A 238,957-nucleotide genomic window follows, 5' to 3' on the forward strand; every position below is an offset into this window, starting at 1 on the left:
CAATATTGAAATGCAGCCACTTCTGGCTTGGAGAGAAGCAACTGTTTAGCAGCACCCAGCAAAACTTCAACAGTTTAAGACGAAGACTCCAGGGATGCCACATAACACATGAATAGTACATCCGCAGTTGCACTGTGGTAACTGACAGTTTCAGGAGCTGGTCCTGCATCATAGTCTGCACATCAGAAACTAAATTCAATGTGACACACGTGAAACAGTGAGCATTAAAAGAATGAGAAATACTACTAATAAGAATCTTATTAAATTCCTAATGATGCATCAAGTAGTTAAATGTGCATGCATTTTTAACCTTCGGCATTGGAACCTCTTTATTTAAATGCTGCAGAATTAGAATGAAAAATACCAGGATTTATCACAGATTTTTAAAGTTAAAGGGGATCGTGAGTATCAGGAGTACTTCTCATTAGTATGAATATGCAGAAAAGTCACAAGCTTGTTTTCTCTTTGTCTATGCTTAACCCCCCCCTTTCCCCACACACGTTTTCACACATCTGCACTTACTTTGGTGGAAGCAACTGTGGGAACATAGTACTTGTGGCTGTCAGAGAAAAATATAATAGAAGGCTTCTGTTTCTAATACTGTGTATGTTCTCTATAGGCAGTGTGGCATCCACATGACTCCCCCATGTACCAATAGAAAGGTGATAGCTGTGGCTTTCAGTATTCTTTACCTTTTCCTCTCTTAGCACAGAGTGAATGCCACAAGCTGGCAATAGCAGCAACTAGGAGATAACGGTGATCAACACTAAGGCTATGTCTACCCTATATAGGGTATATCTACACTGCATTCCTCTTTCGAGAGAGAAATGCAAATGCAGCGGTTATTTCGAAATGCGGTTATTTTGAAAACAAACCCTTCTTTTGAAATAACCGTTAAACCTGATTTTATAAGGAGTAAGGGTTATTTCAAAAGAAGGGTTTGTTTTCGAAATAACCACGTCTACACAGCATTTTTTATTTCAAAATAGGGTATTTCGAAAAAGCGGACAGATGTGATTATGCAAATGAAGCACAGAAAATTCAAATCTGTGCTTCATTTGCAATTTCACTCGGCTGCATTTGCATTCCTCTCTAGAAAGAAGAATGCAGTGTAGACATACCCTTAGAGATTATTTATTTCAAAATAATAATCCCCAAAATAACTATTTTGAAATAGCACGTCCACACTACAAGTCCCCATCACAGTAGCACAGATTCATATCAGAATAGAACGTCCATGCTGAATGGAGTCTGAATTGCATGTAAAGCCACTGGAAGCACTTCCTGTAGCTGTTTGCTGAGGCTAGCTGAGACTCGTGCTTAAAAGGGCTTATCTCTACCGCTGTCTCTCACAATCCTCTTCTCCACCGCCTACCTCCTCGAGGATCAGGTAACTCACAATTCGTGCTCTGGTTGCCCTTGCGGATGCCACAGCACTTCCAACATGGAGCTGGAGCTGCTGCAAAGCTTCCTGCTGCACTTCATGACACAGTTCATGCAGATTGCCCTCATGGTGCTGAAGGCGCACAATGACCCACTCAGAATGGGGGACCTCCTCACCCAGGCTGGGGTGCTTCTCATGTACAATGTTCTGTCCTGTCCTCTCCTGCACACAGTGCAACCAGGAGCAGCCCGAGGCCAGCTGTGGCAGCTGGCGCCCCAAGCGGGCGGCACAATTGGCACCCCCCCGCACGGCCATCAATGGCCGTGACATCATCACGGGGCACCCTAGCGCCCCGTGACATCATCATCAGGCACCCAGGCCAGCGGCACTGTAGGCAACTGCCTACTTCGCCTAGGCTCACGGGCCACCCCTGAGTGCAACGCTGCTTGTGACAACAGGAGAACAGTTTGGATTGGTGGGACCACATCATCATGAAGCAGTGGGATGACCAACTGTGGCTTCAGAACTTCCACATGTGGAAGGAAACCTTCCTGGAGCTCTGCCTTCCAGCAATGCGACACCCGCAGGAGAGCCACCATCTCCCTTCAGAAGTGTGTCGCCATCGCACTATGGAAGCTCGCCATGCCAGACAGCTCTGTCAGGAACCAGTTCAGCATGGGGAGCTCCACAGTCAGGGCTGTGCTCATGCAGGTTTGACTCATTCTTTTACTAGGAGCGTGGTGAAGCACTGGAATGGGTTTCCCTAGGCAGGAGTGTGGAATCTCTGTCTCTACAAGTTTTTCAGTCTCAACTTGACAAACCCCTGTCTAGGATGGTTTTGTTGAGGTTGGGCCTGCTTTGGGAAGCGGCTTGGACTTGGTGACCCAATGATTCTATGTTTCTATAGGTGAAGGCCATCAATGCCATCCTGCTGAAGAGGGTCATCACTCTGGGCAACATTGACCCCATTGGCAGCACCCACATCCTCATCCTGGCCTGATCACTGGGCCTCAGATTATATCAGTAGGAAGGAGTACTTTTGTTCAAGCTGCAGGCCTCGTGGACCACAAGGGCCAGTTCACATTTATGTTGGGTGACTGGGGAAGGCACATGATGTCTGCATATTCAGGAACTCCAGCCTCTTTCAGAGGATGCACACTGGCACTTTTTCCTCTGACTGCACCATTAGGGTCAGGGAGATGAACATGCCTACTCCTTGCTCTCCTGGGTGACGAAGCCCTACATGGGAAGCCTAAACCCCACCAGAGACCAACAACAGGTTCAGCAGCTGCCACAGAGTTGCAGATAGAGTTGCCAGGTGTCTGGTATTCAACTGGACAGTCTAGGTTTTGGGCCCTCTGTTCAGTAAAAAAATTCAGAAAATACCGGACATGTGCAATGTCTGATATTTTCTGGTTTTCTGTCTGGGCACCCGACAGAAGCCTGGCGGAGGCGAGGAGAGTGGCTGGGATCGGCCCTGGGAACCTCTGGTTGTGTCTGACGTAGCAGTGACGCCTTGGGGGGGGGGGAGGAGAAGCCCTGTCCGTGCTCCTGAGCGCTGTTAAGTGCATTGTGGAGCCGTAGATGGCCTCGCTTGTACTTCACTGGGACCATGTGCGGGACAGACAGCGCCCTGGGATCTGCATGTGCCCGGGTCAGTCCTGATCCCCATCGGCTGATTCTCTCCCCCTCGCCCTCCTGGCCAGCCCCACTCCCCTGACCCCCTCCCGGCCAGCTGTGTTTCCTGCCAGCCGGTTCTCCTCCTCCCAATCTCCCCTGGCCAGTCCCACTGCCCCTCCCCCCGACCAGCCCTGCTTCCCACCAGCCATCTCCCCCCCAATCTTCCCCGGCCAGTCCTGCTGCCCCCAACCTTCTCCCCCCAGCCCTGCTTCCCATCCCTCGCCCCCCGATCAAATGTGTCCAGTATTTTTTCTGAAGCTACCTGGTAACCCTAGTTGCAGAGGGTGCCTTCGGTCACCTCAAGGGGTGGTTCCGGGGTATCCTCACCCGCCTAGACCATGGCGACCAGAACATTCCCCAGGTGATGTCAGCTTGCTTTATGCTCCACAATATATGAGAAAACAAGGGAAAGACTTTCCTGCCAGGGAGGGGAGCAGAGGCTGAGTGGCTCACCTGGGCTTTTGAGCAGCTGTGCACCACTGCCATTTGGCGAGCCCGTCAGAGGGCTGTGCTAATCCAGGAGGCCTAGAGGAAGAGTTTCAGCCAAGGGCCCCATGAGACTCTCTCCCCACTGGTCTCCCCATGAGGGGCCACTGCATTGCCCGTGTGCCTTCTCCTGAACTGCTCCCTTCCCTCCTTGCCCCCCTCTCCTGCAGTCCAAATAAAGAAGTCTTTTTGTTTTGAAAAAACTAATTTTTTATTTGGGAAATATACAACAGGGAAGGGACAGGAGGGGGAGGAGGGGCTCTGGGATGGGGCAGGGGCAGGTGTTGGGAAGGGCGAGGGTGGTTGGTGGACCAGGCACCCATGATGGTGGTGATTGAGGGACACATGTCCTTATGCTGGCGGGATAATGTGGATGATCTGGGAGCAGCTATCTCCCCGCCAGCCTGGCATCCCTCCTCCAAGTTCCCATTCCCCGTGTGTATAGAGACAGTGATGGAACTCACCTGAAGTGCCTTCCCCAGCTTCATCTGAACCCTGGGAGACATCCTGGGAGGGGGTGCACCAGCTCTAGACTGATGACGAGCACCTGGCTGGTGGGCATGGTATCCAGGCCGATCTCCTCTTCATTGTTGCAGTCATCCTCCTCCACAGCCCTACCCTGGGTGGAGGCTGACAACGGGCCTGTCCGGGCCACAGTTAATGCAGGAAGGGGAGTGACTGGTCCCCCTCCTAGAATGGCATCCAGCTACTCATAGTAGTGGCAGGTCTGTGGTGCCAGGGCATGCACTTTGTTCCCTGACCTTCATGTAGCCCTGCCACACACCTGGCCCAGGGTGTGACTGTGCCCTTTCTGGGCCAGGCTGGTGGCCACCCAGCCATAAACATCAGCATTTTAGCATCTGGTGCAGAGAGCCTGGAGGTTTGACTCTTCACCCCAGACCTCTATGAGATCCAGGATCTCCGCACCTGTCCCAGCTGATGTCCTTTTTTGCCCCTGACCAGGGGCTTTGGAGGGGGTGCTTGCAGCCGTGGTGGGGTGGGAGGGAGTGCTGGGGTCACTCATGGCTCCAAAAAAAGAGGCTGCTGTGTGGCACAGGGCTGGAAGGGCTGGTCTGGTGCCACAAGTCCTTTCCCTTCTGCCTGCAGCTTTAAAGACTGCAGGGGAAGGGGAGCAGTAGTTATCAGGGGTGTGGCCAGAGTGGCCACCAGGGCAGCTGTGAGAGGCCTCGGGAGGCCAATTATTTTGAAATAATAGCAACTGAGCATCCACATTTTGAAATAACAATTTCGAAATAGGCAATACTCCTCATGAGAAGCAGGGGTTATTATTTCAATAGAACAAGCCAGTTATTTCAAAATAATTTTGAAAAAACGGGCTTGCTGTACGGATGCTCACCTTATTTCAAAAGAAGGGGAGTTATTTCGAAATAACTCTCTAGTGTAGACATGCTCTGACAGTCCGCAAGGATGTGGTGGTGTTTACTTACATTATGTGTTACTTTTAAAAAATACACACACCAATTGAGATTTTCTGATGCATGCAACAGACTTCGTTTTCCATGTCTTTTGTGCTGTATGTAGTCATTTACATCTGTGCAAAAGGGTCTAAAATGCTATATTTCTGATTTGGGAGTGTGTTGTGCCTGATCTGTGTAGAGTTATGTAGCCACACAAAGCTCATGGCAGTGGACAATTAGGGCTGAAGTGTTTTCATAACTGCAGTTAGACTGAATGAAAGTCACTATATGTACTATGGGCTGGATTTGCCTCTTGCTTACAATGTGTAAATGCAGGTAACTCCAGTGATGCCAATACAATTACTCTGGTGCTAGTGAGATGAGAAGACTTTCTGAATGAAATTTCACCCAATTTATAGAATTTAACACAATTCTTCCAGGCACTACAGGTGATTCTGGGTAGGATTCTCTATTCATGTAAAGAGATGTAATTCCCACTTCAGTCAATACACTTACATCAGCCACAAAGGTAGTGAAAGGAAAATCAGGCCCCTGGCTTCATTTTCCTTTTTAAGCCAAACTTTCAACACAAAGTTATCTCCATGTTCCACAAAAAACCCCACAGACTCACAGATGCTTGAAGCTTTTTCTACAGGTGTCAGAACAGCTTAACAGGCGATGTGAATGTCTGGCTAAACAAAACTTTAAAATATTGCCATTTGGGAATGTGTTTCAGCAGAATGCTGTCAGACATAGCTGGGGGAATGCTGTGCCACATTCCCAGCTGTGATGGCAAAGGGGTGCCTTTTTCTATTTCATAATCACTAAGGCTGTGTCTAGACTACATAGCTCCATCGACGGAGCCATGTAGATGAGGGTTGTAGGCAAAGCCTAACAAGACATGAGGATGTTTCTTCTTTCACCCATAAAAAAAGAAAAACCTGATCCCTGGTCACACACATGCTCAAGCGATTATATTCTGTACCTTCTCTCTCCTCCCAGCACACAAGACTGCAAGTTTACTTAAATCATTTATAGCATCCTCAGGGATAAATACACCATATTCAATACATCCATTGTTTAAAGGGGGGGGCGAGAAAGATGAGTTTAATTCAATTCTACCCTTCCCTTCTTCCCAATGTTCTGCAATTAGTTTTCAGTTTACATCGTCTTCATGGCTGCATATCACTCCTGCATCTTCTTTGTGAGAGCAGTTGTGTTTGCCAATGTCTGCGTGTGTGCATTCCAGCAGGTTCTTTTCCTGCCCAGTGCACTGAACATCATCCAGAAGAATCTGAAGTGAACGTCCTTCCCCAAACTCTGCTCTCTTGGTTGCCCGGACAACATAAGGGAACCCTAACTGGCGACACACCACAGCTGCTGCCTTAGAGTTCCACAAGTCATCACACACCGTACCCCACTCTCCATTGATGTAAACCTCTACCCTTCCCCGGTCCCTTCCTCTTGCTTGCCTGTTCATCAGTCGCACGGCACCATTCAAGAGCTGTGGGGGAGACAGGGTGCTGGCAGGTTTGGGTTTCCTTCTCCGTCCTCTCCTTTCCCCACTCTTCCCCCCTTTCCTAGACTTCGGAGGTTTGGTTGTTGGTGTTCTGGAGGTCACCTGTACTCTATTTTGATTTCTTAGTAGGTTCAAGATTTGTTCCACCCAATCTGCAGTGGTGGCATGAGGTGTTTCTGCAGTTGGCCTACCCCTCCCTGGGGCTTTGGTAGTAGTCCTTAGTCTAGGAGGTTGAGTTGGAGTTTTCACAATCAGTTCTTATTGGGGAAAAACAGAAGCAACAATAATGAGTCTATAAATCTAGTACAATAGTTTAAAATGACAACATAAGAACAGTCATAACTTATAGACCCACTGTATTTAACTCCTCTGATAAAGTTTGCTTTCTTGAGTAGTTAGACCAACACTGCATCAGCTTAAAAGTTTCCAGTGCTTTAAGAATGTCTGGCTGCCAGAGATGACTACACACAGTTCAATGCCAATAAATAAGAGAAAAATGGAAACTAAATTTCCATGCACAGTTTACTGCCAAAACTAATGCATGGACACATCAAAAGTCAGATTTGAATGCTGAAGACTTCTGGTAAGACTCAGAGTTACTTCCCAGTCCCTCACCCCTGCAGAAAGCATTTTTAAAGACAGGCTTTTACTTCTGCTGTCCTCATCATTACTAGATTGTGAGAGCTCCAGCCCCCCGACTCCCCCGCCCCTCACACACACACAGTGCCAGTTACTTTATTCAGTGTGGCTGGAATCACAAACATTAACAATCAGTTCTCTCTGGTAACTTCAATGTGCAAAAAGAGCCGAGTTTCCAAGATAACACAAAGCAGTGCTGTTCCCCTCACCCACCCTAAACAGCCTTGAACTGCACCGGCTGAAAATATTTTACTGTTGCAGTTTCCAGGAATTACTTACTTAAGAAAAACTTAAAAAACAACAAATAGACTAGTAGCACCTTAAAGACTAACAAAACATGTACATGATATCATGAGCTTTTGTGGGCACAGGCCACTTCAGATGACAGGAGTTTTAGAAGTCCAGATTCATGTTTTGTTAGTCTTTAAGGTGCTACTAGTCTATTTGTTGTTTTTAAAAATTTTCCTGTTACAGACTAACTCGGCTATCCCTCTGAAGCTTTTGGACTTGCTTATTCATTCTATTTGTAAGTTAAAAATAAATATAGGCTAGTCAAAGGGATAGTTGCTTTAGTCAGAATAATAATCAACCACACAGCTCTCTCAATGGTATGCACATTTGCAAAAATGTCAAAATTCTGCTACTTAGCTATGCACTTCCCCTCCATTCTCACTCTTCATCCTTTTTAATATGCAGAGGGGGAAAAAATGTCATCTACTACACACTCCTAAATAATCAACATCCTAAACTGGCCAAGTTTTGAAGAGGCTCAGAATCTCGTGTGTTGGCAGGGAGACCCTATTTGTAGCATGCAAAGCATTCCCTATTCTACAGGCTCAGCTTCTGAAAATAGAAAAAAAAATCGGGGAAACTGACAATACAGAAAAGAGGTTATCACACTCTTGAAATGTACATGTTTGAGTTTAGGATGTGATCTAGCAATGCACCCAGAAACTCTGGAACTCATTAATTGATAAAGTCTATCATTATGCAATATTACACTTAGTAACAAGCTGTCAAAAGGGACTGGTAGGTTTGCCAAAGCCAGAAGTTCAGCTGACTATCTGACTGAACTGAATCTTTTGAGAGCATTTTCCTCATCCTTTCCCGACCACTAAGTAACAGTCGCTCAGATCCCATCTCTTCCAATGAGCTCCTTTCCAGTCTGCTAATAACAATACTTTTCACTCTAAGAAGTGCTTCTGCCTATTCAAAGGTACTCCAAAATCTACTATTTTCCTAATAGAAAGCACTATAGAATTTGAGATTGCAGTGAAGAGATAGCAACAGGCAGGGTTTAAATTCTCACAGACTGTTTCCAAAAACCCCAGGGTTCCGGGCTTGGGCCTGCAGTAAGTACTACAACTCTCACAGATATGAAAATATTTATTAGGGCTGTCAAGCAATTAAAAAAATTAATCATGATTAATTGTACGATTAATCACATGCAATGCCCCTTGTAAACGCTGCGGTGGCATTTCAAAGGGGTAGCGCTGCGGAAGCCTGGGATTAGCTGGAGTCCTTAGCTGACCGCAGGCTCAGTGCAGCTGCTCCTTGGAAATGTAGCAGTGACTTTTCCAAGCAGCAGCACCACGGGAGCCTGGGACCAGCGCTTCAAAGGGGCAGCATAATACGGAGCCGGGGATCAGCTGAAGTGTCCAGCTGATCCCAAGCTCCATGTTGTGCTGCCCCTTTGAAGCGTCAGACCGGTGCTTCAAACGGGCAGTGCTGTGCAGAGCTTGGGGTCAGCTGGGGACTTCAGCTGATCCCAGGCTCCTAATGCACTGCCCCTTTGAAGCGCTGGAGTGATGCTTCAAAGAGGCAGCGCAGCGTTAACACTTACGATTAACACATTAAAAAATTAACGTGTTAATCCTTCCCTGTGTTAATCGCAGGTGTTAACACACATCAATTGACAGCCCTGATATTTACTGGAACCGTGCTCTGGACAGCGCTAGCTTAATTTAAACCCAGGAAACAGGGAATCCAGGCATTTTAAAGCTGGTATGCACATGGAGCCCAGAGTCCCCAGCTGATCCTGGGTTCCACCTGGCATGTCAAAGCAGCAGCGCCACACAGAACCCGGGGTCAGCTGGGGAGTCCCCAGCTGGTCCTGGGCTCCAAGCGGTGCTGCTGCTTTGAAATGATGCCAGGCTCCACACGGCATTCAAAGTGGCAGTGCCACATGGAGCTGTTGACCCTGGGCTCCATGCAGCACTGCCACTTTTAAGTATCCCATCTTCTCCCTATTTTGATAGAGGCAGCAAGGAGGGGGGGGGGGGTAACTAGTCGATAAGGCATTTGCTTATCAGATAGTCGACTAGTCCTTTAGATTACTAGTGTAAACCTGTCATCAGTGACTTTCCAAAGGTTACACAGGAAGTCTACAGTGCAGCAGGGGTCTAAATCAGCATCTGCAAAGTTCTAGGGCCTTGGCTAATGCACCCGCCATCCTTCCGCTACTTATATTAAAAATGTGTTGGAAGAAATTAATTTTAAAGATACACTGGGACTGAAGCTCTGAGTGGCTTGCACATCCAAAAAGATTATGCTGGTTTTAAGTTAATACGTATAGATAAAAAATTAGGAGCAACAACAATACTCACTCTCCTTCGGCACAAACTTTATGAGCCTGCTTTTCACTTTCACTTGCAAAGGCTCAGTGCGGCATTTTCCTGGGGGTGCTCTCCTGAGAAAGAGGGACACAGCGCAGGATGAATTGCTTTCCAATGGTATAGCAGCATTCTTTGTTTCCATTGCTTTTAAATGAATTTTGCACTTGTGAAAAAAAATCTATTTAAATGACCCAAATGAACTCTTATGCCCCACCAACAGAATAGTATTCTCTCCGTAGATCAGAGAGCTCAAATATTCACAAGCATGTGCAGTATTTTGATAGCATTTTCTTTATCAATACTGAATCCATCAAAGTGAAAATTAGTGGGTTCAAAGCAATAAAGAAAGTTACGAATCAAATTGAACAGAAAACGGTATAAAGCTATACAATGTTTGTTAGATAGCTGAAATGATTGTCATGTTCACATGCACATTTCTAAGCCATCTCCTTAGAAACAAGATGGCATGCAATCATATATTTAAAATAAAAAAAACACCTCACTTCACTTGGACCACAATTCACATAACAATAGAAAGGAACCAGAAAGAATTATTTAAAAAGGAAAACAAAAAGAAACTTGCTGATCCCAGATATCACTTTAAACAGCATTATAGATGTAATTAACTTCAAATTACATTTTTACATTCAGGGTCCCTTTCAAAGAAGCATTCTTTTAAAATGTTGCATTCATTTGTCTGAAGCTTGTTTGCCATTGCAGTGTCCCTCGCTTTTGAGAAATTATACCCAGTACATTAAATACTTTTCCCTCTGATATTTGGTTTGTTATTTAGGGCTTCTAAGAATTTTCAAAGCAATGCAACAGTGGGATAATATAGTCTAACTACTGAGCAGCATATAATGCCTTCATAATTAGAGTCGTTTGCATTTGCTGTGTCTGAAAAAAGACGACTGTAGCCAGACACAAAGAATACCTCTCTCACTTACTGACTTGCAGATACTTAGGATTAGGTTACTATATTTTTGTAAGCTTCCGTATAAACCTTTATTTTTTCACTCTCATGCTTTATAATGAGAACTACTAAGGACACTTTCATTTGTAATTTACAGATTGTGTTCTGTTTTTCAAATTTTTAAATGTTTCTGCGTGGTTAATACTAAATTTGCACTGTACTTTGTATTTCTAAAAATGATGCCCATAGTTTTAAGATGCTCATTTGTACCACAGAAATGGGGAGTATCTTTTTAATAGATGCTGCAGCGTGAGAGAAATAATCTAAATTGTTTGAGCTGATGGGCAACGATATGATCACAAACTCACTAGTCTGCAAAGGAGTCAGCAGAAAAAAGAAAAGGGTAAAATTCTGGAATTCAGAAGGTATCAATATCTGATTGTATATTCTCTAGAAATATGGAGTTTTCCCATGTTGACTAAAAAAAGATGGTCAGAGAGCTGACACCCAAAGTTAGTTTATTTTTAAATAAGCACAAATCTTTAAAAACCTACTAAGGCACATTTATCTTTAAAACCCTACTAGGCAGGCATTATTTGATCCTTTAATAGTCATATTTTCATTAAATCTATAAATCCTCCCCAAGATTCTACTATTTTGTTATTGTCCCAGATACGACAACTCCATTTAATAGCAAGAGAGCCAGAAAGTGAGCCCTTGTCTCTGTGCCGCTGTCCAGGCTAGTTCCACCATTAAACCAATAGAATAAACAGCGGGGGAGTGGGGGGGAATGAGTTTTTAACTTTTTTCTGTTTTATTTATAGAAAGAGGTGGTGCTAAGATTAGGCTGGGCTGCGTCCTTTAATTCACATGGAGAGGATCCTCTGTGGATGTGGATCTTGCACCTCTCATATAGAAGACATCAGCCAACTGCAGAAGGTGCTCTGTGAAGGAGGGATTTGCATAGGAGAGAGCAGATGGGCCTGTTGGGAACATATCAACCACCTTGACAAAGGCAACATCAGCATAGACAGAAGTCTTGAGGCTCCACCATCCCTTAATACAGCAGCTTTGGAGAGACTTGACGCCCACAAAACCAGCTGCTGGCTTTACAAACAGAAACTGAATAATCTTCACACCCAGGAAAAATATACAACCCTCTTCAAAGCAAATCTCTGGATCACCTGCCAATGCAGACTCCAACTCTGCAGAAGCCTAGAGCATCCACTAAGAAGTTTAGTTGAATATGAAGCCAGTCCCTATTTACACTGATTTACACTTTAGCAAGGGACTAAGGTGAAAAAAGAACAATTTATTTCAGCCATAACTATCAAACCCAGGTCCACAGAATCAAATTAAGATACTGTAACAAGAGCATTTCTTACCGTGAGGTGTCTACTATTTTGTAAACTACTCCATTGGGAGCAGTGGCACTTGGTATTCCAGTAGACATGAAGTAAAGTTCTCCTTAGAAAAACAAATAAAGACAAACATGAAAACTCTGAATGTAGCCTCAGTGCTCTATAGGGCAACAGCATAAATTCTGTATCCTAAAGCAGCACAGTTTCATCACCAACAGCACAGCTTCAAAGAAAGCTAAGAATGATATAGAGAGATTTTTTGAAACATAAACGATAGCTTACTGATTAACGTATGCATATATTTATAATCTACATACATACAAAAAATGACTTTATAGAGATACCTATTAACATCAAAATAGTACTTTGACAAATTTCTTTTAAATATTACGTCTAAGCTTCCTGCTGTCTTCTTAACAATCATCCATGCAATAACTTTGTGACTTTAACATAATCATTCTGAGTTTCAATTTTCAGTGTGAAACAAATTAAAATTGCTCAGTTTTGTTATCTTTTAAACCAAATAGCCCATTGGAGTAACGTATGTAGAGGCAAGACTGTGATTGTTGCTTTCTGGGCATACTCACAAATATGAGAGGTATATCTCATGAGCAAGGCACATGGATTTGGGATAATGGTAAACAACTTCTACAAACATGTTTGATTTTTTAAAGGATTTTTTTTTAAACTGTGTATGTGTCGCTCTTATGCACCCCTTGTGCAAATACTTTAGCACACATTTACTGGCTGAAATGTCAAATTTCAAAGTTATTAATAGAAGTGAATTTCAAATTCAGGCTCCTGAGTATTTGTACCAGGAATCTTATTCTGTGTATTATTGCAGTGATTCACAAATTGTGGCCCGCGGACCCATAGTAGTCCACAACGGTATAGTAGGGAGTCCGTGGAAAGTTTAAAATAGAAATTAAAATAAGTGTGCAGTGTACAAAAATGCTTATGTATTCAATTAATAAATATTCATATATTGTGTAATTATAAATATATATTAAATATTTAGTCTCATGATCATGTTACGTGAATATAACACCCCTCTCTAATGGCTCAAAAGCTATTAGCATGGTGGGAAGGGTTTAGTTGGGCTAGAGGGTCTGTAGTGTTGGAAGCCTCCATATAACTGCATCGGAAGAGAAACTGGTCATGTATCCTATGCATCCAGTCGGAAAAAAACTGAATACAAAATACAAAAGACAGGAAGAGAATGGGCTACACAGCAAAAATTACTCTGTGAAAATATTAAAATAATTGGAGAAAATAGATTTTTACAAGGATAAATCTGACCAAATAAATTAGTTACAGATTATTCATACAGCTCTCCGTGCCAGAGAGAATTTTATGCCAAAAATCATGGATTTCCCCTCTGCTCTCAAAACACACTTGGTTCATCAGTCTGCCTGATGGAAAGACTGTACATTTGGGTTCCTCACCCTGCCTTGCAGTGATTAGCTTCTAGTCTGCTGAGGATATTCTCTGGGTTCCCTATCCCCAAAGTGCAGAGGAAAGAGGAGAAAGAAACAGGCACAGACCTGCTAATTGGGAGAAGCCTTGAGGGTATGTCTACACTACCACCCTAGTTCGAACTAGGGTGGTTAATATAGGCAACCGAAGTTGCAAATGAAGCCCAGGGTTTGAATTTCCCGGGCTTCATTTGCATCTTGCCGGGCACCGCCATTTTTAAATGTCCGCTAGTTCGGACTCCGTGCCTGCGGCTACACGCAGCACGGACTAGGTAGTTCGGATTAGGCTTCCTATTCCGAACTACCGTTACTCCTTGTGGAACGAGGTGCTAAACTGCCTGAAAAGCCTCCTGTGCATGTTATGAAGAGAAGCAGTACCAGTAGAGTTGAGATCAAAGAATCCATGGGTGTCAGTGGTAATCAAAGATTTTTGTGTGCAAAAATTCCCAACTACAGAGGGAACCTTGAGATTTGCTTCTGGATTTTAAACAAATTTTGCCATGCCCATGACCCATCAATAATTTTTCCAAACATTTAATTTGAAAAATAGTCACTGCCCTACTAACAAGGTTAACAATGCACAAAAGAATGGACCCAAGCACATAACCTGACTGTTATGTGTGCAGAATGTATCCACCCATATACCAGGCACCACCTCTCTCCAAATCGTTGATTTAGGATCCTCCTTCAATTTTATGCCAATGCCACAAATACCTCAAGATGATTTGTGTTTTGTCATTGCTCAGGAGCCTGCTCCACACTCATCAAAGCAATAATCCTGAAAATAAGCATTTTAGTAATAATCATTTTACCACTCCAATCACTGATTGCTAAAGTCATACACCATCTTTGGACAGCAAAAGGGCTCAAGAGAAGATTATATACCCTGAACTCAGTAGAGGAAAGTATTAATTTAGTGATATCTTTTCTTTCCATTAGGTTGTACCTCTCTAGTCTGGCACCATTAGGACCTGACCTGTGCCGAACCAGAGATTTTGCTGAACCATGAGAGGTCAATATCATCTAGCAACATTACCAACACTTGCACTGCTTACTTTTAAAAGACATTTGTGGTAAATTAGAGCTAAATAATAGCATAGAACACAGAGCCAGGACTGGTGGCTGTAAACAAATTTTATGGGACCACAGGAAACTTGGCCACACCCACAATAAGTGAACATCCAGCTAACTAAAATCATACTGGACCATGGATGTTACCAAACCAGAGAGTGCCGCACTAAACAGGTTCAACCTTTACATGAAATGAATACATATCGAAGAACTAGACCTACTAATAGATTACAAACTAGGGATGTTAAATATCGGTTAATTGAATAGTCGAGTAACCTCATGAATATCGATTACTCAGCTATTCCCCAGGGGTGGGGCCAGCAGTCAATGCGCTTTAGCCTCACTCCCAAGGAGCCTCCTGCCATCTGCATCAGAGGCAGCAGTGCAGGGTGCCAGGAGGGAGCTGGTCTGCAAGAGGAGCCAGTTTAAAACCGCCTACTCTTGTGGAATGGCTGCCTGCTTCCCTGTGCTGCTGCCTCTGATATAGAGGCAGCAGTGCGGGGTAGCAGCAATACTTGTCTGAGGCGGGGGGAGGAGGGGTCCTGAGCTCCCAGACCTGGCGTGAGCCAGAATTGAGCCGCCTGGCTCCTAATGCACTTTAAATGCAGGGATGCAGCAGGAGTAGGTCTGAGCTGGGCTGCTGGCCAGCCTGCTAAAAAATTTACTGGTGGGGGACGGAGAAATGCATGTAGTCTATAGCATTAACCTATAAGCTTTTGCCTATCTGTTAATCGACTATACTATTATATCCCTATTTCAAACCTGATACTCCGCTTCACCTTGTACAGTCTCTTATTCCAGTACTATGTAGGTATAAAAAGCTACAGATAGTATTTTACATCCACTTTGCACTCCACTGGGTATGTTCACATTTTGTTTTAAAACCCCTGGCAGAGACAGCAGGTATACACTACGGGGACAAGTTGCTCTAAGCTACACCATTTGAGTTATGTTAGACCCTCTCCCCACCCCACCCTCCAGTGGATCTACCCTGTAGTGGAGACAAGCCCTGAGTCTCTGGGATTATCTAAGCTATGGGGGAATCGATATAAATTACATGACTTCAGCTATATGAATAATATATCTGAAGTTAATGTACTTCATGTACTTATTGTAATGTTTGCACTGCAGTGTGTCAATGGAAGATGTTCTCCTGTAGACTCCCTTTGCACTTGGTATTCCAGTGGAGTTCTGAAGTATATGCTAGAGCAATCAGCAGTCAATTTATCAAGTGTATATTAGAACCCTGGTTGGACTGATCGCTGCCTGTCAACCTGACTGGTTGACAGTGGTCCCCAACGCGGTGCCCGTGGGCGCCATGGCCCCAGGCGCCGGCCCCAGGCGCGTGACACTCACTGGTGCCTGGTGTGCAGCGCTCGGGCGGCCCCAGCCCCGGGGCACATGCGGGCGCGCGGCGCCGGTGCCAGCCCCAGGCACGCAGCTCGGGCGGCGGCGCCAGCCCCGGGCCCACGGCACAAGGGGCTTGGGCGGCCCCGGCCCTGGCGTGTCCCAGGACGTGCGGCCCCGCCCCCGGGCGCCCGGCGCGTGTGTGGCCCCGCCCCCGGCGCGTGTGTGGCCCCGCCCCCGGGCCCCTGGCGCGTGTGGCCCCGCCCCCGGGCGCCCGGCGCGTGTGTGGCCCCGCCCCCGGGCGCCTGGGAGCCCGTAAAGGTTGGGGACCACTGTCTTAGAGCCTTAGACCACAGACTTGAGTTCACGCGGTGGTGCAAAAAACAGCAGTGTTGACGCTGTAGTCTGGGTTGGAGCTCTAGCTCTAAAACCTAGGAAGAGGATAGGCTTCAGAGTCCAAGAACAAACATCTGCACAGCTGTTTTTAGTGTCTTAATACATGGTATGACTGAGGTTCTGAAACTCTCTGTACCTAATTCAGCACAGTCAGTAGATGTCAGATTTTGAAGGGGAAAACTCCATCTTGTCCTACCCCAGGATTTGAGACTTTCTTCCAGAGGTTTTAAAAAACACAGTACAGATATACCCGTTCTATCCACAAGGCGAAGGGCAATGGAGAATCAGATTCTACATGCCTGTAAATTGGAGATGTGAAAGTAACAGCTCCACACTGTGCCATTAGTCTTAAACTTAAAATAAATTAGGGTTAGATTAAATTATCCACTTATTTCAGATAAATTGTCATAGAATAAAAAACACGAACGTTAGTTAATAAAATGCATTATAACCTGAAATGGAAGCTCTTTATCTAGCTACTATTTAGATCAATAAAGTGTTTTAATTTAAATAGAAAAAGGAATAAATACACATTATTATTGTTATTCCACTGCATCCAGTCTGCATTCATATCAAACTTTATGGCTATGTCTACATTGGCATGATCTTGCGCAAATACTCTTTAACGCAAGAGTTCTACATTGGCGGGATGCTCTTGTGCAAAAGCAGGAGCCCGGAACCATTTTGGAGAGGGCAAAAGGGCACCAGCCCTTTCCGGGGGCAGGAGCTGGAGCTCCTTTGAGACACGTGCTTAAAGGGATCTCCCCGGACAGTCGTTTCTCTCCTGCTGCGAGCTTTAGGACCTCTTGCAGGGACTGACAGCTGTAGCAGTTCTACTTGTGGTTGCCCTCTGCCTTGTTGGACACCACAGTCTTATGCCTTAGTGCCATTAGCTGATTTTTTGACCTCAGCTCTCTTTTTGTGCCATGGAGCCAGGGGTGGCCTTGTGCCTGCTCTGGCCCCTTTCAGCGATTTTGGAGTGCCTGCAGCTGCTGCTCTATGCTGCTGCACTCCTCATCCAGGACCTCGAGGCGCAGGTCACTCTGGACTCCCTCACCAGGGAGGCCAAGGCATCCCTGTGCCATCCCCACCCCACCATGGAGAGGCCCTTGTGGAGACTGGACACTAGTACCGACTGGTGGGACCAGCTGGTCCTGGGGCAATGGGACAACTAGCAATGGCTCCGGAACTTTTGGATGCGAAAGCAGACATTCCTGGAACTGTGTGCCTGGCTCGCCCCTGCACTCCAGAAAAGTACCACCCTGCTGTGGGTACCCAACCCCGTGGACAAGAGGGTCGCCATCGCGCTCTGGAAGCTGGCCACCCCAGACAGCTACCGATCGGTGGCACACCAGTTTGGGGTGGGCAGATCGACCGTCGGTGCCGTCGTCATGCAGGTAAGTCCTGGGGGGGAGGGTGCTACACTCCATGCCCAGGGACAGGCAAGACTCCAGGCTGGGGCGATGGGGAATGCCCCATCACCCAGGGGTCTGGGTTGTCCCTTCCTTGCACAGGCCTGCTGGTGGGGAGGCGGGGGTGGCCCGTGGAGTGAGGGGGCCCTGGCGTGTGTGAGTGTGAGGACAGAGGGCATCACGGGAGGGGCCTCCTCCAAGGGAGCATACACTCATCCTCCCTTACATGATGCATTCCCCTGTGTTTCTGTGCACCCTTCTGCAGGTCATCCATGCCATCAACGACGTCCTGCTCCAGCGAGTCATCTGCCTGCAGGACGTGGATGCTACGGTGGCTGCCTTTGCTGCCCTGGGGTTCCCCAACTGCAGGGGAGCCCTGGATGCAACCCACATCCCTGTCCGTGCCCCGGAGCATCGAGCGGCCCATTTCATAAACAGAAAGGGGTACTTCTCCATTGTACTCCAGGCTCTCGTGGACCACCGTGGCCGCTTCCTGGACATTTATGCGGGCTGGTCCAGCAGGGCACACAACGCCCGCATTCTACGAAACTCCGGCCTGTTTGGCAGGCTGGAGGCGAACACTTTCTTCCCCCAGCGGGAATTTACTGTCGGGGACGTGCCCATGCCCACGTGTGTTATGGGGGATGCGGCCTACCCCGATGCCCTGGTTAATGTGGCCCTACACAGGGCGGACAGACAACAACCGGGCATGGTTCAATGACCGCCTCAACCGGGCCTGCAACCAAGTGGAGTGCTCCTTTGGCCGCCTGAAAACCCGGTTTCGCTGTTTGCTCACCTGTCTGTAGATGAGTGAGCGGAATGTCCCGGAAGTAGTGGCCGCGTGCTGTGCATTCCACAACATCGTGGAGCGGAAGAGGGAGGCCTTTCTCCTGGCACGGATGGCAGGCGAGGGCCAGGCCTTCGAACAGCCCCGCACAGCTGCCATCCGCCAGGCGCACCACGATGGGGTGTGCATCCGGCAGGCCCTGATGGAGATGTTCTCCCAGGCCCCACAGTCGGGTCACCCCTGTCTCCCTTGACATCTCCCTCCCATCCCCAACTCTTCCCTCCTCCCCTCCCCTTATCTCCCAATAAACAACCAACAGTTTTTTTTGGAAAGCAAACAACGTTTGAACTTTTTATTTACAATGGGGGGATGTAGGGTGGGAGGAGAGGAGGCTCTGAACTGGGAGGGGGAGCTACTGCTGGAAGGGGTGGCCCCTGCGACTGCCTCTGCGGGGTCGGACCAGGACATGGGGGTCAGGCCGCATCGGGGCAGGCAGCACGGGGAGGTGGGCAGGATGGGGTGGATCACGAGGGGGAATTGCGGGAGCAGAAGGGGCAGCAGGAGGGGGCATTGCAGGAGCAGGAGGGGCAGCAGGAGGAGGGGGCACAGGCATTGGTATGGGAGGGATCATAGAATCATAGAATCATAGGACTGGAAGGGACCTCGAGAGGTCATCGAGTCCAGCCCCCCGCCCTCAAGGCAGGATCAAGCTCCGTCTACACCATCCCTGACAGATGTCTATCTAACCTGTTCTTAAATATCTCCAGAGAGGGAGATTCCACCACCTCCCTTGGCAATTTATTCCAATATTTGACCACCCTGACAGTTAGGAATTTTTTCCTAATGTCCAATCTAAACCTCCCCTGCTGCACTTTAAGCCCATTACTCCTTGTCCTGTCCTCAGAAACCAAGAGGAACAAATTTTCTCCTTCCTCCTTGTGACACCCTTTTAGATATTTGAAAACCGCAATCATGTCCCCCCTTAATCTTCTTTTTTCCAAACTAAACAAGCCCAGTTCATGAAGCCTGGCTTCATAGGTCATGTTCTCTAAACCTTTAATCATTCTTGTCGCTCTTCTCTGTACCCTTTCCAATTTCTCCACATCTTTCTTGAAATGTGGCGCCCAGAACTGGACACAGTACTCCAGCTGAGGCCTAACTAGTGCAGAGTAGAGCGGCAGAATGACTTCACGAGTTTTGCTTACAACACACCTGTTGATACAACCTAGAATCATATTTGCTTTTTTTGCAACAGCATCACACTGTTTGCTCATATTCAACTTGTGGTCCACTATGACCCCTAGATCCCTTTCCGCCATGCTCCTTCCTAGACAGTCGCTTCCCATCTTGTATGTATGGAACTGATTGTTCCTTCCTAAGTGGAGCACTTTGCATTTCTCTTTATTAAACCTCATCCTGTTTACCTCTGACCATTTCTCTAACTTGCTAAGGTCATTTTGAATTATGTCCCTATCCTCCAAAGAAGTTGCAACCCCACCCAGTTTGGTATCATCTGCAAACTTAATAAGCGTACTCTCTATCCCAATATCTACATCATTGATGAAGATATTGAACAGTACGGGTCCCAAAACAGACCCTTGAGGAACTCCACTTGTTATCCCTTTCCAGCAGGATTTAGAACCATTAACAACAACTCTCTGACTACGGTTATCCAGCCAATTATGCACCCACCTTATCGTGGCCCTATCTAAGTTATATTTGCCTAGTTTATCAATAAGAATATCATGCGAGACCGTATCAAATGCCTTACTAAAGTCTAGGTATATGACATCCACCGCTTCTCCCTTATCCACAAGGCTCGTTATCCTATCAAAGAAAGCTATCAGATTAGTTTGGCATGACTTGTTCTTCACAAACCCATGCTGGCTATTCCCTATCACTTTATTACCTTCCAAGTGTTTGCATATGATTTCCTTAATTACCTGCTCCATTATCTTCCCTGGGACAGACGTTAAACTGACCGGTCTGTAGTTTCCTGGGTTGTTCTTATTCCCCTTTTTATAGATGGGCACAATATTTGCCCTTTTCCAGTCTTCTGGAATCTCCCCTGTCTGCCATGATTTTTCAAAGATCATAGCTAAAGGCTCAGATACCTCCTCTATCAGCTCCTTGAGTATCCTGGGATGCATTTCATCAGGACCTGGTGACTTGCTGACATCTAACTTTCCTACGTGATTTTTAACTTGTTCTTTGTGTATCCTATCTTCTAAACTTACCCTCTCTCTGCTTGTATTCACTACGTTAGGCACACCTCCAGACTTCTCGGTGAAGACCGAAACAAAGAAGTCATTGAGCATCTCCGCCATTTCCAAGTTCCCTGTTACTGCTTCTCCCTCCTCACTAAGCAGTGGGCCTACCCTGTCCTTGGTCTTCCTCTTGCTTTTAATGTATTTATAAAAGGTCCTCTTGTTTCCCTTTATGCCTGTAGCTAGTTTGATCTCATTTTGTGCCTTTGCCTTTCTAATCTTGCCCCTGCATTCCCGTGTTGCTTGCCTATATTCCTCCTTTGTTAGTTGTCCTAGTTTCCATTTTTTATATGACTCCTTTTTTATTTTGAGATCGTGCAAGATCTCCTTGTTAAGCCAAGCTGGTCTTTTGCCATATTTTCTATCTTTCCTACACAGCGGAATTGTTTGCTTTTGGGCCCTTAACAACGTCCCTTTGAAATACTTCCAACTCTCCTCAGTTGTTTTTCCCTTCAGTCTTGCTTCCCATGGGACCTTACCTACAAGTTCTCTGAGCTTATCAAAATCTGCCTTCCTGAAATCCATTACCTCAATTGTGCTGGTCTCCCTTCTACCTTTCCTTAAGATCATGAACTCTATTATTTCGTGATCACTGTCCCCTATACTGTCTTCCACTTTCAAGTTCTCAACTAGTTCCTCCCTATTTGTTAAAACCAAATCCAGAACAGCTTCTCCTCTGGTAGCTTTTTCAACCTTCTGAAACAGAAAGTTGTCTCCAATGCAGTCCAGAAACTTATTGGATAGCCTGTGCCTCGCTGTGTTAGTTTCCCAACATATGTCTGGATAGTTGAAGTCCCCCATCACCACCAAATCTTGGGCTTTGGATAGTTTTGTTAATTGTTTAAAAAAGGCCTCATCCACCTCTTCCACCTGGCTAGGTGGCCTGTAGTAGACTCCTAGCATGATATCACCCTCATTTTTTACCCCTTTTAGCTTAACCCAGAGACTCTCTACACAGCTATCTCCTACATTCATCTCCACTTCAGTCCAAGTGTGTACATTTTTAATATACAAGGCAACCCCTCCTCCCTTTTTTCCCTGTCTGTCCTTCCTGAGCAAGCCGTACCCTTCCATACCAACATTCCAATCATGCGTCCCATCCCACCAGGTTTCTGTAATACCAATGATATCATAGTTGTATTTATTGGTTAGCAATTCCAGTTCTTCCTGCTTATTACCCATACTTCTCGCATTTGTATATAGGCATCTAAGATACTGATTTGATCTTGCCTCCCTGTTGTGCCTCCCTGTTGTGCTCCTTCCCATTATAGGCCGTAGTCCCCCCCATTTCCAACCCATCTCCCAGTCCCGCACATGCAGCACTTACCTGTGGGCTTTGTTCACCTGCCCCCAACAAACCTAGTTTAAAGCCCTCCTCACAAGGTTAGCCAGTCTGTGTCCAAACAAGGCCTTCCCTTGGGATGGCGGGTGCATAGGGCAATGCCATGCTGTAATGTACAGCCTGGCCAATGTGCGCGGTGAGGGCGGTGATGGCATCTGCCATGTGGACGCACTGGGCCTGGAAGTGGCCCCAGGCCTGCTGGCGCCACTCCAGGTCCGCCTCCACCCGGCGTGTGATGGCCACCTCCATGTGTTCGATGGCCTGGACGTGCCGCCAAAGAAGTTGGTCCCGCTGCCGGACCCGCCAGCTTGGTAATTGGGTGGTTGGGGGTGCTGCTGCTGCCGCAGGGCTGGAGGGTCCCCCGCTCCTGCTTGGTCCCGCTGCAGGGAACAGAGAAAAGGATGGGTCAGTCAGGCAGCCCGGCTACCATCCCATATCCTCTGCCCCTGAGCCCAGGTGACACCACAGTACTGTGGCCTGGGCCCACTCGTCCCCCCACCCATGTTGTATGTTTGCATACAGGACCGCCCCCGGAGAAGGGTTCTCATCCATGTATTGTAACCACCGGTCTGTGTCCTGGCCCCTTGAGGGGTGGGAGGGCGCGTGTGTTGTGTTAACCTGTGGAACTCCCTGCGGATGGAGGCTGTGAGGCTTTGGGCTAATCAATGGTGTTTGACAGGGAGCAAGATGAATCCCCACACAGTGCCTGGGAGCACGTCTGGCAGACGTGGTCTGGGCTCTCAGATCCCCATCACGTGGTATGTCTCCTGGACGGAACCAGGAGTGACTGGGGACTGTACCATCCTTGCAGGGAAACTCAGGTGGCCCTAGGGCCGGCCCGAGCACTTCCCCCACTCCCGCTAGCCCTCACACACGTAGCCCAAGGACACATGTGGCCATAGTGGGGACTTCCCTTGGGGGGCCAGCCAAGGCACCGGGAGCAGGCGAGGGGCTCAGTGGGGGCCACGCTCACAGAGCTGTGTCGTTGTGGTTTTCCCAGGAGCAGCTGGCTGTGCTGGACAGCCAGGCATGGAACAGTGTTGCCGTTCCGCGTGCTGCACCCTTTCCCGGGAGGTGTGGGGTCCTGGCTGGTTCCAGCCGGCATCCACCCTTCCCCCCCAGGTCCCCCGGATGTGTGCGAGCAGCACGGTGCCAGGCGTGCCCTGGAGCTGCCTGCTGCGGCCACATGCCGCTCCGTCACCAGGCTGCACGTGGTTGCACATGCTGCATACTGGTAATGCTACACAGCGTGCAGCTCATGCGGCCTCAGTGACGCTCCTTTCCCCTCCCCCTCAGGCGCCTGGCTCCCCCCGCCCTTGTGAATGCAAAGTGCAACACTCACCAGTGGATCCTTCCCCGGTCTCCGATGATGCACGGGAGATGTCCAGGCTGCTTGAGAGGACCTCGAGCTGCAGGGTCACGGTGCTGCCCTGGTCCTCCTCCTCCTCTGACCCACTGGGTAGCTCTGGGTCGTCCCCCTCCTCGCTGGGCCTGGTGACGGAGGGGCTCCTGCTGCTGTCCACCGTCACTGATGGTCCCTGGGGTGCTGCCTCTCCAAGGATGGCATGGAGCCGCTAGTAATGGGGGCAGCTGTCATCTCCTGCCCCCTGGCCCTCGCTGGCTCAGACACAGCCCAGGCGCAGCTCTTTGACCTTAGCCCGGACCTGCTTGAGGGTCCGGGCTGGATGACCCTAGTCAGAGAGCGCCTGGGCCATGTGGCGAAAGATGTCAGCATTCCGCCAATGGGCACAGACGTTGTGGAGGGCCTCTTCCTCTCCTCAGAGGTCCAGGAGGGCCTCGATCTCCCCTGGGGACCAGGAAGGGGCATGCCACTTTGTGCCCCATGGCGCCTCCTGCGCTGGGGGTACGGGTTGTGTCCCCCCCCCCCGGAGCGGCCATCCTGGGTGGTCTGGTGGCTGTTCGAGGGAGCAGAGCTGGCTGGCAGAAGTGGCAAAGGTGCTTCTGCCTTGTGGCCTCTGCAGGCTGCTTCTGCCTTTAAGGGGGCTCGGGTTACCAGGAAGTCCGGAGCTGCCTGAGCATACAAAGCGTCCAAGCGGACACTAGGGATTTTTTCCGTTTGGACGGCTCTTGCGCAAAATCTCTTGGCTGCCTGTCTACACTGGCCCCTTGAGCAAGAACAGTTGCGCAAGAGGGCTTCTTCCTGAGTGGGAGCGTCATAGTTCTTGCGCAAGAAGCACTGATTTCATACATTAGAACATCAGTGTTCTTGGCAAGAACTCGCAGCTAGTGTAGACAGGCAGCAAGTTTTTGAGCAAAAGCTGCTTTTGTGCAAGATTACGCCAACGTAGACACAGCTATCCAGGAACAACAAAGAGTTATAAAACCCTACATCAAGGATTCTGGCAGGAGTCACTGTGATCAGAAGCCAACATTACATTACAATGGCTAAAAGTACAAACTCCTAAATTTCAATGTAGAGTATGCCGCTGCTTAGCAACCATGCTAAACATCTGTACAGTGTTTCTAACATGTCTACAACTATGAATTGTACTACATGCTTATCCTTACCCCAGCCCCACATAATTAATAATATGAATGTACTAACAAAGTTGACCAATGTCAAATTTTCCCAGATCCTCTCTCCTCCACCTCCTGCACTAAACCTCAGTTTTATAGCATATAAGATCATTCATGTAATATACAAAGCCAGAAACTTATGCTGAAGCCTTTTCGCAAATAAAATTATTTAAAACCAAAGCAAAACTTTGCATGGTGTCAAGTATCAGAGGGGTAGCCGTGTTAGTCTGAATCTGCAAAAGCAGCGAGGAGTCCTGTGGCACCTTATAGACTAACTGAAGTTTTGGAGCATAAGCTTTTGTGGACAAAGACCCACTTTGTCAGATGCATCTGACGAAGTGGATCTTTGTCCACGAAAGCTTAAGGTGCCACAGGACACCTCGCTGCTTTTAAACCAAAACTTTCACTACTACTTTAGCAAAACTTTCAATGACACCAATGGAAGTTTTGCTAGAGTATGAACCTAAAAGCAAAGATACGATTGTCTGCAATTCATACATTGCAAGATACTAAAACAGTGTACAATTTCCATTCTGTTTCACTCCAAAAGGAGATTCACAATATTCAAGGCCAGTATGAGCAGATTTCACTGTCACCACTTACTGTGTCTAATTTTCTGGATTGGACATTAATAATGTCCAATCCAGATCCCTAAATGAACCGAAAGAATAAGCTGCTGTATCGAACAACAGACTCCTTTCATTATTACCATCAGCCTGGTGGCCACCCAGGTGCCACCACACTGCAATCATTTTTTTTAAATGTCACTGAATCTCAGAGCCCAGGCTGCTTGATTTGAGCTTGCAGGGCTTGGTCTATGAAGCCAAAAACAGCACTGTGAGAATTCAGACTTGGTCTGTAGCCCAGGCTCTGAGATCTTTACCCTTCATGATTTCAGAGCCATGCTCCAGCCTGAGCCCAAACATCTACACTGCACTTTTTAACCTTGATACTCAAGTCTTATAGATTTGTGGCAGTTGACTCCTGTCCAGCCCTGTGCTCTGGTTCATTTACTGCAGTGCAGATGTACCGCCAGAGTCTATGTTTCTTATGGCTTTTTCAAAGTGGAGATTAAGGTTTCCTGTAAATAATATGTTAACATATTTGTCCAGGGCCAGTTGTTCCCCTCCATATGACAATGGGGCATACGATAATGCAAATGAATTTGCAGTAACAAAGTAAACAAATAAAATGGTGAATAACCTCTCTCCAAACTGCTGCTAGGATCATCACTGAATGACACACTGGACACTTAAAGAAGAGAACACTGCCTGGAAATCCTTGACTGCACTTTTTAAAAAAAAAATCTGTGAGAACCTGGAATCCTATTTTTTAATATTTGGGCACACTCTGGACCTTACATGAGCTACCACCCAGAATGCATGCTTTTCAACCTAAAGAAGTATTCTTGGTCCAAGGTGTCTTTCTCTGAAGATAAAATACTATTGCACTGTTCAGTATAATAGAACATGATTACCTGCCTCGTCTTCAGCAAAAGAGATGATGTACTGATAATAATTATTGATAAGCCCAGGGAACATGCAAGTTTGTCCTGTTCCCATGCAAATTTCAGTGTACTGCCATTCTCCAGTGGACTTCTTCTCTTTCAAGGACATTAAGCGTCTGTGAGACAAAAAATAATTTGCATCAGACAACTGGACCAGATATTTTTTGCTTACTAGATTAAAAGTGAGACGATTTTTTGCTTGCTGAGCGACTGGACTTACCCACTCATAAAATCACCAAATATGTACAGCCCATTCAGGTTTGGAGACTCACAACCCCGATAGACATAGCCTCCTGTAACAGATTTCCCCATTTTGTGTGGATAAGCATAAATTGGAAGCACATCATCTGTAAAGGGGAGAAGATATTGTGTCTTGTCTTGTTTTAAGTATGATGCAGAACAACTGTTCTGGCTGGTTACTAAACAGAGATGTTTACTATCAAGTTCCCATACAGCTTCTTGTTCTATGCTAAACCAACTTCTGAATGGAATCAAATTTATTTCCATTATACTTTAGCCTTTCAGGTCACTTTCCCCCAAATGGCTGAGATAACTAGGGACTCCTTACTGAGAAACTGACCCAGTAATTAAATGCAGCACAAAATAATGTAATAGTGGACCTAAGGGCCCCATGATTAGCTATATGCTGTCATGGGAGATGTCTCACTGTATTCCTGAGCCTGGCCTCTCCCCTGTAGAACAGGGCTGCAAGCATGAAAGAAACAGCATGTTCACAACACTGTCAGGGGGGATTTCTCATGTCACTCTGAAGCTGAAGAACTTAACCTTGAAACTCTACAAGATAATTGTGGTGACACATCTTGACAGCACTGCCATATTTGATACATTTTTTTCATGAAATCACCACAAAGCAATGCCAAGGGTTGTGGCTCTCTAGGGCTCCATCTTAAAAGTTTCCTCTCTTCCCCCAAAGTCCTGGCTACAGGGACAAAGAGTAAATGTATGTGGGGGCAAGAGTGCATGTATTTCTCCTAGTCTCTACCCCTCTTCTGTTCAGTGTAATAGGTATTTCTCTTCCCATCCTGTCTTCCCCACACTTGTTTGCTGGGAATCCCAAAGACTTGGCATTTTTCTGCAATCTCTCAGCCAGTACTCCTGAGACTGGCAATTAGCTCTTAAAGAGCCTTAAATGGCAGCTTCATGCTCAGACTTCTGCACTAGAGCTTCATCTCTAGGAAGCAACTACTGTAGGTGAGCTAGAACTGGAACTGATGAGAGCTGAAGGGAATCCCAAGCAGCCCACTTCTGTCAAAAAAAAAAAAAAAAAAAAAAAAGCAACTCGCTGCCTTGGGAACATGAAGGTAGTGTGGGTGAGGAAGACCAGGTGGGAAATCTCTTGTTAAGGTCAAGAAAATTAAGGATCTATTTCCATACAAAAAGCAGGTTACACAACACAACACAGGGACTCGAGCCTAAGAGCTGCCAAGTCTTTCCCCTTCCCTCTAAAACTTCATGTAATTGGGCCTCAAATGGTGCGTGTGTTGTAAGGGTCAGAGCAGATGGGAAGCTATGCTGTACAATTTTTATATATATCCATCTAAAGTAGTTACTTCATACCAATGAACTTTTTTATTTAAAAAAAATCTATGAAAGCATCAGAAATTGTTCTGAACACACCATGTCACCAATACAGTAGTTCCTATTAACATAGCTCATAACTAACTGACACACAAATAGGCATTAAAAGGACACTTGAAAGGCTATTTTTTCAGTGGCAGAAGGAAGAGAATTGAGACCTAAAATGTGCCACGTGCCTTCCAAACCATTAACCCACATTTTATAGCTCTTAATGACCTTCCCTATGTACCAATTCCCTTACAAAGTATTTAAATTCATAGGAAGATTATGTTTATATGGCAAAAAGAAAAAAAGTAGGGCATTGAACAAAATGCAGTGGAACAAACTAAAACATAAAAGGGCCGATTCTTGACTGGTGAAAAACAGTGTCACTCCATTGGCTGCAGTAAAGCTATGCCAATTTACTCCCATTGAAACTGGAGCCCAAAATCTGGATACCTTTATGGCATGACTTGCCATGAGATTTACTATGCTGACCAAGTTGTAGCACACAACATGTGTACTGAGCCCAAGTGTTAAAAATAGTAGCCCAAAGAATCTCTTTTTATGAAGCTAAACCATTTACAAGTTATGGAGATAAATAAGTAAAACGTTAATATCTCAGGGGGAAGGAGATGCTAGTGGATAAAGCAAATCACTCTTACTTCCACAGACTTACATATATATGTAGTTTATGAAGCAAAAATGAAATTGTCCCTGGTGCATATTTGTCCAAATCACAGAACTACCATGAAAACTTGGCACAGTCTGGCATAATTAGAAGCACATCTGGCTAAGGAATAGACTAGCCAAGGAATTACAACTCAATTCATTTTTCTTGTAACTCAGAAATGGTAAGTTTTTAAATGTAACTTCCCAAATCTGTCTGATCCAGGATAAGGCAGTATATGCTAAATTTTAACACAAACATACATGTTTGCAACTGCACAATCAACCTGTGAAATCAGAAGTCAATAATGGAAGTGCAGGCACCACCCAATATCAGGAACATATTTAGAGTGTATAATTACCTAGTGAAGAATTGGTGCAAAGTTTCTTGTCATAACAGCTGAATCCTTCCCTTGCCCTCCAGCCATAATTTTTTCCTTTCTCTACAATGTCGATTTCTTCAAATTTATTCTGTCCTACATCTCCGCAGAAAAGTCGCCCTTTCCCTTCCTTTGTATAGGGTTCACCCCTATCGAAAGAGCAGCGCCACATATTTCTCACCCCATAGGCATAGATTTCAGGTCGGGCTTTTGGGTCACTAACAAAAGGATTGTCTGGAGGGATTCTATATAGAGGCCCATGGTCATTATTGTCCACATTGATCCGTAACACCTTGCCCAGCAACACTGATCTGTATTTGTTCAAAAGAGAAAGGAGGGGAGGGAGAGACAACAGCCTATTAAACACATATTCTTAATCAGAGACAAGTTTTTTTTTTAAATGCTGTCTACAATTTCGTAAGATTTCAGAACACATAGGTCTTTCGATGCATTAATGTAGTTGAAGTTTATGGGAGCCAACCTACCTACTCAGTGAAAAACAAGTTAGAGCTTTGTCAAAGGCTTTAATGAGATCAGGATTTAGTCTTACATACAAAGGAAAAAATGATTAAGTTAAAAAAGGATGGCCGTAATCCTGCAAGCATTCACACATTTCACTTTAAATATCTGAATAAATCTATAGACTTCAGTGAGACCACTATGGGAGAATGAAAGAAAAGTTAAGTTGGTAGGTTACTGTACGCAGGACTGGAGCCTAAGTGAATTCATTGCTCATGAAAAATGCCAGATAGATGGAAGCCCTCTATTTGCTCCCCAGAACAGGTGGCAGCACCAATGCAAGCTTCCTCACAGAGCACCAGCAGTGAGAATTAATGGGATCACCCTGAGGATGAGGGCAATTTCCTTGCCCAATCAGACACTGGACTCTTTGCTGCCAACTAGGGTGCCAACTGAAGTGGAGGTTTTTTATTATCTGGACATTTGTGCATAAGCAACTGGACCAAGACCATTTATCTCATTTTGCCTGGGCCACTGGACAGCCTTCAGATGGTAATGATCTTTTGGGACTACCAACCTGACAGATTTAAACTGGTGTCTTGGAAGGGAAAAGTTCTACAGTCCCCATCTAAATCCTAGAAAACTGGGCTCAGTTCAATATATCAGCGAGTACTTGTATTAAAGCATGAAATTAAAACCAAAGGTATTTTATAGAATTCCTGTAATGATTACCTTCAAAAGACAAGAATATTGCTTTAAAGCCTGTTGAGGAAACGGGAATTACACGTTTAAGGAAATAATAAATATAACTGAAAAAATATACAGCTCCTCTCCCCAGGGCTCATCTCTTTTATTTAACTGCCTTCTCCTATAAAGCTGCACACAGATTTAGAGGCTCATACTTGTTTTGAGCATTTCCAAATGTCCCAAAAGGATCACCAGCCATGCCACCATCCCCAGTAAATATGTAAAGATAACCATCGTCTCCAAAGAGCAGCTCTCCTCCATTGTGATTGGAAGCTGGCTCTTCTACCTCCAAAATGATCCTGATAAAAAAGAGGAATAAAGCATTACCAATAAGGCAAATGATAAGCAAAAGGCAAAGTAACACAATAGCCCATGTACAACATTTGAGATATGAAACTGTATGCAGACTAGGGATGTGAAAGTGTAACCTTGTACACGGCGAAGCAATGAGCCTAGGCTCATCAGTTAACCTTCACAGTTACACGCAGGCTCCCGCTATGCACAGGAAGCTGGCTTAAAAGCTGCCTCCCCACACAGCTCAGCTCAGGCTAAGCTTTATACTGCAGAGAAGCCACCCCTGGAGTGGGGCCGGCTGTGAAGTCTCCTACCCAGGAGTGGAGAAGGCAGTCTTTGCCCGCCCAGCATCTAGGGAGGAGGCTTCACTGAATGTAATCGATACCGTTAACTGATAAGCATCTGCTTATCAGTTAAATGGTTAATCATTTACACTCCAACATCCTTAGTACCAGCATGTTTAAGCAAACAGGTAAATATAGGAAAACACACAAATTTTGGCAGTGGGATTCAGGGGCAAGTGTAACACTTGAAGGCTGTGTCTACACTGAGCCACTTATTCCGGAAAATCAGCCGCTTTTCCGGAATAAGCTGCAAGCTGTCTACACTGACCCTTGAATTTCCAGAAAAGCAACAACGCTCTACTGTACAAAATCAGCCGCTATTCCGGAAAAACTATTCTGCTCCCGCTCGGGCATAAGTCCTTATTCCGGAACACTGTTCCGGAAAAGGGCCAGTGTAGACAGCCCAGTAGTCTTTTCCGGAAAAATGCCCCGATCGTGAAAATGGCGATCGGGGCTCTTTTCCGGAAAAGCGCATCTACATTGGCCACAGACACTTTTCCGGAAAAAGGGCTTTTCCGGAAAAGCAGCCTGCCAATGTAGACGCTCCTTTTCTGGAAAAACTGAAAACGGAATAGTATTCCGTTTTAAGCAGTTCCGGAAATTCATGCCAGTGTAGACACAGCCGAAATGTATTTTACTTTCTTATATAAAAAACTGACTATATTTCAAGTTGAGAGTCTCTCATATCTGTAAAAATAATCATATAACAACAAATCACAGTATGCTTCATTTATGTTGTTGCCTCTCCTTCTAAAAGTTTCTAAAGCGCACTGTAAACAGCTAGTTCATCTAGGAATCAATTTATCAACTACTGAACTAGGGATGTAATAGTATAGTCGATTAACTGATTAACCAATAAGGAAAAGCTTAAAGGTTAATGCTATAGACTACACACATTTCCCACTCCCCCTCTCTCTGCCAGTAACTTTCTCAGTCCTGGTGTGTGACGGGTCCAGGATCTACCCCTGCTGCAACTCTGCATTTCAAGTGTATTAAGACTTGGGCAGGCAGGCAGGCAGCCCAGCTCAATTCTGGCTCATGCCAGGTCCAGGAGCTCAGACCCCGTCCTCTCCCCCGCCAGACAGGGACTGCTGCCTCCCCGTGCTGCTACCTCTTTCTCAGAAGCAGCAGCACAGGGCAACAGGCAGCTGGCTCCCTTCACAGACCAACTCCTGCCTGGCACCCCGCGCTGCTGCCTCTGATACGGTGGCTGCTGGCCCCGCCCCCCAGGGACTATAGAATAGTCGACTAACCGATAAAATGTCATGAGGTTACTCGACTATTCAATTAACTGATATTTAACATCCCTACACTGAACTTTATCACTTTTAGATGGGAGAAGCTTAATAGCACATCAAAACTGTACCCAACTGTAACAGCGAAAGCCTGTAAACAATAGAAATCTGCTTTCTGTTCAGCTGCTCCCAGAGCAAAGGGATTCTACAGGATAGCAAGACAAACTGAGTTATTAGTAAACCTGAAGGCAAAGTGAATATACACTTTTTCACTCTTAACGCTAATTGAACCCCACTTGAGGTTACAGGCCTGACTATCCATCTCTGGACAATATTCACAGTGAAATAAATGGAAACCTTGCCTAAGTAAGGACAGCAGCACCAGGGTTTGCTTTTTTAAGGCTGCAACAAGAATCAATTTTTGTACTGAATAATATTCAGTGCTCTCTTAAGATTATAATTTTAGGGTCCTATACCAAATTATAAACTGGTCCTGCTTTGTCCTATACACAAAACTTCAATTATCTTTGCATTGTAAGTTTAGAGCATCCACAGAATCAGATTAACTAGCTCAGAATCTGTAATACATTTTTAATAAGAAAAATGCAACTGTGCTCAAAAATAGTGCACTTAATATGTTTGGCTTGTGCCATAATTCAGTACATGAAGCAATAGAACACCAACATTTATTAAACCAAAACACAGCCTTCAATTATGTCTTGTTTTAGAGCAAATAGGATGCACCAATACATTGTAATGCAGACTTTTTTAAAGGTATAAGATGACTGCATGCAAAATGTTTTCTTTTTAAAATAATACTACATGCATTTTGATCTAGCATATACGGTCATTAGTGTTACATTTTATGAAGCACTATAAGATATCTCAGGATGCTGCACAATTATTACATATTTCTATCTAGCTTAAGCATTTATAGGGTCCCCGTTACCACAGTATCTAGGCACCTCATCATCTTTAATTAATTTAACCTGACACCACTCTGGCTATGTCTAGACTACATCCCTCTTTCGAAAGAGGGATGTAAATTAGACATATTGAAATTGCAAATGAAGTAGGATTTGAATTTCCCATGCTTCATTTGCATAATCATGTAACGACGTTTTCGAAAAACGCATTTTCGAAAGTGAAACAGCAGTCTAGACATGGTTCTTTCGAAAAGAAAAGCCTTTTTCGAAAGATCCTGTAAACCTAATTTTTTGAGCATGATGATGATGCTCATTAAAAAAATGCATTAATTTTAATTGTGATCATTATCGAGTAGTACTCATCATCAGCATGGATGCATGTACTCTAGAATGGTGGTTGAAGCAGAAGGGATACATGAATCTTCAGCACAGGGGTAAGGAACCTATGGTGCAGGGGCCAATGCAGCTCCTAGCTTACCTGGATCTAGCCCCCGAATCTCAGGGCTCCCCACAGCAATGGGGAGCTTCTGTTGATGCTCCAGCCCCACCCCTCCCAACTATCCCACCATGGGGCTGGAGCACACAAAATCTACTAGCCTGCACACCAGAGCCTAGATGGGCCTAAGGGGAATGTGGGGAGTGTTTTTCTCCTTCTTAGTCAGGGGCCACATCCGTGATGGTTTGGTTTTTCTTTTTTGCTTCTCACTTGTGTGCAGCCCCTGACTAATTTTTTTCTCTGGGTGAGTAGCCCCCGATGCAAAAAAGGTTCCCCACCCCTGATTTAGCACATCTGGTACATATATATCTTGTGATGCCAGCTACAACACTGCCTGCTGTCATATTCAGATGACATTGTAAACAAGAAGAAAGCAGCATTCTCCTGAAAAACTCAGACAAACAAGAAGAGTGCAGCTCTTCGTCACCTACTTAATTCTTGACGTGGCTCCCTCATAAAAAGTTATTGCCCACCCCTGCCTTAACCCAGACCTGTGCAAAATGAAGCAATTACATCATGTACTCTTTGGGAAATGGCTTTGAATAATCTGATCTTTGTACAATAAAATCTCAAATTATGAATTAACATCCTTTCCCCCATATAAAGTGACAGCATAAATAGAACTAATCTCATATAAAATTAAAATGAAAGAGCCATATACATCTTGTTTATTCTGTTAGCAGGAATTTTAAAATGCAGGACATTTTCTTTGAAATTTTACATAACTTTGACAGATAAATGTGCATACAATACCTTTCAGAACTATGATCCAAAGTATTCATGTCATCAGGAGAAATTCTGAACTCACTTATTCGAATTCTCTCTTCATAATCAACTTCGACTGAATAGTAGACATAAACTTTACTATTAAATTTGAATTTAGGGTGGAAGACAATACCTAAAAAACCTCTCTCATCTCCTTCCCAAGGTGAGGTAAGTACGGCTTCGCTGATGTTCAGAAATGGCTTTTCTAGCCTTGACCGATCAGGTAGGTAAGTCCAAACTAAACCAACTTGTTCAGCAATGAAGAATCTGTGAGTTCCATCATTTGCATGCACCATAGCAACAGGATTCTGCAGACCATTAGCTACCTCTAATAGGCACAACTGGAAACAACCCTCTGAGTCAGCAGTCACTAACCCAAGATTTTTATTAAGATTCTCATTTGCTAGCAGGCGAGGGAAACAATAGTCCACATCGTCAAGTGACAAATAGCGGCAGAACTTTGCCATATTGTTTTCCAGGGCTAATAATTCTTTATCCACAGAGAGATAGTGAAATATGGGCCTACATTTTTGCCACACCTGCTCACAGTATTCTTGGCACAGTCCTGCCACTGTCCGCACAGGAGTGGAAGGATCCTCAGCATCATACAAGTGAGCAGCATAGGGGGAGCATTCCTACAGAAAGAGAGGAAACCTCGGTCACTTCAAGCTGTGGCTGAAAAAAGATCATCAAAATATGAAACTTCAGCTTATCACAACAACATGCATGTGACACACTTTGCAAATATATTTACATATGTAAAGAACTCAGACCTCTGAAAATGATTCATTCCAACAATGGAGGTAACCTTAAATACAGATGGTGGGGACCAGGTTGAATGTGGATTCAAGTACTCAAGCCTGAGTGCCAACAGATGAAAACTGGACCCAGGCTTGAGGATATGCTTAGTGTACATCACACCAATGTCCTAATGGAGGAAAAGTGAAGTTGTGTGTTATAGGCTCTACTACCCAAAAATAGAGTCACCACTGCATATTCCAGCTTAATGCCGGAGCAACCGCATTGAAAACATGGAGTTACACCTGTAGCTGTAAAACTGGAGCAACACTGAAAAATCAGGTCCTAAAATTTCCCACACTGAAAGAAGAACCAACTGAGCCAAAAGCTTTCCATGGCTTCTTTTTCTCTTAAACACAGAAAAGCAGGACGTGCTGTAACTGCAACATAGAGGGAGGGCCACAGATCTAAGAAAACAAACTTCATTTTAATACCCAACTACTTGACTAGTCTCAAAGGGGTAGCCGTGTTAATCTGTAACTAAAAAAAAAAAACAACAAGGGTCCCATAGCACCGTAGAGATTAACAAAAATACATAAATAGTATCTGAAGAATTAAATCTTCAGGTACTATTTTATATATTTTTGCAGTTTGTAAGGGTGCATCTACACTGCACCGTTTTTTGAGATAACCAGTGTTATTTCAAAATAACAATGCAAGTGTCTACACAACCATTCCGTTATTTTGAAATAATTTCAAAATTATTTCAAAGTAACGGCCAGCTTATACCTCATTCTACAAGGAATGTCTATTCTGCTTTTGCAGATTCAGACTAACATGTCTACCCCTCTGATATTCTGAAACAGCTATTTCTAAATAAAGCGTGTGTAGACGCTCCACTGCTGCTATTTCGAAATAGCCCCACACCAGGGCCATTCTAAGTTATTCCTCCCCAGTGCCTCTTGGGGCTCTATATCGAGATAGCACATCTATATTAGGGAAGCATGTCTGGGACTGATTTTGAGGCTTCCCTGTGGTGTGGATGTGCTATTTCAAAATAAGCTATTCTGGAATAACTATTCCAGAATAGCTTATTTCAAAATAACCATGCAGGGTAGACGTACCCTAAGGTGCTAAAGGATCACTGTTTTTAAAGTTTTTTTTAACGTGACTAGTGAGTGCAAATGCACCCTGAGAGCATTAAACTAGATTGTAAACTCTTAAACTAGATGAAATTTTACAGTGACTATCATAAAAGGGTTCCAATCAAGATTGGAGCCTTTGATAGCTACAGCAACACAAGCAGCAGTTTATGATAATGCCTTGTCTAAAAACTGAATCAAAATCATGTAAGGGTTATCAGTCACCAGCACATTTTCTTGCCAGAAGGAGTCACTTAAATCCAGAAAACTATTTGTCTCTTACAAACTAACTGAAACACTCAGTTCTCTTGGTTTTCAGGTGCTTTTTTCTTGTTGAGTATTAATATAATACTTTCCACTTCTAGTACACCTTCCAGCCAAAGACATTAAAGTGTTTTATAAACAGTGAAATAAGCCTCAATTGGTAAGGATTTTTATTGCCATGAAATAGGTAAAGTGTAACAAATTGAGGATGAAGGATTTGTCACATATCACAAAGCAAGTTAGTAGTATGGCTGTGAAGAAAAATAAACTCTCTTGAATAAATCCTGCACTTTAATTATAGGGCCACGGTTCTAAGCCAAATGGGGTTAACTTAAAAAAAACCATACAGATTAAGTCATTAGTCAATGATGAAGAGAGAAAACATCCAAGATACTCGTGTATAAATTAGCTGGTAAACATACACAATACACACAGTATTATATTTTTACAAAAAGTTCTGTAATCTCCACAATAAAGAAGAGACTATGTTATAAACCTTGTTAGTGTACAATAAGATTTCTTATTATGTCAACCTATTCATTGCAAAATGAAGGTTATTATGCTGACTGCCCATCAAATGATGAGCAATTAATGTGATTAAAAAGGACATTAAATGAGACAAAATACCCAAACAGCATACACATATTAGATAACTGCACACAAACCCACTTATGCAAATATAAAGCATGCAAGGTATAGCAGATTAACTGGTATATTTCCTGATGCATTTGTTGTGGCCATGACTGAACATTTGGTCTTAAAAATCAAACTTTAATACAAAACAGCAATTCCAAGTTGAAGCTATCAAAGCATTCGTATTTGGCCACACATGCATACCTAGTGTTCGCACATATAATGGAGAAGAAAACATATTCATTAAATGCTGTAATACATATGGTCTTCTGACAGAATATCTCAAACTAGACAGTCATTTTACGTTCCATATGCATTATACACCAATATTTTTGTTTCACTACAGGAATTAAAAATGGAAGAAAATATGAACGTCAAATTCCTTTGTTACAGTGTATGAACCTTTCACTTTAAGGCAACCTTAATAACAGAAGATTTTTTTAAAATTGTAAGTCATAACATTGCTGTGGTACCATTTGTATACACATAACATCGTCTCATTGGACATGATGTACAAAAGATTTATGGCCAGTCAAATACCGTTCTGAACCATCTACAGTATTTTCCACTTTTAAAATGCTAAAAGTTGGGAAACCTTCTTATTCTGAATCCAAAATAGAGGAAGCCTGATCTTGAAATTCTTTGCTTGTGAATTAAGTAGTGCATCCAACCCCTAATGTTATTTGTTGTGTTCAGTTAGTTATAACATTGACTGACTTTGCCCTAGCGATGAGGAGTCCTGTGGCACCTTAACGACTAACAGATTTATTGGAACATAAACTTTCGTGGGCAAAGACCCACTTTGTCAGATGCAAGTGGGTCTTTGCCCATGAAAGCTTATGCTCCAATAAATCTGTTAGTCTATAAAGTGCCACAGGACTCCTCATCGCTTTTGCAGATTCAGATTAACACGGCTACCCCTCTGATACTTGACTTTGCCTTGAATCCCAAGAAAACATGATCAATAGATCTAAATTCTCTTCCATAAATTACATCCTTACTGTATTAGTTCAATTAAAAACATTAGTATTATAGGGCTTGATCCAGGGAGCATGAAGCTAGTGGACAGATCCAGATGGCCAATGCTTTGATTAAGAATTGAAAGTAACACTGTCAGTGATTTCAGTACAGGAAGTCCCCGGGTTACGTACAAGATAGGGACTGTAGGTTTGTTCTTAAGTTGAATTTGTATGTAAGTCGGAACTGGTACATATTGTAGGGGAAAATCTAGCCAAACATTTCTCCAGAGCTCAGTTTTATTCTCCCACACCTCACTTCCCTCAGTCCTTTATTCTCCAGCTGAGGTGTCTGCTGAGAAAAGCCGCTCAGCGTCTCCCTGGTCTGCTGGGGGGAAGCAGCTAGTGCGGGGTTGCCTCACCCCGTTTGTAAGTAGGGATCCAATGTAAGTCGGATCCATGTAACCCGGGGACTGCCTGTAGTTGACTAGATGTGTTGTATATCCCTCAATTATTTGGGCAGCTAACTTACAGAGTTAAGAAAAATATTTATCTAAGGAATGACATTAATTGCAACAGATAAAATCAGGATGGACTCTCAGATTCAGCAATGATTTACTTATAATATCAGTCTGGCAGGTCTGATGCAAGTTCTAAGAATAGCATTCTACTTTCCACTTAATCTTTGATATAGCTTATCAATTTCAACCTAGGAAGCACAATGCTCCCTCTCCACTAGCAGCCTGGCTCAGACACTAATTCATTAACCCTGAGTGTAACTTTAAGAATGAATACTTTGAAAACAATGCGACTGCTCAGATGCTTAAGTACCTTCCTCAATCAGGGCCTAAATTATGGCAGTTACCAGGTTTCATTGTAGATTAAATTCGAGGCTGCAACTGTGGCTTAAAGCCGTGTAGATTTAAATCCATTGCTTTTTGGGAGAGGTTAATTTAGATTGCAAAGCTATCTGTTTTGATTATTAAATTTAACTGTTACAGATAAAGGATTTCTAAATTCCACCAATTTAAATGTTAAAATAGAACCTTATTCAACTGATCTACTCACTGTGTGTATTCATATTTGCCCGCATTGCTTTTTACTAGCTTTCACTTCAGTCAGCATTTCAGAGGCAACATAGTTCTAAGCAAATCAGAAGGATTCTATTCTGTACTGGGAAGGGAAATAATACCACATAACAAATTACAGCTGAGGGGGAAAACCTCTCACATTTAGAATAGTCACAATCAGTACTAGAATAAAAACTTGGAACAGACATTTGTCAAAATAATTTGAATAATGAATACATTTGAGGAAATCATGATCGGTGAGCAAAAAGAGACCATTTGTTGAATAATTCACAAAGAATGATTTATTCATTCAGCTATAAGATATACATTACATATATAATGAATGATTGCAAGCAGGGGTATACCACAGCATACATAATATGGATCGATCCATTTGTATTTCTGTGGCCAGAGTTGTCACTGAAGCTGGTCAAAAGCATTTTCAACTAATTTTCTTTGGTCAAAATATGCAGTCTAAATATTTCATGGAGATATACTGATTTTGACTATGTTTCCAGTGATATAGCTTCTGAGCTCCATGGCTGTCAGCATGGCTGGCTGAGTAGGAGAGATGAAGCTAGAATAGAGTCTGGCTAGTATGGAGATAGGAATGGCTGGAGAGGAGCAAGGCCAGTCTGTTGAAACTGTGGGCCAAAGAAGCATTCCAAGTCAGGTGGTTATGCTGAACAGACCGGAGAGATAGTATCCATTCTACACTACACTATTGCTTCCACCTGTGAAAGTGGTTCACTACACCAACTTAATCAACTGTTTGAAGTCAACATAGTTATGTTGACACAGTATCAGTGTAGACCCTGTGTTGCTTACATTGCTTTTTATTGCCAGGGGGTGAGAGCCCAAGGCCTGCTACTGTCAGGCTAGGGCGGTGGTTCTCCAGCTATCAGTGCCCGACAATGACAATTACATTGGTGCAAATTCTCCTGGTGAGGATGTGCACTACAAACAGAAGTATAGTGTGGCCAATAAAAATCAATGTAATTACTGGAGTGACTGTATGTCAATTTAAGTTGACTTAGTTTTGTAGCACAGATATTCCCTCGGGCTCAGATGTAACTCAGGGATGACCCATCATGCTTAAGAAGGCTCAGATGCAGAGGTTATTCAAGCAGGCTCAGAGGTATCACAAAGGTGAAGTATCAAATTAAAAACCTGAGTGTTTCCACCAGAGAACAAGGATTCCCCATAATTCCATTTCACAAAAAACATTTGAAAGATTTTTCATTCTGACGTGGGAAAAATAATTCAAAAGCTCAAAAGTTGTGATGAAATGGAATTATCATTCATGGCTCCAAGCCCGGTCAAAGAGTTTGCAGGGCCCAAGACAGCACGCTGTGGTTGGCTGTGCCACACAGCTGGGTGGCTCTCAGCCAGGGCAGCGAGCAAGCAGTCGGGCAGGCTCCAGGCAGTACACAACCCTGAAGGCATAGGGCCCAAGGCAACCGCCTTGCCATAAGCCAGCATGGCTAGGTTACAGGATACCCCAGTTTGCTGCAGAAGGCTAAGAAATGGATTCTTCAGTCTGTAAGACTGCACTGCTCTATGTAGGTGTAAATAGAGTTACTCCAGAACAGCAGAATCTAGTCCACAGCCCTTCAATGAAGTCAATTACGGGTTTTGGCCTGTGTAAGGTATTATATCACTGTACATAACTGAAAATAATCACAATCTACTGCTTTGTTATCAACCTCCTCTTCTGCAGAAGAATTTGACATGTGACATTGGCTTGTGCAGGCTGTTGCTGAGTGTGGCAATTAGTTGATTTTTGAGATGTTGCTACATGGGTGTCCTGTTATACAGACTGCAACTCTTTGCTAGACACGTTCAAAGTTACCAGTCCAAGAATTCGAGCTGAAGCTATTTCCTGGCTTGGCAGCAAATCCATGACTTAGACAGTGGAACTGTCTACAAGGAAGGGCAAGGACGGAATGCTCTCAAAATACTAAACCATCCGAACACACAAACTTGGGAAAGGTTAAAGGGAGCAGCCCCCAATCCCTTTAGTGCTTCCAGGTGGAGAGACCACCTGACAACTCCATCCACATAGCTCCCAATTAACAAAGCCCTAAGTGCAGAAGGAGGAAAGAGAGGTGCAGACCCTGCCAGTAGAGGTGGCAGCCCTTCATTTGGAAGGACAGTATACAGCAGAGGGGCAAGAGCTCAGATTTCCTCACCTTGCAGACCAGGATGGGAGGGGAGGGGAAGGGGAGGAGAGGTATGCAGAGGGAGCAGAGTCACCCTGGAGAAGGGGAGCTGGGGGTGTGACAGGGAAGAGCAGACCCCACAGAGAGAGGAGGGGGGCAGATTCATGGGGCCCTGCAGAGAGGGGGGAAGAAGGGCAACAAAGTCACTTGGCAGAGTCACTCTGCAGGGAGAGTAGTAGAGGAGAGGACTGCGGGGTACAGTGTGATCCGGCAGGGCAGACCCCACAGAGAGGAGGGGATCACTTGGTTGAGCAGACCCTGCAGGAAGGGGGAGTAGCAGGAGGCTAGGGGTGCAGTGAGATGTGGCAGAGCAGGCTCCGCAGACAGGGGTGGAGTAGCAGGGGGTTGGCGATGCAGTGTGACCTGGCAGAGCAGGCTCCAGAGACAGGAGAGTGGTGGGAGTAGCAGGGTGCTAGGAGTGCAGTATGACCTGGCAAAGCCTGCAGACAGGAGAGGGGCAGGGGTAGCAGGGGTTGGGGGTACACTGTGCCATAGCAGGGCAGGCCGCGCAGGGAGGGGGATGGCTGGGGGTGGGGGTACACTATGACATAGCAGGGCAGGCCCCGCAGGAAGGGGGATGGCTGAAGTTGGGGGTACACTGTGCCATAGCAGGGCAGGCCCCGCAGGGAGGGGGATGGCTGGGGTTGGGGGTACACTGTGCCATAGCAGGGCAGGCCCCGCAGGGAGGGGAATGGCTGGGGTTGGGGGTACACTGTGCCATAGCAGGGCAGGCCCCGCAGGGAGGAGGATGGCTGGGGGTGGGGGTACACTGTGCCATAGCAGGGCAGGCCCCGCAGGGAGGGGGATGGTTGGGGGTACACTGTGCCATAGCAGGGCAGGCCCCGCAGGGAGGGGGATGGCTGGGGGTGGGGGTACACTGTGACATAGCAGGGCAGGCCGCGCAGGGAGGGGGATGGCTGGGGTTGGGGGTACACTGTGCCATAGCTGGGCAGGCCCCGCAGGGAGGGGGATGGCTGGGGGTGGGGGTACACTGTGACATAGCAGGGCAGGCCCCGCAGGGAGGGGAATGGCTGGGGGTGGGGGTACACTGGGACATAGCAGGGCAGGCCCCGCAGGGAGGGGGATGGCTGGGGGTGGGGGTACACTGTGCCAGAGCAGGGCAGGCCCCGCAGGGAGGGGGATGGCTGGGGGTGGGGGTACACTGGGACATAGCAGGGCAGGCCCCGCAGGGAGGGGGATGGCTGGGGGTGGGGGTACACTGTGCCATAGCAGGGCAGGCCCCGCAGGGAGGGGGATGGCTGGGGGTGGGGGTACACTGGGACATAGCAGGGCAGGCCCCGCAGGGAGGGGAATGGCTGGGGTTGGGGGTACACTGTGCCATAGCAGGGCAGGCCCCGCAGGGAGGAGGATGGCTGGGGTTGGGGGTACACTGTGCCATAGCAGGGCAGGCCCCGCAGGGAGGAGGATGGCTGGGGTGGGGGTACACTGTGCCATAGCAGGGCAGGCCGCGCAGGGAGGGGGATGGCTGGGGGTGGGGGTACACTGGGACATAGCAGGGCAGGCCCCGCAGGGAGGGGGATGGCTGGGGGTGGGGGTACACTGGGACATAGCAGGGCAGGCCGCGCAGGGAAGGGGATGGCTGGGGGTGGGGGTACACTGGGACATAGCAGGGCAGGCCCCGCAGGAAGGGGGATGGCTGGGGTTGGGGGTACACTGTGACATAGCAGGGCAGGCCCCGCAGGGAGGGGGATGGCTGGGGGTGGGGGTACACTGGGACATAGCAGGGCAGGCCCCGCAGGAAGGGGGATGGCTGGGGTTGGGGGTACACTGTGCCATAGCAGGGCAGGCCCCGCAGGGAGGGGGATGGCTGGGGGTGGGGGTACACTGTGCCATAGCAGGGCAGGCCCTGCAGGGAGGGGGATGGCTGGGGGTGGGGGTACACTGTGCCATAGCAGGGCAGGCCCCGCAGGGAGGGGGATGGCTGGGGGTGGGGGTACACTGTGCCATAGCAGGGCAGGCCCCGCAGGGAGGGGGATGGCTGGGGTTGGGGGTACACTGGGACATAGCAGGGCAGGCCCCGCAGGGAGGGGGATGGTTGGGGGTGGGGGTACACTGTGCCATAGCAGGGCAGGCCCCGCAGGGAGGGGGATGGCTGGGGGTGGGGGTACACTGTGACATAGCAGGGCAGGCCCCGCAGGGAGGGGGATGGCTGGGGTGGGGGGTACACTGTGCCATAGCAGGGCAGGCCGCGCAGGGAGGGGGATGGCTGGGGGTGGGGGTACACTGTGCCATAGCAGGGCAGGCCCCGCAGGGAGGGGGATGGCTGGGGTTGGGGGTACACTGTGCCATAGCAGGGCAGGCCCCGCAGGGAGGGGGATGGCTGGGGGTGGGGGTACACTGTGCCATAGCAGGGCAGGCCCCGCAGGGAGGGGGATGGCTGGGGGTGGGGGTACACTGGGACATAGCAGGGCAGGCCCCGCAGGGAGGCAGGGGGTGGCCCCGCAGGAAGGGGGATGGCTGGGGTTGGGGGTACACTGTGCCATAGCAGGGCAGGCCCCGCAGGGAGGGGGATGGCTGGGGGTGGGGGTACACTGGGACATAGCAGGGCAGGCCCCGCAGGAAGGGGGATGGCTGGGGTTGGGGGTACACTGTGCCATAGCAGGGCAGGCCCCGCAGGGAGGGGGATGGCTGGGGGTGGGGGTACACTGTGCCATAGCAGGGCAGGCCCTGCAGGGAGGGGGATGGCTGGGGGTGGGGGTACACTGTGCCATAGCAGGGCAGGCCCCGCAGGGAGGGGGATGGCTGGGGGTGGGGGTACACTGTGCCATAGCAGGGCAGGCCCCGCAGGGAGGGGGATGGTTGGGGGTGGGGGTACACTGTGACATAGCAGGGCAGGCCCCGCAGGGAGGGGGATGGCTGGGGTTGGGGGTACACTGTGCCATAGCAGGGCAGGCCCCGCAGGGAGGGGGATGGCTGGGGTTGGGGGTACACTGTGCCATAGCAGGGCAGGCCCCGCAGGGAGGAGGGGTAGGGGCAGGGCTCGCAGGAAAGGGCCGGGGGAGCAGAGTCACCTGGCAGAGCAGGTCCTGCAGGTGGCTGGCGCAGGCGGCGAAGACAGGCTGGGCCAGGCGGGCGCTGATGCTGTAGTACCGCTCCAGCAGCGCCCGGTCCTGCCCCGCGTCGCAGCAGCCGAAGTCCGAGTACTGCACGCAGAAGGCGAGCGGCTGCGGCGGCCGGAAGGGCGGCTTGAAGTCCAGGCACTGCGGGTGCGGGCGCACCTGGCCTAGCCCGGCCAGCAGCAGCGCCAGGAGCGGGGCCCAGGCCCGGCTGGGACCCGGCGCCCCCGCCTCGCCATGTGCCATGCTGGGCGGCGGCAGCCTGGCTCGCGCGCCCTCCGCGGGCTCGGGTTATGCAACCCCCGCCCGCCCCTTCGGCGGCACCGCGCCCGCCGCTCCCAGCCCGCCGGCGCCGGGGAGCAGCGCCCCGCCTCCGGGGGGTCGGGGCCGCCTGGCCGCCCGCGGGCGGGACGGGTTGCTGGGCGCACCTGAGCCTAGCGGGCCGGCGCGAGGTCCGGGGCCGCGCTCTGCAGCGATCGGTTCCCTGGGGCCGGGGCCCCGCGGACAGGCTGAAGCACCGCCCCGGCTCTGGGCAGAGCCAAGAGCAGCTGCGGGGAAAGGAAGCGCCGGCGAAGGAACATCGGTCTGGGCTGGGAAGGAGGAAGCTGCGCAGAGCTCGGGCTGGAGCCGCTCATCCCCAGCCTGGGATAACCCCCCCGGGCTGGAGGGTGCAGCTGCGGCACCTCAGATCTTGCAGCCAGAAGAGGAGCTTCCCAACTTTATACTCACAAAACTGAACCCCCCCCCTTGTCTCGCTCCATCTCCCTCCCCTCTGGTGCTTGCTCCCCTTCTCGCTCATTTTAAGCCCGCTGTGATGAGGGCTGTGGGGTTGGGGAATGAGGGTTTTGGTGGCAGGAGGGGGCTCCAGGCTGAGGCAGGGAAGGGAGTGTGGGAAGAGATATGGGCTCTGGGCTGGACGTGCAGGTTCAGGCTGGAGCCAGAGATGAGGGGTTCAGGCTGTGGGAGGGGACTCTAGGCTGGGGGTGTAGGCTCCAGGAGGGAGTTTGGGTGCAGGAGGGGCTCAGGGTTGCAGGCTCAGGAGGGAGTTTGCTGTGGGAGAATGCTAAGAGCTGGGGCAGGAGTTTGGGAGGAGATGTGGGGTGCAAGTTCTAAGAGGGAGTTTGGATACAGGAAGGGCTCAGGAGTTGGGATGTGGGCTCTGGACAGTGCTCACCACAGGGCGATCCCCAACAGCAGTGACATGTTCGTAGGCATAGGACTGGCCAGGCAGATCTGTAGGGTGTGTGCTTGCTCTGGTGTAGCACAGGCTGGATTAAGAGATGATGAGGCCCTAAATTATGTCAAATATAAGAGGCCCACATTACCAAAAATGTGTATTATTCTAACAGAGAGGACAACGAAAATGGAAATAAAGATTTATATTTGCATATCTACCAGTACACAGGCAAGGATGCAACTAAAAACATTTTTTTTATTTAGAAGCCCCTCATAATTTGAGGCCCTAAACTGTGGTTTACATAAATTGTACACAAATCCAGCTGCCTCCGGTGCCTGTCCACCTGGTGCTGGAGAGGCTGGGCCAGGCTGTGTGGCACACCCACCTCCCTTCTCCAGCACTCCGGGGCTGGGCAGCATGTCCTCCTCCCTCCCCTGGTGCTCTGGGGCTGGAGGGACGAGGCCAGGCTGAGCCGGGCCAGGTGGTGTGCCATCCTCGGGGCTGGAGAAGCTGGGCTGCACCACATAGCACGCCCTCCTCCCTCCCCTCCCCTTCTCGGTGCTCTGGGGCTGGAGAGATTGGGCTAGGCCACGCGGCACACCCTCCTCTGGAGCTGGGGAGCATGGGGCAAGCACATGCCTACCGCTCCCCTCCCTATGGTTGGAAGAGGGGAGCATGCATGCAACATGCCGCCTACCTCCCAGTGGGGAAGTGTGAAAGGGGTGGGGCCTCAGCAGAAGGGGTAGGACTGGAGGTGGGGTAGGAGCTTGCCTTTCAAGAACGTGTACGTTTAACACAATGATCCAAATGCAAATCCCAGCAGCACAATGTTCATTCCTACTCTTTCCCCCCCTATCTTTTAAGTGGAGTACTCTTATCCCTCCAAAATGGTGCCCTTGAGCTGCAACCTTGCTGCTGTAGGATTTCAAGAGTAGATAAACCTACGTGACTCGTGGGATGAGGTTTACCGGGGAGGTCGACAAATGCCTTTGATGTCGACCGCAGAGCATCCAGACTACTGCGCTGAGCTGACAAACAGCTGATCGGCTCAGCGCGGCAGCCATTTAAATTTAAATGAAGCGGTGATTATGTAAATCGCCGCTTCATTTTCCTATGCCGGGTAGCCTAATCTACATGCCTCTGTCGCCAGAGGCATGTAGTCTAGACATACCCTAATTCAGAAGTGAAGTAGGCATGTGATTTCCAAAAGGATTTAGCCTCTTGATTCACTTCAGAGCTACTGAAAGTTTTACACACTGACCTGAGATGGTCATGGGCATCATTTCAGAAAAATTATTGAAAGGGGCAAAGTTGTGTCATATATTATAGAACATTAGATGTGATTATATACTGCAAAGTCAGGGAGAAAATCATGGGGGGAAAGTGATAGGCATTATGAACATATAGAGCAGGAGTGAGCAATAATTTTTGCAAGAGGCCACTTCAAGAATTTGGTAAGTGGTCACAGACTGCACTTTTCTACTATATTAATGGAGGGGACAGTGCAGGGTCTAGGACAGAGTTTGGGTGCAGGAGGGAGTTGTGACCTGAGGTGCAGGGTCAGAAAGGGAGTTTAGGTGTAGGGGTTGAGGTGCGAGAGGGAGTGTCAGGTGTAGCTCTGGCCAGGAAGTGGCTTCCAGCTGGCATCCCAATGTGCTGCTCAAAGCTGCCAGCAATGAGGAGTAACAGTTAATTCAAGGGAAGGTTTTTGGATCAGACTACCACGTCTACACGCGGCAAGTTAAATTGGGCGACCGGCATTTTAAAATGGCGACCGGCTGCGAATATGCTAATCTTGCGTGGGATATTTAAATCCCACGCTTCATTAGCAACTTCGGTGCTTCATTTGCCTCCCTAGTCCGAACTAGGGGGCAAGTGTAGACATACCCTAGGAGGGTAGTGAAGTACTGGAATGGATTACTAGGGAGGTAGTGGAATCTCCATCCCTAGAGGTTTTTAAGTCCTGCTTGACAAAGCCCTGGCTGGGATGATTCAGTTGGGGTTGGACTTGCTTTGGGTAGGGGGCTGGACTTGGTGGCCTTCTGAGGTCTCTCCCAGTCCTACGATTCTATGATTCTACATTGACACAAATGCTTGTGGAAGATTAGGCTCTGCCTGTTCACACTATGTCTGATCTCTCTAAGTCAGGGTTGGACAAGATACAGCCTGGGAGCTGGATCTGGCCCACCAAACTTTTCAGTCTGGCCTGCAACCCACCCCACTGGACCCACAGACAAGGAATAGCCTCAGGGCTCAGAGCAGCTGGCTGCTCCATCTGCCTCTCTGCACTGGGAGAGGACAGGGAAGCTTCATGTGCTGCAACCCCCTCCTTCACCCAAACTCCCTCTCTGACCCCCTACCTTCTCCTGCATCCCAATCCCCTACCCTGAGCTACCTTCTGCACCAATCTCCATCCCAGATCCAAGCACCCCTTCCACAGAAAAGTGTGACCCTTGACCACTAACCAAAACTTCAAGTGCCCCCCCATCAAAAATTATTGTCCACCCCTGCTTTAAGCTCTGCTGCCAGTCTTTTATTTCCTGACCATTATGTTTCCCTTGTTTACTGAGGTAAGGCAATTTTTATAAAAATAACACACAAATGAGAATGAGTCAAAGGATTAATATTAGTCTAATGTGATTTGCCAGCGTAGAAGTTGCTCATTTATACCAGCAGACCATAGGGATCCTGTAGGATTTTAGCAGTCTACATAAACAACTGAAAAGACATATAATATGCCTCTGAAAAGATGCTAGCAAGGCAGTTTTGCAACACTCATAATGAACAGATTTCTTCTTCTTTAAACATCGCCCTGGGGTCAATTCAGCAACACATTTTGGCACTTAAATTTAAGCAGGAGCTGAAGTCTCACTGACTTAAACCCATGAGTATTTCCATTAAAATTAAAAAACTGCTTAAGAGCATTGCTTAATTAAGGTCTAAATGAAGAGGGTAGAATATGCACTACTGAAGCACTTATGGAATAGTGTATCTTTAAGAAGAAAGTATTACATCTGTAAAATGGGGATAATGATACTGACCTCCCTTGGGAAGCACTTTCAGAGCTATGGATTAAGAGTGCTTTTTATATTAACATCTATTTTGATTTTTAAGGAAGAGGAATAAAGACCAATGTGACAGGTTGCATCGCAGACAGCCCCTTGGGATTGTCTCCCTGTGTGCTAATCATGCCACTGACACCTGCCCAGCTTCTCTCTAGGTCTCCCCACCACACTCTCCTGTTGAGCCAGAAGTTCTAGTCTCCTCCAGTCAAGTCACAGAGTTGGGGTTACAGCTCCCCTGTAGAGCAACACAGATGCTGAAGCAGCTAGGCTCCAGGAAGGCTCCGGGAAGGCTCAGCACCCAGGAAACAAACCCCCAAAAGGGACCAAAATCCCATCTTGCCCTGTGTAAAAGTTTTATACAAAGAAAGCTCATCAAGTCCACCTCTTTTACCAATGAATGAGAGATATGCACAGTGGTTGCTCCCCCTCCCAGGTAACGATTATTTACACTGGGCTTGATAATAAACAAAAGTGTTTTTAAGTATAAAAAGTAGGATTTAGTTGATTGCAAGTGAAAACTGTGAGATCAAAGTAAATTACTAAATTAAAATACACAAACCATGCCAGCTAATCCTAATCCACTAAGAAACTTGTTACATGCAAATTTATCCTAAACAGTTGTTCTAAACATCTCTTTCACAAGCTAACCAGCCTCTTAGCTTGGGCCTGATCCAACCCTCTGTTCAATCTTAGATGTTTCCAGCAGACATCTTAAGTGGTCCGGGAGTGGGGGTTGTCTCCTGCCATCTGATGACTGCCCCTATTGTTTGGTCCCCCCCATGTATCCCTTTTGCCCAAGGCTCAATTCTTTGTGCTCAATTCAAACATTTCTCACCTTGAGTGGAAAAGTACAAGATCCAAAATGGGTTTCAGCATCAGGTGGCCTGGCCACATGTCGTTCTAGGATCAACCACAGTGTGGGCTTTCAGAAGGAATAAAATCAATCACAGGTCATTGGCTTGATCAGTGAGCCAGTCCATTTCCAGAGCATCAATAATATCCCTCATGAGCACATGCAAAATTAAAACCACTTTATATGTCTAACTTCACATACAAGACTGATACATGCACAAAAATAGGATATACAGATTCAGCAGACTGTAAACTTTAAAACCGATATGTTACATGAGGCATTTTGTCTAACATGTCTTCAAGTTATGCATGTTCATATGCCAATTTTCATAAAGCAAGGGGGTTTACCATGACAGCCAAATCTTGGTAATAACTCAGAAATCTAGCACTGGTGCTCTGACACAGAATTCAATGATAGAGCAATTCTGCTGTCTCCATATGTGTTGAAATGGCTCATTACGCTGCAGAGTACAGTTTACTGCTGCTGTGTTCATGACCAGAGCACTCAATGCTAGTGGAGCTGTGTGTGTCAGCCATGTCCCACTCTGTTATGATGCAGCGCTGTCTGTTTTAGCAAAAACCCTTCTGGTAGCATATTTCTGTGCTCTGTGTCATAGCAGATTCTTGCATAGCACACAGGGGCAGACTTCCAGCTGGTGTAAATCAGTATAGCTCTGGTGTACTTGGCATTCATGCATGTTTGTGGCCTGATGTTATTCACGTTTGTATCAGCCGTTCTCATGCTTCTGCATATGTTCGGGCAGGTCAGAGACCATAGTTTTGAAGGCTCTTCAGTATCTTTTTGCTTCACATAAATTGCCGCCTCCATAGGAGGACTTTCCAAATATGATTAGTGATTTTATGTAATGCCTGCTTCATATTATTTATGCTTGGAAAAATTCAATATTTTTGTCATTTTGATGGATGTCAATTTAATTTTTCACAGATGCAAGACTCTATGGCAAGGAGTCACAACAGTTGCTTAGTGACAGATGAGATGCAAAACCTTAAAAACACATAGTCTCAATAGATTGTTAAAATAAAAAAAGATATTTTCCTTAAACTCTAAGTTCTCAAACAGCATTTTTCTTACTTTAGCTGTATATTTCTATTATTAGTCAATGGAAATATTTGTCATCTGTTGTATGGAAAGAAACTGAAGTTTACTGACATTTACCAATACAAATCTAATCTTTCCAACCTGAATAACATATCAGCATAAAGCTTTTCTATAACAAGAGATAGACCAAAATACATACTCACTGAACTGTGCAAACAAGCCTTCCCCTGTCTCACAGTGATCTATAACAACATAAAATATCCCTCATAGTGTAAGAGGATTGATGCATTATGTGTCTTCTTAAGGTAGGAGGTGAAAAAGCTCATTTACCAGAACACATAGCTTCTATAATTCTTCGTATCACTGATGTAGATGTACACCAACAACTATAATTTTTACATTAAAGTATGAAGCCAGATACACTCCACTACTCCTGATCCTTATCACTGTGATTTATGAATCAGGAATTGATTCGTTGAATTGGTTCTGGAGGATACATGTATCCTCCACGGTTGCACACTGAAAAGTTTTTAAATTTTCCATTTATGCAGGAAGTATGTGCATTTACCATAGATTTGCAGATGTAGTTTATAGCTGCCCATAAGTTTCATGGAAGATTGAAGCAGGGTGTCTTCCTCATTGGGTCAATTTGTCTGTGATCTCCATTTAGCTTTCAAAGCTTCATCAGGGTTGAAGTCACATTGTCAAAAGTTAAGTATGTGGGTCCAAAAGAGCTTGCATGATTTCAGTGGTAAGGGACGTTATTAAGATCCTGGTGGACAGGACACATTAGTTTTCTTTGATTTGCTTGACCTCCTGCAGGTTTGCAGCATCATGATGAGCAGTTTGGAACATGCTGTGCAATATCATGGGCAGCCATGGTGTTGTGGCTGACTTGAGGGCTCCAGTGATGCACTGCATTGCAGTGTTCAGCTGGACTTCAACAAGTCAAGTGTGGCTCCTTTGGCCAACATTGGTGCACAGTACTCAGCTGCAGAGTACACAAGGGCCATCAGTCAGCATCCTGATGCTCCCCAGCAGAGCTCTGACAAAAGTTTGTCAAAATCTGATGTGGTCAAATCCAGGAGCATAATTCAGCCATAGCTCTAATTAAACAGTGAATAAGAGCCTATTTTACCCCCTGCCACATTAAAAAAACAAATAAACCACACACAGGAATTTTTTGAATGGGATAAAACAAGTATCAACCAGCCCTGTCATTATTCCTCCCTTGTATAAGCATGAAGAGCTGCAGGCAGCTTGTTCAGATGTGCTCTGTTGGCTGAAAATAGAAGATACAGTTAATAAAGCAAACCACAACTTGAAATATTCCCCAAATTAATTGCAATGGAGGATCCTGTGCCAGTGTGTGATGGCAACTACCCCAAAACAAAGAGAGGAATTACATATCTTCAGTTCCTGGAACCTTTCTGGCTTTATCAGGTGGTGACATGCCAGCTCCTTGCCGTTCTCAGAGCTAACAAGCCTTCAGCCTGGAATTCATAAATTAAAATATATGGGGATCAGATGCTTCTTTTCCAGTGACAAACACGGAAGAGAAGAAAAGAACTTACAGAAGTTCATGTGGCCAACTAGGAGTGTTCTTTTCTGTGGAAGGAGAGGTTAACAGACCCACAGACAGGCATAGCCTCTTATGTGTATGCAGTACTTGGATCTACAGGGACAAGTCTTGGAACATCTATGTTCCTTGGCCAACCCACTACAGTGTTCTTTTGAAACATGCAAGGAACTTTACTTCCATGAGAAGATGTAAATTTGCAGTTTCTTTTGAGAGGCATAATATCCAAATGGGGAAAAGGAGAGTGTATTCCTTTATAGGCCCTTCTCTGCTTCTACACTTCCTGGACCAAATTTAGTACAGATAGCATGTTTGTTCTACTTCACTCAGCCAAGGAGAGCTTTTGGCCCTAGAAAAACTAAAGGATGCAGTAAATCCTGGTGAAAATGTCCCTTCCCTTGTGGAAGATTATCAAGTGTCATTCATAGTAACAGCTAGTGCTAAGTTGGTTTGAAAATATAATACAGGCAGTCCCCGGGTTACGTACAAGATAGGGACTGTAGGTTTGTTCTTAAGTTGAATCTGTATGTAAGTCGGAACTGGCGTCCAGATTCAGACACTGCTGAAACTGACTGCCAGTTCTGACTTACATACAGAATCAACTTAAGAACCCCAGGCGTCCCCAAGTCAGCTGCTGCTGAAACTGATCAGCAGCTGATTCCAGGAACCCCGGGGCAGAGCAACTCTGCCTGGGGCTTCCTGTAGTCAGCGCTGGTCAGTTTCAGCAGAAGCTGACTTGGGGACGCCTGGGGCAGAGCAGCTGGGGTGCTGCTGGGTTGCTCCAGTAGCGCTGCTCCTCGGTGCTACTGGACCAACCCAGCAGCACCCCGTCTGCTCTGCCCCAGGCGTCCTGATTCAGCCGCTGCTGAAACTGACCAGCAGCGGCTGAATCAGGACCTGGGGCAGAGCAGCTGGGGTGCTGCCGGGTTGGTCCAGTAGTGCCCAGAGCGGGTGCTGCAGGACCAATCGTCAGCGCCCCAGCTGCTCTGCCCCAGAGTCCAAAACAAAAGCCTGGTCTGCTGGGGGGGGGGGAGCACACTAGCTGCGCCCCCCCCCCAGCAGACCAGGGACATGGGGAGCAGAGCCGCAGCGGCAGCGGGGTGCCGCGCCTCTGAGGCTTTGCTCTGGCAAAGCCTCAGAGGCAAGGGACCCCGCCGCGGCTGCGGCTTTAGTCCGGGAGCCTGTGGTCTGCTGGGGACGGTCCCCAGCAGACCACAGGCACCCAGATTGAAGCGGCAGCAGCGGCGGTTCCCCGCGCCTCTGAGGCTTTGCTCTGGCAAAGCCTCAGAAGCGCGGGAACCCGCCCGGTGCCCCTGGTCTGCTGGAGACGGTCTCCAGCAGACCAGGGGCACCGGAGCAGCTTACGAACGGGGCTTTCTCGCCCCGACTTCCGGGGCGAGAAAGCCCCGTTCGTAAGTGCGGATCCGATGTAAGTCGGATCCGCGTAAGTCGGGGACTGCCTGTACTGACTGACTTTGAACAAGCTTACAGCCTTGTCAAAAACAAACATGCATGCTACAAGCACAGCCACATGATGTTCTGCCTAGATTTGCAATGCCTGCTTATAGTGGTGCAAAACAGTTGATCTAAGAATCCGCACAAGGAACATGGAGAATTTGACAATCCATACTAGTTTAAGGACCTAACTCAGCTCCTATGGAAGATAATGAGTAAGGACCAGATTTTCAAGAGTATCTAGGCACCTAAAAATGTTGATAAGGACCATCTTGCCTTCCTACAAGCTCATTATCAATTGACCCCAATACTGATGAGTGCAGCTGGAGGCAGGGAGCTGCAAAGGTGCTGTTTGCAGGTTTTCCAGTCCTGATGGTGCTTCTATCTTGGCTCTGGGGTTGCTCTAAAGTGTGTCTGCTATCCATGTAACACTCCAGAGTAACCCACCTCATAACCTGGGATGGTCCTAGAGAAGTCGGCCTCAGTTTCATTCTCCTCAGGGCTCCTTAAGAACTTCACACAGTTTAAGGCATTAAAAAAAACACACCCAGATTCCCATTCTGGGGTCTAATTTAAGTCCTTACACAGTTTCAACCCCCACCCCCCAGTTAATCTCATCTCATGTCATACAGACAGGCCACAAAGTATTTCCAAACAAATGAGACTAAAAAAAAATAATCTTATTCAGAGCATCTTTCTCCAGAGCATCTTTGCTGGACTGTAGTCTTCCCATGTCCCACCACAGTTTGGAGATCAAATCACACCAGACAGACTTCCCCTAACAGGATCTCCTATGGATACATACTTGTTCTTGATAGGCAGTGATAATGGTGCTGTTACCATCACCTATTCCAACCCCACTTTCTTCTTCCTATCTACCCTAGAGGCTGGAGTGAGTCAAAGGACCCCTCAGTCACATGCCTCTAATTTTCCCCACCTGGGAAGGAGAGCTAGCTGTGTCACAGGTGGGTTGAGTCTCATCTCCTTCTAAAGGGCCAACAGTCCTTTGACATGTTAGCTGGGGACTACCAAAGTACAGCTATCACACTGCAATCCCTCTCTTTCTAAACAAATTCCTAGCCTGGGAGCTGCATGGAAACCACCCGCTTTGGCATCATGTCAGCTGGCATCTCTGCCATACCAAAGGAATCCCCAACAAGATAAATCTGCTATTTTTCTAGCCTCCGTGTGACAATGTTAAGGGGCTGGAGCTCAGCCCAAATGAGCATTCTATCTCTGTTTTGCAATGTGAATCCCACCCGTCTGTGTATCCAAGGTTCTTGTAGGATTCCATTCACAGAATTCCACAGTAACTTGACATTCCTCTTTTATTCAAATCTGATCCATTTCAGCTGTGAATAAGAGCTGTTGCCATTTGAAGCCCATTTTATGTACTGTATCAAATGATTTAATGCCCTCCATTCCAGTTTCAGGTTGACCCGGAAACCATCACAACAGGTCTGCTAAGTATTTCTATCACTACATATCTTTTTTCCAAAATATATGGAATGAAATGCTTTGTGACCTGGAAACTCTGTGGAAATCTTAATTGAATTCCTTAGCTAGAGAATCTGACCAGGAACAAAACACAGTCTGCAATAATACTTTGTGTTGGACTACTCCAGCTCTTGGCAACCAGTGGGAAATAAAGCATGGACATTACCTAGAAATCTGTTAGAATTTTGGATTGGCTTTCCTCTTCTCCTTCGTAACCTGTTTCACATATTGTGTTATTGGGTATCTCCTGCTGCTCTAGCTATATCCCTACCACTAACAATGAGACTTCTGCTAGCCAAAACAGATCCTAGCAGAGGGGTGATACAGGATTAGTTCTGTCACCACCACCCACTCCCCTGAAGACAGATCTACCTCTGGGGGGAAAGGTCTGCACCTCAGATAGCTCAGAACTTAATCTAGCCTATAAGCCTGCATCTACACTCAGATCTGCTGATGGGGAGGGAAAAGGGGGGAAGTTGCACTGGAGCCTGGTGATTCAAAGGTACCTCTGTACAGCTCGGGGAGGGGGGGCAGTGCACTGCCCTCTGTGCGGCACTGAAAGCTGGCTGCCCATGACATCCCCACTTCCATTTGAGGCCCACCCCTCCCAGTAGCCTTGAACTGTCTCCTCCCCATCTTGCCCAGGGACCCATGGAGGCTGTTGGCTCTCTCGTCTACACTAGACTTTTATTTTTCTTAACATTTCCCACCATTGCTTCCCATCATATAGTTCCACTGGTGGTACTGATGGTGGGAACTCTCGTGTAGACCAGCCACCAATATTTTCAGTGCTGTGCATTTAACACTGTGAAGAGCATCTGTAGATGACCTTGTGGCATAAGCACTGTTAACTAGTGTCCTCCAGTGCTTCAGCTGTTGTTGTGTGAGGCATGGAGCTGTATGGATTGTAGCAAAGGAAGGGAGGAGGGGCAGGTCTCAGGAAGGCCGAGGGCAGTGAGAAGGGCATGAGTCAGGACAGCAGAGGAGGGTGAGGGGTTGGGGGGCAGCAGGCACCAGGGGAGTTGATGGAGCAAGGGGAGGAGATATGGCAGCAGAGGGGAAAGGTAGATATTTATTAATAACTTGGGTGCCACAATGGCACATCCAAACAAGCCACATGAATTCGGTACTGGTACACAACACAAAATTCATTCTGCTCATGGGAGGAAACTCTTACAGGGAACATTCCTCCCCTCCCCCAGCCTCTCCACCCCCGCATTAATGTCACACACATTGGATTAATGCAATTGCAGGATAGTTGCATGGGGGAGGGGGCAAACTAATCCCTATTGGTAGGAGGATGGTGTAGTATTGCATCCAATTGAGTCCTTCCCCTCCCCCCCATAGAAAGGACGTGGACGCATTGGAGAGGGTCCAAACTGAGGGCAACCAAAATGATTAGGGGGCTGGAGCACATGACCTATGAGGAGAGACCGAGGGATTTGAGCTTGTTTAGTCTGCAGAAGAGAAGAGTGAGGGGAGATTTTACAGCAGCCTTCAACTTCCTGAAGGGAGATTCTAAAGAGGATGGAGAGAGGCTGTTCTCAGTGCTGACAGATGGCAGAACGAGGAGCAATGGTCTCAAGCTGCTGTGAAGGAGGAATATGTTGGATATTAAGAAAAACTATTTTACTAGGATGGTACTGAGGCACTGGAATAGGTTATCTTGAGAGGCGGTGGAATCTCCATCCCTAGAGGTTTTAAAGTCGTGACTTGACAAAGCCCTGGCTGTGATGATCTAGCTGGGGTTGGCCCTGCTTTGGGCAGGTGGTTGGACTCAATGACCTCCTGAGGTCTCTTCCAGCCCTATGATTCTATGATTGAAGTTCCTGTTGTGCCCAAGACTGCTCTTGTGGTCCTGGGCAAATCATTTAGCCTCCTTGGGTCTCAGTGACCTATTTGTAAAATGAGAGTAATAGAACTCCCCTACCACACAGGGTATTGTGAGGATAAATACATTAAAGATACTGAGGGGTTCAGATGCTCTGGTAACAGGGGCTAGGTAAATTGTAATGATAGATCCATTTCTCTTACACTAAAATAAAATATGGATTATTTAGTTTGGACACCATCAATTTATAAATGTTAAAAGTGCAATCAACAGGAAACAAAGCATCTACAATAATGAAAATATAGTAAATGTAACTACAAATAACAGTCAGTGACACAGCATGCAAATCACCTGGATCATGTGAAAGGTTTCTAGAAATGGAAAAAAATCTTTTTTTACAGAGATGCCTGTTGCCCTTTAAAAACATCCAGATTAGACTCTTCCTACCCATAGGGTTCTCATGCAGTGACAGCTACATTAACCTTTTCTGACATGCGTTTCTCTTTGCTTGTAAAATCAGCTTAGTGAGTGCAAAATTCTTCCAGACTTTAAAATGGTTGATATCAAATCTAAAGGTTCTAACTGCAAAACAAAACAACTCCTACCTTACAATTACTATTTGCTTGTTAGTGCTGCACTAAGATTATTTTATATGAGCAGTGGGCAATAATTTTTAATGGGGGGCCACTCCAAGATTTTGGAAAGTGGTCGAGGGTCTCCCTCTTTCAGGATATTAATGAAGGAATTCTGGGCTCTGGAATGGAGATTGGGTGCAGAAGGGTGCTCGGGGGTAAGGGATTGGTGTGCAGTAGGGAGACTGGAGTCTGGGAGGGAGTTGGGATGAAGCAGGCGGTTGTGATCTAGGGCAGGGGACTAGAGTGCAGGGGTTTGGGATGTGACCTAGGGTAAGAAGGGATTGTGATCTGGGGCAGGAGATTGGGGAGCTGGATCTGAGAAGGGGTATGGGTGTAAGAAGGGGACAGAGGGCTTGGGTATGTTGAATGGGGGGGCAGAGAGTTGGGTTAGGAAAGGGCTGGGGTGCCCGAATCAGGCTGTGGCCAAGAGACTTATTTGCCAGCTGCCAAACTAGCCTGCCTGCCTGCCTGCAGAGGTTAAAATGTTTCCCAGCCAGCCTGCCTACTTGCTGGCCCACGTGATGTGCATCATGAATAACTGAGCCCAGGAGAGGTTCCACAAGCAGCTCCTATTGGTTGGTTTCTGCCAGACACGCCGTGGCTGTCCTGCTGCCCTCGGGCTCCGTGGCTTTGCTCCCCGTCCCCCTGGTCTGCAGACCAGGGGGACGGGGAGCAAAGCGGCGGAACACGCGGGCAGCGGACAGCCCAGACGCGTCTGGGCTGTCTGCTGGCCGCTGCTCCGTGGCTTGGCTCTGCTTTGCCCCCCCCCCCCGTTCCCCTGGTCTGCAGACCAGCGGGACGGGGGGGGGGGAGGGGCAAAGCAGAGCAAAGCAGAGCCAAGCCGCGGAGCAGCAGCCAGCTGACAGCCCAGACGCGTCTGGGCTGTCAGCTGACCGCGCGCTCCGCAGCTTGGCTCTGCTTTGCCCCCCCCTCCCCCCGTCCCCCTGGTCTGCAGACCAGGGGGACGGGGGGGGGGGGCAAAGCAGAGCAAAGCCGCGTGTTCCGCCGCTTTGCTCCCCGTCCCCCTGGTCTGCAGACCAGGGGGACGGGGAGCAAAGCCTCGGAGCCCGAGGGCAGCAGGACAGCCACGGCGCGTCTGGGCTGTCCCGCTGCCCCCGTGCTCCGTGGCTTTGCTCCAGACACCTGTGGTACAGCAGCTGGGGCACTGCCAGTTGGTCCCGTAGCGCCGCTCTGGGCGCTACTGGACCAACCGGGCAGCACCCCAGCTGCTCTGCCCCAGGCGTCCTGATTCAGCCACTGCTGGTCAGTTTCAGCAGCGGCTGAATCAGGACGCCTGGGGCAGAGCAGATGGGGTGCTGCTGGGTTGGTCCAGTAGCGCCGAGGAGCGGCGGCGCTATTGGACCAACCCAGCAGCACCCCAGCTGCTCTGCCCCAGGCGTCCCCAAGTCAGCCGCTGCTGAAACTGACCAGTGGCTGACTACAGGAAGCCCCTGCCCCGGGCTTCCTGGAATCAGCCGCTGATCAGTTTCAGCAGCAGCTGACTTGGGGATGCCTGGGGTTCTTAAGTTGAATCTGTATGTAAGTCAGAACTGGCATCCAGATTCAGCTGCTGTTGAAACTGATCAGTTTCAGCAGCGGCTGAATCTGGACACCAGTTCCAACTTACATACAGATTCAACTTAAGAACAAACCTACAGTCCCTATCTTGTACGTAACCCGGGGACTGCCTGTAATCCACAGAATGAGGCCAGTTTGAAAACCCTGATCTAGTCCAAAGTGCATTAAGCTAAACTGTAGGATTTTTTGTCTCAGATGTTGAGTCTTTGCCCACATTTGGACTCCAGGAAGATGAAAGGTCATGACCATTAGGATCGCAAGCTCTTTGGGACACGGACCATCTTTTCTTTATATGTGCCTACATGACCTCGCTTAGTGGGGACTTGGTAAAGATCCTCAATGCTACTGCAGCTCAAATGAATATTAGTGACAGTTGTGTGTGGGAAAAGGTCGAAGAGAGAAACAGTTAAAGAAACGTCTCACTTGAGCAAACCCCTGACATTACAAAGGCCTCGGACTTTGGTGGCACCTTGGCCTCTCCTTTTTTCTGCAGGTGGCTCACAACAACTTAGTCATCTCAGAGCTAAAATGCTTTAATTTCATGGAAGTTACTGGGCTCAACATAGGATATCTGGGTGGAATTTAATGATATACAGAAGGTCTGGCTATGATCTACAGGTTCCTTTTGGATTTAAATGCTATGACCGCTCTGTGACATTAAATAAATGCTCCTTAAGGACCTTAATTCTAGAAAATCTTTGTAATGGGAGTGCAATGGCAAAGGGTTCATTTTAAATGAAATGCCTATAACAGTGCAACCTCTAGATTGTGTTTGCTCATGCTGAATGTCAGAGGGTGCAGAGCCATACCTCTGGTAAGTGTTAAACAGAACACTGATTAGTCTGATTGGGATGCCACTGGGCAGAATGGAAAATGCCAAGAAAAATTATCAGAGGGTATGGAACAACTTGCATATGAGAAGAGATTAATAAGCCTGGGACTTTTCAACTTGGAAAAGAGATCACTAAAGGGGGATATGATAGGGGTCTGTAAAGCCATGACAAATGTGGAGATAGTAAATAAGGAAGTACTATTTACTCCTCATAACACAAGAACTAGGGACAATCAAATGAAATTAATAGGCAGCAGGTTAAAACAAACAAAAGGAAGTATTTTTTTCACACAACGCAGTCACACTATAGAACTCTTTGTCAGAGAATGTTGTGAAAGTCAAGACAGGGTTCAAAACAGCACTAGAAAAATTCATGGAGGACAGATCCATCAATGGCTATTAGCCAGCATAGTCAGTGATGGTGTTCCTAGCCTCTGTTTACCAGAGCTGTGATAGGCGACTGGCAGGAGTGAAAGTCAACACCAGGACTTACAGGTAGGTAGTCTGGAATGACAAGGGTACTGGGCAAGGGTATGGGGCAGCTCTGGACCCCCAGAAAGGCCAGGCTCTCAGGTAGAAGGGACAGAATTGGGAACCAGACTCCCCTAGCAGTGATGATTGCTGGTGTGGGGGAAGCCCCGCCTCGTATCTGACTGTGTACTGACATGATAGCACCTTAATGTTGAATGTTTACAGAATTGTACCAGCAGCCACTTCTTGCCAGTGCACTGTACCAGCCAATACCAGCCACTTTCACCTCTGGTGACAGGCGATAGATCAGTTGATAATTGCGTATTTTTTTCATTCCCTCTGTCACCCTTCTGCCATAGCAGTCAGCAGCCAGAAGGGTGGGTTCAATATCTAGGGAGGTTCTTTCAATAAGGTAACCAAACTGGCTTGAGCTCCCACCCAATAACTGTGAAAATTCCAGCCTACCCACTAGGAGCCTTTAGAGGCACTTCTTCCCCTCTCGCAAACACTGAGTCAGAAATGGAAGCAGCCTGTTTAATAACAGTAATCTAGTATCAACCTACAGGAATACACATAAACAAACAAAAACCCATAACATAAACAAAGAATACCCATAAGCAAGGTACCATCCCCAGAGTCTGCAGGGCAGAATCTTTTGCTTAAAGATCTTTAGTCCAACCCCCAGCTCAAATAGTGTGGTTTCCCCCCACTTCAAACACCCCACTCACGGCTCTGTCCAGTCAGTGCAGACTCAGAATCCATAGGTACATCATCCTGATGTCTCCACTTGTTGAGCATGTGACAATGTCACCTACATGAGGTTGCTGTCAGCCATCCCACCAGCTGCTGCTCCCGCTGGCCGTCTGCTGACTGCTCCCACTGGTCGCCCCACCAGCCACCTGCTGGCCACTCCCACCAGCCACTGCTCCTGCCGGCCAGCCTTGTGATGGGTATGACTCTAGGCTGAACCTAGTGATTTCAGCTCTTGGCCCACAACACAGTCCAGCCAAAAGATTCCAGCATCCATTGGAATAACATTTTAAAATGATAAAGAGACTCTTTATGGAGTCTGTATTAGATCTATCATTAGAAGAGAGAGCGGAGAGAAACAGGTTGAACCAGTCTTACAGCTCACACATGGAGGGTATGTAGCCTACTGGTCAGAACTCTGCCCTTTCCCTCAGTTTACTTCACAGAGCTTGGAAGAGAAAGCCTTGTCCATCTGAGATTCTTTACAATGACAGTGTCTCTTTTTTGACTGAATTGAACAGTCTGACTTTTCTGCATTTCCAATAACTACAAGCATTGTAGTCATATTTTACAATTCCTACATTTAGGGTTAACATGGTTTGTGACCCCACAACAGCCCAATTGGTTACAATAGGCAAAATATCATTCTAACAATTAAATATCTAGCAGGCCTAAGCAACTGCGTGAACTGTATTTATATAACCACATGCAGGATTTCTTTGCCATTCCAGTGTGAACTGTATTTACATAACAACAGCTGAATACCTAGCAGGTCTAAACAATAGAGTGGCCATAATCACACCCAGGATTCCTTTCCCATTCCAGCTGGCTGAAATGGAAGCATTGATTCAGACCCTGCTTACACCTCTGAAACACGTGATATTGATCACTGTTGTAAGACAGGATACTGGGCTAGATAGACCTTTGGTCTGGCCGAGTATAGCTGTTCTTATGAGTGCTGTGTCCTGTTTTGAACACCTCACTTCAGAATAGATGTAGACAAACTGGAGAAAGTCCAGAGGAGATCAACAAAAATGTTTAAAGGTTTAGAAAACATGGCCTATGAAGAAAGATTAGAAAAAAACAATTTTGTTTAGCCTGGAGAACAGAAAATTGATAGGGACATGCTGTCAGCCTTCAAGTAAGTAAAATGTTGTCATAAAGAGGAGAGTGATAAATTAATCTTCTTATCCATTGAGGACAGGACAAGAAGCAATGGGCTTAAATTGCAGCAAAGGTAGTTTAGTCTGGACATTAGGAAAAAACTTCCTGTCAGGGTGGTTAAGCAGTGGCACAAAGTGCCTAGAAAGGCTGTGGAATCCCCATCACTGGAGGCTTTAAAGATCAGGTTAGACAAATACCACACAGTCCTGCCTCATTGCAGGAGATTGGACCAAAGGACCTAGACCAGTGGTCCCTAACCTGTGGAGGTTGCCGGGCGCCAGGGGGCATGGCCGTTCGCCCGCCGGGCGCCAGGGGGCGGGGACGGAGGCGGGGCCCCCCATAGCCGCGCGCCCCCCCCATAGCCACGCCCGGGGCCGGCGCCCCCCGCCCCTCCTTCAACTGCCCGGGGCCACCTCTAAGGGCTGCACGCCCGGGGCCGGCGCCCCCCCCTCCAAGCGCCGCACGCCCGGGGCCGGCGCCCCTCCCCCCCAAGCTCCTTGCGCCCGGGGCCAGCGCCCCCCCTCCTCCAAGCGCCGGGGGCCGGGGTTGGCACCCCCTCCCCCCCAAGCGCCACGCGCCCGGGGCCGGCGCCCCCCCTCTCCCCCAAACGCCCGGGGCCGGCGCCCCCCCGGGGCCGGCGCTCACCATGCTCCTGGAGCCGGCTCCGGCACTGTGCATGCGTTGGGGACCACGGACCTAGACTGTGGTCCCTTCGAGTCCTACATTTCTATGTATAAACGGACTGTAAGGTGGATAGAAAGCTGACTAGATTGTCGGGCCCAAAGGGTAGTTATCAACGTCTCGATGTCACGTTGGAGGTTGGTTTCAAGTGCAGTGCCCCAAGGATTGGTTCTAGGGCTGGTTTTGTTCAGCATCTTTATTAATGAACTGGATGAAGCACCCTCAGCACGTTTGCGGATGACACTAAGCTAGGGGGAGAAGTAGATATGTTGGAGGACAGGGATTGGGTCCAGACTGATCTATACAAATCTGAGGATTGGACCAAAAAAAATCTGTTGGTTTCAAGTGGAGTGCCTCAAGGATCAGTTCTAAGGCTGGTTTTGTTCAAATCTTTATTTATGAGCCATATGAGGGGACGGATTGTACCCTCAGCAAATTTGCAATGGCACTAAGCTAGGGGGAGAGGTAGGTACATTGGAGGGCAGGGAGAGGGTCCAGAGTGACCTAGATAAGTTAAGAGGATTGGGCCAAATGAAATCTGATGAGGTTCAACAAGGACAAGTGCTGAGTCCTGCACTTGGGATGGAAGACTCCCAAGCATTGTTACAGGCTGGGGACCAACTGGCTAAGTAGCAGTTCAGCCAAAAAGGACCTGGGGATTACAGTGGATGAGAAGCTGAATATGAGTCAACAGTGTGTCCTTGTAGTCAAGAAGGCAAATGGAATATTAGGTTGCATTAGGAAGAGCACTGCCAGTAGATCTAGAGAAGTGATTATTTCCCTTTATTCGGCGCTGGTGAGGCCACATCTGGAATATTGCATCCAGTTGTGGGCCCCCCACTACAGAAGGGATGTGGAAGCACTGGAGAGGGTCCAGTGGAGGGCAACCAAAATGATTAGGCGGCTGGAGCACATGACCTATGAGGAGAGGCTGAGGGTATGTCTACACAGCAAAGTTATTTTGAAATAACAGCCATTATTTTGAAATAACTGTACTAGCATCTACAGAAGCCAACCACTATTTCAAAATTAATTTGAAATAGTGGAGGGCTTATTTCAAATTTGGTAAACCTCATTCCATGAGGAATAGCGCCTATTTCAAAATTGTTATTTCGAAATAAGCACTGTGTAGACACAGAATAGGGGCAATTTCAAAATAAGGGGCCTCCAGCCCCTCCCAGGATGCCCTGTTGGCCACTCTGGCCCCAACTAGGAAAACTCCTCTCCTCCCCCGCTCCCTGGAGCCCTTAAAGGGATAGAGTCTGGCCACAGTGTCTGTGCCAGCTCCAGGCCTGCCAGCCCAGAGCCAGTATCCACTGACACAGTGGCCCCAGCATGAGCCAGGCAGCCAGTGCCAGCCAGCCCTCCACCGCTCCCCAGGCCCAGTCCTCCACCTCCTAGGAGTCTGCCAGGGGCCGGAGAAGGTGGGTACCTTCTTGGTCTAGTGAGGATATCATGGACCTGATTGAGGTTTGGGGGGATGCCTCCAATGGCCAAGATCTCCGCACTAGACGGAGGAACGTGGTCGTCTATGGCAGGATGGCTGCCAGCCTGGCCACCAAAGGCCACATCCGAACCCAGGAGCAGGTTCTGATGAAAATTAAGCAGGCCTATGCCAGGGCTACAGGGGGCAGCTCCCAAACAGGGGCAGACTAAGAGATGCCCCTATTTTGATGCCCTGGCCCGCATCCTGGAGGGCGGGACAGTCTGTGCCCCCAGATGGTCATCGACCTGGGGCAGAGGGCCCTGACCAGTGTATGGAGGAGGAGGAGGGCCAGGAGCCGCAGGAGCCCCGAGGGAGCATGCCACACAGCTAGGACCCCTGAGCCGTGCCAGCGGACCTGTTGCCGGTGTCATCCGGGGAGGCAACTACAGGTGAGTGCCATCACTGTCCCCTTATGGCACTGCGCGCATGGGCCTTGCTGACCACAGATCATGCAGCAACCTGTGCATGTGTGAGCACGTGCTGTGCCACACCTGGGCACATGGCTCCAGCTGCCTGCCACACAGGGGCCTTGGCCTGTTAGCTACTCATGTGTGAAGAGACATGACATGCTCCTGACCCCAGGATGGGACAAGGCAGGATGGCCTCCCTCCACAAGCCCCCTCTACACAGAAGCAGGGGACGTTCCCCCCCCCCACACACACACACTATATATATACTGCACAGGGGCATGGGTGCAGTCCCGGGGCAGCTCCCACTCCCGGGGATGGCAGGTCATCCTAAACATGGCCTCTGTGCAAGCGGATCGGCTCTGATGGTGCGGAGAACTGTCGTCCTCGCCTTGCAGAGCGGGGCTGGGCTTCACCTACTGTGTCCCTAAGGATAACTGACCACTTCTCTTGTTTCTCCACAGCCGCACCAGCTGCGAGTGCAGGATGCACCACACCACCCAGGATATCCTCCCACACCAGAGGACTCCACAGGCCCACTTGTGAAGTGGAGGGGTACCAGCAGGAGCACCTGGGGGCACTGCGAGCCCCGCACCGCACCCTCGACCACTGGGTGCAGGAAGACCTGCAGCTCCAGTGGGAGCAGCTTACCCAGGGCCGTGCCATCTGCGAGCCCCTGCAGAGCCTGGTGCAGAGCTTGCTGTCTCCTGTCGCTGCAGCCCCTGCTGCCTCCCCAGCTACCGTTCCTCCTCCCACTCCTTCTTCTTCCTCCACACCCTCCCCCACCCGCCGGGGGATGCCGAGGCCCCCGCACCTGCAGTGCTGGGAGACAGTTGGGCTGGTGAGACCCCCAACCCTGAGCCCTGAGTTTCTTCTCCCCCTTCCTCCCCTTGACAGCTCCCTTCTCCCAGGTTTCCCCCTCCTCTCTCCTACTCTCCTTCCTCCCCTCTCCCACCTTCTTTCCTCAGTCTCACCTCAGTTTCATTCCCCCATCACCCCAGTTTTGTTCAATAAAGAGACTTTGTTGTAATGAACACATGTCTTTTACTGTACAGCAGGAAGGGGGATTAGGGAAGGGTAAGTGGAAGGACATGAGGGAGGAATGAGGCACAAGCCCCCGGTGGGGTGTTAGAAGAAAAACTGCCCCCCCAGTAAAAAAGTTTGGCCAGGCCGCTCTTGCTATAGTGGGCTGCAGTACTCCTTGGGAGAAACTGGCCGCACCCTTCCTGCATACCATTGCCTTTAGAAAAAGGGAAGGTGTGAAAAGGGAAAAATAGCCTTAGACTCTCCCACCCACCACCTTGGCATGAGAACTGCGGGGCTTACCTGGTTGCATGAAACCTGCACAGTTTCGGCCCAATCCCTGAGACACAGACCCCCGCTTGATGACCGTTAGGCCATATATAGTAATATGCAAGCGTGGGAAAGCGATGTGCAGACTTGGGTATAAATACCCATCGCACAGTTCACTTGAGGAGGTCTTTGCAACACACGTACCACCGTGCGTGTGCCTTCCCATATACTTCAAAGCGCTGCCGGCCTGATCAACCAACCAGCCACCTCCCACAACTCTGGGGTGTAACCAAGGCCTTCGCAACCGAACCGATACCTTTGAAATGTTCTGTGTGCAGCGTAAGTTGGTATGTATGATTTGATTTTCTTTGTTGTATAAGCTTAGTGTTGTAGTTGTTTTTGGTAGTACATAGATTTTGTAGTTATCACTGTTATTTAATTAGTGTAGCTGGATATCTTTAGAATAGAGACTATTCCCCTTGCCATTCCCATCCTTATATTTCTGACACATTTAACTAGAAATCATAGAATAAATATAATAAATACTGTAAATTCATTATTAACACGGTCTATTAAAAATCTTAGATTAAATACTATAAATTCATCACTGTTATAAATAAATATCTTTTATTTGCTAAAACAGCCCACCTGGTTCTGTCTTTCCCTCCTTGGGTATTAATCATCGGACCTGTGAGTCTCGTGACATGGGGCACACCAGGAACTGTTACTGCTTGCAGAACATGCTGCCAGGCTCGCATCAACACGTCCAGGAGAAGCACCAGAGTGCCCAGGGGCGGCTCTAGCTCCATGCTGCAGAGTGCTGTGGTGTCCCACGTGAGGGCAACCAGAGCATGCAGAGAAAAAAATGCTTTGTCCCTCATCAAGTTAGGCAAGCAAGCAGGGAAACCTGAGAACTGGCTGTCCGGGGGACAGGGGGGAGTCCCTTTAAGCACAGGCCTCAGATAGCTTCAGGCAGCAGCCACACAAGGTAACTCCTGACCTGATGCCCTGCCAGAACAGGTTCCGGCTGGCCTTAAATGCGATTCAGCATGCAATCAGTATGGATGCTATTTCTAAATTCATTTTGTGTCTAGACACGTTATTTCGAAATAAGATATTTCGAAATAACTATTTTGAAATAACGCTGTAGTGTAGACATACCATGAGAGATTTGGGCTTACTTAGTCTGCAGAAGAAAAGCGTAAAGGAGGATTTGATAGCAGCCTTCAACTTCCTGAAGGGAGGTTCCAAAGAGGAGGGAGAGAGGCTCTTCTCAGGGGTGACAGATGGCAGAACGAGGAGCAATGGTCTGAAGCTGCAGTGGAGGAGGTCTACATTGGATATTAGGAAAAACTATTTTTCTAGGAGGGTGCTGAAGCACTGGAATGGGTTAACTAGGGAGGTGCTGGAATCTCTATCCCTAGATGTTTTTAAGTCTCGGTTTGACAAAGCCCTGGCTGGGATGATTTACCGGTAGTTGGGATTGGTCCTGCTTTGGGCAGGGAGCTGGACTCGATGTGACTTCCTGAGGTCTCTTCAAGCCCTAGGGTTCTAAATGTGTCACCAAATTTGACCTGACAAGCACCCTGTAATTTTTAGGATAGAAAGATTAGGAAGCTGCTTTCTAACAGTATGAGATTTGCTTCTTGTTTGGTTCAACAAAGTCTAAAAGACTGAACTTAAAGTCTCACAAAAAAAATAACCTATTGTCCTCTTCATTTCACGATCTGCACAGAACTTATTCCCATCCCACAAAAGTGCTATGTTTTCTGTTGACAAGTTAGCCTGAGCTAGTCACTGTATGCTTTACCAACTCCTTACGAATAAGAATTATGATGTTAGTCACATAGCAAATGGATAAAAGAAAAGTTCTATAAATGTTCACTGTCTCCATTGCTCTTTGATCTTTCAATAGCCCAGCCAACATGTCTCCCTTTATGTTCCTAGTACTGGATGATTTAAAAGTTGCCTTTGAGCAGTTCAGCATTAGTCTTGCATTAGACAGGAGATATTCCTGCTTTAGCTGTGTATGAGATTTGATGTCAACCTTTATGTCATGAATTGCTTTCATCCAGCTCAGGGCAGCAGGCTTTTAAATATCATCCATCAACTCTGTGTGCCACCTGTGAGACATTGTTTTCAGCAGTCCTTCAGAAAAGAATGACCACTGTTATGTGCTAGAGTGGCAGCAGAAGACGGATGTGAAAGCTGGATTTCACTTGATGAATTGTGCTACTAAAGCAACATGGGGACAGGCAAAGTCTAATGAAAACAAATGGTTTCATTAGTTGTCCAAACTTTTTGTACATTAGCTATCTGTGTTGTATGGCAGGTTCACAGTTCAAAGTTAAGAAAGCTTTGTAAGTAAAGGTCTGAAAGTGTCAGACACTCAGCACTCACCAAGATCAGGCTTATATCTAGAAATAATGCTATTGCTACCTAATAGTGTATTTCATCGATATAGTGCTATTAATCCACAGGATCTGAAAGCACTTAGCTAGTTATAACAAATATCACTGAACCCAGCATTGAAATTAAGACACGTCTGGGCTGGAATGTAGAATGCTGAGTATTACCACGACAATCCCATTGACCCCAGTGGGTTTAGCCCAGTAGTGCTGAATTTGTTAAGCCAGTGTGTGGGCTGCTGAGCTACAGAGGCATTTAACCTGGTTTTAAAATCAGCCTATTAGTTTCATTTTTAAATATTTGTTACTAGAAGACTTACCTGGTTTTGCTGAACTCAAATAATTTTTGTTTTTTTGGAAAATAAAATGAAAATGTACTTGCTTCATTTGAATCATTGCTGTGGGGCAGGGCCAGGGATGAGGGGTTCTGTATGCAGGCTGCTCTGTGGAGTTAGGACTACCCCAGCCCTCTCTCACCACAGCTGGTTGAGGCCAAATGAGAAGCAGCTCTCCATAGCTGCTGCAGCTCCAGGCAGCACCGCCAGGCCAGGGTTGCATGTCTCCTGGCTGGGGTAGGTCCATGTTCATCTGCCTCTTATGCCCCTCAGTCAGTAGAAGGAAGCAGCAAATTGTACACTTTCCTCTCACTCCCTGACAGAATGGAACCACCAGCAATGTTCCCATACACACAAATCAGGGGAGTGGGAGTGGGGTTCAGCCCTGTGGCCCTCCCCAAAGGGCACCAGGGGATGGGAGGCTTGGGACTGGGGCAGTCCTGGATCAAGGGGGTGCACCCCTAGCCAGCCCCATTCACTGCCTGGTGATTCCTTGTCTCTTCCAAATGGTTTTATGAGAAGAAATCCCTTTTCAGCCACATCCCATTTTCCAGGCACAACTAAACCCTTACCTTGCTTTAAGTTATGACAAGAGGAAGCTGTGTACCGAATTTGGTGGTCATAACTCTTACCATTTAAAAGGAGTGCTTGAGCAGATGGACAAACAGACTGACGGACAGTTAGACATACAGACAGACAAACTCTCTGAAATATATACTAGATTGTAAACTGTTTGCAGGCGAAGGCCATCTTTTTTATAGTTTGCTGAGAACAATGGAACTGGGGCCTTTAGGAACACTACAATACAAATAAATATAATAATAAAAAAAGGTAATTGTAGGAAGTTAGTGACAAGCACTGGCTTGACAGCCCTAGAGGCTGAAATCCTCTGGGTATCCTAAGGACAGTTATTGCATGGATAGTGCCAGGACAAGCTTCTCCCTTGGCCAAGTGCCCCAACCCTGACCTGAAAAGACACTTCCCCTCTCAGAGGGGTGATAGAGTAATTAATCTGCCTCCAAGACTATTCAATCATTGTCTTCTTGGATGAGATTGCTAATTGGGGTTCTTATTGTGGTGATGTTGCCACCTGCCCACCAGGAAACTGACTGAGGACACCAGCTCATTTCATATTGCCACATAACAGCTGTCAGAAGGTAATGACTTTCAGTCCCTGCCAACCCTGTCTGGGTTTGAACCAGTAACATAGACACAAAAGACTCTTCTCTTATTAGTACCAGTCCCGTGAGCCATCCAGTTCCCCAGCAGCAGATGTCTCATATGTGAGTGTCAAAACAAAGGCAATTGTGTTTCTAAAGTACAGATTGAATAAATGTTTGTAACATATTAGTTTTAAAACATTAAAAGAATGATAGTGAATGTATTGACATAGCAAAGCTCCTATTGGTTTTAGTGGATACAGCATTTTAATATGTGGCATCGTAAATCCAGAGGGTTATAATTTAAAATACTGAAATGCAAATGTAACACTGACTTTACACACCTCTGACTAGACAACCTTTGAAGCCATTCTGGCTGCTTAATGCTGTTCCAACTTTCATGCAATCAGAGAGTTATCTTTGTTCATGTCTCTTAAACACATATCATCCATCGCCGTTTCACTAAACAATTACATTATTCATTTTCAAATAGAAAGGTTGTTTAGTTTATTTATTATATTAAAGTCTTTAAGGAGGGCTAGTCAATGTAGCTGGGAAAGAAATAATGGCTTCTGATGGGCAAAAACTCCATTAAAGTCAGTAGAGCTGTCTTCATTTGGGCCAATAATGATTTTGGCTCATCATGTTTACCATGAGGCTCTCTCATTGAGATTAAAATGCCACAGATGCTGTTGTCTAATGTAACTGATAAAATATTGCAAAATAATCAGCTTCTGAGAAGATATGTAAAGGGAATGAAATACTAGCAGCCAAGTGGTATTAATTGGTTTGGTATCAATTTCTCAGGAGCCTGATCCTGCTAACACAGTTGTATGTGCTAATCCTAGGAATTTTTTGCAGAAATACTGTCTAAGAAAACATGCAATTGGAAAAGGAAATAGAAATGGCAATAAATCATTACCTGGGAAGAGTATAGGTGCCCATAAAAAAAATCCCCCGAACAACTAGTAAGTCTTCAGAGCTCTGTTGTTTAGAGAAAAGCCAGTAACAGCAAGAGTCACACTGTCAATTAAGCACTTGCAGCACAGAAAACTGTGCTGCCAAACAGGTTCCTTTGCTGCTCTCCTTTTTTGCCCTTGGTAGACAGGCTTTTGTAGGAGCTGGTTTCACCAGTCATTCGTGGGAGTCCCTGGGGCAGTAAAATGTTTAACTGAAAGAACCTCCTCTAAGGCAAGAAGCTCTTCCAGTTGGTCAAGTTGGGAGAGTTAAAAGAAGAATAAAAGTGCAATTGTTTGCAGGAAGGAGGAGGGAAAAAACAACGTATCAACACTTTTAAACAGCTTCACTCCCCTTTCCCACCAGTTACTCTGGGTGCATGCTGTTCAGATTCTGATCTAATGTACACTGTTGTAAATCTGAGATCATTTCAGTAAAGTCAGTAAGGAGGTGTAACTGGCTCTGTATCTTTGTATTCTTGTCTAGGGCCTAATCATAGATCAGGACCTCCTTGTACTCGGTGCTGTACAAACACAGAAAAAAACCCTGATGGTTCCTGCCATGACTGGCATACCAAACTTGCACAGAGAGCATGCCATTTTGTATCACCTGCCTGAATCATGTAACAAGACCAGCAAAACTTTATTGTAGAGTGAGCTGAATTATCTGCCATTTAGCCAGTGACTTATTGTGGATAAAAGGAGAAACAACTGATACTTTAACCACATGAGATGGAGCAGACAGAAAGGAGATTAATGCCCCCTCCTGGTTTTACACATGCTGGAAAAGATTCTGCACTAAGGCTTACCCACAATAAGCTATCTCTTGCCATAAGCAACCACTCAGGTTTTCTGGCACAATTGTGTTAGAGCTTTGGGCTCTGCATGCATTTGGATCAAGGCAAATTCCCTAATCATAATCAAGGCTTCAGTCTCCATGTGAAGAACTCCTTCCAGGCCAACCTCGGTAACAGGATTCACAAGGTAAGGAGAGAAGATTTCTTTTGAGCATAGAAGAGGGAACAAAACAGTAAAATGGAAAAATAAAGAATACCCCTGCTTGCGCTGCCTGGGGCCAAACATTCAAAGGCAAGCAGGTGCTGCACATCGATTTGCTTCCTCTCTCTACCGCAACAGAGTGTATTTATGTAGGTGGGGGGATCGCTGGCATCTCTTGACTCCACTCTTCAAACTCACCCATCATTAAATTTGAACTGGCACGGGGGGCAAGAAGGCCATGGTTCGTGGCTGGTGTGGACTCCTTTGCACTATTTCCTTTGAATTTCACTTTTTTGGCTGCTGCTTTTAGAATTACTCTGTGCAATGACAGTATGTGAACGGCTGCAGAAATGAGCATTACATTTAGTTCTGAAAGGGGCGAGTTCTTGTGTCATTCTTATTTGTTGTGGGAGTGAGTTCTATAACCCAGGCCAGCTCTTGCTGCAGTTCTCTCTCCCGCGGTCACGAATCACCCCCCGGTTTTGTTGTTTGAATGGAACATAGTTGTCATGGGTAATCATGGTCATGAAAGGAGAGGTGATCTCTTCTCAGGTAGTTAGGACCTGTCCTTTGAAGGACTTTGGCTATCTGCACCAAGACCTTGAACTCTACGCTGGACTCAGGAGAGAGTTCATGCAAACTGGTGGGTGGTTCTGGGCTGGATACAATGCAGTAGAGTCTTTTGGCCAGCTGCACGAGTGGGTGTTTTTGTTGCCATGGGTATCTGGACATTGATCCAACTGCAATGAGTTCAAAGGCTGTCCCCACTCTCCGGACACAGTGAGGGCTTGATGCATCTCCACAATGCCTCCTGCATGGCTGGTGGCCACAGGGCCTCAAACAAGGCAAATTATTCAGTGTAGGAACAACTCACATTTTTCTTGACACCAAGAAATTAACAGATCAGAAACTTTCCTATTATAACACACTCTAAAGCAAGGCTGTGAAAAGAGGAACAGAATGGCTTCGGAGATTTTAATGAGCTCATGGGCCAGATCTGCTGGCATAAATCATTTTAACTTCATTAATGGCACCACACTGATTTACACAAGCCAAGGCTCTGGCCAATAGGGTCTTTCACCTCTGGGTCATTTGTTTGAAGCTCACTCAGTTTAGTAGCATTCCAGTCAAGCCAATCAATAGTTACCTATAAGCCACAAGGGCATGGTGGTAAATGGATAATAGGTTGTTTGTGTCCTTCCTCATCTTAGGAGGCAAGAGTTCAGAACACAAAACAACTCTCACCAGTTGGCATTCTTGCTGTCATTCCCAGCAGAGAGACAAAGGACTGAATGGGACTGAACCACTTATCATGGTTCTGGGTTGCTACCGACTCATGTCTGAGTTGGGGCACATTGGTATGGGTAAGATTGCACTGCGGCTGGCTTTACTGAATATACTTTATACCAAGAGGACTTTGTTTTCCAGGGCTGTCAATTTTGGAATCTTTCATGAGCATTAAATTCATTTTTAATTAGGGGGAGGGGAAGACTACATGAAATAAATGCAAATTCATAGCCATGGCTGATCGATTAAGCCTGTTGAAATTCTGCACAACATCAAAATAAAAGCCTGCAGCAAGGTTTAAAGTAACATCTAGGGAGAGGAATTCAAACTGTATCCCAAATGTAAATTTTACTAAGCTTGACGTATGTCTGTTCTGCAAATGAAAGGGAGAGACTTATAATAAGATCACAAACACAGGAATCTTTGCAGAACTGACTATTCAGTGCTAGAACAGCTCATGAATCTGACAGATTCTCTCCCAGCTGTTAAAACTATCATAACCCCAAGGCAATTATTTCCACCCATTCAAAGTTTTACTTGTGTGGCAACAACCAAATTGCTACAGATATATAAGAATAAGATATGCACACTGTTTGGAACAGAGCATTGAACTTTCTTTAGAAAACAATACAACAGAAAATGGGTGATGAATACAAAAACAAGGCAAAGAAACTTGCTATCTTAACGACAAACACAAGCCAGCTTGGCTTTGCTCTAAAACACAGAGTGAGACAAGCTGTGCCAAACAGAATCATGCAAATGAGAAGCATGCAAGAAATTTAATAAAATGCATTGCCAGGATAAAGAACAGAAGTTGTACTAACAACAGTCACATTAAACCTTGCAATAACAAACCTATTACCCAAAATGCCACCTGGGGCTTCCGTTGGCTCAAATGTTGAAAGAGTGGAATTCTTGCTCCAATTTGTATTCAAACAGCATTCCCCTTTGTAACTGTATCCAAGTCCTATTGTCAGTTTGAGTCATGTAGACACCATAGAAGATTTAATACAGTCACCTGAACACTAAGAATTGCTTGCTGTGGCTGTTGATCATAAATCAAGGGAGGTAGATTTACTTAGTCAAGTAAATTTGTACACTTATAGTAGTAAAGAGGACTAAAATGAGCCAGGATTCCCAGCAATGTTCTGGTTTAGACACTCTCTGTCTACTTACTGAGCTCTTGGGAACAGCAGGCAGCATGTTCATATTGACAAGGTTTCCATTCCCCTGATACTTCTCAGTTGTGCTGAGGCCCAAATGTCAACCACAATGAGGGTCAAAGATCTAAAATGAGAACATGAAGCAAAGCCTTAAATGATATGGGATTCGTTTAGTTAGCATTAACAAGAAAACATGAGCTGAAGCTGCTACATTCTGTTCTGAATTTCAAACACTATACCCTGGAGGTGTTCAGATCTGAGAATCCTTCTTCAGTTTATTGGAAACCTTGGGACCATTTGCAAAATTGGATCTGGTTTAGAATTCTGAATGCTCTTCGCATTCAGATGCACATGTGCTGACTCAGCACCCATGAGGAAAAATTAGTGGGCACTGAGTGCCCAACAGCAGCCAAGCTCCCACCCTCTGCTTCTGTTGCCCCTGCATCTCTCGCCCACTGGTGGCCCTGCTGACCGGCTCGTCCCCCGTGCTCCCAGCGCTTCTGGAGTGCCACAAACAGCTGATATAAGGCATTCAAGAAGTTCCAGGAGGTAGGGGGAGAAGTAAAGACAGAGTGCACTCAGGGGAGGAGCTGGGAAAGAGGCAGGGTGGAAACTTAATGGAACTGATGGAATGGGATGGGGTTTGAGGGAAGGGGTGGAATGGGGAGGGATGGAATAGGGCAGGGTGAGAGCAAAGCAGGGGCAGGAAGAGGCGGGACCTTGGAGAAAGGGTGGGGGCGAAGCCTGGGACAAGCATTCCCCACCTACAGGGGAAGTCAGTTCTTTCAACCCCATTTGTCTATAACCTCAGCTTCATGATTCAACATATTTTAATGATTTAACCTACTCAAAGAGTAGTACCAATGGTAGTTACCAAGTGGGGTCTCGCAGGTGATAGTCGTGGGTATGGTAATATTCAACATTTTAATTAATGACTTGGATAATGGAATGGAGGTTATGATTATAAAAACTGAGACTGGCCCCCAAGTGGGGAGCAGTTGCAAGGACTTTGGAGGTCAGGATTAAAATTCAAAATCATCTTGATAAATTGGAGAATTGGTCTGAAATCGAAAAGATGAAATTCAATACAGACAAATGCAAAATATACACTAAGGAAGGAAAAAACAAATGCAGAACTACAAAATGGGGAATAGCTGATTAGGTGGTAGTACTGGTGAAAAGAATCTGGAAGTTATAGTGGATCACAAATTGAATATGAGTCACTAATGCAATGCAGTTGCAAAAAAGGCAAATTTCATTCTGGGCTGTATAATAAAACGTTGTATTTAAAACCTGGGCTGTCACTGTCCCACTAGGCTTGGCCCACATGAAGCCTCTGCAGGTATACTCTGTCCAGTTTCAAATGTCCCACCTTAAGAAAGATGTGAATAAACTGGAGAGAGTCCAGAGGAGAACAATACATGTGATAATGGTTTAGAAAACCTGACCTATGAATAAGGCTGTGAGTGTGTCACAGAAGTCATGGATTCTGTGATTTTTGGGGACCTTTGGGATTTCTGCAGCAGCCAGTGTACTTACCTGAGCAGCTCAGGCAACCCCTGAGCCAGCTGTATTGGCTGCTGCTGGGGCACCAGGGGGGAGTAGGCATGTGGCATGGTCCCAGCCCTGGAGCACCAGGAGTGCAGGTGCCAGGGTCAGCAACACTCCGCCCCCACAATTCCTACAGCAGGCATTCTGGGGCAGAGTGTAGGCAGGGCCATGCCTGGTGATTTGAGAAGGCTATTGGACACCCATGCCAAGAGTGATGAGAAGGTGAAAGTACCTGAATGGGAAATTACCTATTGTAATGGGAGTACCACTGTGTTCATTATTTTAGACCTTGGTTTAGGATGTCAAATTTGCATATGAATTCCAGCTTAGCAGTTTCTCTCTGCAGTCTGTTTTTGAAGTTTTTCTGTTTGAGAATGGTAACTTGCACGTCTGAAGCTGTGTGTTCAGGCAGGTGAAGTCACAATTGAAAGATATGTGACCCCCTCTTAAAGAGTGGGGTGCTATTTAATTTGAATCTCCTCAAAACAGCAAAGTCAGCTGGGTGAGAAAAAATGTGGTAATAAGACAATCTCATAAGGACATAACCCTGTTATTTTCCAATTCCTATCATAGAGTACTAGAACTGGAAGAGACCTCGAGAGGTCATCAAGTTCACTCCCCTGCCCTCATAGCAGGACCAAGGTCATAGGCAAGACCTCTATCAAGTTTCATCCTGTGTTTTTATTTCACTGATACCAGTCTATAGCCATGCATGATCATAACTATTTCTCATATAATATAACCCTTGTTAACAGTAGATCTCAAAGAGCTTCTTGTTCTTTTAATGTATTTAATTTCACAACATCTGTAAGGGTGGGAAGTGTTATTCTCCTTATTTTATTGATGGCGAAAGAAGACACAGAGAGGTTAAGTGATTTGCTCAAGGCCAAACAGGAAGAAGGCAAAACTGGGCCATGGCAGGACAAGAAACTGGATCTAGGATTCCTTGGGCTCAGCCACTGCCTCATGCCCTGGACCACCCTTTCCTCTCTGGAATCTTTATCTATAATGCCTTCTGATGGTGAAGCACAGGGAGGGATCACCGGTCAAGTGAAGCCAGTGGTGAAACTCCCATTGACTTGGATGGTATCAGATCAGGCCTTGTAAAGTACGGAGTGCATCTTACGAGGCGCTAAATGCCTTCAGCTCCTTCAGAAATCAATGAGGGTTTAGTGCTCACTCCTCGCGGGAGGCATTCAGTATTTGCACAATAGGACCCATTCCCTCAGATACCTCCACCCTTCTCCTGTGGGTTGTGCATGTATCTAAGGACAGAGTTTGGCCTCAGGGGCATACGATTATGTCATGGCAACTGAAGAAATTAAGCTTTGTGACCACCTCAGAGCCCCAGAAATGTAGGTAAACCTTATTTGTCATTTATTGTACGTAATTAATGCATCACATATGATTTTAAGAGAACATTTTAAAAAACTAAGTGATATTAACAATGGCCCCCATTAGGTTAGAAAGGATTACAAATATCTGTCAAAGAGATTGAAGCTTCCATGCTTCCGGGCATAAGCCAATATGTAACAAATAGTGGTTAAGAAGACGACCCCTATGGGTCTTGTATAGTCTTCATAAGACTATCTTACAAGCCACTGTCAGACGACACTGATCCAGTCTGGCTACGTGTATGTTTCCCCCTTCTCCCCCCCCCTCCCCGATTTCTTATAAATTCTGCAAGAGGAAAAATATTTTTAGGTTTTTTAAAACATTTGATTTCAAGATAATGGGACAGCTTATTGTTGGATTCTGGCAGATGAAGTGACTCAGCTAATGTTGCCTGTAGTTCATTTGAGGTCCTGTTGATTAAAATGTTAAGAGTGGTTTTGAGATTTTCTTAACACTTGAAAAATTACTTTGATATCACTGGCATGAAATGCAGTCTTCTGATTATACTATAAAATAGGATTCCACCCACCCACCCACTTAGCTAGCAGTGAAATTTGTGCTATAACTGTTAAATAGAAATATTCAGGGACAGATACGAGAAGTGCTGATCACCTGTAGATCCCAAGAGACAGCTGCATGTGCCCAGAGCCTCTTAGGACTTCGACCTTACATCTTAAATAATTATCTTTACTTATCTAAATATTGGTATCATTTTTTTCAAAGGGTAGGTGAAAAAACCCACCAACTCAGTAGGTCTGGTTAGAATATTTTAAGGAAAATGAAATTTTGATGAAAAATGTCCACAAAATGTAGCACCATCACCATGGTTAACACTCTTAACACTCAGGGAAACAAAAAAGAGAGCTGGCTTAGCAGTCTCCCTGCAGTGCTGTTAAAGGTCTCTGGAGCCGATCTGGGCCCAATAATGTTACTGGAAAAATGCAGGAAACTGTGGTCTAGAGGCTCATCTAGACTTCGCTAAAGTGTCGAAAGAGAATATGCAAATTCCATAGGAATTTGCATATCTTCTGATCTCACTTTTGAAAGCGGAGCTTTCGAAAGTGAAATTAGTCTGGACACATTTTTTTTTGGCAACCCCGCCTTTTTCAAAAAGCCATGTAAACCTTATTTTTTGAGGAAGAGCGGCTTTTCGAAAAAGGGGGGGGTTTGCGGGAAAAACCACGTCCAGACTACTTTCACTTTTGAAAGCTCTCTGCTTTCGAAAGTAAGATCGGAAGAAGATATGCAAATTCCCGTGGAATTTGCATATTCTTTTTCGACACTTTAGCGTAATCTAGATGAGCCCTAGAAGAGAGCTTCCTGTTTGGTTTTTTTCAGAGTGTAGATCACATTTAGAGGATTTGTCCAGTGGACACCTTCCCTCCCATTAACCATTGCATGAACCACAAAATTTAGTCTACTATCTCATAAAGCATTTATCTCAAATCTAAGTAACACATTATACAATAGCAATTTTAGGACCTGACTTTTGGATTGGTGAAGAATTTGCCTGCAGTGGTCGATCACAATTTTAATTGTTCCCTACTGTAGGATTTTTTTTTTTTTTTTGCTGGTGCATTTTTCCTGTTTATTAGCTCCTAAATTATGAAGCAAATGTATGCTCTCACATCTTATGATGAAACTCCCTATTGATATCAGCTAGAATTTCAAAGCAGAATGAAGGAAATATTTGGCCTAGTTATAGTAGCTGAACTCAGTACTAAGAGGTGCTGCAGATGTTACCAGGATCTTACCTTTATTTTGTATCTCAGCTAGAGAGACTAATATGGTGACAGATCCAATTCATTGGGGTTTTTTCAGTGAATCTGGTCCTGATCATATAGAGGATAACAAAAGAAGAATTAAACAAGACAGTTAGCTCTGAAATGCTCAGACTCAAATTATTTAACCAGAGTTGGGACAACAGACAAATGTAATGTCCACAAACCAGGAATGTGGCAAGAGCTTTGCTGTATGCAACAGAAGCTTTTGCTGTTGTAACCCTGATTGAACATTTCAAAATTTTAATCAAGGAATAGTCCTTGGCACTGGTTTTTGGATAAAGACTATTAGGAATGAAGATTTATAACTTGGCTAAGTGACTAACGAAGTTTGGACTCTAAAGCTGTGGTGTCCAACCAGTTCTATAGCAAACTAGCCACACTCAACCAGGAAAATAGCCACATGTGGCTAGTGGCTAGCATGCTAGACACCACAGCACTAAAGGTTGGGTCTTGTTATCTGGTGTTGCTCCACAGATTTGAGAATCTGGTCCCCTGTATTCAATGGCAAAGGGTTCATTCTGAACTCGTTTGTAGCATTAGGTAATCTAGATAAGCAACACTCAGCCCGAGAGAGCAGGAGAGCCACTTTGTCAGCGTATGTATTCACAAGGAGTTAAGTGACATTGGGGCAACCCGTTGCAAGGCCTATGTCCTGATATTGCATCCTAAGATTTAATCACTGCATAGAATTGTGAGACACACCACAGTGCATTGTACAGTAAAACTCCAATAGTCCGGCATCCAATAGTACGGCACTCCTGATAGTCCAGCATCAAAATGGCAAGAGCCTAGTGAGTGAGCTTCGGCAAAAATGAGTCACAAGGTAACAGCGGCAGCAGCTGAACTGAGCAAAAAGAGTAAAAAAGGCTTAAAAAAACTAAAACATTAAAGTATACTGTATACAGTATGTACCATAAAAAGGGTTAAGAACACTTTATATACAGTATATAATGTATACAGTGTGCACGTGCGTGTGTGTGTACATATATATATAACCAGCTTATAGTACCTCTTGATAGTCCGGCATATCTGATAATCTGGCACCACCTAGGTCCCATAGGTTCCGGATTATCGGAAGTCTACTGTACCATGGTTATTTGGAGAAAGATTCACTGCAAGTTCATCCAATGCAATGGGTCAAATTCATCTCTGATGCAAGCAGGGACAAATTAACTGGTGTCAATGTACCAGAGGTGAGTTTGGGCTCATTTCTCCTCTCATTCCTCACTCGAGGCAACTGCTTGGAGGAACAGGAGGAGATGCCTGGTGCTTCTTGTGCTCCATTGTAAGTCATTTTTAGAGCTCTCATGGGATCTGGCTCCTCTTCCTGAGGCCAAATCTCACCCTGAGATGAGGGATTTCTGAGAGCATAAAATCAGTCTCAAAAGGAAAAGCACTAGCCTAGATCAGTGTTTTTTGTAATACTGACTCAGTCCTGTAGAGGGAATGCTTTGGTAAGACTTAAGTGATGTGATGTGTAATTTCCAACACCACGCATCAAATTCACCCCTAGTGTAACCCCTCTCAATTCAGTGGCATGACACCTGGGATGAATTTGGTCCTGTAACTTTTTCTGAACACTCTTGTTATGTTACACAATGGCTTAATAAATTAAGCCCTGATGAAGTTAAAAAAAGAATAATGAGTAATCCTGTGGCACTTTAGAGACTCACAAATACATATATATTATCATGAGCTTTTCTGAGTAAAACCCACTTCTTCTGATAAGATAAGCTTGAGTGAAGAAAAAAAGGGGGACCCTCAGAATAAGTGGGGGGAGGGGAAGAGAGGGTAAGAATGTCCTTTTAAATTCAGTGCAAGTGATAAGCTTTTTATGCCCATGTAATACTGCCATAAAGACTATGATGACATGCATATTAGAATGACTTTTCATTCACAACTCGCGGCTGGTCCAGCAGCCAAATGAAACAAACCAAATGTTTGGTGTGTTGTTTATGAACTCTTATCTTCCAATGGAAATTGACCTAGCAGAATCATAATTCTATCTGAACCACATATGGGAACTGGCTTTGTTAGCTGGCTGTAGAAAGCACAAGCCCTTCAAAAAATATCCCAGGATGTTTATTGTTTGTTGGGATAAAAGCAATAAACTTATTTGAATACCTTAATAGTTACTGTTGATAATAATACCTTACACTGATGTAGTCACTTCCCTCCAAAAACCTCTCAGAGCATTGCAGACATGCCTCACAACATCCATCAGAGCCACTCTAAACATGGGTAAGCAGAGGCAGAGAGAGATTGTGACATGCCCAACATGATTAAGAATCAGTGACAAAACTGGGAACAGAGGCAGGAGCACTCTTAGCTCTCAATACTAACTAGATAACACCCTCCCTCATCATCTTCCCAAGCTGACAATACTTTTGTCTATTTAAAAAGCACTGCAGTACTCATATTTAGATCAGTGAGAGCCCTCCACACCAAATACAGGTCATTCATGTCTATTTGCTGCTACTGGATGTCTGTATCCTTATATACTAAGCATTAAACAATGATCTATTTTCTCAGCCTATGCTAATATATATGAATACTTCCCCACACAGAGTTCTTTTGTCCAGTAAGATAATTCTTTGTAAAGCCAACTATAGAGCAGATTCATCCAGTTTCCTCTGGAAGAAACAATCCAGAAAAAAACAGCTTCTCTGGGAAACAAGGTCAACTCTGACGGCACAAAGTTAATTTCTGTGCTGCAAATCAAGGGCAGCCCTGGTAACATGCTGCCCGGTCTAGCTGCATCCATTTGATCTTGCACCCCATTGCACAATCATCACTGCCTTCTCCTCCCAGTGATGTTGTGGAATGACATCTATGAACAACTTCCTCTGCCTTCACCCTTCCTTCCTTCTTTCCCTCCCAGCAAATTAAAGGTAATTCTGCAAAAGAAGATGGATCACTCCTGAAACCACGAAGCTGAGCTAGCTTGGGACGAGCCCTTTTTATTTCCTATAAGAGAGGATGTAAATAAAGGGCTTGCCCCAGGAAATGCTTGGATGCTGGAGATATGATGAAACCCAGTGATGTAACAAAACAAATCACTGTATAGGTTGGACCTCCCTTGTCCGGCAGCTCCTGTGGAATGAGGATTAGGAAGCCTAATCTGAACTAGCTAGTCCGTGCCGCATGTAGCCGCGCAGCACGGAGTCCGAACTAGCCGGCATTTAAAAATGGCGCCGGCCGGCTTCACGCAAATGAAGCCCGGGAAATTCAAATCCCGGGCTTCATTTGCAAGTGCGGATGACTACATTACCCCCGCTAGTTCGAACTAGCGGGGTAGTGTAGACATACCCTTACTTATTATCACATAACCTTCATGAGAGATCCTCCAACCATTACCAAAATGCCTAGCACTTGGTTGGCACTATGCGAATATAAAACGAGAGGCCAACAACCTTTGGTGTAATCTGCTGGCAAACCATAGCCACTGGGAGCTGCAGGGGGATGTGCCTGTGGATGGTGAATGTAAACAAAATGTCTTGTGGCCCGCCAGTGGATTACTCTAATCATGGGCTGCTTGCCAAATGTTGCCAACCGCTGCCAATCCACTTCCTAGATTTATTCAGCAGCCCTTCAATCAACATAGTCCAATGATAAATTCTGCAGCTCCCTATTCAGGCCCTTTACTCCTGCATTCCTGGGGTTTACATCTCTCCTACTGTCCACCCTTTCTCTAGGCACATGGAGTCAACCTTCTCCCTACAGCAAGCCTGCGCCCTGTGCTGATCACTGTACTCAATGCATGTACCTAGTTCATGTGTTGTTTCTCATTCTCATTTTCTTTTCGGAAAAGCAAGTGCATTTTTTCTGCATCTCTGTAAACTTCGTTTTATGAGGAAAAAGGGATATTCTGAAAAATGGGTTTTTCCCGACATTTGGCCCCGTGTAGATGGGCTAAAAGTCTGAAAAGCCTCTGTCGGAAGAAAAGCGGTTTACAATTTACGTATCTTTTTCCGACTTTTCTTTGTCGTGTAGACACAGCCTATGAGTGGCCTGTGTGGCAGAGACTCAGACAACATCCTGCATTGTGGGGGTTATACATGAATTTGCTCTGCATGTAGCTGAGCACTCCACAGGCTGTGGATGGAGAAAGGATCCCTGTGAAGGTGAATGGCTATAAAAGGGGAAGGGATATCAGGACTGTTCCTACTGGTGCTGGTGCCCTATGCAGCCCAGCACCAGTACCTTCCCCCTGGGGGGAAGTGGCTGCTCTGTATGGGGGGTGAGAGGGAGGGCCAAAGCTGTGTGGGAAAGAGGTTGCCAACTCTCCCAGAGTGGATGCCATTTACCTGAGCAATCTAGAGCATGGCTGGGAGGACTCCGCAGTAGTAGCAGGTGGCCACACCGCCAGCCACAGAGAAGTGGCGCTTTTAAAGGGAAAGTGCTGCTTCTCTCAGTCACCTGCTTGTGCAAAAAGCCTGCAGTATAGACATAGCCTATGAGAGGAGGCCTACAGAAAGTAGAATAGCCTCAGCTATCCGTGGGCAGGAGTTGAGGAGGTGCTGCTTTCCTCTTGCTCTCTCTGGTTATTTATCTCTCTAGGCAGATCACAGTATTAGGTGCAGTGTATGTCTCAGAGCAATGGTGGGCAATCTGCGGCCCATACAGCCCATCAGGGTTCTACATGTGGCCCACGAGACATTTTGTTTACCTTTCCTCAGGTGTATGGTTGTCAGATTTTGCTGGTTTCCAGACAGGTAGTTTTTTCCTTACAATCTTGCTGCCCATTGAACTGGAGGGCCACTCATGCAGCCCACTCGCTAACCTAGGTTGCTCATTGCTGTCTCAGAGCCCTACAGTTTGATAGAAAGCCACCTGAGGACCTCAGCTGTCATGGTGCCAGTTCAGACTGACCAGTGGAAAGCCACTGGTTGTTTTTGCAGCTGCTGTGACACTGTCTGCTTGTGCCCACAGGGTCAGCACCAGGCTTCCTGCTCACCATGGTTACTGAGGCAACACAACACAAGGAATTATCCCCAGAAGTGGGGAAATCGCTGCTGCTGGAATAAAGGGCGCCTCCCCTCCCGACAGCCCCCACCTGCCTTCCTGAGATGGCGGACGGGCAGAGGTGCTCACACCACACCCTTGGCCAATGGGTCCTGGTCGAACAGAAACCAATCCATACTCATTCACAGCGCATCGTGGAGCCAGGCAGCAAACCCGATGCGCGCACAAACCCCATTCACCAGCAGGGCTGCCGAGAGAGCAAGAGACGGTGGCAGAAATGCAAAAAGGCAGCCGCGACTCCGCTTCCCCTGTACTCCCGAGAGCAGCCTGCGCCTTTCCGACACAGGCTGGCGGCGACACATGGCTGGGTCAGAGTGAGAGAAACGCTGGCGGAGGCAGGTCGCGGGGCACGCCAGCTCCCAGGGCTCTGTGTGTGTAGACGCGCGGTCCCTTTAAGAGAAGCGCTGCCCTACCTTGCCCATTGTACCTGCTTTTTGAAAGCGCTTTGCAGCCCTCCCATTGGCTGGGGGCGCCACCACTTCTCCCCAGTAACTTGACCCGAGGCGCAAAGCAAATGCAACCTGAAAAGACTGGAGCATGGCAAGGTCCCTGCCCCCAGCCCCTGACACCCAATCAGGCTTCGGGGGGAGGTCTCTGCCTCTGTAATCCGCCTCTCCTGGAGCAAAACTGTCTGTGCTCGGCAGCAGCCGGGCGAGAAGGTGGGGGAAGCCTCTTGCTCAGTGGAACAGGGCTGGAAAGAGCTCCCCCCTCCTTGTCCCCCCCCCGCAGAAGTAGGTGGGACCCGTTCAAGCCCCGCCGCGGAGCTCCTGCTTTCTGATGACTGTGCCATTAGAGGAATGCTCCCTCGCTCCCCACCTCTTGTCATGAAATTTACGTGCAATTTCCAAAGGCATTGACATCATCCGGAGAGCAGCCTCGGAATTAACGCAAAACAAACAACCGGAGGGACGGGTTTTTATTGCACATATTGGCTTTTTTTAAAAAAATAGCTACCTTGCTGCGGCTCGGCAGCTGTGGGCAGGGATCGGATCAGGCAAGCTAGGTGTGCATCGGAGGAATGAATGGTGCCTGTATTATTTTATTTGTACTGTTTATTGGAAATCGAAGGGTTTGGGATTTTTGTAGAGGAACAAGTGAAATGACTAAATGCAAGACGACTGACCGTTGCTGATTAGCCTCCGCTTTAGTGTTGGGTTCACCTAGGGGTAAGTTGATTGTTTCATTTTGGAGACTTAATTAAAAAAATTCGAAAGCCTTGAATGTGATCCTCCCTGACCTGTTGGTTTTTGATATGGGGGGCAAATCATTCAAGGTGAATATTCTATTTTTTCCTTGTCCCATCGTCTCTGAAGAACTGTAATTCCCCCTCTGACCAACATGTTACAGTAAATTTTAGTTTAAGAAAACACCGTTTATTATTATTATTTTATTATTTATTTAAAAAGAAACACTATATAGACTCAAATATGGCAAAAAATTCTCTGGAAGGGTCTAAGGAAGACCTGAGCAAAATTTCAGAAGAGGAGATGATGAGGTGGAGCAAGGAAGAGCTGGTGAAAAGACTGAGGAAAGTAGAAAATGAAAAAATGAACTTAATGGTGGAACATGGTAATTTAATGAAGGATGTAAACAGGAGGCTGCAGGTTCATCTGCACGAGATCAGGGGGCTGAAGGAGGTGAATCAGAAATTACAGGACGATAATCACGAATTGAGAGAGCTGTGCTGCTTCTTGGATGATGACCGGCAGAAAGGCAAAAAGCTGTCCAGGGAATGGCAAAGGTTTGGGAGGCACACGGCTAGTGTGATGTGGAAAGAAGTCGGGATGTATCAACAGAAGCTGAAGGAGCTAGAGGCAAAGCAGGAATCCCTCATGAGGGAGAACATGGAGCTGAAGGAGATAGTCCTCATGCTAGATGAAGAGAGAAATGGAGCTGGCTCTAGGAGCTCTATAGACAGCCAGGCCAGTTTGACCAATTTGAATGGGAGCTCTGGCACCAGGGATGTGGGAGATGGAAGCAGCACGTCCAGCACTGGCAGTGCAGGGAGCCCAGATCATCATCATCATCACCTCCACCATCACAAACCTGTCGAAAATAAGGCTGGAGCAATAAGGAGGTCAATGGATGATTTGTCTGCACCTCTTCACCACAGGAGTATCCCCAATGGTCTCAATGGTAAGTCTGTTCCCTCTCTTGTACTCTACTTCTGTTTGAGGAAGCTCTGTCTAGTATTCACATGACTTAGACAGGTGATATGAGTTCTGTGGCTCTGACACCGATTTCCTGTCTGAACTTGGGTAAGTTGCTTAAACTACTTTGTGCTTCCATTTCGTCACCTGTGCAATGGTGATGCTTGTCTCAAAGGGGTTTTATGAAGTTTAGTGCATTGACCTTTGGACACTGCATGCAGCTGGAAGAGTCTATGGGAATGGAATGCATGTAATCATTTATTATGAGGAGTAGTAATAGTATGATAAGAATCAGGCAATCTTCTTGAAAATATGAAATACACCCTATGTGTCTGTCTATGGCTTTATTACGTCTCTTAATCTGAGAACTAGTTCAAAGTGGAGCTGTTCTGATGTAGTTACACTATTGTTAAATGCTCATCAGATGCATTATTAATGGTGAGGGCTGTGGGATGATGTTTTATTTTTTATTTTTAAGTCTGGCAGGCAAATTGACCGTGTTTTCTGAATTAATTAAACATTGATTTTTTCCCTTTTAATGTTTTGTTTTATCTTTGCTGCTTGCCTGATAGTTTGATGAGCTTGATAAAAAGCATAGTTGGGATTTTGGATACAGTCTTCATCTGCCAGATAATGGATAAAAGCATCACCTGTTAACTCCGTGAGGCTTTCACTGGCAGACTGTGTGAAGTTGAGCAATGCCTACTAGCTAAAGAGAGTGTTCAATGTAGGGGAACTAGCTTAACTCTTTGCTCCCCCCTTTCATTTTCTGAAACAGTCAGAAGAGTTGTTTGCGGGTCAGCGATCATACTATAACTGAAACCATCCTTATACTTTCTACAAATATGTGATGACAATTGGAGAAATCCCCATATGAAATGACAGGCCTCATCCTATTACTCTTATGCAAGCACAGTTCCCAGTAGAGTCTATACTAAGATGGCTTTAAAATAATATCCCCAAAATATCCCTAAAATCCAGACTTGTGGGTTAAAGTATGTCAAATTTGATCGGAAGAATTTCTAAAGGTTGCAATTCAGATAAGCAGATCACAACAGGACACAAACTGGGCTCATGCACAACTGCTAGAGTTTCAGCTTCTTCAAGCCACTTTGCACCACAATATTCAAATCAGACGGGAATGTTCTTTGGTAAATGGAGTATGAACTACAGCATTCTCCTTCAGTGACCTTAGAAACTGATCTCTCTGTACCACCAGCTTGTAACATCAAGGACAGAGTGAAAAGTCACAGAGTGATTTGGTTTTGATACTGTCAGCTTGTGCTATTCCAAATGTGAGCATGTTACACTTACAAAGGGATAGCCGTAGGATAGATCGTCCCCTCCAATGGGAGAACTGCACGATGGGGCAGATAGCAACTCTGCCACGACACCCTAAGTAACTGTATCTTGCGACTGAAGAGGTTTTAGGAGTTGAGGAAAGAGCAGAGGGCATGGGAAGGTCCTGGTGTTCTATGGGCAAGCCTCAGTGACATAGAGAATGTGAGTGGGACTTCAGGATTGGACTGATGAGTGTTGAATGCCTCAAGTGTATTATCCTAACTTGCCGTGGTCTGAATTTCCTTGCAATAGCTGCCTTTTCCCTACCATAGTTGAGTACACTATACCCATTTAACTTAGGGCAGGGAATATGGGTTTGACTTAGAAACTGGTACTGTTCTCAGATATTGCAGGTGATTTCCTTCTGCTACTCTACCATCCAATGAATTTGAAGCAGAATTTTAAAATGTTTTCAAAGCAGAATTTTTGGTCTTACTTTATAAAGTGTAGCTGTTTGAGTTTCATATACTTTACCTGATGTGCATTGTGCAAAAGAAAGTTTTAATTCTAATTTTTTTTCTTTGGGGGGAGAAGGTCACAAAGTCTTTTTGGTGCACTGAGACTAGTTCCTCTGAGGTGTCGCTCCACTAACTTCAACTGAGTGACAACAAGGCAAATTTAGCTCGATCATAGTAACCAGATGTTTTCATGACTTGACTATTTGCTAATGCACAGCATAAAAATATTCTTCCTGCAAGGCTGTTGCATCCCATGGTGATGGGTGCCATACAGGCCCACTGATGGGGCGGAGAACGGGGCGGGAGGGCAAAGAGGACAATTGCCTCAGAGCCCAGAGGTTCAAAGGGGCCCAGAGATCAGGCCTTTCTTGAATTGCTGCTTGAGTGCTGCTCTGCATGGCTCTAAGAGCTGGGGAGGTGCAGCAGTCTGGGCAGTGCTAAGGGCTGATTGCCTTCCACCCCGTCCCTTTTGCTCGAAGCTCCACCTTCTCCTTGCCCCAGTGCCTGTGGTAGCTGTTAGCCGGATGGCACCATAGAAACACATTACATACAATTCAGTTTCTTCCCTTTGCTATTTATTTTGGTTTTGTACATAAAACACTTTGGTCATCTGAAGAAGCTGGCTGTGCCCACAAAAGCTCATGATGCCATCTACATGTTTTGTTAGTCTTTAAAGTGGTACCATACTACTTGTTTTTTAAGTTTATTCTGTGTTGAACTCAGTTTCCATTGTACAGTGGGGAAATAACCCACACAGGCTGTGTCCAGACTCAGGGGTATTTTCTAAAAAAGTAGCCTTTTTTTGAAAAAACTTCACCTGTGTCTAGACTGCAGCCGCGTTCTTTCGAAATTAAATCGAAAGAACGCGGCTTTTCTTTCGACAGCGGTAAACCTCATTTCACGAGGAAGAACGCCTTTTTTCGAAAGTGCTCTTTTGAAAAAAGGCGTTCTTGAATGCCAACAGGGCTTTTTAGAAAGAGAGCATCCAGACTCACTCACTGCTTTCTTTTGAAAAAGCGGCTTGCTTTTTCGAAATTAGTGCTTGCAGTCTAGATGCTCTTCTTTGAAAGAGGCTTGCAGTCTAGACATAGCCACAGAGAATAAGGGAAGGTATAGTAGGATCTCCTGTGTTTGTGTCGGAGAGGAGGAGGGGCTTGGGCTTTTTGGTAGGCAGGAGTAATGTGGACTCAGGGAAAACTTTTCAGAAGTTTAAGTGCCTTGTTGAATGGATGCCCAACTTGAAACACCAATGCTGGTTTCTTTGGGAAATGTTGACACTGTTTACCATGAACTTGTATAGTTTCATGTCTGCTGGTGAGGAGATTTCTGTAATAAAATAAAACTGATCGGATGAAGCTGTAAAATGACTGTACGTAGTTCAGTTGTCATTCTCCGATGGCATCAGTATTAAACAAAGGCTGTGTGCCTTTGGAAGAATTTATGAATACATATGCAAATGGAGCCTCTTATCAGCCTACTTTTGATTGGCAGCAAGAAGTCTGGCACTGAGGCATGCTCAGGACTCTGTGCTGCAATTCTGGTAAGACTGTGCTGCAATGTGGGAGAGCGAGACAGGTGAACATAAAGAATGCGGCACCTTGAGTCTGAGCTGACACTGAAACAGATTGCTAGAAACAAGTGTAAATGCAAATTGTGGCTTTCCTGGTCTACACTAGAGATTTGTATTTGTGCAAACACACTAGCAATTGGTGGTTAAGATGGGGGCAAATTTGCAGAGCTTACAAGGTTTGAGGGCTTTTCATTTTCTCCCAAGACCTAATTTTGTCCTGGGAAGTTCATACTCCTCTCCCGTTGAAATTGTTTGTACTGAGTGGCTAAGCTGCTCCTCAGGTTTTTTTTTCTGTGTTTCCTGTACTTTATTCCAATTGACTAGTTTTTTGATGGATTTACCTACCAGTTCTAGCAGGGGCAACTTTCTAAAAAAATAGAATAGCCAAAAAGGTCTGTAGGAAATCTGTGAATTTGGCAGTCAGGCTACTGATTAATGTCTCTGCTGTAGTAATTCATCACTGCTATCATCTTCAATAGGGGAGGAATTATCTCTGAGGATGAGGGAGTGGAAAGATTACTGGTTTTACCGATTTCCACGGGTAAATGTTCACACTTTTACCTAGAGGGAACAATATATTACATTTAAAATGGTGGCAAATAAATATTGTTTAAATAGTTGTTCCATGCATGTTGGTATTGATCCTATGTGTAGCTTTACTGTACTACCTTCTCCCTGTGCCCATTCTGCTCTCATTAGGGCCAAAGTCCTTTGTTGTTATCTGAATATTGCAATCAGTATATACATTTACTAAGGTGCATTAATAAGAGACCTGCGAGACCAAAAGCAGGTGGGGGTAGGCAAGATCTGGAAGAAACAAGGGTTATGGGTTCTTTAAGGTATCTTACTGACCATCTGACACACACTTAAGAAACAGGCATTTTTCTTTGGCTCCAATGGAATCCCAAAGTTAATTTTTACAGTAACATAATAAGTCAAAATAAAGGATGTAAAGTTTGGTTCCTCTGAGGCATTTGATCAGATAAAGCAAAGGATCGAATGAAACAGTGATTTGATGAAGTGACCAGTAAAGTAACTCAAAATACAATTCTGAAATGCCCAGTGTTAAGGGAATGTGGGGAGCATGAACATTAAACCAGGCTGAGATTTAGGAGAGGTGTCGCCGTGGTGTAGAAGGTAATAATGGGCTTGTAAGAGGGTAAGGGATAATTATGCCTTTGCAACAATGAGGGGTATATCGCTTAAGTGACTGATGCCTTTGATTTAATGCCCTAGGACAGGGGTTCTCAGCCCTTTTTATACTGGGGACCAGCAAACCCATTCACAAACTTTTGGTGGAACAGAAACATTTTATTTGCATATTCATCATGCAGATAATAAATATGCAAATTAAATGTTATTCGTTCACCAAAATGTGTACTCCAGCCCCATGCCCCTCATACGCACCCCCCTCCCATATTATGTTATTTAGCCCTGGCTGCCAGAGCAGCTGCCTTGGCCTTGGCTGCTGGAGCAGGCCCTGGCCCCGCCCTCCTCCTTACCCCCACCTACGCGGCTGGCTCCAGGGGCCTCTGCTGGAGCAGGCCATGGTGCTGCGGCAGGCCCTGGCTGCCAGAGCAGACCTCATCCCCCCCTGCCACGTGGAAGATCCTGTCTCCCTGCCATGTGGTCGGAGCAAGCCTTTTCCCCTCCCCCTCCACCCAGCACTGCAGCTGGTCTCCACGTGGCGCCCCCCCCAGGTGGGCTGTGTAGCAGCTTCCAGAAGTAGAACCGGGGCTACGGTGAGACTGCCCCAGTAGGGACAGCCTCATTACAGGTCCGGCTCCAGCCACAGCACACCCAGCTGCCCACCGCAGCACTCACCCTGCTGCAGCCTGGGGAAGTGGGCAGGAACGGAATTCCCTTATGGGGAACCCCAGCAGGTGGGGCTAATTAAAAGCTGGGTTCGTGGCCTAGCAGGCAGGGGTTCGTGGCCTAGCAGGCAGGGGTTCGTGGCCCACCGCCAATCCGCAGAGCGGTGATTGGGAACTGCTGCCTGAGGAGGCACTGAGCAGAGCACTGTGGCCAACAAGCTCCTGCTAGCAATGAGAAGATGTAACCAAAGTTCTCCTCATGGTGAGCAAGCAACTCATGACTTTGCCTGCACCTCCCTCAGATTCATTTCCTTTGGGATCTATTATTGCTGTCCCAGCTTCCCAAGGAACCCTTCTGTCTTAGGCCTGCAGCAGGTGCAGGTGCTCTGGGGCGCAAGAGAACAGGACTAATAGCCAACGGGTTTAAGTTGCCACAACCATTTCCAATATACTTTCCAAGCAGCAGAATAAGGGAATTTAGCAGATTAAAAACCAGTGGAACATAGCATTAAAGCAGTGACACAAGGAAAGCCGGTTACTGCTTGAATTCCACCTTCACTCATGGGCAATCTACCCTTAACACATATGGCATTGCTGACCTTGGTAGTACAGGAGTAACTTAAGGCTGGAACTCACATCCATAGCTTTTATCTGTATGGATTGTACAGGTTTGTGTTCCCATTTGCATTGCTGTTTTTAAAGATGCCTTTTGTCTGGGAGTTGGAATTTATCATGCCCTGTCTCCAAATGTCATCATCTCCTTGTGGTTAACTTGCTGCAATTCATGAAACACTTGGCTGCCAGAAATAGTTATGTGCAGCCGTTCTGCTGCCTGTGTAATGGACAGAAAATTGTAAGCAGTGCTGTTAGGCACTCACACACAAACATGTCCACCATGAGGAGGCTGACCCATTTCTACAAATAGATAACTCCTGGCAGGAAAAGTAGCATTGTCTCAGAGAATCTGCCTTTCCCTTGCCTACTGACTTGTAAAGTAACAAGAAGGTTAACTCCGTCTCCCCAATCAACAATCATGTGAACACGTGACTCTCCATAGTAACAGAAGCATCATTGCTCATGTGCATTTGTAAATCACTCCTTTATCTGAGAGAGGCTTACAGCGGCAGCAATGCCATTTTTCTAATGAGTGCTTTACTTTGTGAATGGGATCCACAGCACACAGCACTTGGAAATGATCGCTGCATAGCTTCCTAGCTATAGATATGTATGAAGCACTCATCACTAAGGTATTGAAGCGCCACATTGCACACTGCATGTGACGCCTTTGTTATCTTGTATGTTTGCACCATTTGTGCCAGGTTGCAATTGGCCCTTGTGCACAGGGACCACACGCAAAAAAAAGGGCCCCTTCCCATATGTTTCCCTTGCAAGATCTGATCACAAACACAAGGACTTTTTGGCCCTTGCTCTCTCTGGCACGCAAATTACCTGTCCCCTCCTCCACACAGGTTCATGGAATGGGGCTGGGAACCTGGAAGAGCAACTGGTTCCATCTTGATGGCTAGTGCATACACCTACGAGGCAGCGTGCCTCTTGGGATTGTGCTCCTCCTACACTGCAATACATAGTTTAGCTGTGTATGAATGGGAGTGAACCAACTAGCCCATCATCCAGTACAGCTTTTATGTCACTGTCCGAGTCACTTCTTAGGATGACTGAAGCCTGTTCCAGATACCACAAACCCTTACTCATCAGCATTGACTCACAGGTCTGTATTCCTCTCTGTGCCACCTTGGGCTGCTGTGCTTTGGGGTGATGTCAACTGGGAGAGGGTAACCATTAGAGTTGGTATCTGCCATTCCTCAGGATCTTTGCAAGGGAAGACAGCTGTAGGAGCCTTGCCATGGGAAGCTGCCTGTCAGTACATCTTCACACTCCCTCCCCAGCTGCTCTGGCTATGTGCCCTCATGCTGGCCAGTGGTGTCCAATGTTCAGCTTGCATAGTCAGTTTTGATTAGTATGGGCTACAGTCTCCCATATGCAGGGCCCCATAGTGCTAGGCACTGTACAAACACAGAACCAAAAAATATGGTCCCTGTCTCTTAGCTCTTATAATCTAGAACTAAGACAAGAGACAACAGGTGGATACAGCCTCTCTGGTCTCCAGGGATTTTATGTCCTACTCACAGATATCCGAAACCAGAGCTGAATTTAGTGGATTGGTTTCAGTTAGGGATGTAAGCGACTACTCGACTAGTTGACTATCCGATAAGCAAAAGCTTATCGACATACTAGTCACTTCCTCCCTGCCTTGCTGCCTCTATCACAAAGAGGCAGCAATGGGGTGGTGGAGAGGAGGAGGTGCTGGGGGGAGCCTGCTTAAAAGCCAGTTCCCTTCAGCTCCGTGGGATGGGGAAGGGGTGCAGCAGCGGCATTCCAACTTTGAAATGTACAAGTCACCGCTGGTGTGGCATTTCCTCATTTCAGTAGGGTTTTCATGTACATGCCAGTTTGCAGGCTGTTCATTTGGCTTGTTGGCTTTTATTAGAGCTATGTCTACACTACAAGGTTTTTCTGCAAAAACAGCTGTTTTTGCACAAAAACAGGCAGAGTGTCCACACCTCAAGTGCATTTTTGCGCAAGAAAATTGACAGACCAGAGGGCTTTTGCCGGTAGAGTTATTCTTCTCCCCACGAGGAATAACTCCTTTTTGTTCTTTCTGTGAATGGCCATCAGAGCTTTCTTGCTCAAGAGAGTCCATGCAGTGTGGAATACTCTCTTGCACAAAAGCACATTGCTTTTGCGAGGCGCTTTGAGGTCTGGACGCCCTTTTGTGGAAGAAGTTTTTGTGCATGAACTCTTTCGCAAAAGGGTTCTTGCGCAAAAGCCCTGCAGTGTAGACCAGTGTTTCTGAACCAGTGATACGAGTACTCTTAGGGGTACTCAAGAGAAGCTTGGGGGGTACGTCAACACAACTGAAATTAGGAGAAAACTAAATTTTCGTTTAAAGTTTTACAGTGCTTTATTATTTTTGAACTTTTTACGCCCACAAATTTTATCGCCTGCCCAGCTACGATTAAGTTATTTAAACAAATGTGTTGCAATGGTAGAAAAAAATGTTGTGTCTGAAAACTGTAGGTACTTGGGGTACTTATATATATATATTTTTAAAGGTGTAATTTATTTAAAAAAAAAAAAGTTGAGAAACGCTGCTGTAGACTAAGCCTAGGGGATTATTTGTATCACATTAGCATGGTGGGTTTTTGTCACATGACCATATGAATTTGGGAATAATAGCAGTGATTGTGGGCTCAGGTGCACCTGTCATATGCATACTGAAGAGCAAACAGAGGAAGGGTGACAGTCTAGAAATCTTATGTTGTAGTGTAAACCTAGTCCTGTCTGCAGGGCCTACACATGCAAATCTGACACCTTGCAGTATTATTTACTTGCCTTCTTTTACCCCATGCAGTACGTCTCAAAACAGTGTGTTGATCTCCTTTCTTCTTCTGCACCTACCCCAAACTGCTCTGCTGTGCATGCTGGGGATCTGGTCTCACAATAGGGCAACAGGGCTTACGTGTTTATGGAAGAAACTAGGGGATTAATGGATGGAGGAGGGGGAGCCTGCATGAACCCAAGCAGGCCCACAATAAAGGGGGAAGGTCCTCGGGGTTCTCCAGGGGGCTCAATCTATCAGCACCATGGAAGCCTGTGTTTCACATCACTTGGGCTGGAGAAGCAGGCACCATACTGTTGTTTCCACCTTTCCCTAGTAAGTTGGAGAGAAGCTCTTTGAGCCACGGCTCTCCTGCGGGTGGGCTTGGTGCATTAGTTGATATAGCTGTACTTTCCCAGGTATAAGAAAATGATATTGTATTGCAGGCCCCTATGTGGGCAGGAGGGAGATGTGAAGGGTATGAACGCACCCCCACAGTGGTCCTCCAAGTGAGCATGAGGCTAGGGTGGTGCCTTGCCCCAGCTTTCCTCCCCATTGTGCTCCAGCTGGCTGGGGGAAGGCAGAAGTGGCACTTTGTCCCGGCCTCCATGTGGTCTGGCTGGCCAGAGGAAGGCTCAGGCTGATTTCCCCCTCCCCCAGAAGTGAGGCTGGGGGTGGGGCTAGGTCTCATGGGTGTGGCTGGTCCATGGGTAGAGGGCAGCCGCCAGCCCCTTCCATGGTTCTCATACCCCCGCAGAAATTCCTGTGTATGGGCCTATATTGTGTAGTAAGCGTGCTGCTCTGTGCAGTAAACCGCAGGATTGATGTTACCTCAAGCTGTCACTAAAGAATGAATTTATCAAAAGGAAAGGAGGAGGATCAAGAGGACAAGTCAAAACAGATCAATTAAAGCAAACAGGTTTTTTTTAAGGATTAGGTAAGCCTTGGGGTATTTCCAGTCCCTGAAGCTCAATATTTCTAAGGAAACCATTGTAGCAAAAAGTTTGTTGTCTGTGTCCTTACCTGATATCACACAGCTGGTTGGAGTTACCCAAAGTTTCTAATCAGGACCCTGAGAATCTAGGAGGAGATCAGATATTACAAGTAGAAGGTTGCACCCTGCATTCCTTGGCTTTGACTTGACCATTAAGTGTCAGACATGCAATAGAAGACTCACGTCTGTCTTTCACATGCAGTTTCTTCCTGTTACATACGTCTTTTTGTTCTACGATCTTAGTTATAAATAATTGATTATGTTCTGTCACATGAGCACTTCTCCTATCACTGCAGACCCCTTACATGGGTACATCTTCACCGCTCACTCCTTATGGCAGCGTGGTGAGTACCTATACTCCACAGTAAGGATGTTAAGAGATGGGTAATTGACTAATTTATAGTCAATTACCCAATTAGTTGATAAGGGAAGGTGATCTGTCTTGGCTCGCACCAGGCCCGGGAGCTACCCCCTCTACAGCTCTGCATTTTAAATGTCGTAAGAACTGGGCAGCCACCCGGCTCTTACTACATTTAAAATGCAGAGCTGTAGCAGTCCCTGATGAGCATAAGCTGGGACTGAGCTGGGCTTGTGCGGTCAGCCCCTGTCCATGGGGGTCCCAGCTGGGAGCAGCTGGGACTGACTGTGAACAGGGGCTGCTCCTGGAGCAGCCTCTGCCCATGGCCATCCCGGTCTGCCGCAGACAGGGGCTGCTTCGCGGCAGCTTCTCTTACCTCTCCCTACTGCCTCTGATAGCACTGGCTCCTGTTTCCCCCACCACCACCCCTGATACAGAGGCAGTGAGGGGGAGGGGTGGAGAGTAGTCGACTACTTGCTTACATCCCTATTCCACATACCCCAGAATGTGTACAAACAGCATTACAGATGGTGAAGCACAGGTCAGGTGCGTAAAGACTCATCTGAACCACAGGGCTATGTACCCTACACAGCTATCTTCATGCCTGTGCAGTACCTCCCCTCATCCACGGTGCTATTTTTAGTAGTGTAGTATCCCACTCTGCCTCCCTGCTGCCAGAGTACTTCCCTGGAGCAGGGAAAGACTCCAGCAATGGGAAAAGGCTCTGGCAGGAGAGAAGCAGCAGGGTAGGGCAGCGCTGAAGCTCTTCCCTGTCACCTTCCACTCCCGGAGCCTTTCACTAATAGGTGTAGTTACTGATCGCCGTGAGGATGTGGCAGCCTGCTTTTCATTGTGGCATGTAGCTGCATATTTAGCATCAGACTGTTTCAGAGCAGAAGGCATGTCATGCTGCTTTGTATTCTGGGTCCGCTTTTTGCAGATGAGGCCACCTTTGTCTCCAATTCATCTGATACATTGCACGTCATGATGAACAAATTGTCTGATACATGTACCAATTTTGGCCTGGCCATCAGCATCAGGAAAACAGTTGTCCTGTTAGAAGATAACATTCCATCTAAAAGCTGTATCAATAAGGAAGCTCTGCATAACATGGGTCACTGCTATCTCTGCTCAGTGCTTACCAGCTCCCTTAATCTTGATCAGGAATGCAATGGTAGAATGGCAAGGCTTTGGTCACTTTTGGCTAACTTACTTCACATGTTTGGGGCAAAAAGTTGCTAACCCTGAACACAAAGATGACCACCTATCAGGCTTGTGTCCTCAGTACTCTCCTTTATGGCTGTGAAAATTGGTCTACATTCTCCAAGCAGGAGCAAAGGTTGTTGCATATCTGCATTTTGAGCCTACCTCTGATGTCATAGAAAAATCCTTAGAGTTACTTGGGATGAATGGATGACCAGTAATGAGGGGCTGGAGTAAACCGGCCTACGGTATATGCAGACAACCCTGGACATTCACTGGTTTCACAGAGCGTATGCCTCAAGGCCGCCTGCTGAAGGTTCTGCTCGGTGGCTAACTGAAGAACTTCTTTTGACATAGAGGTAGGCCTAATCTCCTCTACAGTGACAAGGTCAAGCAAAGTCTCAGTAAATTCAGCATGCCCATTGACAATTGGGAAAATCCTGCCTATAGTTGCGCAGTTTGGAGAAGCGGGGTTCAGACTGGTGCAGTCACTACAGAGTGACCCCAGAGAGCCCAGGCTGAGGTTTGCAGGTGAACCAGGAAGCCGAGTGTGCGCCAACCTCTATCTGATGAGTGATGCTATAGCTTCTGAGAGAAAGTTTGCCACTCTCACATCAGGAGTTGATCTGCAACAGGAACTTTCTCTAATTCCTTATTGAATATCCAGGAGTCTAAACTATATTTTCTTATTAAAAGGGTTAAGGGACTGACCTAAAGGCCGCTGAAGTCACTGGAAAGACTGCTATTGACTTCAGTGGAATTTGGATAAGGCTCTTACTTGATGGTGGTTTCTTTGGCCTTTTATACTAAGAAGGTCATAATGTCTTTGGCTTCTGCAAATAACCATAGTCTAGTCCATTTTGGTAGTTCATTTTTATTTCTCTCTAGCAAGAGGACCTTTTCAGGGTAATATACTTCCATTTACTTTCAATACCTGTGTTGATTCTTTCACTAGCTTTCCTCCTCCATGCCACATTTTGCATGATGTATGTTTCTTCTGGATCCCTTTTCACATTTTATGTTGGAACACCTTTGTCAGTTTTTTGGCAGGAAAGGCATCTTCCTGCCAATCAGGTAACAGAGCCAGAAGTGATCCTTTTCAAGTATTCAATAATTTCAGCTCCTGATAGAGTTAAGAAGAAACTAGAAACTAGTATTGTGTATATACATATATTCTAAAGGCATTTTTCTAATGGTAAGAACAATACTTAGCTCTCATATAAAGCTTTTCAGCATAGTTCTCAAAGCACTAGAGATGTAATAGTCTTTTGTCTGCCTGATTGCTCTTTCTTCTCTCTTTTTTGGTACTTGCATTTGTAGAATCAGTCTTGTACAGTATTTTTAATTTTCCCAGAAACTGAATACAACACTGATCTATGCTTTAGATCTGCAGAGCTCTTAATCCTTTTTCATTGAGTTTAAAGCTTATTCTCAGTCAAATGTGATACAGATTTATACGTTATGTGATCTTCATGAGTGATTCGTGTGGCACACAAAGGTGGCATGTTGTAAAAATTAATGATAAAAAGGTGTCATCTTTATACTTGTAGCTAGTCAACCTAACATTGTAGCAAGTTAGTTGATACTTTGCAGACCGCCAATAGGTCTACTCTTTGCTACTAGCTGTGTGTCATGCTTGCCAATAATTCTTGGATTTGAATTATTCACTCTTATTCATGCTTTTTATTTTTGAGCCTATAAAGAAGTTTGAACAGTTCAGCTACTGCAGTGGACCCTCTCTTGCAAATGTGATAACATTTGCAATGCAGTTTTCTTCTTGAGGTTTTTCTTTTGTCATCCTCTTAACTACTTGTTCTACCACTTAAAACATGGGGATCAGTTCTCAAAGCTTGAACACTCCTTCCTCTTTGATATCATGAAACAAGATAATGCATGCCCTGTTTGTTGAGATGTGCTCTCTCTCTCTCAATCACTGAAGATTCCACTTCTAACTGTAATTACTTCTGCAATTTGCAGTCCTCTAGGCTATGTTGCATATCTACATTTGAACAGAATGATACTCAGTTCAGTATAGTTAATCAACATTTGTAGGTGGATCTGTTTTTTATTTGCTTTGATTTATGGATTTTGTGGAATTCTAATCTGCCATCGCTGTTGTCTCCTCCTGTCATCTCTTAAATCAAATGAAAAACCTAGAGTTTTCTTGCTCTGTGGTCTGTGGTTAAAGAACTTGTTCCTGTAATGTTAAGCCTTATAAGCACACGTTACTGGAGGGGGAAGATGATCTTGTGTAAAGCCCTGAAACTCAGGAGAATTGGGTACATTTGCTGTCTTCACTACAGGTTTCTTGTGAGACCGTATGCAAATCACTTAAAGTTTCTGTGGCTCAGTTCCTCATCTATAAAACAAGACTAATAATTTGTCCTCTGTACATTTAGATTCCAAGTTTGTCAGGGAAGAAAGTCTTTTATAACGTGTAGGTACTATGCCTCGCACAATGCATCCGGACTGCAAGTGAGGCTTCTAGACAGCACTGTTTATACAAATAAGGACAAACATTTTTCAGGGATAGGTGAGAGCAGTTTTTTCTTTTCAGTAAGCAAAATCCCCAGCTACTCTGAATTCCAAGTTTATGCGTCAATAAAGTTGAAACAGGACTTCATGTTCTTGCTGTGCTACATTTTTGGGAAGGGAGGTCTTTATAGCATGTACACTGCCTCGGACAAGGGAAGGCCAGACTGGAATGAGACCTTGGGGTACTACCAACATAGCAATGCTAAATATTACAAAGAAAAACTTTTCATAAAGAAAGTCTTTAGGAGAACAAGATGAACAACAATAAACACCACTGTACTTACTTGCCAGACCAATAACAGGCAGGCAACACAAATGCATAACAGGGAAACTTATTTCATAGTAGATTACAAGAGCAACAAGTAGCTCTGATAATTTCTTTTTTGAGGTTGGTGGGGGGCAGGTAATAGCTGGTGGTGGAAGTTGTCTCAGCTTATCTAATTTATGAGTATTTTATACCCAAATGGGGTTGGGTTTTTTGGTTTTGTTTTTTTTTGGTGATGAGCTGACAATATAAGACTTCCTAATACTGTGTAGGCTGACAGTTCCATAATCAGGAAGGAAATGAATCCTCAACTGCTGATTGTCTCAGCTGAGAGCAATAATGTCCATGCTATAATAACTAAAGCTGCTTTGCCAACTAAACTCCTACTGTGTCACTTGACTGTTCCACTTCTGAATCCACTAATTTTTTGACACCTAATAAGTCTTGAATTAACAGAAATCAGATCCATTCTGTCTGCCTGAACCAAATGTTTCCTTAGCCAAACCTGGCTTTTAGTCTTGTTTGCCTGTTAGGATAACAGGGAGGATATATTTGTTAGTATATTAGCAAATCATTAAAATTATGACAAGACCACAGTAACTCTTCCTCAGCAATTATGTATGAAAGGTTGTCAGTGTGAATATTATGGGAAGTTTAAAAGCCTTAATTTTCATTTGGAATTGAAACCTTAATGACTTTCCACTCCCACAAATCATAAAGACCTTGTTTCAGATTTAAGTTGACATAAAAAGCTTTTTTTTTTTTTAATCATATTTCTTTTTGTAGGGCTTTTTCATTAAAAAATTGAAATAGATTTGTGAGTCACTGTTCTTTGTATAAAAGATAATTACTGGAATATGAACTTCAGAAAAGTATCATTTGTGACTCTGCTGCTGTAGCCATTCAATGGAAGCTTTTGCTTTCTCTCTATTCAATTAGTTAAGTTAAACAACATCTCTGTTTGAAAGGACTAATTACGCTTCTGTTTGTTTGTCTAGTACATTAAATGCTTTCTATATGTAAAACCAAGCAGCAAGGGGGGAAAAATAAGGATTACCCCAAATGAGCATCATTTAATTATTCAAACTGTGCATGCAGATCCTAAGGGGGTAAAATACATTATTGAATTCGGTCAGGTACTAATTTGCAGCTGAGCAATGTGGGAAAGGGAAACTGAATCTCATAAATCATATTATAAATAATAAGTACAAATTAAACCCTCTTTAAGAGACCTCAGATTGATGGACTGGTTTATTGTACTGTAATGTAATGTTTTAACATGTTTTAAGGGGTCGAAATGCTTATTCTGGTCAGCCAGTGGTAACATTTAAAGCCATGCCCTTCATCTGTTTTTTTTTTTTTTTTATTCTCTCTCTATCTGGCTGGGAAGATTTTTTTACCTAGGAACAATCAGGAAATGACAAGCATGGTTTAAGATTCAGGCAGATGCTGCATGAAGATATTAACAGGTGAAAGGTAGGGCGGGTGTGTGTGTGTGTGTGTGTGTACACACAGACACTGTTATATATTATTGCTTATCTTTAAAGTTATATGCCAGGATTTTTTAAAAAATGATTAGTTGTTTTGGGTGCCTTTTTTTTTTTAAACTACTAAATTTGAGGTACTTGACGAATACTGGATTTTCAGAGAACAGGTACTCAGTGAAGGTGACTCTATTCAGACTTTTAAAAATTGTTGGTACCAAAAGTGATGTCATTTCTAAAAAATCTTGGTCAAGTTTCTGACAAAACTTTGTGATAAAGCTATACAGTAAGTGCATTCAATAATTGACCAGCAGCCCTGTTTGCACTGTAGTTTTGAAGATGACCTGTCTGTTGTATGAGGCCTGCTCATGGGGGGAAAAGGAAAAACTTTAAACTGCAAATATTCTTGCAGCACCTAAGAGACCAATGGTACATCTATACTCCATGGCATAGCTACCCCGCGTCTACACAAACTGCCTCCTATTTCAAAATATTTTTTAAGTAATGCTCATGCTATTTTGCCATCCCGATAAACCACATTGGGTGAGAGATAAGGAAAGGCTTGAAATAGAGCATTATTGTGAAATTTGGCACTGTGTAGATGCGCCAAATTTCAAAATAAGCTATTTCAAAATAATTTTGAAATAAGATACGCAATTTGCAGAGGGCAAATTGCGTATCTTATTTTGAGTTTAGGGTGCTGTGTAGACGTGCCCTAACAAAACATGTAGATGGTATCATGAGCTTTCGTTGGTACAAACCACTTCTTCAGATGAATGGAGTTATTAAAGGTCCAGTTTCTAAATAAATAGGGAAGGGGGGAGTCATGGGGAATAGGTCTTGTAAACAAGATCTAATTAAGTTGTTTCCACGTGGAAGCATTTCTATTTTTCTTTTTAATCATCCAGCTAAGTCCCTCTGAATGGGGATTTTTTCAGATGGAAAAACTACAGCTCCACCCTGTTGTTCAGCCCTCTTTGGATGAAATAGGGAGTCTGGTATTTGTTTTCTGACAACTCAAAGGGAAGGATGGGTTTGGAGTCAGACTGTGTTTCATATACAAGCCTAGATCTTTGTATATTTAAAAAAAGAGAACTTCCTGACTGCGTAATATGTTAAGGATGAAAATGTTTGGATTTGATCTTTATTTTTAAACCGGTGACTACATATCTGGATTTAAACCAAGACCATACCACAAGCAAGAAGAGTGTAAAAATAATAAAGATTTTAGATTTCTTACACTAAAGAACTGATGTAAAGATTGTAAATAAGATTCATCAATATTAGCTGGTGGAGGAGGGAATTCTTAAATGATAGATCTGCATCAATGCTTCTGATTTGACCACTGAAGTTTAGACCTGAACTTTGTGATCTTTGCTTTTCAATACATATGAACATGCTGTCACCATTTCAAATCTGCAGAAATGTGCTGCCCTCATCCTGAGTGAATGGAAAGCAAGCACTTAGCAGATCCCAATTTTACAATAAAAACAGGGTTCAGTTAAAAACTTTAGCACCATGTTGCAGAAATGGAAAAAAAGTGCATATTCACTCTGTGCTGTGTATAGTTGACCCAGTTGGTAATTTAGTGATGAAGGTTCATCTGTTTGTTTCAAATGACAGATCTAGGTTCTGAAGTACTTATAATTAGGTTAAGAAAGTGTAGTAAACTTTAATGGCCCATGAAATAGTACTGCTGGATTTGCAGTAATATGTACTGTATTTCTTCAGAACAGAGGGAATAATACTTGCATAATCTCTTCTAAGTAGGAATCTCAAAGTGCTTTACAAGCTTTGAGTTTAGCATCATAGCAGCCTTATGAGGTAAAGATGCATCATTATCCTCTCCCCCTCCCCCTTTTTAAGTCAGTTTGGACATTAACTTACCTGTGACAAAGTGAGAAACAGAGAAAATCCGCCAACTTCCAGACGTGGGCTTTATCTATATAAGCCTTTCTGAGTGCATCTGAAATATACGCAGTAACTGCTTGCAGATCCATCCACAGGGACAACAAAATGTTTGTGCTTGCAAAACTGCTGCTGACCATTTTAAAACAAAAATTTAGCTTATTTCTAACAAATTATGATGGGTTTCCTACCAGACCTCTGGGTCCACAAGCAACTGAGACTAAAGTTAATATACACTTAAACAAAATCAGTTCCTGACATTTATGAACATCCTTGTTTTAATCTGCATTAGTTGGACTTTTGGTGCCAGGCTGAATCTTGTATTTCGTGTGCACCAAAAACTCCTGTTATCTTTAAATGATAGTTTCATATGGTAAGGAATGTGAGGTCATCCTGGAATAGTATCAGATAATCATTGGTGTCAAAGGACAGTGACAAGGATGCCTGTGGAAAAATGCTCTGCGTGGGAGACTTTTCAAGCATCCACCTTTGTAAGGCACTGCTGCCAGATTTCCTCCTGAAAGTTCTTCAGGTATTAGAAGCCTCCTGTAGCTTCATTTGTTGTACTTCATGGAATTCTGAGTGTTGATTTTGAAGGCTATCCCGGGAGGCATGGCATCAGAAGGAGCATGTGTTTTCTGATCTATTGAATTATTTATTCTCTCTTAAAAACTTCTCTCTGTTAGTTTAGTGCTTGAGAGAGCTGACCGAATGGCTGCCCTTGAGATTCAAGTCCTCCAGGACAGCAGCTGTGCAAACATTCCCCACACTGCCCTGCCAACAAACCTGACTCCTCACCTGAAAGAACTACTTCTAGGCCTCAGAGCCTGGAAGTGATTGAAGCTGCCAACCAGGAATCAGTAGGGTGGCAGACATTGTACTGGTCTCTGCGAGGTAGACATCTATCTGCTAGCAGAGCTTGTCTCTAATAACGGGCTGTCGGTGTGGTCTCACACGGCTGCTACTTGCCCACGGTGGCCAAGCGCTGAGGCTGGACTGGATGGTCATAAAGCAAATTTCCCTTTTCTAAATAGGAAGTAGATGAGGAGTGAGAGGAGTGGGAGTTTTTCATGGCTGCAGGTTGGTAGTGAGTAGCTTAGCCTCCTGGTGTTCTCGAGAGCTATTCTTGAACTTCTAGACCACTGGCTCCTGGGATTTGAGTGGTGATTTTCCCCAGGTTTGTTACATGACCTGCTATAGCTCACTATAGGAAGTGGGCTGTGCCCACGAAAGCTCATGATGCCATCTACATGTTTTGTTAGTCTATAAAGTGCTACCAGACCATTTGTTGGTTTTTTTAAATAGGAAAAATGACTTTGTTACTATTGACTTAGGCTGGGATTGAGCCTGTGACCTAGATATAGATAGCAACTCTTCATCCCACGACCAGGCCCCTGGACTATCTAATCCTCCCAACTCATTCTCTCTCCTCCATGTGTTTTATCCTGAAAAGTGCTATTTCACAAATGTGGACTTGCCAGCCATAAAAATGCATCTCCAGAACTACATAGAGATGAGTGGTTAGCTTCCAGGTTTTTAGGAAATCTCAGCACAATTTACAAATGTGCAATTGGGGTGGGAGATGGAGGGACTAGGTTATATTGTCAGAGTAGTGTTATCACAGCAAAGAGTAGGGAATGTCCCAGGAAGGTTACCGTGTGCATGATCATCAATGTGCTGGGATGACAGAAAGGGAACTAGTACAGTGCTAGGCACTCAGAGAAAGATGCACAGATTGTTCTTTTTCTTCTCTTCTGAGATGGCTGCTATATCCATTGTCTGATTTACTAGATATAGATCAAGATCCTCTCTCGTTTACCTCCATTGAAAGACGCTAACTGCAAAATGCAGAGCTGCTTATCACCTCTTTGGAACCTCGCTATCAAGTCCATGGAGTTACAGTGGGGTGAATTTGGCCCTATGGTTTGATTCTGTTCAGGTTCTTGTACCCCATGGATATGAAGAGAATGGTTTAGTCTGAAGGCAGAAGATATGGACGGTACAAAGTGTAGGCAAAAATCTGCAGAAAAGGGAAAGAGTACAGATCCAGTAATATGCATTGCCTTCATCTTATTTAATACTGACTCTGGCATTCTGGGGTAGGTACGTTATGCTCCACTGTGTGCTGCAAAGCTCAATAGTGTGTGTTTGTCTATTGTTACTTTAAGGAAGCTTTTTGGGTGAAACAGCATTAAAGCGTTTTGCATTTCCTATAAAGACTTTCCACGCATACGTTTTCATTTTGGTTCCAATATACATAAAGTAAAATGGCAAAAAGCACCTCCTATTGTTGTGTCATGCTACCCATCACTCCTTTTTTGACTGCCACTTGCTCATCAACTTGGAACAAAAACGCTCTAAAATGCTCCATGTTAATGTCTGTGAATAATCAACTTTGGGTGGTGTGCTAGTGAGTTTGGCAAGACAGCGCCTTCGTACGGTGCATTGCTTTCTTGTAGAGTTGGAAACTGGAGTCCTCCTATAGCAGTGCCTCTTAGTTGACTTCGGAGAGATTCATCTCTCTAATTTAGCCCACAATGTGTAGGGAAAGAGCTAGATAGTACAAGAAAACAATTATTTATCTGGGATTAGCCTACATAAAACATTTACTTCAAGCAGAAAGAAGGCCAGACTATCAGCATTTTGTAGCTGGTGATGATAAAATAAAGCCTGATCCAAAGCCTGTTAAATCAGTGGGAGTCTTTGCATTGACTTCTCTGAACTTTGGATTGGGTCTTTGGAGCTGCTTCTATATTACTTTGGTTATGATTGATAGCTTTTGTTGAGGAGAGGGCAGACAATAAAACAGTGGGTTTTTAAAAAATACATTATTCTTAATTAACTCTCAGGCTGGCTCAGTATAAATGACTCTCTCTTCTGCCCCTCCCCCAAAAGAGAGAGCCTGCCTGTCTTTCAAAATTCCCAGCTGCTAGTGTGTACCAGACATTTTTCCAATGATTTATTATGGAAGGAGCTGCAAGGTAATCTTTGGTAAATAGATTTATATATGTGCTGCTTCAGGGAGTGGGAGATTTATATGTGGCTTATTTCATTGCTGCTTATTATCATATGATATTTCATTGAATGAAATTACATGACTGCCTTGACTCTTGAAAGGTTAGAATGGATTTAAGTTGTTACTAGCTTTCGGCTTACCAGAGCTTCATAACGAGGGAACATTGTAATGCGACTGACAGGTTTGCTGTCGGCTCTCGTCCTCTTCCATCCTTAGGAGGTTTGGCTGCGCAATCAAGGGCTGCCTCTTTGGCCTTAGTGTAACTCGTCCCTTAACTATAATGTCCATTCCATTATGCTAGGCAGACATGTTATGAAAAGCTAACTTTAACCAAACGGTAGTCTAGTCCAGTAGTTTTCAATCTTTTCTTTCTCACGACCCAGTTGAAGAAAATTGTTGACACCTGTGACCCAGCCAGCTTAATCATATCTTTTGACTAGAGTGCAGGCTCCAGGGTGGGGCCTCAGGGATGAGGGGTTGAAGGTGGGGGTGGGATGAAGGCTTTTCTTAAGGGTGTAGGCTCTGGGGTGGGGCCAGAGATGAGGGTTTTGGAATTGCAGGGTGGGGTGGGGTAGGGGTTCAGTATGTGGGTGGGGACTCTGGGTTGGGATATGGGGGTAGGTTACAGGAGATGCAGGCTCTGGCTTGGGAATGGGGATGAGGTGTTTTTGGTGCAGGAGGGGATTCTGGGTTTGGAAGGACTCAGGGCTGGGACAGGGGATTGTTGGGGCACAGGCTTGTCTCCAATGGCTCCTGGTTAGTGATGCAGTGGGGTGGGATGGTGCTAGGCAGGCTTCCTGCCTGTCCAGGGCTGACTTATCCATTAGGCACAGTAGGCACAGTGCCTGGGGCCCATGAAAATGTTTTAATTTCTTTTAAAATCAAAAGAAAAAAAATGAACTTTTAGGGTCAAAGAAAATGTTTTAATTTTTTCCCTCACATCAGAAAAAAATGAAACTTTTAGGGCCCACGAAAATCTATTACATTTTGCCTAAAACAGGAAATTTTTTTTGAAGTATTTAAAGTTATATCAAAAATAATTTTTAATATTATTTTTATGGAGGAAGGGGCCCACGAAGGCAAAAGTGCCTAGGGCCCATGAAAGTCATAATGCGGCCCTGTGCCTGTCGTTACAAAGTGGACCACACTGCACCATGGAAGTGGACAACAGCAGGTCTAGCTTAACATGCTGCCCCCACCCCAAGTTCTGCTCCCACTGGCCAGTTCCTGGTTTGTCTCCAGGCATTGCCAAGCGAAAATGGATGGAGCCCATTTTGGGCTTGTTCTGAAATGGGATTGGTTTCATTTTTTGGCTTGTTTTGCTTTTTTATCTTGTGAGCATTGGCTACTCTCTTACACCTAGGAGCTGGACTGGTGCTGACTGATTCCAGAGTGCAGCGGGGTCCACAATGTCAGGACAGGCTGGAAGCCTGCTTTAGCGCCCCTGCTAGTCACCCTGTCCCCCACATCAAGGTGACCCAGTGCCTGACTTTCCACCACCCGTACTTTGAAAATCACTGGTCTAACCTACTCTACTCCCCTCCCAAAGAGAACCTCTGTTAGACCAGCCACTTAGTTCTCAGCTACCCTGATGATGTGGGAGATCTATAAACCTAGGTATAGATCCAGCTGTTGTATTTGGTTTTGTAGAATTGTTAGGGATAGATCCTCAGCTAGTGTAAGCTGGAGAAGCCCCACTGAAGTGAAACTTATTCCAATTTACGCAAGATGAAGATCTGGTCCTAGTCTTTCTGAGCCAAATTCGGGTACCCAGAACAGGTTAAAATAATTTCAATTATTTTTTCTGTAGTAGAGAATCAATCTAATTTGATTTAAAAGATAATTAACGCTATCTTAACACAACAATAAAACCTGCTAAGATGTTCTATTTTGTATAAACGTGTTGATTGAAATCAATGGCAAAATTCCCATTGACTTCAACAGGGGCCAGGATTTCACCCTTTATTTTTAGATTGTCCAGAGCCTTTCATTTCTGAGTTGTTTGCATATTGCATCTTTAATCATTTAATCTCTACATGGCTTTTTTATAAACCATGACCTCTTTTGTGCAAGGTTAAGCCCTGTATTCCTGCAGTGTGTACTCTGAGCCTCATTCATAAACATCCCTCTGAACATCTCCCTTTATCCTGTGTCCATGGAGGCGAAAGAATCACAAACAATGGCAGTGCTGAAACAAAAGTGATGATTGTTCAAGGGATCGTAGAGGCGGGAGGTCAGCTAGGCCCGTCAGCCTGTTGCAGGCTGGGAGCCATTGTCCCAGTAATTGGATTTCTGCTGATGGTGCTCAGCCACTGGGAATGTGAGTGAGAAGGAAGACGTGGCAGGGGACACTTGCCAAGTGCAATAAAGAAAGCAGTGATTGCGGGAAGCAAATGACTATAGAGTTCCTGGCGTTTGCTGAGGACAATACGTGAATATAGGGAGTCCTAATGAAGTAGAAAGGCACCAGGTGGCAACTTTATTAACAGTGAGATGCAGAGATAATGCCAGGCATTGAAGTTTATATGCTGGATCCTGAGGACCCTTGATTACAGCGCTGGACCTCAAAACTCATTGCACTGACATCACGTCCCTGTTCCTGAAATGTCTCTCAAGTGAGTAAGCTAGGGTCATCTGTGCTCCGTTATTGGGCTACTTTTTGTGAGGATCCAACTCTGGGCCAGATTATGATTGGCCTTGGTGTGAGATGAGGTTTGCACCAGCGGTTTCCTCCTGTTTCATAGATCATGTGAGGCTGGTTACAACTGCATTCCCTGTGAGCAGACTGCGTGGTCCTTGCTCCCTGTAGGGAGCAGATCATTATGAAAGTGGGGCTCCCACCTTCCACAGCCATCTGCACCACCTTGCGAAGTGGGGCTGATGCCCCGAGAGAGCAGTCCGTATTGTGGCTTGTGGAGTGGCTCTCTATTTCCTCCACTCCTTATCCCGAGATGGAGCCAGGGAAATCCCTCAGGGGATGTTTGTTCTCTTTCTCTTTGGACCCTATCTGCCCCAGTGTTTAACTTGTGGGTGGGGCTCCTGGAAAAGAGAATAGGCCTTAGCATCCCACCATACTTGGGCATCTTGTGCTGCCTGCCATAGTGTGTGTGCATGGGGTGGGAGTAGGGGGGTTGAGGGGGGGAGCAGAGAGGAGTGAGAGTCTGTGAACAAAGACAGCTCATCATTGTCCAGTTTGATGGTTAGTGATGAGTTGAGACCTGTTCCCCTTAGCGCATCCTATTGATGTTCTGGGGCATTCCAGTCTCAGCTTTACTCACAGAAGTGGTCTTTGTTGAGTTCGACTCCACGTCCAGCACTGAGAGAGAGGCCTGTCAGGTTCTATCAGCCAAAGATAAATGTGCAATCTCTGACTGGATCACAAATCTCTGGCCATAGTAAAATATTTGACAGATTTGCTCAATCAGCTCCAAACAAGCCCATGCAATTCTTTTTTCCTCATTTGCAGCCTTGATACTTGCCACCCAGAGCCACTGTACACTTCTTTACCTTGCTCTTTAACTGTTGTTGGGCAGCATCTGATTCTCCTGCAGACCAACCTAGAGAGTAGCTCAGAATTTTTGTGGTCCCAGGAAATGACTTGTTAATGGTTGTACAATCCCTCCTAGTTTTACTGATTGAAGAAGCCTTTGTCTGACAGACAGACATGCACATTCCCTCCCCCCCCCCAGCATATCTCTGTGACCCACTTTTGCCTCCTGTAAAATAACAGTGGCAGAGTGATCACATTGCTTTGCCTCCGGGTAAAACCCATTCGTGATCCCTGCTTCTCCAGCACGCTCTTCTCAGCTCAAGTAATTACACTGTGGTGGCAGATATGCATGTGTATTGGTGCACCTGGCTGCATAGTCCGAGTGAGTGGGGGTGAGGATGCTATAAAGGAAGAAATAACACAAGACCAGTGTACATTGAGTATCCGATTCAGAAATACCCACACAACAGTCAGGAAGCTCCTCAGGTTTTCCCTTCTGAGTTTCCTGTGCAATCTCACATGGGGTTTGCACTCCCCTCCCACCTGGGGACAAACCAAGATCCTGATCCACACACACTGGATGGCCAAGATCTTTGGAGAACTCAGGACTGGTTCTGCTAGACTCCTAATGCAAAGGCAGCATGACACCTCTGAGCCCTGTACATCTCTGTTGCATTCTCCTTTGTTGGAATGTCTCGATAGGCTCACAACCTTGCTGGAGGGTGGGCGAGAGGAGGTTGTATCCACTCACCCATGGCTGTATAACACGCTCCCTACCAACTCCATCTCCACAGCCCCTTACCCACCCACAGCGCTATAAAGAGCCCGCCAGCTAATCACCCCTTACTGAGTGGGGTAGTAGGTATATTAGATATTTAATGATCGTATAACCGCACAAAATGTTAGTGGTTACATGATCATTCGATTGGCTCCCCAGGGGCAGGGCTGGCAGCTAGTGTGCTCTCAGCCCCACTTCCGGGGAGTCCCCTGAATCAGAGGCAGCAGTGCAGGGTGGCAGCGGTCCCTGTCCATGGTGAGCCAAAGCTCCCTGCAGACAGGGTCTGCTCTGGCATCCCGCCACCTCTCCTCCGCTGTATCAAAGGCAGCAGTGCGTCAGGGAGGGAAGCAGGTGGATACAGAGGCTGGGAGGTGGGGGGTGTAGTGCATGTAATGGTTAGGATTAACCAATAGGTCCAGGCTTATTGGTTAATTGTTTAAATGACTATACACTAACATCCCTAGTGGGGAGGGGTCAAATTTGCTAGTCCTTTTTTAAAGGTGAGGAAAGATGTGAATCTGCTTAAGGGGTTACCATCCATACAAGTAAAGCTGAGACAACTTGAATGTTAGGGTCCATTCTAGTGATGGTGTAAAATTTAAATGATGGTGAGAGGTAGGGATGTTAACAGAAACCGGTAAACTAGTTACCCAGTAAGCATCATCCTTAACAAGTAATGTTTACCAGTAACAACTAACTGGTACCCATGGAGTAGCCCGTCACCTCGGGCTGCTTCAGCCCTGCCCCCGTGTGGGACTGCTAGCTTCCCTATGCAGGGCCAGAAACAACTGGGCTGGATTGCCCCTTTGTGCAGCACTGCTCCCTTCCCCCCCCCCACCTGCCCCATTTTATCAGTAAATGGGTTAAACTTAACAGTTAACCAGTTAACTAATTAAATAGAATTTTACATCCCCAGTGCAAGCTGAACCTCTGATGCAAGTGGCGAAGAGTAAGTTATGCTGATTCGTCAGCCATTTCCTGTTCCATTAAGTTGAAATTTAGACCCTATTTTTAAGTGGACTTAGCAGGAGCAAGATCTGCTTTCACTGGGCTAAATTTGGCCCTAGGAATGCTTGGTGTTGATACAGGCAGTCCCCGAGTTACGCGGATCCGACTTATGTTGGATCCGCAGATACGAACGGGGATTTTCTCGCCCCGGAGGACTGGAGCAGCGGGACGCCTGGTCCCGCCGCCCACCTCCTCCGGGGCGAGAAAAGCGGCTCCCCGTCTTCCTGGTCTGCTGCGGGAGCCAGCAGACCAGGTAGACGGGGAGCAAAGCGGCGCAGGACCCGGGGCCAGACCCGCGGCGCTTCCAGCTGATCTGGAAGCGCCGCGGGTCCGGCCCCGGGTCCTGCGCCGCTTTGCTCCGCGTCTCTCTGGTCTGCAGATCAGGGAGATGCTGAGCAGGACCCGGGACCGGACCCGCGGCGTTTCCAGCTTATCTGGAAGCGCCGCGGGTCCGGCCCGGGTCCTCCGCCGCTTTGCTCCGCGTCTCTCTGGTCTGCTGGGGGGGGACGCAGCTAGTGCCCCCCTCAGCAGACCAGGGAGATGTGGAGCAAAGCCCGGGGCCTGTGGTCGAGCAGGTGGGGTGCTGCCGGTTGGTCCCGCAGCACCGCTCCTTGGCGCTACTGGACCAACCCGGCAGCACCCCAGCTGCTCTGCCCCAGGAGTCCTGATTCAGCCGCTGCTGATGAGTTTCAGCAGTGGCTGAATCAGGACGCCTGGGGCAGAGCAGCTGGGGTGCTGCTGGGTTGGTCCAGTAGCGCCGAGGAGCGGCCGCGCTACTGGACCAACCCAGCAGCACCCGAGCTGCTCTGCCCCAGGCGTCCCCAAGTTAGCCGCTGCTGAAACTGACCAGCGGCTGACTCCAGGAAGCCCGAGGCAGAGTTGCTCTGCCCCGGGCTTCCTGGAATCAGCTGCTGATAAGTTTCAGCAGCAGCTGACTTGGGGACGCCTGGGGTTCTTAAGTTGAATCTGTATGTAAGTCAGAACTGGTGTCCAGATTCAGCGGCTGAATCTGGATGCCAGTTCCGACTTACATACAGATTCAACTTAAGAACAAACCTACAATCCCTATCTTGTACGTAACCTGGGGACTGCCTGTACGGCATACACTGAACTAGAAGTGACCTGCTTTACCTTACACCTTAGTAGTTTTTCCTGTTCCATACACAGGTGAGTAAGGAGAATTAGCGAGCCTGCAGAATGCTTGATTGGTGCAAACTAGGCTGCTTTGCTAGTCATCTTGCACCTGATGTGTTACTTTCAGCAGTGTGGAATATTTGGCCCACGCCCCTTTTACTCAATGCTGTGTTTGGCTCATACTTGAGGAGGCTCAAATGGGACAGACATTGTCACCTACTCCCTTCCCATTCATCTTGGAGACATGAAGATGTAGCCCCGCCCATCCTGCCAGGGCTTCAGATCAGGGTGTTCTTGCTAACTTCCTTGGCTGTAAAGGCACCTCAGAGGGTGTGTGTCTAAAATGACTGGTATGCCCATTGTGAAAGAATACCCTTCCCCAGAAATGCACCCAATGAGCAAGGCTCTGCTTGCACATCCATCTTCAAAGCTGGCAGGATAAAAATAAATGTTTGGAGCCCTCCCTGCTGGGTGGTAGCAACTATCTAGGTCTTCTGCTGCACTTGGTGTGCTGGGAACAAACCCTTGGAAATGGACTGGGGGACGCTTGTTCCTGGAAATAGAGTCTCCAAATTGTACGTTCTTATGGTAAGGAAAATCCATGCACATTTGCAGCTTTCCTTCAGCTCTGCATAATAGTTGTTCCATTTAATTCCTGGGCATAGTGTGAGAAAAGTAGAAACTGGAGAAATCAGAAGAATACTTGAAGTCAGTGGGGCTTTGTTTAGGAAGCTAGAATTGTGCACCTAATGCTCATTGCAGGATTGGACCAAAGCGAGATCAGAAAGATACACCATGCCCTATAAAATAAAATATCCGTCTACATGTGTATGTGTGGAATGAGCATATAACTTGTGAGCAACCAGGGAAAGGAACAATTCTATTTTTGTTGATGTTATTAACTCTGACCTTTTCAGACCTTAGCATGTGTGACAGCATAATGATCATCTAAAAACCCCTCAAAACATAAATTGAGCCCATGTGATAGTCTGCAGAAAATGTTAAAATAGCACATGGGGAAGTGAATGCAAGGAATATTAGAAGGAATTTTCTGTTAGGATGAAAATGGTTGCACTCCAGTTACATACATCTCCAACACTGCTGCACTCTAGAGAAGAAAAATGTATGTCAACAGTAGACTTGGTGAGGGGAGTGGCGCTTAACAATAACATTTATATTGTGCAATGAGTTAAAAATCTCCATTTAAAAAGTGTCCTAGAATGCTTTGGACTCCTCTCAATGTGACATCACCAAGTCAACTGTAAAATCAGCTTGGTACACAGTGCAATAGATCAAAAGATTGTCTGTACCTTGAAATATTAGAGTGGACAATTTTCAAGTGCAGCTTAGATCTTATTTCTTTGGTATAGAGGATAGCACCACTCTCCATAATTTGCATTAAAATAATAATAAAGAAATGCTTGCAAAGAATCACCTAACCAAGAGAGAGAAACTGGAAGAATAAAACCCTTGCCAAATCTCTGTTCCTTTTGATGATCTGCTCAGAGGGATATTGGTGTGGTTTCTCCAAGCCATTTTGAGGTTAGGTATATTCAGAACAGGCACAGCCACGATTCTGGTTCATAATGCACTTCAGATTCATGAAATGGCAGAAATAATCCTATACCATGTACACTTATGTCTGGTGGTGGTGATCCCTTCTAGTTGTATAGAATCAGAGATGTATAGTATCTTCCATCTGAATAAGCTAAACCGAAGGGGCTTAGCTAAGGGGTATTTGCATATGGTTTTGTATACGTGTTAGTGTCGTACAAAACCACTGAATAAGTGCACCTCTAGGTTGGAATGTGACACAGTATTCGGTGCTGGCAATGCTACTAATGGTGCTTTCAGGAATAGCTTATCTGAAAATACGGAGGATATATAGAGAGGTCAATGCAAATACAAGAGTTGAGATTTATCTAGATCAGGGGTCTCCAAACTTTTCAGCCCGAGGGCCGCATTAACTATCAAACAGCAGTTCGGGGGCTGACTACACACTTGAGGTCCAAATAAAAAACAATCAAAACATGGATGTTGTTTTTAATTATGTATTTAATATTATTTTATTCAGTTATTATTTAATAACACATTCATACACTACACATGAACACCTGTATTAGTGTGAATGGTGAAATTGTTTCCTGGATGCCAAAATAGCAGACATTTCTGGCTTTAGATTTGTTGTCCCTAACATCAACAGTGACCTGAGATTATCATCGGACAAGTTTGTTCTCAAATTGTTCTTCACGTATTTCATTCTTGAAAATGTTTGTTCACACAGGTATGTTGTTCCAAAGATTGAAAGGTACCTTGATGCAAAAGTTTTGACATTAGGAAAGTCTTCCTTGGGCAAAAACTGGTAAAAACCCACCGGTCCTATTTTGAACTTGTCCCTAAGGAGGTCATTTGCTTGCAACTCAATGACTTCCAGCTGCAGTTCATCTGGGCAACTGGCCACATCTGCTTCAAATGGGTTTTGAAACAATCTCACTTCTTCTGCCTTTGAATCCAAAAAGGTCTCCACGGGCCGGATGAGAGGGCCTCGCGGGCCGCATCCGGCCCCCGGGCCGTAGTTTGGAGACCCCTGATCTAGATGAATGAAGCTACTTAGATTGTAAACTCTTTGGGGGTAGGGCCCACCTTTTTGTTCTGTGTTTACAGCATCTAGCACAGTGGAATCCTGGTTCCTGACTAGATCGCCTTTGCGCAACAATCTGCTATATATTGGAGAGTCTGTCTGTCTGTCTCTGAGTGAGCAAGTCTGTCTGTTTGTTCAAGAATTCCTAAACGGTAAGAGCTAGGAACACAAAATTGGGTATGCAGCTTCCTCTTATACAAACTTAAAGCAAGGTAAAGGTTTAGTTGTGCGGGGGGAGGGGAAGGGGCAGGTCTGAATTGGGTATGCAGCTTCAGACCTGCCCCTCCCCTCCGCCCCCCCAATTTGTACAAAGATGCATAAAACCATACAGAAAAGAGACCAATTCACCAGACAGTGAAAGGGGCTGGCTGGGGCCATGCCCCACCCCCTATCTGAGACTGCCCCATCTGCCCTGTCCTTTAGGGAGGGTGGGGGAGAGCTGCAGCTCTCCTAACATCCGCCACTCCCGATTCATATGGGAACATTGCTGGCTGTTCCTCTTTGTCAGGGAGCCAGGGGAAAATGCAGTTTGCTCCATTCCTCAATTTGGTTGGGAGAACAGATGAACCTGGACTTGCCCAGCCAGGGCCATGCACCCAGCTGTACCCACTGGAGCTGCAGCGGCCATGGAGAGAGAGGTGCTTCTCTCCCCATGCTGCTGCAGTGAGAGAAGGCTGGGGTATTCCTTTCTCCCCAGGGAAGCCTGCATACTGAACCCCTCATCCCTAACCCCACCCCAGAGCAATGATTTAAATGAAGAAAAATAAAAATTGAGTTAAGGATCTGTGCAACACAGGGTAATTCTTCTAGTAATACAAAAAAAATATCCCTACTGGGGGGGGGGGGAAGTGCCCTGGAATTTCTTATGATCACTGATATCTATACGGCCTGTGCATTGAGAGCATTGTGATAATAGATTGTCAGGACTTGAACTCTTGACTCTTCCTGAAAATGGAACTCTGAGCTGTACATTGCTCCAGTGTGCTATTCAGTCAATACTGACACTGACAAAAGTGTCCCCTCTGGAGTCGCTAGCCTGTAATCTGCAGCATCAGGGCTTTCTTGGAGCCACCCCTCTACTAGGTTGAAGGTGAGGCCCACGAAAGCTCATCTCCTAATAAACCATCTTGTTAGTCTTTAAAGTGCTACATATCGGTAGTCCTGTTTTTTGTTTCAGCTAGACTAGACTAACACAGCTACATCTCTATTACTATTTGTCAGTCAGGGCATTGGCGGGGAAAGGATGTTCCTAGGTATGATATTTAGGGCAAGAAGCATTTCTACTTTTTTTTTTCCCCTTGCTGTTGTCTGATGGCGGAGGTCGGGTCGATTTTTATCTCCATTTGATTGTTTAAAGCTATCTGCTGGGTAAAATTAATTGATTCTTATATTGGTATAATGCTGCCTGGTGGCTATTGTAAGCTTAATTATTGTCAGGGCACTCGGGGCTTTTTGTGAGTGTTTTTTCTTATCATATTGAAATAAAATAATAACGATTAAGCAGATCTGACTCCACTTGGTCATGAAATCTGACATGTGCACCGCCCAAGGCAGTGTGCCTGCAAGCCTATCAAATGAACAGAACATAGAAAGGCTCCCTTGCCTTGCCCAATTTAAAAATAACCCATATAGCAATGCGAGTCTCTTGCTATATCCTTTTAACTTTCCACTTTTGGCGGAGATTTCCTCTTGCCTCATCTCTGCGAAAAGGGCCACTTTTTGCCTGTAGTCTCAGCTGTATTAAAGTGTAAATACATTCACATGAAAAGAGTGGCTCCCTGCTGTGAGGAAGTGATTGCTGCTTATCTTGCCAAAGAAACTTCGGACTCCTCCTGTGGCCTGCCTCTGAAGGCAGTTGTTCACTGCCCTTCCCTTTTCTTAACCTTTGAAATGTGTAGGGCATGAAGACCCCTGGATCTCTGAGTCGCATAGGGATCCTGGCTTAAGCAGTAAAAACACAACAGCTGAGAAACACCAGGCGCATTCCTGTAAAGAAACAGACCACCTACAAGCGTGAGCACCTGAACTCTTAGGTCAGCAGGATATTTAAAGAAGATGAATTACCATCAACAGAATTGCAATGTACATTCCCACGCCAAGGTGGACCTATGGGTGCCCTCTATTATGCTATAGTATGCAGTAAAGACCTGCTCTAATTATACCTGTGACTAAGGCATCCGCTATTGCTATTCGGCCAAAATTTAGCTTGTAACCTTAAACCATGGGAAAGCATTTTTCTTTAAAGTGCATTGTTATTGGAACATTTTCTGCTCTCTGTGCCCGCCTACATAAATGTTTTATCAAGCTGCAGAGAACAGAGTATTTCACAGGTCCACTGGAGAGTAGGGAAAGAGTTAGAACTTTACGTTTGATTAAAACATTGAGCAGAGTGAAGAGCGAGAGAGAGATGCACATTCTCCCTGGATCTGCAATTACATAAAGTGTATTTACCTTTGGTCAGTGCTTCTTATTGGAATATTCGGGTTTTATTTTTATATCAAAATAGTAAACAAAATTTCATCACAGAACAAAATTTCATATCTCTGAAATATAGTTAAATGCGTTAATGAATTTCAGTGGCAATGTTATGGTAAAGAGTCCTGAAGAATATTATGGTCTGCCAGGTGTTTTCATTAGGGGAAAAAGCCACATAGAATTCTTTAAGTACAGCATAATTTTAGTACACAAATGAAAATGTCATTTTCCTTTTGTTTTTAAAACTATCCAAAGCCCTGCTCTGAAAATATAATTTCATTTTTAAAGGTATTGATACTTGCATTTGAATGGCACAATGTTTCTAAGTACTTGGGGGAACTTCCTACCTGGAACACCTTGATAGTGCTTATGTATGTAAAATAAATGAATGCCATATCGCATCACATTAAAAGATGTAGCTACAAAGTCACTTCTTTTTTTAAGTGAGAGTTTTGTGTTTGATCAAGACATCTATGACAAACATCTAGGGCCAAATAAATTGCTGATGCAGATACATCCCCATGAATGCAGTCTAGGCTAGGCACAAGTTGGTTTTAAATTTGGTATAAACCTGACTGCCAGACATGACAGTAACAGTTGCTTCATAACATCAGTCATTATAACTGAGATTAGTGGAATAGCAGTTAGAAGAATTCTACCTGTTTTAGAGTGCATGGAACTTTTTTACCAAATAAATGCTAGTCCCAGTGGAAGTATGGAAACTTCACTGGACACCTGGTGAGGGGGAAGACTCACTGTTTTTGCAGTTGTGTTAAAACAGAGCTTACACCACTTTAAACAAGAGCCGGAATTGCACAAAAGGGTATGCAGAAAATCTGACCCATGGAGTCAAAAGCCAAAAGGTCAGCAGTGGTCCAGTGCTTTTATATTCTTGCCTGGAGTGGGGCCACGGTCACCGTGCTGCAAAGGCTTCTGAACTATTTACTCGGTTGCTGTGTAATTAAGAGCATGATAGTTATAGACTCGCTTCTTGTTATGGGTTGTGACTCTTAGATGTGCTTGTCTACTGTGAAACTTTCAGGTCTGAAAGTAAGTGACTTGGTCAAGTTTCTAAACTTTATACCCTGTGTTCTTACTGCTTCTCTAAGGGCCAGGTTTTGAGTTTCTTTTTCATACTCTAGCTAGGAGGAGGTTGATTTGGTTTTGAAGATGTCAGATCTAGCTCCCCCACTACAGAATAACAATAATTAATAAACCAGTTTGTCTAATTACAAACTATAAACAAGTACTTCTAGTGGAAATTACATACTTAGATGGTTGTTTTCTCTTGTAGGTGAGGAAATGCCTTTGCCTAATGATTGGGAAATGGTAAATGAACGTGCTGCTAATATTTTGGACCTAATTTTCAAACATGTGGGTGTGCAACTGATGTGTCTAATTTACCCTTGCTGCTGTTACTATTGCAAGCACAAATGGCTAGTTAGGCATGAATTTTCATGGAATCATGGTAACTGCATGAGCCAATTAGCTGTGAAATTGCACATTAATCTTTGAAAAATCAGACAACTTGTTTTCAAAGGCATGGAGCACCTGCAGATCTCATTGAAATTAGTGGATTCTGAGAATACACACTGCCTCTAAAAAAGCAAACACCAGGATCTTTATGATGATTTATCCCCAGTTTTAAAATGTTGTGATGTTTTCAACAAGATGGTCAAATGGAATTACTCAGAATTGCCCATTGTAACCCAATGCCCACTATAATGCATTTAATAGTATGTAAAGTGGAAAGAATAGTTAAATAGTTATGGATTTTTGCTTTATAGGGGTATTTTTTTGAGTGGGATCACTATTTCATTATATACCTAAGTAGGGTTATCAGATGGTTGAAACAAAAATACTGAACTCCCTTCCCCCCCCCCCAAAAAAAAACAGGGGAAAAAAAAAGGAGGGGGACCAAAGTTGTTAAGCAAAAAAAGGACTCTAAGGACTTAAGCCATAAAATACAAATTAAAATAAAACAGCATGTCCCCTTTAAAAGTGAGTGCAGGGATAGGAGCGGTTAAGCACTAAGACCTTTTGGCAGCAGTCATTTTGTGCCGGCAGCCTTGGGGAACCAGGTAAGCGTGGGGGCTGGGGTCGGGGGGCTGGGAGTGTTGGTAGTCGGAGGGGGGGTGTTTGGGGTGGGGGGTGGGGTGGGGAGGCCAGGCGCTGAGTGTTTGTAAGTGCCTGGCATTTTTGCCTCCTGGCGGGGGGAAAATTCAGAAAATACCAGACATTTTAGGCGTCCGGTATTCTCTGAATTTTTTTTACCGGACAGGCGCCGAAAATACTGGACTGTGCGGGTGAATACCGGACACCTGGCAACCCTAAGAGAGAATGAATCTTGAAGTTCAGATGAATGGAGAGCAAAAGCAAAGCTTATGCTAAGTATTTTTGGAGCTTAATTTAAACTAATTTTGGTATAAAACTACACTTTGACTTATTCATAACATCTGATATTTATCATCTGTGGATATTTTTCCTTGCATACATAAATGTGGGTTAACTTTTAAAGTTGTGTATTATTTTATATTAGAGCTAACTGTGTGTGATCTCTGTCTGACAGTCTCTTTCTCTGTCTCTCATATAAGCTAAATGCTAGCACCGGCAAAAAGTGACTGCTGGATGATATTTGGGCTGGGAGGCGGGAAACAAAGCAATTTCTAAGTTGCAACTTGCCTTTAATGCGTTTTGTTGATTTTACAGTACTATATACAGCATGTCGTATAAGCTGCCTTCCTTTAATGTAAAAAAGTAGGTTAAGGTCAAATTTTGCCCTTCGCTCTGAGCTGTTTTTCTTTTGTAGAGTAGACTGAGGTTCAACTAAATGCAGTGCATGTACAAATGTATCAACATACATATCCCATATGAGAAGCCAAGAATCAGAATATGAAAATAGTGGTGTCACTTGACACAAACTTTGCTTACACTCCCAGTATAGCTGGATGTTTCTGCTACTAGACAGCTGAAGTGATTGATGGCAGTTTGTCCCCTACACTGGCTGATTTTTTTTCCTTTTAAAATTTCCCATAGTTGCTGCCACCAGTATAAATGCAATCGAGGAGCACTTGTGTAATCTGGACTGGTTTGACTTTTAAATCACCTTGTCATATAAATCAGCACAGAACAGGTCCAGATGGCATGATTGGTAAAACACCAGGAACACCATATTCTCTATTCTAGTGCTGTAGCCAACCCTACCACTACAGTCGCTGCAATGATGGTAACAAATGGTGGGAGACTTTAGTACAGGTAAACCTTTAAGCAATTGTTTCTGGTGGTTGGTCTTCAAACTGAAGGAAAGAGAAGCATATTGGGCCACATTCTATCCACTATAGGGATAGAACATGATTTTCTTTGTAAAAGGGAACCTACATTCTTCAGAAGTTATGCAACCAGCAGAGAAGGGTTGAGCTGATGCATCAGTGAATTCTGTCTCTATCCAACCCTGCGAAAAGCTCTGGACTATGAATATAATACTACCGTTGCTGATCCGAGGGATGTTTTATGGAAATCCTCTTTGAGAGGTTGTCAGAGCAACAACTGTGTGATTCAGCTTAATCATCAGCTGTCTTCTCTGAACTGTGCAGGCTGTCTAGCCTGGCTCCATTACAGATAGATGGGTCTTCAGCAGAAAGACTGACCTGGACAGCAGCCCGAGGAGTAGAACTCTCACTTGTTAGATTTGCAGATCCCTCTCATCACTGCAAACTGGACTGAGGTTCATTTTGCCTGGGCTGGGTGGGTTATTTCTACTGGTTGAACCTCTCTAATCCAGCACTTTCTGGTCCAGCAACATCCTGGGACCGGCATAATTTTTATTAGCCTGATGTCCACTTATGGGTGTGGCCAAGTTTCTCATAGTCCCATAAAGTTTATCGTCACCAGTCCTGCCTCTCGGTGTTCTGTGCTGTTGTTTAGCTCGAATTTACCTCTAAATGTCTTCTAAAAGCCCAGTAAGCAGTAGAAGTGTTAGTAATGCTGCTAGACAATATTGACCTCCCGTGATTTGATACATTCTCTGGTTCAGCACCTGTCAGGTCCCGTGGGTGCCGGACGAGGAGGTTCAACTTGTACATTTTTCCCTGGGTGGTTTGAAGGAGCTATCAAAACTGATGAAAGCAGGGTATTATATTGAAATCTCTTTGTAGCGAATATGCTCAACATTGGAAATCCTTTCAAAATAAAAGTATACTAAAGAGATGGATAGCTGTATTCTGATCCCACTGACGCTGCCTTAACATCTGTGTACCTATATGTCAAAGGAGATAATTCACATTTATACTAGTGTAAGATCAGAATTGGGCCCGAAAACCATAACCTTAATCCAAACATGTGATTCCTGTCTGTTAATAATTTCAGTTCTTTACAAGCAAGTTCCTGACAAGTGAAGTGAATTGCCAGCTGTTTGTTTTTTCTGAAAGAAAATCACCTGGCAAAGTGCTTTAAATGCAGTTTAAAGTACACCCTGCTCACACCCTGCATACAGAACGTAGGTGGCTGAACCCTGAAATGTTGGCACTAGAGTTCTGTTCCTGGTTCCTAAGGAGAGCCTTGGCACGCATTAGAGGAAACCAGGCCACACCTCGTCTCAGAAGGTTTCCACATGGTATTAAGAGCCATCATCCCAGGCTCATACTTCCTTGCTGACATAATCTCGGTTTTTGTTTGTTTTGGGGGGAGGGAGAGAAACAGCCTCATCCTCGTATTTGATTCTCTGTCCCTTTGCAGCCTGAAAATGCTTTTGATTCTTTTATTGCTCTTTCTGGACTGCTTCCAGGCATGTGTGGCATGCCTGGATGGCTGCACTCCTGGGAGTTTTCATTATTCATTAAACACTCATAAACAATCAAGTGACAGGCTTTAAAAGATGTTTTGGTGCCTAATGCCTCGTCCCAAATCCTTAACTTGTGTACACCGACATTCTGCCTAATTCCTACAACTAGAAATCAGAAATTAGAGCTGGAAAAGGCCTGTTTGTTTGAGCCATACTACCATTATGCTCTGATACCAGTTGTGGCGGGTGTGGCATAAGAATTTAGATGGGTGGTTTTAAGTCCTTTTCCATAGCACAACCCTGTGATATAATAGAAAAAAGTTTCGGGATCCTGCTCCTTTCTAACTCTAAAGAAAAGGAGCATGGCTACATCCCTGTGGAGCCTGTTTGTGACCTCCAGATTGAGAGCCCCTGACAGGCATGTAGACAGATCACTGATCAATCTACAGCTGCTCCCTAAGTTATAATTTCTAGTGATTTATCCAACCAGGATTTAAGTGTCCCAAACTACGAGTTTTTTTTTTCTCAATTCATTTTCATGTTTACCTTAAGGCAGGAATCTATCATAAATATTTGTTAAGAGGATTAAAATGCAGCTTTAAGCAGCAATGTTTTTAGACTGTAAGTTGCTTGAGTCCGACACTACATCTTCCCCCACGTTTCATATAGCCCACAGACAGCCCTCAATAAATAACAGGGCAGATGGAAAAATGAATTGAATAGTGCCTCTTGGTGGGACTATGCTGTCTAGGAAGTCAGTGCGTACGTTCAACGTGCTCAAGTTTCCTTCAGTTTAGTTTTAATCTTTAGCTAAAACTAACTCTCCATGGGCTTGATTGTTCGTATGTGCTGCACTCGCCATATCCTGCATTTGATAACAGAGATCACTGTATCACCGAGGGTTCAGAAGTTCTAGATTTATGGCTGATATGGACTGTTTGGTGGAGTTGTAAAGCACAGCTTCCTTGTCCACACCAAACCGTGGTCAGGACCTTAACTTTCTGTTGCCCAACTGGAGTGAAAGTGAAATTTTGAGTGGAAAAGCAGACTATATATTCTTTTTTAAATGGAAATTTGAGGCTGATGCAGGCAGGACTGGAGCGGCCAGTGAGCTGTGAATGAATTGCACAAGGACAAAAGGACTTCAATACTGGAGTTGTTTGTATCTGTATGTCAGGGTCAAGCCTGCCTTATTGTGTCTCCAGTGAGGCTGCTATGTCACATGGCTCTTGTGTGCATGGCACAATTCAGCTTTGCCGTTCTATGACAACCCAACCGGCTGGTGTTCAGAAGCCCACGTAGCAAAACTGGTTCGGCCTTGCTGTTGCTGCATGACAACTCGTAATTGTGTGCACTCTGCTACTTGTGGGAAACATATTTACTTTATTATCCTTTTCTTCTAAGCACTTGATCGCTGCTTTGAAACTGCTGGAATTTAAGCGACATAACTTGGTTTTGTGCCTCTCCTTCTTCCCCACTTTTGAAGACTTGAAAGAGGGAACACTGTAAAACATTGGTCTCGACTTCAGATAATGCAAAGACTTTTTTTCTACCAGCTAAAATATTAGAGTATTATAATAATTCACAATTAAATCATCAGAGCTGTTGAGAGAGAGCGATGGTGAGAGGAAAAAACTTAGAACAGAAAAATAATAGGGACAGATCTCCTCTGTTGTCAAACTAATTGCAAAGATAGGGAACTCTGAAAGTGAGAGGCCCCCTAAGTTTGGGCTATTTACAGCTACTGAAGTGGTATAATTGGTTAGGGGTGTGACTATTGTACAGGTGTAATTACATTGGTCCAACCTCTAGTGTGGCCACTGTTACAGTGATGCAAAGGTGCTTTATATCAGTATTTTTGTTCCTGTACAGTATGTGATATTGGTAAACTGAATTCCTACTAGGGGGTTGTGCTGTAAATAGTTAAAGTGGTACAACATTTGTGGATAAACAGGATAAATTGAAGCCATCCCGTGTAACCACAGTGGCAAATGGCTCCACTCACTGTGAAAGGGGAAATGTTTGTTTTGTGTTAATGTGGGATGCAGGGAAGGGAAACTTGGTTATTTTTAATTAATTTTTTAATGAAAAGTAAACCACAAGCCTGCAGATGGGATATGTTAGCAGGAGACGGCACAGAAGCAGAGTACACCAAAGACTCAGGTTATGTCTAGACTGCAGGCTCCTTTCAGAAGAAGCTTTTCCGGAAGAGATCTTATGAAAAAACTTCTTTTGAAAGAGAGTGTCCATACTGCCAAAGCGCACTGAAAAAGTGATCTGCTTTTTTGAAAGATAGCGTCCAGACTGAATGGATGCTATCTCGCGTGTAAGCAGGGATTATTACTATGGGTGGAATGGCCACCAGGGCACCTGTGCTTTTCCCCCCTTTACTCTTCTTTTGAAAGAACTCCCTCTTCTCGGTCCCCCCACACACCTTTTTCCAAAGAGCTCTTTCGGAAAAAGGCTTCTTCCTCATAAAAATAAGTTTACTAATGTCAGAAAAACCTCTCTGTTCTTTCTATGTTCTTTCGAAAGAACATGATTGCAGTATGGCTATCATAGAAGTTTTTTTTGGAAAAACAGCTGTTTTTCCGAAAAAATTGTAGTGTAGACATACCCTCTGAGAGAGAACTGCAGAAGATGAGTTCTGAACAGGAGTGAAGTCTGAGCACAGCAAAGGAGAACAGGAACAAGGCAGGAAAATAGATGGTAGAGTTAGGGATCCTATTGTGCTGCTGGGATTTCTGTGGTTATCCTTCAGGAGCCAATATTACACGTCAGGGCATTTTTCTTTTTTATTGTATTCCAGTCCTATTTACATTTTATCAGCTTCATTAATAAGTAAATTAAGATGCAGATCTTACCGTTCAGTGTGATCCTTGGCCTTGCTGTCCCTTGCTGAGTTCACCAATCTCAGGCGTGTAGTTTGACACTTTAAGCAGCGCACAAGCTTCTGTTTGCAGTGCCGCTCCCCTGGCGATGAAGGCAGAAGAATGGCAACCTGATCTCCGGCCGCAGCAGCAGCCACTGCCACAGCAGCCCCCCAGTACTACCGTGCTGTGCCACACTGCAGCCCCAGGTCCAGCCCCAGCAGCCTGCCCCAGGATCAGCTACCACACAGCTCTAGCCCACCTTCAGCCCTTCCCCTGAAGCTGGGGCCACACCCGTATGTTGACTTCCCAGCTGTCCTGGGTGGCAGCCCCAATCGCCTGAGGAGCATCCGCCACTGCGGCCGCATTTGGCCCTGTCTCCGGCTGCTGGAGGAGCCACTGCTGTGGTCACAGGGTTCTGGGCCAGTCCCAGCTGCTGGAGGAGCCGCTGCCATGGCCACGTTGTCCTGGGTCAGCCCCAGCCGCCAGAGGAACTGCTGCCATGGCCACAAGATCCCTGGCCAGCCCTACTGCATGGGAAAGGATGGGGGTGGGGTGGGGCTGAACTCCCTCTGAGGCCACTCAAAATTGGCACACGTGCTATAGGTTGCTGACTCCTGATCTAGTGCGTACTGCCTAGTAGGGATGTTAGCTAGTGGGTAATAGAATAGTTGACTGTTCACATGAGTTCTTAGCAGTTAGCTGACTATTCTATACGCCCCAAGGGCAGGGCCAGCAGCCAGTGTGCTCCAGCCCCACTCACAGGCAGCCCCCTGCTACCCCGCACTGATGCCTCTCTGTGCCAGGCAGGAGCTGGTCTGCAAGGGGAGACAGTTTGAAAACCAGCTCCCCTCACAAACTGGCTGCCTGCCGCCCAGTGCTGCTACCTCTGAAATAGAGGCAGCAGCCACTGTCTGCAGAGGGTCCGAGCTCCCCACGAACAGAAACTACTCCACCTCCAATGGAGCAGCCTTTGTCCATGGTGAGCCTGGACTACTGATTGTACAGTGCCTGGTACAATGGGGCTATAATTCTAGTTGAGTCCTTAAAGCACTACTACAGTAGACCTAACAATTGGGTGCTACCAACACATGCAGGCAGCGAGTCTGTTTGGTTTGCACTAGAAAGCCCTAACTGTGCATCAGACTGCATCAAGTCAGTTGTTTTTCACAAAGGTGCAGAAGTCCGTGCTATTAGTCCCAGTGCAATAGGAAAAGGATTTTGTGTGTGTGTGTGTGTGTGTGTGACACCTAGCACAATGGAGTACTGAACCATAACTAGGGCTTCTAAGTAGTATAATAATATGAATTAATAATAATAAATTACCAGAAACATAGTAAGGGAAGGGCAGAGGATTAGAATCAAAACCTGTTTAATTTTTTGTACTGTATGGGGGTTTTGTTGTTGCTTTTTAAAGAAGTACATACATGTCAACTGTTACCTGACTGCCTTGGATGTGGTGCCTATGGAGATGTATTTTTGTGCCATCATATCATCTTGTTGTGAAGATTATTGTGTGTCATGCATCTACCCAGCTGTCCCATCATGGAAAATGTACTGTGCAAATGTTTCCAAGGTTGTTTACATTTTCCATCATTTTTATGACCTTATGAAGGATGCTGTCTGACAAGAATGAAGGGGTTTTAATATTGTCCAAAAGCTGGCTCTTGCCGGCTGTTAGTTTGGTTGTTTTTTGGCTTACTTGGATTGTATTTTAGGTGGCAAAAGAGAGTTTGAACTTTTAGTTTTAATTAAAGATTTATTGATTCTAATCAAGTGAGTCCAGCTGGCATATCACATAACAGCAAGCTCTAAAATCTAGAAATGGATTGGGGTGAGAGAGTTTTGCTGATTATCAAGTTTTAACAAAGACTCAGCCTTATTTTCCTTATTCCATACCTGACTCCACCTGGGCCTTCCCACATATTGGGCCTGATGGTGATAAGAAGGTGCTTCACACCTGCAGGTCCCACCATGAGCAGGTGGATGGAGAGGAATGGAGAATGGATGGAATCTTATTCCACCCCCCCTAATTTGCCAACTAACACAGCTGAACTGGCATAGTGGGGTGCTAATGATCTGCTAGTCATCTAGGCCACAAGGAGGTTACCTGCCAGCACTGTCCATCTCTTTGGACAGAAGGGGGAAGGCAGCTGTTGAAGTCGGATAGGAAACAGGAGTCTAATAATTCATACTGTGTCTTTTAGTCTTTAGCTGCTGTGACTTCTTACCCCACTCCCTCTGCTTTTTTTTGTTCTGAGTCTTTGTGTGATGTTATAGTGGGGAACCCTTTCAAATCCAGTGTTTTCCTTTGTGTCTTCTGTTGAGTGTTCAATGCCCAGTATAATTGCTATTATTATTTGGATTGTCATAGTGCCCAGAAGGTACCATCTTAGATGACCCTCCTTCCCCGGTGCTACACTGGACACAAACAGAATGAAGAGATGGCTAGCATTTACCATCTTAACAAGAGACAACAAGTGGATGCAACAGATAAATGAGTGTACACAAGATAGGAGAGTCCATAGTTGTCAGCATAGGCATCTGTAGCAGAACAATATTTGCCAGACTGTCATCAAAGGTTTTGTAGGCATCATTACTATCAGAAATACTGTAAGTATTACTTTATTTGCATGATTTTTTATGACAATTCCTTCCTTAGTTATTTGCTACTATGTTTCATTATTCTTGTGCAGGTGCAATACACAGACAGCTGTGCTGCTTAAATACCCTGGCTCACACATCTTTGGAATTTATGGCATGCTAATATGCAGTTGACCCTCTCACAGTGGAATAAATATTGTCTTAAAGTTTGTCTCAGCAAGGGTACTGATCATCCTAAGCTCTCCACCTATTGCAGAAGAATCTGAGTGTGGTTAGTTTCTCCTACCTTAATAGTACCAGCATTTTATATAGCTCTAGTTAAAAGAAGTTATGAAAGATCTTCAGATCTCTCATAGGCCTCCTTTAAAACAAGTTGGTGAGTCTGGTATACATCTATGTTTATCAGATTGAATTCTCCATGTTCATGCCATGTTAATACATTCTTTCTGAGATTCAGGTTGAGTGTTGTCCTGGTTAACTGCAAGGTACTCTGAAGACTATCAGTACAGCAACAATTAACAGGGCTGACATTCTGATTAACATCAGTAGGTTTCAGAGTCAGCACTCTGCATTTGGGACATTTCTCACCTTATTACTGGCATTGTTTCAGTCTTCAGATTCAGGAGAAATTGAGCTGCATGAATATTTGGAAGATATTTTTTTGTTTTGTTTTTACAACAGTGATTAGAAAATGAGTTTCTTTATTAAAGTAATATTTACTCAATGCTGACACTGAAAGTGATGGGATACAAATGCTAATGTGCTGACATAGCTCCAACTGACTTCTTGTTAATGAACTTTGCCAATACTTCTGGAAACTCCCAATGAAATTATCTGCAGTGGAGGAAGTACACTTTCTTCCCTCATCTTACAACAACAAAACCTCCACAAATTGGCAACAAGTTTTTTTCATAGTTCTGAAAAATAAATATTTATTTAATGCTCTTGTAAGTTACATGAAACAGACTCTAAATACATTAATGATGATTCTGAACCATATGGTCAAGTGAATCCTGGAATACACACAACTGCATTTTTGTATTTAATGTTGATTCATTAAAATTCATCAGTTTGCAGCCAGAATTGTCTTCATTAATTTAACTACCAACACAACATTCAAATGTACTGAGATGCATCAGTACATTTCATCAATTAAATATATACTATGATGATTAGGAGAGAACGGTTTGCTTCAACCACTTACTATTGCTGAAAAGCTGCCTACAGTTTAAAAGACTTAAAATATGTTGCTGGAATGTGTCTTTCTGTTTCCCATTGTTAGAGCCACAAAGACTCTTATTAATCTGTATAGTACCTAATTTCTTTAGGGCTTTTTTCATGCATATTTTAGCCAGAGGCTTGTTTACATTTGTTGAATGTTCCAGTGCTTAATAGGGGTTTGAATACCTCATATAGAGTCCTATGGTAACATAACAATTAAAGAGAAGGTTATTAAATTCTGTGGGCTGCGTTGATGCCTACACTCTAGAAATATTTTCCAATATAGACAAGACCATAGATGGCAATTACAATTCTTTGTATGAAAAAGCTAATGTTCTCTCCAATGCACAGACTGTAGAAATTGATGCATTTACTTCCATTTAATCAAATACTGATAACATTTTGTGTGTCCTAATGGCAGGCAGAAGTTGTATTTTCAGCTTTGTCAATGGGACGTAAACAGTGTAAGAACAGAATTGGATCCAGAATCAACATGTTCTCAGTGTCTGGGAAACTGTAGCCAATCCGAGCAGGCCTTTTTCTCGTGTGCTTTATCTTTAAGATAGGCATATTTGTCGTCTTGTCCTCTCCATGCACATGTGTCATTACATGTCACTTCTCTTTTTGAATTTAATTACCTGTTTGTAGAAATCCGTGCTAAGCTGTGGCTTTGTGGCCTGTTCCTGCTTAATAGTTTTATTTTGTTTCTCCAAACAATTTAACAATCATAACTCATTTTAGTATTGGTTGTGTAAAGGATCAAAGGCCATTGGCTTGGAAACATAACAACCAAATTGATCCCTGTGATTTCTTTTGCTCAGCCACTCCCCTTGGCTGGTGTGGGCACACTGGCAAAATGGCTAAGGCTGCTCCTGTCCATGACTAAGTACCTAAAATTTGGGGTGCGCTTTATGTGGGCAGCTAGCTGTGCTTTACCTGTGTTTTTAGCAAGCTAGCTCCGTCAGAGTTCTGTGGGTAGGTCTGCATGTGCTGCATTCTCGATTTAAGTGGAGACATACCCTTCAACGTCTACCAGCTTCGTAAAGTGATCTACCAGCTGTCATGCTGTCTGGAGTAGCTTACAACTGAGTGTGCCAATCAGGTCAATCAGAAAATAGGACTGACCACTCCTCCCCCAACTGGTGGTATTTTCTGGTATTTTCTTTAATTGGATTTCACCGAGCCAGTAACAACTGTGCACTCCTGGATTACTATATTGGTGTCAGCATGGAGTGTAGTGTCAAACAGTTCCTCTGCTGTGCTCTAACGCATCTTGACACCCAGATGAGATGAACTAGGTGATGAAAGGTTATTAAAACAAACAAAAAAATCAATCCCTTTAGGTCACTGCCAACCCCAAAAGACCAGTCACTTAACCCAGGCCAATGAATGCTCTTGATTTCACACCAAAGATAACACTGTTGCCAATTTCTCTAGTAAATTAATGATTTATTAGCTAAGAAAAACAAATGACAATTACTGAGAATCAGTGAGTATCTGAAGATTGGGTAGTTAAAAAAAAAGCAGATAAGAAAAAGAGTAAATTGATAGTATCCTTCCTGACACAGTAATCTACACAGAGCTGTTTGCACCTCTATTGAAAGTTAAGTAGATAGTGCCTCAATCTAAGTTTGTAGTTCAAATGATAGCTAGTTTTCCATAAGTCTCGCAGGGTTACTTAAATTGGCTTTGGGAATCTGTCCAATCACACAGGATTCCCCCTGTCAAGATCCATCAGTCCAGAGATACCAGTTTGCTCCCAGGGTTTCTTCTTATAGATGCTTTTCCTGGAAGGCAATCTGGCAAGTCTTCTCATCACAACATGAGTCCTCTGTTGACTAACTGCGGACAAAGTTTGCAGATTTTCCATTATTGAAAACAGTGGCCCTGCTGTGACGTTAACATGCTTCTTCATTTAAGTTCCAAGGTTCTGATCCGGTTTGATGGGCAGTCATACATATTGCTCTTAATTACAGCATTTCAGACAATCTTTCATTAGCTGTCATGAAGTTTTACACATTAAGTAAAGTCCTATCTAAATGCAAATACAGCCTTTGATCTAGAGCTAATTACAGAGTCATAGATAAGGTGAATAAAAAATTACAGTTAAACAAAGACAATAATATTAACATTTCTTTGAACTATTCTAACAGAGAAGTGAATGGGTCTGATCACAGTGCAATACCTTTCTGAACTCTTGCATGTTAATGAATTACCTACTGCCTTGGTTGAGGCAACCTGTTGGCATCACATCAGCATTAATTCATATTTTTAATTAAACCTTTTTTATTGAATGCTCCATCCTTCCTCCCAGATAATCAGCTCAATATGTATAGAATGCTATGAAAAAAACAACATAAGAAGAAAAACACTGAAGCTTTAGTGACAACCAAGAATTCCCAAAACAGTCATAATGCAATCTAAAGCTAAATGGGTCCTTATAGAGCCTCATACATATAAAAATACGTAGTGACCCCCACAATCTTTGATAAGGAAACTGATATCAAAGCATCACATTAATTCCATAACATCCCTATGACATAGATACATAACATGCAGTTCCTGGTTTACTGAAGGAAAAACTGAGTAGTTATGTTACCTGGTCAACTTCATGGAGTGAGCCAACATCTGAGATAAAATAAGAACTCAGGAAATCCTGGCAAAGTGATGATTGAACTAATCCCTACAGTTTTTTGCTCAAAACACTAGATCGTGTTCCTCTCTTTTGTACATCACCAGTTGGGAGATACAAGGCTTCTGTGCTTGGTCCTATCAGAATTTTGGGATTGTTACTGTAGTGTTTGGGACAATAATCCTAGCTTCCTACCTTTTCTGTTCCATAAAGAATTTTAAAAGAATGAAAAATAACGTATCCTTATGAATGAGACTGGATGTGCTTCTTCCCCTTTTTGTCTTGGTCAGATAGTTTTAAACATAAAATCAGCCTCTTCGTTGCTGTGGAGGAATTTCAGGCTGTTAGACAATAGTTGATGTGATGGTATGTTTCTGGATTGGCCAGACTGTTCATGTGTGCATCACAGTGCTGAACTGAAAATCTTTCTGGCCTTTGAGGGTTTTTTTTCCTCTTTTCTCAGTATTTGCTAAGCTCTTGGATCTAGAGCACCTGTGGCTTTTTTCTCCATCCTAGCTACTGACACTGGCTAGCATGCTCCAGCAGTAGACTCACAAATTGTTATAGTTTAGTGCCCAAAGGTTAAATAAAACAGAAATTTCAGGCGTTCATTGCTCAAGTGAGGCACCATGCATCACTTGCATTCTAGGCACTACTGCCATACCCTGTGAGCAGGGGCAGATGACTGTTTTGCGGGGCCCCAGGCAGCAGAATTCCGCGGGGCCCCCCCTTTGCCACGGCGCATGTGAAGTGACGCCATGCGCATGCGCGGTGGCGCCACGGCGCATGTGCGGGACTTTTTGAAGCGCAGGGCCCGGGGCGGCTGCCCCGTTCGCCCTGCCCTATATCCGTCCCTGCCTGTGAGATTTAGAATCATAGAATCCTAGGGCTGGAAGAGACCTCAAGAGGTCATTGAGTCCAGCCCCCTGTCTAAAGCAGGACCAACCCTAACTAAATCATCCCATTTATGGTCATGCGGATGAACTGGATTAGAACAGCCAAAGCTGTAATAAAATGATTGTCATATTTCCATGTGAGAGGAGGAGAGGGAGCAAGGTGGGATTTAGATACACGATGCAGAAGTTGGTTTTATTTACTTATTTTCTCTAAAACTTCTCCAGTCTTGCAAGCTTAGCTAGTGCAGTAAGAAGGAACAAAGCAGGTAGATTTCAAAGGGATCAGTTACGTGTGGTTGGTTTCAGAGGGAAAGACGATTTTAATGTCACAAAATTGTTTCTTTGAGGTTGAGCCAGCACGAGACAACATTGTTTTTCCAAATAGAAATCTAAAAAGAATGACTTTCTTTCTCTTTAATTACCAATATGAGCCCATCAGGTCACAGAATGAAAATGGGACCCATCATTGTTTTTGTGTGGGTTAATTCTGTTTCAGAGGTTTAAACATGTTTAAACTTTGGTGTTTAAAACCTTGGGTAAACGGCAGCCCTGAATAATTGATGCACTCCTTTGTCACACCAGGTCAGATCCCATGCCGTTTTAAAATGAGTGAAAAGCACAAGTAATGAAAAAATGGAAAAACAATTTGAGGGGAAAAATGGTGATTCCTACCTCTATTCGATACAATTGCTGCATTGGAGCTGGAGAGTGTAAAGTTTCTGTTACTTTGGGATCCTTGGTTCAAAGACGTGATAATATTTGAGTGAAGAAGATGGATTCATAGATTTTTGTTGAGGGTAGGGAGTGGGGCATCTATATGGTCCATTTGTTGCTACACCCTACTAGACAGGTCTCTTGATTTTACCATCCTGTCTCCACTGGGGCAACTAGAAATAAATCTTTCTGTTCAAAGTTAGGACAATCCCTTTGAAAATCTCTTATCCCAACCTCAGACAACGTGGTGTAATTCTAGTCTTCCTAATGACCCTCAGAATATACTGTTGGTTACAAGAGTACAACAGGGTGTAATTCTAGTCTTCCTAATGACTCTCAGAATATACTGTTGGTTACAAGAGGGCCAACCATGCCTGTGTAATCTGGGGAAATAATAGCACATTTTGAAAGATGGGACATGAATGTAAACATGGTATTATGTGCTGACTGTTGTCAACTGAAAGGGCAGAGGAAGATTTATGGTTTGTGGTAATAGTAAGAGAAAACCACACAGTAGCAGCAGTGTGTGAATGATACATGTTCATCTTCATATCTGGACATTTTGTGAGGCTAATATTCACATTAGGTGGATAAATCAGACATTTTCCAGCATCCCTAGCTATAATTGGCAGAAGCCCTTCTTGATCCATTAAAAGTGTACAGAATTGATTGGATCCAAATCTATCGGTCCAGATTACTCGCTTTCCAGAAGCAGCATTTTATATTTTTCATTGGACAGTACAAGAAGAAAATGTGCTCATTACATATGAGCCTAACTAAGAGTGACATGGCTGGGTATTAATATTAGTCTCCCCGCAGGCTTTTCCTTTCCTCTTTGTTTTTATATTCATGTGATTATCCATTTACTGAATTCCACAGAAGTATCAGCAATATAAGGAATATAGATTTCTTTCTCTCTGTCTAAATTTAAATGCACCATAGAAGGTGCTTTTCCTCCAGACAGGAGCTACTCTCTGTCACTATCAGCAGGAGGTCATGCTTGCTCTTGATATGATCTTTGCTGATTATAGGTATCTGTTTGCCAGAAATCATTTTTGAATATTTCATAAATGACCTATGGGGTTTACCTTAGCATTGATTTTACAGAGATTGGGTAAATCAGGGGATATGGATGAGGATTTATTTGCATCCTGTTCCTCTAGAACCTTTCTCCTCCCATGACTCCTCTCCCCCGCCTGCCATTGAAAGATGCCTGTAAAAACTTCGCATTCCATTTTCAGCAGCACTGGCAACAAGATAAGCATGCTGGGAATGCTAGCAAACCAAGTGCTCTGATTGGCTTGGAAGGAAGCAACGATGTGTATGAGTAGTCAGATGGACTCCTGTTGTGTCTAGTGTCTAAATATGTAACCCAGAGTAAAGATGCTATTTTGTTATTATGGTGATTAATTTAACTATTTTCTGGTGTACAAGCTTTTTGGGGACATGTGAGCATCCTCTGCTCCCTGGACATAGATCTGACAGAGAAGAGACTGTGATTGTTCTGAGGGATTGTGCTGATGCCTATTGAGTGATAATTTATGGCTGTACGGTCCATGCTTCCACTTTCTCATCCCCTCGATTCCTGCTGTTCTTGGCTAGGATGAACAATAAGCTGGAACGGTTTGTTTCACAAGTCAGTGCCATCTGTGCAGGGCCCATTGTTTGCTGAACAAAAGGATTTGAGAGAGGATGATGGGGTTATGTCTTAAAAAAAAAAAAAGAAAAGATTAAATTGAAAAAAAGATGCTGTCATCACCTGCTTCTAACCGAATACTTGTCCGTTTGCATAGTTTGCTACTGAAATCACTCGCAGTTTAGTGCCACTTTCATTGCTGTTTGAAGGTGCGGCTGTTGTTTGGATGTAGGGCAGTATAGTAAATCATTGGTCCTGCACTGATTAAAAAAAGTCTATGGTCTGGAGTATGATAGTTTCATCTCCTGTATAATGAAACGTAAGAATCTGAAAATGATGACTATCATTTTAATAATCAAGACAATGTCTTTCTTAACCTGTTTTACAACGTGGTAATTTCCTCCATCTGATCTGGGGTGTGTACTTGTTTGGAAGAATGTGAGCACTCAGATGACCTCCTCCTAAACTATAACAAGCTCAGGACGTGAAGTACAATCCCAAGTTTCTCAAAAACTGACTCACAGACAGATGGACTCATAGATAGATGCACAAATCTCTTTAAAATGTGTGAGAATTTCAGCTTTCTTTTTTTTTCAGTCCCTCGTGGTGTGGAGAAAAGGTAGAAAATGCAAACCTTAAAGGCTCAAACATTAGAAGACAAATACAAGACCCAAGTGGTGGTAGCATTTTTTTTCAATGTCATGAGTTTGAAACCAATCTCATAAGTTTGCACCAGTTCATCATGTTTTGAATGCTTGGGGTTGGCAAAACTGAACTCTAGTGATTTCAGCATAGCTGCAAGCAGAAATTGGCCCTTTCATTAGAACACAGAAGAATTAGTTGTGCTTGTCACCTGTGGTAGTAGAGTTCAGTTCAATACACAAAGGTTTTTAACTTTTTGAGTAACTCCTGAGAGTTTTGCTATCAACTTGAGTGGAGCAAGGCTTTCCCCTCCAGATTTCCATCCTTGGAAGGTATTGCCTTCAGAAGGTTTGTGTACATGAGAGGGTATGAAACTGTGAAGAATGGGGCAGTCAGGCATGCTAATGTTAACAGAAGTGGATTGTTGGTTGGAGTGATTCCAGCCCAGTAGAATACAGCCATTTGACTTTGTGTGCACAAACTTTATTTTATTTTTTATTTTTTTTTGGATAAACACATTGTCATAGTTACTTGGCAGCAAATATTCTGTTATGGCAACAGCAGTCTCTGGCTTCCTAGCCTAGGACTGTGCAATGGAGGAGATGTTCTAGGCTGGTGACAGCTTAGAACATACCTGTCCATAACAACAGCAATCCATTCATGAACAGAAGGTGGGGCCAAGGAAGTGCTGCTAGAGTTATCACTGGTATTCAGGTGTTTGGTTTCCTCTTGGAGGAGGGAGACATGATCTATGTTTAATTAAAGGTAGCCCATTATTTCCAGTTCACTCAGCTATTACCTGGGCTCCCATGGGCTTTCTTAGGCTGTGTTTACACTACTGTCTATTTCAGTATCACTTATATTGCCAGTGGATGTGAATATTCCGTCCCCCTGAGTGATTTAAGTTATACTAACATCAGCACTGGTGTGCATAGTGCTGTGCTGGTGGGGAGCTTCTCCTGACAACATAGCTTATGCTGGTTGCGGGGTGTGTATGTGGAGGTTTTTTAAGCCGAGGGGAAAATTCTCTCCCATCAGCATACAGCATCTTCACCAGGTGTGATGCAGCGGTGCAGCTGCTTTGGTATAGCTGTGTTGCAGCAACGCTGTATGTGTAGCCATAGTGCCACATAAAAAGCCATATTTAGGCCTGCAGGGCTTGAATTTGTATTCTTCTAGGCCAGCCATGAGCCCTGCTGGCGAAAATACCAGGTGTTGAAAATACCAACCTTCATCAGATGGCCTTCATCAGCCGCAACTCCCTGTGCTTGCTAACTGAGAGCCAAGCATGGGATAAATAACATGACCTCGGTTCTCAGCCCCGTGGGAACATCGAGAGTGGCATTGGGCCAACTCGCGGGCACTCAGTAAACAGCTAAAGTATAAAATCACTGGGAGTCCCGTCCCTCTGTGAGTATCACCAGGCACTTAGACTGCGAAGGGTGCCCTGGATACCCCTGGCTGGAGCCATGTCCACTGTGGCCAGGTGTGAGGTGACTGGAATGGGACTCCTCCACAGACTTAAGGGGCGTTAGCATTTCCAAGTGCCTGTTACTCTTTTATGCATTGCTCTGCCTATGCTTATTGGTGTATTACTTTGCAGTAGCTGTGTAACCATATGGTAGTATTAAGTCTATAATAGTAGTGATGTAGTGAGTTTAATAAAAGCAACTATCCCTAATCGACTCTGTCTTGAAGCGAATCCACAGCCCTGTTTGGCCCTGCCCCTGTGAGTTGACATGTAGCCTAAGTCACTCTTCTGAAGTTGGGTTGTTGGCGGGAAGCATGATATATTTGCCTCCCATGGGCCATAAGTCAGCAGAAGTTTTGCCTCTGTAAAGCCTAGGATCTGGCTTTATATTTTAGAATGAGTTGCTCTTAACCTAAGCCATGTGACAGCATTGGAGACAAAGGATGGCTTTGTGGTATTTATTTGGAATATGTAATCTGGTCAAGCCAAGCCACAATGTTCAACCATTTTGTGGTTAAGGCATTGAACTTGGATATGTGGGATCTGTCCTTGGCTCAGTCCGATTTCATATGTAACATTGGCAATGTACTCAGTCTCTCTGAGTCTGTTCCTTATTTGTGAAATGGGTCTAACAATACTGCTTTTAGTCTGTTTTGTCTATGTAGACAATGAGCGCATCGGGGCAGGGCAGGGATTGCTTCTTAGGAGGTCTAGCAAAATTGGGCTTCAGATTTGGTTGGGGCCCACTTGAGTATTTCTACACTACAGGTGGGAGTGAGCCTTCCAGCCCAGGGAGGCAGACTCATGCTAACATTGTGGATATTATGGCTACAGTAGAGACTCAGGTGAGAAATGTGTGCTGACACCCAGGGAGTCAGGTGGGCTTGGGAGCTAAACTTTGTCCATTTATTCCATGCTACATGTTCAGATATGGCAATAGTGACATGTCTTCATAACAATGAAAGCCGTTATGGGGGCAAGAGAGAAGCAACCTTGGAAGTTCTATGGTCAGTGAAGAACATTCTGCATGCATTTTGCTGGTCTTTCTGCTCAAATAGCTTCTCAGCCTATACAAGGCGAAGATCCAGTGTAGTATCTGCGCAGCTGTACAATTTTCCTAACAGGGCCTATCTTCTCCTGAACTGGTGTCACACTCTTGCTTATAGGTTTCTAGATCTAATGTGATAATTGCAGGCATGCCATCCATTCCAATTTTCTCCATGTCCTAATGGGGAAAGGTGAGCGTCTCCAAGGAATCCTTGAAGGACCTTGTTGGACTGAGTTCAGATGTGTGTGGTGGACACTCTGGCTCCAGGAGTGATTGTTCTAACAAATGTGTACTCCCGAGAGCCATTTTATTTTATGATCTATTTAAACTACCTGAGTCATAGATCTTGGCACTTAGATGCCAACATTCAGTCTCTGGCTCACTCAGTCCTCCTTTGTAGAAGCTGCTCAGAGTCTGGGTTGTAATTCAAAAAGCTCTCTTCACATGAAGTACTTTGCCAAGGCATATTTCACATTTTCTCATCCCTGAAATTGCGGCAAAAGTTTTGTAATTGAGAATTCTGGCTAGATTCCTACTAATTTGCAGCACAAACTTCAGAGAGCATTGTGAATGTCTTAATTTTGCAAATCAGTAGCTAAACAAATATAGTAACACTAATAAAACTCAGGATAATGCAGCACAAAATGTACTTTCTTCACTCACTGGATGCTGCAGGTACTTTAGTTTTAATGATATAAGAGGCTTCCTACTAACATATATTTTACCAAAGAAATGAAGTTTTGGTAATACCAGACATCATGATAGCATTCTGCAATTTTGTGTGTGCAAATGATGGGCTATGTGGATGAGTGAGATTCTTCTGTACTAAATTCCTAAAAATCTAAAGGTAATTCTCAAAGACAAAGCATTTCTCAGCCCAGAGTCACTTGTAGTGCTGTGTTTTTAGCTTGCAAATAAATTTATTTAGTCTTTGTCTGATGATAATAGTTAATATTGGGATAATTTATTTTCCTGTTCTCTTTATGAAGTTTTGAAGGAGTTTTGAAAATCTGCCCCCAACTGTGAGTGCTGTGTACTTGAAAATCTGGTCCTGAGCTCTTTTGAAAATCTGACCCATCATGCATAAGTGTGTGAATATATCTGACACCCTGCTCCTTTCACATCCCCACACCTGACTAATCAGAAAGTGAATGGAATGTTGCTCATTTAGAAGATGCTATTAGCACCAATCCTGTGTAGAATTGCAGTCCAAGACTGACAAGCCTTTTTGTATGGAACAATTAATATTGCCCAAACTAGTACTTTAACTATTGGGTGTGGTTTGTCCCAGAAGCGTTGGCAGCAGAAAACATTCTGTTAATAAAATCATGGAAATTAGAGGTGGACAAGTCCTATTGGATCATCAAAATCCATCTCAGCTGGGCCAGTGTGGCGTTGTTTCCCTCTTGCATACACTCTAGTCCAGTGGTTTCCAAAACGCTGGTTGTCTGTGGCAGGCCAGCTGGTCATCTGGTGCAGATTCTTCTCTTCGCTCCTAGCTGCTACTGCACACGAAAGACAGCTAAACATGCATGAAATACTTTCTTAATACCACATTCCTGGATAAGCAATTGCGGTCCTTCCTGCAGGTATGTTGTGCAATTGCAAATGGAAGAGCTGGGGCTTTGTCTGATTGAATGGGAAGGGAGATGCCTACGAAAGAATCTTTATATTAAAATGGGGCGCCATGCTATCAAACAGTGTGATAATCCCTAGCCTAGTCACATTTATTAAGATTTGTGTGCAATCTGCTGCCCCCGTCCCAACTCTATTACTTGCAAAACTAGCGGGAGTCTGGACTCATGTCTATAAAATCTAGTGCTTGAAGCAGACATCTTTTTTGCATCATTCTATTTCGTGCTATCTCATTGGTAACAAAGAATTTAGTAAACTGCCTGTTTCTCCAAAGGAAGGGAGGAGGAGTGGGTAAGCTCACAGATCTCCAGACTGTTTGGGATCTGGCTTCAGTGAGTGCAGCTCATACAGATGTCAGTGGGAGTTGCACTTACTCACAAAAGGGTTGAATGTGGTCCATCATTTCTACAACAGATAGTCTTGCAGCCCCTTAGAGACTTACAAAACATGGAGATGGTATCATGCATGAGCTTTCGTGGGCAGCTTGAAGTGGGTTGTGCCCTCAAACTCATGACACCATCTACATGTTTTGTTAATCTCTAGGGGGCTGCTACACTATTGGCTGTTTTTTAAGTTTTTCCAGTTACAGACTAACTCGGCTACCCCTCTGAAGCTTTTCAGCTGCTGCTCACAAAAAGTGGGGAACTAGTAGGGGAAGTAGAGGTGGGTGACAACCTGGGAAGCAGTGATCATGAAATGGTAGATTTCAGGATCCTGACCAAAGGAAGAAAGGAGAGTAGCAAAACACACACCCTGGGCATAAGAAGAGCAGACTTTGACTCCCTCAGAGAACTGATGGGCAGCATCCCCTGGGATGTTTACATGAAGGGAAAAGGCCTCCAGGAGAACTGGCAGTATTTTAAAGAAGCCTTATTAAAGGCACTGGAAGAAACCATCCCGATGCGCAGCAAGAAAAGCAAATATGGTAGGTGACCAGATTGGCTTACCGGGGACATCCATGGTGAGCTTAAACACAAAAAGGAAGCTTACAAGAAGTGGAAACTTGGACAGATGACTAGGGAGGAGTATAAATATAATGCTTGAGAATGCAGGGGAGTTATCAGGAAGGCGAAAGCGCAATTGGAATTGCAGCTGGGAAGAGATGTGAAGGGTGACAAGAAAGGTTTCTACAGTCATGTTAGCAATAAGAGGGTGATCAGAGTGGGTATGGGGCCCTTACTGGATGAGGGAGGTAACCTAGTGACAGATGATGTGGGAAAAGCTGAAGTACTCAATGATTTCTTTGTCTCTGTCTTCACGGACAAGGTCAGCTCCCACCCAAACAAATGCACTAGGCAATGCAGTATGGGAAGGAGGTGGACAGCCCTTGGTGGGGAAAGAACAAGTTAGGAACTATTTAGAAAAGCTAGACATAAATAAATCCATGGGTTCAGATTTAATGCATCTGAGGGTACTGAGGGTGTTGGCAAATGTCATTGCAGAGCCTTTGGCCATTATCTTTGAAAACTCGTGGAGATCGGGAGAGAATCTGGATGATTAGTAAAAGGCAAATGTAGTGCCCATCTTTAAAAAAGGGAAGAAAGACAATCCAGGGAACTACAGACCAGTCAGCCTTACCTCAGTCCCTGGAAAAATCATGGAGGGGATCCTCAAGGAATCCATTTTGAAGCCCTTGGAAGAGGGGAAAGTGATTAGGAATAGTCAGCATGGATTCACAAAGGGCAAGTCGTGCCTAATCAATCTAATTAGCTTCTGTGATGAGGTAACTGGAGGGCAGGGATATGGGAAAGTAAGTGAATGTGATTTACCTTGACTTTAGCAAAGCTTTGGATACGGTCTCCCACAATATTCTTGCCAGCAAGTTAAGGGAGTATGGATTGGATAAATGGACTGTAAGATGGATAGAAAGCTGGCTAGACTGTCAGGCCCAACGGGTAGTGATCAATGGCTTGATTTCAGGTTGGGGGTTGGTTTCCCCGGAGTGCCCCAAGGATCAGTTCTTGGACTGGTTTTGTTCAACATCTTTATTAATGACCTGGATGAGGAGATGGATTGCACCCTCAGCAAGTTTGAAGATGACACTAAGCTAGGGGGAGAGAGAGATACGCTGGAGATCAGGGATAGTGTCCAGAGTGACCAGGACAGATTAGAGGATTGGGCAAAAAAGAAATCTGATGAGGTTCAACAAGGACAAGTGCAAAGTCCTTCACTTGGGAGGGAAGAATCCCAAGCATTGTTACAGGCTGGGGACTGAATGGCTAAGTAGCAGTTCAGCAGAAAAGCACCTGGGGATTACAGTGGATGATAGGCTGGATATGAGTCAACAGTGTGTCCTTGTAGCCAAGAAGGCTAATGGCATATTAGGGTGCATTAGGAGGAACATTGCCAGGAGATCCAGAGATGTGATTATTCCCCTTTGTTCGTCTCTGATGAGGCCACATCTGGAATATTTTGTCCAGTTCTGGGCCACCCGCTATAGAAAGGATGTGGACGCATTGGAGAGGGTCCAGCGGAGGGCAACTAAAATGATTAGGGGGCTGGAGCGCATGACCTATGAGGAGAGACTGAGGGATTTTAGTTTGTTTAGTCTGCAGAAGAGAAGAGTGAGGGGGGATTTGATAGCAGCCTTCAACTTCCTGAAGGGAGGTTCCAAAGAGGCTGGAGAAAGGCTGTTCTCAGTAGTGACAGATGGCAGAACAAGGAGCATGGTCTCAAGTTACAGTGGGGGAGGTCTAGGTTGGATATTAGGAAAAACTATTTCACTAGGAGGGTGGTGAAGCACTGGAATGGGTTACCTAGAAGGTGGTGGAATCTCCATCCCTAGAGGTGTTTAAGCCTCGGCTTGACACAGCCCTGGCTGCGTTGATTTAGTTGGGATTGGTCCTGGCAGGGGGCTGGACTTGATGACCTCCTGCAGTCTCTTACAGCCCTATGATTCTATGATCATTTCTACAGTAATTTCAATTGCCTCTTGCCCATAACCCCTATTGCAAAGAAGCAGCCTGTTCCATGTGCTCCATTTTCTGCACCTTTCTTGGGAATCTCTAGGTTTTAAGTTATACATTAACTATCAGACTTACCTGAGGCAAGGGGTTGGCAGTGTGGGGAGTGCAAGACTCCAGGCAGGGCTTTTGGAATGTGTGTGTGGGGGGTGGAAAGTGAGGGTTGGGGTAGGTGGTTCCATTGGGCACAGGCTTTTTCTGACAGCTCCCCCGCCTCCAGCCACCAGGGGCTAGGGTTGCCAGATGGTTTCGCAAAAAGTACAGTGTTTACTCCCTCCCTCCCCCCCCCCCCCGGCAAGAAAAAATAAAGCTGGGACAAATTCTGCCGAGCAAAACATTCTGCTGGACAGAAGGCGAAAATACCAGGCTGTCTGGTTCAATACCGAACCCCTTGGCAACCCTATTGGGGGAATTTTTTTCTCCCTCCCCTCCTGGTGCTGTACCCAAGGGCTGGGAGGGGGGAAAGGGTTTGGGTCACAGGGTTACTTGAGCCCCTGCCCTGCTGGCCACGCCCTGGGTGCTATGACTGCCCCCAGTGGACACTGACATATCGTGTCCTTACAAACAGCAGCCTCTCCCTTTGCATGTTATGTAAAACTGTTCTTTTCCAAGGGCTTCCTCTTGTCCTGGCACAACCAAACCCTGACTTTGCTTTAAGAGAAGTGGAAGAAGTGAAAGCTGCTTACCAAATATGGTGGCCCTCGCTCTTACCATGTGGGAGGAGTTCTTGAACAAATGGACTCTGACAGACAGACTCTAAAATATAAACAGTATGTAGATTAATGTTGCAATGCGACCATTCCAGCTATGTACATATCTGCACAATACACATCTTGAGGAGACACTGTCAAGGCTGTTAATCCTAAAATTAGACCTGCTGGCTGTATCTCTCGGTGTGCTGGCACACGAGTGCGTATCTCACTGCTGCTCCCTTCTCTCAGCATGTCTGCTCCATTCTCTTGAGCACTGCAAGGAAGGATCCTGAGTTACCCAGAGAGCAGGATTCCCCTGTGCACTCGAGCGTGCAGAGCTGTAGCATACCGAGCACAGGGAAGGACTGATGAATTTGTGACTGCAGCACAGCTCAGCATGCTAGATTTTCTTTCTCAGATTTATCCAAGAAATGACTTTAAATGATCTGATACCATGTTGCAGTTCTGGCTTTAAGGAACAAATAGATTAGTCAGTGTTTGGGATAATGGGTGCGGGGACAGAGTTAAAATGACACCCTAGTTTTATATTTTGGTTCTGTTGTCAGGGAAGCCAACAGGCTCTGTGGGACCCTGGGCAAGGTGGTGGGGAGCGGAAGGGACAAGAGGCAGCCAGCCCTCAGAGCAGCTTGAAGTGGTGATGCTCCTGCAGAGACTAAAAGGGCCCGGGACTCTGCCCACTGCCACAGTGGCGGTGGCTAGGAGCCCCAGGACCCTTTAAATTGCCAGGTCCTGGGGAAGCTGCCCTTTTTGGCTCCTTCACCCCTCGTTGGTGGGCCTTTCTGTTGTCCTTGACAATGTCTTTGTGACTCCCCCCGCCCTCCCAAGCAAGCAAATAGTAGTGTGTATGCATCATTGTCATTGTTTATAACCTTGCAAAAGGCTTTTAAAATCAGTGATTTAGTAGTGAAAATAAACGCCCTAAACGTTCAAATTCTAGTGCTGTTTATGTAGAAGACCCACTGTATTTCTTGTAATGACTCCTATAGGTCAGTTTACATTCCCATTCAGTCCTTGTGCTGGCTCTTTGTGAAATTGCTGTGTACTGTTTTTCCAGTTATAAGGTTTTCACTGTGCTGACTGTCTAGTTTATCAGTCCTCAGCACTTGGTAAGATGGTTCAATGATTGGGGCATGTGGGAGCTGCTGGTTCAATTCCATGATCATTCATAGCCTTCCTGAGTAACCTTGGGCAAGTCAGGTAGCTGTTCTGTGTCTCAGATCCCCATTTGTAAAATGGAGATAATAGCACTTCCCTACTTCACGGGGATGGTGTGAGTATAAATACATTAAAGATTTTATGAGGCGCTCAGCTACTACAGTTATGGGGGTCATAAAATACCTAGACAGATGGCACTAATATCTAGAGTAGCCGTCTTTCCAATTGCTGCTAACTAGACCTCTGAGGCCCTGCTCCTGTCCTGCCTCTTTTTCCAAGGCCCTGCCCTCATCACTTGCTCCTCTCCCCCACCCCTATCTCCATCCCCATTGCTTGCTGGATTATCTCAAGGGGCCTGTCATCCTGCAGGAAGGAGGTGGCCCTAGATGATCAGGGGCTAGTGCAGATTAATGTCCAGGTGCTTCCTCCTGCTCTGCAGTTACTATACTTTTGTTTTGGGTGCCATTTATGGTCACCAGTTCTCCTTTTTTACAAAACTTTCCAACTGAAAACAAGGCATCTGCCAACCCTAAATGGCACCTGGACACAGAAGCCAAAAACTGGAATGGCTGGGTAAAAACCGGATGGGTGGCAATCCTACTAGTATTTTGAGTGTTACATACTCACTTTTTGAAAAAAAAAATCAAAAGGAATAAAAGTAATGAATCTAAGTGACCTTGTAGCTTTTTATTAATCATTTTAATGAGAAGTAGTTATTAAGAACAAAAGTATTTGTTCTTCCTTGTATACAAACTGAAAATAAACCAGAATTTCTAGTTCAGGGGGATTATGAATCAAACCAACAAAGCAAGTCAAGGACTACTATAATTTTTTAATCCATTGAGAATTGTCTGTCTTCATTCCTTCTTCAGTCAAGCCAGTATTAATGTGTCTGAAAGCTCGAATTCCCGATGGGCCACCTGACACTGTGGAGTAATGTGGCAGTGACCCAATTGAGAATTGTAGAGTTTCTGAAAAAAACATTAATATAGATATGTTGCACAGTTACTTGTGTTTTTCAGATGACCTGAAACTAAGTTTTGACTTAACCAGAGTCTGTAACAGCACTGGCTGAAATTAGAAAAGATTCTAGGATTGTTGGCTCCCGAACCAGAAGCCTCTCTGGACTGTTACCTTTATCTTGAGCATGCCTGCCTTGCCTGTGACTGTGCATGGCTTTAGAGGTCCTTTACCTCTCTGCACATGTATAGCTCATCTTACAGCAATGGGACCTACTGTTCAAGTTGAGAGAAAGGGATCAGCAGCCACATTCATCCCTGGTGTAACTGCATTGACTTCATTGGGGTTAAGCTAGGGATGATTTTTGTCCCTAAGTCATTTTCTGTATAAATTTAATGCTGAGGGAAACTACTTTTAATTATAGTCCGTTTTACTATAATTAAGGAATGCTGCTATGCCCAAATATATGCTATTTGCTGTGTCAGTTTTCATGCAAGTGCTGTGTATATACTCTTTACCAAATATATGAGTTACAAGGCACACTGGCCTTTTATAAGATAACATAAGAAAAACTTTAGCTTAATGGTATATACTGTTAATGCCTCAGAGCTCTTCACAAAATCACCATTACCCTGATCAGTCTGGGGTTGCAGCAAGCAATTAAACTCTTCATTACATCTGAAATCTCACACTAGTATTTTACAATACACTGGAATGACAAATTAAATAATCTGCATGTGAAATTGTACTTGTATATGATGAATGAAAACTGAACCAAGGGGCACAGTCATGGTGGCTTTAAAACTACAAGCAGTACCAGCCGTTTGTGACACTTAAAACAATATAATTGAATCTAGTGCTCACACCAAAAGATGTTTACTGTGCTTTGAGTCAGTCCCAGACAGTGCAGCTATGCATTATGCAAATTCCTTTTGCAGTTCTGCCCATGCATTTCGGATCTGATTACCATTTTCTTCTACCTTGCCAGCTCTAGGTTGTTCGTGAATGGGAAGTGAAATGCCTGCCAAAGAAGTTAAGCTTGTGTTCAAGTAGGATTCAGACCTAGCTCATCAGATGGGAAAGGCTAACAGCCTAACCTCCTTTGGCCGTGTTGAGCATGACTGGAAAGTATTCCATTTGGACATGGGGAATTGGGCTCTGGGAATGGACTACCCTAAGGATAGTCTTGTGCTTGAGGCAATTGGCTAGGAAACGGTAGATTAGTACTCTATTTCTCGGTTTCTTACAGATTTCTTTTGTGATATATAGGTCTCAAGCTGGGTGAATATTTTCAGATGTAGAATAGGGGTGAAACTATGTACCTACCTCTGTGGGGACTTGTGTGATTCAAGTCATTGATATCTGTCTTATAGAATCATAGAAGATTAGGGTTGGAAGAGACCTCAGCAGGTCATCTTGTCCAACCCCCTGCTCAAAGCAGGACCAACCCCATCATTTACATGCTTTTATATACTTGGATCTCCTCAGGTGGTGCCATACCATGGAAGTACAAAATGTTAGTATTTAAAACAGTCAGGAAAGCATATGTATCAATTGGAACCAAAGCAAAAATGTGATCATGCCCATGTTACCTGAAATATAACCATTTCAACATTTGCTAGTGTTTGGTGTAGGTAACCTTTTATTTCTGCCAAGAAAGTCTGAGGTCCGGGCATCCTGCCAGAACCCTGAAGGTGTGTCCAAAGAGCACAATTCAAGTTTAGCATGGCTCGCATGCAAGAAACTTTTATCAGATTGTGTGGGAAATATGAGGGACTATAAAGATACTGTCAGGATATTAACCCTGCTAAGTGAATAGATTTGTTACTGACCACTGCCATATGAATAACTACCTTCATTGAACTGTCCAAATATAAAAATGTGTTGAACTTTAATGCTGCTGACCCAAAGTATTAAGTACGAGGGGCAAAAAGTGCATAGCTATTCATTCCTACTTACAGATGAGGCACTTGGTCACAGAGGGTGCATCTACACAGCATCGTTATTTTGGAATAACAGCCGTTATTCTGAAATAACGTGAGCATCTACACAGCAATTCTGTTATTTCAAAATAGATTCAGAATAACAGATGGCTTATTCCAACTTCTGTAAACCTCGTTCCATGAGAAATAAAGCCTGTTCCGAAATAGCTATTTCAGAAAAGCAGTAGTGTGGATGCTCCACTGCTGCTATTTTGAAATAACTCCTCCCCAGAGCCATTCAAAGTAATTTCTCCCCAATGCTTCCTGGGGCTCTAAATCTCATTAGGGAAGCCTACCTCTTTGAGGCTTCTCTGTAGTGTAGACATGCTATTTCGAAATAAGCTATTTCAGAGAATTTATTCTGGAGTAGCTTATTTTGAAATAAGTGTGCAGTGTAGATGTACCCAGAGATAGCAGATGGCAGGCTTGTAAAGAAAACACAGAACTCCTCCTCACTCCCAGACCCTTTGCACTATCCACTGACTAGACAAAGTTACACAAAAGCTGCAGGCCATATGCAAGGGAAACCTGGAAAACTTTGATCTTTTCTGTGTCAGCATTTCCCCCCCACCCCCTCAGATTCCCATCTTATCCTGCAAAGCCCCAGGCATGCTTGTATACTCATGAGATAAATAAGAATGAGAAACTCTAATATTTTGTGATCCACGTTGGTACATTTTTACCTGAGGATGCAATTGCCAAGGGGGTTGAAGTATTGTTGGAAAATGCAATTTTTGCCAGTGTCCCCTGGACACAAACCTCCTGTGCCATTGGAATAGTGGATTTGCTCATTACTGATTTATTTTTTGTGTCTCTTTTTTGTTTAATGGCTTAGCCCTTGCCAGAACCCTTGTCAGAGAACTGCAGTGCCAGACCTTCCCTTTCAGAAGCTAACACAGACACACTGGGAGCATCAGCATTCCTTTTTTTTCCCCAGGACAAAAATATTTACTGGGAAGCAGTTTTTATTATTTAATGATGACTAAGAGGTGAGTGCCGCCCAGTGCAGTGTCCGTCGGAGGGCTTGAGAACCTGGCTTTCGTCCTCTCCTACCTGTCATCACTAAGCATAGCCCTTAATAATTCCATAGGGACCATAAAATACAGCACAATTTTCATCTGTTTAGGGTTGAAATGTGCTCCCCCTTTTTTTAGGTCATTCTGAAAATAAAGTGAGTGCTATAAAAGTTCCCAATCTAGCATTTTTGTGAATAAATGTGTAATTGGGGTCCAAATACATGATGATCAGCGATAGCTTTAGGGTTGGGAGTTAGGAGAGGGTCAGTTCTAAGGTTTTTCTTAGGATCCCTATCACCTCTATCTCTCCTCCTCTATTCTTCTCATTCTGTGTGTGGCTGGGAGCGTTCTGGGTGACAAATCTTTCTTGCTGGGAAGGCTCTGGCTTGGTTCAGCCAATTTCTTCCCACTCCCTTGATAGTCATCCATGCATGGTGGTTTGGGTGGGAGCGGGGCGAAGATATGGGGTTAAATTAATTCCTGCGCTAATGCTGAGTTTGGTGCATCATCAAGGGAGCGGTGACTTGTGCCATAGAAGCAGAGGTTGGTTTGGCTCCTGACATAAATTAGGATATCACGTGAGGGCCGCTGCTGGTGTCCCTATGAACCTATAGAAACCAGATGTTAGCTGGGTCACAAGAAAACTCCACCCACACGTGCTCACATCCCCGATCCACCTTGAGAAGTCCACTTCCAGGCACCACCTTTCTGCACCAAGTGAGGAGATCACAAACCTGGCAGCAGAGCAGGCTATGCATCAGGTTGGGAGCAGGGTTGCCAATTTTCGAATTCACGAAGCTGAACACCCTGCTCTACCTTTTAGCAAGGCCCATCCCTTCTTCAAGGCCTTGCCCATTCCCACTCCGTCTCCCTTTCCCTCCATCATTTGCTCTTCCCCCACCCTCACTCACTTTCACTGGGCTGGAGGAGGGGTTGATGTGCCAGAGGAGGGTGAGGACTCTGGCTTGGGGTGCAGGCTCTGGGGTGGGGCCAGAGATGAGGGTTTTCGGACACAGGAGGAAGTTTCAGGTTGGCACAGAAGGTTGAGGTGTAGCGGGTGTGAGGGCTCCAGCTGGGGGTGTGGGCTTTGACGTGGAGTTAGGGATGAGAGGCTTGTGGTGTGGGGGAGAGCTCTGGCTAGGGCAAGGGTTTGGAATGTGGGGAGGGAGGTGAAGGCTTCAGCTGGGAGTGGGACCAGGGATGAGGCTTTTGAAGTGCAGGAGGAGGCTCAGAGCTGGGATAGTGGCTGGGGGGGTGGGAGGATGCAGGTTTCAGGAGGGAATTCGGGTGAGGGAGGAGACTCTGGGCTGAGGCAGGAAGCTGGGGTATGGGAGGGAGTGTTGGATGTGGGGTCTCAGCGATGCTTACTGTTGCTCCCAGGAAGCAGGTGCTAGGTCCCTGCAGCCTAACAGCCATGCAGTGCTAGGGCAGGTATGAATCCTGCCTTAGTCCTGGGCCTCCACTGTGCTGCTAACTGCATTTTTACCAGCTCAATCAGTGGTGCTCAGCAGAGGTGCTAGGGTCCACTTTCGACCAGGTGTTCTGGTCAGAAACCAGATTCCTGGCAGCCTTAATTGGGAGAGCTCCCCTCCTCTGCCATGCTCCAGCTGGCTAACATACATTGAAAATAGGATGACTCTGGTTGTGGAGGATTGGTACAGCTAGGTATTGTGCTCCAGCCAGCCAGTGTATGCTGTGGAGTGAAGGAATGAAACCCTCCGCAGCAATCTGTAGTAGGTAAGGCGACAGGAGGACTTGCGTAACTCAGCCTGAGAGCATGGCTCTTCTCTGGCCCAACCTGTGGATGTGGTATTTAAGGACTGTGCTGTAAGGGTTGAGATTTCCAGACAGCTTGGGAGGGGCACTGTGAAACTCTTGATGATGTGCCCAGCCAGCACTCCCGGCATTGAGCGTCATCTACCACAGGCTGGTAGAACCCAGAGGCAGCCCTACAGCATGTGCAGCCTAGGGTGGCATTTCTTCAGGAAGATGATGTCTTACCTCCAAGCATTTTGCTACCTAGGAGTTGTACTAAGTTATTAAAGCTATGGAAACTGAAGCCCATTTGTTGAAACACATTTCTAGGGTCACAAAGCCTCTGAGATGAGTCAAGTCTCCTTTATTTGGAAGATCATTTGTTTTTAAAGTGATGGTTCCCAGTTCACTTGGAGACTCTTTCTCCCACATCCTATTTGAGGAAAGCTGCTGCCTTTTTCCAAAAGCAGTGATTAACTTGCATGCTCTATACTAAAAGCCAGCTCAGCTGTGACAGATGGACAGATGTGAGCATCATGTGGCAAGTTAATGAATAATATCTATCACCTAATTTCCAGAAAGTTGGCATGTAATGAGACTGGTGCAATGATTATTACCACTGTAAATCATGACTTTAAGATGGTGACAATCCTGCCTGCCCCAAGGATACAGGACTGCCTGACAATGATGTGCGCTTAATTACTGCGTGAGAGAGGCAGAGTGATTGGGAGCACACTATTGCCTTCAAATTACCTTCTGCAGTTGTAGTGTTAGAGGAGATTAGGACAGATTGTGGGTGGGGAGAAGAAAAGGCTCTTTACAAACAGCTGTGTCCTTTTATTCAGTGGGTCCATGTAATGATAGGAGCCAGTTTGGATTCCTGGGTTTTTTTTCTCCCTCTCACCCCAGGGCCTGATGCAGAGAATGATCAACATTCTGCCTGAGAAAGGGGTAGGTTAACATTCATCAATGACATTTCTTCTGTTAGACTGTTGGTGGATTCATCTTTGGTCAGAGGACAGTGTCTGCTAAACAGGGGCCTCAGTCTGTAAGACTAAAGCTATACAGGCTACACCTCCCTAAAATGGGACTCTCTGGTCTGGCAACAGGTGTGGTCCGGCAGAACCACAGACATTCCTGTACCAGAGAGCTCTGGCACAGGAGGGCTAGCAACATAGCTGGGAATCCGGTGGTGGAGAAGGTGGGTCGGGGGGAGGAGATGGTCTGGTGGTGCAGCCTGGAGCCCCACAGAAGGGGGTCCAGTGTCCAACAAGCCTGGCTAGGGCCAGTAGTGGAGCGGTGCAGTAGGCTGGGGGTGAGGGCGGTCAGGGTGAGGGCGGTCAGGGTACTGGCAGGGGACTTCTCCTGATTCAACCAATTCCCTCATTCGGGACCAATTGCTCCCAAAGGTACTGGATCAGGGAGGTTCAACCTTTAGTCCTGTCTCCTGCCACTATTCTGTCAAACCTGTGCTGGGAGGGCAGTTCTTCCTCCTTCCTTTTTCATAGCACCTGCTGGTGGCAAAGTTTTGTCCGTCTTCAGTCCCACCCACCAATCCCTTTTCTTCATAGCTGTCTCCTCCCTATGTTGCCAGAGATCTTCAGTACTGGACCGTGCAGGTTTAACTCTTCTGCTTAAAATAAAAAAATGGCACCTATGTTTTTGTGGGAGCAAATGGAGCCTGTGTAGGCCTCCCTGGAAGCTCTCCTCAAAAGAGCATGCATGCAGTGTTCAACCAAGGGAGTTTTATGGCTACTGTCACTCCTGGAAAAGCTTTCCCCTTCAGCTCTGATGACCTGGTTTCTGTTGTTATTCAAATGGATTCTCTTTTAGATAGTCACATAGCAGGGCTCCATTCTCTGACAAAGAAGCAGAGGCAGGTGGTGCCATTCTGAGTGTGACTGAATTTCCTGATCTTCCTGAATGCCCTGTGTGCTGCAGACACTTCTCTCCTCACAGAATCTGTGCTAATCCCCAGGGCATTGTACTTTGGAGAGGTGTTCCCAGTGGTGATACTGTTACACAACGAACTCGCTGGGTATGTTTCTCACAGGGTTTATTGTCCTTTCTCCCCTCTGGTGAGCCCAATATACCCTCCACCTGAATAAGCCGACGCCTGCCCCAGTCCAAACGGGTCTGCTGTTAATCCCTTTAACTCATCCGAGTTATAGAAGTACCATTCGCCGCCCGCGTCGTATGGGTCGTGGCTCCAGTTTATATAGGGCACTGCCTGGGAAAGATCAGCTGAGGATGGCGGGGTAGAGGGACCCGGGCCCACCCTCACTTCTGGGTTCTGGCCCAGGGTCCTAAGATGGGGATCAAATTTCCCCTACCTGGCTGACGGGGGGGGGGGGGTCGCCCCTAAACACGTCAGCCTGCGGGCTCTACAACCCCACTCTGGGCCTCTTCCTACCTGCCTCCTCCAATCACTGTACCTCTGTCAATTCCGTTGTCCTCCCTTCCTTGCTCCGCCACACCTTCGCCTCATCCCCGAGATGGAGCTCAGCCTCTCCCCTCTGCCTCGCTGTCCTACCTCTTTTAAACTCTCTGCCACCTGGCGTCTTCCGTCAGCAGAGTTCCGGTGTAACGACCGTCCTGCCGCCACCGGACCAGTGGGTAACGTCATTCCCCCGCGCCGGCCCCGAACTGGCGCCGCCTCTCCTGCGGCTGCAGCTGTCCCCATAATGCCCGCATCGCACCGGCCGGAATGTGTGGCGCGACTGCCCCGTTGCCCCCCTGTGGCAGCGCCAAACAGGTGTCGCACTTCCGCCGCTTCTCCTGCAGCTGTCCCCAGAATGCTGGCACCGTGCTGGCCGGAGTGTGGGGCGCGACCGTCCCATCACAGATACCAGAAGGGCAACTTCCACTCTAACCCCTTTCTCGGAACACTGGTCTGAAGGTGGGTCAGGTTATTTAAAAGATCTTCCTTCTCACTAGTGTTGTCCATGATGGCCCTGTGTTCAGAGCTGCCCACATCCAGCCCACAAAGGGTCGTCCCACCCCTGACACTCTTCTTGGAGATGGCTCCTCCCTAGTTCTGATTCTGATACTGCTGTGTTCGGAGGTCCTTAAACTCACCCTGCCTGCCATAATTTCTTCAAAGCCTCTGCATGGAGGTACCCAGACCTGTTTGTTTCATGGTATTTCCCCCTCAAAAAATGCCCCTATGTTTACAGGCGCCTCAACCGTCCTCCTCACTGTGCTCCTGCCAGTGTCCTGAGGCAATGCGGCCTAGTGAATAGAGCTCTCAACTGGGATTCAGGAGACCAGGGTGCTATTCCTGGCTCTGAAACTGAGCTTCTGGGTATTTTTGGGCAAACCAGGTTTCCCCTCTGTGCCTCAGTTTCCCTCTCTGTAAAAGGGGTAATGATACTGTCTTCCTTAGGAAAGTGCTTTGAGACCCATTGACAAAAAGCACTATAGAAGACTGAGGATTTTGTTGTTAATATTAATAGTAATAATAATACTAATGATGATGTTCAGAGATTCTGCCTTGTGCTGTCAGTGCTCATGCAATGAAGATACCGAAATCTCAAATCTGAAGATAAAATCTTGAAATGTGGCATTCCAGTGCACCAGTCAAGTACATAGCCTCCTGTTTCTGACTGCTCATCTCCTGCAGATAGGAGATCAGTGTAGGAGTGTTATATAGTGTAAATAAGAATAGTTTCAGTATCAAAATGATCCTGGCATGCAAATATGTGGTGCCTGGTTTCAGGGCTGTCCGTAGGCATACACAGCATACTTAGCTGCTTAGGGCACCGTTAATTTTGGGGCACCAGTTGTGCTCCAAATTTAGTAGTGCCCTGTGCTGCAAAAGCCTAGAGCCACCACTGGCTGCAGGCAGCACCAGCTCAAGTGGCTCCAATGCCCCTGGCCCCTGCGCTGCCTCCCAGCCCTAATCTCCCAACCCTTTACCCCCTACTCCACTGCCCAGCCCTGTTGGACCTGGTCCCTGGTCTCCCTTCCCCAATCTCCTGTCCTCCTCCCCTCCCCCGCTTCAGCTGCCAGCATATAGTTCCCACAAACTGCACTACTTCTCCTTCCACCTGCTCCGCCTCCTGGCCTGCAGCTCCAGCAGGCTGTGCCACTTGGTCTGCCTGCTCCCCTACCAGCCTCTGTGTACTGCTCCACCCTTCCACAACTCCTATCCCCACAGCCCTGAGCATAGCCTCAACCCCCATCTGCAGTGGGGGATGGAGAGTGAAGATGCTTGGGCTGTGTAGGGCACCAAAAATTAAAAGGATAGTCGTGCCTGGCTTGGCCGAGCAGTGTATCTGCAGCAGGGAGCAGGATTTCAGGATGTAGCTGATGTGTGGCCAAAAGTAGTTGCTCTGAGGCTTAGCTAACTTGGAAGTTATAGCCAGCAATTCACCCCATCAGTGGGGAGTCCAGCAGTGGTCAATATAAGGACTTGTCCCAGCACGGCTTGATGCAGGCTGTTCTAAGAAACATGCTTATTTTGAGCTTTTAAAAAAATCCTGCTCTGAGCCTCCTCTCTGAATGGGAAGTACAGATCTTGATATTGCTGAATGTGTTGCTCCCCTTGAAGCCCACAGTTCATTTGTATAATACCACACAATGAGCAGAAGCATATGAAAAATCCTATTACTGAGTGTGCAGTGTGCTCACATTGTTACATAAGCATTGCATACACCCCTACCAAATAATTTAACAAAGCAGGTTCCCCAGAAGATAAATAATTATTACATTCTTGTAAAGTTAGAGCCCTGCTAGCTGTTTTTCTTCAAGGTCCTGTGCTATTAAATGTGTAGTAGACACGGCCAAACTGTGATCAAACCAGGTACACTGCTGACACTCATCAAATACTTAGTAACCATCTTTCTTTAGTAATAATTAATTATTTGTCTTTACTATGTGCTCTCCACTTGAGAACTTAAACCAGTGTTGGGTTTGTTTCCAAAGTCTGTGCTGTGACAGGTACCAGGAAGTTAAATGTTTTCTGCCTAGAGGTAGCTCTGCATGCTACCAATCCACATGGGAGCTCAGTTTGAAACTTGGCTCAATCTTCCCCATACTGACAAGATGGTGACGGTGTGCCTAGTCCCTGGAGGTCAGGATGTAAGAACAATGCTGTATCACTCTGCAGTCACACGTAGCTTACTAAGGGTACGTCTAGACTACATGCCTCTGTCGCCAGAGGCATGTAGATTAGGCTACCCGACAGAGTAAAATGAAGCGGCGATTTAAATAATCGCCGCTTCATTTAAATTTACATGGCTGCCGCTTTGAGCCGACAAACAGCTGATCAGCTGTTTGTCGGCTCAGCGCGATAGTCTGGACGCTCCCCTGCCGACATCAAAGGGAGCTGTCGACAACCCAGGTATGCCTCATCCCAGGAGGCATACCTGGGTTGTCGACAGCTCCCTTTGATGTCGGCAGGGGAGCGTCCAGACTATCGCGCTGAGCCGACAAACAGCTGATCAGCTGTTTGTCGGCTCAAAGCGGCAGCCATGTAAATTTAAATGAAGCGGCGATTATTTAAATCGCCGCTTCATTTTACTCTGTCGGGTAGCCTAATCTACATGCCTCTGGCGACAGAGGCATGTAGTCTAGACGTAGCCTATATTATGGAGAACCCCACCTGACCACATGGGCCTCTTTCATCTCTCCACCCTAACAAGTGTTGTCTTGATGTGAGCAGCCAATTGCCAGCTGCTATGCTTGTCACTGGTGAATGGACCATTCTTCTCTCCGTTGTTTTGTGGGGGATTGCCACATAGGGCCATCTGCTAAAATCCTGGATGGATCTTCTATGAGAGGAGGAGAGTATGTGTGAACTCAAAACCAGGCAGGCTTCAATGCAAATACCTTACTAAAAGACCAGATATTTCACCTTGCTCTGTTTTCATCCAGCATGATGAAGTGAATGATATTTGGCCATCATCTTATTCCACAAATTTATTTGCCACTGTGGCCCATTGTGGCTTTCAGTTCCTTGCTTCAGGCTTCCTTCAATACAAGTCAGCAAAGACAGTCTCAGGTCCCTCATGTATTACTAGAAAAGAATTGCCTTAATCCACTGGAATGATGGGATGTGTTAAATGAATGCTGATTGTACCGACTGATTCCTGAAAGAACTGTAAGCATCTGCTATTTAGTTCTCATAGTAAACTGGCCATTGTTGGTTGGAGCCTATAGGATCCTGTATGGACTTTTTTTTTTTCACTGAAAACATTGTAATGCTCATGGAATTTGCTATTACATAAGTCTGCTGTCACAGAGTGTGCCTTGCTGTGTTATAATGCTCGTCTGGAGTTAGGTAAGAGCAAGAAGCAAATCCGTGCGAGGCCATAAAAATATAGATTTGCAGCTAAGAGACTTAACTATAACTTACCACACTGTGCAGGACAAACCAGATGTCAAAGTTTTTATGTGCTGTCTAATGCCACAGTTTAGAATGTAACCATGGGAAAACTGCCAAGGCCTGAAAACAAATCCTTACTTTGTAAATCCCTTCATCTGACTGATGGGAGCATTCAATTCAGTATTACCCAGTTTATTATTGTTAGTTGATTAAATTTCTGTTGGTCAACACAAATAGTATTGATTTGTCTGTCTTCATGGGATGAAAATTGGCAGTGGAGAGCTCTCCACAGGGAAAAGAAAGAACAACCTGTCATTTAAAACAGTTCTGAATGTATGTATAAGCGGGGCATGTAGGTGTGGAGAAAGACGCACAAATCACTTTGTAAAACTCTTCCCAGGTATTTCATATCTCCTTTGCATGAGCCTGATCCTTCTGTAAAGAGGGGTTTTGTCTCAATGAGGACTGCAGGACTAGGACCTGTGTTATCTATAGCTTGGGCAAACACTGACAAAGAAGAAAATAACCACATGGACGTATGGCTGAGGAGGCACTGTGTAGGGTGGCAAAACCTCTGTAAGATTAATGGAATGAAATTAGGTGAAGGAGAGATGTAGAAAGGAAGCATTTCCTCAAGATGAAAATTATTAGACTATGGAATAGCTATATGAAGGGAAGCAATCGGTGGTTGTTAGTTGTGTCTACATTGGGAAGCTTTGGCAACAAAAGTGCGATAGACATGCAAAAGTGAAAACCGGTCAAACCGTTTTTTCTGACTCCCATTGTCGACATTTCATGGCCACATCGCTAGCGCCCACATGACAGAGCAAAACAGTGCGAGTAAGCATCCAACAGTGCAGTGTTGTGGGAAGGCAGAGCTGATCGCTGCACTTCTTGGGAGTCCCCCATAGCTCTGTGAGCTCTCCATGTTGAGGAATGTCAAAGCAGCACAGCCTGCAGAAGCAGTCATCAGGGCAGAACAGAAGCATTCCAATGATTTGCTCTTTGTTGCCAAAATGGAGCAGCTCACTGAGCTGTCAGATACTTCCTGGAGCTTTGAAAGGGGAAGGGCGCATGCCTGGATGGCAGCAGAGATCACAAAACGCTGAGCACAATTATCACGGTAGGCATTGTGGGATACTGGTGGAAGCCAGTTCTCTCGACAGAACAAACAGCAGAGTCTAAACTGGCTCTTTGTCTACAATAAAGGGAGGGAAAAAGACAAAAGTCTTTTGCAGAGCTGGAAGTTTTTTGTCACCAAAACGGTATTTTTTCTGACAAAAGTCACAGTGCAGTGTAAATGCTCTTAATGTTTTGTCATGAAAAGTTAGTTTTTGGTGACAAAACATGCCAATGTAGACAAGCCATTACTCGAGACCAAGCACTTGAGTACTATCCTATGCTGGTAGGAAGATAGACTAGAAACATTAAATGACCCAATAGACCTTTTCTATCTTTATAATCCATGATTAATCTACTGCCTTCATTCCTATGCCTGGGCAGGAGGGCTACGTCTAGACTGGCCCCAAATTCCGGAAAAGGGATGCAAAGCATGTAAGTCAGCATAGGGAAATCCGCGGGGGATTTAAATATACCCTGCAGATTTAAATAAACATGTCCACCTTTTTTTTTCCAGCTTGGGGAAAAGCCGGAAAAAAAGCATCTAGACTGGCGCGATCCTCCGGAATAAAGCCCCTTTCCGGAGGATCTCTTATTCCTACTTGAAAAAAAGCGGCGGACATGTTTATTTAAATCTGCGGGGGATATTTAAATCCCCCGCGGATTTCCCTATGCTGACTTACCTGCTTTGCATCCCTTTTCCGGAATTTGGGGCCAGTCTAGACGTAGCCGAGAAGTTCCAGAAGACTGGAAGAAAGCTCATATTGTGCCAGTATTTAAAAAGGGTAAGTGAGATGACCTGAGTATTTATAGACCTGCCAGCTTTACATCAAACCTGGGCAAGATATGGGACTCAACTAATAAAGAATTAAAAGACAGTAATATAATTAACACCAATCAACATAGGTTTATGAAAAATAGATCCTGTCAAACTATCTTTTTGGCGAGGTTACAAGTTTGTTTGCTAAAGGTAATAGTGTTGATGTGATAGACTTCTGTAAAGTATTTGATGTACCGAACAACATTTTGATTAAAAAAACTAGAATGATACAACATTAACTTAGGTGTACATTTAAATAGATTAAAAGCTGGCCAAATAATGAGTTTCTAAATGTAATTGAAATCGGGGAATCATCATTGAGGAGATGTGTTTATAGTGGGTCCCACAGGGATAGGTTCTTGGTCCTATGCTATTTAGCATTTTATCAGTGACCCGGAAGAAAACAGAAAATCATCACTGATAAACTTGGAAGATTGCAAAAATTGGAGGAGTAGGAAATAATAAAGAGGACAGTCACTGATACAGAGTGATCTGGCTCACTTGGTAAGCTGGATAGAGGCAAACTGTATGCATTTTCATGGCTAAATTTAAATGTATACCTCTAGAAACAAAGAACAAGGCCATGCTTACAATCTGGGGACTCTGTCCTGGGAAACAGTGACTCTGAAAATGATTTGGGGAGACACAGGGGATTATCATCTGAAAACAAGCTTCCAGTGGAATGCTGTGGCCAAAGAGCTAGTGCAATCCTGAAATGCGTAAATAAGGGACTCTTAAGTGGAAGAAGCGAGGTTATTTTTCATCCCGGTGTATGATACTGGTGTGATTGTTGCTTGAACAGGCACAGGCAAACACAAATAGTGGGTAGGCCACATGAGTGTCCCTCCTTTATTTTAGTGGGCCACCTGTCCTGTGCCCCCCTTGTCTGCCTCTCTCGCCCATGCACCTCTCGCACAGTGGGGCACTAGACCCCACACTCACCTGAGCCTCTCCGTCCCTCCCAGCAGTTAGGGAACAGTGTTCTAGTTCTGGGAGGAAGGTGATTTGCAGCTCCTCCAAAAGTGCTGGGAGGGAGGGGGGAGGCACAGGAAGTGTGGGGCTCCAGTGCTCCAGTGTGTGAGGCGCGTGGAGAAGAGGGGTTGCCAGGGGAGCAGTGGGGCAGAGGTTACCAGTGGGCTGCATGAGGCCCATGGGACACAGGTTACCCACCACCGTGCTGGAATATTGTGTCCTGTTCTGGTTTCCACAAATCAAAAAGGATGTTAATAAATTGGAGGCGGTTCAGAGAAGATCCATGAGAGTGATTTCTTAAAAGGTTAGAAAACCCTACCCCATACCAATAGACTCAAGGAGCTCACTCTCTTTAGTATAACAAAGAGCAAGTTAAGGGGTGACTTGACTTCAATCCATCATGGGGAACAAATATATTTGATAACCGGCTCTTCAGTCTAGCAGAGAAAGGTATGACATGATCCACTGGCTGGATACTGAGGCTAGATGAATTCAGATGGGAAATAAGGTGCACATTTTTAACAGTGAGAATAATTAACCACTAGAACAACATACCAGGAATCATGGTGGAATCTCCATCATTAACCATTTTAAAATTAAGATTGGATGTTTTTCTAAAAAATATTATCTAAGAATTATTTTGGGGAAACTCTCTGAACTGTCTTATACAGGAGGTCAGACTAAATGACCACAATGCTTCTTTCTGGCCTTGGACTCTATGAATAATTGGCTTTTTGCTTATCTGTGATTCCTGCTTTCCAAATACTGTGCCCCATTCATCAGAGATTGGATACCTGTCCCAGCTGGCTATTCAACAGCTTTCTTGTGCCCACTTTTTTCTTTTCTTGATGTGCAAATTGAACTTTTGTTTTGAAGTGAAAACTGTCTGTGCACTGCAAGTGAGCCCTGGATACTCTTTGGACAATGCTACACAGTGGTCAGACTGAAGGTGCCTCGAGCAAGGCGGGTGGTTTAGATGTTTGGGAGAGGATGTGTTCCATGAACCACGTCTTTTGCTGCAGAGGGGGTCCTTTTATGTATTGTGCATACACATGATGTCAGGCATGTAACAGACTTGCCCGGCACCTGGGGAAAGTGCGGGGGTCTTGGGTGGGAGAGGTGGGGCTAAAGCATCCAGCCCTCAGTGCCTCCTGGAGTGCAGCACACCACGCTTCCCCTTTGCCCTCAGAGCTGCTCTGGCAGTGATTTAAAGGGCCTAGGGCTTCTGTGGTAGTAGTGGCGATGATTGGGCGCTCTGAACCTTTTGGAATGATCAGGCCCCAGGGCAGTTCTCCCCCCCCCTTTCAGCAGTCCTGCATGATGTGTATTCATAATCCATAAGAACAGAAGAATGGCCATAGGGTTAGATCAAAGGTCCATCTAGCCCAGTATCCAATCTTCCAACAGTGGCCAATGCCAGATGTCACAGAGGGAGTGAACAGAACCAGGTAATCATCAAGTGATCCCTCTCCAGTCATCCATTTCCAGCTTCTGACAAACCGAGGCTAGGGACACCATTCCTACCCATCCACGCTATTCTGTTGGCTAATGCTTCAGTAAGGCACTATGGCAATGAATTCGTAAAATGTATTTCAGCCTTAACAATGCTACATTGTCCTGCATTTTGCATAATGACAGACACCTTTCACACCCAGCACCCAATTCTCCTGACTTCTGTATCATACAGCCTCACTTCCAAGTCACAAATGTGTGAAACCACCTCCTTCCCTACAGCAGCAGCAGCTGTGAGCAAGCAGCTATTTTCAGATGCAAGCCTGTAGAGAGGAAGCCCACTCACCTACTCACCTACCTTTCTAGAAACCCTGTTGTTGAGCTCTATGCAATTTCTCTCTCCTAAAGTTAATTGAAAATGTAAATAAAAATATCCCTTTACTTCCCACTTCTCGTTTCCTCAGCTTGGGGTCAGTTTTTTTCTTAGTTTTAATCTATGTGGAATTGATAGAAACTTTGAGCAAGTGGTTCAGGGAGGGGTCAGTCACCAGTCCAAAGTGCTTAAAGGTTGAGGGAGTAACGCTGTTAATAAATAATAGGGGAATTTGCTGCATTATTAGTTCTGCTTTTAAAGAGCTTTTATTTCAAAATTATACTTTCAGGGGCATCCAGTAATAAAAAGAGGTTATAACCCTTCACAAACCATACCAAGTGTTCATTTAGTTTATAGACTCTGATAGTTTCCCATCCCCCCTCCTCTGAATCATGGAAGGATTGATTTTTGTTTTTAATTCCTGATGGATGGGTGTCTGACCTGTCCTTGAATTATCTCCGAAGTGATTCCACAGCCTGGCAGCATGTTGTTTTTTAATAATTTAGGGACTATTCCTAGGAGATGCTGAGCACCCACTTCTCAAGTGTCAGCGCCTTTGAGGAGGTGCAGAGCCAGGATTGGACCCATAGAGACTTTCCTAAAGGTCACAGATAAACATGGAATGAGGATTATAGTCCAGGTAATAGCACCGTGATGACACATCAGGGAGATTTAGCCCCTGATTAACTTTCCTCTGCTGAGCTACTTGCCTTATTGTTATTGAGATGGTGTTGTACTATAGATTTACAGTTAATCAATTATCAGCTAAGCCATCCTCTTCTTCTGTTCTCTTCCACGGTATTGCCCCATTATCATTCATTTGATAATTGTGACACGTGAAACACTTTGCATTTGTCTTCCTGCATCTCATTCTGATCCTCCAGAATTTTTTTGGATCCCTCTCAGATTCTTACCATTAGCAAATGTTTTGTGTATGTGCTATTCCCTCTTTTCAAGCATCATCACCATCATCATTAATAATAATATGGTTTATTCTATTTAGGTTTATATATTGCACCCATCATTGTGGTATCTGAGTATCTCAGTTCTCTGCTGTGCCTGGTTTCAGGTTATGACAGATTCTCTGGCTGGTTTCAGCCTTACTGGAGTTTGGAGTAATCATCATGCTGCTCTAAACCCCAGCACTTGCTAACTGCTCCCAATGAACCAACCACCAGTCAGTATAGCTGCACCCCTTCCCCTTACTAATTTCAGCACAGCCCAGATTCTAGGGTTGCAGATGGGGGATTACTTTGGGAACTGGCTACACTGACTGTATCCCAAAAAGGAACTCCCCCAATTTCAGGGAGATGCAGACAGCTTCTGTTTCCTTTACACTGCCTGGGTGGCAAAAAGAGGGCAGGCTTGTGCCCATTATCTCTCTCTCTATATCAAAAAGTTTTTCTTGACGGGTGACAGAATGACATCATCACACTTTCATGCTCTCTAGCTGCGAAAGTTGCTGGGAGGGTGAGGGGTTGACGAGTATAGCAAGCAGTGGGTGAAGCCCCCTAGTTTTATTTATTTATTTATTTATTTAATAACAATAAAATCATGTTGTATCTTGAGCAAACTCTTGCAGAGGCCTTCTTTATACCTGCTCCTGGGCTGGCCCTGAATTATTAATGACTGGGATGATTATTCTCAGGAAGATAATTCTGAGTGCTTGATGATTTTAATATGTGCCCAGGTTTTCACATCTCTATTGACTTCTGAAAGGTATTTGGGAGAAACACAACTTTCTCCTGCGGTTATGCTGCCTTTGGAATGTGTTTATCAGAAGGAAGTTAAGCTACTCAGCAAATGGAGTGAGCACATGATGTTTACCTAATGCCTGGTGTAGGCAGGAGTGGTGCGGCTTAACATTGTTCTAAAGGAAGAGAGGGAAAGCAGTATCTGAGGAAACCCCTCGATTAAACAAATCGAAAACTTTCTAATTTTGTGCCTCTCCAGCACTACCCAGAGCAGCTTAGACTCTTCATTTCACACATAGTGAGCTGGGGCTAGCAGCCAAATCAAATGGCTCTTCTGTTTCCATGAAGTGTTATGAGATTAGGGATGTTAAATTTAGATTAGTTAACTAATCAAATAATCGATGGGATTTCCATTGACTATTTGATTAGTGTATAAGAGCACCTCTGCTTCTGAACTGTAGCAAGAGCCCGCTGGGGCTCTTGTACATTTCAAAAGCAGAATCGCTTCAGTCCCCGCTTGCACCATTTCCGCTGTGCCTCTACCTCCCCTACCCCCCACGGAGACGGTACTGGGGGGAAACCGGCTTTTAAGCCAGCTCTCCCCAGCACCAGCTCCTGTCCCCCCCCATTGCCGATCTCTGATAGAGGCAGTGGGGGGGAGGAGGGAAGCGACTAGTCACATCATTGGTCGACTATCCGATAAGCAGAAGCTGATAGCTAACAGGAGCTGTAAGTAACACAGTGCCCACATCAGTGGTGAGCAATCTACAGCTTGTGAGCCACATGTGTTACCCACACACCTTTTGGGTGTTGTTTACTGTCCCATCTAGCGGCACCAAGACAACCCTCAGAGAGAGGATAATGAGTCTTTTCTACAGCCTTTACTGAGCGCCACCTGGCTTTTAGCTTATGCGGTAGAGGCTCATGTGCTAAGCTCCAGAGGTCCCAGGTTTGATTCCACCTGTCGGTGTTGCTCATGCAGCCCATTGGAATTCTGTGTGTGGCCCATGAGGCATTTTGTTTACTGTTGCCCACGTGCAGGGTTGTCAGAGTCTACTAATTGCAGTCCATGTAGTTTTTTTCCTATCAGTATTACTAATGTGACACACATGTAAAGCAAGGGCACGTGAAGTGAGGTGTGTGCTGATTGCACGCAGCATTGACTGAGAGAGCTGTGCACTCTCTCTGCATCTAATCAAAGGACTGCTGCAGTTCAAGTGGCACACTGCAAATTCTAGGTACGAAAGCACAGTTAAAGGGAGACTGTTTTGGTTACAACAATATTGCAGCCTGCTGAGATGGAGGAGGGCCCCTTTCACAGCCCACTCACTAACCTAGGTTGCCCATTTCTGGTCTATATGGACACTGTGTCTGTTTGACATATCAGCCTAAGTGCTATGTTTCTCATGTAGGTGGAGTTATTAAATCAATGTAGTGGGTGACTTGCATCAGCAGGAGCACTGTTGTAGTGTAGACACAGAGTTACGTCTACCGAACTTATGCCTAAGAGGGGAAAATGGTTGAAGGGTTTTAACACTAAGGAGTGAAAAGGACAGTGAGTGTGGGGGGCAATTGGAGGAGTGATGTCAAATTAACAAAAGGAAATGTTAGGTTGATCATCCGCAAAAAGAACATCCTGACCATGCGGGATATATAGAGCTGTGGAATAGTGACATTCTTACCCCCCTCCCCACCGAAGTGCTATTAAAACTAAAGTGGATAAGATGTATGGAAGGGAATAATCCTGCATGGCCAGGGAAATGAGCTGGAAGACAGAGTAGGTCTTTTGTCCCTACGGAAAATGGATACAACCAAGCTACACTGCGAGACTTTGACCTTGATCTTTGAAAGTTCTGTTAGCTTTGTTTTGCTTTTTATAATTAATCTCCAAAATGGTTTGCATACAGCCTTCTTTTTGCTTTTTCCTTTTTGCTGTGAACTCTGGCCAATAACCTGCACTTCCATCATGCAAATATAACTGGCTGTGTGTGGGATAAAAAACACTGCGTGCAGGGAGGCTGTGCTCTCCATTTCAAGGGTTGTAAACTCTTGCTAGCCTCCGGACAGAGGGACTTTGATCTGACCCTTGCCATTTCTAACTGAGGCATCATTCTTGAATGAGTTTTTGTTTTAGGCCATGTAGTATGTAGCAGACAAAGGAAAGGGGGATGGGGGAGGATAGTTTACCATGATCAGGAATAGCTGAGTGTCCTGAGTCAATAGAGCCTACTTTTCATTAACCCAATCATTAGTTTTACTTGCTACCAATTACATTTTTCCTGCCTGTTCTGAAAAGGGCATCATTTGCATGTATGAGATTTTTTAATAGAGGCTTAGTGTGCACGGGGGGAGGTATTTAAGTACTGGAAATTAAATTTGAAGTTCTCTCTTGAGTTGATGGGAGAGGATTTTTGAGTTTTAATTACCATCTAGCTTGGATTCACGACTGTGAAAGACCACACTGGGGGGGAGCTGCTTTCCTTTGTGCTGAGCAGTAAATTATGCAGTCTTCACCCCAGCTTGCAGAAACTATTGTCCAGAAGAATCTTCTGAAACAGAGGGAGAGGCGATATAATCAGGAATATGTTTTCAGTGCCTGGAAAAGTTTCAGTTTGGTATTCTAAAAAGAAAGACCAAAACTATGGCAAGAATCCTAGGTTTTCTGTATTTTTAATTTTAAAATGTTTGTAGTCCACTCTGATTTAACAAAATGTGCCACATAATCAAAGAATCTGTTTCTATTTAAATCAGTTGTCAGTGAAGTAATTTTATTAACCCAAGAAATTCTGTATATCCTGTCCCAGTTTCTGGCTCTGTAATGGTCCATTAGTTTGTAAGTAGAATTTATTTGAAGAATGAGACAAAATTAAGAGTGGGAACTTTTGCCCAAAATTATGAACAGTGTTAATATTTTAACTAAGAGTGTGAAATTGGCAGTGTTACTTTGCAGGGTGTCGTATAAACATTTTCTCATGGTTCAGTTTTATACAGGTATGAACCCACTTAAAATCTCAAAGGAAAATTCATTTAAAACTGTGCCTGCTTTTTTCTTCAGACCCACATATTCTGCACAGTTTTGATGCAGAACCCACTAGTGGGCAGATAAACCTTTAAAAAACAATGAATAGCGGGTAGAAATTGCTGTAAAGATTGACAATCCTCAGCAAACCTTTGATTGAACATGATCCAACTTCTGAGTAAGTAGGAAACCTCCGACACCTCGCAGATTTGTGTGGTTTCAAATCTTGTGAACATTTTGAATAGCCAGTATAAAGGGCTTCAGGAGGAAGTATTTTCACCACGGAGGGAAATCTTGAGTTAGAGTTCTTTGCTTCTGTACAGTATTCCCTCTTCACACTGGTTGAAAGTAGTAATAGGAATAACACGTGAGCTCCAAGAATGAAGATTTGGGGGCAAGTTGTCCCAGTTACACTGGTTCAGTTCTGCTGACTTCAGGGAGCTTGCAACTTGGTATAACTAAGAGAAAAGTCTAGCGCACACAGTACTTTTAGGTCTTCTAGTCTAACGTGAATTTTGATCCAAGAAGATGAAACAACTCAAATGCCAGGGGAGCATAGATACCAGTGCTAAAGAGCAAGGACTAACAGTAACCTTCTGAAGCAAATTAAAACTTGTATCTTTGTTTACATCTGTGATTGGACTGTGCCTGCGGGAAAGGTAAAAGATAGGGACCAGGTCTGTATGTTTATAAAGCTGGCCTGACTGTAATCTACTCCTGCAAAGTGTCCCCTGGACGGAAAACACTAAAGTACTTGCTCATCTGGAATATTAGCCAGTCCAGGAAGCAATCACTGTTTATTGAAGTGAACTAGGACAACGTGGGAAGGAATAGGGCTGTGAATGGCAGCATGTGCTTTATGGGCTATTGAGGAGCCCAACTCATTCTTCTTGAGTGGAGGGAGGAAACGCTGAGGTTCTGTTCCTGCTCTCATTTAAGTCAATGTTAAAAGTCTTATGGGCTTCAGTGATGCATGGTCCTAGATAGTGCCCAGTCCTGCTATGAGTGCAGGGGACTGGACTTGATGACCTCTTGAGGTTCCTTCCCATTCTATAATTCTGTGATCAGACACTCGTTTTTTATTCTCTTGGAGCATCCTACAGCTAAGCAAGATTATATTTGAGGGAGGTGGAAGAGAGAAGCTTTTGAGCTCCACAGAGCTCCTTTTTAGGTATACAGAATCTATGCTGTCATTATAAATATGTATCTGTATATAGTTTCTAGACTTTATGGTTGTGAAGATGACCTTAAAAATCAAATGGAGTGTAACCAATGCAGTGTTCTCTTCCTAAGACTGCAGACAGCATGAAACAAGCACACACGGAAGTGTGTGAACTTCCTTACTCATATGGATGAGTGATGACTCTTAAACCTAATGTTGTTTATTTAAATATCTACATGATTTACAGGGTTGTTTTATTGGAACCATCTAACTGGAGTGCTTATCCAACAATGCTAACCTTTGTTCCATTCCTTTCCAGGTGCCAAATGCCCCAACAATCCTTTATTTGGCTGTCAGACCCTTTTTTGTCTGAAAAGTACGCTAATGTTCTACATTGGCAGTATAAAAATCTGTGACAGGACAAAAACCTAAGATAGAGAACATTATAAAGTAACCTGAACCGTATATCAGAATCAGTTACACAGGGTTCTGTATTCAATGTATTATTCAGTTTCACAGTCAGTTCATTACAAAGCTCAAATTAATTACAAAGCCCAATGTAATTTAAAGGTCGCTATTGCAGGATTTGATGCAGACACCAGGAAAATGCAGAATCCAGAGGCATTGGCATGGAATTTTAGCTCCAACTTGACACAAGGCTTCAGGTGTAATGTACTAGCTGTACACATGTGCAAGAAAGTCATCCTTTCATAGCTGGCCCACAGAGAGGATAAAGAGCTACTACTGCCAGCCAGAGGAGTGCTGCTTTAAATCAAGAGGAAGAGATCTTTGTTTTCTGAGCTGAAGGAGCAGTCCTCTAGTTCTGGATTCCCAGAGGCGTGTGAGATTGATTTAGTAATTGCAGCAGGTAGATTTGCTGTCTGTCTTGGTCTGTGTCATGACTCCTTCCCCACTCTGGCACAATAAATGCAGAAGTGGGGGCCAGCAAAAGTACCCCAAAACCTTATCTACCAGACTTTGGTATAGAACTCCCCCCCCCCCCCCCAAATCTTAACAACCTAGATTTTGGGGATAAAAACTCCGCTGTCACCACCCAAGTATTGATACAAAAATCGGGGAGAGATCACTTGGGAAATCTCACCCCTAAAGTACAAACCAGGACACACAAATTAACCAATACCAGGTTAATAAAAATAAGAGAAAGAACTTGTATTATCACCACAATATTCCTGTTGCAAGCATAATGACTAGATGGAAAAGTAACAAAATAATATACTTATGGAGAAACTCCACCATGGGCCTAGAACTTAGTTACAAAGGAGAGCCTAAATACTTTTAAAAAGTGCACAGGCATCAGATCCGATTTCCCAAACCATAAAACAATAAAACCTAATGGATTTGTCTAAACTTTACCCTACTTACAGAAAGTGAAGAATGCTTTATTGGAGAGAGAAACATGTCTGTCTCTCTCAGTAGCTGGAGAGGAACTGCCCAGGACAAAGGAGGGAAAAAACCCCAAAATTCCTTTGTCACAGTTTGAAATTCCTACCTACATTCCTATTGGCCACTCCACCTGGCGTAGGTGTAGTTAACCCCTTAGTCCCCAGGCTGCTAGCTAACCCTCAGGATCATAACAGTCTGGAATGATGGACACCATGACAGAAAGTGCTGGTGATTTGGGTTGTTAAAGAATGGAGAGTCTGTGGTGAGAGGGATTTTGATGAGGAGGATGACCGGGGCAGGGCGGGGGGAAGGGTGACTGGGTTTTCTTGGGTAAAAATGAGGGGAGAGTTTCTTCTTTCGTAGGATTTTCCTCCTTGGAATCCATTCTTGGTGATCTCTAGAAGTGGCTGCAGTGCACAGCCAGATATGCTCAACAAGCTGTCTCAAAGCCTGGCACGCTTCTCCTCCTGAAGTACTCACATTGAGTCCAATGTTTTGACCCATTTGTACCCAGTAAAAAGCCAGTAATCGGCTTCAGTTTTCTGCTGGGTCATGTGACTGTGTTACCAAGATTAAAGCAGCACGAGGAAGGAAAAGAAGCTTAAGCAGCTGAGGGTGCCCAGCAGGTCATTTTAACCTTTTCCTAATCATTAAAGCCCCCAAATCCCATTAGTCTGACTTGCAGCATTGCTCCTTGAATTCAAATTGCCGATAGAACTTTCTATTCACCTGAGTCCTTCTCTGTTGATGTAACTCAAGTCAGCAGAACATCTGGGCTTTTGTATCATCTTGCAAAATCAAGGATCTCAGGCTTCTTGTTGTGTAATAAATGTTAGTCCTTCAATGAAAAGTAGCATGACACGCAAAGCTACCAAACACAGGGGATTTAAATCTGTGTATCTAAAATTAGATACCCAGAGAAGTTACCTCTCAGGCCATACCGCAGTGTATGAACACTCCTCTGTCTGTACAATAGCATGGGACAGGAAGACAGTTATGTTGGTCACCTAGTTCCCTGCTTCTGTGTTGATCAGTGAACTCTTTCTTCACTCTGTGGTCAATTTGGAGATCTAGGAGATGCCTTTAAGAATGCAAGATCTGACTCAGACCTGACCTTGAGTCCTTTTTCCCCACCCCAACCATGAGCATCTTCCTGCACCCCAAAGCCCTCATCCTCGGCCCAACCCCAAAGCACATACCTCTAGCCCAGAGTCTGTACCTCCTCCTGATCACCTACCTCTAGCCCAGAGCCCCTCCCCAAATCTGGAACCCCCTCCTGCACTCTAACACCCTTATCCTCAGTCCCCACCCCAGAGTCTGCATCCCCAGCCAGAGCCCTTGCACTGTAAATCCAACCCTCTGTCTCAGCCCCTCGTCCGCAGCCCCATGCTACAACCCACACTCGCAGCCAGAGCCCTCATACTTCTGCACCTCAATTCTCTGCCCCAGCCCTGAGCCCCCTGCAACATTCAGAACCCGTTTGACTCCACTCCTGCCACATAAATTTTGTTATGTGTACCAGTATGAAGGTGGTGTATTGCATATCACCTCCATATTGGTGCACATAGGAAAATTCATTCTGCTCAAAGATGAGAGAGAGAATACTGATTCTGTTTTTCTGGTGCTTAATAGTTCATGGATGTGCTAGTCTCCCGTGTGGACAATAACAGTCATTAGAAGACCATTCTAAGCAGTTTTGGGCCCACCAGGACATTTCTCCTATGGGCAGATGTGGATATGGGAAGCAAAATACTCTTTCCTGTTCATATTCAGAGAGATGGATACCAAGTCCATCTTGACATTGAAAAATAATACCACAGAACAAATCTGTGTCAATATTAAGTTAAGCATTGTCAAAAACTACTGTTAAATAACATTCAAGATCTGTCTTAACAGTTTTATGATCAGAGATTGCTGTGTGTCCTGGCTATAGACTACGTCATGCCTAAATTGCAGCTTCTTCTGACTTTCTGCTAATGGTGGAGTGTAACCTGCCATAGAAGTGGTAGGGGCAGATACAGGAGGAATTATGTGCATTATATGGATTTCCAGGCAACAGATCAGTGGCTAATTTCATGCATTAGAAAACCCTTTAGTAACGCAGACTGATTCATCCCTTGGTAACTGCTTCATACTAAACTTTGCTATACCTAGCTGTCCACCTTGAGGAATATTAGTGGAACAGTCTGCCATTTGCCAATTGTCTTGGGTAGTAAGAGCACTGTAAAAAAGATGCTGCCAATCCTCCTTTTCAGCACAGGGAAAAGGTAGCATCAGGACAATATGTAATATGTAAATGCCTTTAGCATTACTACTACAGGTTGAACCTCTCTAGTCCTGGCACCCTCGGGACCTGATTGGTGCTAAACCAGAGAATTTGTTAGACCATGGGAGGTCAATATTGTCTAGCAACATAACCAAAACTTCCATTGCTTACTGGGTTTGTAGAAGAGGTTTAGGGGTAAATTAGAGCTAAATAGCACAGAATACTGAGAATCAGGACTGGTGGCTGTAAACAAACTTTATGGGACCATGGGAAACTTGGCAACACCCAGGATAAATGGACATCCGGCTAACTAAAATCATGCTGGATCACAGATTTTGCTGGACCTGAATGTGTCAGACTAAAGACATTTAACCTCTAGTGTGTGTGAGTGACCAAGTATGCTGTACTGAGCACAATACTAGTACCAGGAAAATAGATTGCATTATGCTGAGTGAAGTAGTGCAATATGGAAAATAACTGGATAAATCGTGGTGTATTCTGGCTATACATCACCATCAGCAGTTAGTAAGATATTGCTGATAAAGCTTGCTCTTTTTCTTCCTCCTTCAGTTCTCTTTATTTACCCTGGCCCCTTAAATAGGGCCCGTGGAGTAACTTAGTTATATGCTCTTTGCCACAAGTGATTTGCTTTGCTGTATGCTTTGCGGAATAGTAACAAAGGTTGCCCTATGAAAAGAGAAGGATTTTAATAGAAAGGTCACCCTACCGAGAGAAAATTCAGAAGGTACTTTTTGAAGGGCTGAGCCAGTGTTTTCTTTGCTACATGATATTTCCCCCGCATCAGCCTCTTCCTAATGAAAGCCTGATAAGCTATCAGAAGCTCTTGAGCTCCTGTTGACAGTCATAATGGGGAGATATTTTGCTATACTTGAGGAAGATGTCATTTCTGGAAGCTATAGCAGTGAGGTTAAAGCACCAGGGAGGCCTTATCAGACTCGTACAGACTGACAGGAGATTGCTAAGCTTTTAGACAGGTCTAATGAACTGAAACTGGGTTGGGAATGTCCAGTCTTGTAGAACTTCAGAACTGGTATTCAGAAAGTCACTTGGAAATGTTAATTAAGCAGCTCCAGTACCACATCCAGACTACAAGCTTCTCTTGGAAGAAGCTTTTCCGGAAGAGAGCTTCCGGGAAAAGTTGCTTTTGAAAGAGTGTCCACATAGCAAAAGTGCATCAAAAAAGCGATCTGCTTTTTTGAAAGAGCGTCCAACCAATGTGGACACTACGTCTCACATTTGAGTTGTGATTACTATGGATGGAGTGGCCACTAGGGCACCTGTGCATTTTCCTGGAGGCATCTTCTTTCGAAAAAATCCTCTTCCCCATCCACACACACCTTTTTCTGAAAGAGCTGTTTCAGAAAAAGGCTTCTTCCTCATAGAAAGAGGTTTACCAATGTCGGAAACCCCCCCTCTGTTCTTTTGATTATTTTTCAAAAGAACGCGATTGCAGTGTGGACGTAAGTGGACTGTCCTGCTTAAGCAACCCTTTGTGACAGCGTGAGCTTATTTCCGTACACAATTGGCAGCTTGTGATATTTTTAAAAGTACCAGTGTGAGACCAGTGTCCTATGGTTTTCCTGATATTCAAGACAAAGTAGTTGCCTGATCCTTTTTTTTTTTTAAATTACTGTTTAATCATACTCAATAACAGAGCTTAACATGAATTGCAATGTGCCTCAAAATTGCTAGGCCTCCTTCTACAGGTAATGAGAGCTGGTCTATACTAGGAATTTACATTGGTATAATCCACACTCCTGAGTGGTGTTGTTATACTGACCTAACCCCTCACTCCCCGGGGGTAGACAGTGCCAGACGGATGGGAGGGCTTTCCTGTTGGCATAGCTACCCCCTCTTGAGTTGGTGGCGTGAGTAGGCCAACAAGAGAAGCCCTCTTCACTAGGCACTACAGCAGCACAGTCGCTGCAGTGCTGTAAGTGTAGACAAGCCCTGAGTAGCACTTTCTCACATGCTCAGTGGGTGGAGGGTCCAGCATGATATTCTTTTTCTAATTAAACACTTGGAGAAGTGGCCAGCCTCTGCCTGTTGTCTGGATCTAGATCAGAGTAGTTTTAAGTCCTTGGCTGGAGATTGAGGCAGTAGGGCCCTAAAAGCAATGTCTTCAGCTGTCCTTAGGTTGATCAGTTCTTTTGTGTTTCGTGCTCTAAGACTTCATCTTTAGAGCATTAGTTAAAGCAATCTTGTATCATTATAGGGTTCATAGTGGGTAGGGATCGAACAGCTCCTGGATCAGATTGAGTAGACAAACTTGTCTGTACTATGGATTATATGGTGCTGGGACAGGGAGCTGGGAACCGGCCCCATGCAGGACTGTCAGTGGAAGCCTCATGGGCTGGGGGCTGCTCCAGCCAGGCTACAGTCGTCCCCCTGCCCAGGATCTTGCTTAGAATAATGTTTAACTGGTTAACCTAATGTTTAACTGGTTAACTGATCAGGATTTTACATCCCTAGCTGGTAAGCCACCCACCGTACAGTGAGGACACCAGTTAAAGAGCCAGAATGTGATTCTCCTCCCATGCTTTCCCATTGTTCCCCATCCTGGACTAACCTAATCTTGGTGCAGCTCACCCAAATTAACTCTGCAGTGGAGATGTATCTACACACATGAGCACTGGGAGCTGGGGTTTGCCAGGAGCAGAAGGAGGGTTTGGGGTTGCATGAGGAAAGCGAAGGTTACAGGTCTGCCTGATTTCCTCTCAGAGATTCACTTTCAGAGTGAAATAAGAAACGATGCTCATTTGACCTGTTTTCTGGCTTCCCTGTGAACAAATCACACCACTTTGATAAATCAGCTTTGTTAGAAGACAAGCCGCTGGCCCATATTTCAGCCTGCTTGTCATCCTCATCATCAGTGTCAAGAACTAAAACCAGTGGAGCCATGAAAGTCTGACATATTGTGCTGAGCAGTAGAAGCCTGATAACAAAACTACTGACAAGCAGCGATAGTGCTGGCAAATTGTTTTATTTAGTGCAGGTGGAGGGTCTTTGCATGATCCTCACTGTAATGGAAAGGTCAGTGCGCATTGGAATGGAACAGGAGATGTCAGCGTCTGTGCACAGGGAAGGAAAGTAGGGCAGCAGACAGTTGTGTGTGTCAGAACTTGCACTCCTTTCTGTGTTCTCCTTCCCTATGGTTTGCATTTGAGGGCAGCGCTGGTGAGGAGAGGGGTGGGGAATAGACATTGCAGGACACTAAAGGAAGAAATGTTGATGCATCTTGCAGTGATTAAACCTATTGTGCTTCACTGAGTGAAAATGGCCTGTAGGGACTAGAAAACCCAATGGAGGGTAAATCTCCCTCCTCAGCTCCCCAAATCCGTGGTGCATCTCCTGAGTGCAGACAGAATGCAGAGAGATGCTTGGGGAAAACGTGCAGTGGATTTGTAGCCTAACCAGCCACCTTCCATACATTACAATAGTGGGGATCACGTCTGACCCACTACAAGATACAGTAAGAATACAGTGGGGAAAAAACCTGTGTCATCCTATCTAGTCCATCTTTCTGTTCATGCAAGATTTTCTGTAATGCATTGGATAAAACTTAGTCCCACCCAAATAGGTCTGCTTGCCCCAAGACAAGTGTTTGGGGTTTTCACTTCTTCCCTTGGGAAGCTGTATTTCACATCAGAGAAATCAGTTCAAACTCCCATAGAATATAACAAAAATCCCATCTAATTATTACCACTACACAGTATCATTCTGATTGTGTGGTTATTTGATATGGTTTTGCTAAATTAAATCATGTGCAATTCAGTGTACAGGCAGTCCCCGACTTACGCGGATCCGACTTATGTCGGATCCGCACTTATGAACGGGGCTTTCTCGCCCCGGAGCTCACAGGCAGCGGTCAGCCACCTCGAGCTCCGGGGTGAGAAAAGCTGCTCCCGGTGCCCCTGGTCTGCTGGGGACCGTCTCCAGCAGACCAGGGACACCGCAAGCAAACCCGCAGCAGCGGGGGGGTTCCGCGCTTCTGAGGCTTTGCTCTGGCAAAGCCTCAGAAGCGCGGGGACCCCGCCGCAGCTGCGGGTTTGCTCCCGGTGGCCCTGGTCTGCTGGGAACCGTCTCCAGCAAACCAGGGGCACTGGGAGCAGAGCGGTCCGGCGCCAGAGCAAAGCCTCAGAGGCGAGGCACCCCCCGCTGCCGCTTTGCTCCCTGTGTCCCTGGTCTGCTGGGGGTGGGGGGGACGCAGCTAGTGTGCCCCCCCCCAGCAGACCAGGCTTTTGTTGTGGACCCTGGGGCAGAGCAGCTGGGGCGCTGCCGGTTGGTCCCGCAGCGCCGCTCTGGGCACTACTGGACCAATCCGGCAGCACCCCAACTGCTCTGCCCCAGGTGTCCTGATTCAGCTGCTGCTGGTCAGTTTCAGCAGCGGCTGAATCAGGACTCCTGGGGCAGAGCAGCTGGGGTGCTGCTGGGTTGGTCCAGTAGCGCCGAGGAGCAGTGCTACTGGAGCAACCCAGCAGCACCCCAGCTGCTCTGCCCCAGACGTCCCCAAGTCAGCCGTTGCTGAAACTGACCAGCGCTGACTACAGGAAGCCCGAGGCACAGTTGCTCTGCCCCGGGCTTCCTGGAATCAGCTGCTGATCAGTTTCAGCAGCAGCTGACTTGGGGTTCTTAAGTTGAATCTGTATGTAAATCAGAACTGGCGGTCAGTTTCATCAGCGGCTGAATCTGGACGCCAGTTCTGACTTATATACAGATTCAACTTAAGAACAAACCTACAGTCCCTATCTTGTACGTAACCCGGGGACTGCCTGTACTTGCACCATTTCTGTTCTCAGTTGATGTTCCTCTGTTTCTGTTCTAATAGCTACATTAATATTTTCCATGGCAAGCTGATCTTATAAAGTGAATTGTATGGATTTGCTGTTTCACTTAAGTGAATTTAATCATTCTAAAGATTTCTTATACAAATGGTGCTTGTTAGTCCCCTTCAACGCCTGTGTCCTACATTCTGTGATGTACAAGGAAATAAACCATCATTGTTACTACTGTCAAAATAAATGCACAGCTCATCTTATTTACCGTCATCCAGCTTCCTCTGAAACCTCAAATGGGGAAATGATATTCATTTCTAAACATATCTGTATGTGACATTGTTCTGTGTTCCAGACACGGAGATTTATTTTTTATTGTAAAACAGATTCTAATTTGTGTGTTTAAAAGCCTTCTTCAGGAGCTAGGTAATTTCCCACTCCCTCAAAGGCCATTTAGTTAAAACAAGGTAAAGTGATTTGGCTTTCCTCGATTTAGCTGTAATAAGTACTAAGTGGTTTGTCTGCATGGAGAGAAGTTATTCAGATAGATTATATCAAAGCTGAATTACACCCTGTTCCAGATGGAATATATATATATATATATATATATATATATATATATATATATATATATATATATTTAAAGATCAGTAAATATTCAGGAGAGTGGGTAATAATAGTTATGCTCCTTTATGACTTTGGAGAGTAATCCAGGTACCCCTAGCAGAGATGATAATTCCAGCTACATCAATTAGCATTTCAAAGACTCAGGAAAGAAATTGGACTTTACAGCTCTACAAACAGTTTAGTGTGGGCACTAGCACTGAGTAAATGAATCAGGATTAGTTATAAGCTTCACCTCCCTCCTCAGTTTTCATTAGCATTGTTTTTATTTCCTATTGTTCCCTGAGAGCGGGTTGCATCGCTATTCCTTCCTGGACAGGGTGCATGGACCCTAAATTAGCATCCAAACTCTCCCCTGTGCTAGCTTCGAGATTACTGGGAATTCAAAAAACAACACAACATAGACATGACCCTAAACTTTCTCTCTGAGCATGGCTGTCTCTTAGGTCTCCCTCCAGCACCTAATTCGTAGCGCTCTTTCTCAGGTGCTCAGAGAACCAGCCAAACAGAGCAGGGAACCTGTCCATTTGTGTTCCCATTTTGAATAACCAGGAATGGAAGCAACTCTCCAAGCAAGCCAATTTATATTATACTGCACTTGTCTGGAAAGGTTTATACCTTGCTCTTAAAAAATATACTGGGCATAATGACTAAATAGCACAGAGTGTGACACATGTAATAAAAGGGTAATAGCAGTTCCCTACCTCAGTGTGAGAATGCATTAGCAATTGTGAAGTGTTTTGGGGACTCTACAGATGAAAAGTGCTGTGCAAGAGTGAGGTGTTATAATAATAAAGAAGAGTGAGTAGAATGGGCAGATACCTGATCTGGGTCTAAGGCAAACATTTCCTCACATAGCTGCTTTTGGACAACCCCCATGATAGCGTGAAGGTCAAGGGCAAGGGCTAATTCAGCAATAGGCAGAGAGGAAGTGAGCCACACTCCGCTCCACTTCATCCGATGAAGTGGGTTTTACCCATGAAAGCTCATGATTCTTTGTATTTTGATCAGTCTCTAAGGTGCCACAGGACCACTTGTTTTTAAAGTAACAAATGAACAAAGCTATCCGACTGACCCATTGTAGCTGGGAAACCCTCTCTCATGGCACATCAGAACGTATCGGTCCTTATTCTCAGGGGTAGTCAATTTTGTCTCCGTGTCCAGATTTCTTGGTCAAGGTGTACACCCTTTTCTTCCCAGCCCACCTCTCCCAATACTCTCTCTTTCTTCTGAACAGACTGTATATGTGTGGAGCCTCTTATTGTATCTGTGTGATTAAAGTGAAAAACTAGGCACCAGATCCTCAGTGTTGTAAATCAATGAGGATCTGACCTATGCTGTGCTGGTTATATGGAATGATGTTTTGGGTTCTGTAGAGCCATGAAAACAAGTGGGAAGAATGTGGATTTGGAGTGAGGGTTAAAGCATTCCTAAAAGCTGAAGACATAGTTAATATAGAACTGGGAGGGGAGATTTGTTTAATTTTTAACAATGATTCTGCTTATGGGGTATGAGCCATTAACATTCTTGCTCAGTGGATGGGTCTGCAATGCCTTTTTCAAATGTAGCTTTTGGGGTGGGAGGTGGAAAATGTACTGATAATGGGAAGGTCAGAGGCAGAAAAATTCTGGGAATGTGGTTCCTGATCTAAAAGAGGGAGAAAATCAATCTAGGTTTTGCTGCTTAATGCTTGAGTGATGCTGCCTGCAGGTCTGAGAGTTATGGGGTCTTTTAAAATTGAAATCAGGATGTTAACTGCTCAGCTGGCACCCACCTAGAATAAAGAATGTCCACAAGGTGTTGGTGATTAATCTCTGAGAGTGCAATGCAGAGGCTGACAGTACTGACGAGTGTTTCTCATGCTGTGCCAGAGCCGCAATATTTACTGCTGGCAACAAAATAGCTCATTCGTTTTCTTCTTTTGTTTCTTCACATTTAATTTTACTGCGGTCATTCGGCGTTCCCTTGCAGAGGGCCGAGTTTAAAGATCAGTTCCTTTATTGTACTTGGAAAACAGAGGGAAATCTGCAGGGTGTCCTATGATGAGAGCTAGAGCCTTTGTAAGCCTTAGAACAGAACTTCAAAGATGCACCTGCAGCTCCCATTAGCTTCCACAGGGTTGCACAGTCCTACTGAGCATGTAGGCGTGTGGTAAGTATGGTTTAAAAATGAAATAATATTTCTCTCAGTTTTTTCTCTTGCTGTGAGCAGGCCCTCCGACAAAAGGGGCAATTGCCCCAGCGCCCCATGATTCCTAGGGGCCTAGGGCATGCTACTGCAGCAGCGGTGGCGGACAGAGCCCCGCCCCACTGTGATTTGCTGCAGGAGCCGTGCGCTGCGCAGCTCTGAGTAGTGATTTGAATGGTTGACCAGCTAACCACTAAGCATCACCCTTACTAGGTGAAATTGAGTGATTTACTGTTAACTCGTGGGCTGGAGCAGTCTCCGGATTATCACAGGCAGGCCTGCTCCAGCCCAGCTGCAGGAGCCCCTGCCTACAGTGGGCCTGGCCTAGCATGCCGTGGGCAGGGGCACTCTAGCCCAGCTGGAGCAGTCCCCACCTGCAGCAGGGTAGGGGAAAGAGGGCTGGGCTGCTCCAGCTCGGCTGTGGTGGGTGGAGTGGTGACCCCATTTAATCAGTTAAACAGGATTTGACATCCCTAGCTGTAAAGGCTTGGGAGTGGGGAGGGGCATTGTGGTCTGGGTGGCCCTGAGGACTGGTGGACCCAGCCCTGCCCTTTCTGCCCAAGGCCCTGCCCGCTATGGGACATGGAGCTGACCCACCACATATCTTGCTCTGGGGCATCCAGTGACTGTCGGCTCCACTGTCTGTGAGTTTTCATATTCAAAAGCTGTCCCCTGCCACGGAACAAATCCCATTTGATTGGAAGCCTAGTAATAAAACTCACCTAGGGAAGGCCCTTTCTATGCAGGTGTCTCTATCCATAACTCTTGCTTAAATGTGGGTGTTGCTAACTGATTTCTAGCGTAGTTTCTCTGGTCACTGTGGGCATAGAATGTTCAGTTCTTTGATCTAAGATCTGTTATTATTAGCTGTTTGGGGCAGGGACTGTCTTTTTGCTCTGTTTTGTACAGCACTTAGCACAAAGACGTCCCGGATCATAATTGGCTAGGCATAATACAAATAATAAATAATGATGGGACAATAAATAGCTGTTAGCCAAAATGGGCAGTGACAGTGTCTGCAGTCCATCATAATCGGCTGATTATTAACTGTTTTCTTCACTTCTTCTGAAGCACCTAGCATAGCCACTGTCGGAAGACAAGATACTGAGCTAGATGCACCTTTGGTCTGACTCAAGATGGCTGTTCTTATGTGATTTTCTTATGCTAATCTGTCTAGAGCTGGCTGTCTGCCACAGAATCCATCCTGCACAGGGAAATTAGGCAAAAACCCTGCTAAATACAATGCTTATAGTTTAGTACCTGCATCTGAGTCAGCTGTGTATAGAGCCTCTAGAGCAATATAAAATACCTCTCATCCTAGTAATAGCTTACATATTTATCAAAAGGATCTACAAAATATATCCAGTCTAGTGATATCTGCTTTTCTGGTCTGCAGCTTATCGCAGGGCGCTTGCATATTTTAGCAGCAGTGAACCATGCATTATATCCTGCTTTTTTAAAGCACTCATATTCCATAAACTTGGATGTCTGAAACCTTGTGCAAAAACTCAGGATTGTATGTACATAGATCACATCACTCACGGCTGAATCCCCTCCCCTCTGACACTAAACTTTTATTTAACAGTGCACAAAAAATCTGTATGGTAGAAAGTGGAGAATAGAAGCAAAATCAGAATTTGGGCAGGTGCTTGCTGATACTCTCAGGGCAAAATTTGTATGATTTTTTTTTTTAAATGATCATAAGATGTCACCACAAAGCAGTCCTCTAAGCTTGTAGTGGACCACAGGCAATATTCCCTTTAAGCTGTTTCAGTGGCCACCCAGGAGAGATTCAAATGTGCTCAGCTGTTTAGCAGAGCTTCCACAGCTGGCAGCATGTATTTTTACTGGTGGGGCACATCCACGCATGCCTTAGTGAACATAACAAAACGTATTCCACACATGGATGGAAAAAATAGAGGGAACATTGGTCACAGGTGTATTACTAACTCAGACTCCTGCCCCTGGTTCAGCAGAGCAATTCAGAATGTGCTGAAGTGTCCCTGATTTCAGTGAAACTTTTACACTTACTGAATTGAAGTCTTGGAGTGGAAAGTGCCAACTATTGATCATACAAACCACTTCCTACAGCAGCAGCCAGGTTCATCATACCTGGCCTGTTGAGTTTATGAACTCTGAGGACACTTCATCTCAGGGAGGTGTTGTATGGACCCTAAGGCCATTTAACCTGTTCAGAGGACTTGTATGATTTGAAATTGCTTTTTCTTATTCTCTGTTTTTGTTATGAGGAATATTTGGATTTACTTGTTTCATTCAAAAGGTTGAAAACAAATGCAATAATACTTATCTGGGAGAATTTGTCCTGTAAGTAGATACACTGCTTGAATATAATATGTCTTGTCTGAGTAGTTGTTACACTTCCTTTGTGTGCAGTGTGGCACGTGTCTAAGGTGGCATTTTCAAGCATATTTCAGTTTTAACATGAATTGTCAAAGAACTTTAAGAGATCAACTGTTGTTGCATGCTAACAGATCTGCAAAGCTGCATGAAGAATGGTTCAGCAAGAATTTTGCAAGATGCTGAGTGTGTCTGGACAACTTCAACACCCAGTGGCATCAGTGGGAGATGAGGTAGTTCAGCCTCTTATAGGAATGAGCCTTGAAGGATCTCTTACTAACTGCCTCTTATTAGACCACAGTGGGTCAGAGCCTGAAACATGCTCGGAATCTCCAAAGCACAGTAAGAATCAGTGTGGTTACAGGATGCTTAGTTACTCTCTCATTCATACCCAGTGTGAACTTGCTAGGGTTGAATAGTGGCTTTTACACCATTTCATAATAAATAATAATACCTACCTCTCATATAGTGCTTTTCACCTGTAGATCTCAAAGCACTTTACAAAGGAGGTAGGTATCATTATCTCCATTACACAAATGGGGAGACAGAGGTACAAGAAGGTGAAGTGACTTGCCCCAGGTTATCCAGCAGGGCAGTGGCCTGGGTGGGAATAGAACCTAGGTCTCCTGTGTGCTAGTCTAGTGCTCTGCTATCCTCTCCATTTTACAAAGTATTTTAGACAGAACAGCGTTTGCTCATGTTAACCACTTGCTTAAGCTGCAAAACTCACTACAAACATATCACATGCCCTGCTACTAAAATTGTGGAGTAACTTGAAATGTGACAGATTAATGTGTACAAGAATGCATTGCAAATAGTTAAATCCTGATGGATCTTGTGCAGCTATTTTACCCACTCTTCAATTTATCCATGTGCCATTTGTGATGTGTTACTTCAAAGTCTGTTCCAAAACAAAAAGCAGATGTTCTGCACAGCAGCAACCCTCCTACAGAGCTATTTGGCACCAGGTCATCTCCCCTCCCCCCCCCGCTGCTGTCTTATTGTAATGTTACACTGCCCATTAAACTCCCCAGATGGAACTCTGTGATGTTATATGAGACTATAGTGTACACCACTGTCACATCATTATTTCTGCTTAACTCTGTGGGTTTTTAGAATAGCCTGTCAGGTCTCACTGATGGAATTCTTTGGGTGTGTATGTTCATTCACATTGTGTGCACTTCAGGTTTTAGATCTTGCTGTAATCTTCTCCTTTTTGTTAATACATTAGACCAGTGATGGGCAACCTAGGTTAGTGAGTGGGCCACATGAGAGGCCCTCCTACATCTCAGTGGGCCACAAGGATGTCATAACCAAGATGGTCTTCTGAAAGAGAGTAGTTTCGTTAACTGCTTGCGTACTTAGAATATGCGGGAAGTGCCGATTGAACCGTAGCAGCACTTTGATGGGATGCAAAGGGAGAGCACACGGCTCTCACAGTTAATGCTGTGTGCAGTCAGCACGTACCTAATTCCAGGTGCCCATGCTTTATCTGTGTGTTGGATTAGTAATACAGGTAGGAAAAAACCTATGCCGACGGAAACCATTGGAATCCGGCAGCCCTCCACATAATGGTAATCGCAGTGTCTTGTGGGCCACGCACAGAACCCTGATGGGCGACATGAGGCCCCCAGACTGCAGGTGGCCCACCATTGCATTAGAACAGAGGTGGAAAAACTCAGGTCCAGGGGCTGGATACACCCGCCGGCTTGCCTAGATCCCAGCCCCGAGGCTCATGGCCCTCCCTCCAGCATTGGGGAGCCCATGCTGGCACTCCAGCCTCTCCACTGCCCTACCGCAGGGCTAGAGCACACAAAATCTACTAGGCTGGGCCCCACTAGGCTCTGGTGTGGAAAGGAAATATGAGGAGTGTCTTTCTCCTCAGTTGGGGCCCCACATCAGTGAGAGTTTGGATTTTTTTTCTTCTCACTTGTGTGCGGCCCCCGACTGACTTTTCTGTGGGTCAGTGGCCCCCGACCCAAAAAGGGTTCCCCACCCCTGCATTAGACTCTCTAGCTCTGATCCCTGAATATGGGTCCTTTAGCTCTTTTCCAAGCTTCTCTTCCAGTGAGAAAAAAATGAGTCTAACTGTGAAACCGTATTACTGATTTTAAAGACGTTAATCTTACAGGGACGTTAATTTTACTACTTCTTCTCTTTAAAGATTCATCTTCCAACTATATCAGACAACTTGAAACAAAAGTCAAACTGCTGGAAGATGACAACAAACTCCTTTCTCAGGTAAGTGGTTTTGGTGTGGTGTTACTATATAATGTGGCTTTTAGTTCCTGATTCTGCAACTCGATCTTAGCAAACTGATCCTTGTTCCCCCACTTAGGGCCACTTGATGTGCAAGGGTACTCCTGCATTGATCCAGTTGCAGGACTGAGTCTTTGTGACAGGTTGGATCACAGAAATCCCATTGGGGTTGTCACCAGGTGTGCGGATCAAACCACGGATGTCTGCCTGCCTGCCGTCTGGGGCTCCCCACCATCTTGTTCTACTGGGCCAGAAGCTCTGATCTCCCCCCCGCCATGGCTCAGAGTTGGGATTACAGTTCTCCCAGCAGAGCAACTCAGACACTAAACCAGATAACCTCTGGGTGGGCTCAGCTATAAAGATTCAGCACCCAGGAACACTGACCCCCAAGAACCCACGCCCCCGAATAAATCCGTCTTTTTCTGTGTAAAAGTTTTACATAGAGAAAGCTGATAAATAAGGTCCACCCCCTTTGTCAATGAAAGAGCTATGCACAATAGTTGCTCCCCCCAGGTAACAATTATTTACACTGGCCTTGATAATAAACAAGTGTTTTCATTGAGTATAAAATGTAGGATTTAAGTGATTGTAAATGAAAACAGAAAGATCAAAGTTACTAAGTTAAAATAAACAAAAGATGCCAGCTAGTTCTAATCCCTTAAGAAACTTGTTACATGCAAATTCTTACCCTAATCATCTGTTCTTATCTCAAATGAAAAGCTTCAAGTCAGAGTTAATCTTTATTCTGGTTTAGGTCTTCAGCTATTTCAGAGTTCTGTGTTGTCTGGTTTCTTCATGTGTAACCTCTTTGGGTGGGCAAGATAGTGTCAAAGATCAGCTGAAGACAAAGAACTGATAGGCTTCCATGCCTTAAATCAGGAGTCGGCAACCTTTTCAAACCAAAGAGCCAAACCCCATCAAAATTCAGAACAAGTGGTCAACAAAGAACTGTATCCATCTGCATGACTGAAAATATACAACTTAATGTTATTGATAATTGACATAATGATCAATAATAGCATGAATGAAACATTGTATTCACAGACTTTATTGGGACTTCTGCTGCCGCTGGGGGTGCAGTTTGTGGATGTAGGGGTGCAGGAGTCAGGGCTGGAGTGCATGAGGGCTCAGCACAGCAGGTTGGAGGTACAGGAGGCAGGGCAGGGCACTGGGGATGGGAAGTAGAGTATGTGGGGGACCCTGGAACCAGATTACTTTACCATGCCAGGGCTGGGCTGCTGCACTTGGGCAGCAATAGGTGGATGATGGGCTGGGCCAGGATTGCCACAGCCAGATCATGGCCTCCCCTCCTACCCATGTTGCAGCAGGAGGGGGGCTGCCGCCAGCCCTTCCTGCGTCCAGAGAGGAGCCAGGCTGTGGGACCTGCCCTGGGATTGGGGCCAGAGCCAGGAAGCTGTGGCCAGATGGAGACTGGGTCCCAAATGAGGCCTTGTTGGCCAGGCTTCCGCAGTCAGAGCCTGAGCGGGGCTACCGTGGCCAGACGCTGCAGCAGTTGTGGGGCCACCGAGGCTGGGACAAACCACGGCAGTCCGATGGTCCTGGAACCGGGCCACCATGGCCTGATGGAGGCATCTGCTGCAGTCAGCCCCTCTCACTGTCCCGGCTGGGAGCGTGCACACGTCCCCTACAGTGCGCCTTCAGCTGTAGCTTTAAACGAGCAGAGTGCCCCAGTCGGCTCTTGCCATCGTGCAGCTGGTTCTTCCTGGTGCGCGCGCTGCCTTACTTTGACCTCTTGTTAAAGGCGAAATAGACTAAAAAAGACCATCTTGAGATCAGTAATTATGTGATTTTAAAATGTTGAATTAATTTTTCATTTTTAATTTAAAAAGTTGCGTGTATTTTGGGAATGACAGACAATCCATATTTGGTTACATACTGCGCCATATTTGGCTCAAGAGCTATAGGTTGCTGACTCCTGCCTTAAATAGACATTTCCCCAGGGTGGGAACCCTTTGTTTAGATTCTCCATCCCCATGGAAAGATAATAGATTCAAGATGGAGTCCAGTCCCAGGTGATATGGTCACATGTTTTCCTAGGACCAACCACAATTTGGGTTTACAGGACAAAAAAGACTATTCTCAGGTCTTTGGTTTGAGTACCGAGTCATTATGTTTCTGAAGTATCCCTGATGGCCCTCATTAGCACATTCAGAATTAAAACTAGATTCGCTCTTCACATTTCTAACTTCACACATAAGAATAATACATGTGCAAAATAAGATATACAGATTTAGCAGATTTGTAACTTTAAAATTCATGTTATATAATGCATTTTGCATTAAGCATCTTCAAGTTATGCATATTGATTTAAGCCAGTTTTCATAAAGCATCGGGGGGGGGAGGGGGGGATGATAGTCTTATTCTATAAAAGACTTTCATGCTAACTGGACTTCAGAATCATTTATAAAATTGAATAATAAACCCACATCAGAAACAGAGTAAAGGAAACAAGTCTGGACAAGGTGCCATTGAGGTGGAGAGTGGTAGGAAGACTGTTCACCATAGTAGAAGTAGCAAAAGAGAAGGCTTTTGCAGCAACAGTAGCAGGATGGTGTGGAGGAACACAAAGGAGCTGTCACAGAGTAGCTGGCCCTCTGAAAGGATCAGGGGCCCAGCCTATCTTTCATAGGCTTCATAAGGGGGAATGAGGTAACTCAGGTTCACCTGGGGGCTAATTAAGTCACAGTGTAACTGGGAAGCTGTCAATTAGTCAACAAAGCACCTGAGCATGATAAAAGTAAGGCTACTCCTGCTGTAGGGGAATTGGAAAACAGAGGATCCTGGGGAAAGGAATGGTTCTGAGAACATTGGAAGAGAAAGCTCCTCCAGAGAGGGCTTCTGGTGGGTGAAAACTAGTGAAGGAGGTGCAGCAACAAAAGAAAGACAGGGAGAATTTCCAGAAGGAAAGGAGAGTTGGCAGTTTTCCAAAAAGACATTATTAAGGGCACAAGGGCAAAACCGTTCCACTGTGTAGGAACTATAGGAAGTACAACAAGAGACCACCCTTAACCAGGAGATCTTGAATGATCTAAAAATCGAAAGATTTGTACAAAAAGTGGAAAGTAGATCAAATTACAAAGGATGAATATAAACAACACAAGAATGTAGGAGCAAAATTAGAAAGGCCAAGACACAGAATGAGCTCAAAGTAGCTAGAGATATAAAGGGTAACAAGAAAACATTCTACAAATACATGAAAAGTAAGAGGAAGGCTAAGCACAGGGTAGGCCCATTATTCAACAAAGAAGGAAAAACAATAACAGAAAATGTGGAAATGTCAGAGGTTCCTAATGACATCTTTGTTTCAGTTTTCACCAAGAAAGTTGATTATGATTGGACACCTAACATAGTAAAAGCCAGTGAAAATGAAATAAGTTCAGAAGCTAAAATAGGGAAAGAGCGAGTTAAAATAGGGAAAGAACAAGTCCATGTTTATACTTACACGCTGGAGATCAATTTAGTGTTCAATTTAGCGGGTCTAATAAAGACCTGCTAAATTTAACACTGAGAGCACCTCTGGTCAGTGCTGGTACTCCTCACAGTCATGAGGTGTAAGGGAAGTTGATGGGAGCATTTGCTCCTGTTGACATCCCACTCTGAAGATGTTGCCAAGCTCGATTTAAGGTATGTTGTCTCTAGCTATGTTGTTTAATTTATTTTGATACCCTGTCACAGAAAAGTAAAAAGCCTTGTAAATAAGAGGGAAGCAGTAGATGTGGTATATCTAGACTTTAGTAAGTTATTTGATACAGTCTTGCACAACCTTCTCATTAACAAACTTAATCAGTGGGTACATAATTGATTGGATAACCCTTCCCAGAAAGTAGAGATCAATGGTTCATGGTCATGCTAAAAGGGCCTAATGAGTGGGGTAAGGATGTTAAGAGGCTGATAATTCACTAATTGTGTAGTCGATAGAATTTTTATCGACTAAATAATTAGTTAAAGGAAGAAGCGCTCAGTCCCGACTTGTGCTGGGCCTGAAGTTACGCTCGCTATGGCTCTGCAGTTTAAATGTAGTAAACTACCCTGCCCTGCTGGAGCAACCCATCTGCGGTGGCCTGGGCTGGCTGTGGGCAGAGGCTGCTCCAGCAACAGCCCTGGAACTGGGACCCCCTGTGGAGAGGGGCTGCTGCTGGAGCCGCCTCTGCCCACGGCAGGCTGCCTTCACCTGCCCCCTCCCCCGTGCTGCTGCCTCTTTAGAGGCAGCAGCGCATGGGGGGGGGGGGGGGGAGGGAGAACGGCACCACAGAGAGCCATGTGGAGGGAACAGCCTCCAATTTAAAGCGATCTGAGGCCACAGCAGGCAGGGAAACCAGCCTGCCTTGGGGATGCTGCAGGGCTGCTGGCCAGGAGACACTTAGATAAGTGCCTCCCTACCATAGTCTATCTCTGGCACCTCAGCCCCTCCTGCACACCAATTCCCTCCCCCAGGTCACCATCCAAACCCTCTGCATCTCCCTGCCCCAGGACACAACTCTCTCCCATACTCTGTACCCTCTTCTACACCACTCTCCTAGGCCAGAATCCTGCACCCAATCACCCTCCTAGATTCTGCACCCCATTCCTCTTCCCCAGGTCACCATCCTAACCCTGTGCAGTCTGCACCCCCTTTTCCCCTTCTCCCAGGTCACAATTCCCTCCCAGACTTTGCACCTCCTGTCTTACATCCCTATTCCCTCCCTGGCCCTACACTCCAAACCCCTGACCCAGGTCACAACCCCCTCCTTCACCTAAACTCCCTCTCAGATCTCACAATGTCTCCTGCACCCCAGTCTCTTACCCCGTGTGCCGTTCTGCACCCAACCTCCATCCTAGACCCCGCATCTCCTCCACAGAAAAGTACGCCCCTTGGCCACTTTCCAAAATCTTGGTGTGCTCTTGGAATGTTTAGGTTTCTTATGTTCAAAACTTCGCTTCTTACTTCAAAGAATGAGCTTTCTAGTCACTCTGGGTATGTCTACACTACCCTCCTAGTTCGAACTAGGAGGGTAATGTAGGCATACCGCACTTGCAAATGAAGCCCGGGATTTGAATTTCCCGGGCTTCATTTGCATAAGCCGGGCGCCGCCATTTTTAAATCCCGGCTCGTTCGAACCCCGTGCCGCACGGCTACACGCGGCACGGACGAGGTAGTTCGGACTAGGCTTCCTAGTCCGAACTACCGTTACTCCTCGTTCGAACTAGGAGGGTAGTGTAGATATACCCTCTGTGACCATCTCTTGGGGATGAGGTGAAAGCCCGTCATAGGCTAGAAAAGAGTAAGAGTCAGTTAGTCAGCAATATTACACCTGTGCTGTAATTAATTAGTTGCTTCCCAGGCAGAGAGGGTGGGATTAGCAGAGGTCAGGTGATAACTTCATTGACAAGAAGGCTTCTTAACAGGGGTAAAGTTCTGGAAGCAGAGGAACTCCTGTGAATGAAGGGCCCTGTGCCAGAGGCTGAAGGAGAACAGTCACCTCAGAGAGACTCGGGGTGCAGGATTAGGGCTGAATGTTAGTACTGGGGAGAAGAAATGAAGAGAGAGACCAGAGGAAGGGCTGATATGTTGAGACACCTTGGATGTTAGTTTGAACTTCTCTTACCGTGTAAGGGATCTGATCTAGATGCTTCTCCGCTGGAGTGCTAAATAGTGCCCAAAGGCAGACTGCCTACATAGGGTTTTAGGGCTAAATCCTCCGCAATGAGAAGCTCTGACAATAGGGGGCGCTATGGCAGTGAGTTGTATCTGATAATTCTCTCTGATGTTAGGTTAAAATTCTGTCCAGTGAGAGTTGTCAGCTATTTTAAAAAAAACCTCTTGTGTTATTGATATCATATGAGATTTATTGAAATGAAAATATTTTTAAAATCTAGTTTTGCTTCTTACACTTTATGCTGTTCTGCACGCTCTTTCCATCTCACTGAACCTGAACGATTAAAATAAACGAGTCCAATACTGCTTTTTCGTTCACGTTTTAGTTTTAGTGGGGTGCTGAAATGTTCATTTGTTTCAAAGAAGGAAACCATTTCCTCATTAGCCTTAACAAAACAAAATAAAAATCCAAGAGATGTAAGTATTTCTGTTGATGCTGAGGTTTTTCTAAAATCTTGGGTGGGTTTTTTTTTTTAATCTAAATTTCAGGTGACAGTTTGACCCAACTGTGACCTTTGTAATCCTTTCAGTTTGTTGAGCTCTTGAGCTGGCATCACCCGCATTAAAGCAAAATGCCCTTTGGATTACATCAAAAAGTCCTCTAGCTTCAGGTGCCAAATGGGTTAAAAACCCAAAAGGCACTCAACTCAACAGTATCCAAGTGGCCTTCAAACATAAATCAATTGCTAATTTAATTTTAACTCCCTCCCACCCGCAAATTAGCTGGTGGCAGTTTAAACCCTGAGACGATTTCATTGGAAATATTGGTAAACAGATGGGCTCTGTTGAATGCTGTGGCCTGTTGCTAGGAGACTGGTCATGGATTGGGTAAGTGGCTCCCTGTTCGATATGCCCTTGGCCTGACTTATTCCTGGCTTCTGCAGGCCATAGGACACTGAGTGCTTTATCTGGTTGCTTGGCTTTTATGAGGTCAGGAAAGTGATCAGTAATTAGTAGGTGAAAAGTACCTAGACTACAAAGAGGGTCTAGGGACATTTTTCTTATTAACACACACTTGCCAGTTGAAGCCTTTTTTTTTTTTTTTTTTTTTTTTTTGCAAATGGACCTCACGTGAGGCAACAGCTGAAGAAATGTACAAGTTTGAAGGAATGAATTTCGTACACCTTACAGGAAAGCAAAGCATCTTCACAGCTTTCTCTTTTTTAGCTGATGACATTTAGATGGAAAGTGTCTTTAAAAAAACAACCTCCCCCCCAAAAAATCCTTAGTACTTTTGTAGCAGGAATTAACAAAGAAAATCCCATTAATCCTAACTTTGAGGCCATTCACTCAGACAACAGTGAAGGAGGCATTGTCTCATCTGCTACCAAATCCCTTATCCTTCACTCATCTGGAGAGATCAGCAAGTGAGTGAAAGGCAATGGTTGAACCTGAACTTGTATAAATTCGAAAGAAGAAAATATTTTGAAGAACTGGTCACCAGCATCATACCCCCTGCAGCTGATTGAGTCTGCCCCCCGCTGTCCAAGTCAGATTGCTTCATAGGATTCTCCTGCTTCTGGATGCTCCAAGAGCAACAGCTGCCAAAAATTGGTGCCTGCCTTCTGTGGCCGATAAGAAAGCTGTCATAGAATCATAGAACACTAGAACTGAAAGGGACCTCGAGAGGTCATCGAGTCCAGTTCCATGCCCTCATAGCAGGACCAAACACCGTCTCTAGACCATCCTTGATATATATCTATTTAACCTGCTCCTAAATATCTGTCTATGGGGTTGCCAACTTTCCTGACTCGATGCCACTTGTAACAATGGCATCCAGTCCATCCAGTTGGGAAAGTTATGAACCCTACATGATGGTCTATCCTCAATTATCCTCCAAGACTTCCAGGATGTATTATTTCAACTAGCTATGCCTGGTAATGGAAACACTGAATGTAATAAGCTCCAATATCCAAAATGATTAGCCCATTTGATTAGCAACACCACTGAGAACATATGTCCCTAGTGCTTTATTTGCTCACTATAAAACATGTTTACGGATCTTTTGCTCACATACCACCTATTTGCCTGTGCTGTGCACTTATATGGTCCTTGTTGCTTTAGCATCATGAACAATGAAACTGCCACCTTCCAGGGTAAAATTATTGGGAACTCAGAATTCAGCCTATGTCTACTGTACAGCCTCTGTTGACTAAGCATATGTCACTCAGAGGTGTGAATATTCCACCACTGGAGGGACATAAGTCACTCATAAGTGTTTGTGTGCAGATAGCTTCTCACACATACATTGCTTATGCTGCTCCCAGAGATGAGATTTTTAAGCTGATAGGCAAGCTCTCTCCCATCGGCATATGAGTGTCTTCACCAGACATGCTCCAGTGACTAGGCAGTATTGGTGCAGCTGCGCTGCTACAGAGCTGTGCAAGTAGACATGGCCTGTATGCAGTTGCTCCAAATCTCTTTTCTGGAACTTGGTGATTTAACTTCATCTTCCTGTCAGCCCAACCTAAAGAACAAAAGGTAGCTGGCGGAAAATGAGAAGCTCTTCTGTCTCTCTCTCTCTCTCTCTCTCTCTCTCTCTCTCTCCATACATAGGCATTCACTTTCCAGCACCCTCTGAAGAAATCTAGTCCATTTGTTTGACTCTCTTTTGCTCTGTTTGCTTTGGGAAAGCAAAGCTCAGATCTGGTGATGAGAAGCTCTGGGTAAGCACTCAGTCAGACAGTATCATGACAAATGAGTGCTATTTTTGTAATGTTTATATGTACCTTCTGATTGAAACTTGTTGGAACTACCAAATTCACTTCACTTTTCACCACCTCAGTCACATTTTAACTCAGCTCAGTCTCCTACCTTGTGTCTTGACAGTGAAGTAGCAGAGGGTTTTTGGAAAGATGCTTTCCCAAATAGGAAGTTCTGTCTCCAAGGTGCTGAAGGAGGCATGAAACCTGAGGTTCTACATAACAAACAGTGCCAGTGCATTAAGGGATTAACAAATCTGTACTGGTTATAGAAGTCTTCCTGGTTTCTTTCCAAATGCTAAGCACAGCACCAAATTACTGCTTCATCTAGAGAACTGCAAAAGCCAGTGCTGCAAATGATATTGCAAACTTTGTGATAACATTTGTTACTTAATCTGTTGAGTAGCTGTGATGTGAGGCTTTGTGGACGCAGGGGATGGAGGTGCTCAGGCTACAAAGGGCACCAAAAATCATAAGGACAGACCTGCCCAGACTCCCCAAATTAAAAAAAACAATGCTTGTCAGTTTCATACATCCCGAAAGTCAGCTCTGGGTAGCAATGGGGAAGACCATGAATAACCCATAATTTTTAGGAATAATCCTAATGACAAATTTTCACTCCTGTTTACATTGTTTAAATTTTCTGCACAAGAAAAAGAAATCGCTCTGCACAAGGGAAAGAGCTAGAATCCTTTTCTCTAAATGAAAACTGTAATGTACGTTATCCCGAATCAGACTTAATGAGTGCTATGTCTGAGTCTGTTTCAACTCCCATTCCCCACCACCTCGTTCTTCACGTTATGGGATGATGGTTGTGATCTCAGTAGGTTTATAGTCTCTGCTGGGCCTACGGTGGCTTCCCTATCCAAGTTTAGCATGCCTGGAGGATTTTCCAGAGCAAAGGTGCTCTAGAATGCATTGCATGTTGCTGACACATGGGAGCCCAGATTTGAATAGAGCAGCCCTTTCAAGGTACGCAGTCAAATTGCAACTGACTGGAAGCTTGACAGTAGGACTATGATATGATTTTCATTAGAGTGGGTTCCTCTGGGGGAAGGCAGTCTTTTCTGACCCTGAAGGCTTACATGGAATAACTGCACTTATTTTAAAGACAACAAGTTTTAAAATACTCCTCAGTCAGTACCCCCAAGCTCATCAGGGTCATTCCCAGGAACTATTGCAGTCTGTACAATTCTTAAGGAATCCCATCTTAAAGCAATGTTTTTCCTTATTTTGAAAGAAGGGCTTGTTTATTTCCTAGTTCATTCCAGCTCTCGTGGATGTTATGCTTCCTTAAGGCCAATCAGGGACTATTTTCTTAATTTACAGACAAACGTTTTTAATGTCTTCTTTGTGTTTGTGGAAATGCACCAGTTCAGCTAGGCACTCTGCTGATCCCCAGGGCAGCAGATCCCAATGTGGGATCCGATGTGCCATATCATTAATAGTATTTACAAATATTATTTGCTACCTGCATGGCTGCAGCCTGAACACAGTTTTAGTGTGACAACGAGGAGTTCTGTGGCATCTTCATTTGCCAAGTAGTCTACCCAGTCTACCAGAAGTATCCTGAAATAGCTACCCTGTGTCTTTTGAACGCGCCCCCTATTTTGAGAGAGGTTTTGAAATAGCAGATGCACTATTTCGGCATCCATGTAACTCTCGTTCCACAAAGGTTAAGGGATGTCTTGAAATAGCACCTTATTTTAAAATTTGTCGCTCTGTAGATGTGCCAAGTTTTGAAATATGCTATTTCGAAATTCAATCGAAATAAGATACACAGTTGTGTAGCGTAAATTGCGTATCTTATTCCGAGATTAGGGTGCTGGGTAGACTTAACCTTATTAGTTTATGCCCTAATAAATCTGTTAGTTTCTACAGATTTAGGTCTGTAGAAACTAACATTTATTAGGGCATAAACTTATAAACAGTTTGCCAAGTAGTTCAGTCTCTCTTAAAAATGGGGGGAGTAAAAGAAATCACACTCAACGGCAGGCTCCAAAAGAACTGAATTACAGTTTCTTCTATTATTCTAATATCAGCCACTTCTGCATCAGATCTGCCATTAACACTCCCACATGTGCAATTGCCTCTCTGGCATACTGAGCTCACATGAGCTATGAACATTTGAGCCTCCCTTTCAGATCAGCTTGTTAGTTTTGTTGTGTGACAACTACTTAGTCCAGGAATGGTGCGTGTATACTCTGGAAGTCAAACAAAATTGCAAACCTGCTTTTTCCCCCCTAAAGCCCTCCTACTGATTGCTGGGAGGAGAAGGGGGAACTATCATTATTTTAATTTTAGATCTCACAAAGGCCATTTGATTATTTGGACCAGAGAGTGACTCAGACATAACAGCTTTCTTTGAGTTTGCCTCTGTTTAAATTCAGTTACTTTAAGCAAAAAGAACAAGGGAGATTGTGTCCTTTTTTTGTAAACACAGCTTAAAATGTTAGCTGCTTTTTAAAGATGATTAATCAAAATTTTATGTCCATATTTTTCATTAATGATTTCCCGGATTCAAAATTGATTCAGTTGAAATGAATAAGACTCCCACTGACTTCAAAGACTGACTTTTGTATGTGGGCTTGATATACAGATGTTTAGATTTTCATGGGACCTTATTAGGCTTCTTTAGTACCATGCAACATTGACATATACATCTGAACTGTATGCACAAAACCTCATTTACATAAAGCTTGTACTTGCATGTGTACACAAATGCGAGATCAGCAGTATTCTGGGGAGCTTCATGAAAATGTAGCACAGAAAATGTAATTTGTACAAGTGTCTACATCAGTGCATTTCATTCTTGCTCCTTCCTTGCTATTTAATAGGCCAAGATTGATTGATCTGACTAATTAATTTTCTACTGGAACCCAGTAAGCAGAAGTTTAAAAAAAAGAGATACATATTTATTGAACAAATGTTCTTTCAAAATAAGGGCCATAAGCGTATAAGAGTTGAGATACCAGAAGCCTTTCTTTGATGAATGGATGGAAGGATCCAAAAACCCATTAAGTGAATGAAACATTTTCTATTGATTTCAATGGACTTGGAATCAACACTTTGGACTGCGGCTTAGGGAAGTGCTTACTTAGCCCATATTCATGAGGAGGGGTTCTCCAAATCAAATATAAATTTAAAAATCAAGAACAAACTTTAACAGTTTTAAAGGTGGCCAGACTTTGTGGTGTGTAAAGCCTGTGTGGGCGTACAGTATCACTGACTCTTGTGACGTTGTGAATGTTGTAGGATTTGTTGTTTTACTTCAAGCCCCAGTTCCTGGAGTCAAGTTAAGTGAGAATCTCAGCGTTCATTTACAAATAAAGTATGGTTCTAGCCCTCATTGCTGTGGAGAAAATGTGACACACATGTATTCGAAAGGATGTGAAGCCTGAAGACGAATGAAATGAATTCTGAATTTATTTGTGTTTGTAACCCACTCCTGTGATTTCTTAACTCATGATTTTTGAAATGTTGGGATTGATGCTGTGTGTGTGTGTGTGTGTGTGTGTGTGTGTGTGTGTGTGTGTGTGTGTGCGAGAGAGTGAGACACACACACACACACACACACACACACACACACACACACACACACACAGACTGGGATAGTCAAAGAGCTTCCATACTCCATTTATTTCTGCTATGGGAGAGGTGCAAGAACATTATATTTAATGAGGCTCAGATCCTGAATATAGCCAACTTTTTAATAATTTTATTGGAAGCCACTTTTAGTCATTTATGGAGACAGATTGAAAAAGGCCAGTTAATCACAGTGGGAAAAGCTGTGAAGTGGTAATATCATATAACTTTACAACATACAAAGAGGTGAAAAATCACACTGACCTCAATGGTTAACTCTGAAAAAAATTCAAAAAATGGTACAGAGAAACTAAGGATTTGCTTGAAAGAATACAAGATAAATGCTTCCAATCAGTGAAGATTAATTTGAGAGAAATTCAAGATCAACAATATGAAAAGAATTCAGTAGTCTGGAGAAAGTACAGAAAAACATAAATCTTTGCTTTTTTTGTGCATGAGAGAATTTTAATTATTGTGATGTGTTCCACTGACAACCTTGGACACTGCAGTTGTTCTAATCAGGTAACAGGTATCTTTGTCCCCACATTCTCCCCTGTATGTCTCAGCCATGACCTGCAGGGGCCTCTTATAGGGCTGGGGAAAGAGCAAATTCTAAAGCTGGTTGAATTTTTATCTTTAGATCAGTTTTTCTGAGGGGAAAACTGCTTTTTTGATTAAAATGAACATTGTTGAGGAAAAAATGGATTTTTTTCTAATTAAAAATAAAATGAAATATTTGGTAAAAGTATTAATTTTCCAGTTCGGCTTTCAGTTCAAAGAATTCTTAGCTTCCCAGTTTGGGTTTTTATAAAGTTAACAAAAGCCTGAAGACACATGTGGGAAATTAACATACAAATTAAAATTATTCCATGGAAAATCATCATCATTTTTGGCTAGCACTAGCTAATTCCCTTTGGCCATTCAAGCCCAAGTTCAGCAAAGTACTTAAGTGTCTGAATAACTATAAACACTTGTTGTAATCCCACTGAACTCACTGGCCTCAAATTCTCCCATGTGTCTGAACTTGGGCCAGTGCAGGTAGACATGATCCCAACTATTGCTGAGGGCGTTGGTCTAATGTACACCAGTGGAGCATCAGCTCTATTTTTTTCTAGCCTTGGAATCTATGCTCCTCCCCAACCACTGCCATATTCATCCCTTTATACCCTCACACGAGGGAACTGAGGCACTAGCTTAACTGCTTCTGTTGAGCTGATATTTGGGGGTGGCGGTTCCCCTCTGCTGAAGGAATTCTCTACTAGCCCTTTGTTGTCTAGAATCCATCTGCTTTGCCCCACCTGGGCGAGGAAAAGTGGCCAAAGGTGACTGGAGATTGTGGCCCATTCCTATGCTTAAAGTCACACGTGCATTTGAGCACCTTGCTGAACTGGTGCCTGAGTCCTTGGCTTCTCCATGAGTGTGCCAACCAAAGGAGATGACTGTTGTTCTATAGACACCTTTCCCTGGTCTGTGACTCCACAACTCATTGCATACAAGTTACAGAGCAGTTGCTGAATGGCTAGGAAACCACTCCATTGTGTGTTTCAATGCTTATGGATTTAAGAGACTAAAAGCCCTGGATCTGAGCCTCGGCAACAACCTCAGCTGTTCCAGCCCTTGCACAAAGATTGCCAGTTGGGTGATTATAATTATATGCTGTACTTTCATTTGAGCTGATTACTTGAGCCTCACATGAGTTATTGAGCTGATCTTTCTCTGCTCGTATAAAAATGAAAAGACTCCATTCTTGAATGTTAATGACATAATAAAGTCCCCTGTCTCGATTTCTACAGAGGAGAGAGAGCATTGTAACTGGCACTTTTTTGATTGTTTGTTTGTTTGTGGAGTTTTTATTTATTTTTTTAGTTTTGCTTATACCCCATGGAGATGCTGGTAAATATTTTTACAATACTAATTTTACTTGCGGAAATCTTGTGCTAAACCTCTTATTAACAATCTCCTGCTATTCATTAAGACTTCCTGACAGCATTATTTCTCCTCTGTCAATTAAGAACTCCAATTTTCAGTACTTAAACCAAATTACATCTGCTGTTTTGCCTCTTCAAATCTTCATTTACCACTCCTGTCTAAGCAAAAACCAGTGAGATGTACAATCTGAAATCTACAGACCTGATACTGTTTTCACATCAGTTTTTTCTCCTGTTGATATGAGGTGTTACTTCTGATTTGCTATGGTGTAAAGTCAGGATTCAGTCCTATCTTAAAAATATAAACATTCACACCCACACACTTCAAATAAATTCTGTATTTTTCATTGGAACACCCCAGCTGTTTCTGTGCCACTTTTTCTCAAAGGCCCCCTGCTGCACCTAGTTCCCACAGTTGTCAATTTTTTCCAGAAGAGAGATAATCAAAAGGATTTTGATTGTGTTACCTGTGAAATGAACTTAAGCTTCCCCAGTTGCTTACTAGATAAGGACCCAGGAGACTTGGATTCTTCTTCCCCACTCTTCCACTGGCCTACTAGGTGACTGTGGGGAAGTGAGGTTACGTCTTGTGTGTCTGTTTCCCTGTCTGTCTGTAAAATGGGGACAATAATACTGACCTTCACTTTCAGATTTCCTGATGAAAAGTGCTATACATGACATAGAAGATATTAAACAGGAAGGGGGGGGCGGGTCTTTAATTTTATCCCTTAACTTTTCTTTCATCTGTAGCACTTTGAAAATAGTCTCTTCCTTAAAAAAGCCCACCCAAATAATAAACAGTCAGGTCCCAGAACATCTAAATTTAAACATGGGTGAGCAGACCTACTCAGATGTTCTTAATATCATGTGTTTTGCTGAAGCATAATTGGTAACAGTAACTTTAATGGCTGAAACTTAATTCAGTAGTTAGTTATCATGCTGTACTGTAGGGGTGATGGCAGGAAGGGAGCTGAGGAAGTAGTGGTTTGGGGTTTATTTACTGGCATTTAAAAGGCAGCTGCAAAGCATTAAAGGACCACTTGAAGCCAGATGAAGATGTGTAGCCTTCCATTAAGGTCCTGATCAAGGATGTTGATGGTTTCAGCTACTGGAAATACCAGAAACAATACGGCCTACATTGGTTGTGCATCTTAAGTGTGCTGATGCTTTGTGGCCAGAGTTTAAATCCAGAGAATTGTTTCTTGTATTCAGGTCAGAGTGGCTGTACCTTTTTTTTAAACCTTTCTCTGCTGCATGGAGTATGAGTCACTTGCCAAGATCATCTGGGTATTTTATATTTAACCTGTTCCCTGCCACTGGGAAGGCCTTAGGCAGGGGAGGCAGGTTTGCAAAAATGTTGGTGGTTCCCAGAATACCAGAGCCTGGGCTCTGAGGGGGACGACGGGACTTGGGTGCAGGTGGGGTTATGGGACTTAGGCTCTGGGAGGGAATATGGGTATAGGATGGGGTGAGGGGGTGCAGGCTCTGGGAGCTGCAGGAGGGGAGGGAGTTTGGGGGCAAAATGGGGGTGGGGAGAAGGTACAGGCTCTCTCCTTGGCGGGGATCTTCAGTTGCTGCTGTTCCCGCATGCTCCTTGGCTCCTGCCGCACAGAATGGAGAGTGCTCCCTCAGTCCCCTTGACCACAGGGATGCATGCACATGCCAGCAGCTGGGGTAAGTGGCCGGAAGATGCTCTTACTCTGCTGCACTGCAGGTGGTGGCGGCGGAGTCTCTCCAGGCATTTGAAATTGCCCAGGGTTGGCAGGTGGCAGAGGGGCTGGGGGACTCAGGGCCAGGTGGTGAATTTTGATGGAATTCAGCTCCAGGCCAGGAATATTCCTGGCGCCGGGACACCATGGGCCCATATAACTCGTCTTCTGTGGCCCTGGGAACTGGAGCACCTTGTCCCATCTGTGCTCTGTCAATGGCACATCCTAATATAACCTCCTATGGGCTGTAATATATTGGACTTATTTTGATTCTGGGGTTAGTGTGTGGGTGCTGTTTGGTATTAGTGGTCTGTGAGATACAAGGGGTCAGACTAGATGATCCGGTTGTTTCTTTTGGCATTAAACTGTGTGACTATGTTAATTTGGATTTTAGAGCATTACCCTACTGGCCACCCATACATACATACATACATACATACATATATACACACACACACACACACACATATATATATATATATATATATATATATATATATATATATATATATATATATATATATATATAAATGAGGGGGAGGGGAGGGAGGTTTCAGTGGGAGTTGTGTAGCTAAATACTCTTAGACAGCTTACACACATATATATAGTTCCTTGTCTGAAGCTCGTTGCCTTACACCAGGGCTACTCAAGTTTGGAAACCCCGGGGGCCACAATGATACAGCCCATGCCGAGGGCTGCAATTTAAGTGTGTGTGTGTGTGTGTGTGTGTGTGTGTGTGTGTGTGTGTGTGTATATATATATATATATATATGTGCAAATAGCTTCTTTCTCACCTACGGGCATGAATACAAAGTTTAAGGCGAGACTACACAATGCACAGGCTCCATTTAAGTCCATTCTGCTGATATTAATACAATGCAATATTTACCCAATTTCCACCCATATGCCAGCACTTTTAATGAGCAATCCAGGAATTGAACTATTTAAAATGCATATCAACAAAAGACCATTATATTGACTACTACTTTACCCAATTTCCACCCATATGCCAGCACTTTTAATGAGCAATCCAGGAATTGAACTATTTAAAATGCATATCAACAAAAGACCATTATATTGACTACTACTTTGTTTTGGCTTCCACCCGCAGGCCGCGTGTTGAGCCCCAAGTAAACACCACGGGCCGCAAACAAATGGAGTGTGGGCCACATGCAGCCCATGGGCCATGTGTTGAGTAGCCCTACTTTACCCACAAATCATCTTCTTTCTCAGTCATGAAATTAAGTCTATTCCAGTCAAAATTGTATTCCTAGGGAAGCACCTTGTCCTCTTCACGCCCTTAATACCGGTAAAAGAACTGGAGTGGCATTGAGGATCCATAAAAGTTCTGTATTGAACTGGTGGAAGAGTCTATCAGTGAAGACAATATAGAAGACAGACATAAGGTTGTCTTCTGAGCACTGTCTCCCAAGTGCTGGCACATAGTGCGTTCAGGGAGGGACAGAGCCGGATGTTGGAGGGGCATGTTGGGAGTGGGTCACAGCACTTAATATTTCAAGGATTCTGGGTGGTGCTGCAGTCCATAGGCAGTTGGACAGGTTGCTTAGCTAGACACCTGGCAAGATCTATGTTGCTCTAGGGCTTCAGAGCATCCCAGGATCAAGAGGGTGCAAAGGTGTCTTAAAGCCACCGAAATTTCACTCCTTTTAAGAGAGTCAGCATTTATTGCCACCTTTTGTTCTTGTGATCAGGCCCAGTAATATGAGAACATGGCCAAGAGGCAGAAATTCTCAGTCCCCTGTCCTTCCATTAGGGTTACCAATCCTCCAGGATTGGTCAGGATTAATCACCATTGATCTTCCAGTGACTATTGAAAGCAATCCAGGATATTTTAAAAGGAGAAAAAAACCTCCCGAAATAGCCTCATTCAGAGTTGGCAGCCTTACCTTCCACTAACCTGCTGTGGGATCTTGGACAAGTCATTTAAGACCTCCCCTTCCCCCCCAATTTTATTTATATTTGTATAAATCAGGAATAACTCCACTGAAATCAGTGAAGTAACGCTGAGTTTAATCATGCTGAATATTAAATTACAGCACAGGTAAGGCTATAATTCAACACATGTTCTTGTAGGTAAGAGGTTATTCAGTACAAGTAAGGGTATAACAATGTGACCAATTTTGTCTGAGATTTCCCATCTTTAAAATAGGGCTATTAGGCAATTAATACTTATTTGACTGATAAGGGGTTCTGTGAGTCTTAATTTATTATCATTTCTGAAAGGCTTTGAGTTCAGATATAATCTTGTGAAAGCCTGCATGTAAAAATGACTACTTCAGTCATCTGTAATAAAGATTAAAATTTGTCATGCCAATAAAGTGTCTTTCTTTTTCATTTTAATTAAGAGTTAAGTTGTATAATATTATTTTGTTCCCTCCTAGCTGGCTGACCGCAACAGCTTGCCCAGAAATTTCATGAAGGTAGTGAGATCTAATACATTTATAAGCTGTGAGCTTTTTTTGAATCTGTGGGACTGCCTCTGAGCTTTGGTGGTGGCTGTTTGGTGCTCTGGCGGATCTTTCTTTCAAATGCTCATGTTGGCAATTTCCATTTTTAATAATCTGAATGTATTTCATGCACTCCTAATTATTTCTAACTTCTGCTTCACACTGGTGAAAAAGATATGGGTAACTTTGTGACTGTACTATCAAAAATTAATATTCAAATCAAAGCCATTTGAGAATGTGAGGAGGAGCTCACAGCTAAATGGCTTCTGGACCAGTATGTGTCTGGAATAATAGCGAAAGCTTTCAAACGAAACCTCCTATGTAATTACCCAGATGCAAACAACTGATTGTTGAGTGTCAGAATTGAGGCAGTTTCAATTACTAGGACAATTATGGTGCAGTGAATTGCTGCCAGTAGGTGGTAAAGTATATACACCACAGCAACAGGCAGGTGACTAGATAAAGTATTGTACTATTGTCCATAAGTACATTGCCCCTTTCCTAATTAACTCTTAGTATAATCTATAGGCCTTCCTCAGTAAATTGCACCTAGACACTGCAGATGACAACATGTGTTTTCAGCTTCTGATATCACCCACTCTCCTTTCAGCTGTCAAATCTGAAGGAACTCAGTTCCCCGAATGCCCAGTCCTTCACCTGCTGACTTGTCTAATCTGCTTCCTGACCTGCATTCTCAGCTATGAGCTCCTACTTCCCATATTTCAGGGACATTTTGCTACAACATAGACATGTTCTTTCGCTCTCTTGTCTACCTAATTGCACGCTCTCTCTCTCTCTTTTTTTTTTCTCTCTCTCTCTCTCCTCACACACTCATCTCCCCTTTTTTCTCCACCCCTGAAATCAGAATGCTTCCATAAACACACCTGATCAGGATTCCAGTGCTCAGAATGCTAACTTTCCACATGTGGGCTTCAGATAGGAAATGTGGTGTTCTAGATCTCCAGAGTGAAGCCAAAATAATCTGGGTGAAATTAGCCTCTGTAGAGAGGGCGAGGACCTATGCAGCAATCAAGTCTCTGAAGAGTTTAAATGGTCCAGATGTCTTGTCCTGCCTCACTGGATAGGATGAAATGTACCTTAAATGGTTAAATTAGACAAAAAAATCAAACCTTATGCTAGTGGGAGAGTAGAGCAGACTCTAAAAATGGAAACTGTCCCTCTCTCTAGAGGTTGGTATGCTGGTGTGACATTTGCTTCTAAAGTATGTAAATCTTTTATAATAGTGTTGTCAAAAATATAGCATATTGTGACTGTTGAGTTTATAGCAAATGTAAGGGACCTTTCCATTTAGTTTTACTCCATGTAAAATATTATTTCCTAAAAAGCTCTGTTTTATAACAGGTGTAATAAATTATGACACTGTGACCTGCGGGTTTCATTTAAAAGTGATAAAAAAAATGTTGGTTACCCTTTGAGTTCAGGATTTCTCCTGAAAGAATAGATGTCTCCACCAATACTAATAATAGTTCAAGAAAATGTTGTGTTTTAGTGGCTTTCTCTGTTCTTGAAAGGAAACCTCAGAGCCTTGAATGCATGGCTTATCAGGTAAGTCAAAAGTAAATGCATCTTAGTTACTTTGATTTAAAATATCATGTTCTGTGCATAATTGGTTTGTGGCCATGGTTTTAAATATACTGTGGGTGTGTGCAAGATTTTCTTTTCCCTTTCAAAATGATTCTACCCAGCACTTAACAATAGTCTAAATATAATTTTCCTAAAGTTTTGCTGTTCAGTTTAAAATGGATGCTAATGGACTAAAAGCCCAAGTTTGATCACCAGTTTCACACCATTTCAAGATTATTGACTTTATGGAGTTGCTCCTGATGTACATTGGTGGGTGGGTAAATGAAAGGATAATCAGAGCCAACAACTGTCTCAGGTTGCCATGGAAAAATCCTTTTCATATGGGCGGCGGCGGGGCGGGGAACCTCCTGATGCATTGGCTCACCTTGTTAGGCAATGAGTCAAGCCCATCAGTATAACATACAGATGTCCCTTTAAGTCAGCATCAAAAAGTTAAAATAGTCGAAAGATGAAGCATGTAGTGCAAGGTCTAAAAATTCTGACCTCCAGGGATGTCTAGAGTCCGTGACATTGTCTGCAGTTGTCCATTCAGTACTTCCCAATCCCCTCCTGAAAAGAGTCCACTGACAGTAAATAAAAAGTCCACACACTCAAGTTATCATTAGAAGATCCTTTTCCACAGCGCTGGGTTTCACAAGAGTGATGCTTCTTTCTGTTTTCAGTGCAAATAGAACTAGAAAATGCCAGCTTTGACAGGCTGTGGGAAGGTAAAAAAGAGAAGAAAATTATCCATGAGGAAAACAAACAAACAAGCACACAAAAAACCCATGACAGAAGAATCTAGGGAAAAAGCTCTAGTTCGTCAATGCTAGACACAAATGTAGAATCTACTTATTTTCCTTCTGCAGAGATCTTCAGCAGTTCCAACTATTGATAAAGGAAAGAAAAATATTTTCAATTAATGATAATAGCTGTGTTCTGAATGCTAATTCACTGATTATTGGCAGCTGACAATGTCATTTTCTAATATTCCTGCGTTATTTAAGAACACACAATTGAAGGAAAGGCAGCCTATTAAGTCTAGTGCATTAGGACCTCTGTGACAGTAACATAATTCTAATTTAAATAGTTCCATAGATTTACTAACCTCATTCATAAATGCTGAAAAAGATATGCGTGGCTGTCAAGAAAACTTGGGTGGGTCTTTGTTTAATATTGGAATGATCCATTTTATTGTATAATAGTGTATAGGAATTAGTTGTGTATCTAAAAATATAATTTGTCAAACTTGCCGGAAAGCTCTTATCTGCATAGTTGGTTCATCATAACTATGGCACTGACTGAATGGAAAAAAAAAGGAAAATTAATGTTTCTGCTTATTACCTTGACCTTCAAAAAGCAACATAAACATCATCCGTCTTTCCATGCTAGTTGCATTGTAATCAGATTGAATCACCCGGATCACAGCAGATCAAAAGTAACAGGTCACAATTTATTCTCTCTGCCAAGAAGAGTAATGGGCTTTGATTCAGATTTCAGGTGGGTGATAATGGTTTTTAAAAGTTTCCTAGTAAAATTGATTGAAATTTGTCAAAAATTTGAGATATTTAACAAAAAATTATTTTTGTGAGAAATGTTCCCTATTTTTTTCACCCAGTTCAACATATTGCCATGGTTTATTTTATTAATTATTATACAGGCAGTCCCCGAGTTACGCGGATCCGACTTATGTCGGATCCGCAGTTACGAACGGGGCTTTTCTCGCCCCGGAGGACGGGAGCGGCGGGACACCCAGATGCGCCGCGGTCCGCCGCCCCCGTCCTCTGGGGTGAGAAAAGCTCCCCGTCTCCCTGCAGACCAGGGAGACGGGAGCAAAGCCGCGGAGCACGCCTGCAGCGGGACAGCCGCGGCGTGCCTGGGCTGTCCCGCTGCAGGCGTGCTCCGCGGCTTTGCTGCACATCTCCCTGGTCTGACCAGCAGCGCCTGGACTGTCCCGCTGCCCGTGTGCTCTGCAGCTTTGCTCCGCGTCTTCCAGGTCAGCATACCAGGGAGACGGAGCAAAGCCATGGAGGACTTGGGCGGTCCCGCCACCCCCGTCTCCCTGGTCTGCTGGGGGGGAGGGGTGCAGCTAGTGCCCCCCCCCCCCCAGCAGACCAGGCTTTTCTTGCCTACCCTAGGGTAGAGCAGCTGGGGGCTGCCGGGTTGGTCCCGCAGTGCAGCTCCGGACCAACCCGGCAGCACCCCAGCTGCTCTGCCCCAGGCGTCCTGATTCAGCTGCTGCTGGTCAGTTTCAGCAGCGGCTGAATCAGGACGCCTGGGGCAGAGCAGCTGGGGTGCTGCTGGATTGCTCCAGTAACGCCGAGGAGCTGCGCTACTGGAGCAACCCAGCAGCACCCCAGCTACTCTGCCCCAGGCGTCCCCAAGTCAGCCGCTGCTGAAACTGACCAGCGGCTGACTACAGGAAGCCCGAGGCAGAGTTGCTCTGCCCCAGGCTTCCTGGAATCAGTCGCTGATGAGTTTCAGCAGCAGCTGACTTGGGGACGCCTGGGGTTCTTAAGTTGAATCTGTATGTAAGTCAGAACTGGCGTCCAGATTCAGCCGCGTTTGAAACTGATCAGTTTCAGCAGTGGCTGACGCCAGTTCCGACTTACATACAGATTCAACTTAAGAACAAACCTACAGTCCGTATCTTGTACGTAACCCGGGGACTGCCTGTACCTATTTTTGAGAAGAGAGAAATTTTTCACTAAGGTCGAACTCCATGCCCACTTAAACTGAAACGAATGTGTAAAATATCCATTGATTTAAGCGGAGGGCAGAGTTGGACTAATTTCATTCTTTGAGGTTTAAACTGAGTAATAGCTATGAATAGATATAAAGAGCTGGCCCATTAGAAGTCTTTTCTTGAATCAAAACCAGAGCTGTCCTATCCATTGGATGGTTTGGGGTGGCTGCCCTGGGACCCTGCAGCAACTGTCTCAACCCGCCTATGGGTAGAGGAACCTGAGGGATTATAGTGGCCTGGTACATGGCAGAAGCAAGGTTCCCCCCCTGCCACTCACTGAAGGGGAGAAGAGCCAGAACAGCCTGGCAGCCTGCTCCACTCCATCCCATTGCGCCACATTCTCCTGGATCCTCTGAGCTTGGTTTTGCTGCAGTGGTGGGAAGCAGAGTGTTTTGGCCCCAGGGTGCTCTGTTTCCTGCTGCTGCAGAGAAATGAGGCACAGCAGGTTGGGAGGGCAGCATAGCGGAGTAGAGCAGGTGGCTGGGCCAGTCTGGCACCCATCGCTTTCATGGTGTGTGGGCAGGGAACCCTTGCTGCTGCCACATCAGGCCCATTGTCCCTTCCCTGTGCAATGCTACCTGGGGGGGAAAATGGATGGCGTTTGGGGAGGGGGTGGGGTGGAGTCTGTGGTGGGGTGTTACCCTGGTCCCTGTGCCTGTTGCAATGGGCGTTTGCCCCAGGCTCTGTATGCTTCTTGAGATGGCCCTGGTCAAAATTGTAGTATATATTAAACAATTAAAACTATTGTTTTTTTTATTCCCAGAGAATAAGTAAATAACTGCACTGGGGACATTGATGGGCTGTCAGTGTTGGAAGAGTCTAACATGAAAGTAAATAAACAACAAATGGTCTGGTAGCACTTTATAGACTAACAAAACATGTAGATGGTATCATGTTTTGTTAGTCTATAAAGTGCTACCAGACCATTTGTTGTTTTTTTCTGTAACAGATTAACTCGGCTACCCCCTGAAGCTTATGAAAGTAAATGTGTGTTGGAAGTTGTGGTTTGAATGTATGCTCCATTGTTTCCTATCCGAGTCTTGTGGTTTTGGAGAAATTAATTGAAATGGGTGCAAATGTAACAGCATGCTTATGAATGGGGTTGGTGGCAGTGCAGTGAATTGAGGACCTGTGGTTCTAAAGCACCATCTTCTACCGGCGGAGCTGAAAGACTGTTCTGATAAATCTGTAACAGGATCATTAAAGATTGTTTGCTGCCTAGTCATTGGAGGAGGACAGAGTTGTACACTGAGTAGTTGAGGGTCAAACTGACATGTTTGACTACAATGGGAGACCGATTGTAGCTGAAGTCTTGCCTTTAAGTGATATTATGTGCCTGATCCTGCTTTCTTTGTGTATTCTTTTGCTATGTACAAAAATGGAAAGCCAGGTCAGGCCTTAGATGAGAGATGTATCTTATTCTTTAAGGACCTCCTTCTGCTCCCATTAAAATTAGGATTGACCCCTTACTGTGGTGAGTGGCGTGAAGCTTTTGATTGTGTGAAGGATTTTCTTTCACAAGATTGTAAAATGACTTTACCTGAACAGTGTTTACTAAAGACCTGCTGCTTGGTAACTAAGATCATCTCCAAGCGGGGATGGAGAACTGAGGTGATCAACAACTGTGCCTTTAAATGCCATTCTGATGAGAAAAGTAATTTAGGAGTCACTTCCATCTCAGTAATGAAAATTAGGCAAGGGAATAAGGGATTTCAGTTTGTGATTGAACTAACAATGCAAATACCAGGATTTTAAATTTAGGTTTAAATGGCATAATAGTTGCTCATTTTTATGCATCATTAGTCATATTGCCTTTAATGGGAGATTCACATTTTTTCTTGGTTAGCTTTAGACCTTGATAGCAAAGTCTGATGAATGTGTAAATGTTTATGAATGTCTGAGGTAATTGTATCAGTTTAATTTAAATCCTTTTTTCCTTCAGCCAGGAAAAAAACCCACAGGATTTTTTTTCTTTTATACAAATAATGTTTCTGAAATGTTTGCATAGAAGTTACATTTTGAAACAAATTTTATTTGAAAAAATTGTAGAAGTAAATGAAAACTGTGTAGTGATCCTGAGAGGCACTGGGGTTACAGCACTACAAGTGGAAGTTCTCTGATCCTCTGCAGAACACTTGTTGCCTGACAGCACAGGGTTCTGCTTTAAAACTAAAGGTTTGTGGTTCAGTCCCTATAGCTAACTTTATATTGACACTGATTTCATTGGGAGCTGGATTGTCCACTAGTATAGAAATGTTTCAGAGCTGTGTTAGTCCTTTTTAGCAAAAACAATGAGGAGTCCTGTGCCACTTTAAAGACTAACACATTTATTTGGGCATAAGTTTTCGTGGGTTCCCTTTTCATGCATCTGACAAAGTGGGCTGCAGCCCACAAAAGCTTATGCCCAAATACATGTGTTAGTCTTTAAAGAGCCAGAGGCATCCTAAATGTTTTTCGTATAAAAATGAATTTCTCCAAACCGTGAAATCCAGAGAGAAGGACAGGAGAACAACAAGGTGCACAAACACTCCATTCCTGCTTCCTGAACACATTTATTTTCATAATGGACACGCGCAACGATGACATCCCATCCAAAGTTCTCTTAATGGTTTGTTCCATTTGTTCTTTAACGGCCTGATTCAGTGTTGGTTGAATGCAGTGGGCATCTTTTAATTGACTTCAAGGGCACTGGATTAGACTATGAGGGTTCAGGGGTCCATGACAGGGCTCCAGCCTGGGGAAGAGGTTGGGGCATGGGAGGGTGTGATGGGCCGGGTCTGGGCACCGCTGAGGGCATCCGCTCATGGCGAATTGCTCATGGCGAATTGCTCAAACTAGGGGCTGCTTACAGCCCCCAGACTGGAGACCTTCCCAAATAGGCCACAAGCCAGTCTCACAGAGTACTTCAGCTGCCTGCCTGGCCAGTCTGAAGCCTCGTGAGCAAAACCCCTCTGACACTCCAGCTCTCTCCGTGCCCCAAACAGCCCCTGGCCTGCCCACAGGTGAGGGGTTTTAAAACCCAATCTCACCTACCCCGAACAAGTTCTATCCAGTTCCAAGAAACCAGCCACAGATCCCAGGTCAGTTCACCCTCTGGATCTTATCCACAATACCACGCTGAGCCAATCATTTAGAATCTAACATCTAAAGGTTTATTACTATCAGAAAGAAAAGCATGAGAGTAAGGTTGTTAAAGTATCATACATTACATGCATTGAATCTCCCAGTTCTCGATGCAGGCTTGCAGCAGAGATGTTATAACTGCTGGCTTAAAAGTCCTTTGGTGTACATCCTATGTCAGGATAGGTCCACAATTCATTCCGGCTTCTCGATCCCTGCACTCTTGCCTCTGGGATGAAGAGTTGAGCTGAGCACCAAGATGGAGACTGCCACATGGCCTTTATACGCCACCCCTTCTCCCCCCCCCCCCCTTCTCGTCTTCTTCCAAGCTGGAGAGAATCACATGGTCTCTGACCAGGCACCTGGATTCCTTCATGGGTGGGCCTCTGGTACTTAAGAGACCTATTGTTCCTGGAGCATTGCTAATTAGCGTGTCCATAGGCTGAGCCCATTGCTCACCCACATACAGAGAAACTTCTAGTCTCCATACAGAGTACATATTCATAACTCCACACACAGACATTATACAGATAGATGAAGAGCATATACAGAATCAGTAGAAAGTAAGCTTTTGTTTGACACTTCACATGGCCTACTTTGTACCATCTTTTGGGGCAAACACTCCCCCATGGGCGCAGCAGTGACCTGGCTGCTTGCCTTAAACTCTGGTAACGTGACAGAGGGGGGTTCAGAATGTGGGCTGTGGGTGGTACTGACCTTGTGCCGTTCCTGGGAAGTGGTGACGAGGGGCAAAGCCATGTCACCCATGGGCTGTGGCCCATCCATTTAGCATCCAGGCCCAGCCCACAATCCCAACTTTGCTCAGGCCACAGCACTTGCCCTGTTCTGCCTGCCAGCACTCTGACCAGGGAATCAAATTGGGATGTGGGGGGCTTGTCCACCTCTAGTGCCTGCTAGTCTGCTCCACCCCAGTCCCCAACCTCACTCCCCAGCTGGTGCATTGGGATGGGAAGAGCGGCACAAGCCCCCATCCCCTGCCCCTGCTCCTTGGCTAGAGCGATGGGCGGACAGAGCACCACAAGTCCCATTACCCTGACTCCAGTCCTCTGAAAGGGCTGGGCAGGTGGACTAGGTTAAGAGTGCCCATTTTGCTGCAGCCTCTGGGCACAGCCCTGTTTGCTCAGTGGCTAATCTGCCCATGGAGGAGGGCTGCTGAGTGAGTGAGCGACCTTGGCAAAGAAGACCTTTAAAATTCCTTGCTGGACGTTATGCCTTTATTATTCATGCACCACACACATGGATGAGCTCAACTCAGATGCAAGAAGACACAGTACAACAAGGGTTGGCAAATATTGACCCAGGGGCTGGATTTGATTTGTCAGGTTTAGCCCTTGGTGGGGCCCCCACACCACTGTATTTACCCGCACCTTCACAGATATGGAGATCATGACTCCTGTTGGCTACGAATTGGCATTCCCAGCCAATGGGAGCTGTGATTGCCTGTACCTGCGAATGTGCAGGTAAATGCAGTTTCAGTGGCCCACCAGGGGCTAACCCTAATGAACCTGAAATGCTTCTGAAATGCTTCTAGTTGCATGTGCAGGGCCAGGAAGGCAGGCAGAACTTCAGAGTCTCAATGCATGGATGAGACAATGGTGTAGAGATGAGGAGTTTAGATTTATTAGGAATTGGGGAAACTTTTGGGATGGAGCCTATACAGGAAGGATGGGCTCCACCTAACACAAAATGGAACCAGACCGCTGGCACATAACATTAAAAAGGTTGTAGAGCAGTTTTTAAACTAAGGGCTGGGGGAATGCCGACAGGTGCGGAGGAGCACATAGATCAGACAGAGACATCTATTAGGGGAGGTTCTATTGATAGATATGCTCTATGTTCTAGTCAGGAGAAGAGGATGAATGTGTGGGTCAGATCAGATGAGACACAATCAAATGAAAAAGAGTTTAACACATCAAGAAATGGCAGACAGATAAATAGTGCCAAATTATTGAAGTGCTTGTTCACAAATGCCAGAAGTCTAAATAGTAAAATGGGTGAACTAGAGTGCCTGGTTTTAAAGGAGGATATTGATATAATAGGCATCATGGAAACTTGGTGGAATGAGGACAATCAATGGGACACAGTCATACCAGGGTACAAAATATTTCAGAAGGACAGAACAGGTCGTGCTGGTGGGGGAGTGGCACTATACATGAAAGAAAATGTAGAATCAAATGAAGTAAAAATCTTAAATGACCCAAAAATCCATAAAATCTCTATGGATAGTAATTCCATGCTCCAGTAATAAGAATGTAGCAGTAGAGATATATTATTGACCACCTGATCAGGACAGTGATAGTGACTATGAAATCCTAAGGGAGATTAGAGAGGCTATCAAATTAAAACACTTGATAATAGTGGGGGATTTCAACTCTCCCCATATTGACTGGGTACACATCACCTCAGGACAGGATGCAGAGATAAAATTCTTGATACCTTAAATGACTACTGCTCGAAGCAGCTGGTTCTAGAACCCACAAGGGGAGGGGCTATTCTTGATTTAGTCCTAAGTGGAGCGCAGGATCTGGTTCAAGAGGTAAATATAACTGGACCACTTGGAAATTGTGACCATAAATGTAATAAAATTTAACATCCCTGTGGTGGGAAAAACACCTCAGCAGCCCAACATTGTGGCATTTAATTTCAGAAAAGGGAACTACACAAAAATGAGGAAGTTAGTAAAACAGAAATTAGAAGGTACAGTGACAAAAGTAAAACCTCTCCAAGCTACATGGAAATTTTTCAAAGACACCATAATAGAGACCTAACTTAAATGTATACCCCAAATTAAAAAACTCAGCAAGAGAACCAAAAAAATGCCACCGTGGCTTACCAATCAGGCAAAAGAATCAGTGAGAGATAAAAAGATATTTTTTTAAAAAGTGGAAGTCAAATCCTAGTGAGGAAAATAGAAAGGACCATAAACTTTGCCAAATTAAGTGTAAAAATATAATAAGAAAAGCCAAAAAAAAAAAAAGGAGTTTGAAGAACAGCTAGCCAAAAACTCAAAAAGTAATAGTAAAATGTTTAAGTACATCAGAAGTAGGAATCCAGCTAAACAACTGGTGGGGCCTTTGAATGATCGAGATGCTAAAAGAGCACTCAAAAGATGATTGTTTTAGCGGAGAAGCTAAATGAATTCTTTGCTTCAGTCTTCCAGGCTGAGGATATTGCGGAGATTCCCAAACCTGAGCCATTCTTTTTAGGTGACAAATCTGAGGAATTGTCCCAGATTAAGGTGTCATTAGAGGTGGTTCTGGAACAAATCGATAAACTTAACAGTAAAAGTCACTGGGACTAGATGGCATTCACCCAAGAGTTCTCAAAGAACTCAATTGGGAAACTGCGGAACTAACAACTATGGTTTGTAACCTAGCCTTTAAATCAGCTTCCGTACCTAATGATTGGAAGATAAGCCAATATTTAAAAAGGGCTCTAGAGGTGATCTTGGCAATTCCAGACTGGTAAGTCTAACATCAGTACTGGGCAAATTAGTTGAAACTATAGGAAAGAATAAAATTGTCAGACACGTGGATGAATATAATTTGTTGGGGGGGGGGGGGAAGTCAACCTGGTTTCTGTAATGGGAAGTCATGCCTTACTAATCTGCTAGAGTTCTTTGAGGGGGTCAACAAACATGTGGACAAGGGGGATCCAGTGGATGTAGTATACTTAGATTTCCAGAAAGCCTTTGACAAGGTCCCTCACCAAAGGCTCTTAAGTAAAGTAAGTTGTAATGGGATAAGAGGGAAGGTCCTTTTGTGGGCTGATAACTGGTTAAAAGACAGGAAACAAAGGGTAGGAATAAATTGTAAGTTTTCAGAGTGGAAAGAGGTAACTAGTGGGGTCCCCACTGGGACCCATCCTATTCAACTTATTTATAAATGATCTAGAGAAAGGGGTAAACAGTGAGGTAGCAAAATTTGCAGATGATACCCAACTGCTCAAGATAGTTAAGATCAAAGCAGACTGTGAAGAGCTTCAAAAAGATCTCACCAAACTAAGTGATTGGGCAACAAAATGGCAAATGAAATTTAATGTTGAGAAATGTGAAGTAATGCACATTGGAAAAAATAATCCCACCTATATATACAATATGATGGGGATGAATTTGGCTACAAGTATTCAAGAGAGAGATCTTGGAGTCATTGTGGACAGTTCTCTGAGAACATCCACTCAGTGTGCAGTGGCAGTCAAAAAAGCAAACAATGTTAGGAGTCATTAAAAAAGTAATAGAGAATAAGACCGAAAATATCTTATTGTCTCTATATAAAACCATGGTACGCCCACATCTTGAATATTGTGTACAGATGTGGTTGCCTTATCTCCAAAAAAGATATATTAGCATTGGAAAAGGTTCAGAAAAGGGCAACAAAAATTATTAGGATTTAGAATGTGTCCCATATGAAAAGAAATTAAAGCTTTGGACTTTTAATCTTAGAGAAGAGGAGACTAAGGGGGATATGATAGAGGTCTATAAAATTATGACATGGGTGGAAAAAGTGAATAAGGAAAAGTTATTGATTTATTCCCACAATAAAAGAATGAGGGGTCACCAAATAAATTAATAGGCAGCAGGTTTAAAACAAACAAAAGGAAGTTTTTCTTCACTCAGCACACTCTTGCCCCCAGGACCTACTGCTGAACTTGCTGTCTGCTTCTGGAGTGGCATGGGTCAGGGCAGGGAGGGAGCCTACCTTAGTCCCACTGCAACGCTGACCAGGAGTCACCTGATTTAAGTGGCACCTGGCTGGAGCCCAGACTCCAGTCCCTGCCACACGGCAACCGCAGCTCTGAATCCCCTCCTGTTCCCTGCACCCCCTCCTGTACTCCAACCCCTGACGCAACCCATATCCTGAGCTTCCTCCTGAACTCCAAACTCTTGCCCTGAGCCTCTTGTCCTGAGCCCCCTCCAGCATCCCCTCCCACATTTCAACCCCTTCTCCCAGCCCTATATTCATTGTCCACCATACAATTTCCCTACCTAGATGTGGCCTTTGGACCAAAAAGTTTGCCCACCCCGGTGTATGTGTTCTCAGGGAACCAAGCTTTTTGGCTGTAAAATGGAGCCATGCAGGGGAAGTACAGCCACCACCAACTCTGCAGCAACAGGAGTCCTAAATGTTTTGATAGAAATGTAGCCGTGTTAGTCTGGGGTAGTTGAAGCAAAATGCAGGACAATGTAGTCTTTAAAGTGCTACATTGTCCTGCATTTTGCTAAATGTTATGGTGATGGTCACTCAGTTGGGGTTACTGAGGTTTTTTTCTGTACAGCTAGGCTGATTTGAGATATACCATTAAATTGTATTGCACCAATGGCTTTTCTTCACTTCTTTTGAAGTGGAAAATATAATTTTTGCAACAAAAGCTAGTCAAAAGTCTTAATGGAGCATAAAAATCCCAAAGGCCATGCGTTTATAGCTTTAAAATGGAGGACAATGCATTGTTTGATGCTCTTAAAATGTGTAAAGTTAATGGTATGTTTGTGGTATTAAAATGATATAATTCTCAACCCCAGTCCTTAATTTCATCCTCAGGTACGCTGGAACTTTTAAAACCAATTCTGCTGGTTCTAAGAGTATCTCATTTTAGATTCATCAAGTGAGGGAAACTAGACAAACTCCCTCATAAGCAGATTATTCAATACCATTATAATACGTGATCATTTTGTGGTCATTGTGGGTATTATTTTCCATGGAATATGTGTGATTTATAACATGTATTTGTATGGCAAGTTTAATATTTGTTCAAGACTTTGTGTGCAAGAAATTCTTAGCCAAGAGATGGTGTCACTCACATGCAAAAGCTTTCATAAATGAGAGTGTCAATATTTAAAACTCTGGATATTCCAATTGGCAATTAGAGAGTAGTCAATCTAGTCTTAAAAGGAAAGCTAGAAAATGGTTTCTTGTGTATTCTGATCGGTGCAAGCTGCTTTTCTCTTAATACATTTTTGTTTTGCAGGTATGAGGTCAGAGTTCATGTGAATAATTTCCATCTGCATATTAATGTGATTTCTTTAGTGATCTGAAATTTAGATAAACATGGATAGAATAAGAATCTCTGCCCAGTCTGTCTGTGAATGTTTAATTTCCAACCACTTCACAATGTTTTTCCAGGAATTGAGAAAGGGAAAAATATTTTAACTATGATGGTTATTTTTACTGTCATTTCAGGGAAAAGTTGTTATGGGAACAGGCCACAACACAGAAATGGTCTCAAGGAAAAGCTAATAAAGAATTCTAAGCAGAATTAATATTATTTTTCTTCCTCTGGCTAACACAGATTGTCCTATTTTCCTTTCTTTGTCTTTGCAGCAATCTAGCTCTGGGGATTTGAGGACTTTAAGAAAAGGGTTATCCCCGTACCACTCTGAGTCACAGCTGTCATCTCTGCCGCAGTATCAGGAGTCCATGCAAAATGTAAGAGCCATTTAGCTACCTGGTATATTTATACAAACAAGAATCTTAAATTTCTGAAGAGAGAAACAGAGAGACTGAGCTCAGGCTATGAATACAAATGTCTGGCTGATAGGTCACCTCTTCAGAACTAGATTCTACCCTGAAATCAAGGATGTGAAACACAGTAAAAACTTACTCCGCTTTTACAGGTTGCAGATTTCTAGAGACAGAGGAAAGTCTAGAAACATTGACTTAACCCATGAAATGTTGAGCTCAGGATTTTTTTAGCTGAGGTTTCTCAGATAACGCAGAAACCTATCACTAAGTGCCTATTTGAGAACAACGTGGGGTCCCATCAAATCTGCTTTTTTTTCTTAAACTCTTTTATGGCCAATGTCCAAAAATGTGACACTGGATAAGACAAAAGATATACTGCCAGGTTTCTAACAGTTAGTTGTCAGGAACTGTAGTGCTCAATTTCTGGGTGCTCTCTGTTTACCTTAAGTTTTTTCTGCACAGCAGGTAAGTTTATTGTAAAATAAGACAGGCCTGCTCTGCTTTCTCTAAATTGACAAAGTGGGTAAGGCAGCTAAACAATGTGCAGTTATCTCTATGGCTCCTTCTCTGTCACGCAACACCCACTAATTATTGTAGTGGATGAGAACATACCATTTGCTAAAACTCGTAGATGCTCATCTTTCAAAAAGATCTAGGCATCTCTGCACCTCTTGTTGTGAGGATTGCTCAGAGCTGATTGTAGCCCCAGGGGTTCCTGTCACATGCTAGCTGTCAAGTGATAAGAAATTTACAGAAGGGTCTGATTCTGAGAGTGTGCTGAGCACAGCTTTGAGTGTCCATTGCATTTCAGGATTCATAGATTCCAAAGCCACCAGGGAATATTTGCTTTCCAACTGGGGTCTTAAGAATATAGCCCATAATCAAGTCATCTCTTAATCGTCATTTGTTAAATTGAATAGATTGTGGTCCCTGAGTCCATTGCTACGAGGCAGGTTTTCTAATCCTTAATCATTTGGGAGACTGGCGTCTGAATCCTCTTCAATTTATCAACATCCTTGTGCACTAGGACTTCACACACTATTCTATCAGTGGTCTCACTAATGCCAAAAACAGAGGTAAAATCACCTCTAGTCTTACTGAAGATTCCCCAGTTTGTGCATCCATGCATTGCATTAGTTCTTTCTCAGTGTGAAGTTCTTCAATATGGAGCAACTCTCCCCTTCCCTCCCCCCCAAATACACAAGAGTCTGGATTGGGTGATCTTCTGCTTGTGTTAGAAATGTTTCCATTTCCCCAGGGCTTAGATGTGTCCAGTGGATGCTATGGGAATTTGAGAGGCAGGAGTTTGGGGAGTCACCTAGATTTTTTTAATGTACACTAAGTGGTATGGATTTTCTGCTTTTATATTCTATCTATTCCTGCAGAGGGAGGCTTGAATGGGGATTTTTAAAATATATCATCACAATCAGTTTTAAAAGACTAAATAATGGTATCTCCAGACATTTGATTGCTGCATAATAAGGACAGAGTCTTGTGGCTGAGGAGCTGGTCTTAGAGTCAAGACAGGGCCACCAATGCAGGTTAAAGGGGACTTCAGTGGCTGGGGCCCCTGACGCTTTAAATTGCTACTGGAGCCCTGCGTGGCACAGTCTGGACGGAGATGGAGGCTGGCTGTGGGAGGCCTGGTGTGGTCTGGGCAGCACTGAGGACTGGCTGTTCCTAACCCTGCCCTTCCACCTAAGGCCCCATCCCTTTGAGTGGGGGAGAGGAGCAGAACTGAGCTCCCCTCATATTGCCCAGGGCTCAGCGACATCTGTTGTCCAGAGTGAACTTCACCTCTCTACACCTCTGTTTCCCCCACCTATAAAAGAGGATGTATGGTTTCATGTATGGTTTGCTTAAGGGGCTTCTGACCCTGCATATGTTACACAAATGCAAGGCATTATTATTTAATTTTTGGAATGCTACTTTATTTGTTAAAGTATTGCTCAAGAGTTTGCCTGTCCTGGTCAGATATCTCTCTGGAATGAATCTAATAATGATATAGGACTGTGAATGTAATTTGAATTGCCCATATTTGGTAAGTCCCTCTCTTTCTTTTTTAAAAATTGATAATACAAATCTGCTGAATTGGGCAGATGATGTGTCTACCCATAAAACAGGTCTTAGTTATACTTTTGCTCCTAAAGAAGGCATTTAAACAATTCAGTTTCTAACTGTGTGAAATCTCACTTGCAGGTTTTTGGTGTATTTAGCTTTCACTGTGTCAGGTGTTTTTACCAAAGCTAAAGATAAACTCAAGGAGTGAGGTGCTGCACAGAACTCACAATCCTAGAGGATAGGGAGCTAAGACGACTTTGACTTCTCAGCACTGTCATACTTTGGACAGCTCTGGCAGGGCCTGTCTAAGTAAGAGCAGAGTCTTGTATGTCTCTTAGGGGATGCAGCATTTCCCAGAATCACTGCATGCTATGGCCCCATCCTCAACACCAGGATTTGCAAGTGAGTCCTAGAAAGGCAGCCTTGTGGTTATCTTCCACAGTATCTGTACTGGGAGAATCCTCCATCAGCAGGACCCAGGGCTTTGGAGTAACTTTACACCACCCTGGCCCTTGTACCCAGAGGAAAGGGGCCATATCAGGGAGAACGATCTCAGTCTAGATCCGGGGTGGCCAGCCAGTTAGAGAAGAAGAGCCAAAGTAGCTGTGGATAGAGTGGGAAGAGCCACGTATTTTATATAAAAATAAATATATGTATCTGCTATGGTACACAAAATATAGTGATAAAAATAACATTATAAGACATCTTGGACAAAAACCAATAAAAAAGTCTCTAGTCACTTAAAAAATTGACAGCCAGTCCATAGATCGTCAGAGAACTTGACAAGGAACAAACATCAAATTTAAAAAAAAAAAATTAAAAATACAGTAATATTCTCACACTTAATAAAAAAGTATCCCCACCATGTATTTTAAATTTAACACTACTGCCCTATTATGTCCTGTGAGTTTTTTAAAATTAAACTGAACTGAGAAGTAAATTAGCACAATTTGAAGTGCCTGTTTCACTCCAGCTTGTTGATCTCTGGTATGGTTTCCTCATTTTTTTTTTAAACTTATAAAGTTTATGGCTTTTTTATAGTTCTAAAAATTAAAGTCTGTCCTAGACTGCAAATATGAGAGGTTCAAAAACAATAAGGGAGAGACTCGTATCTCAGAATAATTGCTTCAACTTGGCAAACAATACCATGAAGAGTTTGAGTTTAAGGTGCTTCAGTGAGGAGGGAGGACTGGCCCCCTTGCAGGTGAAGGAAAGCTAGCACTGGGGACATAGCAGTGCTGGGCTAGATGAGGGGCAAGCTCTTGGATGGCTGCTAAGATTGGCATGCCAAGACCCTGAGGTCAGGCTGATGAAGATGCAAGGGATTCAGGGAAGTGGCCTGAATCAGACTCAATGGTTGGAGGAGAAGCAAGAAGTGGCTGCTATCTACAGGGTCTCTGAGCCAATAGTGGGTGGAATAGGGCCATTCCTCCTTCCCTCCCGCTGGGGAAGTGGTCACCACTGAGACAAGTCGATGGATAGAGACTACAGAAATGCAAGTGTAGCATGGTCAGAGGGCTGTGGCACTGAAGATGACATTGTGGTCCTTGGAGGGACATGGGTCCAAGAGCAGGAGACGGGCAGAGCATGACCAGGGCAAAGTGCTCTGGCTATCAGAGCTAATATCAGTGTTGGTGGTGCGGTAGTGGTGAGTCTCACTTCATCACAGTAGCCCAGGAAAAGGGGGAATGAACTGCATGAGGCACCAGGAACAAACAGTGATGTGGAGATGATGGAGGGAGTGGCAACTAGCTGTATTACCACGGGGACTTAGGTTCTTCCCTCTCTTTGGTAGGTTTGCCAGATGTCCACTTCTTGACTGGAAGTCACAGTTGTAAAGGGACCCTGGTGATTCCAGTCAGCATTGCTGACCCAACTATTAAAAGTGTGATTGGCATGGGAATAGCAAACTCCCTAATTGGCTCCGCATGGCTCCCGAGAAGCAGCAACATGTCCCTTGGCTCCTAGGTGGAGGGATGGCCAGGGGAACTCCATGTACCACCTCTGCTCCACCCTGAGCACCAGTTCCACAGCTACCATTGTTCAGAAATTGCAGACAATGGGAGCTGCGGGGGCAGTGCTTATGAGCAGAGGCAGTGTGCAGAGCTGATTGGCCGCCCCTCTGCCTAGGAGCTGTGGGTCATGTCGCTGGTTGTGGGAAGCCACCCAAGGTGAGTGCCACCCTGAACCCACACCCCAAAACCCTCCCACATGCCAAATCCCTGCCTTGAGCCCCCACCTGCACCCAAGCTTCCTTTGAGTCCACACTCTGTCCTTCTTCCTGCTCCCCAACCCTCTGGCCTCAGTCTTGAGCCCCTTCTCCTTCCTGCATCCGAATCACAGGCCCTGAGCCCCTCCTGCACCCAAACTTGCTCCTAGAACCAACACCCCAAATCCTCTCTTGTGTCCTAACCACTTACCCCAGCTCAGACCCACCTCCTGCACCCCAAACCTCTTGTCCATAGCCTGGAACCCCCTCCTATGCTCCAAATTGCTCATCCCCAGCCCCACAGCAGAGCCTACATCATAGCTGGAACCCTTACCACCCCATACCCAAAACCTCTGCCCCAGACTGGATTCCCCTCCCACACTCTGAATCCCTCGGCCCCAGCCTGGAGTCTCTTGCTCAATACCAGATATTGAAAATCAAATTTTGGAATGTGAGAACAATATACAAAGCTATTAAAGCAACCGATAGATTCCATCTTGATATCCTTCGAATCAGGGAGCATAAATGGACAGGAATGTAGATGGCAGACATGAAACTGGAATAGCAAGTCTAATGTTGAATGAAGCAGGCCAGGCACTGGCATAGCGGGAATAAGGGAAGGAAAGAGTTATTAAAGCTTGGTTTCAGACTAAATTCTTCAGAGTAACAGTCAGATTCATACACAATGGTAGTTGTGTTAGTCTATATCTGCAAAAACAACAAGGAGTTCTGTGGCACCTTAGGGTATGTCTAGACTGCATCCCTCTGTCAGCAGAGGGATGCAGATTAGGCAGGTCAACGTTGCAAATGAAGCGGGGATTTAAATATCCTGTGCTTAATTCGCATAAAAATGGCCACTATTTTTGCTGACTCAGCACTTTGTCAGCAAAAAGCGGCAGTCTAGAGGGGGATCTGTTGAGAAAGAAAGCCTTTTTCGACAGATCCCTTATGCCTCCTGCAAGGTGTAACCAGGAGGAGAAATCATCCCAGAGTTCAGTGCACTGTGTAGTTCAGTGAGAGCGGAATTCTACCTGGCATTAATACTGTTCAGGTAGGTAGATAGCAAACATGCCTGTTGCACAGGAGAACTAGTTGCGAAAAGATGTCCATGCTTTCACACACTCTCCCCTGTGCATTCACAAAAGAGCTTCCTCTCTTTGGCACACGGTTCAGACATGTAACAGGTAGCAGTGTGGGACATGGCTGAAAGGAGCAGGTTCCTCTTCTGTTGGATAGACTGGATATTTAGGACTCCACAGCAATGAAGTTAAATTGTTTTTATTAATCAAATGGGATATATAAGCCTTTTTTATTGCTTAAGTAGATTTCACTAAACTCTGACAAGCCTTGAAGATACAGTTTGTCTGACTAGTTAGTGTCTGAGCTGTGCAGACAGGCTTTGCCTGGCTCCTGGACAGACCCAATGGGTAATTCATGGCTTTGAATATTTACATGGCCAGCTGCTCAGTATGATTAATGGGAGGCAAATTAAATAATGCTGAAGGAGATTAGCATCTGGAATAAAGTCCCTCTGAATCTGAGATGGAAGACGGGTCTTGTTTTCACTTGCCAATACCAAGGACCAGTGGCATACTTCCTTTAGTAACAGTAGTGAAGAGATTAACCACTATTCAAGACATAAAACTCTTTTTCCATAGTATTTCCCTGTACTTCCCTCTGTAAGATATGTATTTTCATATTTGTATCCTGTAGCAGGCATGAGGTTTTTTCCAGCTGCAAAGGAGCATAATATGACATGGGGAAGTAGGAAAATGTGGTCATATAAATGAATAACAGATATGGACATATTATTAAAAAAAAATTCCTGTATTCTGTCTGAATGGTGGGCACATGCTAATGCAGTGTCATCCTTAATGTGGGTCAATCACCATGCTGGTGAATAGACAAACCCAACAGATACTTGTTCAGAATTATCCCAAATAAGCTGACATTTTCTTGCATGCTGTAAAGTTATACTATACTCGGGGAAAGGAGAGGAAATAGGAGGGTTGGGGACTGAGGCATAGAATACCAGGAAAGCCAAAAAAGAATGAACTAAAATTGGTCAAAAAAGCAACTGTAAGTGGTTGTTGACTAATCTCCCCTTCTAGGAGACACTTAATCTGGGTTTCTTCAGGTGATGCTATCAAGAGAGGAACTGGTCCTTTTCACATGCACTCCATAGCAGATTCCAGAGTGTGCAACAGGCACGACTATATACAGGAAGAGGGAAAGGGGCTTTGAAGGGACGGGGAAGTGTCAGCTCAGAATCATGCCATGTTTGGACTACCTTGGTCCTTAGTTTCAGGTTTAACTGTTCTGTTAATTTTTGAGACAAACTATGGTACTCTCATGACTGATCCTCTGAGTGTCTCAGTTGCTAGGTCTTTTGTATACCAGTATAAGCACTACATCTTGTGAACAGCCTAATAAATACAGAAATAAAAACGGGCATAGACTCAAATAGATATTCTCAAAATCTCCTGGTTTTGGGTCCTGCCTGAGCCCTATTGAGCAGGGTTTTTAGTTCAGCAAGGTGACTTTTCTGCATCTAGCACAGCTCCTGGTCTGGTATTCTCCCAATATGGGCACTTTTTTTTTCTGGCAAGGTAGGTAAAACTGAAGAATATTTTCAGCAAGATCTCTTGGAGCTGACACTCAATGGGTGGTGAAGATTTGTTAAAGCTCAACTGTGAAATGTCTCTCTTCATTTCTGAATGAATTGATTGAAGCAAAGAAAGTGGTGGCGGTGGTGTTTTGGGGTATTTTACTTTTATCACCACTTCTGTTTAAGGCTCTGTCTGCTAAGTTTAATTAACTGCTGTGTAATCTGGCAAATGCAGTTTTTATTTACTCCATCACTGGAGCAATGCAGTGTCTTTGGGTCTTTGTTTTCAGGGGCCAAGTTTTTAGTGGGCCTTTCTGACTGCTCCATTAGTATTTGCAGGCACATCCATTTGCACTTGTGTGCAAATCAGGTCTCAGTGAGTAAGACTTCACTTATATGTGTAACTTTGACACCATGCATATGGTGGTGATTGCCATCGCATACACTCACGTTTCATAAGTCATTGTATCAATTGACTTAAGGTTGTACTTGTGAATGCAGCTATGCTATGCATATACCAATGATTGTTCCTTGAAGCTAATGTTCTTCAGAAGGTAAAGAGCAAAGCAAGGAGGTATAGGGGGGAGCGGGGTAGGATAAGTGGTGTAAAGTGGGATAGTGCAGTGTGTTGGAAAAGTATCTCCTGAAGGGTTTGATTCTTCCCAAGTCTTTAGAATTTTTAACTGTATAAAAAGAATGCAACAAAGAGGCAGTCAGCTCATGATTAATTCCTCTCCTCATGCAAAATGGAGTCATCCACAACAGAAAAGATTGAGATTTGCATTAAGGCAGTAGATTGAGGCTCTAGTGTTCTGAGTTCGGTTTCTGTCTCTGCCATAGAATTACTGTGTGAGCTTGGGCAAGTCACTGTATCTGTGTGCCTCAGTTCCTAGTTTGCAAAGTTGAGAGAATACTATTTCCATGCCTCCTAGGATAAATTCATGCATATACATGAAACTCCCATAACCAGGATGATTCGTCCATAGAAACACCTAGAAATAAATCCAAACAGAGAAAAGCAAACCAAGTCACAATCAAAACTAGTGCAAAATCCATCCCCTGGAGTTTTATGTGAGTTGTATGGGGATAGCTGTGTATTTCACTTGTAGTTTTCTTCAGTCAGTCACATAGCTATCAACATATCATGTGATCACATTTATTCTTGTTTTACTGTTGTTGACCTGCATTATTTGACCATTTTGGATATTTTATATCTAGGCTTAAGTGCAAAATTCTGCTTTTTTTTTTAAATAGGTGATCAGTATTCATAGAATTTTTTTTTAAATGTAAAATTCAAAAGCTTTGAAATGTGACGACAAACTCCATTTCATTATTAACAGTCTAAAAAGTTCTTCGCTTCTGAGGTATCTGTGGTCCATGACTGTCCAGTAAAGCAAAACTCTTATTAAAGGTTTCAATCTGATTCTGAAAGCAAGCTGATCTGCTCAGAGGCCAGTAGCACAATCCCTGGAAGTTCAAGAGTAGACATATTGGAACTGAGGTACACAGGCAGGAATGAGGGCTGTTAACTGGCTATCCCATTAATACTCAGTTTCTTTATCTATGAAAACTGCCCACAGGCCCCACAACTGAGGGTGGGGAATATCTCTAGCTTTGGTTACAGACTGGTGGGAAAATCTAGCAAGTGGCTAAGTCAGCAAGACCTCTGAGTTGTGCAGTGTGTATATCCAAGAAAACCAAGAGGGAGAAGAAAGTGAGACTGTTACGAACCCCACCACACAGAATGTAGCATTACTTGTGTGTGTAAACAATGTCTGCTTGTTAGGACAATAAATAGATTAACCTGTCTGTGGGTGGGTGGCTATGTGCTGCTTCAGTAGTGTGACCGTGGCTATAAAAGGGTAAGGGGGAAATAAAGGGAAGAAGCATAAGAGAGAAACAAGAGCAGTAACGTCTTGGGTTACTGCAGAGAGATGGGAGCTGTAGAAATAGCTTAAGATAGCTAGCTAGGACTCAGCTGTAACAGCTCCCCAACCCATATGGCCATGTTAGCCCTGGCTAATCTCCTCCAGTCACAAGACTTCTACTGCCACCTCTATGCTGACAGCCTGAGTTTTCCCTCCACACTGACCTTTTGCCCTCCATCCGGTCTCATATCTCTGATTATCTCCCTCCCTCTTATCTCATCTTGCATAGCCTGCTGCTGGATGACATTCAACTCCTCATCTTTCCTTCTTGGCCCCTCCTTCCCTGTTCTCCCACTGTTGGCAATTTCACCACCCTTCCTGCTAAGCAGGGCTTCAGTCTTGGGGTTATCTCTGACTCCTTCCACTTCTCTCCTCCACAGATTGTGGCTGTCAGTAAATCTTGCCAGTTTTTCCTCAACAACATTCTGCAGATCTAGCCATTCCTCCTGCCGTGACCTGGTGACCTCTCATCCTGATTATTACAGCCACCTCTTCTTGGACCTCCGTAGCACTCACTCCAGCCTGCAGAGCCACGTTGAGTTTATCTACAATATTTATATGGTCCCCATTACCATATAAATACTGTATCTGAGCACCTCATTATCTTTAAATATATTTACCTTCCCAACACCCCTGTGAAGTAGACCAATGGTATTATCCCCATTTCACAGGTGGGGAACTAGGGCAGAGAAAGACTAAGTGAATTGACCATGGTCATACTAGAAATCTGTGGCATTGTGGGGAATTGATTCCTGATGTCCCAAGTCCCAAGTTAGATTCCTAACCACATCATTCTTCCTCCCCAAACTCTGGCTAAATCTAACTTCTCTTCACATTCCTGCACTAGCTTTCCCTCTTTCCCTATGAAATTCATGCTGCTTCTCACCTTCATAAATCTATGCAACTGGATCCCCATCTTCCTTTCCATTCTTATCTCCTCTGATTTCTCTCCTTGATGACTTCACTCGGTCAAGCTTGGTGCCCCATTCTTGTTTTTCCTCCACTCCCATCTTTGTGCCTTCTTCTATGCGGCTTCCTGGCTTTGAAATGCCCTTTTCAGTGTTATGTTCACAGTACACAGAGAAGGTAGATACAAACATATACATTGCTTATTCTGCAGGGCTGCAACATAACACGACTTTATTTCTTAAAATCCAGAACTGTAACCGCAAGAACCAAAACCAGGCAGAGGCAAAGCAGGTTGCTTCCAAAGACAGCAAGTCATAGGTCACCTCACCTTGCTCTAGCCTGTCTCTTTCCAGATTGATTCAGATCAGAGCCCTCTACGGGGGCCCCTAGCTTGCATTTCAAGTAGGACTAGGAAACCCCTTTCACTTGATAGCTTGTAATAAGTAATGCAGTTTTCAATACACCACATTTATCACAGCTCTTCATATTTACATGGTCTCCTCAAAACCATCCTGAAGACTCACTTTGTGAACGTCTAAGACCTGCCACTCTTTGCTACTCATTCACATTGCTTTTAGTGCCCTGCTTTCCTCTTTCCTGCATTTCTACATTCTCCACTTACTTTATGAGCTTTTTTGGTTGAGGATTTCGTCTGTAAAGGGGCTTCCCCATTGACTCTGCCTTACAAATAACAGTTGTTAACACCAAGCCTAACCTGAGAATCAGTGATCATATTTGTCTTGGGAAGGAGGCTGTCCCAATGAGAGGCTGGGCAGAAGTGGAATAGTCTTATAGTGGAAAAGAATCCATTTTGCTTCCTCTTGTGGAGACCTTTAATCTACTGTGGTCAGAAAGCCATGTTTATATTTCCAGGGTGATAATGAAGATTCCTCTTGTAATTATTAGCAGGTTTATATGTTAATAGCTTGCAGGGTGCATGGTGTTACTGTGTTCTAGCCAAGGGAAGTTTTGGGAGGGATTTATGGCCTCACTGTCCCAATTTCTTTTGCTTTTAGTTGTCATGAGATTAAGATCTAGATCACAGTCAGAAGAAGAGTGGTGTTTTTAGGTCACAGATTAGAACAGGTCTGGGCAAAATATGATCGGTGGGCTGAATCAGGCCCACCTAGACATAGGATCCAGCCCACAGATGCTGCGGAGAGCCCCAGGCGGTCTCCCACCTTGCCTCGCCCCACCCACACTCCACGCAGAAATGCAGCTGTGCCGTGGTTTTTCTTTAAAAGCTGAGAGTCTGGAGGGGAGGGGGGAAGCTTTAGGAGCTGCTTCAGCCCCCAGCACAATTCCATTGGCTGGTTTCTGGCCAGAAACTGGCCAATGGAAGATGCCTGTTTCAATAACAGGTAGCCATGAAGCATAAGGGGCTGCAGCTTGTGCTAGGGGAAGAGCAGCCAGGGAGGCTGATTTAGGAACCACTGCTGGCTGGTAAGTCTCCTGGCAGAGCCTACCTCTGGTACCCAGGCCTTCCCTTCCCCATCCCTCTGCCTCCCACTCCTGCCCCCTACTCCACATTCCCAGATCCAGCATCTCAATCCTCTGTCCCAGATCACAGTCCCTTCCTGCCCTAGCATACAACCCAAATCCCTGCACCCCCTCTTTTACCCCAATTCCCTGTCCTAGGTCACAATCCAACTCCCACTCCAGTCTAGTGCCCTGGGTCACAACTGCCTCCTTTACTCAAACTCCTTCCCTTACCCCAAGCTCCCTTCTGCACCCAACCTCCATCCCAGACCCTGCATCTCTTCCATTAATATCCTGGAAGAGTGCAACCCTTGACCATTTTCCGAATTCTTGGAGTGGCCGCCTATTAAAATTATTTCCCACCCTGGGTTAGAAGAATGAAACATGTATATATTGATGCATTTGGCCTTTAGTGAAGACTGATTCTGCAAGCTTCCAAGAGTATTTAAGCACTCATCCAAGATCCCAGTGAATACTCTTTGTTGGCAGCTCTGGATTAAGTGAACTAGTCACTTGCATCCCCTTCTCCCTCTTTATCGTTTATTGTTAAAAGGGTTGGTTTGAGAGCCCTGAAGACCTAAGTTCTCTGTTTAGTTATACAACATTCACAACCTAGGTGGGAGAAATGAATTTTCCCCTTATCTTCAAACTGAGCTTCAACCCTTCCCTGGAGGGATCTGTTCCAGAATGCCACAGTAGCCTCATCTCCATGATCTTGCAACCTATTCATTCTCTCTTGAGATTTCCCACAAAGGTGCTGGTTCTAATGCTAGTTTCTCTGAGGCATTTATCTATCCAATAGAAAGCGATGTGTGACCAGCAACTCATGTCACAAAGGCCTTAGAACAACCATCATAGGTAGATGGCTTTAACTGGGCCAAATTCAGTTTCTGTATGTGATCATTTTTTAAAAATAAAAACAAAACACTTGAAAAAAGAGAAACATGGCAAGCGGGGGCTTGCAGTCGAAATGCATGAAAGATGAGAACAATCCACTCGCCTCTGTTTGGTATAAATGATGATGGGAATAGACATTGTTTTTTTTAATCTTAGAGAAAGATGGTAATGAAGACCCACATGTATTGTATGGGTGAAGCATTCCTGTGATGGTGCTACACATCACTCTGTCATCCTCATTTATTTTCAAAGTCCAACAGAATAATCATTCTTTGTGTTTCCTAAGGGATGAGAAGACTAAATATGAGTGTGTCAATGGATTCATTGTTGGTTTCTCTGAGTATTACAGTGCAAATACACACGTAGGATATTGTATCTTGTTCTAGTCAAGAAAGAGACCTTGAAAAGGAAAGCTTATATAAAAATGCTTATAATGCTGTTTGCATACTTGAATTTTTAGGAAAGTAGCTATTTTTGTATCTGTTCCAGTGGAATCCTAAACACAGTTGAACTGGACAGCGTATTTTGGAAATAATCCCTACCAGCATCAAGTTGGCACATCTGTTTATCTTGAGGTTACCTTCCAATCCTTCTTATATTGAAGATGGGTATTTGAAGAACATTTGAAAATGTTGCCAAGAGACCAATAAAAACTGATGCCAACTATTATTGTAATGCCAGATACTCTATACCTTCTTAGTAAAAGTCAGGAAGTGCCTGAAAGTTATCAGTTTTGCAAAGTTTTCTCTATGGCAGAGTTGGAAAACTCTTTTGGCCTTATCTAATGCACAGAAGTTGCACCAGTTAAACTAAAATTGTTTCTTGGACTGATTTGACTAAATGGTTACAAGTCCCTATGTACACTTAAATTGGTTGACACTTGATTTATATGAATTAAGCTACAAAAGAGTCAACCGAGGTGTGCCTACATAGGGTTTTGCACTGGTTTAATGATACCTGTTTTAAGAATGGCTTTAGTTAAAATGATGTAGCTTTTGTTTGCTGATAAAGCTTTTGTCTTTGTGTATGGCTGGAGAAGGGTTAGGTCTGAGGGAGTATTGGTGCAGTTTTGAACTATGTAGATATTTTCTTTTCTCATTTAAAGAGCTCAGTGTTAAAAATACTGAAAAGTATGTTTTTCCTGACTGTTTCAACAGGGCCCGGCTCGTATGACTCCTGATCTTGCTTCCTCGTCTGTGGCAGGATATGTCCCTGTGGGTCAGAAACCAGAGGCTGTGGTACATGCTATGAAGGTAGGTCTGCATTCGGTCCATATGTTGCATTGCTTCTGCGTACACCTGTAAAAGCATCATCTGGCATTTCCCTCATGATGGAACCCCGCTAATCAGAGACAGAAGAGAATTATTCAGACAGATTATTGCAGCCATACCACCTCAACCATTACCATACCCGCTGAGCAAGGTCAAACCTGGCCAGCTTTTGGTTAAGAGACCTTCAAGGAAAAGTCACTATACTACAAGGGCTACATCTACACTGGCATGATTTTCCGGAAATGCTTTTAACGGAAAAGTTTTCCGTTAAAAGCATTTGCGGAAAAAAGTGTCTAGATTGGCACGGACGCTTTTCCGCAACAGCACTTTTTGCGGAAAAGCATCCGTGACCAATCTAGACGCGTTTTTGCGCAAAAAAGCCCCGATCGCCATTTTCGCAATCGGGGCTTTTTTGCGCAAAACAAATCTGAGCTGTCTACACTGGCCCTTTTGTGCAAAAGTTTTGCGCAAAAGGGACTTTTGCCCGAACGGGAGCACCATAGTATTTCCGCAAAAAGCACTGATTTCTTACAGTAGGAAGTCAGTGCTTTTGCGGAAATTCAAGCAGCCAGTGTAGACAGCTGGCAAGTTTTTCCAGAAAAGCGGCTGATTTTCCGGAAAAACTGGCCAGTCTAGACACAGCCCAAGTTGTTTACCTTTTGAGTTCATCAGTCCTGACTGAACCAATGCCCCAAGGTGGCTTTAGGAAGCATTGGGTGCCATTTCAGTATGAGATACATACTGACAGTCTTGAGCATTTTTAATCATTGAAAATCCTGTGGCAGTTCTCATATAGGGAGCATTGTTTCTAATTATGTAACAAACCATGGCTTTATACGCACCTGATTTGTCCTGGGGGTAAAAATAGAACCCTGCCACTTGAGGTAAAGAAGAACTATAACTGGGTGGGGTTTGGTAGCAAGTGATAAAGTCAATAGGACCAGCCTTTAAAAGAAGAAATGTACTTGACATGTACTAAGCTGGGTTGGTAACATTTTCCCCATCATCCGGAATGTCTAAGATCAATAGAAATTCTAGTTTGAGGGTGTGGTACAATGAACATGCACACAGATCATATAGCTGCCTGTGGGAATCAAGACCAGAGCCTCCTGCACTAAAAACTAAAAGGCCTTTTATATTTAAGTAGGTTGTACAGGTGCTGGTATTACCCACAAGAGGGAGACTTGACCACTCACACTGCAGTCCCATTCTGCCTGTACCTTTTCTCATGCAGTTTCTGGATAAGGTGACATTCTTTGTTTCCTGTCCTCAGGACTGTTGACTGGGAAGGGGAAAAGGCCACTTGCCTCGCAGCCAGTATTTCCTGTAAGCTTACATTTAGGTGGCCACCCAAGAGAGATTCAGGTGCCGACTAGTGATTAGCAGAACACCCACAGCCACTCAAAGAGGGCAGCATGTGTTTCTACTGGTGGTGCACATCTGCACGTGTATCGGTGCACATAACATTTATTCTGTGCCTAATGGGAAAAAAATAGAGGGAACAGACCTGCATATCCTAAATAATTAAAAGAGCCAGGGGCTCCAGGCCCTTTAAATCACCACCGGAACCCCACACAACGTTGCCTGGGAGATGCTGATGACTGACTGGAGAAGGCGCAGCATGGTCCAGGTAGTGCTGAGGGTTGGCTGCTCCTAGCCCTGAGCCTTCCATCTGAGGCCTTGCCTCTTCTGGGGGGCCTGAAGCTGAGCCTCTCTCCCCACTCCCTAGGGTCTCCTGGGCCCGGTGACATCTGTTGGCAGACCTGCCTATCCTAAATGATTCTGTGCTGTTGACAGTTGCCAGGCTCCACCCCACACTGAGGCTGCATTTCAGCTGTGGATGAAAGTATTCCTGTATACAAATGTGTGTGTGTGACAGAGAGTGAGACAGAGGGAGAGAGATACAAACACTATGGACCAGATGTTTAGATAGTGTGTGTTGATTTATAGCAGCTGGGACTTTAGTTGGGTGTTCGTGGCATGTATATTTGTAAGCGTCTTTGGAGTCAGAACCACAGCTGATGTCAATCACTGTAGCTCCATTCACAGAGGTGAAATGCCTGTGCCATAGTATGTGTTGCAGAACCACATGATAAATGAATTTAAGATGCACCTTTGACCTCCTTACCTGCCCACTGTTCATCAATCCAGCTCTGCTAGGACTTTCCCTAATATTCCAAACTACTGATCTGTTTCATTGTGGTAGGGGTTAGGGAGAAGGACAGTTTCTGGATAAATGGCTCTGGAGCCATTTGGGGCTTTAAAGGTTAAAACTCTTGAACGCCATTTAAAAGCCAGTTCCATTGAAAACAAAGAAATAAGCTCTGTAGAGTCTTAGCACCACATGAACTTGGGAATGTAATTTAAATTGAAATTCAAAGGAGAATATTTACTATATTTTCTATTTAAACTCATGTATCTGGAAGATCGCTGACTGATAGAATCAGACATTGGATTCTACATGGAAGTTTTAATTAATCTACTCCAAAATTGCCCTGGATATTTACAGCCAGTGTTTACTTTATAGCAAGATATTTCTGGGTGATCTGCATTGAGATTTGATTGTACAGGTTGTGTTGCTTTCCCAAGCGGGGAGCTGGAGGCATACTGAATTCCAAACAAGCTTGTTCAAAGTGTGAGTCCATCTGAATCTGTAATTAAACAATTCCATCCTTTTTAATAGAAAAATTGAAATTTTATTTGTCAGGCAGGACTGTCTTTCACATGCTCCATTAAAAATCCTGAGAATAATTAGGTAAAATTAATGCTCATGCACAAATTCCACTGGTCCCAGATATAATGGTTAAACTAGTGATTGGTGCTTTTTAAAAAGTAGGTTAAGAGCCCTAAGAGAATGACCTATTTTTATAACCGAAACATTTCACATACAGCAGGATTTCTCTACTTGAACAACCAATGAATAATCTAGGCAAGTATTCTGTTTCTATCAGTGGTCAGTGCTGGATGCTTCAAGAGTGAAATCCATCCTTGTAATGCATATAACCCTGAAGTTCATTTGTGTGGTTACACCTATGCACATACAGCAGGTATATTTGTATGTGTATTTCTTTAACATAAGAGAGAGGCTACCTGGTATGTGGTTTAAACACCATATTGCTAGGTTTCTGAGCTGGCCACACTAGTATAAGTAACAAAGCTATGAAAGAGTTATGTAGGTCATCCCAAACACATGTAAGTAAAATAAGTACTTACTGTCCAACCATGCTGTGCTTTTATTCATGTAACAGATTTGATAGAAAAAAGCTATTTAAAAATGTTTTAGTGTGTTTGTAATAGGCTGATGCTGTTTTTGTCTCCACCTATAAAGGCAGGTAGGTGGCCTTAATACCCCAATTATCTATACATCAGAGAACAGGAAAAACTCTTTTTAGCAACTTCTAAGCATTGCCCTAAAATCAGGTGTTTATAAAGAAAAATAATGTGACTTTAAAAATACATTGTATTTTTTACTTGAGGCAATAAGTCAAGAAAATGAGTTACAAGTAGCTTCAGATATCCCACTTGTCGCAGAGCCTCCTGCTAATTTTTGTGCTTTTACAATTGCATTTTCCTATTTGAAAATGCTTTTCTCACTCTTGTTGGTGTGTAAAAGGCCCACCAGCACAACAGGAGAAAATGAAAGGCCTCCAATCCTGCAAATTTTTACGCATGTGAATAGCTGCATGACTATCCGAATTAAACTGATTACATTTACACAGGAGGAGAGGGTGTCCCCTGCCTTGAGGAGTTTACATTGGAAAGTCTGGTCTGGTTCACAAAGGTTTTTTTGTGCCAATTTAACTTGGGTAGGAGTGTGATTTGTTTACAGGTATAGTTAAAGCAGTAAAACCCTTAATGTGGATTCGCATATAATAGAATCTTATACTAGTACAATTTATTCGTGTACATTTGTGAGACTAAGCTACACTGATGTGAGCATCTTTACCTGGTAGAAATGCATTCATGATACTTTAACTATATCAGTTTCAAATCCACATAGGTAGGGTCCTTACCAAATTCATGGTTTATTTTGGTCAATTTCATGGTCAGAGGATTTTAAAAATTGTAAATTTCCTGATTTCAGATATTTAAATCTGAAATGTCATGGTGTTGTAATTCTAAGGGTCCTGACCCCAAAAAGGAGATATGGAAGCATTTACAGTAATGCTGACCCTTACTTCTGAGCTGCTGCAGGTGCAGCGCTGCCTTCAGAGCTGGGCAGCTAGAGAGTAGCAGCTGCTGGCCAGGAGTCCAACTCTGAAGGCAGAGCTGCCTTCAGCAGCAGAGCAGAAATAAGGATGGGATGGGAGGGTATTGCCACCCTTACTTCTATGCTGCTGCTATCAAGGCATCAACTTCAGAGCTGGGTGCCTGGCAAAAAGCCACTGCTCTCCAGCTACCCAACCCTAAAGCCAGTGCAGAAGTAAGAGTGGCAATACTGTGACCCCCTTTAAATAACTTTGTGATCTTCCTTTTGGGTCAGGACCCCCAATTTGAGAAATGCTTGTCTACAGTGTTCCCGCTCCAATTTTTTCCATTCATGAGTGGAATAAATTTTTTTCATCACCAACAGAAACACAGACTACTACCAGCTTTGGGCGGCTGTGGCCCAAGCACTCAGGGTACAGGAAATACTGCAGGTCTCCTCCGTGAAATCTGGGTAGTATAAGGTAAAAGCACACCAAAGATGAGATTTCGTGGTGTGAGGGAGAGACCAGATTTCACAGTCCATGACATGTTTTTCATGGCCATGAATTTGGCAGGGCTCTCAACATAGGTAAAGTGGGAGTAGAGAAGTGCCATGGCTCTACTCCTATCCCTCATAATCCATTGAAGGACATTAATCTCTTTGTGGGAGCAACAGTTAATAGAATTGGGGATGTGGCAAACCACATCATTGTAAAACCTACCTACTGTTCTTGTAGAAGATGCAATTGATGTTTGAGAAATATAATACCTTGTCAATCTGTTTATTTGTAGGTTCTTGAAGTCCATGAAAATTTGGACAGGCAAATGCAAGATAACTATGAAGAAGACCTGAGTGAAAAGGAGAAAGCAATTGTTCGTGAAATGTGCAATGTAATAACTCTTTGTAGTATTTTAGATGTTTTGTAATACATTACCTGGTAGCATCTGTTCTGTGTGAGCCTTGTTTGGTTGTGTTGTTTGAAACCCACAGAGAAATTCAATCATAAGGAAAACTAAATTGAAGCTCTGCTGAATTCCATATGGGCAGGAGTCAAGTGTCAAATACCTGAACACTTAATGTGATGTATTTGCCCAGAAGAAACTTAGGGTTGAGCTGGCTTAAAGGATACAGGCACACCCGCTCATTTCCTGGGAGAGAGTGGCTTATCCTATTAGGGCTGACTGGCAGTTATGCAACTGTCTTTACCTGGCTCAGGGGTTTCAAATTTCAGCCCCATGTAATGATCTTGATTAGTAAGCAGAGGTCCCCTTAATGTCCCTGAAAATTACATGGTTGATTAAAAGCATTGTTTGGTCCTTGTGCCTTAATTTATATATTCTATGACTTAATTTAAAGTCATAGAAATTGAGTGATGTTGCATCCTCAATCTATAATCTTATATCCGAATTAGAATCCTCTTGTTTGACTCCATTAGGGGTGATCATGTGATTTTTTGAACTCGCTAACGTGTGTGGTCTAGCAACCACATTGTAAACAAAGGTTGCCACGTATTGTAAACTGAGCATTTATGCCAGACTTTGCTCTGTCTGAGGTGTGGTGGCTGCTGCTGATTTAATACCAGGCAAAATGATCTAATAAGAAAAGTGACTTGGGTACACACTGCGGATGAAAAGTGAGCTGTAAAAATGTTGCTCAATCTGAGCATATTTCAGAGGGTTTTCTGCTTGACAGCGCAATGGTTCCCACAGCAGGGACCCCCATAGACCATTCTCTTTGAAATACATTTTGCAGGTCAAAATATCAGTGGGACCTTTTTGGTGCATGAGGATTGCAGAGGAAGCAAAACTCTGTACAATTTCTGCATAGGTTGGTGATGATGGTGCGCCAAACCACTGAAATGGAAAATGGTGCAGAAATGTGATGCAATTTTATTTATGGAAAATATGCACGTATTATTTTGGAGAGTAATTTTTTACAAAGGTGTTGTTGGGCAGGAAGACTGAAACTGTTCAGTGTTGATTTTCTTCCTTTTCCCACTAAAAGAAGGAACAAATTGAAAGGGCTAGCCCAAATTTACCCCTACATAACCTCATCCTGTTAAAAAAAGAAGCCTTCTAAATTCCTGAATAGACCAGTGTTACAGTTGCAGAACATGAAGTGCTTCACTTTAAGGCCCAAGAATTATAGATAAATCCCTGCACTGAACAACAGTGAGCACCTCATTATTGCAGTTTTTTTAAAATGCCACTTTCTTTTAGCAGAACAACAAATGGCTAGAGCCCTGCAAATTTGCAGATGCGGATATCTGCAGTTCATTTTGTGGCTATGGAGACAGATACACACTTTGTATCTAGAACCCTGCAAATTTGCAGCTATTAGCTTTATATGCACAAGTATCCTCCTTTGCGGATGTGAATATCTGCCACTCATGTTTGTGGATACAGATGCGGCTACAGATACAAATTTTGTTTCTGTGTTGGACTGTACAGATGGAATGTGGTAACTTTAGGATTGCCTCTCAGCACACTGCGGGGTGAATACTGGATAATTTTATTTGTGTAAACTGAGAAGTGATTCTTCTCAGAAATTTTGTTGTTTATTGTCACTTCTTACCCTCTCTTCCCATTTTCCTTGCAAGAGTCCTACTTTGCCCAGTGGGCTGCTTTGTGTTAGCCATGCATAACATCTGCTTTTAAAGGGCATAGTATCTAGGGATGTAAAAGATTAACCGGTAATCCTCATCCTTAATGGGTGAGACTTAGGGTACGTCTAGACTACAGGGTTTTGTCGACAGAAGTTTTGTCAACAGATACTGTCGACAAAGCGCGTCTAGACTACATTCAGTTCTGTCGACAAAGCAAGCTGCTTTGTCGACAAAACCCTGTAGTCTAGACACAACCCTACATGCAATAACACCTTCTGTCGACAGAAGGCGTTATGCCTCGTAAAATGAGGTTTACAGTGTCGACAAAACTGCTGAGTTCTGTCGACGTTATGTCGACAGAACTCAGTGGTAGTGTAGACGCAGGTATAGTTTTGTCGACAAAAGTCCACTTTTGTCGACAAAACTCTATAGTCTAGACACACCCTTACTGTTTCCAGTTAACGAGTAGGGGATGGAGCAGCTCCCTACCCACGCTAGACAGGGGGCTGTTCCAGCCCCACAGGGCCCGCCAGAGCAGTTCCCATCCATGGTGGACCCGGACACCCCCCCCATATGCCTGCCGTATGTTACATGCTGGCTCCCACTCTCAGGGAGTCTTTGCCACAGGCTCTGCAGTATAAAGGTTTATACTGCAGAGCCCACAGTGTGTGTAACTGCTATGATTTTTAGTGGTTACTTTTTTAACCGCATTTTTACATCCCTAATAGTATCTGAACAGGGGAGGATAGCAATCGAAAGCGAATATCACTGTATAAGAATGGCAGTGGTTTATCTAGCATTGAACTTAGCTTCTGAACCTAATGTATTAGTTTATATCATTATCTAAGGCATAACTAGTTCTAATTTCAAGAGGGATAATCAGATGAACACGTCAAATCCGTTTAAATGATATTTGGTGTATAAGTGCCATCTACTGGTCATTTGTAGAACTTCAACTCTACTATACAAATTTACCTATTGCAACTTCCAGACTCACCAAATGCAATCTTTCCTCCCTGTTTCTCACAGGTTGTCTGGCGAAAGTTGGGTGATGCAGCAAGTTCCAAACCATCCATCAGGCAACACCTTTCAGGAAACCAGTTCAAGGGTCCATTGTAGGCACATCTCTTGAAAAACTAGAAGCAACTCTGTAAAGAATCAGAGAGAGTGTGTCCTGTTTCTAGCAGCAAGTTGGATTTTTTTGTAACTGTCTATAGTGTAAATATGACAGCTAAAGGCTTAGCCTCCAGGTTATGTTCTGGATCCAATGTTAAATGGGTTAACCATCCTATAATCTCAGACTTGTGTCACTTGTACTGTAGTGCAAACCCGCTTTGTTGTATGGTCTCTATGTAGAATTACCTAACAAGAAAATTTCTAGGAGGAAAAATTAAACCCTAACCTGTGGAGAAGTTATTTTGCATTGCGCTTGTCTACCTGCTTGTTAATTGATTCATAGCTAGGCTGGTGGCTCTATGCAGCCTGTTTTGGGATTCTCCCAAGGAAACAACAACCTGAAGCTAGTAGTTTATTAGCTGTCCCTTTACTGAGCTACTAAAATTGCTTGGAGGTCTTCATTTCTGGAGAATGATATGTAATTATTTTCAAGAGCTATCATATAAAATACTTTGTGGAGTGATAAAACACTGAATGCACCTTGAATGTTGTACCGTATTGATCGACGACACAGGTCTATAGCAGGCATACTGAATATCTTAAGTCTCTGTTTCAGCGGCCAACGAGCTGATTTTAATGTAATAAATGATACTCAGAAGATTTCTGCAGTTATAATGTGAATATTTTTTAGTCATTTGGCCACAATCCAGTATGAATATGGTAACACTTTTCCTGTAAAGCTTTTGCTGTTAAATACTTAGGCAAGAACAGCTTTCCCACCAGTGTGGCTTAGTTTCTAAATGAAGTTTCTGCCTTGGATCGTAGTACAGGCAGGCCCCGAGTTACGCGGATCCGACATATAGGATCCGCAGTTACAAACGGAGCTTTTCTCGCCCCGGAGGACTGGAGTGGTGGGAGGCCCAGATGCGCTGCAGTCCCGCCGCCCCCGTCCTCCGGGGCGAAAAAAGCTGCTCCACCTCTCCCTGGTCTGCTGGGGGGGGAACCCCCCCCAGCAGACCAGGGAGACCGGGAGCAAAGCCACGGAGCACGCCCGCAGCGGGACAGCCCGGGCGCGCTCCAAGGCTTTGCTCCCCGTCTCCCTGGTCAGCAGACCAGGGAGACTGAGCAAAGCCGTGGAGGACGCGGGCGGTCCTGCCACCCGCGTCTCCCTGGTCTGCTGGGGGAAGGGGGGGTGCAGGTAGTGCCCCCCCTCCCCTCCCAGCAGACCAGGCTTTTCTTGCCTACGCCTGGGGTAGAGCAGCTGGGGCGCTGCTGGGTTGGTCCCGCAGCACCACTCCTTGGCGCTGCTGTACCAACCCGGCAGCACCCTAGCTGCTTTGCCCCAGGCGTCCTGATTCAGCCACTGCTGGTCAACCCAGCAGCACCCCAGCTGCTCTGCCCCAGGCGTCCCCAAGTCAGCCGCTGCTGAAACTGACCAGGGGCTGACTGCAGGAAGCCCGAGGCAGAGTTGCTCTGCCCCAGGCTTCCTGGAATCAGCCGCTGATCAGTTTCAGGAGCAGCTGACTTGGACGCCTGGAATTCTTAAGTTGAATCTGTATCTAAGTCAGAACTGGCGTCCAGATTCAGCCGCTGTTGAAACTGATCAGTTTCAGCAGCGGCTGAATCTGGATGCCAGTTCCGACTTACATACAGATTCAACTTAAGAACAAACCTACAGTCCCTATCTTGTACGTAACCCGGGGACTGCCTGTATTTCAGTATTGACTTGAAATTCACTCACACAAGCATTTTGTTTTTAATGTCCTTGTTGAAATATTAAATTGGTTACTTCATGATATAACCAAAGCAACAGCCTTTCAATGCTGGATGGGTAAAAGCTGTCAAATGAGGCTGCTGCTACCATTTAAGCTTTACTTTTGTTAAACCAAAATGGAGCGTGTTTCCTTCTACACTGCTGTATATACAAATAAGGGGACTTATATTTTGGTAGTGTGGAGTAACTGCTTGTTGAGCAGTAGTAAGAGGTTGTCCCCTTTTGGTTCTATCTTGTCACAAGATCTGGCCCTTTATTTCATGAGATGTTTTTTCTCCTTTCCCTAAAAGTCCACAGGAAACTGGACTCAGTAAACCTGTCACTGTAAAATAAAATCTTAACAGGTGCAAATAGACTC

At 44.7% G+C, this 238,957-nt stretch overlaps 3 protein-coding genes and 1 long non-coding RNA gene across 10 annotated transcripts; 1 reads left to right on the forward strand and 3 right to left on the reverse strand.

The window, feature by feature from the left end:
* Positions 1-5,980: 5,980 nt before the first annotated feature.
* HHIPL1 (HHIP like 1) lies at positions 5,981-44,635 on the reverse strand. 2 transcript variants are annotated; one of them, XM_075926596.1, is made up of 9 exons: positions 44,581-44,635; positions 34,039-34,685; positions 30,146-30,289; positions 28,767-29,095; positions 26,378-26,504; positions 26,128-26,273; positions 12,040-12,121; positions 9,733-9,815; positions 5,981-6,744 (listed from the first exon to the last, which is right to left on the reverse strand). In XM_075926596.1, the coding sequence occupies exons 2-9, from the start codon at positions 34,515-34,517 to the stop codon at positions 6,125-6,127; spliced, it is 2,010 nt and encodes a 669-aa protein (XP_075782711.1). In that variant the 5' UTR covers positions 34,518-34,685; positions 44,581-44,635; the 3' UTR covers positions 5,981-6,124. The 2 variants fall into 2 exon arrangements, with proteins under 2 accessions (XP_075782711.1, XP_075782710.1); XM_075926595.1 differs by lacking the exon at positions 44,581-44,635 and adding an exon at positions 44,108-44,547.
* On the reverse strand, positions 12,168-26,121 carry LOC142829355 (uncharacterized). Its single transcript, XM_075928852.1, has 3 exons — positions 23,455-26,121; positions 20,413-22,492; positions 12,168-12,250 (listed from the first exon to the last, which is right to left on the reverse strand). The coding sequence occupies exons 2-3, from the start codon at positions 22,067-22,069 to the stop codon at positions 12,168-12,170; spliced, it is 1,740 nt and encodes a 579-aa protein (XP_075784967.1). The 5' UTR covers positions 22,070-22,492; positions 23,455-26,121.
* Positions 44,636-73,193: 28,558 nt separating the features above from the next.
* LOC112545923 (uncharacterized) lies at positions 73,194-84,551 on the reverse strand. Of its 4 annotated transcripts, XR_012903307.1 has the most exons (4): positions 84,208-84,433; positions 81,155-81,234; positions 78,974-79,051; positions 73,194-74,397 (listed from the first exon to the last, which is right to left on the reverse strand). It is a non-coding gene; the product is annotated as an uncharacterized LOC112545923 (long non-coding RNA). The 4 variants fall into 4 exon arrangements; XR_012903304.1 differs by lacking the exons at positions 81,155-81,234; positions 84,208-84,433 and adding an exon at positions 84,456-84,551; XR_012903306.1 differs by lacking the exons at positions 81,155-81,234; positions 84,208-84,433 and adding an exon at positions 84,442-84,551.
* Positions 84,552-84,745: 194 nt separating this feature from the next.
* Positions 84,746-237,125, forward strand: CCDC85C (coiled-coil domain containing 85C). Of its 3 annotated transcripts, XM_006123768.4 has the most exons (7): positions 84,749-86,164; positions 183,482-183,558; positions 201,559-201,597; positions 215,413-215,517; positions 228,802-228,897; positions 233,896-233,994; positions 236,739-237,125. In XM_006123768.4, the coding sequence occupies exons 1-7, from the start codon at positions 85,456-85,458 to the stop codon at positions 236,826-236,828; spliced, it is 1,215 nt and encodes a 404-aa protein (XP_006123830.1). In that variant the 5' UTR covers positions 84,749-85,455; the 3' UTR covers positions 236,829-237,125. The 3 variants fall into 3 exon arrangements, with proteins under 3 accessions (XP_075782713.1, XP_006123831.1, XP_006123830.1); XM_006123769.4 differs by lacking the exon at positions 201,559-201,597 and having other exon boundaries at positions 84,748-86,164; XM_075926598.1 differs by lacking the exons at positions 201,559-201,597; positions 215,413-215,517 and having other exon boundaries at positions 84,746-86,164.
* Positions 237,126-238,957: the final 1,832 nt, after the last annotated feature.

The sequence above is a fragment of the Pelodiscus sinensis genome, chromosome 4 (assembly GCF_049634645.1).
Source record: "Pelodiscus sinensis isolate JC-2024 chromosome 4, ASM4963464v1, whole genome shotgun sequence".
Classification (NCBI taxonomy): Eukaryota; Metazoa; Chordata; order Testudines; family Trionychidae; genus Pelodiscus; species Pelodiscus sinensis.

Bases quoted from the DNA above. Each gene is read 5' to 3' on its own strand.
- CCDC85C (XM_006123768.4), top strand. From the start codon at position 85,456: ATGGCAAAAAATTCTCTGGAAGGGTCTAAGGAAGACCTGAGCAAAATT. The intron at 215,518-228,801 runs GTAAGAGCCATT...CTGTTTCAACAG, and splicing joins ATCAGGAGTCCATGCAAAAT to GGCCCGGCTCGTATGACTCC. The intron at 228,898-233,895 runs GTAGGTCTGCAT...GTTTATTTGTAG, and splicing joins CTGTGGTACATGCTATGAAG to GTTCTTGAAGTCCATGAAAA.
- HHIPL1 (XM_075926595.1), bottom strand. From the start codon at position 44,398: ATGGCACATGGCGAGGCGGGGGCGCCGGGTCCCAGCCGGGCCTGGGCC. The intron at 30,290-34,038 runs GTATTGTATGCA...CTTTTTTATCAG, and splicing joins TTGGATCATAGTTCTGAAAG to GATCATTTTGGAGGTAGAAG. The intron at 6,745-9,732 runs GTGAGTATTGTT...TTCCCCAATAAG, and splicing joins AAAGTTTGTGCCGAAGGAGA to AACTGATTGTGAAAACTCCA.
- LOC142829355 (XM_075928852.1), bottom strand. From the start codon at position 22,069: ATGGGTTGGAAATGGGGGGGACTACGGCCTATAATGGGAAGGAGCACA. The intron at 12,251-20,412 runs GTAATAAAGTGA...TATCATTCTTAG, and splicing joins CATATGCAAACACTTGGAAG to CTTTCTTTGAAGCTGTGCTG.